We start from the raw sequence: 288,358 nt of genomic DNA, 5'->3' as shown, positions 1-288,358 counted from the left end.
CATTTTCCTTTCAGCCTACTCCTGTAAACTAGTACACAAGCCGGGCAAGGAAATGGGCCACGCTGACAGCCTAAGCAGACTGCCCTTAAACAATACGGAACCAGACCCAGCACCTGCAGCTCAAATCCTGAACATTCAGGATCTGCCAGAGTGTCCTCTCAGTGCCACTGACATTGCAGCTGAAACGGCAACAGATAAAATATTAAGTAGGGTCCATACGTGGGTGATCACGGGATGGCAAGACAAATCTCCTGGGTCAGAGTTCACAGCATATTTCACCAGGCAGCACAAGTTGTCATCACACAGGGGCTGCCTATTGTGGGGCTACAGGGTCATCATACCTCACACATTGAGACACAAGGTGTTACACTCATTACACGAGGGTCACCCTGGGGTAGTGCGGATGAAGGCATTGACAAGAAGTTATCTGTGGTGGCTGGGCCTGGACAAGGATATTGAGAACCAGGTAGCAGGCTGCTACACCTGCCAAAGATCACAGCCACCACAGCCCCACGCCCCAGTCCACAAATGGGAAGAAACACACACACCCTGGTCCAGGATTCACATCGACTATGCTGGCCCCTTGCTATCATTCTTGGTAGTGGTTGACAGTCACTCCACATGGTTGGAGGTGGTACCTGTCAGTAGCGTGACCACAACAGGGACAGTCCAGGTGCTCTTGGGGCTCTTTGCCACTCATGGCCTTCCTGATGTATTGGTCTCTGATAACGGTCCACAATTTACCTCCTTGGAATTCCAGACCCATGGGATTAGACACGTCACCTCTGCTCCCTTTCACCCTTCGACTAATGGCTTGGCTGAATGCATGGTGCACACCACAAAAGACACATTGAAGCGCATCATCCAAGGGGACTGGAAACAACGCTTGGCCAAATTTTTACTACATCAACACACCACTCCCTGCACTACTACCAGGAAGAGCCCAGCAGAACTCCGTTGGGGACGGCGCCTCACAACCGCCTTGGACAGACTACACCCTGACAGAGTAGCAGCAGACACATACCACCCAAAGGTCACCAGGGAATTTTCAAAGGGGGACTCTGTGTGGGCAAGGAACTACAGCTCTGGGGATGCATGGGTGCAGGGGGAAGTGGTGGAGCAAACGGGGCCACTGTCTTACATCATAGGGGTGGAGGGGGGCCTCCAGTGGAGGAGACACATTGATCAGCTCAGGCGTTGAGCACCTGAAAAAGGTCCTGACAGCAACATTCTGGGGGCCCTACCTGATCCTGAGTCCACTCAGAGGGTTCAGAGGGACACAATAATTAGGGAAGTATTTCCCAATATAGGGGGGTCGGAACAATCCCGACCCCACCAACACCTGGACCTGAGTGATGGAACTACCTCGGCTGGAGGAAGCCCTGGGAGCCCACAGAACCACAGAACCCAGGTGGACCGGCAGTCCTCCTCACCGGGAACATCATCACCTGAATTGGGAAAAAACCCCAGCACCAGGCCAGAGGCCTTCAAAAGCAACATCGGGCCTGAGGGGAAAGAACCCCTGAGGCGTTCTGGCAAGACCCACAGGACTCCTGCCTATCTCTCAGAATATGTACTATGGTGAGGTGGCAGGGGAAGATTGTGGGAAATCAATGTGTATATAGAATGCGGGGGGGGGGGGAATGAGAAGTTGGAAATGGAAGTAGGGTATTATTCTGGCTATGGGGGAAGGGGTGTAGTGTATGCAGCTTAGCATACACATGTGACAGCTACTGAAGGAGGTGCGGAGCTGGACAGCTCCGGGCAGGAACAGCGTTCGGCAGGGAAGCAGGATTTAAAGGGACAGCATTCGGCGGGAGAGCCGAATTTAAAGGGATTGGCTGACCCGCCGGCGCGAAGCAGGGGTTTAACTCTATTGGCCAGGTATTCACCTGGCCAGGTATAAAGGTGACTGGTACCCTTTGTTCCTCCATTCTGGACCACGTTTCCCTCCTAATAAAGTCATGCATGCTTGAAGTCTGAGTCTCTTTGATCCTTGAACTCGACATAACACTAAGCAGCACAGCTGCTGACATTTCATAGACACAACAAGGACAAACCAATAATCTTTACCATTTTTATTGTCATGGATTAGCCCCAAAATTTGAGTTCATATTAATGTCTAGTTACATTTTTTTTAGCTTTTCGCCAGTGGCATTTCAGATATTTCCTTATTTTACTTCATCTCCTGATCTTCCTCAAGGAAGTATGGTTTAAATCATACAGTGCTGCCAGTTGGGCAGATCTAGAGCTACTCTTGGAAAGAGATCAAGCAGCTTGGAAGGGGATGCCATTATACATCTGGGCGGATAGTACAATACTTACACCCTTTGTCTGTCCTTCTGTTTGAATTTCACAAACACAGCCTCATGATTGACTACCTGCAGGAAGTCTGCTTGAAAAGACCAAGCACTGCAAATAAACAATGCACAGTTCACTCCCCTGCATTAGGATCAAGACTCCCCCCTCTATCCAACCAGATCAATCTCTCTTATTCTGGAATATCTTACCCTCCTGCCACCCCAATTTCGCCATCATATTTTTCCCTGCCAAACTAAGCAATACATTTATGCAGGGCTTTTTTTCTCATAGAACGCTCAGAACGGAGTTCCGGCAACTTTTTTGGATGGAACCTTGTAGAGTAGGCAAGGCAGGTTGTATGACATGTGTGAGTTCCGGCACCTTTTTCTTTTACAAAAAAGCACTGCATTTATGTAAAATAAAAACAGCAAGACTCTTAGCAAAGACATTAGCACATGCTTTCAATCCTTACTAGCAATTTGTTTTAAAGCTATTAGATTCTACATATCAAGCTGATAGAATGAATGAGCGCACAAGAGTCTGTACTAGCAATAGCAATAATACGATGTGAGATTTCCTGAGTTGCTTTTCCTCTGATATATCTCAAACCCATAATTTCTGAGACATATCTATTTTTTCACTAGACCTCAGAGAAATGTTGCTAGCTTTATTGAAAAGTACTTTGACATATTTGAAAAATCAAAAAGAAAGTTCACATAAGCAGGACCTTCCAAATCCAATGTTGACAACATTCAACGAAAATCCTAACAGCCTATCCACATTACTAGGGTATGCATCAATCACAGAATTATTTCAGATAGATCTGATTTTTTTTTCAAATTGGCAATTTCAACTTAGAATAAGTCAAGACTGCCTGTTGTGACTCAGAGACTTCATCTGAACCGCACATCATGACTTCCTTTGAGGAAAATGAGATCATCATAACAGGCTGTGTAATTGACTTTTACAGAATGGGATAAAATCTGCAGAAACAATAATCTTAGGGGGATGAAGCCTGTTTTCAGCAAGCTTTACATTCCAATGGTTAAAAATGGAATATGGGTGTAGCACTTATTGCATTATTGAATTATATGGTATTTCTGTAGATAAATTTATAAATCACTCTGATTGAAGAATGGCTTGAATGATTCTATATGACTGGTAAAAAACTTTTCAATAACTAGATTGCATTCATCTCCCTCTGATATCGGAGCACAGAGGAACAAAATATAAATGTAGCAGTTTTTGCTCGCATATAATTAGCCTTTCTGCAGTGCTCAAAGAGCTAAATCATATATAAACTATTTGAAGACCCAAATTTGTTCCAACCTCTCAGTCTCAGAAAAGTATTTAAAGATTCCAGTGGCCTAATTCATCTTGAGTATCAAGCTCAAGTCCAATTTCCACTCCTGTTACATCTCATGCAACAAACCTCAGTATAGCTATTCTCTGTACCCATCAGTACCTTGTCTAATGTTTTATATGCCATCAATTGCCAGTGAACTCATTGAATTCCATGATTTATTTTCATATAATCTTCAAATGAGATAATCCATATGCAAGCAGTTTAATAGACAAAAATGCAAGATAAAAGGTTTTGTAGAAAATCCAGTGGGCTAAGGCAGACAGCATATTTCAATCTCTAGTTTTTCTAAATCTTGCTACACACCATAACAAAGCTTCAAAAATAAATGCAATTTTGAGCCAAAGCAGGATTAATCTGATGTTGTTGAACTTGTTTCCATTTCTGGAATTACCTAGTTCACTACAGAAAATAACTAGTGCTTTTCATGTGATTGTTATACTGTCAACAGTCTTGATATTCTGTTGATTTAGCATTAGTGTCTGTTTGTCAGAACACACTCACGCTGACTGGATCTTGAGTTCATTTGATTGGAATACACATTTCTACTATCCATACCATTGCTTAACTTGCTTTATACTATAGGCAACAAAGTCCAGATTTTTTATTCCTTCTTCTTTATGAAGGTAGAATATATGTACTTATCTATTTATATTGCAACTTTATTAATTTATTAATTAAATAACAGTATCCACATACAAAAATGTCTCATATTCAGTAACAAATTTCTATACATGGTTTTGATCAACACAATAATAAACAATATAATATAAAGAAATAAACTGAATCAATACAAACCCAAGAAAAATATAACTCTTTGACTAAGTCTTTGAAAATTTAAACAATAATAAATAAATTATACTGTTATACTTGAATACGAATCTTCTTAGAATAAATCCCACTAAAAGCAATGAGACTTATTCCCAGGGGATGTTAGCAGAAAAACAAGAATTGTTCTTAACTTGATCCAAGAGAGCTATTTTTATTTGTGAAGTGTTACCCCCTCTGAGGCCGCCAAAGTCCAGGCCCTCCCAGCCCCGCTCCTTCCGTCAAGCTCTGCAGCTGCACTCTCTAGGTGTTTGTAAAGTGTCTCTTCTAGCAGAAGCTCATGTGAAGTGGCGGGGTGGCAGACTCTTGACTTTGAAAGGGAGCTTTCAGGAATAAAGGTTGCCAGCCCCTAGCTCCAGTAGTCAATACGTGGTGGTGTTTAACAGCCCAGGCAGTCATAGCAGCAATAGTCAATGATTTCCCAGTGACCGTTTGGAAGCCAGTTTTTGTGTTGGGGGGAAACCCAACACATTTAATATTAAATGATTATTTTATTTTTATTTATTTTTTATTTTAATCCCATTTATATCCCGCCCTTCTCCGAAGACTCAGGGTGGCTTACAATTTAAAGCACAAACCAATGTGCTTAGCAATAGCCTTCATTCTATGTATATGCCTGCTTATTAGGGCTTTCACCCGCCCACCCCCCAAGCGGCATTTTTACAAAGTCAGCTTATTGCCCCCAACAATCTGGGTCCTCATTTTACCTACCTCGGAAGGATGGAAGGCTGAGTCAACCTTGAATTTGTTTATGCTCAGAGTTTGTTGGAATAAGTTAGTTTTAACAAATTTAGATCATGTAACAAATAAAATAATGATAAAAGAACTGTTTTTACAATTTTTACAGTGCTATTTTACACACACACCCACACACTTAATGAAGCAGGGCTAATATAAACACCGTATGATCACTGTCACATTGCCATACAATGATTGGTGTTTTCCATATCCTTCTTTGTCCATATCCTTCTGGCTGGGACTGGAAGCCAATGGAATGCTTGGCAAAGAAGCCTCAAGGAATATTGATTCAGTATATAAAGTAATATTCTTTCTGATTTATTAATAATGAATGTTGATTATGCATAGGTGAATAAAAATAAGAGTGATTTACTTGTATCATGATGATTAGGGTGGCACTGGTTTAGGCATAAAGCCTGGCATTGGAAAATAAAAGGAATTGCTTTCATTTGACTGTCATATATTTTTTTGAGCAGGTTTGAATTTGGCCCTGACATTAAACCATTATTTTTGTTTTGAATGCAGAAACAATTTTATTAACCAAGATTGGGATTTAGCTCATTGTGGGAACTTCTACAGATTGCATATGAATTCAGTAAAGAAAATGACGAGCCAAATAACATAGATGAGATTTTGTCCATTTAATGTCTTTATTTTCTCATTTCTATCTTGCTGCCTAAATAGGTACAAGTAATAATTTAGAAAAGCATCTGCTCAGTTATAATATGGAGAAATGAATGGGAAACTGATGGATTTATGGTTTTCTAGGAGACTCATTTAATTATCAGTAAAGTGAGTAATTATTGCCTCAATGCCTTATTTACATTCTTAAATCTGTAATATGTTTTGCAGCTCTACAGATTTTTATGATGCAAACAGTTCAGTCCATTAACTTTTCCTCATGCATTTTACAGATATGACATTTTAAAGCAGGATCTAAATTATGAGATATCACTTTCCAGAAACTAGAAATAATTAAGGAGGGCATTGCAGAACATAGTTCTGCCAGCCTTGGGAAATGATTGATCATTATGTATAATCACATTCATAAAAACACTACTCAGGCTGTATATATTACTATCCAACAATATTAATCAGCATTAGAAATGTGCTTGCATAATAAGTGCTATGCAACTATTTTCCTACATCACTGGTAGAATGGAGTTCTGTTTTACTATTATGATCTAAAATTTTGGGGCTTTCCAGTGTATCATCCACCAGCCAGGACCTTAGCATTTTCATTTTAGGCTTTTTCACAAGTCCTTTCATCAAATGAAATGAAGCAAATGGTCATCAGAAAATGCATTTTTTGCCCCATTGATAGAATGCTCACAAAAATCTTCCAACATTAAATGAAGACTATTTCTCTAGGCATTTTCCAAATCATGCTAAAACCTCACACTGTTTTGCTGTGGTGATTTTGTGCACTGTATATATTATAATTGCTTGGGATCATCAATGTGTGGCTTTTGTTTTGCCTTTTCATTTTAAATTGGGTATATTTAGAACAGTTTAATGTGATACCTAAAGAACTGCAGTTACTGGATGGTTTTTAATGGCTTTCTGTGGGGTGAGATGGCAGAGATAAACACAAATGGGAAGCACACTGACATATGATTGAAAAATAGTAGCTAGATAATACGCATCACTATTTCCTGATAAATATAGTTTAGCTTGGCAGAGATCTGTGCTGAATATTTAAAAGAATGGGCAGGGGCCATAATTCTGTGGCACATCATATAGTCCAATAAAAATTTACATGGGACAGCATGCCTCAACTTTCAAATAAAAAGGATATTAATTCTCAGAATTCTTCACTCAGCAATGTATTGCTGAAGATACAGAAAGCTGAATTCCATGCTGCTGGAGAATACCATAGTTGGGGGCAGCTGAGTAGAGGTTAGTCTCCTGAGATTTTGTAGAGCCTTTGTAGTACAGACACAGCTAAATTGCACAGGGCAACCATTTAAGCTACAAGAAGTAGTAACATTTTGTACTAGATAGAGAAATCCTCCAAATATAGGTTTTATTTTTCCTACCGGTCCTTATTCAATCTGAAGAAAAACAACTTGCTTTAGAAATTCTTTCATAGGAGAGAAGAATCTCAGATAAATTTTTAAATATGGTGTTCACTGTTCCTATCCTTATTCATTGATGAGATTATTGAGGGGAATCAATAAAACTTATTCCTTTCATTATACAACAATTTGTCAATTAATACTACACTTGCTAGGATCAATAAAAGATGCATTAGATCACAAAAATAAACTTCAAGAATAAACTTCTTCTGTGTTGTCTTTTTAAAAGTAGCAGAATTTATTGGAGAATTTCTCTTTCCTGTGGAGAAATTTATTTTTCCCATCCATTTGATCTGTCTACACATTTGGGGAAGAACTTTAATGACATTTATGCCTATGTTGTAATAAATCCAATCTAGTATTTTTTTTTAGAGCTAATGTTTTTCTTCTTCAATCTCATTCCAGAGTGGTTCAGTAATGAATCTTTAGTGATCCAATTCACCATATCTATACTTTCCAATAAATATAACTAAATCCTTTAATATTGTAAATGCAAACAGAAAAAGAACATTATTTGTACAAATAATGGCATTATGTATCACAGCATTATTCTAGTATCATCAGCCTCCTCCCACTTAGGAAATCCCACAGGCTTTTATAATAGAGCAGGTGAGCAGATCAGAATTCTTTCTTTTCACCCAAGGATTAGTTGTAAAATTTCATGATATCATTTCAGTTGGAAAGAAGGATGATTTTCTAGAAAGTTGAAATTAATTTTCTTTACCTTTATGAGGCATGAGTGTACAATTAAATTGTGGTCAATGTTACCCATTACAGTATTTCTCAGAAAGGGATTGGGGTGCTATAATTTAAAATTAGAGCCTTGGTGGAGCAGTGGGCTAATGCCTCCTTAAGTAACAAGAGCTGCCTGCAATTAGTGCAGGTTCGAGTCCCACCAGGCTCAAGGTTGACTCAGCCTTCCATCCTTCTGAGGTAGGTAAAATGAGGACCCAGATTGTGGAGGGCAATAAGCTGACTTTGTAATAATGCCACTTGGGGGGGGGAAAGCCCTAATAAGCAGGCATATACATAGAATGAAGGCTATTGCTAAGCACATTGATTTGTGCTTCTTAGATTGTAAGCCGCCCTGAGTCTTCGGAGAAGGGCAGGATATAAATGGGATTTTTTAAAAAATCTATAAAACAACAGCATAAAACAGCATGGATTAGAGGCAGCATAAATCTTCACACCAGGGAAAGTTAAAAAAAGTAATAATGTCTAAAGAAGAAATAGTTTAAAATGAATAATATAAACTTTTTTATCTTAAAAGTACATGCACTTTTAGTACAATTGAAAAAGATCTATGGAATGCAAAAGATTGGTTAAACGGGCTCCACACCAGGAAATTAAAAAAAAGGATTAAGATGGAGATCACAATCATATGATCAGAGCCCCATCTCTTTATAGTGACTGTGGTATGCACTACATACATGTAGATGTGAGCAGAGCTTTTGGTAGTCACTCCCGTTATCTTGATTTTTTTTTTTTGAATCCTCTTTTCCGTAGGTACCCCTAGTGTTAAGTTTAAAATTGAAACACTGGAAATATAAGAATCCAATAAATGCTAATATTCAATAATTTGATTTAATCAGTTGTGCTTTAGTTTACTCACACTGAACTCAGTCAAACTTAAACTTAGTTTTAGGCAATTAAACTACTCCTAAACTCATTCATTTTAATGAGGCAAACAATATAAAATACCTAGCCAAAAGTAACTCGAATGGAATTCATAAAGGCTTGATTTAATGGCATGTGGGAATGATCTTGTCAGGCAAGTGACAAACTTGCAAGATTGATGTAGTCCTTACAGGAAGCATGACCAGAAGGAGTAATTGTATAATTTTGCATTAATGGGGTATACCGTGTAAGCTGAAGGCATACAGTACACTGGTCTAATAACTGATTTTTTTTTCAAATAAATCATGCTTCGCTTAATGGTTAGATACCTAGACATTAGTATCTGAATGTAGATCTTTTTAACATTAACATTTCACTGCGTTTTTGATTTAGGTGAAATGTATATATAGTGTAATGCCATACACTAAATAAGTAAATGGGATCTTGCAAGACAGAAAGTACATTTCTTCCCCTTTGCCTTTACAGGTCAAGAAACTAGAAAAGATCCTTCTGACATGTTTGTCACATTTTTTTGGCAGTGATTCTTCCTCATCTCCCAAAGTCCTTCCTATACTATCATTACAATTATTCTTAAGAGGCCAAAGCCTATAACTTAAGAAGTTACTTAGTCTTGGTTCTTTTGTGTTTATTTAATTTTAGAACAGATATTCACAATTTGAACATCTTGTCTGAAGATTTAAATTAGACTAATAAGACAGCATCTTTTTATGTAAGTGAAAATAATTTGTCATTCAGAGTATTCTTTGATGATGAGTAGGATGAAAATTCCAGCACAAATGTATAAAAGCATAATTTACAATTTAACTGATTTACAAACTATTATGTCTTATATATATATGACTTGGAAAGCTCCTACAACCACCTATTCATGATTGCCATTTCTAAATTCTTCAATATTTCTTTCAGAGGAAGATATTTGATAGGTTTCATCTTAGAATACAATAAACAATATATCTTACAAAGTTTTCATTCAAAATTAACACAAATTTCCGCTGAATTCATTTTTTAGCTCTTTTTACTTTGGGCTTATTATTGAATTAGGTTTATAGCTAGTGGAGCCCTCGTCTATAAGGCCAATTGGCTTTAGCCTCCAAGGAATACAATTTAACAAATTGCAGTCCATTCAAATGAGTTTTAAATTCCAGCAGCATCTCAGTAACTTATGACAGAAAGTAAAATTTAAGGAGTATGAGTAGGAAGATTTGTTTTCTCCAATTTTAACTGCAAACTTATATTGTTTCACATAAACAGAGTGCTTATGGATAAGCATTAATTAGGCAAGGCATTGGATGTAAAGTTAATATGCCTGGATAATGGATTTAAAAAAATATCTTAACTGCAAATGAACATCTAGTAATGAACAAAAGTATTGATTGGTGAAATGATCTGATCATAATTTGCAATTTATTTGTATATTTATCAATCCCATCAGTTTGAAAGAAAATTATATGTTATGATTGCAATTGATTCTTTAATGCACTTGTGAAGAATTGAACATATTTCACTGCAGTACATAATGAGTACTTAGCATACATAATATGAGATTATTTTTACCTAATTTACTGTTTGTGTTGTTTGGAGCTACCCCAGTGATTCACCAAGCCAAAGTTCCATGCCCACTCTGGTCATGAACATACAGGAGTAAAGATTAGAATAGAAGATAAAAAAGGGAGGAGAAGGGAACAGAATCCCCTGCTTAAAAATTATGCACATATTGTACAATATATGATTTCCTAAATAAAGAGGGGTCTTCACATCAAACAAAATGTTTTTGGAGTTCTGATTTGATTCAGAAAAACATACCCAGCTTTATTACATACATTGAACCCATAAACTTCAAGGGCATCTGATTAGATTTAGCTATTAAATTAAATTCAGATTTAAAGTCTGATTTGATTATGAGCTCCATCTAATCATATTGGATATCTCTGAAATTTGCCCATCCCTATAAATAAATAAACAAACTTTAAGGCCAAATAAAAATTCAGGATTCAGGATTTAGCTTTATTGAATATGTTTTTATGTGAATTCAGCTATATTAACATAGTTGTATACTATGAATTATCATTGACCTATTAAAATATGTAGAATCGTGTTACACAGATGTGTATTTTAAAACAAGTGAAAAGAATGTTGCTTGATTTTCTTATGTCTATGCTAACTATTACATTTTGTGAAAATGTCATTTTTAAAAATCTGAATTATTATGAATAAACAATTGCAGGTGCTTGCAATACCATCCTAGTTTATTCAACTATACTACATAGAAGCAATGGGTAAAGAGCAGAACATATCACTCAAGGTATAATTATATAGTAGTTCTGTCACCCAGACACTTCTGGCTGCTCATGCAAATCCTGTTGAATCCCTGAAAGTGTGATTATAGTTTTCAGCATCCCTTCCTGTAAAGGACAATCAATGTTCCATTTATAGTTTAACAAGTTCCGAACACTTAAGTTTCAAAATAGTCATGACATGCTTGTATATAAATAAGCAAAATACTAGCTGTTATTGCCAGCTTCTTCCTGATTTAATGTGATGTGATATTTGATGTGGATTTTTGAAGTTATCTAAGCTAGCATGCAAAATTGTGTTAGCTTTGAAGCCAAAGCGAAGTTGGAGAGAAAGGCCTCAACTAATTGAGAAGCTGAAGAAATAGCCTTTAATATTCTCTTTCTTTCTGTCTCAATTTGTCAGTCCCCAAATGCATATGTTCTCAGAACAAGGACAGAAGCACTAATTGGGTTTAATTATCTTTGAAGGAATTCATTGTGGGCTTGTGGCTTTTAGAATATTTGAACTCATAATAGCAAATACAGTATATGAACTGAATACAGGTGAAACTCGAAAAATTAGAATATCGTGCAAAAGTTCATTTATTTCAGTAATGCAACTTAAAAGGGGAAACTAATATATGAGATAGACTCATTACATGCAAAGCAAGATAGTTCAAGCCGTGATTTGTCATAATTGTGATGATTATGGCGTACAGCTCATGAAAACCCCAAATCCACAATCTCAGAAAATTAGAATATTATATGCAATCAATAAAACAAGGAGTGTACATAGAACAATACTGGACCTCTGAAAAGTATAAGCATGCATATGTACTCAGTACTTGGTTTGGGCCCCCTTTGCAGCAGTTACTGCCTCAATGCAGCATGGCATGGAAGCTATCAGCCTGTGGCACTGCTGAGGTGTTATGGAAGATCAGGATGCTTCAATAGCGGCCTTCAGCTCTTCTGCATTGTTCGGTCTCATGTCTCTCATCTTTCTCTTGGCAATGCCCCAGAGATTCTCTATGGGGTTCAGGTCAGGTGAGTTTGCTGGCCAATCAAGCACAGCAATCCCACGGTCATTGAACCAGGTTTTGGTGCTTTTGGCAGTGTGGGCAGGTGCCAAGTCCTGCTGGAAAATGAAGTCAGCATCCCCATAAAGCTCGTCTGCGGAAGGAAGCATGAAGTGCTCCAAAATCTCCTGGTAGACGGCTGCATTGACCCTGGACTTAATGAAGCACAGTGAACCAACACCAGCAGATGACATGGCTCCCCAAATCAACACAGACTGTGGAAACTTCACACTGGACTTCAAGCATCTTGCAGTGTGTGCCTCTCCATTCTTCCTCCAGACTCTGGGTCCTTAGTTTCCAAATGAGATGCAAAAGTTGCTCTCATCAGAAAAGAGGACTTTGGACCACTGAGCAACAGACCAGGTCTGTTTTTCTTTAGCCCAGGTAAGACGCTTCTGACGTTGTTTGTTGTTCAGGAGAGGCTTGACAAGAGGAATACGACATTTGAAGCCCATGTCCAGGATCCGTCTGTGTGTGGTGGCTCTTGATGCACTGACTCCAGCCTCAGCCCACTACTTGTGAAAGTCCCCAACACTTTTCAATGGCCTTTTCCTGCCAATCCTCTCCAGGCTGCAGTCATCCCTGCTGCTTATGTACCTTTTTCTTCCACACTGTTCCCTTCCACATAACTTTCTATTAATGTGCTTTGATACAGCACTTTGGGAACATCCAACATCTTTTGCAATTACCTTTTGAGGCTTTCCCTCCTTATGGAGGGTGTCAATGATGGTTTTCTGCACAACTGTCAGGTCAGCAGTCTTCCCCATGATTGTGATTCCTACTGAACCAGACTGAGAGACCATTTAAAGACTCAGGAACCCTTTGCAGATGTTATGTCTTAATTAGCTGATTAGAGTGGGACACTTTGAGCCTAGAATATTGCACCTTTTCACAATATTCTAATTTTCTGAGATTGTGGATTTGGGGTTTTCACGAGCTGTACGCCATAATCATCACAATTATGACAAATCACGGCTTGAACTATCTTGCTTTGCATGTAATGAGTCTATCTCATATATTAGTTTCCCCTTTTAAGTTGCATTACTGAAATAAATTAACTTTTGCACGATATTCTAATTTTTCGAGTTTCACCTGTATATTATAACATTGAACCTCTACTTTTAGAATGAGCTTTCTTAGAGTTACCTACAAATGTGTAATAAAATCTATGCATTAAAAATATCAAACTATGAAAAAAGCACTTAGAAACTAGACAACTGGATCAAGAGAAGTCCCAATGACCTTAACAAGTAACGTCAAATCACAAAAGAGGAACAGTGGCAGATGAAAAGCAGTGGACCCATCCTCCCATTCTTCTCTGGATGCTCCAAAACACACAAGCCAGACATATCTCTTCATTCAATTGTATTATTACCAGAGACCCCAACCTACAACATAGCTAACGCACTGACAAAAAAAGCTTACCCAGAGAGATTAAGACACTGTGCAGTCCTGAGATAGGTGTGGGGAGGCAATGGTTCAGAGTAGCCACACTCTGGAATCCTGTATCTAGTGGCTTAGAGAGTTATAGCTTTAATTTGGCAGGATTCTGTCTATTTGGTGTAAATAAAAAAGGGATTGAACTTGACTGAATCTCACCATCTCGTTTCTGGTCTTCAGCCTGACAAATATGATTTGCAGCAGTTTATATAAATATGATACAATTAGTTTTTTTTTTAATCCCATTTATATCCCGCCCTTCTCTGAAGACTCAGGGCGGCTTACAATTTAAAGCACAAATCAATGTGCTTAGCAATAGCCTTCATTCTATGTATATGCCTGCTTATTATTAGGGCTTTCTCCCCCCCCAAAGCGGCATTATTACAAAATCAGCTTATTGCCCCCAACAATCTGGGTCCTCATTTTACCTGCCTCGGAAGGATGGAAGGCTGAGTCAACCTTGAGCCTGGTGGGATGCAAACCTGCACTAATTACAGGCAGCTGGTGTTACCTAAGGAGGCATCAGCCCACTGCTCCACCAAGTTCTCAACTTAAAATTATTTGTTCAGCAACCATACAAAATTATGAAGGTGCTGAACAAATGTTGATTATGACTGGTCCTAAGAGTTCCAGCCAGCCTCATAGTCACATGATTGGAATCTGTGTGCTTGGCATCCTGCTCGCAGCATCCTCTGATCATGTGATCATTATTAGCAACCTTCCCTACTGTAAGATGCTGGGGAATGCCTCTTCAACCTGTACAGCCTCTCCACTCCTACATATCCTCTCCAAGTCTTGTCATACCTATGTACTTCTGTGCAACCTCCCTCAGTCTTCTTTTACCTCCCTTGCCCCTTTGCACACCCTCTCACATTCTACACCATCTAGGAGAAGCCAATTACCTACCTGCCAGCCTACTTGCTTGGGATTTGCAAGTTCCTACTGGCTTCCCCATTGATTTAGTTGTAGAAGCCAGCAGGACATTGACTCACCTAATGCCTGAAAACTGGACCTGTAGGCAGCTTTGGCTGCAGCAATTGTGATGTAGTTTCCTTTATAAATGTATTGCTTAGCAATGGATATTCTGGTCCCAATTGCAATTGTAAAGCAAGATCACTTGTCAAATGATTGTTCCTTTTCCCAATGAAAAAAGCCCCTCTATTTATATATTATAAATCTGACTGGACAATCAGAAAATAATATGGCAGCTGAATCCATGTTTTTGTGAATTGAGTGATAATAATGCTCAGAGGTTTTGAGAAATATAAGAATATTTCTATTTAGGCTTTTAGGTGAATTTGTCAGATATATTCAGAGGCACTATTATGCTATAACTCAGAACCAGGAGTTTGACATGTTAGTTACCCAAAATGATGATGGTTACTATTTTCCTGGCAGAAGAACTTGATTTTGCCTACATGTCTAGAAGCCTACATATCAAAAAGGATTAGATAGGATCCTGGAGTGATTCATCTACTTGCACTTTTCCAATCAGGATAGGTATAATGCAACTGTGAGCAATTTTGTCACTTTGCCTATACCTAAATTTTCAAAAATAAGTGAAGTGGACAGATCTAGGTCACATCCCTGCAGCACTGCTACCAGCATTGGCTTCTGTCAGCTTTTCTACATTCTACTGTTTCCTGACAAGATAGATGAAACATGGTGGAAGCAGTTGGCAGATGGGGGTAAATTCTCTGGAGAAAGAAGGGTATTGCTTCAGGTCATGAAACAATAAAACTTGCAGCAATTAAGCTTACCTGGTAAATCCAATTACATCCATGTGACAGAATTCCCCAATTCTTGAAGAAGGATTGCAGTTCAAATAAATTATTAACCAAATCACATTTCTCAATCCAGATGGTTTCACTATCTATTGTATTCATTTCTAATGAACTTTACATAATTTTGTATTTATTCATATGAATAGTTTTGAATTGTCCTGAATGACCATGTATAGTCTTTGACAGACATAATAGTTAAAGCTGTAGTCTAGAGGGGGTGGAGTAATATTTTCTTTCTCCTTTGTTTCTACAAAGAATATTTTGCTGCTACTTTTTTATTTTTTAATAAATATAATCACGTCAGCCATCCTGCTAGATGGAAAGAGAAAAATTTGTGCTGCAGAAATTACGAATTGGTCCCAAATGCAATCAAGAAAATGAAAAAGAAGGAAAGATGGACTGCAGTGGAGTTCTTCAGAGAACAAGAAAGGGTTATTTTCAGTTAATAACATCACTGGCGCTTTGGCATCTCAATAAGTTCTGAGTCTCTATCAGATGTGAAGAAAACAAACAAACAAAAAGAAAACCAATAGAAATCCTGCCAGAAGCTTCCGATGCACAAGAGCCATGGATATGACAAGCCAAACTCAGCTCACCAATCATGTGCTCAGGACTGAATAAATTTGTCTCTGCTGTCTCACTGAGCTTGAATAAACAAGTGGGTTAGCAATGACCGGCAGGCATCTTCAATTAGTTGGCTCATGTCCAACAGACTGGATCTATGTAAGAGATGTTTTCCATGGACTGTGACCAAAGTAAATTGGGGAAGATGTACCATAAACAGACATAGGGAATATATTTGATTTATTTTTCCCCTTTTTAAAAAAACTTTGGAATCTTTCAAAATCTGGAACCTGTTTTGTGTTTGCATTTTTTATTTTTTACCTCTGCATTGAACTTTAATCCTGTACCTCTTTTTATGCCATTTGTGAATGCTACCCAACTTTTATTGGTTTTCTAGATCTTACCTTCCCATCTGCTATGACTCATTTAAAATGTTAATATTTATAAAATTATCACCCAATTTTCAGTAAAAATTTCCTCTGCTCTACTATTGAAAAAGTGTATAATTTGTATTATACATTTTAGGGTTACTTGGAAGTTATTTTGATGATGACATTTATTGGCTTGGATATTATGAGTCAAAAAGAGCTGGAAAAGTTAACAGCCTCTTGTGGGTATTTTGAATGATTCTAGTGAATAAGCAGACCTGGTTTTATGACAGTGCCTTTTGAGATCTGTCAAAAGACTTTCAAGATGTTTTAAGATATTAAGTTGTTAACAAATAAAGTTTAAAATAGAGATCATTAGAATTATAGTAACTTCCCTATATGTAACATTACACTACAAAACTTGCTCGAAGAAAAAAGAAACACCCATGTTATACCCTATCCCTTTCGGCATAGACAGCAATTTCCCTTTCTTGTGAATGATGCACCTGTAAATCAGAAAAATTGGACTGCCTGCAAGTAACACGTGTCACATACTGCAAATTTCTTCCTATACAGAAAACAGGACATTATGTGTTATGTTAAAATGTTTAATTTTATAAGCCTGTACTCGGAGGATACTACATGTTAGCTTGAAGAATAAGTGCCAAATAGTTGGATGCTCTGCAAATTAGTTGTGATCTAAACAAGATGTTTCCTAACAAATAAGAAACTGCAGACCACGAACAGCAGTGTGAGGAACATATGGGGAATGGAGGATATGGGAAAACAGTGGCAGAACAGACACATACAGCACCCATAGTGGGAAACTAGGAGCAAATTTTACTGAACTCAAGTCAAAGCCTTTGTTAAAACATATTTTGGATTATTTCTCACTCCTTATTGCATCTTCCAAGTGTCAGCCAGCAGAGTAACTCAGTCCCTCTGGGATCAGGAACTGGGGTTTTTATGACGACAATTCCAGACACCCAATATAGATAAAATTGCTCAAATTCATTCTGAGTTGGAGTACAGCTGCACTGGCACTATATAGGAGATGGAGGCATAGTCTTGTGATGTTATATAGTGGGAGTTTAAAGCTGTAGTCCTGGGGAAGCTGACAATTTTATGAAATTCCACAGAAATCCAAAATAAGTCCTGTGATGGTAAATATGAAGTGTCCTGAGACTCCAATCTTATTTCAGTGTTGAAGACAGTATTGCCCTAGGATCAGATAAAATTTATCTTATAGGCTTATGGCCAAATAGCCACAGGTGAGCTTTCAACAACTCTATTAGTTGTGGCACTATGAGAAAATAAATAATGGCAATCTATTTTTCTACATGTGCTAAGAAAACTCATAGAAAGATGCTGAACAACAACATAAAAATAGTCGTGGTGTTAATATTTGAGATTACCAGACCTGTGGGTGATGATTTGGCTACTGTGAAGAATGAAGAATTTGTAAAAGAGGTCCAGGCAGTATCAGGTGACTAGATGAAAGCTTTCTGGAGATCATATTGCTGATGTAGCCAGATTGTTAAAGAAGAAATGACATAGACCAGGAGTGCCAGGATTAGTGAAAATTATAACTGCTAGAGAATTATTAGTTAGGGAAAGATGGGTTGATAATGTTCTGATCTGCTTATATAGAAGTGAAAAAGTGTCAAGAAATGTACTTTTTCCAGTACACTTTTGAAAAAAATAAATATTAAAAGCATAAAAAAATAAATAAAAAAATAAAAAAAAATAATTGTAAAACCTTACTATCTTACTAATAGTAATGAAATGGTTGAGGAGGTGGAAGTTGTAGGAAGTCTGGGTGAGAGTGATCATGTCACACTAGAATTCACCATAATGCAGGCATAGTAACTGAACAGAATCAGAATCTAATGTTTAGACTTTAAGAGAGCTAACCTAAACAGATTTAGAGAGTGAATAAGATACAAATCCTAGAGAGGAAAACAGTTCAGGATCCTTGGGAAACTCTGAAAAATAAGATAAAAAAGATCCAAATAAAAATTATAAAACAGAAAAAGAAAAATAAGAGAGAGCTTTTTTTCATTTAATGCTTGTGTGTACTTAGAGGAAAATATTATGGCTGAGTAGTTCAAAAATATGCAAGAGGTGATAATTAATGAGAGTTTTGTTCTTTTAAAGCTCTTGCCAAAGGTTAAGCATTCAACTTTATAACTGAGGAAACAAAGTAATTCATCAAACTTGTAAAATGACGCACTAAAGCAGGTATAATAGGTAAAGTAAGAATTGCTGCTGCATTGCTTTACTCAACTGGGGAACTGGTGAATGAAAAAGGAAAATTTCACCTAATACACTACACAATTTGTTTTAACCTTATAATTTATTTTTAAAAGGAATTGCTCAAGGTTCTCTGAAATTTGAATCTAGCATTGATATTTGGTCAACAGTTTACATTACTTACAGAATATATTAAAGCATGATGGGTCTCAAATTACACAATCAGGTTACATATCTTACGAGGGTGGCCTGCTCCTCTTACAACATCTGGCTGGTTGGGAGAAAGAGGGAAGAAAAGAAGGAGAAAGGAACTTCAGAAAATAAAGGAGAGAAAATAAAGATGATGAAAAGATAATAATCTCACTCTTATTTGCAGCAATGCCCACTTAAAGCATTCAGCTGCTAGAAGATCATCTTCAAGGAAGAATGGTCATTTTCAGGGGGAAAAGGTCCCACTAGTTTCTTATGAGTGAAAAGAATTGGCTTTGTAAACTTTTAATATTCAAAATGAATATAATTCTTCATAATGCTGATGATATAAGGCACCTTAGATGCAAAATAAGAGTCCCATTACAAAAATGATTCATTGAAAGGGAGGATCACTCATATTTTTAATTACCATCTCATATCATATAGACAGAACTATTACAGTCTACCCATAAAACATTCTGCAATATATCCTTCTACTTTGGGAGAAATTTTGGAAGCAAATGCATTTTCATTAAACGATTAAGAACTAGACACAAAAAGACATGAATTTCTTTTCTGCATTGACCCAGAAATAGTATATCAGGGAAAAAAATAAGGTCATGCTAACTTAGATATTGATTTATTTTAAACTTTATAGTTCACTGGTTACGAAACTAATCTATAAAATATGTCCAAGTATAGAGGGAATTAGTCAATAAATAAATAAGTAAGCAAGCAAATAAGTAAGATAAATATGGATTCTATTTATTTCAATCTTTAGTGTAGACATGTGATATTATTCAGAAATTATTTACTTGAAAGATCATATGGTTGCTTATTTTAAGCAACTCTGAGTGGCTCACAACAATTACATAATAACATATACAATTTATTGCTGAGTTATATAATTTATTGCTGAACTACAATTAAAGACGTGCTCCTATATCATTCCATATATGTTTTCTTAACTTCCTTCATCTCTTGCTTTGTGTAGTGTAGCATGGCATTTTCTCACTCTCACCTTTTGTCAGTATTTGTCACTATGGAAACAGAAATGGACTAATGAAGGCAATGCCTGCCAACATCAAGAAGTTCAGAATCAGATCAAGTCTGTTATGTATCTTGTAATTATAAATATATTTCTCAAGTTAATTATTCCTAATTAAGTTGAAGTCACTAAGCATGACATAGTTTGTAGCATGTATAGAATTCGAAAAGCTATGTAAGACAATAGGTTGGATTGTGAAGCTTAGCCTTTCAGTATGGATAAATAAATATGAAACTGAAAACCAGGTTCTCAGGATGAAGTAATTATAGACCAGCTATTTCCAGCCAAGCCATTTTCAGATATGCTGGAATATTCCCTGATTAACATAGCAATAGTCATGCTGACTGACATGATGGGAGCTGTAGTTCAAAGCATCTGAAGGGCAACAAGTTGAGTTAGGGTGATATAACTATTCGATGAATGAAAGCATGGCAGCAGAAAAAAAAGATGTGTGTTGGGTGCTTAAGCTAGAGTTAGTTGGAGATATAGTCAAGACCACTCTCATCCACAGAAAGTTACATTTTCTAGTAAATCCCTCCTGGGATTTACTCAGACATGGCAGAATTACAGTGTTCTCCTGCCACTGGAGGATATTAGGTTAGAAATGTTCACTTGATAATAATCTTGCAGCACATAAGTCTAATTATGCAACATACTTTGGTATGGTGTAGTCTACTTTATGTTTATATAGAAATGAAAGACAGTCTCAACTTACTTGTTAAGACAAAGCCTCAACAAAAGATAGTTATTTAGGAACTTTAGTATAATTATTTGTCTATGCTAAACAGAAGATGTTAATATTAAGCTTAGTATCCTTATAACTATAGCAGGATCAGCAATTCCCTGGTCAGAGATGGTCACTGTGTAAATATTCAGTAGCCACATTCAGATGCAAAACCTCCAAGCACAATAATATTCATTAAAGACAGGAGCAAGAAAGCAAAAGTTTAAATCTTCAGAGTAATTTTTATCTTTTTATTGGCAATGAGCAATCATGATTGCTTTAGCTTCATTCTTGCCTACTATTTTAATTAAGATTTCAGCACAAGAGCATAGTTTGCCAGAGTGTTGTCTTATGGAAGGATAATGTGAAATTGGGATTATAACTTTTTCTAGCCTGACAGATACATTTTATATTTGAAATGTATGCTACAATGTGCATTCTCCGATGTAGCAGCTAAGAATTAATTATTACAGTTAATTAAATATAACTGATATGATTACTGCCTTATCATTATTCATTTTCCTTTTTGTCACACTAAAGACTTGTTTGCTCCAAGTTGTTTTGAAGGTTTTGAGAAGAGCAGCACATGTGGCTCTGGCATTTTAGGTAGCGACCCTCTAACATAAATTTAGTCAAATTGAACATAAGCACAATGTACTATGAACATGCCTTCATAGGATTATTAGAGCATTTCCAGATGCCTTCTGCTTTTATTTCTATTATGTTAGGTACTTTTGCAACTAAAGATTACATATCCCTTAATAGTTATAAGAAACAACTAAGATACTTCCCTTGTTTTAAGGTTTTCTGGCCATCATTTTTCACTCCTGAATTAGATTTTATTTTTTCAAGGCAAAAATGTACTACAGTGTTCTAAACTGAAATTTAACTTTTTATGACTGCAGCTGCAAATCTAGGGAATACTATACAGTGATTGGAAACAAGCTACATTTCTATGAAATCCGGTGAACTAATAATAATTAAGGATGCATGGATGAATTTGCTAGTTTTGCTCCTATGTATTGTCATCCATATGAATTGAGTGACTGTAGCAGGGAATGTTCTTTGGTATGGAACTAAAAACTCTGTTTTTTTTCTTTTTTTAAAGGTTTCTGAATTGTATGAAGACTTTGAAAGAGCAAGCTGCTCAGACAACTTATAGCACCTGGGTTGCTTATGCCCCTCCCTTTTGAGCTCTCCCCAGTGGCAGCTTAGCAGAACTGCCTATAAAAGCTTGCTGCAGAGCTGTTGGGTGTGGTGGAAGTTAGGAAAAGGATAGTGAGGTGTTTGTGTGGCTTTGAAGCAAAGCAGCAATGAAAAATGAAGTTTTCTGTAGGCAAAGGAAAGATGGGGAGGGGAAAAAGAAGTAGAGAGGCAGGCCTATAAAGAAAGCAGGAAAACTTCTGCAAAATGGAATTAAAGAGTGAGTCAGAACAGGATTTGGAGGAAGAAAACCTTGGTAATACTCTTAAGATATAGCCTAATACCTAAGTGAGAGTGGAGGAGAGTGCTTGTGAGGGTTGTGTTTCTAGAGGTGGGTACTGTAAAGTAGAACTGCTAGCAGCAAGAAAAAAAATAGTCTGGAAATAATTCCAAACATTCACCTGTACAGCTAAATGTGTTTTGGTGCACTTCTGTATGTTGGACAGTTTGCAAGCACACAATTTATCTCTCCAACCTCTATGGGGAGAAATAGACCCTGATTGTCTAGGGATTTGTGCTGTTGATGGCTCTTTTGACCCTGAAGTTCCCAAATGGGATATAATTTAAAAGAACCTGTGACAGTATGGTCGAGGTGTGATATCCAAAACAAGGTGGGATATCTACACAGGCACACAAATTCATCTACACCGATGGGATTGGTCCAGACCCAGGGAATTCATTAAGGACTTTGTGTGAAAAGCTTCAAAAGGAAGGGAACTTGGCCCTTGTGTAGCTCAGACTTTGCAAGGAGTAAGGAACATCCTGGCTGCAGATACCAGACCTCTCATTGGAGCCTACATTAAACAAGAATGGAAAAGGTAGCTTCTCTGTCAGACATTGATGAGGCCACTTTGTTAGCAGAGAAAGAGGTCCACCCTAAGCTGCAGTTAAGCCAAAGAAGGTGGTATACTAGTCAGAAAATGAATTAGACTCAGATACTTGACTCCATATCATGACAAACTGTTTCAGAAAGTAGGAACATAGAGAGCTGGAAATGTTAAAGGAGAAAGGTGTAAGGAAGCTTTGGCTCCTGTCTAAATAAAACAAAGGCAGAAGCTAAAGAGAACTGTAGTTATTACAACTGTGGGAAAGGTGGAAATTTGTCAAAAGCTTGTAAAAGCCAAATGAAAAATGTCTGCTTTTGTGCAAGTACCTCTGGGAAGAAAAATTATGGTAGGTTACCTGTTAATTACCTTGTAGTTACTGGGAGAAGATGGACAGTACTACATTCTCATTTAGTAAAAAAAGGCAATATCTATGGGTGGTGGAGGGGAGCCTTTCATAAGTCTGTTTGGGCAGACTGAGATAGTCCCATTGATTAATGCCAAAATACAGGCATAAGAAATGGTGGTAAGAATAATCCTTAGGTAACCTAGTGATTGGAACAGATTTTCTCCTTACTAAAGGTCGGACTCAAAAGTAGTCAAGGGTTAGGGTTAGGATTAGGGTTAGTAGTGGAGGAAACCACAAGAACCTAGTCTAGGCCAGAGACAAAAATGGAGCAGAAGCAGAAAAGGGGGATCCTTTCTACTCATATTGATTTAATAGGAAAAGTAAGGTCTCCTAGAAAGGAATAAGGCTGACAAAAATATGGGGGAGCCAATAGGGATAAAGAAATTCCTAAATGGGAAAAGGGGCCCTTACAAAAGAAAGACCCATTAACACTTGGTTAGTTAGCAGCAGAAAAGAAGGGAAACAACATCCAGATTCTAAGAAAAACAGGGTTATTGTTTCAAATTAAGTTACATCCATATACAAAGGAACCAATGGAACAAATAGTAGTTCCCCAGAGATACGTTAAGGCTGTATTGGAAGATGGCCCATGAAAATCCATGGCTTGGAGATAAGGCTAGAGCTAGGATCCCACTCAGAATATTAAATATATTTCATTGGCAAGGTTTTTGTAAAGATGTGGCCATTACCCTAGATCCTGGTCTGTTTGTCAATTAGTAAAAGCGAGAGGGAGGAAAAAGTTCCACTGGGAAAAGTGCCTTTAATTCCTTTTGCTTTCTGTAAAATAGCCATGGACCTTGTAGTGTCTTTGCAATGATCCAGTAAAACCAATGAATATAACCTAGTTGTCTGTGATTATGCAACTCGGTGTCCCAAAGCAGTTCCATTGAGGAATAGGACAGCTAAAAGAACAGCAAAAGAGGTGATAAAAATCTTTAGTAGGTTAGGCATATCAATGGAGACTCAGTACAGCTTAAATATCTTTAGAAATAAAATGGGTGGTCCTTGTTTTCCACAAGTAGACAGTCTTAATGAAAGGATGAACCAAACCAAGCTATGCCTGAGAAATATGCAGGCCAAGACCCAAAACATTGGGAAACAGGTCTGTCTTTTCTATTGCTGGCACAGAGGGAAATTTCCCAAGCATCCATGAGATTTAATAAGTTAAAATCCCTAGGATGTATTGCCCAGAAGCTTTCAGAGACAACCAAGGAAAAACAGAAGAGACACTATGATAAGGGTTTAAAGACAAAGCAATGTAGGAGACCAAGTATTGTTGTTGCCTACTAAAGGAAGCAAATTACAGGCTAACTATTGATGTATATTTGCTGCCTTGTTTTTATCTGTAAAAGTAATAAAGGTTGGATAAATGTCAGTCCCAAAGACCCAAAATATATGGAATTACTTCTGAATAGTTATTATTTGCCTACAGACAGAAGCTTGCCAGACTAATGCAATTATCTGCAAAACTATGGATACACTCTAAGAAGTGCAGGGTGTGACTGTGAGTGTGTGTGTTAGTCTTTGCCCTCTTCCTGCCTACCAGACATTCCAGTCTCTTTTCTCTCTAGGAACTAGTCCTGCCCACTTGCAACTCTGGACTACATTCCATCACATCTCCCTGCTCTTCCATAGTTCTTCATTGCAGTTCTCACGGGAACTCAGTAGTGGGAATAAAGATGCCTCAGATGCCTGCCATCCTGCACATCTGAGGAATCTCCCAACTTGGTGGCTCCTCGTGCATGATTCTACATGATTAGCAAATTCCTCCCCCCATTTCCCTTGGGAAATGAGGGCTCAAAGTTGAAGGCTGAAATTTGCCAGCCTCGATTCTCCCTCTTGTGGGGGACCTCTCTGTGTAGTTAACACCTTCACTCACTAATTCCTGCACTGGATCTGGGTTAATGTGATTACCAGAATTATGGGAGATCATGGCTTGTCCAGGAAATGCTGATGGAACTAATCCATCAATTCTGGTGCATGCAGGTATCTTGTGTTTTCCCAAGAGCGTTCCACCTCTGGGTAACCCTTCCAGAATCAAATAACAGATCCATTTCCCTCACTTTTGGAGGCTCCAAGATTTCTTCTATTTTGTATTCTTTTTTCATTCTCTATTATCATGGGCAGGGCTAATGTCTCCTTTGATTGCAAGGTGTTTGGCAGTGTTTCTTTCAGACAGTAACAAGCAATGAAAAATAGGGTGTGCTTTGAGTGATGTCATAAATTGTACCTGAAAGTCTATAGTATTTATCTGTTGCAGGACTTTAAAAGAGCCTATACATTTAAAAGGTAGCTTCTTTGAGTCTGATAGAGGCTAAGTCAAAAGTCACACGTCTCCTGTGAAATCTGCAGTCTCTCCTGCCTAAGTGTATTGACTGAATACTTGTGAGCTAATTCTGTTTGTTCTGTTGCTATTTTAGTGTGCTTGCACTACATGTCATTCTTGAAGGAATTCCAATCCTTGTTGGGAGCTTGTAGGTAAAGCTCTTGGATGTCTCCCATACATACTTCGAAAAGAGCCATAGCAATTGAGGAATGCACAGAATTTTTATATGCAAATTCAGCTAATGGGAGAAGCATTGGCCAGTTATCCTGGCTGTAAGTATTACAGTATCTTAAGTACTGTTCAATACCTAGTTAGTCTTCTCTGCTTCCCAAAAGCTGGAATTGTACCCTCCAAAATCTGGAAGTAGATTTATTTCTTCAGTCTGAGGTGACTCACTCTGCAAGTGACAGGTAGGACTGGTAGGACTCGAACCACCAGAATACAGACCATTTCTGGCAACTTTTAGGCCACTGAGCCACTGCACCTCTGCAAATGGCTTAGTAGTTGTATCTTATTCATCCTTGTGGTGAGTTCTAGAAGTGGTAGTCTCAATCTGAGGCCCTCAAACTGGAGGACATCCATGTTGGTGAGGACTAAAATTACAATAAAATGACAAAAAAAGTCCTTCACATTCCTGTTTCTAATCATTTTGATGTAATTACATGGAATGATGTGACTTCTAATTGGGGAAGCCAGGAATGAGGGGAAGAAAAGTAAGATATTCATTGAGCTATCTCCTATTGTTCTCCAACTTCAGCCCAATGGAATAATTTGCCAATAATTGAGGATTGGATACCCAATTTTCAGGATTTGGAGGTTCTACATGCTACTTTTTTCAATTCAGTTAAATTCAATGGGTCTAAAAGTGATTAATTATCATTTACCTGAATTTTTTTCTGAAATAAGGCTGGAGGTCTTGGGACATAATGAATCCCAATAATATTATTGAATCACTGAAAATTGACCTAAATCAGCATGTGAAGGGTGCTGATTGATTATATTGTTTTTTTCAAGTTGTTGTCAACTTAGTGACTACATAATTTTTTTTTCTGTGTCAACCAGTCTCTAACTTCATCCATCAGGTCTTCCAATATTGCATTCATTGCTACTATAATTAAGTCCATCTACTTTGCTGTAGGTTTTCCTTACATTCACTTTCCTTTCACCTTTCCCATCATTACAGCCTTCTCTGCCTCTATACATGTTGCTATAACAAAGGGCATTCCTTTTTTTTCCCTCTATCCAGAGAATATTTCCTAATTTCCTTTGGTCTTGATCTACTTTTGGAACATAGTATTCCCTGAAAAGTTTTCAATTCTTTTCTTATTCAATTAAAAGACTATTCATAAAAAAGAATGGACACTGAAGATCTAGTTATTTTCCAATTGGCCTACAGATGTCATAAATTATTCTTTGGGGGAAATGATACTTCATTGCAAAAAAAACTGTATACTTTTTCAGCTTATGAAAAACTTGCTGATAGAGTAGGGAAAAAGATAAAGTTGTTCTGTCAATTGTTACCAGTAAATTACTTTGACATCTGTTATTGACAGAATTCCAGGGCCTACAAGTCAAAGCACATCTCAATTTCATCATTTTATCCTGCAGAATACAAAGGGAAGGGAGAGATTTCGTGAAAAATGTTTATGGATCTTTTGAAGTTAGTAAAGAAAAAGAAAAATGCATTAATCTTCTTGGAAGATAGCCTGTTTCCAGAGGCTATCCTGACTGCTATTTTTCATTTCTTTGGATCTATAGTTTATTAAATTTATATGCTGCTCATCTCACTAGTCAAAGTTACTTGGGGTGGCTTACAATGCTATAAAACATAAATATAAAAACATTGAAATTAACCACAATTAAAGATAAACATTCAAGAGGACAAAAGACTGCAAGGGTGATCTTTTATCTTTCAGCCAACCACCTTCACCATAAAGCACTGCCATCATGGCCCCAGGCAGCCAGAAGATCCAGTTTAAGGCCCTTCCAGAAGTTCAAAACAGTGGATCTCACTTCTGGTGCTGAATGTTTTAGAGGAAACAGGCCACAGCAGAGAAGCCTCTTCTCCTCAACTCTCTTAACTAAATTCCTTAGCTGACAAGGTTCACAAGAAGCACCTTCAGCCAGAGAATTGACTAGGCCAATCCCATTGGGGTGAGATAGTTTGTCTGATAACTATTTCCCATGCCATTAAAGGCTTTAAACATGATGACTAACACCATTATTTGGACCCAGAAGCAAATCAGCAACCAGTGTTGATCCCATAATAGTGGTGTTATATGTGTTACCCTAGGGGTCTCTAGAACTGGCTATGCTGCTGCATTTTGTACAATTGTAGCTTCTGAATACTCTTCAAGAGTAACCCCATGTAGAATGCATTGCAATCCAAGGTACAGGAGGACACTTAAGGCATGAGTGACTGAGTGTAGGGCCTCACAGTCCTAAAAACACAATTGATACATAACACAAAGGTGTGCAAAAGCTGTCTTAGCTATGACTATGACCTGCTTTTCAATCAGGAGTTGTGAATCTAGGCAAATACCCAGTTTAAGCACAGGATCTGTCTTGAATAGTATGATCCTAACCAAGACCAACTGTTGGAGCCTGTTCCCCTGATCCAGATCCCTACAGCCTCCAGAAACCACAAAAGGGCAGTGACAGCAACAGGAGAGCAACAGTCACCCAGGAGACAGATGTAAAGCTGAGTATCATAAGCATACTGATAATACCTTATATACCTCATATTCCATGATGTTGGATGAGATAATCCAGATCCTTGATGCAGCTGTTGAAAATCACACCACAAAGCAGTTGTTGTGGCTGGACTTCTTGCTCCTAACAAACAGTGGGTTGGGATTGGCCTTGGAGAGAGGTGCAAAGCCAATGCTAAACTCTGGCAGCCAGCCAAATCTCATAGCTGGCTCAAAAGGATATCATAATCAATGGCATCGAAAGCCATTGAAAGATCAAGGAGGGTACATCCTGCCCCTGTCAGACATCATCTATGAGCAGAAATCAGTGTTGCTACTGTCCCATAACCAGGCCCTGAAATCTAATTGAAAGGGACTCGGACAATCCCAATACTGTTTTATTTGGGCTATAATTTAATTTGTTCTTAACTTTTGTATTCTGTATTTTTATTATATGCCCTGTTCACCGCCCTGAGTCCCTCGGGAGAAGGGTGGTATAAAATTTAATAAATTATAACTATAAACTATAATCCATTTCATCCAGAATCATGTGGAGTTGTAGCTCAATCACTTAGAGTAAAATTATTCAGGCAGGTAGAGTCCAATGATAGTTTCCTAAGGAGTGGGACAGATCAAGGTTTCCTTAAATGGTGCTGGGAACATCTCATTCTTCTGTGATATGTTGAGGTTGCCCATTCAAGGTTGCCATCATGGAAGCTTTCACCTAGCCAGGAGGAATACAGATCTGATAAATGGTAGTGTTGTCAATAACTTATCAGACCTCAGTGGTTTGATAACTTTCTACACTTGGTTGCATCTCTAGATTATCTTTCTTTCAATTACTTAAAGGGTTTGTTCTTCTTTTATAATACTTTTAAAACTATCTACAAAGTTATTTTGTCTCAGCATTCCTCCAAGATATTTCTCATATCTAGCTGAATTAAATCCTTTGAGTCTGTTTCAATCTGTTGTTCACATCAAATGAGGGTTTCCCATATTCTTTAGCCTTTGGTTCCCTCTTGTGGTCAAGTAGTAGAACATTTTTTTAAAAAAAACTTTGAAGGTCAGCAGTTATAAATAGGCCTATCAGATGTAGTTAACATTGTAAGATTTCAGCCTGCTACAAAAAACAACTCTAAGTCACAGGTTACAGCTTTCAAAATCAAATGGCCATGGCAGATTAATAAAAAAGACAAAATTAATGTTTAGATCCTTATACACGCACACGCGCACACACACACACACACACATTAAAATTATCAAAACATAAATACAAGTCAAAATAAAGATAGAAGAGGAAGGAAGTCAGTGGAGAGTAGCATAGACCAAATGGGGAAAATGGAAAAAAGCATTCACTTCCAACTCTTTCCATTGCAGTAGAATGAACATTTTACTTTTGCATGCTTAGTGTATACTAGCCATTTCTATAACAAATTTATCCAGTCAGCAAAACCCAAAATCAAAATTTTGTTTTTTGTCTGAGAAATCTAGAAGTGGTTTCTAAGTAGAAACAAAATTAAATGTATTCTTTTCTTTGATTAAAGCAATTAATTTGGCCACCTCTGCTAGCTCATCAGTTTTTCCAGATATTCTTCCCTTGTGGGAACTGGTCTATTTTTCCAGTTTTTTACATAGAGCATTTTCACTGCTATCAGCACATACAAAAAAATTCCAGATCATTTGTTTCTCTTTGTCCAAAAAACCTAAAAGGAAAGTTTCTGGATTGATTTTTTATGTTCATTTTTGAGAATCTTCTGTATTAAAATATAAGTATCCATTTTTGTGTGTGTGTGTTGGTTACAGATTTAATTTTATGTTTAATCAAGCAATCTTTTTCTATAGAATTCAGTCTGAATGTTTTAAAAAACCATTCCTTCAAATCATCCCAATGAAATGAAATAATTCTTTTTCAAAATATTTGTTAGGGAGGCATAAGCTTTCCTTTTCCTCAAAATTATGACAAGGGTTTCTTTCAAGACCATTATGTCCATATTGTCAATTTTCAGTACAAGTATTTTTTTCTTGTTCTTACAAAGTGGACTAATATGTCCCTCTGAACTTTTTTTGATCTCAGTAGTTTATTCTATACATCTTGTCAAGTTCTGATTCAAGTTTTTCTAAATCCCAGCCTATTAACTGAACCAAAGATTTAAACATTCGTGATCTTATGTCGTCTCCAGACATTTCAAGGAAAGCTCGAAAATGTAGCTGAAATTCCCTGCACCATAATTCTGAGTGGGCCCTCTCATCCAAATTAGTTTCATATTGAACGTCTATATGCTCCAAAAAATCCACTGTATAATTTATTTTTATTTTTATGATTTCTACACTGAGCTGATAAATCTATTTATGAAATTCTAGTGAGAGCCTATCAATTTTTACCACCTTTTCTTTTGTTGCCTGAATTTTACCCGAGTATTCATCCAAATTACTCTGAGGGAAATATACTTCAGGGAAACTTGAACTACTACTTTCTTGTTTTGTTCTCATAACTATGTATAGTGATTTCTGAGTTTTAAACTCTCCTGGGTAGTCAATCGCTGCTGTTTCTTGAGGGAGGGCTAAAATTTCCCTTCCCTCACCACAGGGGGAAAAGTAATTTAGCAGCTTATGCAGGTAAGTAAGTAATTAGGATGTAAGAGAGGCAGATCTCACCCAGTCTCTTCCACGCTTCTTTAGAGTGCTAGATGGTAAATGCAACTTCGGCTGTTAGCAGCCTAGGGATGAGCCGTATTTCTATGGCCAATCCTTTCATCTGCCATTTTGGAGGGATTCTCTGGCTCTAACAAGAGAGTTGTTGCTCTCCCGCAATCCAGCGAGGGCCCCTCCTAGCTGGTCGCTTTTAGGGGCAAATTTTGACCCTTTTCAGGGTTCCCCAGTGATGCAAAACTGGACAGGGAAGATGAGAATCATCTTCCGCATGTCCATAGCAGCCACGCGGCAAACCAGAAGTTGGATCTTTGTTGATTCCTATTCTAGAAGAAATCTTCACACTTGGATGGTCCAAAGCTGACAAATTTCTCAGGACACAAGTCAGTTCAGTATTTTCTATTAGAAAATAACAGAATTCTATTCTATTAGAATTTGACAGGGGTGTGCAGCAGAATCCCTGGGACATCCCCCATCTCACTTTGAAATCCATGTGAGTCCATCAGTGGCTGGGGGTGGAGCATTCAAATAGGCCCACCTCCCTGTAGAGGGGGAAGAAAGAATGAGAGAATCTCAGGGACACCAGAGGCATAGTCTGACTAGGGCAAAGAGACTACTGTTAGATTCCCCCACCAGATCACATTGACACTGCTCTGACAAGAAAATCATAACTGTTGTCACAAGTTTCACAAGCAAATACTTGGAGAGAACGGGACTTGAAGGCCAAAAGAAAACTCCTGGATGGGAGTTGCCACCCTCCTCCAATCTCCTGGGTTTTCAGCTGTTGCTAAGCATTAAACTCAGCTGAAGTTGAGTACCCCTTTTGGAGTCAGCCAGATCTCAGTAATGCATGTCAAGTCAGCTTGCCCTTTCCTGATTAGATCACAGATAAGGAGGGTCTTGGTTTTAACCAAAATAGTATCACCATAAGCAGCTGAAGTCCTAGACCTCTGAGGCTCTGCTCTTCAATAATATTCAGTCCCAAATGCTGAGTAAAATAGGCACTCATCAGTGAACCTCATTAGGAGGGGCAAACTGCTATGCTCTTGTCTTCGCTCAGCTCTACACACCCTAGAATTCAGTGTGGGAGGCAATTTCTCCTCTTTTGCACTGACTGGCTGCAGCTATTCTCTGCCCCCACTTCTGGTCAGTCATCCACATTTTCCAATTGCAGCTGTGTCTCCCCTCTTTCCTTTCCAGCCAGCCTCTCTTCCAATTGTTCACTCACTGGCCTTTTGATGTTCCTGATATTTTCTCTTCCAGACTATCCACTCCTGTCATGGAACCTCCCACGTTCTGCTGACATCCCCATCCATGCCTTCCTGAACTCCCAGGAGAGGGCTCTTCCTCATCTTCTGAGATGGCATCTGGGGAAGCCATTACAGACATAGATCATAGTCTGATTATGACAAAGAGGCTACTGTTAGATCTCCAATCAAATCATATTGACACGGCTGTGACAAAAAGAATCTTATCTGCTGTCATAAGAAGAGGTCTCTTGCTACCACAAGAACAAACACTCAGAGACAATGGGCCTTGAAGGCCAAAAGGCACTCTGGAATGATTTACTATCCTCCTCCAATCCTCTGAGATTTCAGGTGAGGCAAATTAATAAACTCATCTGGATACATCCACCCCTTGTGGAATCAGCCAGGTCTCAGTATTGCATGCCAGGTCAGCTTTCTCATCCCAATTAAATGGGGGGAGTTGTTTTTAACCAATCTAGCATTACCATAAGAAACTGAATACCCAGGCCTCTAAGGGTCTGCTGCCAAGGGGTGGGCAAGAACACAGAGGGTTGGTATCAAACATCAGGGCACCTTCCCCTGTTACTGCCTGCCTTCTGGCAAGTTTCTATAGGTGATCCATCATCTCTCACCCTGACCTCCCTCCATTAAGGATCAGTGGGTCTGCCATTCCCTGAACCAATCACATACAGATCAACCAACCATGTTCAAGCTCACTTGGGGCACAAATTGGGAATAGCAGATCACAGCAGCACTTAAGCTTTGGTTTTCAGTGTCAGTAAAGTCTCCCCCCATACACAATGTCTTTCCCCCACTTCTGGTCCCTGTCACTGGACTACAGATAGTCAGCACATTCATTATTTTCCTCCACTCAAGTTTCATGCTGGGTAGAAGAGCAACATACACTGATGACATATATAACAGCCCTCCCAGATACTCACCCCAAGAATAAGTTCCATATGGAACTGTATGCTCCAATGACCCTCAGGGTTCCTCTTATCATTCCTCAATGTCTAAGGACTAATAATAATCGAATAGTGTTTAGGAAATAGAACTAATGGCTTACTTACATTTGAAAAAAGAAAATTTCCAAAATAGCCAAGTGGTAACCCAATCTGCCACTAGGGTACCAGTGAGTTGGTTATTTTCTATTGGAAGCCAACAGGCATATTCAGCAGAACTGCTGGGATATCCCCACTCCACTTTGGAACCTATGTGGGTCTATAAGTCACAGGGGTGAGCCCTTCAAATAAGGTCCACTTCCTTGTAGAGAGGGATAAAACAAGAGAATCTCAAGGACAGCAGGGGCATGGTCTGACTATGACAAAGAGGCTACTGTCAGATCCTTCACCAGATCATATTGACACTGCTCCAACAAGAAAATATTATCTGGGATATGATTGCTGTTGCAAGAAGAAGTTTCACAAGCAAATATGCTTGGAGAAATGGGCCTTGAAGGGCAAAAGACACTCCTGGATAGGAGTTGCCACCTTTCTCTAATCTTCCATGACTTCAGCCAAGCATTAAACCCAGCTGAATAGATCTCCAAGAGGGGAAGTACCCCTTCTGGAGTCAGCCAGGTCTCGGTAATGCATGCCAGTTCATGCTCTTCCCCAATTAAATTACAGATAAAGGGAAGGCTTGTATAAAGCATCACCATAGACAGCTGAATAGCCAGACTTCTAAGGATCTGCTGTTCAGTCTCTGGGTGTGAATACAGAATGCCCATATCAAACATCAGGGCATCTTCCCCTATAATTCCTGCCCTCTGGCAGATTTTCGTAGGTGATCCATCATCTCCCACCCTAACTTCTCTCCTCTAAGGGCCAAAGGGTATGCCACTGCTTGGTGGATGTTGTTTTTTTAACCAATCTAGCATTACCATGAGCACTGAATACCCAGGCCTCTCAGATCTGCTGTCCAGGGGCTGGTTGTGAGCACAGAAAGCAGGTATTAACATCACTCCCCTGTAATGGCCTGCCCTCTGGCAGGTTTCCATAAGTGAACCATCTTTCCTATTCTTACCTCCTTCCTGTAACGGCCCAAGGGTCTGCCCTTCCTTGGGCCAACTGTATACTGGTTAACTGTCCTAGTATAAGCTCTACTAGGGCACAGATGGAGAAGAAGGAATCTAGGTAGCACTTAAGCTTGGGTCCTCGGTGTCAGCAAAGACTCCCCGCATACACTGTGTCCTCCCCAACAGCTGATCTCTGTCACTGGCCTGCAGTTAGTCAGCACTTCATTCACTCCTTCCACCCAACATTCACCCTGGGTGGAGGAGTAACATACATAATAGCCTTCCCAAGCTTTCATCTCTAGGACAGGCTTATCCATGCTGCAGCTCACACATCCTGTGGTGTCATCTAGGATCTTCTTTCACCACTGGTGTCTCCTTGAAGTTGGGTGTCACATCTGGGCATATCCAGCATAACAGGGTCTGACCATCCACACATTTCCCAATTCCCCAAATGCTACCTATTTATCTATTTCCATAAGCACGCTTTTGAACTTGCTAGATGGGCAAGTGAGGCAAGAGAGGGGAATTCACTCTGCCATGAGGTTCTAGGGGTAAAACCACCAGAGCAAAGACCATTTCCAGAGTCTTTAAGCCACTGGGCCACCGCACCTCTATATATCTCATAATGATCAATAAGTTAAAAAAAATGTATTCAACAATATCTTGAGTTCTTGCTCCTGTTTGGCATAAATTCCTGTTCTTTCCTAGAGCCTAGAACTCTGAATCATAGATTGCCATTCAGCTATTTAAAAGATTTAATTTGTTTGCTATGTCCTTTTGATATGCAAAGACTTATCTAATCTGCTTAGTGATGAGGCCCACACTAGTGTGTTTGAATGACACTATAGGTTTCTTACAGTCTTTGCAAGCTAAGGCAAGTAGCTTCTGGTTCAGGTACTTTGCAGTGTATCTTCTACAGCTATGAAGTGACCATTTTACAACTGATGGGAGATCTCATTTTAACCAACCTCCCTTTTTGTAGTAATGTACCAGATGGTACCTACATTCTTTATTTTTTGCTCTTTATTTTTTGCATATAAAGTGCATGTAGTGAATGAGGAATGAAGACAGGCTTAGAATACTGGTTGACCAACATTATTTTCTGTTTTTTCTCATTAGCCAATTGTAGAAATCAACATGCAGTGGAGTGGTGACAACAATACTTTTGTAGTTGCGTGAAAATGCTGCTAAGGGATTTGGAGGAAGGAGAAGAATTTTCTTTTAATTATTCATATGCCACAGAAAGCAATATGTGCTCTTACACATTTGGGCTATTTTTTATTTTAACTGCAAGTGAAGTAATTCTTATTGTGTTCATGGACTATTTCTATGCAATACTATCAAAAGCAATGTTAGCAGTTCTTTAGTGTGCTATTGCAAAAAGGTGCATATTGGCTCAGTGGCTGCGAAAGCCCCTTCCTTTCATGAATTTTTCAGCAGCATTATAGACAAAATTCTACAAATTCTTTTAATTATGTTTCTACACTGAAGCATAGGAGAAAAAACATGGCTGGGATACTACATGGACTAGTGTAAAAGCAAGTCTAAGAGAAATAAAGATAGAGAAGACAACTTTAGTAGAAGCAAACCAAGTAATTGACACATTCATAATGTGTCAAAGTACAAAAGGACAGCTAAATTACATTAGCTGGTATATAGGCTAATGTAAGAATGCTATTAGCAAAATTCTATGTTCTCTGTGAGATTAAAAACACTATTTTATTAATAATGAAGATAAGTATAGTTCTAGAACCTCCATCTTCTCTTTCTTATTCAAACAACTTACATACAACACACTTAGCATCATAACTGAATTAGCTTCCTCCCAGTGGTGGAATTCAGCCAGTTCGCACCACTTCGGCAGAACCGGGAGCTATTTTTCTGTGGCCCAGGTCCACAATGGACCTCTGGAAGTGGCATCCACACAGAGAACCGGTTGTTCACATATCTGAATCCCACCACTGCTTCCTCCATACTGTTGTACAGTATGTCAGAATAAAGGGCCTAGGTAATATGCCATAGTAAGAACAAGACAATCTAACCAAGATTAAAATTAAATCAATTTAGCATATGATAATGCAGTAACTAAATTATGCATCTGGCTATCAGAGTAGGATCTAAGGCTCATACACTTCAAACATACTATTTAATGGGTTAGCACATACTATTCTACCTAAACTTTTATCACTAATCCAGTGCTCCTTTAGGAATTTGAGTTATTGTCTTGTCTTGATTCACATCAGATCTGGCAGAAGAGTTATATTTTGGGTCCCATTTGTGAAAGAGTTACGTCTTTGTAGGAGGAGATGGGTCTTTTCTGCCCTTGGCTCAATCCTGTGGAACATCCACTTCCTCTGCTCCTCAAGGTGACACTAGCCCCATCTCTGCCAATCTTGTGAAGTCCTTCAAAGCCTTACTGTGTTAACAGATCTGAAAGTTACAAGGGGTGATCTGATGAGGTGGTTCCATTGATTGTTGACATACTCTTAGTCTTTTAATAATAATTTTAATTTTTAGAACATAGAATATCAGAGTTGGAAGGGACCTTGGACCTTCTATTCCAACTTCCTACTTTACAATGTGGTGAACAAAACTGGATGCAGTATTTCAGGTGTGATCTTACTAAGGTTTGTAAAGCAGTTTATTACATCACATAATTGTGATTCTATCCTTTTGTTAATGCAGCCTAGGATTGCATTGGATTCTTTTTGGCTGCTACCACACACTGCTGGATCATATTTAAATTATCCACTAGGATTCCAAGATCCCTCTCTGTTACTGCTATTGATTCAGATTTCACCTAATCTGTACCTGTACCTTTGGTTTTTCTTTCCTAAATTTAAGACTTTACTTTTTTTACAATTGAATTTCATTTTGTTGTATAAGGCCCAGTGTTCACATCTATTGAGATCCATCTGGATCTTGAGCCTCTCTTCTGGGGTATAGGCTATTGCTGCCATATTAGTGTTGTCAGCAAATTTGATCAGTTCCCATTCTATTCCCTCATCTAAATTCTTTATGAACATATTGAATGATACTGAGCTTAAAACAGAAACTTGGGTAACCCACTACTTCCTTCCTTCCATGTAGCTGCAGTTCCATTGAGGACTATATGTTGAGTATAGCTTGTAAACCAGTTAATAATCTAAGTATACCATGTGCATTGCATATTGTTGGTCCACTAATTTGTATTTGCACCTTTTTTTGCAAAAAACAAACAAACAAAAAACAAGCCAGCTCCCTTATTGGTTTTCCTAAGCCTATTGCATGGCTAGCAATCTTGGCTCTTTTTTATGACTCGTGGACTTCAACTCCCAGAAATCCTGAGCCAGCCATGCTGAGGGGAAAGGGAGAGGTTTCCAAGCTGAGCCATGCTGGCTCAGGAATTCTGGGAGTTGAAGTCCTTGAGTCATAAAAAAGAGCCAAGATTGCTAGCCTGCACTAGAGGAGGACGTTATTTACAGGATTACTTCTTTAGGAACTAAACTTTTAGAATCTAAAACAGCTAATTCAGAAAAGCCAACAGGAAAGAACCTCACATTTTTCATCTGCTTCTGTCTTTTGGAAGGTAAAATTAGATAACAAAATATATTTCTTATGTTAACATCTCTGCAATGAAATCAAAGGTAACAGGAAAGAAATGAGAAACATTTTTCTCAATGTAATATGTCTAATTTAGCTGATTCTAAAAAAAATAGTATCTTTTGTACACTCTTGAAAACTATTTTGAATCTAAACAATTCTTAAGAATGAAATATTCTTAATTTGGACTTTACTTTTACTGTTTGGACTGTTGTGTGTTTTGAAAAATAGATTATTTAGAATCTAGTTATGTTGCACTTCAGTCTTTAAATAATTAACCTAGTATATACATAACAATATATGATGTTTTCCCTGGTGAGCTTCACATCAATAACATTTATTAAAAAGGCTAAAATAATTTCTGGGGGTATTATCTGTATAGTAAAATTTTGGACAAGCAGTGATCATGTTACATATGTGTATAAGCATAGTCAGTAGCATATGCCTTTTTAAAAATATCAAACATGCAAAGAAAGAAAAATAAGTCCCAAATATCTGTATTACATCCAGAAATGCCAACTTTGCAACCAATATTTCTCATCCATAACTATGGCACCCTAAGGATACCTGCATACATGCAAATGTTTCTCTGGGATCAGTAACACAACAGGGATTGCTTTTTCCTTCCAGTAACATATACCTAAAACCAGTTTATTGCATTTGGCAATTTTACTAAAAAAATCTCATTCATTTAATTTGAAATCAAGTGAAAAATTGATTTAAATTATTTTATTAAAACAAATTAATGGCAATTCATTTATAAAAAGTTGCCTCAAACAAAATGAGTTTGACATGCCTGCTCTAGATAGTTGAATGCTCCAAAATAAATTCTAGACCAGGCCTGTACATGCAGCCTACCAAGCACCCTTGGACAGAGCACAGGCTTTTTTTTTAAGTAATAAAATCACCACCACTGCCCTGAAAGTCATGTTGCCTAGTGCCTCCATGGCTTACCATGACCACAAGCTCCAACACTGTAGATGCTCCTCTAGTCACCAAATCATTGATTAGCCCACCAGCATTCCTTTGCAGACCACAAAGATTTTTAATTTATCAGTGTGGGCCTTTCCTTTCTATAAGTTATTATTATTATTATTATTATTATTATTATTATTATTATTATTATTATTATTATTAATAATAATTTGGAAGGGACCTTGGAGGTCATCTAGTCCAACCCCCTGCTCAGGCAGGAAACCCTATACCATTTCAGACAAATGGCTGGCCAGTCTCTTCTTAAAAACTTCCAGTGTTGGAGCATTCACCACTTCTGGAGGCAGGTTGTTCCACTGGTTAATTGTTCTAACTGTCAGGAAATTTCTCCTTAGTTCTAGGTTGCTTCTCTCCTTGACTAGTTTCCATCCGTTGCTTCTTGTCCTGCTTTGAGGTGCTTTGGAGAATAGCTTGACTCCCTCTTCTTTGTGGCAGCCCCTGAGATATTGGAACACTGCTATCATGTCACCCCTCACCCTTCTCTTCATTAAACTACACATACCCAATTCCAGCAACTGTTCCCTATATGTTTTAGCTTCCAGTCCCCCAATCATCTTTGTTGCTCTTCTCTGTACTCTTTCTAGAGTCTCGACATCTTTTTTACATCGTGGTGACCAAAACTGGATGCAATATTCCAGGTGTGGCCTTACCAAGGCATTGTAAAGTGGTATTAGTACTTCACGTGATCTTGATTCTATCCCTCTGTTAATGCAGCCTAGCACTGTGTTGGCTTTTTTGGCAGCTGCAGCACACTGCTGGCTCATATTTAAGTGATTGTCCACTAGGACTCTGAGATCTCTCTCACAGTTACTACTATTGAGCAAGGTACCACCTATACTATACCTGTGCATTTGATTTTTCCTGTCTATATGTAGAACCTTACTTTTTTCACAATTGAATTTCATTTTGTTAGATAGTGCCCAGTGTTCGAGTCTGTCCAGATCCTCCTGTATCTTAAGCCTATCTTCTGGAGTATTAGCTATTCCTGCCAGCTTGGTGTTGTCTACAAATTTGATGAGTTCCCCATCTATCCCCTCATCGAAATTGTTGATGAAGATGTTGAAGAGCTGCACAGACCTCTTCTAGATTTTCCTCTTGCCTTTCCGAGTTAACTCCTTGGTCTGTCATTGAGCAAGAATTGACTTACTTTGTAGGGAAGCATATTATCATTTGATGTATATTTAACATATGTTCTACCTTTATTTACCAATTATATAATATTTGTATGCAATCCACATGGCGAGGTTTGGGGAAACTTACAATAGAAAAAATATATTTTTAAAATCATCAGATTAAAACATCGCCTGGCCCGTCCTGCCTCCGCTGCCCACATTGCACAGCCCCACCATATAGAGTGGGCTCTGCTGCTCCCACAGCACCAGCCGTGCCGGCTCCAGCCCCAGGGAAGGGAGCCCACCGCCAACACCCTTCGCACCTGTGACTGCAGCAGCACCGCCCCCCACTCCCCCACCTCCTGCACCCGCCAAGATAAGAGTTTCCGGCACCTTTTTTTAAGAAAAAAAGCAGTGTGTGTGTGTGTGTGTGTGTGTGTGTGTGTATGTATGTATGTATGTGTATATATATATATATATATATATATATATATATATATATATATATACATACATACATACATACACACACACACACACACACACACACACACACATACATATATGAGAGAGAGAGAATAGTTCTAGATTCTCATTTGAGAGTAAGGCTGCAATTTCTCAGCAAATGTGAAAAATGTTTGGCAATAAAGCAACTTATTATTTTTTTTATCATAGCACAGTCCCTAAATAAGCAATCAAGACAAATTCTCACTTGAATATCTAAACTTTCCAAAACTGGAGGAGAAAAATAATACATGTGTAATACAGATAAGAAAACAAAGGCCTCCTGGTTTCATTCTATTGGTTTATGTCTTCTTTTTTTCTGTTAGAAAAAATTCTGTTCACTATAAGTTAAATTATTTTTTCCAAGCAATTAATTTACATAATCTGTCCACTTTATTTCAGGGGAGAACAATGCATCTTATTATCAAGGATATTATTCTAATCGCTTATTATAGACATAATAAAAGCTAATCTTACAATTGAACAAGCAGCACTGCTTACTTGCTGCTCTGCAGATGGGGAGTACTTATGTTCAAACAAAGTGCTAGAGAAGGAATTGCTAGGTAGTGGATTTTTATTTTTTTTAAGAGACCTATTGAGAAGTTTCACCTGCGAATTTGGATGTTGGGTTGAAATATATATTTCAAAGTTTTTCTTTCTCTCTAGAAAAAGAGGACATAGAATGGAGGGTAGAATTTAGACAGTGAATTTTAGTAGGTTAAACCACAACATATTGGGCTCTGGATCCAAATTCAAAGAAATGAGCCAAATTTCTCATATTTTATATTATACAGAAGGATATGGAGAGAAAAAGACTAGGAAAAAATTATTTTTCATATACAAATAAAATTACTCTTACAAATAATATAATGTAATGTTTTATAATAACTTTTTTCTTAGTTTACCTGAAAATAAGAAAAAAATAAACTGGATTTATGGAAATTTCAGATTTCTAATAACCCTCCAAATTCAATTTGTAGTAGCCGTGAGATTTTTGTGTAACTAATGGACAATGAATACTCTTCCAGTTGGTAGTAGAAATTATTTTGGGATCATAAAACAGGATTGATGAAAATTTGAAGTGTGCAAGGTTCATTTCTTTTCACCCCTTGCTAATATCCACCCATTATGTAATCAAATATATGCAAATATGTACAAAAGTCTTAAATCATTCGGAAGAAAGTTAATACTTGAAATTTCTGTCCACATGGAAGCCACTATAAAAGCATGCCTTTTTTAATTTTGTGGTAAATATAAAATATTTTCATTCTATTCATTGGTTTAAAGCAAATAATATAAAGTTTTTATATATCTACATATTAATTTATGATTCAATCAATTGATTATATTTTTATATTTTATATTTTAGAGATGATCTGATATATGAATACCTGCCACTACTGCTTATTGTATTAGGCTTATTTTTTATTTATCAAATTTATATGCCATCCAATGACTCTGGACAACTCATAGCAACTAAAACAGAAAAATATAATAAAGGCCGCTACAACATAAGCACCTGATGCAGGGCCTTTTTTTCTCATTGAATGCCCAGAACGGAGTTCCGGCACCTTTTTGGGATGGAACCTTGTAGGGTAGGGAAGGCGGGTTGTATGATATGTGTGAGTTCCAGCACCTTTTTTTTTTTTTACAGAAAAAGCACTGACCCTATGTATTGTAATCTCAGATCGGATTATACATATTTGAGTAATATGTGAAAATCCATTTGACTGAAGATTTATGATCTCCCATTTTTCCATCAATCCTTGAGTCTGCAACAGTTTCAGACTGCAGGTAATCCTGAACTTAAACCCACAATTAAGGCCAGAATATCTGTTGTTGAGTAAAACAATCATTTAGTGAGATGCCCATGTGACCACTTCATTCAACTGTGGATGTTTATCAAGGGAATTCGCATGCTGGGTTGGAGAGAGTGAGGCATCATAAGGTCTGAACTTTGCTTCTGCAGTCCAATGTATTTTCTCCCTCCCCTCTCTCCCCCCCCCCACATGGAGGGCAGGAAAAATCTTTTGACAGGTCGCAGCAGCTTGCAACCTTCCCTACTAGCTTCCCATTGACTTTCTGGGAAAAGTGGTAGAGAAAATTGCAAATAGCAATCACGTAATCATGGATACATGGCAACCAATCATAATTGCAAATGGTTTGCAAAACATACAGATCATGATCATATGATCATGGAGGGGGACAGTGTTTTATGATGGTAGAAAGTGCTTTACATAATGTAAATTATCTTTTACAAGCCATTACAACTTCCATAAATGACCGGTTGTAATTTGAAGAATACCTCTGCTGCAAGTTTTTTCTTCTACTGTATATATTACCATGTTTTCTCCTAAGAAGTGCTGCAATTATATTTAAATTTTCTCCCAATAGCATTTTTTTTATTCCAAATTTTACTAATTTTTAAAAATTACTTTCTTAATGAATTGTACTTCATGATACTACCATGATGGGGAAGAGGATGGATAGGTGATTAGGATTTCAACATTTGGAATCTTTTGAATTAAGCAAATTAATTAATTATGCAAAATAATGCAAATTTGGCTAAATATGCCTCAGTATTATGGATAGAAGGTGCACGTGAATTATTTTCCTGAATCCCTATCTATAGGGATGAAGACTTGGTATATGAGTCAACATACATCAAAACAGCAAGGACTGTTCATCTTTGCCTCCCTAGATGAATGGAGTGACAAGAAACAACAGTATTGAAACTGGCAGAAAAGAAATCTCAAAATCATCTGCAAATATTCTGGTAACACCAGTCAAATGCTTTCTGAGTCAATGGCCCATGAAGCAGATGTGTTTGGAAGGCCTAAATGTGTTTTTTCAGTTATCTGTCTGTCAACCAAATCCTGAAAATGAACAACAAGGAGAGGGATCAATTTATATCTGCCTTGTTTCTCAGAGATCAATGCCTCAAAAGCTGCTTATGCTCAGAAATGAAACTTTGACTGAAAACCTGCAAGCAGACAATGCCTTTTATTCTAAAGGATCCAATATGCTGAATACATATTGCATTCATTTAATTTATACTTTATTTAGGTAGCTACCTGTTGAAAGAAAGAAAAAGAAACCAAAGCATGTTTTCACCTGCAAATGGTTGTCCAACTCATTCTGCAAATGCACATCCAGGCCAGTTAACAATGACCAAATTCACATAATATTCATTCAAAAGTCAGTTCGTTTTCATTTTGATTAATTACTCTGATGGTTTGTAATGTCATGCAAATTCAGAAAATGGTTTAATTCAGAACCTACATACAGATTATTGCCTGTATCCAAATTATATTTACAGACGTTCTTATTACCGTTAGGTATATAAATAGAAGTTATCACTTCTAAAACTCCCTTACATTCAACATTGTTGACATTCATTGTTCTAGCACTGTTGACTAACATTGATGACATTCTTTGTTTCTCCTTTTCCTGCTACTTTTTAAAACCCATTAGCTCTGTCTGCTTGAAGCTGCACACATCCTCCTGAACATGCAGTAAGATGAGCAGCCTCCAGTCTCTTGAACACTGGCCTTTTAGAAAAGAGTAGGAGAGAGGCTGCTCTGATTCATTTATATGCATAGGCTATTCTGCACGAAGTAAAGATGCATATGCTGGAATCCAGTTATACCTCAATGTATATATAGGTAGGTGGGGGAAGCAATCTCCAGTCATCATTCTGAAAGAAATTGGAGCAATATTTTACAGTTTTTCAGTTGGCCTAAGAATGTGGGATGCACAATATCTTTTGACCTCAAAATATCCAAACTTAGAAAGCTTTCTTCAATCTGTTTCAAGAGTCTTTTCTTTGAGACTGGAGTAAAACTTGATGTTCTATGGGTGAAACAAGACATAATGGTTTCCAGTGAGACTGCTTTGAGTATTTCAATTACTCTGAGAATTTTAATGGGATTGTTTTGTGATTTGTGATTGAATTACTGGGTCAGGGGGAGGAAGAGGGGCTGACTGAAGCGAAAGTGACTTTATAGCTGCTTACCTGCCAGCCTACCTGTGTTTTAACTATTTTTAACTATCTGGAAGTTATGGAAATAGTGGGGTGCTGGCATTGAAGAAGGGTAGATGTCCTGAGGTGAATGGAAGCCTGTTCTTCGGGTGGGAGCCGGGGAGGGCTTGTGTGGATGATGTTTTGGATGTTGCCACCCTCCATCCAGAATGTGTGGATGTGCCCACTCTCTGCTGGCTAGTGACAGAAACCAACTGCTGGGGGAGATGATTTTGTCTATAAGATTGTGTGAAGAAAGCTTCTGCTGCACTGAGACCTGAGGCTTAATTGCCACATGGACACTCTTCCCACTTCTATGCGATCAGAGGAGCTGGTGTGAATGTGATTGGATAGAGGATGGCAGAGTCCTTGGCTCTTAGAGGAGAGAAATCAGGGATGGAGTGGGAATGATCATCATGGGAGATTTAGGGTGGAACAATATATTCAAGTGGCGACAGGCATGAATATATTTTTTTTATAAATGAATCTTTATTTACATTTCGTCTTAAAAAATTTAGGGTGGAACAATATATTCAAGTGGCGACAGGCATGAATATATTTTTTTTATAAATGAATCTTTATTTACATTTCGTGTTAAAAACACACCATACACCAACAAAGACAAAAAAAAACATTTACAATATACAAAAAACGAAGAAATCAAAAAATTGAAAACCATTTCAAAAATTTCACATATCTACTTCTAAACTAACAATTATATTCCACTCATTAAGTCTCTTGTAACCATTCAACTCCAAAGCTTATTCATTAACAAAGACTATATCACTTCATTTTTGACCAACCTCCAAACCACCCTCATTTCTTTAATCTTTTATCCATCCAAATATACCATTTATTCCATGATAGAAATGCTGGTGTCTCTTCTTTACCCTTCAACTTCTTGGTCAATATGTCTGCTTCTGCACAATCAAGTATTCTCCTAATTATAACTTCATCTGGCGGGGTATGATTTGCCTTCCAAAATTGAACATACCCCATCCTTGCCGCCGTTAAGATATGTAAAACCAAATACCATATTTCCTTCTTAATATTTCCAGGCCTGGAGCCAAACAGATATGTCTCTGGTTTAAGATCAACTAAACACCCTGTGATTTCCTCTATCCATTTTTGGATCCTCATCCAATATCTAACCACTTCCGGATATGTCCACCATAAGTGATAGTATGTGCCAATCCCTTTACCACACTTCCAACAATCGGCCGACAATCCGGGGAACATTTTGGAAAGTCTAGCCGGAGGGAGATGCCATCTATAAAGCATTTTGTATATGTTCTCCTTATATGACGTGGAAACCACCAGCCTCATATTAGTCCACCAAATCTCTTCCCATTTCTCAAGTGGAAGTGCATAACCAAAATTCTTCCCCCAGGCAATCATCGCATCTTTTACCACCTCCTCCCCTACTACCCTAGTTAGCAACAATTTATAGCACTTAGATATCATCCCTTTCTCCGGACCCAGCAGAATCTTATCTAATTCCTGCAGATTCAGATAAATACCCCTTCCTTCCTTATCCTTCTTATACCTTGACTGGATCTGCAGGTAGGCCCACCACTCCAATTGAAACCCTTGCTGAACCAGATCTTGTTGTGTTTTGAGTTCTCCCCTGCTATCTAAAAGTTCTTAATAAGTTGGTCTTCTTCCCTTCTTGAGTAGGGTCGGATGGGTCAAGGCTTCCAAAGTTGATAACCAACACGGAATTTGCGCATAGTACGTAGCCCTTATCTTATAATTCCGAATCAGTATATCCCTTATGTAGTGGCGAGTAAACTGTTTGCTTGGAGGAGTACCTTCCCGCCAAAGAGCTGCATGCCATCCCTGCAGCAAATCAAATCCTTCCAAACTCAACAATCGATTATTTCTTAGACTTATCCATTCCTTGCCCCAAACTAAGAGGGCAGCCTGATAGTAAAGTTCCCAGTTTGGTAGGCCAAGGCCCCCTCTTTCCTTAATTTCTTGCATCATTTTTTTCCAAATCCTGGGCCGTTTCCCCTGCCAAACAAATCTAGAAACTACCCCTTCTAACTCTTTTAAAAATTTCAGCGAAAGTTTAACTGGTGCTGTCTGAAAAAGAAAATTCCATTTCGGCAAAACATAAGATTTCACCGTGGCTACCCTTCCTAATAATGACAACTGTATCCTACCCCATTTTCCCAGGTCCATTTTTTTTTTGTATCAGTAATTTAGAATAATTATCCTCCCTAATACTTGAACATCTTCTGGTCAACCAGATTCCTAAATATTTCACCTTCTTCACAATTTTAAACCCTGTAGTGTCCTCTAACATCTGTTTACTTCTATTTGAAAGATTTTTCGTCAATATATTTGTCTTATCTTTATTTACTTTCAGACCAGCCACATTTCCAAATTCCTCAATCCTTTTTAGTAATGCCGTGTGATGGAACCGGTTCCCAGTGGCTCTTTTCCTTTTTCGGGTTGCTGACCCCTGCCCTATCCCCTGTTATCCTCTAACTGCTCAATTCTTCTACTTTCCTTCTCTTTCCTTATTCTATAGCTAAGCCATCTCCCTGGTTTATTGGCATATTCAAAATAGTTCTGCCTTGCCACCCTAATTTGACGTGCTATTTTCTCTTGGTCCACAAGGTTGAGTTTATGCCTCCAAAAATCCACCTGCTCCTTCCCGTAAACTTTCTGTGGGTTTGCCTGGAGAGCCTTCTCTGCTTTAGTAAGTTGCTCAACAATTTCCCTCCTACTTTCCTCCTCCTTCCTACGTTTAACTGCCATCTGTTTTATTATCAAGCCTCTCAAATAAGCTTTAGCTGTATCCCAAACTATTCATACGGGCATCCCTTCTGTCCTATTTTCTAAAAAAAACAGACTCATCTCTTGTTTAATTTTTTTGTACAAAAACTGTATCCTTCAGGATCTCCAGGCTCATCATCCATCTACTCCTCACTCTACTCCCCCTTATCAATGGAATAGCCACCAGGTTGTGGTCCGCCCATTCGTTCGTCAAAATCATGGCATCTCTTGCATAAGGTATCAGCCCATCCGACAACCATACCATATCCAACCTAGACCATGAGTTGCCTGGGGGAGTAGTAGGTATAACGTTGAGAGGCTGGGTTAATCACACGCCATATATCCCTAAGGCCAAATTCTTCACACATATCCCTAAATACTTTGGGTAAGATCCTTCTATCTTTCCCTTTTTTCTTCTTCAAATCAACCCTCCCTGTTTTGTAATCCTTAGCCCTATCTACCACCGCATTAAAGTCCCCCAAGAGACACATCTGCTCATACTCCTAATATTTTCCGATATATTTTCTGGAAAAAGTCTCCCTGATTATTATTAGGTGCATATATGCCTACCAGTAACACTTTGCTTCCCACCATTTCTATCTCCAGCATCAGGCTTCTCCCCTCCGGGTCCGCCCATAATTCTTTAGGACACAAGTACTCCTTAACATACATTGCTACACCTTTCTTTTTCTCCTCAGCAGATGCTACAAATAATTTCCCTAGTTTAGAGTAACTCAACAAATTAATTTGGCTTTTCTTAATATGAGTTTCCTGAAGGCATAATACATCAGCTCCACATTTTCTTAATCTAGTTAAGATATTTTTCTCTTAACAAGAGCATTGAGACCATTAACATTGAGTGTCAAAAAATTCACCCCTTGACACATCCTTACTTACGTGGGGCCTTAGATTTGGTAGTCTGTCTAGTTACCCTCTTATATTCTTCTCCCTTTCCCTCTCCACCCCCTCCGCTCCCCCCAGATTCCTCTCCTCCCTCTGACTTCTACTCTCCACTTCTCCATCACTCTCCTGATCACTAGTCCCACAAAAAAATTTATAGAAATCTTGTGCATCGTGTAGACTCTCAATCTTTATCTTTCGGTCTTCCCACATCACCAGGAGCCCCTCTGGAAGCAGCCATTTATATGTCACACCTTTTTTCCTCAATTGCGAAGTAACAAATTGATAGCGTTGACGTTGCTCTCGGACCCTTCTTGGCAGTTGCTTAAGAATTGTAACCAGACGGCCTTTATACTGAATTGGTTGATCTCTAGCTCTATGAAGTACTTCATCTCTAAGCGCCTTTTTGGTAAACCTAACATGCACTTCCCTAGGGAGGCTGTATCGCCTGGCATAATTGGTATAAACTCGAAAAGCCTCATCAATATCGCACCGAACTTCTTTTTTCTCTTTCCCCACCAGGTCTGCAATCATTTCTCCTACCACTACTTCCAGCTGTTCTTCTCTGTCTTCCATAACATTTTGGAAGCGCAAAAAAAGGGCCGCTTTCTCCATCTCCAGGTACACCATATCATCTTCCAGCTTCTTGGATGCTTGCGTGCACCTGTGCTCCCATTTCTCCATCTGCTTCTCCATATACTCAGAGTCCTTTTCTACTGTTTTAATTCGCTCTTCATGCGTATCCAGAGTCACCTGGACTGCTCCCAATTTTCCTTTAATTTCCTTCATCTCCTCTCTCATGTCCCCCAACTCAGCCTTCAAGCTGTCAAAATTCCTCTCCATTATGTCCTGCATGTTTTGTAGCATCCTATAAATCCCTTGAATTGTAGCAGATTTTTCTGTCGCTGGTAGGTTCTCCATCGACTTCCTAACCCCTGGTGGAGGGGTTAACCGGAGAGGCTGCTGCTGTCAAGGTAGGGGCCTTCCTTAAGGTTTTAGTTGACGTTGTCGTTAAAGACATTTCAGTTTGTCCCAGGAGGTACACCACAGGTTGACTCCTTCCCAGAAACTTTATCACAAACCCCGTACTTCCTTCTAATAATTTCACTTCCTCTCTTTAGATAGAAGAAAAAAAAGAAAGAAGGAGTCACATCAATATCCGTCAGTTTCTGTAAGTCCGCAAAGCAATACACTAACTTTTTCAGGGAAGAGAAAGCTTCCACCAATCATGTCATATTCGTAGACAAGTCCATTTAAGCCTCTAATTAGCATTCACGGCAGCAAAAGACAAAAGGGGTAACAAAAAAAAAGAAAAAAGAAAAGAAAAGAAGAAAAGAAAAATATTTGTTGCCAAAACCACTCCCGATAACTGGCTGCCGCTCCTTTCACTTCTGCTTAGCACCCCGCCGGCGCGCTCGCTCAGAAAGTCTTTAAACTCACTTCCACTCTTTCTCACTTCCCTGCTTTTTCTCAAACTGCCGAGTCATTGGCTTCGGGGCTGCCAAACTGCGGCCCTCTTTCAAGCCTCCAGATCCTCGGGGTGTTTTCCTTTTTCCAGCGAGGTGATTGCATCACACCTCGCCTCCAAAGATGCCCCCTCCGCTTCTCCCAGCCTCTCCAGGGCTGGAAATGGCAGAATATCGCCGCAGGAGGCCTGAAAAACAACAAGAGGCTCGGCCGTCTATCGCCTCTCCTCCCAAGGCAGCGCCATCTCGGACTCCAGCCAGGCATGAATATTTTAGAGGGGAGCCAGAGGGAAGGGTATTACAGGGGAAGACATCCTTGATGGTTTATGCCAGCCTTCTAGACAGAAGACCCACAAAGGCCCTGGTATTCAGCTCTGGTAGTGAATGCCAGGCTCCTCTCATGTGTGATTTTCTTGGGGAAAAGTAAGCCAACCTGGCATACATTACGGAGACTTAGCTGACTCTGGAAGTGGGAATCATTCTTCTGGAGATGTGCCCAGCCAGGTTCAAAGTTTTGCACCAGTTAAGACTTCAGGGCAGGGGAAAGGGGATATCAATTGTCATCCAGAAATCTTGTTTGGCCTTCAGGGGCCATGCTCCTAAAGTTTCTGGTTATAAGACACTGTTTCTGAAGCTGGGCTTACAGCATCAGCTGGCACTGCTGCTACTCTACCAGTCTACCTGTTGCCAGTAATCTTTGGGCTTGAGTTATTGAAGGTTGTCTCGGCATTAGTGGTAGAGTTCCTCAGACTTATGATCCTGGGAGACTTCAATCTACCATTTCTGGGGTTGGCCATGGAAGCAGCTCAGAAATTTATAGCCCATATGGTAGCCATGGGCTTATCTCAGATCATTCACAGCCTGACTTGGAACAGCTCCAGGTAAGATTTTCTTGTTGGAGCACTGGCAACATGAAATGTTGGGGACCTATCTTTATTCTTTCTGTCATGGTCAGATCATGTACTTGTGTCCTTGAGATTCTCCACAGGAAGGCAGGACCCATTTAAACAATCTGCTCTGGGCAACTGGTGGAGCCAAACAGGTTCCAAAGGAATTGGGGATATCTTGGGGCTGTGCTGCACGTCCCCGCAGAAGGTCTGCCCATAATCTCAGATTAGAGGGCAGCCAAGGCTTTGAACATGATCTTGACCACATGGGTTCTCTTGACCCATTGCTCCTGGCACCCACATCTGGTTCACAGAGAAGTTGAGGACATTGCAAAGGATCAAGAGATACCTAGAGTGCTGGTGGAGGAAAACATGGCATGATAGAGGATGGTTAAAGCCTGTCTCACTCTCATTCTGAGAAACAAAACAGTATTATAACTTTGCTCTTATTGTATATGCAGTGAGTTGCCTGGTAGTCCTGTTCAAGGTCACCCAGTCCCCTCTAGGGTAGGAGGTTCTGCATCAACATCTACAGAACTATGTTTAAAAATTCGTGGAACATCTGATAAAGTCACTCAGATCTGTTCATCTTGGAGAACAGTTTAGAGTCCATTAGAGATGCCTGGGGAACATTCTTACCCAGTTATCTGGAAACAGTTTTATTCTGTTTGACTAATGAAGTGGATAAGGTCCTCAGTGATGGTGAAATCCTCCAGGACAGTGCCCTCTAGTTGAATTCAGACAGAGATAAGCATATCCCTGGAAGATGGGATATTCCCAGGACCTTTTAAGAAGGTCCTGGTTTGCCCCCTTTTCAAAAATTATACTTAGATCCCACCGCCTAGATAGCTTTCATCAAATTTCTCACCTACCCTTTCTAAGGAATGTGATGGAAAATGTGGTTGCATGGTAGCTTGAAAAGGTCCAGGATGAATTAATTATCTGGACCCTTTGCAGGTTTCAAGCCTGGTTAAGAAATGGAGACAGCATTGGTTGCACTTGTCGATTCCTGGTGAGAGCCAGATGAGGATAGTGCATCCTTTCTTGCTCTTCTTGACCTCTAAATGGCTTTAGATACCATTGACTATAGTATCTTTTGGGATTGACTACAGGTTTGGGGCCTGGTGGCACAGCACTTGTAAATTCTGACTCCTGTAAGCATTGCTTATAGAGAGAGATAGCATGAGGATTCTTTCTTGGGGCAGAGTTGGATTACAAAACAACAAATGTCTAACATGGAATAGAACAAGGGATAAAAAGGAGGGCGTTCTCTGTGGGCGCGCCAGACCTGTGGAACCGCTTGCCGGTCGAGCTCCGGATGGCCCCCAACCTTCACTCCTTCCGGCGGGATCTAAAAACTTATTTATTTGAGCAATCCGGCCTGGTTTGATGGGTTAGGGGTTGGGGTTTTAACATGGTTTTTAATTACTGTATATATTGGGCATAATATTTAATTGTTTTTTAACTTTTGTACTTCGTTTTTAATATTTATTGCCCTGTACACCGCCCTGAGTCCTTCGGGAGAAGGGCGGTATAAAAATTTAATAAATATAAAAATATAATATAAATATAAGAATATCTGATTCTTCTGACTTTGTGAGTTGCAGTCTAACCCATGGAAACCAAACACTATTTTTCTTTCACTGAAGGACACTTCATTTAGAAGTAGGTGTGCTTTAATCTAATATAGCAGTTTCTCTATTTATAGGTATGTGGGAAGTCAGCTCCCCAGAGAAGGAAATATTAAAAGGGCAGAATATATTTCCCTAAAGGATTTTAAAAGCAGAAACCAACCCTGCCCCCAAGTCTCTCTGTCCCAAGCACAAACCAAGTCAGCAGGAATGCAGAGGTGATAATCTTGTCAGGAAACTGGAATTATGAAGAAAGATCTCTAGAGTCAACATCAGCCACAGCCCCAGGGAAGCAGGGGACATAATAGGACATACAACCAGCAAGAATCCTAGAGGGGCACACCTAGGCTCAGGACAGAATACGTGACAAAGGAAATACAAAGCTTGAAACAGGAAATAACTCCAGACAAAAGAGTCCAGGGGGGTATAAAAACCACTACCCACATGTGCTCAGTCCTTCTTTTTCTGTTGGATCCATCTTTCTGTCTGGCTTTCCTCAGCAATAAACTAGAACCTTCTTCCCAAAGCAGTTGCCATGTTTATTCCCCGCTTGGAGGAACCATGATGAAGACTTTTCTTCCTACAGGTACTTAAGATGTTATGTTTTAAGAACTATACAATTAAATTTTCTTCAGGAATATCCATAATCACTCTGGAATTTGCTAGATGACCTGGGGGACTCAAATCACTACAATTCACATCTTATAAACTTCATTGTTGGGCCACCAGAGAAGAAACTACACACAATGTGTGTGGGAATAGCTCCACCTTCTGTTCATGTGGAAATATGTGAAAAGGTTTATAGTACAAGAAAAAAATGGTTAATGTTATCTTATGATCCCGGTTTTTGTTTTTTGTTTGACAATCTAGTTAATATCAGAAGAGGGGCATTTATTTTATTATTTATTGCATTTCTGAACCATCCATCTCCCTTAAAAAGGTATACAGTTTGTAAAGGAAACTTTTTGCTAATATTTCTCTAAGCTTCAGATATGCTTTGTTTTTTGTTTGTTGTGTTTGCTTTGGTTAACTCTAGCTGTTGCTTCAGATTCATTTTCCTGTTTAATTTTAATCTTAATTTTAATATTTTTTGAAAGATGACACCTAAAATACCAGAACATACCCCTTCTAAATACATGCCCACCTTCATAACATTAGTATTGCCTGGAAAATGAAAACCCAGTAATGCCTTTTTATGAATAAAAATCCAGCTCACCATATTGTTAAGCTAAAAGCTTCAGAATGCTAAACAGGAGGAGGAAGTGGTTTTGTTGCAAAATGATTATTTCCCAGCCATATGAAATATCAAGATTGCAATTTAATAAAATGCATTATTTTATATATATCTATATCTAGCTTGAGAACTAGTATAATCTGTCTTCCCTGTAATAAGGCCTACTGATCCCAGTGAGAGTTATTTCTCATGACAATATACATTCATATTATTGACCCATTCTGTTCAATAATCCTATTAAGTTTAAATCCTTTTTATTTCAGTGGAATCTAAGGCAGGATACATTCAATTTCATGATTTCAGAAATTATAGCTGAATACAATATATTAATCTGTTTAAAAAGCTATTTTCTGTATATCCAAACAAGTCTTGAATCATTTTTTAAAATATAATACTTTGCAGTTCAGTAGTTAATAATGAGCATGCTTGAAATGGAAAGGAAAACAAACAATATCATCATCAACAACAACAAAAGAGAAGACAGATGAATTAGGTTCAAATTAGTCTTGATTGGCAGTGCTGTCCTCTATATGTTTATCCAAATTTAAGTTCTACTGAGTTCATTGAAGCTAATGCTATAGGATAACTAATATAGGATTTTGGCTTTGGTTTTATTTAATGAAAACAATTAGGATCTCAAAAGAGATGTGATATTTTACATCTCGAACTAGAGCTAGATTTACATCAAATTCATCATCTTTTTTAAAAGTATATTTACTGATAAATATTACAGCCTGAAGACATGATAAAGCATTTCAGTGCCATATTAGCTAATCATATAATTGAAGGAAGCACATAGGATGAGGCAGAACATCTCCCTGTTTGGGTTTCCAATAGTTAATATGACCTCTGGTATTGGAGGTAATATATATCCATATAGAAACCACGAGAAATCAAGCTTGTTATGGATTTGTTTAGTTACTACTAACTAGTATTAGTACAGGTTTTTGCAAATCATATTATTGTTTTTCATGCATCTATGAAAAAGTATTATTATGCTCTCTAGTAGTGGAGGTAATGTACCTCCATATAGAAACTATGGAAAGTTCAAACTTGTTATGTATTAGCTTATTTATTACGAAATAGCAGTAGTACATTTTTGAACAATCATATAACTTTTTTTATATTTTATTTTATTCAGAAAGTTAAAATGCAAACTCCAAAAAGAAAAAGGAAAATTTACAAAAACAAAACACAATTAGACAAAAACCTTTTTAAAAAAGAAAAAAGTGCACTAAAAAGGCAAAATAACACACACAGACACACACACACAGACAGACAGACAGACAGACAGACACACACACACACACAAACATAATTATCCCTCATAACTGAATACTGATAAATACATTACAATAATATTTCCTCCCCTTCTTAATCAGGCACAAAATATATAAACTTCTACATATATTTGTGATCAGGTTGACCTGTTATACATCCATCTATTATATATATAGATAAAAGTTAGTTAACAGGTAACCCAGCAACAAAGTTAAACTTCAAACCCTCTGTTAACAATCTATTATTGTAATTAACTCATAGAAAGTCTACAACAGCTTCTTATCTATCACATGATTATCTCTGGATGGTCCAAGATGAAAAACCCTCATTTATTTCTTAATAATACAACTTTTTTTTATATAATTGGGTACTTTCCCAATAATTTCATCTGATTCCCCTGAACCATAAACCTCTGCTGAAATATCTCTGCAACACCCATTGTTCAGAAAGTCTCTGTAGACAAAAACACAGCAACTCATGTCAATTGTTGTTTGATTAAACATAATAAATCCATTCCCCCAAATCAATCCAGTCCATCACTCATCAATTTCATCCTCTCTTGAGTTTCTTGCATTCATGCCCTTCTCAGTTTTTTTCATCAAGACTGCCACACTCAGACCAGGTTCTTTTTTCTTCACATCTGCCAGTATTGAACCAGCTTCCAGTCCATTAGCCTGTGAATCTAATCCAATTATTATTCTCTGCCTCTGAGTATCATCATGGGATTGATTCGAAACCACTGCTGGCCCATCAAGTTTTTTTTATTAAGGTTTTTGAATAAAATTTGTAAGATAAAAGAGCATTTTCAAAAGCTTCCCTGAAAGCTTTATCTCTTTTTGTAGTGAAGGCAAACAGTTCTTGTTCCTTTTGAGGCAAGAGAAGCAGATATACCATAACAAAATGTCCAAAAGTATGAGACAAGTAAAGGTAAAATTCCCAAAATAAAAAATGATTTTTTTAAAAAAAATATGAGTTAATTGATTAATAATTAAATAAAATCAATAAAAACAAAATTCTTATAGTAAAATCCAGTATAGATGTAAATCAGTCAAATAGCTTTCATTTTGGGCAGTTTCTATGGAGATTGTCTCCAAGGCACAGTTGTCCCAAATGTGCTTTTTCAAAAGGCACCTTTTTCCCCCCTGAAGAACTGAAGATGCTTTTTGGTTGAGAAGCAAAATGTTTTCAACAAAAAAACAAAGAAAAAGCACCTTTGGGACTCTGGAGAGTGAGTTCTCTCAGCGCTGACTTCCTTACAGCGAAAGTGGTTTAGAGTTGTCAAATTGTGAGGAAAAAAAAGGTTATAAAAGTCCAGAAAAAGGTTATAGATAGATCCACATTCAACCAGTTGATCAAAGTGTAAACCAAAAAGTAAGAAAAGCTTTAAAAAGTGCAATTAAAACCCAGGTGTGTGTGATGGAAAATAATGATAAAAGACTCAACCCCCCCCACCCCCACCCCGATTGCTCCTACAAGAGGTCATCAAGATTGCTCCTTGTGGTCATCAAGATCTCTTTTCTCTGAAGGGTACCCGATTGTACAAGAATCATCCTGATTCCTAGTGCTCCCATTCAAATCTAGGAAGATAAGTTGCTAAATAACCAGCCTAGGTGGCATAATCAGCTTTTTGTTGGTGGGAGAAATGGAATCGTCCATCACTTAGCACACCACCTTTGGGGAAGTCAATGAGATTATGGCCTCTGTACTGGAGGAAATATACATATAGAAACCATGGAAAATTCAAGTTTGTCATGGATTTGTTTATTTACTATTCTTTGTATACTCATGGAAAAGTATTATTTTGATCTCTAGTGCTTGAAGTAATTCATATCTGTATCAACTAGAAACCATGAAAAGCCATAGCTGGTCATGAATTTGTTTATTTACTATTAAAATGTCTTGGTAGATTTTTTTTTTTTGCTTTCAGATTTTCATTGTTTTTGCATCTGTGTAAAAGTATTATTTATAGAAAGACTTTAAAATCTGTCAAAACAGATTAACAGAAGAATCTAACCATCGCAGCAACTCCTCCCTCTTATTCTTTCTTTTAATCATTTATATCATGATAGAGGATACTAGAATGGGGAAAATGTCCAAGGTCAGATTTTAATATAACAAATGAAATATAATAAATGAACAAGAGAAAAATAGACATATGGGTAACAAAGGAAATCAAGTCATGCAAGATTATATTTATAAGAGATCTTCATGCATGTCAAATCCTACCAGTAAGCCAACTGCTTCAATCTAATCTTCTGAAAACGTGTTCTCTGAAAAGTCATATTCCTGATTACTTTTATAATGTTTGATTGAAAAACTTAACATTGTACAAAGCTTCTCATATAATGCTTGGTGGCAGTATTTGGAGACAAGTGAATGCTTCTTAAATTATAAGGCAATAAAATAAAATAAATAAACTAGATTTTTTTTCCTATAGACATTGTAAAACTGTTTAGGATTTTAAATTAATCAGAAAGGATTAAGGTGTACTCATTGATACGATTAGGTTGAAAATCTGACTAGAGAATGAATAATTCACCAAAGAGAAGAGTGTATGCTCCCAACCGCAAGAAACTGATTAGTTTCTTTGACAGAAATAAAAAGATTACTTTCTTTGAGAGAAATGAACCTATACCAGATGCGCAGGACCAAAGGGTTGATGCTAGTAAGAAAATAGGAAAGATGGAGATAAATAAAATAGCTGACAGTGTCTTTAGTAGGCACTTTAAGCATCAAGTTCAACCAATAAGATCTGGTGACCTTTGGATGACTGGAAGAACAGACATTTCAGGCGGATAGATTCTGAAATATAAAAACAGAAGCAAGGATGAAGGAAGGGCATGGATTTTTTTTTAAAAAAATGATTTTATGTTAGATGGAGCAGAAAGAAAGATTACTTTAACGCAATGCTGAATAGTACTGAGAATAACACATGCAGATCATATTTTGAAAGATTAATGTTAGGAAGAGAGCCCATCTGGCTGTTAACAATAGAGTAAGTGGTAGTAATAATGTGCAAGGTATATTTTTGCTGCAAAAACAATGCCATTTGCCTTATCAAATAAAGAATAATAATGAAGTAAACAATTTGCTTTGACACAGTGCCTCATATAGCTTTGCAGTCTCCTCTATTGTAGCTCCTCCAGATTCTGCCAGTGTCAAAGGAGTACCTGAAGTAGAGAAACATGCTTTTCTCAGAAAAGTGAGAAGACTGCATTGCTTCACAAAATTTTGTTGTTTCAAAACATTCTCACAATAAACTGTCCACTCTGGTGGGATAATGGTAGTGGTATACTGTACTGTACTGTACTGTAATAGTTCATATTCTGTTGTGAAAATGATCATAAGTATATGCAAGGTATATACTTATACAAGGTACTCAAGGAGAAACAGAGGTAAACTGGAGAGGTAAAGTTAGATTAAAACCCACAAAGGATAAAAAAAATGACAAAACAATACACCAGAGTATTCAGCTACATTGATAGGGAGGAATTTACAGTGATTAAAAGAGATAAGAGGTTTGTTGTTAGTTGCGAAGTCATGTCCAACCCATCGTGACCCCATGGACAACGTTCCTCCAGGCCTTCCTGTCCTCTGTCATCTTCTGGAGTCCATTTAAGCTCACACCTACTGCTTCGGTGACTCCATCCAGCCACCTCATTCTCTGTCGTCCCATTCTACTCTTGCCCTCAACCTTTCCCAGCATTAGGCTCTTCTCCAGTGAGTCCTTCCTTCTCATTAGGTGGCCAAAGTATTTGAGTTTCATCTTCAACATCTGGCCTTCTAAAGAGCAGTCAGGGTTGATCTCCTCTAGGACTGACTGGTTTGATTGCCTTGCAGTCCAAGGGACTCACAGGAATCTTCTCCAGCACCATAGTTCAAAGGCCTAATTCTTTGGTGCTCAGCCTTTCTTATGGACCAACTTTCACAGCCATACATTGCAACTGGGAAAACCATAGCCTTGACTATATGCACTTTTGTTGACAGGGTGATGTCTCTGCTTTTTAGTGTGCTGTCTAGATTTGCCATGGCTTTCCTCCCCAGGATAAAGTGTCTTTTAATTTCTTGGCTGCAGTCCCCATCTGCAGTGATCTTGGAGCCCAGGAAAATAAAATCTGTCACTACCTCCATTTCTTCCACATCTATTTGCCAGGAATTGAGAGGGCTGGATACCATGATCTTGGTTTTCTTAATGTTGAGTTTCAAGCCCATTTTTACACTTTCCTTCTTCACCCACATCAAGAGGCTCTTTAGTTCATCTTCACTTTCTGCCATTAGAGTGGTATCATCTGCATATCTTATGTTGATATTTCTCCCAGCAATCTTAATTCCAACTTTTGATTCATCTAGCCCTGCCTTTCTCATGATGTGCTCTGCATATAAGTTAAATATGCAGGGCGACAGTATACAGCCTTGCTGGACTCCTTTCCCAATTTTGAACCAATCAGTGGTTCTGTGTCCAGTTCTCACTGTTGCTTCTTGACCTGCGTATAGGTTTCTCAAGAGACAAATAAGATGGTCTGGTACTCCCATCTCTCTAAGAACTTGCCACAATTTGTTGTGATCCACACAATCAAAGGCTTTAGCATAGTCAATGAAGCAGAAGTAGATGTTTTTCTTGCATTCCCTAGCTTTCTCCCTGATCCAGCGTATGTTGGCAATTTGATCTCCAGTTCCTCTGCCTCTTCAAAATCCTGCCTGTACTTCTGGAAGTTCTCAATCCACATACTGCTGGAGTCTAGCTTGTAGGATTTTAAGCATAAGTTTACTAGCATATGAAATGAGTGCAATGGTGTGATAGTTTGAACATTCTTTGGCATTAGCTTTCTTTGGAATTGGAATGTGGCCACTGTTGAGTTTTCCAAATTTGCTGGCAAATTGAGTGTAGCATTTTTACTACATCGTCTTTTAAGATTTAAGACAGCTGGAATACTGTCACCTCCACTAGCTTTGTTGTTGCTCAGATTTACTAAAGCCCATTTCACCTCACATTCTGGGATGTCTGTCTTGAGGTCAGTGACCACCTCATCGTGGTTATCAGGGACGCTAAGCTTGTTCTTGTATAGTTTTTCTGTGTAATTTTGCCACCTCTTCTTAATCTCTTCTGCCTCTGTTAGGTCCCTGCCATTTTGGTCCTTCATCATGCCCATCTTTGCATGAAACATTCCTTTCATATCTCCAATTTTCTTGAAGAGATCTCTGGTCTTCCCTATTCTATTGTTTTCTTCTATTTCTTTGCACTGTTCATTTAAGAGTGCATTCTTATCTCTTCTAGCTATTCTCTGGAATTGTGCATTCAATTGGGTGTATCTTTCTCTTTCTCCCTTACCTTTCGCTTCCCTTCTTTCCTCAGCTATTTGCAAAGCTTCCTCAGACAGCCATTTTGCTTTCTTGCATTTCTTTTTCTTTGGGATGGTTTTAGTTGCTACCTCTTGTACAATGTTGTGAACCTCCATCCATAGTTCTTCAGGCACTCTGTCTATCACAACTAATTCCTTAAATCTATTTGTCACCTCTACTGTATATTTATCAGGGATATGATTTAGTTCATACCTGAGTGGCCTAGTGTTTTTTCCTACTTTCTTCAGTTTAAGCCTAAATTTTGCAATGAGAAGCTCATGATCTGAACCACAGTTATCTCCTGGTCTTGTTTTTACCGACTGTATAGAGCTTCTCCATCTTTGGCTGCAAAACACATAGTCAATCTGATTTCTCTGTTGACTGTTTGGTGATGTCCATGTGTAGAGTTGTTTGTTGGGTTGTTGGAAAAGAGTGTTTGCTATGACTATCACATTCTCTTGACAAAATTCTATCAGCCTGTGCCCTGCTTCATTTTGTACTCCAAGGCCAAACTTGTCTGTTATTCTGGTTATCTTTTGGCTTCCTACTTCAGCATTCCAATCCCCCATGATGATAAGGACATCAGTTTTTGGTGTTAGTACTATAAGATGCTGTAGGGCTTCATAGAACCGGTCAATTTCATCCTCTTCAGCACCGGTAGTTGGGGCATAGATTTGGACTACTGTGATACTGAATGGTTTGCCTTGGATTTGCACTGAGATCATTCTCTCATTTTGGGAATTATATCCCAGTATTGCTTTTCCTACTTTTTATTGACTATTTATTTATTTATTTTATTAGATATATATAACCGCCCTTTCCCGAAGGACTCAGGGCGGTTTACAGGGTATTTAAAACCAAACCAGTACAAAAGTTAATCTTTTTAAATTGTTTTTAAATCATCCCTAAAACTAAAAACCCCAGTTAAAAATTCTCAGCCAGGCCGGAGAGCTCAAAGAGCCAGGTCTTCAGATCCCGGCGAAATGAACGAAGGTCAGGGGCAGTCCTAAGCTCCACGGGCAGCTGGTTCCAGAGGGCAGGCGCACCCACAGAGAAGGCCCTTCCCCTGGGTGTTATCCGCCGGCAGTCTTTTACCGGAGGCACCCTGAGAAGACCCTCCCTGTGTGAGCACGCTGGACGAAGGGAACTTGATGCTGGCAGCAGGTGTTCCCTCAGATATCCCGGACCCAAGCCATTTAGGGCTTTATAGGTCATCACCAGCACCTTGAATCTCACCCGGAGGGCAACCGGAAGCCAATGCAGCTCGCGGAGTAGAGGTGTTACATGGCAGTATCGGGAAACCCCCATCACAACTCGCGCGGCTGCATTCTGCACCACTTGAAGCCTCCAAGTGGTCCTCAAGGGCAGCCCCATGTAGAGAAGTCTACTCCATTTCTTCTGAGGGATTCTTGCCCGCAGTAGTATACCTGATGGTCATCTGAATTAAATTCACCCATTCATGTTGAACATGATAACAGCAGCACGGTTACTGGTGGGACAATATTGGAAGAAGCATAGTTTGCCCACTATAGAAGAATGGGTGTTTAAAGTTTCAAATCTTGCAGAAATGTCTAAGATTTCTGCTTATTTGAAAGATCATTCACAGGAAAGATATATTTCAGTTTGGAGGAGATGGATAAATTATATTCAGAACAAATATGGGACTAAAAAGTTCCATTTAGCTTATGAGTAGATTTTAGTGGGATATTGTTATTGGTACTTTGTTTGTAGTTATGTTAAAGGGGAGTTAAAGCACATTATGAATTTGGTTAATTGTATATTATGCATAATTTTTATTTAGAATATGATTATTGTAACTATAATCCTGTATTTAGCTCTGGGAAGTGGGTGGGTTTGGGGTGGGAGGGATTTGGGGATATATTGTAAAATTTTGTCTTTGTAAAACTCTTTAATAAAAAAAAAATCACCCATTCCTGTCCATTTTAGTTGGCTGATTCCTAAGATGTTGATGTTCAGTCTTGTCATCTCTTGTTTGACCACATCCAACTTGCCTTGATCCATGGCTCTTACATTCCAGATTCCTATGGAGAATAGATCTTTGCAGCATCAGACTTTCCTTTCACGACCAGATGCATCCACAGCTGAGCTTCCTTTTGGCTTTGGCCCAGTTTGGCCCAGTCGCTTCGCTACTAGCCCTCTGCTCTTCCCCAGTAGCATATTGGACCCCTTCTGACCTGACCGGCTCATCTTCCAACATGATATATTTTTGCCTTTTGGTACAGTCCATGGGGTTTTCATGGCAAAGTTACTGGAGTGGGTTGCCATTGCCTTCTCGAATGAATCACATTTTGTCAGAAAACTCTGCTATGACCTGTCCATCTTGGGTGGCCTTGCATGGCATAGCTCATAGCTTCATTGAGTTATGCCACGGCAAGACAGTAATCCATGAAGGGGTGATAAGAGGTTACAGTGATGGAATAAAGCAAGGATAAAAGCCACATATCATTAGAAATCACTTGAATGAATGAACAAAGACTAAAATATTAAAATAAGGCAGACTAAAACAAGCACTCACCTTATCATCATCATCATCATATCATCATCAGTATCATGCCACACGTAACCCAATTCACTTGATTGTTAAAGCTATCATGAGTATAAACTACTTTGAAAAGGTATGCAGCCAAAATTGTGACATTCTTTTTTCATAGCAGTTATGATCTCTAGGGTCTAAAGCTAGACCATGTAAAGGCTTGAGGGAAGAGAAAGGCAGAAGTGGCCCATGCTGTACTCTGTATCTAGTACTTTACATCCCTTCTTCATTTCAGAACTTCCCATGTTGAGAGCATGGGTAAAAAACAGGGCTAAGTGTTACTTCAATTCACTTACTTGAATTTTGCATGACTGCTATATCTATGAAGACTGTTGGCTTGATCCTTTGGTGTTGTTCCCTCTCTTTTGAGCTATCATGTACTGGCCATGTTGCTCCTAGAGCTTGGTGGATATGGTGCCTGATAGGACTTTCCATATTGTAGGGAGGCAGATTATTGGTGAGCTGTTGGATTGTGCTATTCCCTTTTGAGAATCTTTCATGATCACTTCTGTCCTTTATGTTAACCAGTCTGAGTGGGAGCCTACTGCTAGCAACTGTACTGCTACATTTTCATGCAGTGTTGTTAGTTTCTTTAACCAGTAAATATGGATGATGCCTGGGCCAGATGCTGTGCAGCTATTTATGTTTCATTCTATTGGATGTGTGCTATTGTTGTAATCTGAAGATATTAACTACTGTTACAGTTGCTATAGCCAGCAGCATTACAAATGCATGATATATCATTCATAATAATTAGGAAATAAGTTCTGCATAACAGGAGAGAACCATTTTAATGTAATATCATAGCAATGTAGTAATGTATTCCTAGTTGCCAATTGTGCCTGGAAAACTTTGGAATTGTTACACTGTATACATTCCAAAGGGGAAAATATTTTGAATCTGACAACCACATTGATTGTGGAGTGGAAATAAGGTTCACTCATACATCCGTACATCCCCTGCATGTGAATATATCAATTGTCAGAGGAGAATATACTAATACCCTAGCCACTTCTTCTGATCTGAGAGTTATTAGAAAGATGAAATAATGAATCTTTACCTGCTATGAAAAGCCCATGATGTTTGTGTGTGTGTGCGTGTGCACATGTGCGCGTGTGCCCATCTTGCCCAGTAATTCTAATCCTCACTGGCCATTGAATCAACTGATAGTTGGAAAAAGAAAGCACAGTCCTTGGACAATACTTTTTGTAACTAAGAATCTCATACAGCTCATGAGCTATTCATTGCTATCATGTTATATATACTTACCTTATAGAGAACTCAGAGGCAGTTACTTTTGAGTAGATGTTTAAAAACTATTGCTGGGGTCTTCAAAAAGAATGCTAATCACTTTCATGTCCCTGGAATGACACAACAAATACTTTTTCTAGCATTGGGAGCTATGCAACTGTCATTGTCCATAATGAAAAATAATACATACTTGATGTGGGCAACTCCATTCAGAAATGTGAGTAATTATGATTTTCTATGTCATGTCGTATAATGGAAAACACAACACATAAAATATCTTAGAAGACCATTGACTCCTATATATATAATTTATAGACATGACAGTCATATACCAAATCGCTGGAATTACTTTTCCATGAAAACACAGAAAAAATTGTTAATGAGGAATATAATCAGATGTTGGTCTGGTAAGTTGGCATCTATCAGAGGAACAAAGTTACAATATAATGATAAATTTTCTACCATTATCCTGGGTTGAAATTTATGCAATTTACATCTATTGATTAAAATAGTTATTTTCTGTTTACTTTTACTGCTTCTGCTGAACATTAATTAAAGTATAATGTCTGAAACATCTTTTTTACCATGCCAAGAAAACTAGGCAGTTATCTATTTATTCATCAGATTTATCTATTTCATTCTGAAGCTTGAGGTGGCCTATTTAACATTTCCTCCCCAATGCTATTTGGAGATGGGGTTGGCTGGGCTGAAAGATCTGACTGGTACAGTTACCTAACTGTGTTATCATAATGAGGTTGGCATGATCAGATATTTAAAGGCTCCAACTGATTTAAATAGAAAAAATGCATACAGTTAACTTCTTTCTATAATATGCATGTTCGAACAGTATCCCTATAAATATGATCCATTATTTCCCCAACTTGGTAGATCCGGACTTGTTAGGTTATAGTTGTCTTGATTTCACAGCAGCATGGTTAAATGTATTTGGCACATCTTTACCAAGGATAAAATTAAATACATTTCCATATGTTATTAGTAAAGAGATGCAAAGTAGCAAAACTGAGAAAATGATGGTTTTTGCTCAGAACTCAGAACACTAAGAAAGAAACAATGACTAATCATGGAAAACTGATTCAGTGCTTCAGTGACTGGACATAAAACAGCCATTATTTCTTGGAGTTAAGATGAAGACATTCAGTTGCTAAAAGCTAAACTATGCTTTACAAGATATGTTCAGATTCTCTTAAACCCACTGTAACTGTGTACTCAACAGATTTCATTATACCAGAAGAGAATGGACACAAGAATGGACACAAGCAAATAGGTAAAAAGTAACTGTAAATCAAGACCTTTAGAACAAAGAGATAGAGCTGGCAATAAGTCATCCCCAAGAAGAGGATAAAATAGGATAGAGATCCGTAATCTACCTCGTAACCAACTTCTCTTTTCCTACTCCCACCACCATCTCCTGCTTCAACCCAATCCACCATCTAATCCCTGCTCACAGTCACTCACACCCATCCTGATTGGTTTTGTGCACATCTAGATGTGCAAATATGTCCTGTAGGAGCTGCAATTGCTATCAATTTTCTGCCTGGTCCAATTAAAAGTGGCACCTTTAAAGCCCTATCTGGCTTGGGACCAGGTTATTTGAAGGACCATTATTTCCCAGTCACATTTACCTGACCCACCAGACTAGGAAGGCAGGAATGATATGGGTCTCCTCTCCTAATGAGGTACATCTAGCAGGCCTTCTCCATGTGGTTTCTTCCCTATGGAACATCATTCTCCATGGACATAAGATTGGTCCCCACTATGACACTCTTTCATAAGGCCCTGAAGACTTGGACCTGGGAAACCCAGATTGGGATAGAGCCATTAGGTGTCTTATATACATCGATTGGTTGATATTGCCATTGTGTGTATGTCTGTCTGTGAGGTTATTGATTTTCATATTTTTTTATATTGGGCTCTTATCTTTGTAAATATCCAGAGTCATTAAGAATGAGTTGGGCAGCCATATAAATGTTCTTAAATCAATATATTTTTTTGCAATTGGCGGATATTTCTTTGAAATAAAAATTATTAGCACTTTGGAGTAAATACAATAGCTCCATGTAAAACATGGGAATTGCATATAAATTTCTCTTATGACTGTGTGAGTATAAATAGGAAGCTTTGGGAAACATATTTTCTGCTGTGCAATATGTAAAATACTCTTGAAATCTGGTAACATATAGCTAATTTTCTTTTATCCAAGTTGCATTTTGATGGAATTTTATTTTTCATTAATTTTTTTTCAATAATTATTTTGTTGAAGTTTTATGGTACAGATCTTGCAATCAAAATGTTAATAAGGAAGCAAGAATGAGCTAGTACACAATCTGACTTCTGCAAATAATCTTATACTACTTCAAGTTCAAGAAGCACTTCACTAACCAAATGTAGACAAAATATGACACAAATTAGAATATTATGAGCTTGCATATATACTTCAGAATTTGATTCATTGCTGATTATATTCAGTAATTGATTTAGCAGCGAAGGATGATGCAATTTGACATACTCATTGAATATGCCACAATGTTTTTTCCCAATAATTCTGCTCCCACTTTCTTTTGAGCAGTTCAGACAACTCACTAGGATTGAAGGATAAAGAATAAATTGTAGTGGTATTTAAAAATAGCCACATTTTTCGGGATATCACAGAAACCTGAAAAAAGTGTTTGGCTGCTTTAATAAATAGAAGATTGCCACAACTGTGCAAATTCCAAAGCATTTGATTTATTTATTTATTTTAATAAAATCACATCTAGATATTCCCAGACCATTCTTGTTTCCAATTGCTTAATTTTTTCCTATTGTCAAGATAACAAAAAGGGACAATCATAAAAGTGCACGATTGACAGCACATATGGTCGCTTCTTGCTCTTATTCGATCAACAACTCATATGTCATCTGTTATAGCCTCTTCATACAGGGTGAGACTAATCCAGGTCTAATAATTTCATTCAATTGTTACTTTTAAAATTTCATATTTGTGATTTTACACGGTGCTGTCATATAATTAAATCATGATGTTTATGTTATGTAACATTCTTCTGTATTTTATTACGTATTCATTATTAATAATTTTGTGCATAATAATTTTTGGTGAAAGGGAAAAATATTTGTGGGAAAATAGCAATAGTGCATTTCATAGCTGAGAAATGACACAAATGGTTTATAACCTTGGTTGGAATTCAGCAGACTGAAAAGAGCTTCCTACTGAATGCCATGAGCATTACTGTTAAGTGAGGATTCATAGGACTCTTAGTTACAGACTCTTCTTCACAATGGACTCAACCACCTATCTCTTTTGTGCTATCTTTCAGTTATTTTGTTTTCTTTCATAAAGATATCAGCTTTTTTTTTCAGTAAAACCATGACATATAATTTACAAAAGGAACAGGACACAGCTATATAAAACTAACAATTAAAATGCAGTTATTAGTACAGCTAATAAAAAGCATGAATAAAATCTATAAGCCCACAAGAAAATGAGAGCAAGCAAGCACGTTTGAATTTTTTTCTATTACATTTAAAAGGTCAGACCTTTGCTCCACAGCAAAAAAGACTACCAAGGAAAATCACTATTGATTGTATTCAAAACATTCTTCTTTACCTAACATTAATTACACAGTCTACTGCCTGCCAGTAATTATGATGTATGAAAATGTTTCTATACAATTGGTTCTTTTTTTTTGTTTATTTGTTTTAAAGCAACCAATTCTACTCTAATAAACTACCACCAAAACAGCAAAAACATGTCAGGGTAGAGTGACAAGGGCTATAAATGAAAGCCTCCATCTGCTTTGGTTTTCAATCAAGCTTAAAACTGACTCTATTCTCAACATGACAATACCCATCTCCAACAAGACCTCATTAGAGAAAGGGCAAGTCAAAATGCATAGCTTATACAATATAATATTTCTGCTGATGTTGGTGCTATGGCCAAAGTCTGCTCTCATTGTTGTACATTCCTTTCTCTGGGGAAATTTCTAATTTCTGCTGTATGAAGAAAAGTCAGGATAGACAGCCTCTACCCAAGGAACTCCTCAATTTTTATAGCAAAGGCAAACCTATTGCATATGAGTTCAAGAAGGACAACTGCCTTTTCCAAATAACACCATTTGTTGCCAAAGCAGTTCTTACAACAAGACATGGATCTATGATAATTATTCAAGGGCAAATCCATTATTACATTGGACATTTAATGCTAGACCTCAACCAAAAAGCCAAATTTACTTCATGGATACTCAAGACAGAATAGAACCGAAAATCAGTATACTTCACAATGATGGAATTCAAATCAGGATTGTTAAATCACCGGAAGGAAGGAAGGAAGGAAGGAAGGAAGGAAGGAAGGAAGGAAGGAAGGAAAGTTTTCAAAGCTTCCTGCCAGCTTCTCAGAAAAAAACTCAGTGGGGAAATCAACAGGAAGTTTGAAGAAATGATCTATTATCAATTATCTGCTCACAGAATTAGACTTTTCAATATTAACCTAGCCATAAGGTTTTCAGAGACCTGCAGATTACAGCAAGGTAATCATCATTCTTTCAAGAGCAGATATTGGGCAATTATCCAATCACATACATGCAGAGATCAACTACAACCCCTATTCACATCCCATTGGATACTAATTCACTTTCAGAATTAATAGCTAATTAAACTGTCAGTATGACATAAGGTAGGGCAGAACATATTCTGGGAAATTAAAGGCCTAACAATTTATAGCAAAAACAAGTAGAAAGAATGAAATTTACAAGGAAATGTTGAACACTAACTGAAGGTAGATATATGCACCAATACAGATGAATTATATAAAATTAATTCAGGGAGGAAAGTAAGCACAAATTATTTCTCCCTTGAAATTTTCTAAAGCCTAAAGTTCATCTTGTGATTGGAACCAGGCACAAACTCTTTGATATTTTTCAATTAATAACATTTAAAATACATACACTGGCTTTTATTCTGATCATCAATGGAATGAATAGGGACTCTACTATAACTTTACAATGGAAAGCACAATATAGGTAGTTTTCAACTTATGAATGAATGAATGAACCTTTATTGTCAAAGTACAACCATGTATACATTGAGATTGGCTGAGCCTCCCTTCGTGCCCCCACCCCCCTACTCACAATGACAACAAACCCTCTATCTTATTACACCATGTGAACTAATTGCGGAACACACCTGCCTCGCAAGTCAATTCTGCATAAAGTTTATAAAAAATTATTTTCCATTCAAAAGCCTAACAACCCATGGATAAAAGCTGTTTTTCAGCCTGTTGGTGCGGCTGGCTATACTCCTATATATCCTACCGGATGGTAGGAGAGTAAAGAGATACCATCCAGGGTGTAAGTCATCCCTGAGAATTTTCCTCACTCTTCCAAGGCAGTGAGCCCTGGCGATGTCATCCAGTGTTGTCAGGGGACAGCCCACAATGTCTTGTGCTATGTTCACCATCCTCTGTAATACTTTCCTATCCGTGGCTGTCAGACCAGCATACCAAACCACAATACCATACGAGAGGACGCTCTCTATAGTAGACCGGTAAAAGAGGGTCATTAGCCATTGTTCTACCCTGTTCTTCCGCAAGACCCTAAGAAAGTGAAGCCTCTGTTGGGCCTTTCTAGCCACCTGGGTTGTAATAACTTTCCAGGTCAGATCTTTGCAGAGGTAGACTCCCGAAATTTAAAGGAGGAAACTCTCTCCACCCAATCCTCCCCAATGTAAAGTGGGGTAGGTTTCTCCTTTTTCCTCCAGAAGTCTAACACCATCTCTTTCATCTTGCCGATGTTCAGGTGCAAGTTGCTGTTACAACACCATATGGATAGTTTTTGTACCTCCGCCCTGTATGCTGTCTCATCCCCACCTGTAATAAGACCAACCACGGTCGTATCATCTGCGAACTTAAATATCGCAGTGGATGGGTCAGATGATACACAGTCATATGTGTACAAAGAGTACAGGTAGTGGCTAAGCATGCAGCCCTATGGCGAGCCGGTGCAAAGCTTCAGGGGGGTGGACAAAGCAGACCTGACCCTCACTGTTTGTAACCAGTCCCTAAGAAAGTCTTGAATCCAATCGCAGATGGCGGGGGAGAATTTCAAGTCAGTCAGCTTCTCGATGAGAATGCTCGGCAAAATGGTGTTGAAAGCTGAGCTATAATCAACAAAAAGCATCCTGATATAACTTCCAGGTTTCTCAAGATGACTTGCTACAGAGTGTAAAGCAGTAGCTATGGCATCGTCTGTCGACCTATTCCCCCTATAGGCAAATTGATGTTTATCAAAATCCAGTGGGAGGCATGTCCTGAGATGTTGGAGAGCCAATCTTTCAAAGCATTTCATGAGTACAGACGTTAATGCAACAGGTCTGTAGTCATTCAGGCACTCAACTGCAGTTTTCTTGGGCAAACTGATCATAACTGAGCCTGGAATTAAAGTGTTGAGTCAGTGATCACAACAATCCCATTCCTCTCTGTTGTTAAGTGACCAGTCATTAAGTGGAGCCTTAGGGAGTGAGGGAGGCCTGCACTTTGGTACTTCCCCAACTCACACATGGCCTATGTCAGGACTCCTAGGGTTTCCCCACCCCCTGAGGCAACTTCCTGCCCCACTGGTTCCCACAGGTCTTGGTTTCCTCCTGACTGGTTCTATAACCTTGGACCTCTTCCCCATCCTTTTATGTCTTGCTCCACCTATCTTTTCTAAAGATCACCTGTTCGATCTTTGCAAAATGAGGTTTTCCTTCAGGGGCCTCTTCACACCATCATGGAAAGGGCCACCATTCTTGTGATGTTCCAAATCGTGCAATTTGAAAAATTGTGCCCTTGTGAGAGATTGTGAGAATTGTGTCTGCTTCTGGCATGGGGGCAAGAGATGACTTCTGTAGGAATCCTGTGCATTGCATTGGCTGGACGCTCTTTTGGAAAATCAATCTTTAGAAGAGATAGATGGAGTAAGGCATGGCGGGATAGGAAGGAGGCTCAAAACCTCTTGGATCTAGTGTGATATGATGTGTGAAATAGGCAGATTTCCAAGAACTAATCACTCATTGTCATCACATTGCAGTGGCCATAACTTCCAAGTATAGATTGTATATTTCTTGGTTCAAGCAGTTGCGGAACAAATGGCCATATGTTGAGGACTACCTAAATTAGATCCAAAAATAATCACATTTTCATACAGAAATTTATCTGAAAATTCAACCTTACTGACTTACTGATGTCTCAATTATTTTAATAGGAATTAACTGACTATAGCAACTTTGAGCAAGATCTAATACTGTGATTGTCATTTATAGGGGTATATTTGTAACTTTTATTGGCAGAGATTTATCAATAGGAAGGGATTTATAAGGAACTGACATGACATAGTAATACTGTATGTTTATCCAACTCTACACATTTGTTGCTACTGGCATACATAGGCAAGCAAGACCATTATCATAGCTATCTGCAGCTAACTACATGATCGGAAAAAATGATGTTTATGTGATTTTGTCAGAATGCAAATTCTACTATTTTTCATACTTCCCTCCTGACTTCTATCCTGGGCAGAAGTCATAGGATTTGACTGTGAAGCAAGTGATGCACATTTTATCACTTGCTTCTCCTACCCCTATGAAGGTCTATGAATGTAATAAAACCTGGGGATTATCTTTTATATTAAACATTATAAAGATGAGAGAACTCAGGCTAGCATTGTGATTTTTAAGCTCTGTTGTACATGTATATTGAATGTCAAATTTAATACATCTTTATTCTGCACAAATCTCTGCATTCTCCACACAGGTTTTAATACGTATATTTGATTAATAAATAGATTAATCTTTCTATACACTATTTCTGAAATGGAGCAATAGGGCATTGTTAATTTCCCACTGATATTGTCTTTGGTTTCAAGTCTTTTAGAATTAGGTTTGTTAAATTTTGTTGCATTTCTTTCCTTCTGAAACAGTAAATTAATTTGATGAACCAGCAGTGAAGGGGATCTGGATTTTCTGCCAAGACAATAAACTTTATGAATGGGTAATTAGAATTAAGAGCATTGTTAACATTAAAGCTTAATGAATTCAATCTCCAGCAATCAAGCCCCCCACTTTCCATAGTTTATAAATTTATTCATCTTTTTTAAAATACTGCAAGACATTTGGAGTTATACTTTATAAAACAGAAGAAGGAAAGATGGCACAAGTGAATGAACTTAACAATCCTGAAACAGCTAAGAAATAATTTTTAAAACAGCAGTTTGGTAATAGTGGCAGTTTCCCCCCCCCCACCCTTTAAACAAATTGTAAGGCACAACAGACTTAATTTCCAGTTAGTGAGAGAGCTTATTAATATTTAAATTTAATGGGAGAGAAAACATTGCAGTAATGGATATTATCTTGCAATGTATGAAAGTCAGCATTGTTAAACTACAATTCTTCCTTTTGTAGTTTCAGTCATGGACTTTCCCCCGATGCATTGTGAAATAAATAAAAATAGTTTGAGAACTGGAATGACATTATGAAGGCAATTTATTGTGATTTAGAAACCACACAGATAGATGGGCAACAGAGAGATAGAGTATTACATTTATGAGTATCCAATAGAGGCCCTGATGATCCAATTAGACAAATATGACTAATAACATAATTTACTTCTTTTGCATGATAATGCCATGATGTGTGTGATCACTTGTTCTCCTCTTGCTCCTTCTGTAGATGCTCAGAATAACAGAAAAAGACACTAGCAGCATCTTCAATCAACCAGAGGCTCAGTAGCTTATGAATCTGAAGATGGTCTTTGCTCCAGCAGTTTGAATCCTAGCACTGCACGGTAGCATGAAATCCTATCACTTGCCTCATCTTATGGCCACCTAGCAGTTTGAAAGCAATTCAGTGGAGGTGGGGGGGGGGGGAATGAGCTGCTTTGTGCAGATGGTTAGTATCCTGCTGGTGCTGATTCTGATACTAGTTGCCCCCTGTGGCTTACCCTGGGAAACGTGCAAGCATGAATCAAACAGTGTCAGTCTTAGGCAGCCAAACCATTACTTTGCATTAGCATTGTAGTCTCCTGGCTAATATAACATTGCCATGCACTAAATAAATAAACAAGTTCTATCAGCCTTATATAAGCCAAAAAAAATACCATGAAAAAAAGTTTGAAAGCAATTCAAAGGCAATTTGAAATTGAGGAAGAAAAAGTGGGATTCTTTGGCAAGGGAAGACAATTTTCAGAAAAATGAAAAGAAATTGTAGAGTCCAATATTAGTTCTATAATGTAGACTTCTCTCTTTTTGACTGAAGCATAAAATAACAGTATTATTGACTAACTGCAATTTTCATCTAGTTCAGGGGAATCCAGAATCTGAATATTTCATGAGTTAATTGAGCTGGGATAAGAATTCTGTTTAACTCTGAGAGATATGATTTGAATAAATCTGAATTGTATTTACTTAACAAGATTAATTTTAAAACCATAAATAGATAGCTAGATAACAGCTCTACTTGAGGGTACAACTATAGCAGGTTGTAAAATATATTCCTTCAAGATTTTTCTTATTTGTATTGAGGCATAGGATTATTCTGTTAGCCATTTCTGTGAATATCTACATTAAGATGACCAACTGCAGCCTTCTCACATATGGCTAAAACTTCCATCTCCTGATGTCTTTGTAATTTGAGAAACACTTCATTTAGTCTTTGCAGGATGTGAAATAAAAGCCTAAGACTCCAGAAGATGAAGCTGCATATAAATTTGTTAGGGAGAAGAATCTCTATAGCTATGGCTTGGAATGTTCTATTTGACGTTCTATTTCCTATGTTCTTTCTGTCATCAATGGGGAAGGAATGATTGTATGGAAGATGGATATAAAGATGATAGAGAATGTACAGAGAGGATACAAAATATGCTTTTTCTTCAATTACCTACAAGAATGCAGAATTGGAAAAGGAGGAAATTATTTGCAGGAAGTCTTATCCCCACCCCAGGACTAACTGCAAAGCACAAACGATGACAAAATCCTTATCAATGTGCCAAAGCAGGGTCAACTACATAGTTACTGGAAAAGAGGATATAATCATTATGGCAAAGTCTCCATATAAATCCTTGGAGTTATGCCTGGACCTGTCTGGGATGGTTATGGGAACACAGTGTTGTACTTTGCAGGAACACACTGACAATAAATATAGTGGAGATGGTTAAGTGCTTATATATAAAATGGAAGTCTCAACTTTTTCTCCAATAGAAGTAATATGGCATATTTATATCAACAAGAATAGCAAAATAGGACTCTCAGATATGATTTAAAAGAGATATGTAAAACATCACATTTAGGATTCAGGTGCCTGTTAATCAAATTATATCTTGGATCACATTTACTGTAGTTGCTTGCTAGGAGAGAGAACAATATTATTAGGCTCACAAGAAACTTCAGAAAATAAAGATCATTTCCAATGCTGCTCTGTTCATCACTAGTATGGCTTTAATTTAGCACAGCAAAATTGTCATGAAATGTAAACAGCTCAGACACAAAGCCAATGTTCTCAGCTTGACAGCAAAAATGAAATGAACTAATGATATTCTATGCACCTGTCAAAAATAAGTTGTTTCAACCCAGCTGGGTGAGCAAAAGAAGTTTGTTCAGCCAGCTTCAGGGATAAGCTGCAGCTTCTCAGTTGTATCCTACCTTTTCCCCAAATTTCAATCAACAATTGGCCATAATCAACCAACCTTCTGAGAATGCAATTGCTTTACTGCCTTAGGGTAACAAATGAATATTGTTTTGATATCAGCTTCAAATGCCTGAGTAGATCAGAAAGAACTTTGTGTTAGATTTACCCCTTTGAAAATGAAATTATGCATATCAATTTTCTCCCAGTGTCAGAAACTAATATACACTTAGCCTGCTGGTTGGAACCATCTGCTAGTTCTGAGTAACATAATTTTAGTTTTCTTGAAAAAAGCAGAAAACTTCTTGCAGTCTTTAAACCTATGGAATCTACCTTGCTTCCCCAGTTTTTTAAAAAATTGCCTTCTTTTCTTTGGTGATCTCCACTGCAATCTGCCATCATCATTATATTAGAACATCCCTAATGATGTTTTATAGTATACCACTATTTTCATAGGTATGTTACCATTGTCAATCATGTAGTTTAGGACATCCAATCAGCCTTTCCGCTCTCCCCAGTAATTTGGAGTTGGGCAGAAAGATTAATCAGGAATATTCAGAATATTTATGTTGTGATTTTAGTATGCTGCCAAAGTGATAAATATTCAGTAGCTCTTACTGTAGTCATTCATTAAAATTAGGGAAGCAGGAAAGGGTATCACTAGCAGATAATGAATGCTAATCAAGAATAGCCAGGAAGAATTGGACAATATTTGCTCATTAGTTCTTAACTTTATATGGCCTTTTATCTCATTAGCATTCAGCAGTGCTGCTGTGAAGAGGAAAAGCTAGAATTATACAAGGACATTAGAGGAAAGGAAAGTGAAGGCATCACAAGATTATCCTATATGTACCTCAGTTCTTCTCTAAAAATAGCTTTTATACGCATGTATACTCAAGTTTCATCTGATTTTGAGCAATCTACCAACATGGCAAAAGACCTTTACCCACTGGCATTCTATTTAAAAAAATATTCTTGCATATGGAAAATAAAAGGAGTTCAAACATATATTTTTTGGGGTGGGGAGTTGCAAACATTTTCATTTCATTTTCATAAAAGCTTTGTTTTATTTCATTTGTTCTTTTCATGCACTAAATCTAATTTACTACTATTGTGTAGTGGGTCCGACGCAAGGAAGAGACGCCAGCCGGTGTGTGAGTTCAGCTCTTTATTGGAAGGGGGAAGTGAACTGAGGAGTGAGGGTTACCTGGCCTCCTTAAATACCCAGCCAGGTAAGCGTGCAGTCAATGAGGTTGGCCCTAGGTTTCCCGCCGAACTAGGTTTCCCGCCGAAAACCGTCCAGGTCAATGCCCCCTGGTGGCTGTTGCTATGCAGGTGCCTGCATACATAACACCCCTCCCCCCTTAGAGAAGAACCACATAACAACAACAACTTGCAACTACTATAACTATGACTATATATAAAAAAACAATGATGTCCTGTGTGTGGGTCACTTGCACACATAGTCCGAAAGGTAGGCAGGTGTCCTGTGTGGTCGGGTGGATCGTCTGGGTGTGGTAGGGCCCTGGGCTTAGACTGTGGGTTCTTGAGGCCTTTGTGCAGGGCTTCAAGGAGCCGGAATCAGGAAGTCCTCCTCCTCTGGTCCCTGCTCTGTGACGTCCTCGGCTGGGTTGACCTCTCTTGGAGTGTGGTCCTTCTGTTGGGCGTGTGCATTGAGTTCAGGGATGTGTGTGATGCGCTCAGGGATGTGTGTGATGTGCTCAGGGACCCTTCCTCTGAGATGATCGATGTGTCGCCTTATGCATCTGTCCCCCTCCAGCCCCACAATGTATGAGAGGGTTCCTGTTTTCTCAACCACTGTCCCCTGAACCCATGGATGTCCATTCCCGTAGTTCCTTGCCCAGACCAGGTCCCCCAGGTTGAGAATGCTGTGTGTGGGTGATGATGGCAATGGTGATGATAGTGATGCTGGTGGTGATGGTGATGATGGTGATGCTGGCCTTCCGGTCTCGGCTGCTACCCGGTCTGGGTGTAGGCGGTCCAGCTTTGTGATGAGGCGCCGTCCCCATCACAGTTCTGCTGGCTCTTCCTGGTAGCCACACATGGTGTTGTGTGTTGGGCTAGTAAGAATTTCGCCAGTCTGTGATGCCAGTCCCTGCTGATGATGCGCCAGAGTGTGTCTTTGGTCATCCTTACCATTCGTTTGGCCTGCCCGTTGGTTGATGGATGGAAAGGCACGGAGGTGGCGTGCCTAATCCAGTTCGCCTTCAAGGACGCCTGGAAATCAGCAGCGGTAAACTGAGGGCCATTATCAGACACAATTACGTCGGGGAGGCCATGTGTGGCAAAGAGAGCTCTGAGCACCTGGATTGTCCTCCCCGAGGTCATGTTGGGGACAGGAACTACCTCTAACCACTTGGAGTGACTGTCCACCACTACTAAAAATAGTTGGCCCTGGAATGGCCCCACATAGTCAATGTGAATGCGGGACCATGGCGTGTGTGTGTCCTCCCACCGGTGTACTGGTGCGTGTGGCATTTCTGGCCTGGATCTCTGGCACATGTAACAGGCCTTGACCCGATCCTCAACTTCCTTGTCCAACCCGGGCCACCAAAGGTAGCTCCTAGCCAGTGCCTTCATCCTGACCACCCCCGGGTGCCCTTCGTGTAAGGAATCCAATACCCTGGCGCGTAGTGCGGGTGGAATGATGACCCTGCTACCCCAAAGGAGGCACCCCTTGTGTGTGGAGATTTCGTTGTGTCTAATAAAATAGGCCTGAAACTCTGGTCCCAGGGATTTGTCCTGCCACCCTGTGCAAACCCATGAGTGCACCCTGCCCATGATGTTGTCTGTGGCTGTGTGGCTGGCAATGTCCTTGGCAAGAACTGGACACTCGGGTAGTTCCTGCAGGGCTAGGATCTGTGTGGCTGGTGCTGGGTCTAGATCATGTGTGTCTAAAGGGAGCCTACTTAGACCGTCTGCGTGGCCCATCTCCTTCCCTGGCTTTTGCACCAGCTTGCAATTGTAGGCTACAAGGAAGATGGACCACCGGAGCATCCTGGGGGACAGAATTTGGGGGGTCTGCCTGTCTGTTGTGAACAGGCCCAGGAGTGGTTTGTGGTCCGTGAAGACAGTGAACTCCCTGCCATATAAGCAATCGTGGAATTTCTTGATTCCTGCCACGATTGCCAGGGCTTCTTTGTCAATTTGGGCATAGTTTCTTTCTGCTCCAGACAGTGTCCTAGAATAGTAAGCTATGGGGATTTGTGCCCCTTTGGGCTCAAGGTGACTGAGAACAGCGCCCACACTGTAAGGGGATGCATCGCAGGTGATGCAAATGGGCTTGGACTCGATGAAATGGGTTACTGTGGACTTGTCCGACAGCAATGCTTTCAAGGCCTTGAAACTCTGGTCATGGGTGGCCATCCAGGCCCATGTTGCCTGCTTGTCTAGCAGCCTGTGGAGTGGTTCAGCGATGGCTGCCTTGTGTGGGAGGAATGCATGATGGAAATTCAGCAGACCCAGGAATGCCTGAAGCTCTGCTTTGATCTTGGGTGTGGGTGCTAGTTTGATGGCCCCACCTTGGATTCTGTGGGGTGGATTCCCCTGGCGTCTACTCTGAACCCCAAGAATTCTGTGGAAGGGACGCCTATGCTGCATTTTTCCTTTTTGAGTTTGAGACCAGCTGTGCGCAGCCTTGACAGCACTTCCCTGAGCCTACCTGCCAGTTCCTCTGCTGATGCTCCTGCGATCAGGATGTCATCAAAATAGGGGCAGACTACTGGAATGCCCTTGAGTGTCTTTTCCATAACCTCCTGGAAAATGCCGGGAGCAACACTGACTCCAAACTGCAGTCTGTTCACCTGGAACGCCCCCCTGTGTGTTACTATGGTTTGGATGTCAGCTGTTTCCCTAGTGACCGTGAGTTGCTGGTATGCCTGCGCAAGATCGAACCTTGCAAAGATGGCGCCGCCTTGGAGGGAAGCGAGAACGTGGCTGACCGCAGGAACCGGGTAAGCGTGTGGGTTTAGGGCGCAGTTTACCAAACACTTATAGTCGGCGCAGACCCTTATTTCCCTGTTGGATTTGAGGGGGGTTACGATAGGGGTTTTCCACTCCCCTCCATCTACGGGCTCTAAGATTCCCTGGGCCACCAGCTTGTCTAGTTCACGCTCGATTTTGTGTTTGCGTGCGAAAGGGACTCACCGCGGCCGGACCCTAATGGGGGAAACGTTCGAGTTAAGCTTGCCCAATGACCCGTCGAGTGTACTTGCCCAATGACCCGTTCGAGTGTACTGGCCCAATGACCCGTCGAAGACGTGGGCGAACTCCCGGCAAATGGCCTCAACGGAGTCCCCCTGGATCTGATGGATCCCAGATACTGTGATTCCCAGGGCCTCAAATCAGTCCAGCCCGACCAGGTTGGCTCTGTGGCCCTCTACCACTACAATGTCCAGGCGCCCTTCGCGACCCTTAAACCCCACTGAAATGGTGGCCTCCCCCTTCACCTTGACCGGCGAATTCTGAAAATCGGTCAGGGTTAATTTAGTAGGCCGTAATTTAATCCGTTGCTTGCTCTGGCTAATTATGTGATTAAGGGTCTCGTCTGAAATAATCGAGACCACTGATCTGGAGTCAAGCTCCATGCTGCAAGGGACGCCTTGCAAACGGATTGCTAATCTAATTTTGGGTTTGAGCAGCCGGCGGCTACCTGTGTGGTTAATGGCCTGTCGGCTCTCGACATAGCCAATTTTCATTTTGGTGGGGGCCCCAGTACCTTCGAATGGTGGTTCCTCCAGCTGCAGCTCGTGGATCTCCTTCCGGGGGCAGTGGCTACAGCAGACCACTGCTATGTGGCCTGTTTTCTTGCAGGCCCAACACGTGGCAGACCGAAACTTGCAGAGGCTGCGCATGTGGTTCCCACCACACCCTGCGCACCTCTGAGGAACGGCGGCATTACTAGAAGGCCTGGGCCTGTCTGGGCATCTGGCTCGCTGGTCGGGGGTCAACTTCCGCTGGAGGAGGTTGATGCTTAGGTCGTCCTCCTCTGTGGCCCCTTGCCGGTGGATGCTGGTCGCCTGGTTGCCGGACCGGGTTCCCTGGCAGGCTTGGACGGCCCCGCAGGCCGCTTCGTGGGCTAGGATGGCATCCTCGGCTTCCTGGAGAGGGACCTCGTAGGCCGCAGATCAGCCGGTCCCGTAGCCGCTCCTCCAAATTCGTGAACCTGCAAGCGACGGCAGCTTCCCGCAGGGCGGCAAGGAAGTTGGCACCGGTCTTGTTGGGGCGCTGGTCCCTTTTCTTGAATTGTGACCGCGTGGCCACCTTGGAGTGCCGGGGCTTGAAGTGGGCGTTGAGCCTGGCCACGAGGTCTCGGTACGTGACGGTGTTGATGGCCTCCTGGGGGAACAGATTCGTGGCAACTTCCAGCAACGCTGGCCCCCCGAGGCAAAGCAGGGCGGCCGCCTTTGCACCGTCCTCCGATATCTGGTTGAACTGCGTACAGTTCAACATGAGCCAGGTTGCGGGTCCAGGTCTCGGGGTGGCAGGTCTCGAATTCGCGGGGTTGTCCGGCTCTAGCCATGGCAGCGGTTGCGTTCTTGTTTGCAGATGTGGCGCTTGGCGTTGCCGGGTCGGCTGGCGGTCATGGGGGGGAAGAAGGAAAATGCCTTTCCCTTCAGCTCGCTGAGCGTTTCCCCAGTGACTTCAGCTTTTGGTCGGCAGCAATCCCACCTTCGTCGCCAGTATTGTGTAGTGGGTCCAACGCAAGGAAGAGACGCCAGCCGGTGTGTGAGTTCAGCTCTTTATTGGAAGGGGGAAGTGAACTGAGGAGTGAGGGTTACCTGGCCTCCTTAAATACCCGGCCAGGTAAGGGTGCAGCCAATGAGGTTGGCCCTAGGTTTCCCGCCGAACTAGGTTTCCTGCCAAAAACCGTCCAGGTCAACGCCCCCTGGTGGCTGTTGCTATGCAGGTTCCTGCATACATAACACCTACATTATGAGACAAATCAGGAACTAGAAGTAGCTATGTAAAAGGGACCTGAATCATTTTTTTATCTGCTACATTTTTAGTGAAATTAAGCATAAGTACAAATATTTTTGTTTGGGAAAGAATTACATTTGAAACAATTTTTATGATTTTATGTCAGAAGTTAAATCTTATAAGATTAATAAAACTATTTCATTAAGAATAATAAAAAACAAAAATGGAAAGATATTTAATGGAAAGAATTAACTTGCTTACTTTTACATAATTTCTGGAAACTGGGTCTCCCTCATAAAACTCTTAATCTTATTTATGGGAGAGAAAGTACAGATCAATTGATTTCTACATCGTCAGTGGGAAAATTATTTGTATCAACTTCCTCTATGTTATGGCATTATACCAAAATCATTTTTTATTCCTTCCCTTGAACAGGAGCAAAACAGATTTTTTTTAAAAAAATAAAACTGAAGCAGAAAACAAAATAATGCACAATGATTGGAAATTTCACCTACATTGATATCGTGGTCAGTTTGGGAAAATTTAGTTAGTCTGAAATATAAAAATAGGCTCAAAAATATAAACCCCCCCAAATTTAAAATATGCCCTCAGTTCAAATAAAACTCATGAGAAATGCATACACCTGTCACAACACAACTGAGAAATATTTAAAATTGGAAATGTGGCAACATAGATTAGGTTGAGTGTATCCAAAGAGGTGGTATGGCTATATGGCTACTCCAGCATGTGCTGCAAAGATAAAAACAACTTTTGGCATGCCCTTTAAATTTGGACAAATATTTTCTGTTATGCATCTGAAAATAAAGGGTGGAGAAAGGGAGGGATTAAAAATCCTTAAATTTTTAACAGCAACATCTGTTTGACTGCAACACATGGTTAATAGGTTATAGTTAGCCTGATACACCACCATGTGCAGTATGGCAAACTTTCACATCCCAGGCAGAAGAAGGAAAATCAGGAGATTTGTTGAGCCTCCAGAGAAGTATTATTCATGGCCAATGAGCTGCATTTAGCTGAAGAGTCAACTAAATAGATACAAATTCATGCTAGAAATTGAAATCTCATATCATTTTCAAGTGGTATTCAAATAATATAGTTAATTGCTTATACCAGTAATTTCTCCTGCCATTATCATATGTGCTTGCAAACTTACCAGGATCAACAAAGTACTGGAATGTACCTGGCAATGACAGAAGCTCTGTGGCACCCAGTTTTTATATCTATGCTAACTTTAGTTTCTATGTTCCTGGTGCTATGTAGATGTCTTAATATTCTTTCTTGATGAAGAAGAAAGGAAATTTGCTAAAAAGGAAGATGAAGAATTTGTTGAATAGTGATTGTGTTAAAATAGAAAAAAAAATCACTGAATATATTTCAATAAATGAACTTACTTCATTTAGCTTTAAATAGAGATTATGCCACAAAAGGTAAGGTAATCTGGAGCTTCTAGTCTCAATAGCTATATGCTATTATCAAGATAATATTCAATTATAACAAATACTTTGGGACAAAACATCTCATGCAGCAGTTGTGAGAGGCTCAAGAATACTTAAATCTTATCTGTAGCACACATTTTGTTAAATATTTTTTCAGAATGTTTTGGGACTAGGTTTAGGAATATCCCAGTTCATGTTAATATTCATCCAAAGAAACTCTCTGGATAATTTAGATAAATCAGTATTGCTCAACAATCTAATTCACAGTAAATCAAACTAGAATTTACAATATTATATGCCTATTTCCAGGAGGAACAGTGAAATGTAAACTAGTCAATCAGTCTTGGACTGATAGACGATTATAAAACCCTTTCTGAAAGCAGAGGAGAAATTGTAAAAAAGCCATTCCAAATCTACCTTTGACTCAGATTAAAAAAGCTTTGTATTCAATCATACCTGAAAAAGCCAGAAGACATAAAAGAATAGATCCATCATCTTACTCTTTTCTCCATGTCCCTAGATGGTTCTCTGAATGTGTTCAGAAAAAAGGAGAAGCAGTAGTTATAGCAAAAAAAAAAAAAAAACACAACCCACCATCCAATAGGAGAGTTTCCTTTTAATGCTTTCAAGTCCATGAAAATTGCAAATTGCTAATTTGAAAACTACAAAAAAGAGCAAGTGAATTCAAACACGATTGCCCTGGAATTAAGCCAATGCAGGAACACCATAACCCACTTATGAAAATGCTGAAATTCTCCCCCCCCCTTTGATATAATTTCTAAAGCAGGAAAAGGTGTAGAAGAACTTTGTCGCTCTTCACTAAGTGTATTTGTGGTGAGGAGAATAGAGCTGGTAGATCAGAAAAACATTGTTTAACAGAGAGTTCCTTCTTGAACTTTCAGGGAAAAAGACAGGCCAGAAACATTTCAACGAATTATTATTGCAATGTCGCGTGGTTGAACGGAGAGACGGACATTTGAGCTGGGTAGTATTTCTTTATTGAGTCAGAAATGAAGCTGGAGCAAAGGGGTTACCTGGCGTCTCTTTATACCTGCCCAGGTGAATGGTGACCAATAGATTTAAACCTGGGCTTCCCACCAGTGCAGGTGGCCAATGGATTTAAACCCTGGCTTCCCTGGGGCTGTCAATGACTCGCTCTATTCAGGCTTTCCCGCCAAAGCGGTTATAGCCTGGAGCTGTCCAGCCCCCTGCTGTGCTGACATTTCTGTGTATGGTTTACAGGCATACACTACAATTATAATGTTAATATTTACCTCAAATATATCTGTAGGGGAGAACAGTTGAAGAAACAGCTGCAAGTGTAAAACTGTAATACAGAGTGTGGTGGAGGGATTATGTATCTTTTCCTCTCAAATTGTCTATTGCAAGCAATAAGAACCTTGAACAGGCAGATTCACCACAGGTGCTGCCATTTAATCATCCGCTTGGTAATTAATGCTTCTTGGGAGTTGAAGTCTAAGGTCATGTGGGAAGGAGGGAGAGGAGAGATACAGTTTTTCCATCCTTCCTAGAGTTAGACACTGAGGTTTATTATACTGATTTGTGTATTTCATGAAGTTTATCCTTAAGTTTTTTTAAAAAAATCTTCCTCTACTTTTATAAAGTATGGATATACTTTTGGATTTTTTCATTACAGAATTGTCTCTGGGCATAAGATTATTAAGGAATTGTCCTGGTGCTTTCATTAAATATAATTAAATAATGATTCCAGAACACTACAAAAAGAAAGAGTTTAGATATTTGTCATGCTTAATTTCATGATGTAACCATGTAATTGGCCCTGTTTAATAGAAATGGACAGATTAAATGCTGTTTACCACCAAAACCACACTAGGTTGAATCCCCCGCTAATTGCTTGCCACATTGTCAATAAACCAGTTGCCAAGTTAAAAGGAAAATTAATGTGGTCAGCTGTAAGATTTGGTAGCAGCACAGTACTTACAAATTGGTTCCCATTAATAGTCATCATATGTTCAAGGCAAACAAGTAAGAGAGTCTATAATTCCTTTCTCTTAATAAATGAATGATACAAAACATTAACCAAACAATTCTGACAAGCGTGCAGACTACCAGCAATAATAAGCAATTAGATAGAGGTAGAGCTGCCAAACCTTTCTTTCTCTAATCATTTGCCCAAAGCTCAGTGCGTGTATGAGAAACTCTCATGATAAAAAGATCGGAAGACTGACATGTTTTATAGTTTGATATTGTGGCACAGAATTTAACAAACAGTAACATGATAACAGGCTTATCTTCTCGGTCAGCCTTTCTTCTGAAGAGTTTTGAGGAGGCTGACCTCAGAAATTACAGTGAAAGTACCTGCTTACTACAGATACAATTGTAAAATATCAATATCTCAATCACTTATAAAAATTATACTCATGCCGTAGAAAAGAAAGCTAAAAAAGGGATAGAAACCATATTCATGAATTCATAATATGCTAAGAAATTTCAAAGTTATGAATGCAAAGATACTAAGGTGACACTTCCAAGAGTTGCAAGAGCTTTTCTTTTTAAGTGTTGGAAGAAAAGTCTTCATCATGGTTCCATCCAAGCCGGGGATAAACAACATGATGACTGCTTTAGGAAGAAGGTTACAGTTTTTTGCAGAGGAAAGCCAGACAAAAAGATGGATCTAGCAGAAAAAGGGCTGAGCACATGTGGGGAGTGGGTTTTTATACCCCTGTACTCTAATGTTTGGATATTTCCTGTTTCAGGCTTTGTATTTTCCTATGTCACGTATTCTGACCTGAGTCTAGGTGTGCCTTTCTGGTATTCTTGATGGTCGTGGGTCAACCTTGGTGGAGCAGTGGGCTAATGCCTCCTTAAGTAAGACCAGCTGCCTGCAATTAGTGCAGGTTCGAGTCCCACCAGGCTCAAGGTTGACTCAGCCTTCCATCCTTCCCAGGTAGGTAAAATGAGGACCCAGATTGTTGGGGGCAATTAAGCTGACTTTGTAATAATGCCGCTTGGGGTGTGTGTGAAAGCCCTAATAAGCAGGCATATACATAGAATGAAGGCTACTGCTAAGCTTGTAAGCCGCCCTGAGTCTTCGGAGAAAGGCGGGATATAAATGGAATTTTAAAAAAAAACCTATTATGTCCAAAGGTCATATCCTGCATTCCTGGGGCTGGAGTATGTAGATGTTAGGGCTTTGTCTTCCTAAGCTTCTAGCTCCAACCTTCTTGATGGCTTACATTTGCAGAAGTCCTTATACAGTACCACCCTGGATAAATGGATGACTGATCTTTTCTTGAAAATCTCCAGCAGTGGTGTACCCACAATCCAGTACCCAGTTGATCAAAACAGTAATGTGTCACTTTTTCAGTGCCATTATAACTCTGAACAGTCACTAAATGAATGGTTATAAGTTGTGGACTACCTGTAACTGGCATGCCAGTCTTTGTAGCCCATGCCTACATTGATATGAAAAAATCCTGGCTTATATTACAAAAGATATGAAACATATAAATAAGACTTCAAATGCTATAGCTCTCCTAAATGATAAGCAGGAATTTAGTAAAACAAACTGGCCCTGGCCTTTGGCTGTGTGGAGTTTCCAGATATGTATTGTTATAACCCAACTGATATGCCTTATAAATAAAAGCCACTGTACAGGATTTAAAAGACATGGTAAAGCAAGTTACAGAACCAGTTAAGTTCTTGGCAGCCAATAAGATTAAAGTGGTAATTTTTGCCTAAAATGCAAACTAATAGCTCTGGAGACAAGCAGTCTGGAGTTTAAACAGTAACAGCCATTAACCATTGCACAACAGTTTACAATCAATTTATCTCAATATATAACACAGCCCCCAAAACTTTATGGATTAGGCTTACCTAGAACAGGCTGCTTGCTGCTTATCCTAAGTGACTATACCTTATTGAGATAGGTTTAGTAGAAGTTTAATCAACACTAGGAAACATTAATGAAAATCACATATAGTATGAATGACATAAAATTGATTGTAATATTTGGAAGGTACTAGGTGGGGTTATAGATTTTTTTTAAAAGCCTAATATTCATTCATCCAAAATGCCATTAATTTGGTAGTATATAATTGCTTGTTTTGGAACAGTTTCATGTCTCAGGCTTAGGTTAACGTTACCATCTCCATGAAGTCTTGGGCTTTTCATCTTAAGGCTGGATTAATGAACATGTAAAATATTTACCATCTGTAATACTACCTATCAACATTGTGTTCTAACAACTCTATGAACTGAAGCAGAAGTAGAATGAGATGGACTGGATAAGGAATAGCCAAGAAAGATTCAGTCTTATTTTTCAGGATTTTTAAGTTGTATTTGTTAGATTTAAACACCACGTTTCCTCAGGAGTGCATGGTAAGAACCCTCAGGATCAGTAGGGTTGACCGGCCTAAAGCCATTCTCCAAATTTTCGCAGTCTCCCCAGTCTTAGTCCAATTCTTTAAAACTGTACTGTACTGATTCTCAGGAAAAGGAACAATTGATTCAATGACATCAATTTTCTTCCTAAAACTAATTATTTTATAACAGGTTACCAGTTATTCATAATCAGTTGCTTCACTGCTCCTGGCAGTGACAAGACTGCAAATTGGGAAACCATTATCTACAATATTTCTGAAAAGTCTGTTTCTGTTTTATCATCTGGCTAACAGACTATTAGAATTGTTTGTCTGTTTGATAGAGCCTTTTTCTTTGTTAGCTGCTGCTTTATCAAATCTTCTTTTCTTTGGAGTCTGGAGCCATGGGACCTCTGCTCTCAGTGCTTCTTTGAGCAATTACTGGGTACTTCTGGCTGACATGGTTGATTTTTGTCAAACTGCTTCATGAAAAAAACTTTCTAACTGGATAAAATTTCCAGGAGATTCCAAGTGGTGGCCATTTTGAGTAAAATGGAATTATTACTGTTGAGTAAGTTCTTGCTATAACCTTAGATTTTAACTCCTCCATCCCCAATTCGCATCTACTATCTAAAGTGACCTAATTCTCTGTTGGCAGGGCACCTGGAGGATGGCTGATTATTAAAAACTATTTATTTTTTGAAGGAGTGTGTTATTGTTCTATTACCTGAATTAGCTGCTATTGCTTTCTGTTGGATAACATGACTGTTCAACAGAACCAGTAGAATGGCAAGTTCTAATTCTTAAGTCAGTGTGACTCTGCTACAGAGAATGCAACTTCAAGAACCTACTCTTCCCCTGCCAGAGAAGCCACATATCCTTCGTAACAGAAATCAGTTCTTGTTTAAAGAAATTTTATCAATGGAACTAGTACATGGCTCACTATTTCCCCCCTGAATTGATAAGGATTGCCTTTACATTGAGATGATAGTGATTGGCAGCATCAAACTGACTTAGCTGATTTTAGAAAAGTTTACGCTTATTGGTCATTGTATCTCCAGAAAATTCCAGGACTGTAGACTCTATTGGAAAATAAAGACAAAATTTGGAAAAAATTGAAAATAAACCAGTTTCAAATGGCCTCCCCCAAAAGCAATGGATAAATCCATGAAGTAAACGAGAGGTGAACTTTTCAGAGATACTTGTTATAGTATTTTTAAGAACTTATATAGATTTAGCATAGGAACTGTGTATGAAATTTTTATCTTTTGTCTTATCTTTTCTGGGTATATGCCCTCTTTTTCACAAAACATATATGGCCAATTGATCCTTCACTCTTATCTAAACATTCAAAATTAGAATGTCAGAAATATTGATTCAATATCTTGTGGTTGCTTAAAAAAATCATAACACTTCCTTCCCCAAACATCTCCCAGACACCAGTGAACGCTGATAATAAATTATAGCTTCAGTTCTGAAATTATTAGAATATAGAAGGATTAGCCAGATTCATTTTGCTTTAACATATTCAAGAGAAGCTATTTCTTTTTTCCTGAAAATTTATTTCCCTTTGGAAATAGTTTGTGATACCTTACCTTTGACAGAAACAAGAAGAGCATAAAAATCAAGAAATCATACAAGACTACATTCTTTTCTTTCAAAAGAATATATGATATCACCCATATAGAGTAAGTGGTTGATGATAGTGCCGCTCTTGAATTTTATCCACATTCAGCCCTTGTGATTATCTGGCTGAAGGGCTTCAAGTCTACGCAGAATAGTAGCAGGGACAGTGCATCATGTTTGCATATGCTGCCCTTGATGGTTACTTGGATGGTCTTGCGCTGACTTCCAGTGTTATCTTCCACAGTCCACTGAGTAATTGAGGAAGATCATTAGTGTCCTGTTGACTTTAATATAACACCAATCATTTACAGGTCCATGCATGTGGCAATGAGTTATAGGGTAGACAACCCAGTCTGGACATAGATTGCTCTGTCTAGACTTTGAGGAAATGCTCCATCTATGAGCAACTCATGTTTTGAGCCAGTGATGTTATTCCTAGAATCCTTTTGAGCTGTGCTCATCTACTGGCCATATGATCCTATACTTTGATGGCTATGATGACTAATACATTTTTCCATGCTGTGGGGAGGCAAATTATTGTCTGATAGTTGAACAGTATAATTACTAAATGTTTACTATTATTATGGTTTGTCATACAATCAGACAGATGTTTAGAGTGGATTTACATTTTTATCAATCTATTGAGTCTTCCAAAGAACTTGGAGGGATAAATGTGGTCATTTGATGGTGTTAAAGATATTAGGATCCAAGTTAGGATATAACTAATGCACAATGCAAAATTGTGCAAAGATCCTCCTAGCCAAAGAACAAACCTATTCTTTGAACAGCAGTTGTGAATCCAGGAGGACCCCATGTTGATTTGTTGATAAACCACTGGATCCAGAGGTCCTTTGCACCCACAATGACTTGGTCTTGTCTGGGTTCAGTTGAAGCCTATTATTCCCCCATCTACTGTAGACCCTTACAACCTCCATGCACTAAGAGAGGGTGGCCATGTCAGCACTTGGATAACCAGGGATGGAGATGTAAGGCTATTCATTGTTACATAAGTGTTCTCTCAGTTCAGCTTATGGTCACTTACTCACACATTTACAGGCCTGGAAAATTGCCACAACATTTTCAACTGAACACTGAGGCACAAACGGTTCTTTAAAATACATGGAGATGCAGTGAATTTAAAATAACAGCAAACGTATTGATTATAAAATATATGTATTTGCTTTTGTCCAAATACATTCTTTCTCATCTTATCCAACTGCTAGGCTGCCAGGCACTAGCCAGAGGGATGGAAGCTGCCAAGTCTGGGGTCCAAAAACAACTAAAAGATTGGGCAGCTTCAGGGCCTTTTTTAATCCCCAGAGTTGGTGGGGAGGGGCTTCCCATGCAGGCCCAATTCCTTTGTTGGTGAGACTTGGGGAAGGGCTTGCCATTATTGTCCTTTTGTTTCCTTATTGAGTTGGTTCCTTATTCTTGAGGGAGATTTTCCTGGCTTTTGTCCATCCTGCTTACATGCCTTCACCAGTTTGAAGTATGGTGGTTTTTGTCTAGTCTAACACATTCTTTCCCTTGGCATTGAGTTAAACAGGAGATGCCACAAAATGGGGCTCTCTCATCACCTGCTCAGAGCATGACAGGCTTTCTATGTATCCTTGCCAACAGGTTTGCTGTCTAGTTGACATGGAGGTATAATATTTTAAGAAAACAAAACTAACACATTGAAAGACTGAGGAGATTAATACAAATAAAACAAACAGAAGGCAAATAATATGAACAAAACAAATTGAACCATTTTCCTTCCCCAGGATCCTAAATCAGATAACCAAGATGTGAGCCAAGTCCAGTTTCATCCCTCTGGATCTTGGGAGATGTGAGATGCTAGAGTCTTAAGCTTGGCTAGTTGTGCTTCAATCTAATTCTTATTGTTGGTTAGATTAAACAGCAAAGACCTTTAAAGGATTCACAATCCTGCACTGTCCTTAATAGTTGATCAATAGCCGCATGATATTGGATAACTTTAGTCTTGATGTCTGTCATTTCTTCTATTGGAGCAGTGATGAGGGAGGATGTGAGGTTGACACATTTGGCTAGGATGCATGCCAATTTTCTTAGATCCATGTAAGCTCTTTTGGCCAGGGCAGGACCCCTACTAAGGAGTATTAGAACCGTGACTTCTCTTTTGAATAAGAGTGTCATGTTGCTCTCATAAGGATAGGTTCTGTTTAAGTCATGATAATGGACTCACTTGCATGGAAGGCAGGGCATATAGAGGGGTCAAACACCCAAAGGCACATGCCCCCCTCGAACTGTAGGCTAGGATATGAGTATGAGCCTCCTTCCCACATAATAAAAAGAAGCCTTTAGGTAAAAATAAAGGGTGGAGGTATAGGAGACATTGTAAACCTTTTCACAAGTAAAACCAGGAGAATTTGAGGGCAGTGGATTCCCAGAGTTATTGAAATATATAAACTGAGTTGCATTAGTAACACCTAAAGATTTTAAAGAAAATGTAGGTCATCATGACTTGAGTCTTATGGACAAAATGGAGAAAAAGAAAGAAAGAAGAAGGAGAGGAAGGGAGAATCAAAAATGGAAGTGGAAGACAAAATTAATAAAGCATATTTACACAGGCTTAACTTGGGAGTGATGCCATCATTGGTTTGTATCCAGGTATACTAGATGAGGCTAAATTACATCAAGGATCATATGTGGTCCCTTTCAGCATGGTCCTAGGGCTCCCTTTGCTTTTCTTCACTATAACTTGTTCTCCTGGCTTAATGTCACTTGGAATAATTTTGGGTTGTTTGGAAGCAGCATTGACTTGTTCTAAGTTCTGTTGGGCAATCTATTTTGTGTAGGCATCTGCTTTTGAATTTTTGGAGAAGAACTAAGTATCTAAACCAATGTGAGTCTTAATCCAATGTATGGAACCTTTTAGACACTGCCAGATATTACATATATCTTCCTATAATTCTGCATATACAGGTGAAACTCGAAAAATTAGAATATCATGCAAAAGTTCATTTATTTCAGTAATGCAACTTAAAAGGGGAAACTAATATATGAGATAGACTTATTACATGCAAAGCAAGATAGTTCAAGCCATGATAGTTCATGCCCCTTTAGCTTCTCTCACACCAGACCAGGAAATTTGGTTTACTGGTGGAGCTTCATGGTGGGGATCAGGTATATCTCTTGGGCAGCTATTTCTACCACTGGCTTAAAATTAGAGCTTCTTTTACCAAATTCTTATAATGCACAAGAAGCGGAATTAGTGTCTGTCCAAAAGGTACTGCAGCACCATGCGATAGATAAAGAGGGGGTGGGAACTGTCTGCAAACTCACAGTTAGTGAATATATTGTAAAATGGATTATTTATTACATGCAATACTGAGCAAGAGATCAATAGGTATCAGCTTCAGGCATTGCTAATACAGGTGAAACTCAAAAAATTAGAATGCAAAAGTTTATTTATTTCAGTAATGCAACTTTCAGTAATGCAACAAGGGGAAACTAATATATGAGATAGACTCATTACATGCAAAGCAAGATAGTTCAAGCCGTGATTTGTCGTAATGTGATGATTATGGCTTACAGCTCATAAAAACCCCAAATCCACAATCTCAGAAAATTAGAATATTGTGAAATATTGTGACGCAAAGATGGAGGCTATAAACAAAGAAAATCACAGCTTGACACAGACAAAGAAAAATATGCTATAATATTGGAAATGAAAAAGACATTTTATTTTTCAGGACTTCAAAACAAAACTGAGGATAAGAAAGATAATTTTAGAAAAAAAGCACTGTATATATATTCTCGTGTATGGCGTGGCAAGGTACAGAGTGTGTATGTCAGCAATCATTATTACTTTCAGGGAGCTTTTTCACAAGCCAATAAGCTCCATTTTCCAATTTTTATTTATTTTTATTATTTTGAATAAGGCCCTGTTGTTTTGTATATTATTATTATTAGGGGATCTGCCTCCCCCAGGTTTTAGAAATGGCCCAACACAAACATACACAAACAAACCATTTAAAATAATTTCCACACCTGTGGAGGTTTTGTCCCTTTAAATTACCACCTTTTCTTTCTTCAGACAATTTGTGGCTTGTTCCCAGGCAGTGGGGAAAATGTGATCGGGGGCCCTGACCACTGCCAGCTGTGAATCCGGTGTCCCAGCTGTCCAGCTGATCATGTGTCCCTTGGCCATGTGGTGGCAGGCTATGGAGCAAAGGAAGCACAGGGGAACCACCCCAAAGAAGGCAGCAGGAGGGAATGTTGAACGGCTGATGAACCGAGGCAGTGGTGTCAGCCTGACGTCATGGTGCTCCAGCTGGCCTGCGGAGCAACTGACGGCCATTTCTATGGGCTTCCCCCCACCTGTTGAATGTTGAGCATGGGGTTTGACAGGCGGCTTCCTCTACCACCTGGAAGATATGAAGATAAATGTAAGCACATGTCCAGGGACCGGCCTGCTGCCTCCCACCGCAGCTTACCCAGGTACCGTCAATGGTACCACCATACTAACCGGGGAGCATGTATATTGGGCTCCCCTACCCAGGATGCCTCCATAACGGGATACCCCACCCATCACACCAGGTATTGCAGTTGTCCCCTTGGGACCCAGAGGGAATGTTGAACGGCTGATGAACCGAGGCAGTGGTGTCAGCCTGACGTTATGGTGCTCCAGCTGGCCTGCGGAGCAACTGACGGCCATTTCTATGGGCTTCCCCCCACCTGTTGAATTTTGAATGTTGAGCCTGGGGTTTGACAGGCAGCTTCCTCTACCAGGGCTCCACCTGGAAGACACAAAGATAAATGTAAGCACATGTCGAGGGACTGACCTGCTGCCTCCCACCACAGCTTACCCAGGTACCGTCAATGGTACCACCATACTAACCGGGGAGCATGTACATTGGGCTCCCCTACCCAGGACGCCTCCATAACGGGATACCCCACCCATCACACCAGGTATTGCAGTTGTCCCTTTCGGACCCGGAGGGAATGTTGAACGGCTGATGAACCGAGGCAGTGGTGTCAGCCTGACGTTATGGTGCTCCAGCTGGCCTGCGGAGAAACTGACGGCCATTTCTATGGGCTTCCCCCCACCTGTTGAATGTTGAATGTTGAGCCTGGGGTTTGACAGGCGGCTTCCTCTACCAGGGCTCCACCTGGAAGACACGAAGATAAATGTAAGCACATGTCGAGGGACCGACCTGCTGCCTCCCACCACAGCTTACCCAGGTACCGTCAATGGTACCACCATACTAACTGGGGAGCATGTACATTGGGCTCCCCTACCCAGGACGCCTCCATAATGGGATACCCCACCCATCATACCAGGTATTGCAGTTGTCCCCTTTGGACCCGGGAGTCAAGGATCTCCTGCACCTCATACTGGTCCCCTTGGATGGGCCCTGGTCCCCCTTCCCCAGGCCTGCAGAAAGTATTCCTGGCCAGTTTCAAGAGGCTACAATGGAACACTGGGTGTACCTTTCCCAGGACCCGGAGCAGATGAAAAGTTACAGTCACCGGGTTAATGATTTGTGCGATCCAGAAGGGGCCCAGGTATTTGGCGGCTAATTTTCTATAAGGCACCCATAACTGTAGGTATTTGGGTGACAAATACACTTGATCTCCCACCTGGAACTGTTTCTGAGGGTTTTGTTTTTTGTTGGCCTGGGCATGTGTGCTTGCATCTGCTTTTGCCAAGGCCCATTTCACGTTACCCCATACACCACCACCCCCCGATGTGGGTTATCTACTCTTGTGGCTGATAGGACGTGGGGTCCCCTTGTTGGTACTCAGGTATAGCTACAAAGTCCTGGCCATGCATCACTCAGAAAGGTGTATATCTGGTGCTGCTATGCACCGCATTGTTATAGGCCACTTCTGCAAATGGTAGGAGGTCGACCCAATCCACCTGCTGATATGAGACATAACTCCATAGATACTGCTCTACCATGGCATTGGCGTGTTCTGCCGTTCTGTTAGTACTGGGGTGGTACATGGAACTGAGTCCCTGTGACAACCCAATGGACCAGACGAAGGCCCGCCAAAACCATGCCGTAAACTGTACCCCCTTGTCAGAAGAGAGTAAATAAACTCTATCAGAGGGCAATGAATCGTGGTTCATTTTGATGCATGATAAACAAAGAAAACCCGAAGCATATATTCTACTAGTAACCTTTTAATTATAAAGAAACTTGCAAAAACACAGACTCATGGCTACATGTCTATCTCAGAGAGCAACAAAGAAGAGGAAAGAGAAAGTAACTTTAGTTTTAGGCATGCACACACGGTAGTAGACTGGCTGAACATTTGACACTCACCATGGTTACTATGATAAGATAACAAGACAGCTTGCAAAGTACAAACTATAACTTGCTTTGCTGAGAAAACAGAAAAATGCAGTGACACCCCTGATCTGAGATGATCTACCAGGGCACACCCTGTAGGCAGTACACATGCTGTATAAACAGTTTGGACAACTTCCGAGCTGACGGTAGCCCCTTGCATGGTATAAAATGGGCCTGTTTCAAAAAAAGGACCACAATGGTCCAAATTACTGTGTACCCACGGCTCTCCAGCAGCTCTACAACAAAGTCCATCCCAACGTCTTCCCACAGTCGAGTCGGGTCTGTTACTGACTGCACCAAACTTACTGGCTTCCCCATTTGGTGCTTCATGGTAGCACAAACATGACAGCCCCAAACATAAGCCTCTATGTCCATTTTCATGTGCGGTCACTAGAATTGGTGCTGCACAAGTTGTAGGGTCTTGAGAAATCTGAAATGCCCTGCTTGTTTTGTGTCATGGAATTGCCTTAGCACCCCTTTCCATAGAGCCTGTGGAATGTACAGCCTATCACCCTTCCATGCCAGGCCCTCCCTTCATGTCAGGAGATCTGGGTCTGGACTCCCTTGGGTAGTTCTTGAAGCATGTGAACAGCTAGGTTGCAGGGTACTGTTCACACTGCTGTCTGTCGGTAAGGAAGCATGAGTGATTTTACCACCTCCTCCCATTTGCTGTCATATTGTGGCATCCATGAGAGGGCATCAGCAAAGAAATTCCTGCCCCCTGGTATGTACCGCAGTCAGAAGTGGAAACGTTGGAAATATTGCACCCAGCGGATATGTTTGCATCTAGGTGTTTGCAGCACCTCAAGGTTTTTGTGGTCCGTGCATACTTCGACTGGTTCTGCTGCCCCCTCCAACAAATGTCTCCAGGTGGATAATGCCCACCATACTGCAAACACCTCCTTCTCCCAAATAACCCAGGCCCTCTCGTCTGTTCTGTCCACCCCCCGGGGTACAAACAGACAGACAAGCAGGAATAACTAGCAAGGGTTAATTCCTCAGGCTTTAGTAATTGCCTTCTGATAAGGCCTTGGCAGCAAAATACAAACAGTCAGCCAAAATAGGCTCGTTACTTCAAGTGTCCGCTGGAATGAGATAACTTCCAAACAATTACTCAAAATGAGTCCAAGCAAACAAGCAAACAGTCCAGAAACAAAAGTACAGAAGCGTTGTCAAGAATTCAGGCGAGGGTTTCAAATAGGTAGTAAATCCGACAGAATTCCGAAGATGTGACCAGAAGTTGATTAAATTATTGTTCGTCACAAAGTCCTGAGAGCAGCCACACCCCCTTTTGTACCTTGTGGGGTGTGGCTCAGTGACTCAGCTAATCCCTGACCCTCCTACTCTTCCTACGCTGCTGTAAATGCTTGGCTCTGCGCCATTCTCGGGGATCTAGCCATGATTCATCTCCGCTACTCTCCATCTGCTGCAGCTGCTCTGGCTCACTTCCAGCCTGGCTAATCACAGGCTGCTCCTGTCGGCCTTCAGATGGAGACGGAAGCCTTGCCAGAGGGGAGGGTCCCGGAGAGGGAGGCCTTGCCAGTTCCTCCCCATCATCCTCAGAGTCCTCTTCCTCGGGTAGGACAGGCTTGGGGGTCGGGGCCACAACACTATCCCCCACCGCAAGACCCTTCCCCCGGGTCAGACAGTCAGGGTGCGGTTGAGATGGGAATTGGTCGTGGAAATCCTGCATGAGGTCAGGGGCGTGGACTGTGGAAGCATCTACCCAGGAGAAGTCCTCAGGTCCGTACCCCTTCCACTCGACCAGATATTGAAAGTGGCCCCTTAGCCAGCGGGAGTCCTGGATACTGGCCACCTTGTATTCTGCTGAGCCGTCCTTGCTGAGTTTAGTCGGTGAAGCAGGAGCCATTGGGCATCAGAGGGAACATGAGGGGGCTTCAGGAGCCAGTAGGGATCGGTGGAAAACCAGGTAGATCCGCATGAAGCGTGGCAGGGTCAACTGGGAGGCCACCAGGCTGATGACTGCTTCGATCAGGAATGGGCCGATGAATCGATGGTCCAGTTTCTTTACTGGGTGGTCAGTCGGGAGATGCTTCGTGGATAACCACACTTGATCTCTGACCACCAGCAGTGGTGTTGCCCATCAGGAGCGGTCGGCAAACCATTTATAGTCCTCCTTGGCCCGGATCAATTGTTGACGTACCAATTGTTGGACTGCCTGAAACTCTGACAGGAAGTCCTGGGTCTTGGGAACTGGAGAATCTGAGGGAACCAGAGGGAAGAGCCACAGATGGTACCCCACATTGGCATAGAATGGGGTGGTTAGGGTGGAATATGTGTTGGGAATTGTTGAAGGCAAACTCTGCTAGGGAGAGGTAATCGGCCCAGTTATCCTGCTGCTGGTTCATGAAAAAGTGCAGGTACTGCTCCAGGATGCCAATTACCTTCTCCGTCCACCCATGGGTCTCTGGATGGTGCTCACCTGCACCTCCAATGCGGCCATCAGGCTTTTCCAAATTGTGCTGTAAATTGCATGCCGTGATCCAAAACTAACCTGTCTGGCAAGCCGTGGAGATGGAAGACGTGCTGCAGGAACAACCGGGCAATCATACGGGCCTTTGGCAGCCAACGGCATGGAATAAAATGCGCCATTTTGGTCAACATATCGACCACCACTGGGATGGTGGTAAACCCTGAGGACAGTGGCAAGTCTGTTAAGAAGTCCATGGAGATTGCTCCCCATGGTGTCTCTGTTGTCGGCAGGGGTCAGAGGAGGCTGGGAGGTGCGCCCGTGGCGGCCTTTGCTTGTCAGCACGGCACGCAGGACGTCACATACGCATGTACGTCGTGCCGTACCCGAGACCACCAAAAGGTCCGCATCACTAAATTGGTCTTGAAAAACCCAAAGTGCCCCGCTGCAGGGTTGTCATGGCACTGTGTCATTATGAGGGTTTGGAGCGGCCCTGTGGGCAGGTATGATCACCCCCGATGTTTAAGCAAGCCCTCCTCTAAAGTCTACGGGGACGCGGGACCACCCTCAGCCTTCCTCTGTTACGACCAGTCATCCAGGTGCTGTGCCTCACGCACCTGAGCCCGCAAGTCTACCAGCTCATGGACTGTGGCCAAAGATTCCACAGGCAGCACTGTCCACAGGGGAAGTGGGTCCTTGATGCAGAGGTACTCCGGCTTGCGGGATAGGGCATCTGCCTTCTGGTTGCGACCGCTGGGGATGTAGGTCACACGAAAGTTGAACCAGGTGAAAAACAGCACCGGATTTGCCGCTGGCTCAACTTCCAGGCCGTCTTCATGTGTTCTAGGTTCCGATGGTCTGTTCGGACCTCCACCTGGTGTCGGGCCCTTTCGAGATGATGCCGCCAAGCCTCGAACGCGGCCTTGATAGCCAGCAACACTTTTTCCCAGATGGTATAGTTGCACTCGGAAGGATTGAGTTTCCACAAATAGTAAGCACAGGGAAAAAGAGTGCCACCGTCCACTGGGGCCTGCAATAACACCGCCCCAAGAGCCATGTTGGATGTGTCCATCTCGACTACGAAGGGACGGTTCGGGTCAGGGTGCCTCAGGACGGGTTCCATGAGGAAAGCCTTCTTGAGGGCCTTGAACGCCTGTTGCTGCGGGGGACCCCACCGGAACAGGACCTTCTTCTGAAGGAGCTGGGTCAGCGGAGCCGTCAGGGATGCGTAGCCTGGGTTGAAGGTGCAGTAATAGTTGGCAAACCCCAGAAGGCGCTGGATATCCTTCACCCAGTGAGCGGGTTCCCAACTATACAAGGCCTCCACCTTGCACGGGTCCATGGCGATGCCTTTGGGAGAGAGGATGTGGCCTAGAAACACTATGGAAGTCTGGAAGAAGAGGCATTTCTCCAGCTTCACATAGAGGTGATTCTCTTGAATCGTTGCAGAATGAGGCGTATTTGCTGGAGGTGGCTTTCCCTGGACCAGGAGTAGATCAAAATATTGTCCAGGTAGACCTCCACGAACTGGTCCACCATGTCCCTGAACATCTCATTCATGAAGTGTTGGAAGACCGCGGGGGCATTTGTCAACCTGAACAGCATAATGGTGTACTCGAAGTGGCCGTATCAGGTGCCAAATACCATCTTCCATTCGTTGCCCTCACTCGCACCAGGTTGTAGGCCCCACATAGGTCAAGCTTCGTGAAGATGGTCACCTCACGCAGCCTGTCCATGAGCTCCGGGATCAGCGGCAGGGGATATCGATTCCTCACTGTGATGGCGTTCAGCCGGTGGTAATCGCAGCACAGGCACAGATCCCCCATCTTCTTCTTGACAAAGAGAACTGGGGTCAAGAGAGGAGAGGACGAGGGGCGGATGAATCCCCTGGCTAGTTTCTTCTCCAGGAAGTCCTGCAAGGCAGCCAACTCAGGCTCCGACATGGGATACAGGCGTCCCACTGGCAGTGCCGCATCAGGCAGGAGATCCACAGCGCAGTCGTATGGCCGATGTGGGGGCAGTCAGTCCGCCTCTTTTTTGCTGAACACATCTGTGAAGTCCGCCAGGTCAGGAGGCAAAGAGATGGCAGGGGCGGAGACTTCCTGGACGACACAGGTTTGGCGGATGTGGTCTATGCACTGCAGGCTCAGAAAGGAGATGGCATTCCGTGACCACGTCACCTGAGGATCATGGTTCCGAACCAGACCATACCCAGGACCAAAGGGAAATGGAGGTCCACTGTGATGTAAAACTGAATTGCCTCCTCATATGCCCCAATGGCTAGGCACAAAGGCTGGGTGGTGGACTTAATGGGGCCCGATACAAGTTCCCGCCCATCAATGCTCTCTACCCTCAACGGAGGGTCCACCAGATCCAAGGGAAAACCAAAATGGGCCGCAAAGGCCTGGTCCATAAAATTTGTTGTGGCCCCCAAATCCACCAGCGCATGCGCCTGGATCCCCCCCATTCAGTTAGACAAAAAGACCCGAGTGTCCAAAATCAGATGTTGAGGGGGTCCATAGTCCACATCTTCTGTTCCTGGTGGGTGTGTGGTATGTACCCCATCTCCTGACTGGTCAGTCTGAGCCCGAGACCTAGGGTCAAAATTTGGCACCCCATCTCATTTCCTGGGATAGGAGGTGGTGAAATGTCGGGGCTCCCCACAATACAGGCACAACCCCCCTTGATGTCTCCAAGTCCTCTCCTGGGCTGTCAGGTGAGGTCTGGCCACTCCCAGTTCCATTGGCTCCTCTGCAGTGTCCATGAAAAGTGGGGCGACCCAGGATGCTGTTGGTGCAGGATATGGAGGTACAGGTGCGGACAGCGGCGTGGGCAGCTCCTGGATGGTCCAACGGGTCTTTCGACATTGGAGGCGAGCATCAATGCGAAGGCATTGGACCACCAGGGTGTCGAGGATTGGGGGAGCCTCTACCTGGACCAGTTCGTCCTGAAGCTCGTCTGAAAGCCCGTCTTGGAAGGCATCCATTAACGCCATGAAATTCCAAGCTGAGTCTTGGGACAACAGCCGGAATTCGGCGATATAGTCCTGCAGGGTGCGTTTTCCTTGCCAGAGGTCTTTGATACATATGGCAGGGATTTCACTCTATACACTGATGACAAACCTCTGTTGGGACTTTTCACATCAGACAAACAAACCCCCCCCCCCACATACTATCTCCAAGAATGCTGAGATGGTCTATTTTCCTATCTGCATACAATTTTAAATTAATTCACAAACCGGGCAAGGAAATGGGCCATGCTGATGGCCTTAGCAGACTACCACTGCCACTAATGGATCCAGATCTGGCTCCAGCTGCTAGAATATTGTCCATACAGGACATACCTGAATTTCCCCTCCATGCAGGGGACATTGCTGCTGAAACTGCCACAGATAAAATACTTAGTAGAGTGTTGTCATGGGTATACACAGGCTGGTTGGATAAAAGTCCAGGTTCAGAATTTCAGAGCTATTTTGTCAGAAGGCATGAGTTATCTGCCCATAAAGGGTGCATTTTATGGGGAAACAGAGTCATAATTCCCACTTCCCTAAGAGACAGGGTTTTACAATCATTACATGAAGGCCATCCAGGCATTGTCAGAATGAAAGCTTTAGCTAGAAGCTACCTTTTGTGGCCTGGCCTTGATAAGGCCATTGAGGCTCAAGTCCATGATTGTTATACATGTCAGCAATCTAGGCCTGAAATGCCACAGGCTCCAGTTCACAGGTGGGAGAAAGCACACGTTCCCTAGTCTAGGGTTCATATAGACTATGCTGGCCCTACTTCCTTAGAGTAGTGGATAGCCACTCAAAATGGCTGGAAGTAATTCCAGTTCCTAACATGACTACTGCTAGGACCATCCAGGTGCTGAGAAAACTCTTTGCCACACATGGGTTGCCAGATGTCTTAGTTTCAGACAATGGGGCCCAATTCACTGCTGCTGAATTTCAGGCCTTCCTTAGAGCTAATCTCATCAAACATGCAACGTCTGTGCCTTTTCATCCATCTTCTAATGGTCAAGCTTAACGCATGGTGAGTACAACAAAGGAAGCACTCAAGCACATTGTCACAGGTGACTGGCATCGCAGATTGGCAGATTTTTTACTCTGCCAGCATTCTACGCCCTGCATTGCCACAGGCAAAAGTCCTGCAGAACTACATTGGGGGAGGCATTTGATCACTAAACTGGACATGTTGCATTTAGATAGAGTGGCAGCAGAAGCCTCTCGACCAAAACCCCCGAGGGGGCTGCACATGGGCCATTGGGTTTGGACCAGGAACTATGGTCCTGGGAATCTGTGGGTTCCTCATCAAATTACCAAAGCATCTGGACCCCTATCTTATGAAGGGGAGGGAGGGCGAGTTGTCAGAAGACACATTGATCAGCTCAGGAAACGGTTTTCCAGAATGGCCACTAAGTGAGGACTGTGTCATAAGTCCCTCCCAAGATCCTCAAACCTGAGGCCAAGCCAGTCCTCACATGGACTATCAGAACTTTTCCTTCTTAACTGAGGCAGAACTGGAGGGAGAACTGGGGAACCCTGGAGTGCAACATGAGTCCCCTGAAGGAGCAAGCCAACCGAACTTCAGCAACCGCTGTGCCTCCTCTGCTGAACAGTCTGACTGAGGTGGGCCAACCTGGAGAGGCCAGCCAGAGTGCATCGAATGCCCTTGACTCAGGAGCACAAAGGGACACAAGTCTACCCAGCCCACTGGGTAAGCTGGTAGACCACAAAGTGATGGGAACTCCAAGACGTTCCTCTAGGGCACACAAGCCTCCTTCATATCTTGCAGATTACGTTGTAAAATAAAGAGCTATATATTGTTGTAATTCCTGTTGCCACTACACTACAGAAACTAGTGCTATGATGTAACTGTCTAAAAGTGCCATTTTGGGGGGGGGGGTTATAAAAGCCCTTTTATAAAGCCATTTTTAAACAAAACCCAAAAGTTTACAAAAGAAAAAACATACAGAGGAATAAGTTGCTGAATATATTCAAAAAACAAAAACAAAACCCAAACAAAAACAAAACAAAATAGGGAGAGGGGGAGAGAGAGAGAGAGGAGAGAGAAAATAAGGGGGACACAATTCCAACATGCTGAACAATAAAGGGTTCTTTTCCATGTTCTCTTTTAATACAAAATACAAGCCAAGGGTACACATATTTAAAACAGAGCTCAATATTTATTTATTTGTTTGTTTGTTTGTTTTGATTTATATACTGCCCTTTTCCCGAGGGACTCAGGGCGGTTTACAGGGCAAAATTAAAACAGTGCAATGTACAGATTAAAATTAAATTAAATTAATAGCCCCCAAAGAGTTTAAAATTTAAAATTTAAAACCTTAAAACCCTCACTCGAGGCTGGCTAACTCAAATAGCCAGGTTTTTAGGTCCTGGAAAAACGAGCGAAGGTCGGGGGCGATCCAGAGTTCGACAGGGAGTTGATTCCATAGGGCAGGTGCACCCACCGAGAACGCTCTCCCCCTGGGGATCGCCTGCCAGCACTCCCTGACCGGCGGGACCCTGAGGAGGCTCTCCCTGTGGGAGCGCACAGGCATATCAATAACTGATATGCAGTCCTGGGAAACCTTCAATAAAAAGCAAGGCAGGAACTGTTTTTTAAAAAAATTGCAAGTACCTACAGAGACTGGAATATGTAAAATTACGTAGCACGAAAGAGTCACACAATTCTACCAATGCATGTTGCATCTATAATTCACGAACATGGTTAACAATATTATGTTCACTTCAACCCCCCCTCCCTTTTAAAATTCATTTTTATATAAAGCATTACTGTTACATTCAACTGACCCTTAGTACCATGCTGCAGATTTCATTGTCAACAGACTGACAACTTTATTGGTTATTTATCATGACTGGTGGCCTTGGTACCGCATTTATTTATTTATTATTTATTATTTAAATTTATATACTGCCCTATTCCCGTAGGACTCAGGGCGGTTTACAGGGAAAATTAAAATACATAGCATACAAAATTAAAATCAGTTGAAACTATGATTAAATTACAGTCTCTGAAGTTAAACTAAAACCCAATTAAATTAAATTAATTAAAACCCCTCAGTCTGGGCCAAACAGCTCAAAGAACCAGGTTTTCAAGTCTTTGAATGTATGCTTTCTAATAATCCAGACTTAGAACCCATCAAAATAGTTAATTCCAGGACAAATATCCACTGTATTTAATTCCATCAATTTCTATCTGATACAAAGAGCACTTGCTCATTTGTCTCTTTCTAAAACATGAGAACTGTTAGGGTTTGACTGTGCCATGTTCCTGATAAACAAATTATGTAAAACTCTTATATACAATTTATGTAATAATTGCTTCTCCAGCAACAAACCACAAATTTCTAACACACATTAAGTTGTCAGACTGACACCCATGCATGCGTACACACATGTGCTTTCATTTCCACTCATACAAGATACTTGAAGGGTTTTTATCCAAACTATAGCTATAGCAAGTTTATGTTCTGTATTCTCAATTAAAAAATCCCTATCCAGGTATTCATTGAGACGTTGTTTAATAACATTGTAACCTACATTGTTTTTTTTTACTTTTATTATTATTATCACTTTTATTTTAGTGTGTTTGGATAATGAATCTTGACAATTGTTGAGACTAATTGGTGTTATTATGGTCTGGTCTAAGAGGGGAGGGGTGTTATGTACTGGGTTCTTAAAGAATACCACATGGGTTGCTGGAGCAGCTAACGGCTCTCCAGCAACCCAGACTACAAGTCTCCTGTGCTGCAGAAGAAATAGGATAACCTTTCTCTGAACACATTCCAGTGTCTGCTGACTTGGTCATAGTGGTACATATAGTCTGGTTTTCTATCAGTTTGGTGGCATCTTATTTCAAAGGAGATGAAAAATTCATAGAACAGGGTTCACTGGTAGGTCCTGTCAGTGGCCACACTTTCTAATTCCCTTAGCTGGATATCACAAGGTTTCTTGTGTTATAAGTTTTCTTTCACAACATCTTTGCAATGCTTGAATGTCTTCAGTGCCTTGAGGTACCTTGAGGTCTTCTCCCAGACTCCAATATATTATAGAGCAACTGAAAAGCCATAGAGCAGTCATCCACTCTAATAATGTGTCCCACCCAACTCACCTGAGCTCTGATAATCAGGGACTCCGCACAATCTAAAATCTCCAAGTTGGAGACATTGTCTTGCCAATAGCAATAACTCTTTTCACTCCATAGCATTTTACAGCACTCTCTGAACAGTTGCCAATGCCGGCATATTGCCCTACCAATCAGGGTCCTCATTTTACCGACCTTGGAAAGATGGAACACAGAATCAATCCCGAGCCCCATCAGGATCAAACACAGACTGTGGGCAGAATTAAACTGCAATACTGCATTCTAATCACTGTGCCAACAGAACTCAGTCCTGTCAATCAATGCCAAGGATGGAGCAGATATCTATCAATTGTTTGAGATATCTTCATATAAATCCACATCTATATAGGAGAGAAGACACAACTACAGCTCTGCAGACTTTGTGGAGATATGGATATTGTGCTGATTGAGCACTCTAGTATGCAGCAATACTAGTACTTAGCTAGCCTTGTTAATCTTGGAGTCAATATTTTTGTCTGAAGAGTAATGCCTTGAAATGATGCTTCCCAAGTATTTGTTTACATTTGTCAATATATTTCTATAGTCACCCATCTCAATCAATGACACTGGGCTTACCATTCCACGAAGAAAGCTTAATCCAATGGCATGGAGAACCATTATGCCTGAAAATATCTCCTGATGAAGTGGATGGTCAGGATGTCTAAATGTGTGATGCCTCCCCTGGAATCTTCATTAGATACCTCTCCAGATTCAGTTCAGAGGAGGATGAACCAGTCCCAGGCATGTCAGAAGGGAAGTTGCACAAATTGATAAGTGGCAGGAATAAAGAAGTTCCACAATTTCCTTTATGGTTGCCTATTTATGGTCTCTACAGACCACAAGTCTCTTCTAGATCTGTTTACTGCAGACAAGTAAACCCCTCATAACCTTTCTCCAAGGATGCTGAGGTGGTCAATCTTTATGGCAGCCTACAGTTACAGGCTAGTCCAAAAGCCGGGCAGGGAAATGAGCCACGCTGATGCACTCAGCAGGTTGCCCCTGCCTTATTCAGAACCAGACCCTGCACCTGCTGCACACATCCTGGCAATTCAGGATCTGCAGAGTCTCCCCTTCACACAGGGGATGTGGCTGCTGAAACAGCCACTGACAAAACACTCAGTCATATTTTGAACTGGGTGCTGAGGGGGTAGTCAGAATCCAGTCCTGGAACAGAATTTCACAGTTTCATCAGAAGTCAAGATGAGCTATCAGCACACAAGGGCTGCATTCTTTGGGGAAGCCAGGTTATAGTCCCACACACATTGTGGACTAGAGTCTTAGAATCTCTGCATGAGGGACATCCTGGAATAGTCAGGATGAAGGCACTCATGAGAAGCTACCTGTGGTGGCAGGGTTGGATATAGAGGCTCAAGTGAAAGGATGCCAGGTTTGCCAGCAGCCCAGACCTGAAATGCCTCAAGCCCCAGTACATCACTGGGAAACAATGCAAACTCCCTGGGTCTAGGATTCACATAGACTATGCTGTACATTTCCAAGGACAGGTGTTCCTCATTGTAGTGGACAGTTACTCCAAGTGGCTGGAGGTAGCACCTGTCCCTACTATGACTACTGCCAGGACCATCCAGGAACTGCACAGAATCTTTTCCACACATGGCTTACCTGATGTAATTGTGTCAGACAATGGGGCATAGTTTACTGCTGCTGAGTTTCAGTCCTTCTTAAGGACTAACATGGTTAGACATGCCACATCAGCCCCCTTTCACCCGGCCTCAAATGGTCAAGCAGAACGCAGGTTCAGAACGACCAAGGAGTCACTAAAAAGAATAGCATCTGGAGATTGGCATCATCAGCTGGCAGACTTTCTGCTCTGCCAGCATACAACTCCTTGCACATCTACGGGCTGCAGCCCAGTGGAACTAAGATGGGGACGTCGGCTGACCACGAAGCTGGACTGTCTCCATCCAGACCGAGTGGCATTGGATACATTGCAGCCCAAGCCCCAAGGAACTTGCAAGTTGGCGACCGAATTTGGGCAAGGAACTATGGACAAGGGGCACTGTGGGTGGTAGCTGTGGTTTGCATGTGTCAGGACCACTGTCATATGAAGTGGTCCTGGAAGATGGTTGGGTGGTTTGCTGCCACATTGATCAATTGCACCAGCAGCAGGCTAATCAAACCCTGGCCGCTGACAAAGAGGAGAGCCAGGAGCTGCCTGACAACTGTGATGCACCTGCGTCTTCTGGTGCTTGCGAGACTCACAGAGACATGGAGGATGTTTTAGCCTCGGGCAAGTCACCACTGAATGAAGGAACTGTGCCATAGGACAGAACTTGCTTGCGGACCAGTTTCCAAGTCTGTCCGGAATGGCTCCGTCCACGATCATAAGCACAGGTCTACCCGGCCAACTCAGCTAAAAGGACACCCGAAGCGAGCAGGTCAGAGACCCGGTCTACTCAGCCAGTCAAGGGGGCTGGTAGACCAGAAACCTTCAGCAGTAATGCTGTGATTGGAATGGTTGTGGAGGCCGCCGTTCCACATTTTCTTGATGTGTGAGTTATCTAGGGGGAAGGAGTGTTGTGTATTAATGTAATTTCATATGGATACTTATAAAAGGTTAACTATTGTTGTTAATTTAAATCTTTAACTGTCTATCATTTTGCAAGGTTGTGTTTTGGGCAGGAATGTTCGCTTTAAACTCATTGGTTGCTGCCTAGCGGCAGTCCGTATAAATAGATGTCAAGCGGCTGTTAAGAGCGGCTTCTGTGTTGATGGAATAAACGAGCTGTTACTTTTCTTCAATGCCTCACCAATCTCAGTTTACAACAAATTCAGTATAGGTTCAGTGTTTAGAATGTGCTATCATAATCTTCTGTATGTACTGGGGGCCTGCATGTGACACCAGTTCTGATGATTGATGATTTTTTCAGTTTGTAAGCAAACCCAAGTAGATCACGTCTTTTTTGAATTTGTTTTGCTTTTATGCCTGACATAAATGACAATTCCACCTCCCCTATTTTCTACTACTGTGTATAGTATGTAGCCCATTATACTTATATATCAATCACTGGAATCCCTGAATCATGTCTCTGTAATTGCAAGGAGATCCAAGTTATCCTTGTACATAACAGATGTTAGTTCATAAAGTCTGTTGCCTAAACTAATGCACTTGGTATAGCATACTGTACATTATCAAAGGTAATATAATCAGTATATATACAAACATACAAGCAACATGTACATATTAACAACAAAGTAATATAATCATAACAAAAGAAATTTATTTAAAAATATTGTTTTAAAATTTAATTATAGTTATTTTAAAATATCATTTTTTGAAATTACAGAAGGAGGCTCTTCATTCCTATATACACGAATATTTTCAATCTTGATAAATCTGGCTCATACAAAAAGCATAAAATCCAAAATGTATTGGATTTTATGCCTTTACTTTCTACTTAGATTTGTAGATATAAATATCCTTTAGAGGAAAAATAAATCTACTACTTTTCCATTCAAAAAACTTATTGAAAATAGATACATGTTGGAGTCCAATTCTTTATTAACTAATCTAGTAGGTGTCAAAGTTGCAGCACTTATCTATGGAAATCATAGTCCAGTAATTGTAATATTGCATAGAGAAGCTTCTGGCTCAAAAATTTAGAGAATTAATGGTTTGTTTTATTGCCAGAAGATATTAAGTTGAAATGTCAGTGTGAGTCAAAAAGCTTTTTTCAAAGCAATTTAACTTCTGATGCTTCATATTCACAGCATGGGATTTCAATGAAGCCTTTACGAGAAAAACTTTTATTTCTCTAGTTTCAAATAGAAAGATACAGTACTAACACTGAAACCAAATGATATTTTTTTTGAATAATTTGAAGCAATTAGAACCAAGACACAAGAAGAATCCAATACTGGATCTAGAAAAAAATAGGGATTTGTAATTGACTAAATTTAATGTAAGTAAGTGAAACTTTTAAGAACATGAATTTCATTAAAGAAAAATATTTTGAGAAAAGTAATGAATCAGACAAATTTTGGAGCTCTCAACTAATAAAAGAATTGAAGCAAAAATTATTTCAATTAGAGATGGAAAGAAGTATGTTTAAGCTCCAGAAGAAATGAATTATATTTTTATTATTATGCTCAACTATAATCAAAGCACATAAATTTGAAAATAAATCAAATATAATAAAGAAATAGCAGAGAAGTAAAATTAAATTCCCAATCAAAGATGAAAACTCACCAGCAATATTGAAAATAAAATTGAATAAATTTCTAGAACCAGGTGATTTTTAAAAATGTTTTATTGATTTTATAATTTTACATTTAAATATTTAAAAAGCAACGTGGCAGCTGAGTTAATCAATAATTCAGTGACATACAAGTATCTTTAGTACAAGTCTCAAACTATCACATTAAATATTTCCTCTCTTTTCCCCTATTTACTGTTTCATGTTTAAACTAAACTAATATCTTAATTAATTTTTCCCAATTTTTGGTTTCCCTTAATATTTAAATTTAACATTTAATATTTATAATTTCAAGTTTTAAGTAACCAAAGTTCCCTTTATCACAATTCATCACAAAGACTAATATTCAGGATGCATGTCTTATCTATTTGAATATATTCTATTTCTCAACATCTTACATCATGTAATTAATAATACAGTATAACATTCTTATTTTTTATTAATTTCCAAATGTCTTAAATTTAGTAATCAAAGTTTCTCTTGTTTCAACATCAAATACTTCTTCTCTTCTTCTCTTAATGTCTACTATCTCATTTTTAAGCTAGTAGTTCTTATTATATCAGCTAAGTAGACATGTTTATTACATTTATCAAGATTTTTAGTTTATATATATCTTAATTGCTTTTACATTCAACTTTTATAAACAAATCAGTACTCAAATTTTACTTTTTAATATTTATACTTCCAAGTTTTAAATGACCAAAGTTTTCTTTATCTCAGTTCATAACAAAATCTAGTATTCAAAGTATACACCATGTCTATTTGAGTATATTCTATTTTAGTCCTCATAAGTCAAAACCCCAATTTTCTTCAGCCTTATTCTAGCTTTCTTTCTTTGCCAACTCGCCTTCCATACCCGTGTTTTTAGGTCATCAAATAGATCTCCCTCTGTTATTATATATATTGTTTGAGATAAAAGAGGCCATCCAGTCACCATTTTTTTTGAAGGGTTAATCATCTCTCTATTTTTCCAACTCGACATAGTTCTGAAATGTTTATCTTCCCTTTGGTTTGTTCTTCTTCTTGATCCTCAGGTTTCTTCTGGTTTATATAGAAAGTCTTTTCCATTTTCAGTGTTGTCAGTCACTTTTCTGGGTTTTCCGTTACCTGTGTTTGTTGATCAGTTGAATCTTCTATCATAGTATTTGATTGTTCCACTTCTTATATTATATTCTGGGTAGTTGATTCTTTAGTTGTAATCAAAGTTTGGGTTTGTATATCTTGGCTGACATCTTGTTCTTTTCTGTAGCTCCTTATTTAATCTGAAGCTGTAAGAAGTTTCATAGATTGCTTTCAACATAAAGAGAATCTGTTACTGATCTTCATCCATGTTTTCTTAGTGATGTGTTAAATTAAAAGCTTTACAGAGAATGAAAATAATTTTGTCACTAAGTATAGAACACAGCTGGGCTTCTCACAGCTGATAGCTGCCAAGGTTGCAAAAGTCTTATCTATAGTCTGGGCTTCAAGCCAAGTCTCTTTTAGACCATAACAAGTTGTAATATCAGGTTTAGCCACAAGATGTCACCTATACCATTTAAGATTTATCCTGATAAAAGTTGATCTAAATAGATTTGTTTCAGTGATTATATGAAAAGTAATACCAGAAATACCTTGAATTCCATTGATAATAATAATTGGGGGAAAAAGGGTATGATTTTTCTTGATATAGCAAAAGCTTTTGATGATTTGGAATGGTCTTTTATAATTTTAATTATAAAGTAATATCCTATAGATTATAAGATTTAATTTCTAATTAAAAAACAAGGTCTGTTAAGATTCTTTTCTTGAAATGGTTGGAAGCATTGCATTGGTTTTAATATCTTCAGATAAATAAAATAGTTCAAAAAGATTTAGAAAAACAAGATGGAACATTCAGAGGACCTAACCATATAGAAAACATTTGCAACAAATTTGGGTTAACTTCTAGTTGGCGGAAACTAAATAAATCAAAGATTGCAGTATTAGATGGCTGCATTTTTAACAGGACAACTGATCGTCACAGGCTCTCTTAAACAATACTGAATTTGGTGGGCTCAAGGCACAAAACAGCAGAGTCCCCATACTCATATACTATTACTCATCACTCTTCTCACTCCTCCTTCTGCTATTTCTCCTGTTCTTGAATACTCCTAGAAAAATACCTCCCTTTCTGGCTTCTATGTGCTGCTTTACCAGCATCAGCACCTCAATCTTCCCCTTTTTCTCTCATGCTCTCAGCTGCTTCATAGCAAAGCTTTTATAGGCAAATTCGCTGAGCTGATGCTGCGGAGACGGCTTAAAGAAAGCAAGGAAGAAAGCAGCACAGATACCAGTAATTTCCTGTGTAGTTTGCTTTTTCGCATTGATATGTGGCAATGGGAGTACCAAAGAAAAATAAACAGCAGTTTTTTGGCAAATATCATACTCAAGAGAAAAGTGGCAATAGATATTTTTGGAAGTCATGGTCACATGAAGTCCACACTTAAAAATATGCAGTGAGTCACTTAACAATGGTAACTGGTAAGCAAATGAAAAAGTCTGGAGTGTGTTTTTTTTTTAAAAAAAGACTGAAACAGATAGTAGAAAGTTGACCTTTTTTCATGAGGTCAAATAGTTTTATTGTGATATAACACCAGAATACAGTAGATATCCATTAAAAAAAACCTCTATAGTGTATATAAAGTATTCCTTCAGTTCAGTGTTTTTTTTAAATGTCCATTACAACTTTGGTACATTATAATTTTATTATATTTCTTTTAAATACTTTTTGCTTCACAAACTCAACACAAAATACAAAACTAATCTGAATTAGGGATATTATAATCTACACAGTGGTGTTCAGTGGTAGGAAAAAACCTGTCCCAATTAGTTCATGTTACTAGCTAAGCTGTAAAAGCAAATCTAGCAGACATGACCAAGATATGCACCATTAAACAGCAAACAACTGATGTTTTGTTTGTTTTGTTTTACGAATATTTGCAGCAGCACAGCTTTTATACCACTCAACTGATTATTCTTGTTGCATTCCTCTTTTCATTTGAAGGCCATAAGTTAGCTCTCTTTTTTTAAGAAAAAATGCAGTTACCCTTGTGTATTTAAACTAAGGATTCAGCTTCAATACTTGACCTGCCATCCAGTATGATTCATATTTGCACAGTTTGACCTGCAGCTGGCAGAGATAACAGGAACAGTATTAGAGAGACAATGTGGTGCAATCAACCGGAGATTGTTTTGTGGGGAAGGAGGTATGACGTTACAGTAAACGGGCATTCCAGTGGCTGTAAGTGTTCCTTGACCTGATTGATTAGGGAGCACGATTGGCTGTTGATATGACTGTTGTGGTAGTCCTTGAGATCCCTGCGTCATTGGAACCTAAAAGACAGTAGAAAGGAATAAATTAAGCTGCAAACTGAAATAGATGAGCCTATCGTCTCTCGTTTTATTTCATTAACAGGTCAGAGTATTGAAACCTATCTTGTATTTATCTTTGGTCCATTTTTCCCCAACTTCAATTCTAAAATCTTGCATTTAGAAAAGAAATACCAATACAGTGAAAAGTGTGGCTGTGATATCACCTTCCATCTTCTATACTTTCAGCCTTAGAGTCAAGTACATATTATTTCAGCTATAACAGAAAGCAGCAACAGTAACACTTAAGGAATTAATTGGCTTCCATTAAATATTTTAATCTGCGGTTCAAACAAATGAATAGAAGAAGAAAAATAAAACTTGAAGGATATTAATATAAAATCCTCAATAAGGGTGTCTAAAAGCTTGTGAAAACTTCTCTTTGTATATGCGTAGAGTTCAGAAAAAGAATGTGGATTAATCTAATTTTATTTCAAAACCACAGTGGAGATGGAAAAGGAACAATGACAAATTATAATAATAGCATGGAGTTAGAATATTTAATTTGAATTAGCATCCAAGTGCAATTTTATTTGTGTGCATCACAAATTAGTAAATTAGTAAAAAAATGAAATAAGCTTTTAGGATGCAACCCTGATCACTACTGGGCAGCTTGAAAAAAAGACTCATAAGGAATTATTCCTAGTTGTTGTTGTTAGTTGCAAAGTCGTGTCCGACACATCGTGACCCCATGGACAACATTCCTCCAGGCCTTCCTGTCCTGTACCACCTTCTGGAGTCCATTTAGGCTCAAACCTACAGCTTCAGTGACTCCATCCAGCCACCTCATTCTCTGTCGTCCCATTCTTCTCTTGCCCTCAACCTTTCCAAGCATTAGGCTCTTCTCCAGTGAGTCCTTCCTTCTCATTAGGTGGCCAAAGTATTTAAGTTCAACTTCAGGATGTGGCCTTCTAAAGAGCAGTCAGGGTTGATCTCCTCTAGGACTGACCGGTTTGATCGCTTTGCGGTCCAAGGGACTCGCAGGAGTCTTCTCCAGCACCATAGTTCAAAGGCTTCAATTCTTTGGCGCTCAGCCTTTCTTATGGTTCAACTTTCACTGCCATACATTGCAACTGGGAAGACCATAGCCTTGACGATATGCACTTTTGTTGACAGGGTGATGTCTCTGCTTTTTAGTGTGCTGTCTAGATTTGCCAAGGTTTTCCTCCCCAGAAGCGTCTTTTAATTTATTGGCTACAGTCTCCATCGGGGGTGATCTTGGAGCCCAGGAAAATAAAATCTGTCATTACCTCCATTTCTTCCTCATCTATTTGCCAGGAATTGAGAGGGCCAGATGCCATGATCTTGGTTTTCTTAATGTTTAGTTTCAACCCAACTTTTGCACTCTCCTTCTTCTCTCGTAACAAGAGGCTCTTTAGTTCCTCTTCACTTTCTGCCATTAGAGTGGTATCATCTGCATATCTTAGGTTGTAGATATTTCTCCCAGCAATCTTAATTCCAACTTTTGATTCATCTAGCTCTGCCTTTCTCATGATGTGCTCTGCATATAATTTAAACAGGCAGGGTGACAATATACAGCCTTGCTGGACTCCTTTCCCAATTTTGAACCAATCAGTGGTTCCGTGTCCAGTTCTCACTGTTGCTTCTTGACCCGCATATAGGTTTCTCAAGAGACAAATAAGATGGTCTGGTACTCCCATCTCTTTAAGAACTTGCCACAGTGTGTTGTGATCCACACAATCAAAGGCTTTGGCATAGTCAATGAAGCAGATGTTTTTCTGGAACTCTAGCTTTCTCCATGATCCAGTGTATGTTGGCAATTTGATCTCTAGTTCCTCTGCCTCTTTGAAATCCTGCCTGTACTTCTAGTAGTTCTCGATCCACATACTGCTGGAATCTAGCTTGTAGGATTTTAAACATAACTTTACTAGCATGAGAAATGAGTGCAATGGTGCGATAGTTTGAACATTCTTTGGCACTGCCTTTCTTTGGAATTGGAATGTAAACTGATCTTTTCCAATCCTGTGGCCACTGTTGAGTTTTCCAAATTTGCTGGCAAATCGAGTGTAGCACTTTTAATGCATCGTCTTTTAAGATTTTGAATAGCTCAGCTGGAATACTGTCACCTCCACTACCTTTGTTGTTGCTCAGCTTTCCTAAGGTCCACTTCACTTTACATTCTAGGATGTCTGGCTCAAGGTCAGTGACCACCTCATCGTGATTATCAGGGACATTAAGCTTGCTCTTGTATAGTTCTTCTGTGTAATTTTGCCACCTCTTCTTAATCTCTTCTGCCTCTGTTAGGTCCCTGCCATTTTGGTCCTTTATCATGCCCATTTTTGCATGAAACGTTCCCTTCATCTCTCCAATTTTCTTGAAGAGATCTCTGGTCATCTCTATTCTATTGTTTTCTTCTATTTCTTTGCACTGTTCATTTAAGAAGGCATTCTTATCTCTTCTAGCTATTCTCTGGAATTGTGCATTCAATTGGGTGTATCTTTCTTTTTCTCCCTTGCCTTTTGCTTCCCTCCTTTCCTCAGCTATTTGCAAAGCTTCCCCAGACAGCCATTTTGCTTTCTTACATTTCTTTTTCTTTGGGATGATTTTAGTTGCTACTTCTTGTACAATGTTACCAACCTCCGTCCATAGTTCTTCAGGCACTCTATTAGATCTAATTCCTTAAATCTATTTGTCACCTCTACTGTATATTCATCAGGGATATGATTTAGTTCATACCTGAATGGCCCAGTGCTTTTTCCTACTTTCTTCAGTTTAAGCCTAAAGTTTGTAACAAGAAGCTCATGGTCTGAGCCACAGTCAGCTCCTGGTCTTGTTTTTACTGACTGTATAGAGCTTATTAATCTTTGGCTGCAGAGCATATAGTCAGTCTGATTTCTGCGTTGGCTGTCTGGTGATTTCCATGTGTAGAGCCTTCTCTTGGATTGTTGGAAAAGAGTGTTTTCTATGACCATCATATTCTCTTGGCAAAATTCTATCAGCCTGTGTCCTGCTTCATTTTGTACTCCAAGGCCAAACTTGCCTGTTATTCCAGTTATCTTTTGGCTTCCTACTTTAGCATTCCAATCCCCCATGATGATAAGGACATCATTTTTGGTGTTAGTTCTATAAGGTGCTGTAGGGCTTCATAGAACCGGTCAATTTCATCCTCTTCAGCACCGGTAGTTGGGGCATAGACTTGGACTACTGTGATACTGAATGGTTTGCCTTGGATTCGAACTGTCAGTTTGGGGGTTGTATCCCAGTCTTGCTTTTCCTACTCTTCTGTTGACTATGAAGGCTACTCCATTTCTTCTGAGGGATTCTTGCCCGCAGTAGTATACCTGATGGTCATCTGAATTAAATTCACCCATTCCTGTCCATTTTAGTTCACTGATTCCACTGATTCTTAAGGAACTGGAAGATGTGATCTCAGAACTACTGAACTATATTTTTCAAAGATCCTGGAGCACTGGGGAACTACCAGAGGACTGGAAAGAGCTGAGGTAATTCCCATCTTCAAAAAAGGGAAAAGAAAATTGATCCAGGATACTGCAAACCTATCAGCCTGACCTCAATACCTGGGAATATTCTGGAAAAGATAAACAAGCAACGAATCAGTTAACGCCTGGAGGCAAACAAAGTCATTACCAAAAGCCAACATGGGTTTGTCAAAAATAGATCATGCCAGACAAATCTTATTGCATTCTTTGACCAGGTGACAAAATTAGTGGACTAGGGGAATGCTGTGAATATAATTTACGTGGACTTCAGTAAGGCATTTGATAAAGTAGACCACAACCTATTACTTAATAAGATAGAAAAATGTGGGTTAAACAGCATCACCACTAGATGGACTCATAGCTGACTGACCAGCTGCACTCAGCATGTGGTTGTAGAGATGGAGGTCAAGGATATGAAGGGACCGTGTGCAGCAAACTGCCTGCCTTAGTATTCTGTTATCTGCATGTCTATGACTTCATTCCAATTAGCATTGCCAAGGACTGCCAGGAACCAGCTAGATATGAGAGACTCTGCCCTGGCTGGGATGTTCGGATGTTCTCTAAGATTGACTAGGGAGTACCCCAATATACCATGCTTTTGCTGTGCGTTATTTCCTGCTTGTTAAAACTGTATAAATACAATAAACTCTGCGTAGGCAGACAGACATTTTGGGACACCCTGTGATGACTGGTCTCTGAATCCCACATTTTGGCGCCTTGAACAGGGACAAAAACAAAAGAACAGGGACAAAAACAAAAGAACAGGGACAAAAACAAATCAACAGGGACAAAAACAAATTAACAGGGACCTCCCTCTGGGGGAGCAACTTTCAACATATTTACTTTCATCTGGAATAGACCCCAAGGTACCTTCGTCCTATGGGACCCCTCAGAGGAAAGTATGGGTTGCAATCTATCTCACCAACAACAGCAGCATGTAGAGGAACTTCACTTCCTGCTACAAAAGTCAGAGCTTAAAGCACCTGAGGCAGAGATAAAGAAGTTCGTTGGAGAGATAGGGAAACATTGTCCTTGGTATCCAGAGCGTGGGATGCCCCGTTTACAGGACTGGGCAAAGATAGGGCATACTTTACATCTTGAACCCCGGGCTCCAGTTCAGATATTACATCTATGGTTTTAATGCCGTCACTCAGTGGAAAAATTTGGCTCTGATGCTTTAGTAGGACAACAATTGACCACAAAACCTCCACCTGATTATGATAAAATATTTTTTTTCCCCCTAAATCATCTTTAATTGAACTTTCAGCGCCTCATGAAGAGGTTAATTCTTCTGCTTCTTCACAGCCATTGTATATCCCCATGAGGCAAATTTTAGAGGAACAATTAGCAAAAGGGGAGGAATGTAGAAGAAATTGCTGACGAGTCTGGTCCCTTTGCTTCAGTTGATGCTCAAGTTGTTTTACCAGCTGCTTCTTTACAAGTTTCTTACCAAGCATTTGGAAAAGTACCTGTTTCTGGCAAACCTCATCAAGCCTTCTCTAACATCAGGCAGAAGGCTACTGAGCCATATCCTGATTTTGTTAACAGATTACAGGATATAGGAATAGCCTTTTATCAAACCAATTTATTGGCAGCCGCTTTATCACAAGGCAGCAAGCCTCAAGGAAACTGTGGAAAACCTGGTCATTTTAAAAGGGAATGTCTGCAACATCTTGCAGCCCTTTCTATCAGAGGTTGAAACCAAAAGCAAGGTTTTTTTCTGTCTTTTTCTTTTAATCTGGCTCTTTGGACTATTTGATTTTTTTGTCAAAGGTGAGGACACCTCCCACTTCACACCTGCTAAAGATCCCAGGTTCAGTATTCCTTTTAGTCTTTCCCCACTGTCTTTTGAAGTTGGTGGGATAAATTGTAAGTAACCATAAATGATCCTTTCCTTTTAATTAAAAGAGGAGGTCTGTTTTGGTCTCAAACTCCAAATTGATGTGTTTTGTTTTGTTATATACTTATATTTGTACATTTGGAACATTAAGCTTGGACTTGGAATGGTGAGAAAAATGGGAGATGGTTAAAGGGCCCTATAAAACCATGTTTGGTTGGAATCACCTCCTGATTTTTCTCGCTTCTTGCAGGACAAGCCATATGTCTAAATTAATGTTGTTTTACTAGTATCTGTGTATATATGTCTGTCTATGTTGTTCTGTGTTATTCCAAGACTTGGAAGAGGGTATAAACCCCCTCTGATAACAATAAACAAAAAGGCCTTATTTAAAAACAAACAAACAAACAAAAAGAGATTTGGAACAAGGAGCTCATTGGCTTGTAAACAGCTCCCTGAAATTATAATAATAGTGATGGGTTTGCCTGGAGAAAGTATGAAATGAAATTTTTGTATGTTAAATTGTTTATGCCGGCAGTTGGAATGGACGTGAATGAGTTAATTTGCTGATGTGTAAATGTGTGTGTGTTAACACTCAAAACCCTACCACCCCCACCTCCGTCCCAGGCTGTGAAAGGAACAGTAAATTGCTGATTTTATTGTTGTAAGTGTTTGCATGAGAAGAGTTTTATGGGGGATCTGTGAGTGAATTTATGGAAGATGCATGTGAAGGAGAGCAAGCTATTATTTTTAGTGGTGAGATTTTTGTAAAATTCCTTTTACCTTTTCTTTTCCCCCTCCAGTCTCTTTCTCCTCCCCTCCCCGCTGTGTTACTTTAAGAGTGAGAGAGAGAGACAGAAAAAAAGGGGGGGTCATTTTAACTGTTTTTTTTCTCTCTGCTTGGCATTCTGGTCTGAGGAAGGGTGGGTGGGTGTGAAATTTAATACCCACTCTTGCAGTTTCAGCTTGCAGTTTTTTTTCTGGAAGGAGGAGACAGTACTTGTTGGACAATTCTTTCTGAAATCTTTTGAGTTTTAAAACAAATTATTCTGCATTGTTTTGTTTAGATTTGTAAGTTTTAACCTACTTGACAGAATTTTGTTTCCATCTGACTGGAATCATAGTCAGTGTGCTTTAACTGACTATGTGGGCTGTATTGCATATCATTTGCCTAAAGTTCCTCGGCTTGTGTGTTTAATGACTTCTTTTCCTATCTGCCCATTGCTTTCATCTTCTCTGCTTTTGCAAGCTCCAACTGTTTTTTTCAGATGGAGGGTGAATGAGAGGAGTGATTGCTTACGAGGATTCTCATGATGATACATGGAAGGTGTCCTACACTGCAAATCAGTCGTCCCCGCAACGCTCAGAATTGTCTGCTATTTTATTTATTTATTTATTTATTTATTTATTTATTATTTATTTATTTATTTATTTTATTATATTTGTATATTTTAGCTTTTTATACCTTTTTTCAATAACCTTTTAATTTAATCTCTGACTGTGTGTCAACTTATTTTTAATCTTCCAGGTCCTTACATTACACCCAGGATTGACTCCAATATCATGGCTCTGTTTTTAACTTTACAGCAACTACTACAAGACAGAAAGCATTTATATTTTGTTTCTCACATACACAGTCACTCATCTTTTCCTGGACCTCTTTCTGAAGGCAACAGTCATGCCGATACTGCTGTTCATGTTTTACCCACTTTGTTTTCAGATCCTTTCTTCAGTGACTCTTTTTTTCATCAACATGCCAGGGGGCTGGCACAAGCTTGCCATATTCCACTTGACCAATCCAAGCAAATTGTTTCATCCTGTCCCCAATGTTCTGGGGCATCCCCCTCAGGGTACACGGGAGTTAATCCCTGTGGTTTTGCCTCTAATCAACTATGGCAAATGGATGTCACCCATATTCCCTCCTTGGCTCCCTGGAAGTACATTCATTTATCTATTGATACCTATTCAGGAGCACTTTGGGCCACACCTCAACGAAGGGAAACAACTAATCATGTTATTTCGCATCTTTTTTCAGCCATTACTGCCTTGGGCAAACCCTCCTCTTTAAAAACTGATAACGGCCCGGCCTATTCTTCATCAGCCTTTTTGCAATTTTGTACAACCTGGAATATTGTTCTTACTCATGGGTTACCCTACAATTCCACAGGTCAAGCCATCGTGGAACGTGCTAATGGGTCCTTTAAGGACTGTTTTCACAAACAAAAAAGGAAGGATCTCGGGTACCCAATTTGTCGTGGGTAACACAACAGGTTAAAAAAGTATTATTTACCATAAATCAATTGAATGTCTCTATTCAAAATTCGACCACTTATTAGAGACACTTTCAACAGAAAACAAGCTTGCCTCCCCCTCTAGTATATTATCGGGCATTACCAGAAAAAACATGGTTAGGGCCGGTCCCTCTGATTACTTGGGGAGGAGGATATGCTGCTGTGCTTGCTCCTACATTACCCTTGTGGATTCCGGCACGTTGCGTTCACCCAGCTAAGGATGTCGTGGCACCAGTCCCCGAATCTGGTTCCAGAAATGGCCAAAATGACTTTACAGACAGCACAGCAGCCAATACAATCTTGCCAGACCAGCCGTCCAGTAATGTGGGAAGATATGAAAAACCTGACCACCAAAGTGCAGGCAGTGCTGCAACAGCAGCATGTGGAACAAACCCCTGAGAATTTATGTGCTACCATTTTTGCAATTTTAACTGCCAATTCCTTAGCCATTATTTGTTTATGCTTGATTATTAATTGTTGCCCTTTAGCGACAGCAGCTGTCATCGCATCCAAACATTCACTTGAGCAGCGAATGAAGCAAAACCTATGGGTGCAGCTAGCTAACATCACACAAAATGAGCCTTGGTGGAGCAGTGGGCTAATGCCTCCTACACCAGCTGCCTGCAATTAGTGCAGGTTCGCATCCCACCAGGCTCAAGGTTGACTCAGCCTTCCATCCTTCCGAGGTAGGTAAAATGAGGACCCAGATTGTTGGGAGCAATTAAGCTGACTTTGTAATAATGCCGCTTGGGGTGTGTGTGAAAGCCCTAATAAGCAGGCATATACATAGAATGAAGGCTACTGCTAAGCTTGTAAGCCGCCCTGAGTCTTCGGAGAAGGGCGGGATATAAATGGAATTAAAATAAATAAATAAAATAAAATGAAGTCTTTTGCTTATCTGAATCGTATGACATGGAAAACTTGAGTTCAGCCTAGATAAGCTGGTGGGCAGGTCATGCGTCCTCCTGGCCTGGCTACTCTCCTCGCTCCCGCTCTTCCCAGGCCCAATCTGCTGCCCCAGTTGGCATGCTTGCAGATTCCCACCCAAAAAATAAATAAATAAATGGAAAAGGCCAAGTCTTTTGCTTATCTGAATCGTATGACATGGAAAACTTGAGTTCAGCCTAGATAAGCTGGTGGGCAGGTCATGCGTCCTCCTGGCCTGGCTACTCTCCTCGCTCCCGCTCTTCCCAGGCCCAATCTGCTGCCCCAGTTGGCATGCTTGCAGATTCCCACCCAAAAAATAAATAAATAAATGGAAAAGGCCAATTTTACAGGTTGTCCAGCTAAAAGGGAGGAAAGAAGCTGGACTGGAGTGCCCTGGAAAGGCGAGCAGGCAGCACTTCTGCACGGGCTGGTTGTGCTTTCGGCAGGTTTCACCTGCAATTAAGGCAGGGCAAGGTTTTTGGCTTAGGGGAGGATGAGGTGGGGAGCTGCTTGTGTGGGCATGTGTCTGCTCACATAAGTGCGAATGTTTGTTTTGCTTTGCTGAAGGTTATATCTTCCTTCCTTTTCTTCCTGTTTTCTTTCTTTCTCTTTCTTCAGTGGCTTCCGAACTTCCAAGCGCCCTCCACATTCTTCGCCTCTCTATTTTGTTCCGCCTCTGGGGGTGGAAGGAGAAAGACGCATTCTCCAACCGGCTCTTCCTTCCCCTTCTCTGGGCTGGGCTGCAATCTCGTCTGCTGCTTTTCTGCCTCCTCCTTCCTCCTCCCCCGCCTTGCAGAATAAAAGGAGAAGGCAGGGGGTTTCCCTTCCTTGCCCAATCCCAGTGTTTGCAAGAGAGGCAGAAGTGATCACACTTTTGCAAGCAGGAAATCTTGTACGGGAATTGCAGCCAGGGATCCCCCCCCATACACACACATACACACACACACACACACACACACAGAGACACTTTCCCTGGCTTGTCCCGTATGTGGGGTTTCCTTCCTCGTGAGGAGACCCGCAAGATTTCCTGCTTGCAAAAAGGCAATCACTTCTGCCTCTCTTGCAAACACTGCGTTTGGGCAAGGAATGGAAACCTCCTGCCTTCTCCTTTTTTTCTGCAAAGAGGGAGGAGGAGGAAGGAGGCGGAGAATTAATTTTAATTTAATTTAATTTTATTAGATTTATATACCGCCCTTTCCCGAAGGACTCAGGCGGTTTACAGGGCTTTACAGGTTTACTGAGTCCTTCAGGAAAGGGCGGTATATAAATCTAATAAAATCTAAAAATCTAAAATCTAAATTTTAAAATCACACCAATACAAAATACAAAAGTTAAAAAACAATTAAAAAGATTAAATTATCCCTGAAAATAAAAACTCCAGTTAAAAATTCTCAGCCTGGGCCAGAGAGCTGAAAGAGCCAAGTCTTCAGGTCCCAGCGAAATGAACGCAGGTCAGGGGCAGTCCTGAGCTTCACGGGCAGCTGGTTCCAGAGGGCAGGCGCACCCACAGAGAAGGCCCTCCCCCTGGGTGTTATCTGCCGGCAATCTTTTACCGGTGGCACCCTGAGAAGACCCTCCCTGTGTGAGCACACTGGATGAAGGGATGCTGGCAGCAGGTGTTCCCTCAAATATCCCGGACCCAAGACATTCAGGGCTTTATAGGTCATCACCAGCACCTTGAATCTCACCCGGAGGGCAACTGGAAGCCAATGCAGCTCGCGGAGTAGAGGTGTTACATGGGAGTATCGGGAAACCCCCATCACAACTCGCGCGGCCGCATTCTGCACCAGTTGAAGCCTCCGAGTGGTCCTCAAGGGCAGCCCCATGTAGAGCGCATTGCAGTAGTCTAAATGGGAGGTCATGAGCGCATGAGTGACTGTGCATAGGGCATCTCGGTCTAAGTAGGGTCGCAACTGGTGTACCAGGCGAACCTGGGCAAAAGCCCCCCTGGTCACGGCTCCTATAAGATCTTCAAAATTGAGCCGTGAGTCCAGGAGGACGCCTAGGTTGCGAGCCCTATCAACGGGGGGGTAACACCTCACCCCCCATTGTTAAAGGTCGAATAGTTTGGTTAGCCCGAGATGCCGATATGCACAGCCACTCAGTCTTGGCAGGATTGAGACGAAGCCTGTTTCTCCCCATCCAGAACTGGACCGCCTCCAGGCAACGGGACTTCACGGCGAGGGCATTGCTGGGTTGGTTCAGGGTGGAGAAAAAATGTTGGGTATCATCAGTGTACTGATGATACCCCACCCCGAAACCACGAATGATCTCGCCCAGCGGCTTCATATAGATGTTGAACAGGAGGGGCGAGAGAACCGACCCCTGAGGAACTCCACAAACGAGAGGCCTCGGGGTGGATCTCTGACCTCCCATCAACACCGACTGCGAGCAGCCCAGGAGATAGGAGAACCACCATAAAACAGTGCCTCCCACTCCCAGCCCCCTGAGACGCTGCAGTAGGATACCATGGTCGATGGTATCGAAAGCCACTGAGAGATCTAATAGGACTAGGACAGAGGACCAACCCCTGTCCCGAGCCCACCAGAGGTCATTCACCAGCGCGACCAATGCCGTCTCTGTGCTGTGCCCGGGCCTGAAACCCGATTGGTACGGGTCCAGATAATCAGTTTCCTCCAGGAACAGAGGAAGCTGATGCGCCACCACGCTCCCAACAACCTTCACCAGAAAGTGAAGGTTGGAGACTGGACGATAGTTATTTAAAACAGCCGGGTCCAGGGCAGGCTTTTTGAGGAGGGGTCTCACCACCGCCTCCTTCAAGGCGGCGGGGAAGACACCCTCCTTCAAAGAAGCAGTTATTACTGCCTGGAACCAGCCTCGTGTCCCCTCCCGAGCCGCATAAACCAGCCAGGAGGGGCACGGATCCAACAAACAGGTGGTGGAGCTCAGCCTCCCCATGATCCTGTCCACATCATCAGGGGAAACAGGATCGAACTCAGTCCAGATAACATGCTCAAGACCGTCTGATTCCTCCACGTCAGACTCCGCCCAGTCAGAGTCCAAACCGGCCCGGATCTGAGCGATTTTGTCCATCAGATGATGACTAAACTCCTCCCCCCATCCCTGCAAGAGATCCTCCCTCACCTCCTGGTTAAGAAGGGAGCAAGTCACCCTAAACAGGGCGGCCGGGCGATCATCTGTGGCCGCGATGAGGGCAGCGAAGTAATTAGCCCTCGCCGTCCTCATCGTAGCAAGATAAGACCTTATAAAGTTTCTTAACTGCAATTGGTCAGATTCGGAACGGCTGGACCTCCAACCACTCTCTAGACCCCGTCTCTGACGTTTCATCTCCCGGAGCTCCACAGAAAACCATGGAGCCCAACGGGATCTGCGCCGGGTCAGAGGTTGCAAGGGTACAATACAGTTGAGTGCCTCAGTGGCCGCCCTTTCCCAGGCATTCACCAAGGCATCAGCTGGGCTGTGAGTGAGGGCGATAGGTATAGACCCAAGCGCCATCTGGAACCATTCAGGGTCCATTAGGTGCCTGGGGCGGAACCATCTAGTTGGTTCCGCCGCCCAGCAGCAGGGGGTGGCATAACGGAAGACCAGCCGCAGGAGATGATGGTTGGACCATGACAGGGGAGTAACAACCAGTAAACCCCGTCCCAAATCATCCAACCACTGTCCAGACAGGAACACCAGGTCGAGAGTCTGACCCCCCACATGAGTCGGGCCTTGAATTACCTGGGTCAGGTCCATGGCCGTCATGGAGGCCATGAACTTCCGGGCTAGCTCCGATGACCCTCCCAGGGAAGGCAGGTTGAAGTCACCCAGCACTATGAGCCTGGGGAACTCCACCAACCTGAAAGGGTGCCAAGCAGCTCGGGCAGAGCTGTTGCCACACAGCTGGGCGCCAGGTATGTAAGCAACAAGTTCATCTGAACCCGAGAACCACATCTCAGGAGGAGGGACTCATTCCCACCAATCTGGACAATGGTGGTCTCCCGCGGACATAAAGTCTCCCTGATAACCACCGCCACCCCTACCCTGAGCCGCAGGTGAGATTGCAGCCCAGCCCAGAGAAGGGGGTTGGAGAATACATATTTCTCCCTCCACCCCCAGAGGGAGAAGCTCCCCCTTGCCTGTCCGCGCAAAGTTGCCAGCCATGCAACACGCCCGGTCGCAGCAAGTCAAGCAGCAACAATTTTCTTTCTTTCTCTTTATTTTTTCCTCCCTTCCTCCCTTCCCATATTTTTCCTGCCTTCTTCCTTTCTTGTCTTCCTTCCCTCCCTCCCTCCTTCTTTCTCTCTCTCAATAAGCAAACAACCTGGGCTCTGACTGGCTGCTTTGCACTTCCTCCTCCTCCTCCCCTGCCAAGTAAACTGCATGCAAAAATCCCACAAACCACCCTCCCAATCCTGCAGCAGGCTGAGATAGGCAAGCCCGAGCATATTCTTTTCTAGAAACACTAATTTGTGATAAAGCAAAGTAAATATTTCCAATTTAGTTGAAGTGAATATTATGTTTTTTTTCTTTTTCAATAAGGGTATAAGGCTTGAGAAGCTATTTAGAAACATTTATTACTTTTAAGTGACAGACTTTTACAAATGGCATATTATATATTATTTTTAATAGCTTGAGTGTTTATGCATATTGATTTTATTGGCCAAACTCCACAAATGGAATAAATTCCAAGCTATTAATAACAGTTTTATAAAACTGAAGAATTACATTTTTATTTTTAAATATTCAGCTTCAGATAAGTGATCTAAAAAACCTGATTGAACAAATTTCAAAATAGATTCTAATTGGCAAGACTGAGTGATTTGCCTTCACTTCCATTTTCTCCCTCGCTCACAGTTTAACAAAAAAGGGAAGCAGTTGTGAAATGGAATGCAAAGTGGTGGTGGGGGGATTGTATCTAGACAACTGAGGCATCTTTGGAAGTTTTCAAGGACACAGAGCATGGCTCTTTTCTCATAGCAAAATGAACAGAAGTGATTGGTAAACGTATTGGGCTGTGGATGGCTCAGAGGGAAATGGGGAAATAACTATGCTTGTATTTGCGTGGGAAATCAGAGCTGGTTTCACTTCTTTTGTGCCAATGTAGATTTTCAGGAAAGTATTATATTCTTGGAAAAATTATGTCCCAGGAGTTTCTTCTTCTGGAAATGCCAACTGGATAGTTGACACTAATTATCACAGCCAATGTTCAAACTCATGCTGAATAATAAAAGAAAATTAGCTAAGGAAATAAAATTAATAAAAATCTCATTGCCTATAATATCTAGTGTTTCTTGCAAATTATGCCTTTTCTCACTGCAAGGAACTAATAGAATATTTGTAGCTCAAGGTTGAACTACGTAGTTTTTAATGCTTTTTTCTTGCAGATGTTTCATTACCAAACTTGGTAACATAATCAGCGCTAGTGATGCTACTTAGTTTGGTAATGAAAAGTCTGTAAGAAAACTACCATGCTCAGACTCCACTTGTAGGAAAAAAATAAATTGAAATAGGCATATAGAATTGCATATTTTATTTTAATATATGAACTATGAGGGACATGAAAATATCTTTACAAATAAAGATGCCTCATCTTCTCATATTTCTAATACTTGTGGAGTAACACGACTGTAAGAAATCTGATTTATAATATCACCATTTTAATTTAGTGAACACTGGCTGATCTTGAAAAGCTAAGCAGAATAAGACCTACTATTTCAATGGAAATACAATATCCAAAGCAGAATTTGGCAAGTAAGTAAATGCCAAATGATTTCAATAATGTTCATATATCTACCTGGATGATTTCATGAAATCACTAGGAGTTGAGCTTAGTTAAAAAAAGACTTCTCCTTTGTATTTTGGTATAAACTCATTTTACGTCTGCCACATACATCTTAATAATTTGTGGATTAAGTCTGGTAATCACTAAGCTTAGCCTACATTCCTAATAATTAAAAGGAATTAGTGTCTTGTATTTATTTTGCTTGCTTCAAAGCACAGCAGCATTAAAATTTATGGCTTCCCCAAACCAACTCGGGAGATAGGCAATAAGTCTTCTGCATGGTTTTCTAAATTCAAATGGACTCTTATTTTCTCCCAGAAGAAAAGAAACATTAGTTGAATGAGATCATATCATAGTGTATTATGAGTTAACTAATATTAAGGAGCTAAAGATGAACTCCCCTTCATGGATTACTGCCTTGTCGTGGCGAAGGGGCTTGCGTAATTCAATGAAGCTATGGGCTATGCCGTGCAGGGCCACCCAAGACGGACAGGTCATAGCAGAGAGTTCTGACAAAACGTGATCCACTGGAGAAGGAAATGGCAACCCACTCCAGTATCTTTGCCATGAAAACCCTATGGACAGTACCAAAAGGCAAAACGATATGACGCTGGAAGATGAGCCCCTCAGGTCGGAAGGCGTCCAACATGCTACTGGGGAAGAGCAGAGGGCTAGTACTAGTAGTGCCAGAAAGAATGAAGCGACTGGGCCAAAGCCGAAAGGACGCTCAGCTGTGGATATGTCTGGTGGTGAAAGGAAAGTCCGATGCTGTAAAGATTTTTTCTCCATAGGAACCTGGAATGTAAGATCCATGAATCAAGGAAAGCTGGACGTGGTCAAACAAGAGATGACAAGACTAAACATTGACATCTTAGGTATCAGCGAACTAAAATGGACAGGAATGGGTGAATTTAATTCAGATGACCATCAGGTATACTACTGTGGGCAAGAATCCCTCAGAAGAAATGGAGTAGCCTTCATAGTCAATAAAAAAATAGGAAAAGCAATACTGGGATACAATCCTCAAAATGACAGAATGATCTCAGTTCGAATCCAAGGCAAACCATTCAATATCACAGTAGTCCAAGTCTATGCCCCAACCACCAGTGCTGAAGAGGATGAAATTGACCGGTTCTATGAAGCCCTACAGCACCTTATAGAACTAACACCCAGAAATGATGTCCTTATCATCATGGGGGATTGGAATGCTAAAGTAGGAAGCCAAAAGATAACTGGAATAACAGGCAAGTTTGGCCTTGGAGTACAAAATGAAGCAGGGCACAGGCTGATAGAGTTTTGTCAACAGAATACGATGGTCATAGCAAACACTCTTTTCCAACAACCCAAGAGATGGCTTTACACATGGACATCACCAGACGGTCAACACAGAAATCAGATTGACTATATGCTCTGCAGCCAAAGATGGAGAAGCTCTATACAGTCAGTAAAAACAAGACCAGGAGCTGACTGTGGCTCAGACCATGAGCTTCTTGTTGCAAAGTTTAGGCTTAAATTAAAGAAAGTAGGGAAAAGCGCTAGGCCAGTCAGGTATGAATTAAATCATATTCCTGTTGAATATACAGTAGAGGTGACAAATAGATTTAAGGAATTAGATCTGATAGACAGAGTGCCTGAAGAACTATGGACAGAGGTTCGCAACATTGTACAACAGGTAGCAACCAAAACCATCCCAAAGAAAAAGAAATGCAAGAAAGCAAAATGGCTGTCTGAGGAAGCTTTGCAAATAGCTGAGGAAAGGAGGGAAGCGAAAGGCAAGGGAGAAAAAGAAAGATATGCCCAATTGAATGCAGAATTCCAAAGAATAGCTAGAAGAGATAAGAATGCCTTCTTAAATGAACAATGCAAAGAAATAGAAGAAAACAATAGAATAGGGAGGACCAGAGATCTTTTCAAGAAAATTGGAGAGATGAAAGGAACGTTTCATGCAAAAATGGGCATGATAAAGGACCAAAATGGCAGGGACCTAACAGAGGCAGAAGAGATTAAGAAGAGGTGGCAAAATTACACAGAAGAATTATACAAGAATGAGCTTAACGTCCCTGATAATCACAATGAGGTGGTCACTGACCTCGAGCCAGACATCCTAGAATGTGAAGTGAAGTGGGCCTTAGAAAAGCTGAGCAACAACAAAGCTAGTGGAGGTGACAGTATTCCAGCTGAGCTATTCAAAATCTTAAAAGACGATGCAGTAAAAGTGCTACACTCAATTTGCCAGCAAATTTGGAAAACTCAACAGTGGCCACAGGATTGGAAAAGATCAGTTTACATTCCAATTCCAAAGAAAGGCAGTGCCAAAGAATGTTCAAACTATTGCACCATTGCACTCATTTCTCATGCTAGTAAAGTTATGCTTAAAATTCTACAAGCTAGACTCCAGCAGTATGTGGATCGAGAACTACCAGAAGTACAGGCAGGATTTCGAAGAGGCAGAGGAACTAGAGATCAAATTGCTAACATACGCTGGATCATGGAGAAAGCTAGGGAGTTCCAGAAAAACATCTACTTCTGCTTCATTGACTATGCTAAAGCCTTTGATTGTGTGGATCATAACAAACTGTGGCAAGTCCTTAAAGAGATGGGCATACCAGACCATCTTATTTGTCTCTTGAGAAATCTATATGTGGGCCAAGAAGCAACAGTGAGAACTGGACACGGAACCACTGATTGGTTCAAAATTGGGAAAGGAGTCCGGCAAGGCTGTATACTGTCGCCTTGCCTATTTAACTTATATGCAGAGCACATCATGAGAAAGGCAGGGCTAGATGAATCAAAAGTTGGAATTAAGATTGCCGGAAGAAACATCAACAACCTAAGATATGCAGATGATACCACTCTAATGGCAGAAAGTGAAGAAGAACTAAAGAGCCTGGTGTTGCGGGTGAAGAAGGAGAGTGCAAAACTTGGGTTGAAACTAAACATTAAGAAAACCAAGATCATGGCATCTGGCCCTCTCAATTCCTGGCAAATAGATGGGGAAGAAATGGAGGTAGTGACAGATTTTATTTTCCTTGGCTCCAAGATCACTGCAGATGGGGACTGTAGCCAAGAAATTAAAAGACGCTTGCTCCTTGGGAGGAAAGCCATGGCAAATCTAGACAGCATACTAAAAAGCAGAGACATCACCCTGTCAACAAAAATCCGTATAGTCAAGGCTATGGTCTTCCCAGTTGCAATGTATGGCAGTGAAAGCTGGACCATAAGAAAGGCTGAGCGCCAAAGAATTGAAGCCTTTGAACTATGGTGCTGGAGAAGACTCCTGCGAGTTCCTTGGACTGAAAGGCGATCAAACCGGTCAGTCCTAGAGGAGATCAACCCTGACTGCTCTTTAGAAGGCCAGATCCTGAAGCTAAAACTCAAATACTTTGGCCACCTAATGAGAAGGAAGGACTCACTGGAGAAGAGCCTAATGCTGGGAAAGATTGAGGGCAATAGAAGAAGGGGACGACAGAGAATGAGGTGGCTGGATGGAGTCACTGAAGCAGTAGGCGTGAGCTTAGATGGACTCCAGAAGATGGTAGAGGACAGGAAGGCCTGGAGGAACATTGTCCATAGGGTCGCGATGGGTCGGACACGACTTCGCAACTAACAACAACAACAACAAAAAAGATGAACTAAAAGCTATATTGGTATAGCAGTCAAGAGACCTGGCTAGAAATCTGGAGGTTGTGAGTTCTAATCCCACCTAAACACGATGCCAACTGCATAACCTTGGGCTACCACTCTCTTTTAGCCCTAGGAAGCAGATAATGGCAAACTACTTTCAAAATCTTGCCAAAAAAACTACAGGAACTTATCTAGGCAGTCTCCAGGAATCAAGATTGATTGGAAGCCCCTCCCCCCAAAATAAGAGGGACTGTAGTTTAAAGCATCAATGTACTTCTCTGAAATGTATATGGAGTTCTCTGTAAGAAAGCATTTAAGCTACAATTCCTTATCATCTTATTAAACTTCCACAATCCTTTTGGGATGCTACAGCTGTCAAATTCAATTTAAATTTGAAATCCTACCATGTATTAAGATCCTAGTTCTTGTTGTTATTATTAGCAAAAGGAATATCTCATATCTCATATTCTCTGTGGGAGTGCCAGCCCTATGGAACCAACTCCCCCTTGAACTTCGGATGGCCCCGGATCTCCGGTCCTTTTGCCGCGGCCTCAAAACACTCCTTTTCCATCAGGCTGACCTGGACTGACAGGGATTTTAATTATGTTTTTAATTTTTAACTTAATTTTAATTTTAATTTATTCTACTGGGGCTATTAATTTAATTTCTTTTTAATTTTTGTATTATTGTATTTTATTGTTGTTAGCCACCCTGAGTCCTTCGGGAGATAGGGCGGCATATGTCCCAATAATAAATAAAATAAATAAATAAAATAAGACATTTTATAATACTGTTTGGTACCTGATAAGATGACATGGCTGGATACTGGACCATCATGCCTTGCACCTGATTTCCCTGTTGATTATTTATTAGATTTTGGTTTTGGGGAGACTGTTGCATTCCTATCAGTCCATGGAATCCTTGCTGTTGATTGGTCAAGACAGATTGGTAACCTGAAACAAACAAGGTAACTTTTCAGCCAAATGAACTTTAGAAATGCTTTCATCTCTCTATCCCAAGTCCTACGATTGCTGCAGGATTAGAAGGTAATATCATCAGTCAAAGAACGCCGATTATACTTCACTGTTTACGTTATTATTAAATATATATATTATATATATTATTAAAAATTAAAATGAATTTATTAAAAATATAAAGAATGAAATTATAAAGAATGAAATTATAAACTGATAGAACCTAAGTACTGCTAAATGAAGACAAGCAGATGTGGTGACATTTCTGTTCTGCATGCAGATCTTTTGATTGATATGACTGTCAATCAGGATAAGTCTATCTGTGTGGAGAGACAATGATGGTACAATGTCAGAGATACATTTTTAATATAAATCATGCAGTTCCTGGGGCCAGATAGGCTGTGTTGCATAAATCCTAATCTTCAGAAGAAAGTTATTAGCTCTCAGTGGAATGACATTTGCAATGATGGTGCTTGCTTTCTATTTCTTTGCAGAATTGAGAGGATGTCTAGCTAATAATTGCTGAATCATGAAGGATGTTAAACAATAAACTATTCATGAATAGAAATTAAGGAGCCATGACACTTATATTTTCACACTGAAATAACTCATTTTGTAGTTTTTACACAAAGAATCTCTGCTTTCCTGATTTTTTTTTTAAAATATGATATTAAATAGAAGGGATACATGTTCCAAGAAAGGCACGTCCAATATGAATACCTTAAGCATTTTTTGTTTTAGCTTACAGAATATGATAACTGGAACATTAGGAGATTATCTTGCCTAGAAGGTATTCTGACATTAAACGATATCATGGCACTGCTTAGCTTTTTGGCATCAAAATGTGTTGGGATTACAATTTCTAAAATTCCCAGTCAACACAGCTATAAGTTATTATACTCCAAAACATTTGGAGAAAATTGGATTGTGGAAAATTGCTATACATGGTGTCTGAAGAATCTTAATTTATACAGCTTAACCGGCTGTGATTTTCAGACCCACAGTACGGACATTCATATGGTCAGTAAAAAATTGTTCTAAAACTGATCCAGTATCTTTTGCTCTTTCATTATCTTCCTCCTATTCCTTATACTTCTGTCCAAACATTCCTAGATATTGTACTATGTTACTACCAGTCCCATATTCTTTAATCATGCCAAAAATTTCAGAAGTGTACTTGCCATTTTATTGAGATTTTATTCTTCTATCCATTATTTTGTATTTATAATATTTCCATAAGATATGTAAGGTTATTCACAATTTGTTTCTAAGATTGTGAGTTTTTTTAAAAAAAATTCTATTTTTAAGATAATCCTCAATTATTTTCAAGGAAATATCTTTAGTTTTATTCTACTAGAATAAAAATCATGGGAAGTTTTCTACAAACTCATAGTATTTATTAATACATTATTTCCTTCCTGAATTTTCAATATAATTTTTCCCACTTTCCATTCATTTCCCAGGTTTTCTTGCAAATTCAAAATTCTTCTTTCTGATAAATCAGTTTAGTCTCAATTTACAATTAATATATAAATTGTTGCTGTAAAAATTTGATTTGGCATACAATAGTTCAATTTGTTGAGTTTTTTTGTAAATCATCTTCTTTTTAAATTTTTTATCTAAAACAGCCTGAGCTTTTTCTTGAACTTCTTTTTCAATTCATGATTAGACTGAATGAAATAACCTCTTATAAAGGCTTATGTCCAAAACAGTTCTTAAATCAATGTCTTTATCTCAATTATTATTTAAAAATTCAATTAATTTCTCTTTGCAGTTCACCATCACGTTTCTATTCATAATTCTGTACCTTTCAGCATTGGGCTAATGTTTCATAGCTTGACATACGCAATCATTAGTTAATTCTAAAATTGTTACCAGGTTCTCTTTGATTTTTTTTGTTACCCAATAATAAAAAATGGGTTCCTTCCTAAAATGTCTTCAAGAAGAATAAGGATCACAATGGGGGGAAATGGCACTGGGGTGGGGGGAGGAATGAATAATACTGTCAGATTTTTTTTTGTTTTTCCTATATGGCACCTGTGATTTTTCTCTTTTAAACCTTAATCCTACACTGTTGATACAGATCTTAGAATAGTGAAATGGTACTATGGCAGTTATACCATCACAAAAATTATAAAATGTCATGAAGTTAAGAATAGCCAAGTTGCCTCACACCCTTCATGGATACAGGAAAGATATTATTATGGAACTTAGCAGTTTTATAATTGATTAGAACAGTAACAATATCCTTCATACGTCAGTATAACATTGTTGCTGTAAATGGTAAAACTCAGATCATTTTGAAGTTTATTTACATATTTATTTAAGAAATTATATGGTTTCCTAACTCCAATAAATGTGACTGGGTGATATGCATCAATATAAAACAAATATTCAACTACAATTACAAGAACATTATTTCTTCTGAATGTTCAGCCCTCAATGCCTTTTGGGACACACATTTTCTAGGCAACCTGAATTTACTCTATTGCTACTCTCCTGAAAGAATGAAAAATCTAATTGAATTCCACACATGTACCAAATACTGGTAAAAGGGAAAAGAATTAAAAATGGCTTTCTCTTCATTCCTGTTCTCTTGGTTATTAGCTTCCAGACTACAGACCATATAATTCTCTGAAAGCCTCCTTACTGTCCCAGAGAACATATACATACATGGCTTATTTTCTAATAGCAGGATACATCACCTGTACCACCCTATTACTAAAAGTGCCAAAACTTTTTTTTACTGCACTTACATCACCTTCGATGTTATAATCTGCTATAAAACCACTTTTTTCAAGTCAGGGTAAAACATCAGGCACATTATTAAATGTCCAGAGGAAAAAGCTGTACACCAAATTTCCTCCAAGGGGAAAAAACAGGAGCATTAGATATCCAATATAAATGGATGAAGCTGTCATCTTACTGCGGTAATTCTCTGAACTTTTATGATCCATTCAGACAAGTCAGGCAATTTAAGCTTCCCAGAAGGAAAGACATTCTATGAATTTGCCACTAGTGATTTAATTTTTTTTAATGGGCCTATGGTGCTTAAAAAACAAAGTGCAGTAGTTGTACACATGCAACCCAGGAGTGTAATTAAAGTGGGCTTGGTACTGTAGCAATCTCAACTTGTTTAAAATGACAGGTCTATTTTGAAGGTTTTATATTTTAGAATTAGAAAGGGCAAATATGAGTCTTCACCTTGCTCCGTTTTAAGATTAAGAAGACTCAGCAGCCAAATTCCAAAATCCTTGTAGAGGTAGGTAAAAAGGAAAGAAAAAAAATTCACTGCGGATGTTCAAAACATAAAATAGTAAACATAATTGAGCTTAAGGGAAAAAATGCAGTCAGTTATGACTTATCTGAGTCTCATCACACCATGAATTTCAGAAATGCTCCATGTACCAAAATATTGTTTTGTCCCAGACTTTACTCATTTCTGTGAGGCTTCTTGCTTGTAAAAATATCTGGTAATCCCTGCATGCCAATGCATTTTGATGGGTTCAATGAATTTTAAATATATTAATTCCAGTTTCCGTAATAGCAGGACTGTGATCCCGAGCATATTCCTATTTCTCATTCCCTGGCAGAAGGACCTGCTCATTATACCTCAGGATTGACATAACATCTAATTAGTCAAATAGAGCCATTCAGTCTCTATGGGATATTCCCAGGTGTGCGTTCATATGACAATTCTTTTCCCATATTAGTTACACAGCAGATTCTATTACCTACATCTAAAATTTCACTAAGGTGAAAATACTGCATCAGTTACATTTAGCTGAATTTTGTTTTATATCTGTGAGTTACAAATATATTGAAAAGCAAAATTCATGTTGCAGACAATTCTGGATTTTAAAACAAAATGCCTTTTCATTACTAGTAATTTATTTTTTGATAATTTAGATGCTCTGTATTAAAGTTACTAGAACCAGTTTGGAAATGTGGTTAAAAGCTCCAGGCTAGAAGCCAAGAAACTGTGAGTTAAAGGTAGGTAGGTAACTGTCAATCTTTCTCAACCCCAGGAACAAGGCAATGGAAAATTAGTTCCTAAAATTCCTGCTAAGAAAATTGCAGGGACTCAAAGAAGGCACACACAAAAATATCACAGCATAAGTAACAAATTAAAATAACCTTCCACAACCAAAATGATAACAACAATATAAGGAATGTAGTTACTGCTATTTCTACTATGTATATTAAGACTGAGATTACCATGAAATGTATCTGTATGCTTATTATCTTGACAGATATATTTCTTAAAATAATACTAACCGCAATCCACAACAATGAGCATCATTCATGAATACAAAAGTAACACTAGAATAACTATTTGTTTTAAAAAGTTATGTTCATACTCTAAAAAAGTGACAGGCATTACTTATCACTGTTATCAAAGATAACATATATTCATGTTTCTCCATAACTATGATCAAAGAATAATAGTGTAATAAATAATAAAGAAGTGTATACATTGACAATATTCAATTTAAACATAACATGCTGATCTGGAGGACAGTCTGCTTTGCAGACTCACTTATAGAATCTCCTAATCTAAATTTCAATAAAATGGACTTCTGGTTTTTGTGCCCGCAGCACATGGCCGCACAAGAGTGGACCTCTGCTCCCCATGGCTAGTCTCTTCCTGCTTGGGAGACCCTAGATGGGTCCGAAGTTGCCCCGGAAAGGTGACTGTGAAGGAGGGGTGCCCCGACGATCATGAAGCGATGGCAATTACTTTGTTTGATCTGGGGAAAGCCCTCTGAACCCAACAGGAGAAAGGCTAGCATGAGATCAGCATCTAGCCCAAGCTACTTGTAGCCGAAGTCCCAGAGCACCAACCTAAACATCAGTGAACAGCGTGCTTGGAATTGGTGAGAGTACTAATCTTCTTTCTTCTATCTACTATTTAAATCCTTGAAAATATCCCCAAAGCAAGAAAACCTCCAGAAGTGAAGGGAGGGGACTATATCCCCATTCCCTTACAGATGGAAGCAGCAAATTAACATAAAAGGTGGAAAGAGATGTACTAAAATTTGATTTAAAATATTTAAGTGTGGACAAATCTAGGAACTAAAAAACTGTCAAGATTATACCCTAAAAAACTTCTGATGGAATTATAAAAATATATGACAAAAATAACTTTTTGATTGAAAGAAAAACGGTAAAAAGTAATAACTGCTGGCATCTAGTGAAGAATCAGAGAATAGAACAATAACAATAAGGACTCTGAAATTGGCAGAATGCCCAGAAACAAAGAAAAAGTTGTTCCTTTGAATTGCAAATAACCTTGAAGACAGCTGGGAACAAAGGAAGAACCAGCTATAAGATTAAAATGTGTTTGAAAGAAAAAAACACAACACCTGGACTATTGCTTAAACCTAAGAACTGTTTAAGAAAAAGTAAAACGTCAACTTTTTGGCTAATCTTTTAGAAGAGAATTTGCAGGAAGGATTTAATATACTGGCTTAATATACTGAATCTGTAATTTTGACTGACTGATAAATTGACTTTTGAATTAAAACATTGATGAAATATTATTTGAAGTGGGGAGACAACATGGATATCACATATGTATTAAAAAATGACAGGATGCCACATTCAATATTTTCTCCTGAAGGACTTAGCATGAAAAATTAAGGGCCTCCAGAAGCAATAATTCAAGGCAAGATAAAACTTTCCTGGAGAAAATATATGTAATGTTATGACAAAGACAAATGACAATAGACTCAAACCACAACAAAATTCGAAACAACTTTGAGGATTTAAATAAGCCTATTTCCAATCTAAATCTACAATTAAAAAAATACCCAGGAAATAACAACAAAGGAACAAACAAATCAGACAGCAGATTACAAACTAGAAGAGTATGATCAAATTGATGAAATAACGAAGGAAAAGAATTACAATTTGACACAAACAGGAAAAATCTACAAGGTTCTGATACAAAAAGAGAAATGGAATTATTAGGAGAACCATTAAAGTTTGGGGGACAGAAAGAATTTATCCTACTTACTTCATTTTTTGTATTCCCAACAACATTTGTAAAAATACAAAAACTGTTGGTAAGTGGATTGCATCAACTTGGAAAATTACTTGGCAAAAGAAGATCAGAGACAGATACAAGAGATTTGACTCACCCTACCAGATGGACTATTACATGAATAAGCATGTGTTTGAATATGGCTAAAAGAAAAAAAAATTTCAAACATAGAGGGGCCTTACAAAAGAAGGACAATGAAATTTAAGTATTAGAGTATGTTTTATAATGAATTAAATGTTAAAATATTAGGTTGATGTAACTTTTATTAATATATAAGTAAAATAAAAACTGATGAGAAATGATGTTATACCTAGATACTATAAGACAGATAAAAAGGATAGTATTTTTATAATGCATGACATAAAATATTGGGATGATGTACCTAAATGGGAAAATTTAGACAGTTAGATGACTGTTGTTGTTGTTAGCTGCAAAGTCGCGTCTGACCCATCGCAACCCCATGGACAACGTTTCCCTAGGCCTTCCTGTCCTCTACCATCTTCTGGAGTCCATTTAAGCTCACGCCTACTGCTTCAGTGACTCCATCCAGCCAACTCATTCTCTGTCGTCCCCTTCTTCTATTGCCCTCAATCTTTCCCAACATTAGGCTCTTCTCCAGTGAGTCCTTCCTTCTCATTAGGTGGCCAAAGAATTTAAGTTTCAACTTCAGACTCTGGCCTTCTAAAGAGCAGTAAGGGTTGATTTCCGCTAGGACTGTCCGGTTTGATCGCCTTGCAGTCCAAGGGACTCGCAGGAGTCTTCTCCAGCACCATAGTTCAAAGGCTTCAATTCTTTGGCGCTCAGCCTTTCTTATGGTTAAACTTTCACTGCCATACATTGCAACTGGGAAGACCATAGCCTTGACGATATGCACTTTTGTTGACAGGGTGATGTCTCTGCTTTTTAGTCTAGATTTGTCATGGCTTTCCTCCCAAGGAGCAAGCATATTTTAATTTCTTGGCTACAGTCCCCATCTACGGTGATCTTGGAGCCCAGGAAAATAAAATCTGTCACTACCTCCATTTCTTCCCCATCTATTTGCCAGGAATTGAGAGGGCCCGATGCCGTGATCTTGGTTTTCTTAATGTTAGGTTTCAACCCAACTTTTGCACTCTCCTTCCTCACCCGCAACAAGAGGCTCTTTAGTTCTTCACTTTCTGCCATTAGAGTGGTATCATCTGCATATCTTAGGTTGTTGATTCCCGGAATCTTAATTCCAACTTTTGATTCATCTAGCCCTGCCTTTCTCATGATGTGCTCTGCATATAAGTTAAATAGGCAGGGAGCTTCCGGTGGCTGCGCGGCGCCGGAGACAGCCTTCCCGGGCTGCCCGCGGCTCAGCTGAGTTATTTTCGCCCGAAACAGCGCCGATCAGCTGTTCGGGCGAATTTGAAGCCCCCTCCTCGGGAGAAGAGGAGGGGGTGAGCCCCCAGGTAGGGGTAGAGTTCTCCGGGGCCGCCTGAGCTTATGGCTCGGGCGGCTGAAGGATTGAACTCCCCCGTAGCCTGGGTTGCTCCCAGCTGGCCAGCGCCTCTGCTCCTGATTTCTTGGAGCAGAGCCAGGCGTCTGCGACCACCCCTGCTTGAAGGAATGACTATGGATTAAAGGAGCAGGCAGAGCGGTACAAGAGGAGAAGGTGAAGAGGATTATTATATTTTACTCTCGAGCTTGATGGACTTTTTTAAACTTGAAGTGAAAGTGCGTCACAATTGAAAGTAAAAGATGGTGGCTAAACCTCCCCCTAAAACTCTTCGGAGTGCTGGAACTTCTCCGGTGCAACAATCATTATTGCAGGCGTTGCATCCTCCTGATGTATTGACATCGAAGGACTTACAAGATGCTCTTGAAAAACATACCCAGGTAATTTTGAAACTAATTAATGATAGATTTGCACAGATGGAGGAGAAATTGGAAAAACTGGAGGAGAGAATGGAGGAGAGGATGGAACAGAAGTTCAGTGTGATGAAGGCAGACATCTTGTCTTCAGTGTATAAAGTGGCTGAATGTGTGGAAGATTTGGAGGAAAAAGTGGAAGACTTGACTCAAAAGAATGCTATATTAGAAGCAAAAGTATTGGAGAATGAAAATTTAAGAGACAAAATGGATAAAGAACTGAGTCTTGCTCAATATTACCAGATGCAGTTTGCCATTAGAATTAGAGGTTTAAAGGAGAATATTAAGGAAGATCTAAAGCAGCTGGTCTCTGAGGCTCTCGAAGTAGTATTGAATCAGCCAGCATCTGAAATAAAAGGAGGCATGGATAAAGTGTTTCGTGTGAATTCATGGATTGCTAGACAGAGAAAGTTGCCCAGAGATGTGGTGGTTTATTTTGCAAAAAGGGAAATCAGAGATGAAGTTATACGAGCTGCTTATGATACTAAAGTTGTGATTGCTGATCAAGAAGTTTTGGTTCTAAAAGAAATTCCTCCAAAGATTTTAAGGAGAAGGAAGGATTTTACATTTCTTGTGCAAGAGCTCAAGCAACGAGATATAAGGTTCAGATGGGAGATCCCAGCTGGGTTGATGGTGATGCATGAAGGTAAAAGGTACCGTTTGGTTACTGTGATGCAAGCGCGTGATTTTTACAATAATGTTTTAAAAGCAACTCCATTAACACTTCTGGAAGCTGCAAAGGGATCTGGAGAAGGAGAACATCAAGAGGCTGAAGATGGACAGACAGAGGAGAATGGTGTTGGAGGAGATCAAGTTACAACTTCGTTGGATGATCCTATGGAACAGAGGGTGACGCGTGCTGCTTTAAAACGATCAAAAAAGAGAAAAGAATGAGATTAGCAGAAGTCTATGGAACTTTTACAACGTACTTATAGCCAAGTAGTGGAAGGTGGGAAAAGATTTGGGTGAGGAATGCAAAATTTTATACAAGTTTAAAATCTAAGAGAGAACTTTTACAAAATGTTTTATAGATGTTTTTTAGATCCTAAAAAGTTAAGTATGTATTTGAATTATTAGCCTAAATGTTGGAGGTGTGGTGATGAAGACGCAATATATTTTTACATATGGTGGACTTGTAAAAAGGTTGAGGCTTTTTGGATAAAAGTTTGGTGGAACATACAGAAGATTTTTAAATGGAGGTTAAAGTTTTGTTCGCAACCTTTTTTGTTTGGAATAATTATAGATGTTACAGTTGTGGACATTAAGTTGATGTTGAATTTAATTATGGCAGCAAGACTTTTGATAGCTTAGTACTGAAAGAGGAACTGCCGACTACAGAAGAGTGGATTTTAAAGTTTTCCGACCTGGCTGAGGTGGCGAAGATTTTGGTCAATTTGAAAGATTATTTGTAAGAATGTTATATTATGGAATGGAGAAAATGGATTGAGTTTATCTAGAATAAGTATAGGGTTAAGAAGTATTATGTAGTATCTGAATAACTCTTTTTTTTCCTTCTCTTTGTATCTTGGGTTTTTTTTGTTTTTTGTTTTTGTTTTTTTTTTTGTTTTTTTATATATATTTAATATTACTAAGGATTGTTTTATCCTATATAAGCTAGAGAGTGATAGATTTCAGAGTTTATGGTTGTTAGCATATGGTTGTTTATGTTTGCTTTTTTTATATATATATACCTTGTATTTAGCTCTGGGAAGTGGGGGGGAAGGGGGGAGGGGGGAGAGGAAGGGGGGGAGGGAGAAGGGAGGGGGAGGGGGGATTTGTAAGGGGGAAAATTGTATGTTAAAACTTTTTAATAAAAAAAAAAGTTAAATAGGCAGGGCGACAGTATACAGCCTTGCCGGACTCCTTTTCCAATTTTGAACCAATCAGTGGTTCCGTGTCCAGTTCTCACTGTTGCTTCTTGACCCGCATATAGGTTTCTCAAGAGACAAATAAGATGGTCTGGTACTCCCATCTCTTTAAGAACTTGGCACAGTGTGTTGTGATCCACACAATCAAAGGCTTTGGCGTAGTCAATGAAGCAGATGTTTTTCTGGAACTCTCTAGCTTTCTCCATGATCCAGTGTATGTTCTGCTTCTTTGAAATCCTTCCTGTACTTCTAGTAGTTCTCGATCCACATACTGCTGGAATCTAGCTTGTAGGATTTTAAACATAACTTTACTAGCATGAGAAATGAGTGCAACGGTGCGATAGTTTGAACATTCTTTGGCACTGCCTTTCTTTGGAATTGGAATGTAAACTGATCTTTTCCAATCCTGTGGCCACTGTTGAGTTTTCCAAATTTGCTGGCAAATTGAGTGTAGCACTTTTAATGCATCGTCTTTTAAGATTTTGAATAGCTCAGCTGGAATACTGTCACCTCCACTAGCTTTGATGTTACTCAGCTTTTCTAAGGCCCACTTCATTTCACATTCTAGGATGTCTGGCTTGAGGTCAGTGACCACCTCATTGTGGTTATCAAGGATGTTAAGCTCATTCTTGTATAGTTCTTCTGTGTAATTTTGCCACCTCTTCTTAATCACTTCTGCCTCTGTTAGGTCCCTGCCATTTTGGTCATGCCCATTTTTTCATGAAACGTTCCCTTCATCTCTCCAATTTTCTTGAAAAGATCTCTCTTCCTCCCTATTCTATTGTTTTCTTCTATTTCTTTGCATTGTTCATTTAAGAATGCATTCTTATCTCTTCTAGCTATTCATTGGAATTCTGCATTTTATCGGGCATATCTTTCTTTTTCTCCCTTGCCTTTCGATTCCCTCCTTTCCTCAGCTATTTGCAAAGCTTCCTCAGACAGCCATTTTGCTTTCTTGCATTTCTTTTTCTTTGGGATGGTTTTGGTTGCTACCTGTTGTGCAATGTTGCGAACCTCTGTCCATAGTTCTTCAGGCACTCTGTCTATCAGATCTAATTCCTTAAATCTATTTGTCACCTCTACTGTATATTGAACAGGGATATGATTTAATTCATACCTGACTGGCTTAGCGCTTTTCCCTACTTTCTTTAATTTAAGCCTAAACTTTCCAACAAGAAGCTCATGGTCTGAGCCACAGTCAGCTCCTGGTCTTGTTTTTACTGACTGTATAGAGCTTCTCCATCTTTGGCTGCAGAGCATATAGTCAATCTGATTTCTGTGTTGACCGTCTGGTGATGTCCATGTGTAGAACCGTCTCTTCGGTTGTTGGGAAAGAGTTTTTGCTATGACCATCATATTCTCTTGACAAAATTCTATCAGCCTGTGCCCTGCTTCATTTTGTACTCCAAGGCCAATCTTGCCTGATATTCCAGTTATCTTTTGGCTTCCTACTTTAGCATTCCAATCTCCCATGATGATAAGGACATCATTTTGGGGTGTTAGTTCTATAAGGTGCTGTAGGGCCTCATAGAACCGGTTAATTTCATCCTCTTCAGCACTGGTGGTTGGGGCATAGACTTGGACTACTGTGATATTGAATGGTTTGCCTTGGATTCGAACTGAGATCATTCTGTCATTTTGGGCATTGTATCCCAGTATTGCTTTTCCTACTCTTTTATTGACTATGAAGGCTACTCCATTTCTTCTGAGGGATTGTTGCCCGCAGTAGTATACCTGATGGTCATCTGAATTAAATTCACCCATTCCTGTCCATTTTAGTTCACTGATTCCTAAGATATCGATGTTCAGTCTTGTCATCTCTTGTTTGACCACGTCCAGCTTTCCTTGATTCATGGATCTTATATTCCAGGTTCCTATGGAGAAAAAAATCTTTACAGCATTGGACTTTCCTTTCACCACCAGACACATCCACAGCTGAGCGTCCTTTTGGCTTTGGGCCAGTCGCTTCATTCTTTCTGGCGCTACTAGTACTAGCCCTCTGCTCTTCCCCAGTAGCATATTAGACACCTTCCGACTTGAGGGGCTCATCTTCCAGCATCGTATCATTTTGCCTTTTGGTACTGTCCATAGGGTTTTCATGGCAAAGATACTGGAGTGGGTTGCCATTTCCTTCTCCAGTGGATCACGTTTTGTCAGAACTCTCTGCTATGACCTGTCCGTCTTGGGTGGCCCTGCACGGCATAGCTCATAGCTTCATTGAATTACGCAAGCCCCTTCGCCACGACAGGCAGTAATCCATGAAGGGGAGTCAGATGACTAATATGAAGAAATTATGACTGATTAGAATTGGATTGAATATAAAGGAATATAAGGGAACAAAAATTATAAAAATAGGATGTATGCTGAACTAATGAGATGATGGTGATGAGAATAATATAAGCTGAAAAAATGTATATATAGAGATTATTATTTGTATAAATACAAAAAAGGCCTATACCTAATCATTTATATATTGAAAATATATATAATTAATATTATATATTAAGAATTATATTTTGGCTAAGGTTGAGGAAGAAAAATACAAATGGGAGAAGGGAAGATCAAAGAAATGTATCATCAATTAATATATTAATTATAAAATTATCAAATTTAATCATTATTGACTGCCTTCGCCCAGGTTCGCCTGGTGTGCCACTTGCGCCAGTTGCGGCCCTATCTAGACCGGGATGCCTTATGTACGGTCACTCACGCGCTCGTGACCTCTCGTCTGGACTACTGCAACGCTCTCTACATGGGGCTGCCCTTGAGGACCACTCGGAGGCTCCAACTGGTACAGAATGCAGCCGCGAGAGTTGTGTTGGGAGTCTCCCGATACTCCCATGTTACACCTCTGCTCCATGAGCTGCATTGGTTGCCAGTTGTCTTCCGGGTGAGATTCAAGGTACTGGTAATGGTGTTTAAGGCCCTACATGGCATGGGTCCGGAGTACCTTAGGGAACACCTGCTGCTGGCATCAACTTCCCTCCGCCCTGTGCATTCCCACAGAGAGGGCCTCCTCAGGGTGCCACCGATCAGAGAATGTCGATTGGTGGCCCCCAGGGGGAGGTCCTTCTCTGTGGGCGCCCCAGAGCTATGGAATCGGTTACTGGTTGAGCTCCGGATGGTGCCTGACCTTCGCTCCTTCTGTCGCGATCTAAAGACATTCTTGTTTGAACAAGCCGGCCTGGCCTGATGGGGGATGGGTGGGGTTCTTTACTGTTTTTTAATATTTGTATTGTTTTTAGTGGGCACATGTTTAATCCTTTTTAACTTTTGTATTTTTGTATTTTTATATATTTGCCCTGTTCACCGCCCTGAGTCCTCCGGGAGAAGGGCGGTATATAAATAAAATTAATATTAATAATAATATTAATAATAATAATAATAATAATAATAATAATAATAATAATAATAATAATAATAATTACTGTCCTTTGTTTTTTTATTGTTAAAATATAAACCAAGACAACACACTACACACCAGGCACTGGAGATTTGTTATAGTTAAAAACCAATAAAAGTTCTATGAAAAATCAGAAAAATGGATAAAAAATTGAAATATTTTTCTTTAATGTGTGTATTGGCTGGTAGCAAAGTACAACAAAACATGAAGTAATGCTGGTTGTAGTGGAGCAAAGAATTACAGAGTCAACATATGCTTTGTTCCTGAGGCATTCAAAAGCATACTATTCTTAAAATAGTATTTATGATTGGACAGTTTTTGTCACAAACTCTTAACATTCAGGAAGTTGCTTTTTCAAGAGTGGGCCAAGTACTGATTCTTTTAAGGCCAATTGAGCCACTCTATCACAAAAAAGATGTGTTCACTCTTTGGAGTTGATATTTTTGTTCTTTAGAATCAAACTAATAGTAAACACTGAATTGCAATAATTCAATGGTTTATAATTTTAACATTCCTTTTCCAAAGCCCAGCAACTGAAGAGACAAAATAAACATAATTCACTCTGGATCCAAGTAAAAATAATTCAGCCTGGATTACAAAACTGGAACATTTCCACTTTTTCCTCATTCTGAAATTCCCCTGGGGTGGGAAGTAATAAACCCATTGCTTACTGGCAATTTTTTTCTTTAAATAACAAACATTTGAAGCATTAGCTAAGCTTCAGAAATAATTGAATTTTGATTAATTAATCTGACTTTGATTTGGATATTTGTCATGTCAGAATTAGCTCAACTTGATTTGAGATTCAGTCACATCTGAATCACGTCTATTACTATATAGTTTTGGAAGTCTAAGAGAGTAAGAATAGGAGGGGGTGAGGCAGATTTTATCATACAGCAAGTGTTATCTCAGCCACCCACATTCCAGATGACAAACTATATCAGAGGTGACTTTAAAACACAGCTTGTTATAGAATCTAGAGACCTGTTTCTGTTTTTTTTTAAAAAAAAATAAATTTTATTATATACTTAAAGTAGCTTTATGAGAACAGATGGCATGGAGCATTGATGTAATTATGTGTATTTGTCACAGCACAATACAGTAAATTTAATAAAGTCAGTTTGGGAAGTGAAGTGATTTTAAGTTGGCTAAATGAGTTCTCTCATGAGGAAATGAATTTATATTAACATTTTCTAGATGTACATTTAAAGGCTTGTTTTTTATTTGTTCTTTCAACAATCCACTGCTATAATGCAGGAATTTACTAAATAAAAGGAATCTCAAGCGTTTCCCCTGGAAAGCTCTAGAGAAATGGAGATGAAGCAAATTTGGTAGTACAGATAATCTTCAACTTACAATTATTCATTTAGTGGCCGATTGAAGCTACAGCGGCACTGACCATTTTTCATCCTATCAACTATTGCAGCATTTCCATGATAATATGATCAAAGTTTGGACACTTGGCAATTTGTTCATATTTATAATGGGTAGTACCCCTGGGTCACGTGAACAACTTTTGTGACCTTCTGACAAAATTAATGGGGAAGCCAGATTCACTTTAAAACTGTGTTATTAACTTAACTATCTCAGTAATCCACTTAACACCTGTGGCAAGAAAGGTTGTAAAATAGGAGAACAACTGAACAATTAACTGTCTTGCTTAGTAACAGAAATTTTGGGGTCAATTGTGGTTGAGCCCTTTATCATATTCAAGGAAGAGAAAGAGAAGGAAGGAGGCATAGCATTTTCTAGAAACTTCCTATTGAAATTAACTCAGATACTTACTACGACTGCTTTAAATTTTATTTACTTTTAAAAATTGTCTTCCATTTTTCTATTCTGAAATGATAGTCAAGGTAGATTAATTTCAAAGTCAAATAAAGTTGCCATGGTGAAACTGCGCCCACCCCACTGCCGGCAATGAAAAAAAAGTTGTGATACATTGCGATATGTCACATGATGTTGCGAGTTTGGCACCCCTCCTTTAGAAGTTCAGTGTGACTGCTTTGAGATCCTTCTGAGATCTTCCGAACATGTGTGCATCTTTGTATCACTTGTCAAGCAAAACGTAATATATATGGGCTTTAAATACAAAATGAAATTATATTCTGCTACATAACAATTTATAAGGATGCAAATTAACACATTAAAATAGGCTTCCACCATTTTTACAGTCAAGTAATAAAAATAAAAATAACTAATTACTGCAATAAAACAAACCTAAGTATAGTAAACTATCTTAAAACAAAACAATAAAACAAGCCTTCTGAATGAAGTTTGTTTAATTTCATTTTATGATGTGTGAGAATTTAATACATAAATATCCCAAAAGACTTTCCACCATGAATGTGGGAAGATAATGTCTTGTCCTGACAAATACTAACAGTGACAACTGTGATTTACTGAGGCAACTCCTAGACATTCTAAAAGCATATTAGCTGTGCCTCTGCTTTCAAAGAGCACATTTCAGCAGTATAGGCCACTTCAATGACAAATTACTGTACCTACCAGAATCTAGTGAAAACAACTGGACAGAAGATGCCCAAGGGCCCAAACTATTGTGATAATATAGTTTTCATAATAATCCCTCACATATGGTGGCTTCCAAAAGGCATAAAAATTTCTGCTGTGCTTTGAAGGCAGAAAAAGAAGGTAACATTATGATTGTGTTAGCTGAGTCATATTTTCATATTTACAGTGGTTACAAATGGCCTCTGGAATTAAGCCTGACCTCACAGAGAAAATCCTGTTCTTGGAGGATTGGAAGAAGAGGAATAATGTTTTCACCAGGATTTAAATGCCAAGAATATCCTATTACATGTAAACCATTGTTCTAAGATAATATTTTCATGTTTATTTATCTCTAGTGACATGAACAAAGCAAATGTTAACTTTATTTATGATGGATTTGAACAAAATGAAATCAGAATTCAGCTAAATTCTATGCCTACAATTTTTGTCTATGGCATTTACTTCTCTATGTGACCTCATTATCTCTGATTATACATTTTAAATAACAGAGTAATTACAATACTCCTCATCTACCAAAGGTAATTGGGCCTGGCAACTCCATTGTTAAGCAATGCAATTGTAAGGTGTAATGTCACCACTATGCCACCTACAATAATAATTCTGGCAATCCATGTTGCTTTTGTTACATTAATCTCACATGTTCATAGCATTCTGTGGTCATGTGATCACCATTTGTGACCTCTTGCTGGCTTTCCCATTGACCTTTTGTCAAAAGTTGGCAGTGCGCTTATAAATGGTGATCATGTATTCACTGAATGCTGTAATGTCATAATTCAAAGTCATTGTGTAACTGCAAGGACACTGCTGTGACCACAACTATGAGGACCTGTTGATTTTTTAAAAAATAAATTTAGCTCTTAATACATTATTTTTGTCCCATTAAACTGGCAATTTTTAAAGCATTCTTATTTCTCTCACATTGTGAAATGTATTACTTGTTAAGTAAAGTTATAAAGTCTGACGAAGTGCTTCACAATTATTAGGAGTCCAAGTGTAGTCCTTTTAAAAACATTTTTTTCAAGGCTTTGTAAGAGCTTATGAAAACACATTCAATGAGTCAGTTGTGACTTTTAGGAATCTGTCTGGATTATAGTAGAAACAGCATAACAAATCTAAATTACACCATGCTACATAATTGTTGAAAATAGATGATCCAAACATTATCGTTTGGATTTTTACTGAATACCCAAGCAAAATCCAATACATAGTGCTAATACCTAAACCTTTGGTTGAAATGGGTTCTTATGAAACACCGTTCATTCAAAACAAGCTATTGTTAATAGTTAATATGAAATGTTTTATACTTTGATTGTATAGTACCGATTTTCCTTGCTACTAAAAGATCCTTGCTCAACTGAGAAATCTGTGGGATCATAAAGAGCAAAATATACTGAAATAATAGGTAAAATTAAAATATCTATGCATCTTTAGGCATGACCCATGCAGGCCAAAGTAATTAATTTTTACTGCCCAATTTTTGTGTGTCTATTTCTCCCTTCATTATATATTTTTTCTTCAATCACACCGTGTGTGTGTGTCTATCATCTATCTGCAGTACATATACAATATACTGTATGCATGCATGCATGCATACATGCATACTTACATTCCCAGAATTGATACATTTACAAAAAGTTAATTTATTTCATATAAAAATATAACAGCTAGTATAAACCTCTAGCTTTGTGTTTTAAAAAACCCATCATTATCTAAATGTTTAGATTTTGCATTTTTGTCTATCTGTCGAGTCCTTCTCAAAGACATGATATAAGCAGGTGTGGTTTAATAATACTAAAGTATTGTCAAGGGATGTAAGCTATCCAAAGTAAAGCTGCCTTTTGCAATTGATTGATGGTAATTTAGTCAATGCTGATAGTGTTCAAGTAGTACTCCAGATATTTTGAGATTACATCAAGGTTCCTATTACTATTGGTACTATCTTTCCTTTCTTTTGCCACAATCATTTTACTTATATTTGCAAGTATCTGTTGTGTGATTTTCTCTAGTTCTTTTTCTTTTAATTCTGATTTTCCCAGGTAATGTCACATCAACTGCAGACTTTTTTTTGACTTTCATATAGACAGTTATTAAGTCTGAGGTGTTAAGTGGCAGGTTCTTATCTGTTTGAATTCAAAAGTCTCAGAACACTTTAGCTTCTTCATTTTCTATTATTTTATATCTTTTGTGGTACCACCAGTTCTTACTTGGTATTTCTTAAATATATTCAAATGCGCCACTGTTGCTATTTTGTTATACTATTGTTTGTAGTCAATATTGGTCACCTTCTTGCAGCACCTAAGAAAGTAGTCCACTGTTTGTTCTGCTTCCTTTCATAAGTGGCATTTGCTATCTATTGCTGTCTTCTCAATGCTGGCTTTCTACTGTATGCGCTTCTTCTTAAGGCTTGATCTTGTGTGATCAGAATTATCCCCACTATCTCTTTCTTCAAACTTTTTGCTCTTATCCATTGCCATTTGCTGTTATTTACTTTCTCTATTTATTTGTATGTACTGGCCATGTAATACTTTATCTTACCATGCCTCTTTTCTTCCTTTGTTCTTGTAGTTAGTGATATTCAGTAAACCTTCCTGGTGTACTAGCTTCAGTGCATTTTCACTGTCCTTTAGATGTTCTTCCAATGCCCTTTTTTCTTCTTCAACTACTTGATATACTTGTAACATTCCATGCCCACTTATTTTTCTTAGTAAGTAGAGCCTATCAACATCACTGTGTGTATGAAGGGCATGATTCATTGTCATTATTTTCTGGTCTTTCTTATCCAGGTTTTTCATTGTTTGACTCCAGTCCATTACTACAGTTGTATATCTAATGACTGGAATTGCCCAGGTGTTAGCTGCCTTGATATTTCCTCCACTGAGTTACAGTGCTAAGATTTTCTTCAGTCTCATGATAAATTTATTTCTAATCTTCTTCTTCACTTCAGTGTACTTGATATTCTCAGTTTGAAGGATGCTTAAGTATTTGTAATGCCTGCCTTCACCCAGAGTCTGGATATTATTTCCATAGGGCATCTGGATCCCTTCCGTTTTCACTATTTTTCCCAGTGACAATGGCATATTTGTTTAGCTCAAACTCCATTGCAAAATGCTGGCTGCATATACAGCAATTATTATTATTATTATTAAGGTTTGTTGCATAATTGGCTACAGTAGATGTTTAGAAAGGATTTGACATTTTTATCTACTTGTTGAAATTAAAATAATAGCCACTTATCTATGAATATTTATACAAATTAAGATCTGAAAATTTAAAAAATACTTTCAGTTAAGAGGCTTACTCTATAGCATCTCTTCAATCCTGGGTTAACAGCGTTTTGTTATGATGTGGAGTTTTTTCATACTCAGAGCACTTAAGAATGTATATGAAACATTTAACTGCAAGTCCTAAAATTAATATTTATCTCTGATCATGTGGTAAAGGAGATATCCTGGAAAGACAAAGCACATTAAAGGAGATGCAAGCATACTTTCCTAAATTACCTTTGCATCTAAACATTGTACAGCTTAACATTTTATTTCCTTGGGTCTTCTAAAGTGCATAAATGGCTATTTATAGTTAACATAATAGAAATTCTAACAACTAAAAATAATAATAATCACAATTAGTGATAGCTTTTTACCATGATCACCATTATATGCATGCACATTTCATGTTTAATGAAATTTCAAGGTCAAGTAGATCAGTGTTAGATTCTTGTAGGTAAAAATCCAACATTTAAAATATTATTCTATTGTTTTGCTTTTTTCTATTTTAGCCTTTAAAAAAATCAAATGTCATTTGCAACTTTTCTAACATCTGATATTTGATAAAATGTTGTAAACATAATATAAACAAATATATATATACATTTGCCTTGCCTTCCAGCTAATATAAGAGAGAAAGAACCCCGTGGCTCAGGAGGTTAAAACACTGCCTGATATATAATCAGCCCGGGTTCGAATCTCAGATAAAGGGTATGACTAACTGATGAGAACATAAAAAGTTCGAAATGATCATCTTAGCCTCCCAAATTCTTTATTAGCAATTTGAATAATTTGCATATATATATATATATATATATATATATATATATATATATATATATATATATATATATATATCAAACATATGCAAACAAATATGAACTCTAACCTTAATGTTATTATTGCTGATTAGTCTCTAGTATAATTATTTTTATTTGTTTAAATTTCATACAAGTTTGCTGCATGTAATTTAATATCTATATTACATAATTATAATATTATAGTATATCCCTTGTAAAAGGCCTGAGATTGTAATACATTTTATTTAGTTCAACTTTTCAAAATATTGTCTTGGTTGGACGAATTTTTAAGAATAGAATGAAGTATGCAAACATATACTCTTCAAGGCTGCCATCTGTTCTGTGATGAAATCTATTTTGATAGATTACACCATTTTGTTTCTGATAGAATCTCTGATTAATTTGTTATATTTTTATAACTGTTCCTCCTGTCAGAGCTCCTTTTTCATCTATCTGCATTAGTGTGAACACTTCTGGGGACTTATTTGGATTTTTTTTTCTTTTGTCACTAAAGCAGGGGTCCCCAACCCCAGTCGTGGACCAGTACTGGGCTGCAGCATGCCAGCAACTGGTCCGCACAAATAAGCAAAGCCCCATCCGTGAGATGCAGGCAGCACACAAAACCACACATCCTCTGGCCCTCGGAAAAACCTCCCTCCCCGAAACTGGTCCCTGGTGCCCAAAAGGTTGGGGCCCTCTGCACAAAAGAATCAAAAGTTAATCTCTGCAGCTGGAATTTAATAGCAGTTTTAGAAAGTAAAAGTGAAAATTCTAATGCACTTTTACACTGATAAGTAAACATTTAAAATAAAGATGTTATTTGCTTAAATCACTATAATTAAGCACATTTTCCAATTTTATTAAGGAACATTTGAAAGCTAGTCACTGTACAACAGTATAGAATCAAACGTCTTTTCCATGGATGTTTTGAATCCTGACTTTGCATGATCAAATAGATACAGCGTTCTTAATTTGAAAAAAGTGTTTGGTATTTGGGGGATTTCTGCAAATATGTTTAAAATATGTATTTGTTTTAGGTAACTGCAGTCTAGTCATATAGGGGTTATTGGATGTAATCAATTGTTCTCTACTCTGAGGGAAAAAGCAGAAATGATTTTAAAAGAAGAAAGATAAAGTGTTTGGATAACACAAGTATATTTGAATATGAATAACCTACATCAAATTTTAGGAACAGTGAATGTTAAGACTGATATTATTGGTTCATAAATTCAAAAAATCCAAATCACTTATTCCATTAAGGTACAAATGCTGTACAGAAATAGAAAGCTATCCCCAGTTGTGGATGCAATCCAACCACTATGTGTGAGAACAAAGAGAGTTGGTTGCTGCATTAGCATACTTCCTTGTGGGATGAGACATCCCAGTACAGATGTTGGAGATGACATTTTCTCAAAGCCTTATCTAAGAATTGGATGAATTCTACAGTCAGCATGTGGCTACAATTTACAGATGTGAATCTTAGTCATTTCTGTACTGATTCTAAATGGTGAGAAGTTTTAAGATTCATCCCAGCATATGAAGAGATCTAGACTGGAGAAAGTGAGGCTAAATAATGGTCTTCACTTCCACCCTCACAACTGGAAACTGAAAAACAATTGCAGAACTTAGTCTTTTATATCATGCATTATTATTTTTCTGTCTTTTGTTCTGTACAAAAAATGTAATTCATCTCTTAGGTATGTTGGCCCATAGCCCTTACTTCTAATAATATCAGTTAGGCTTAGCCTGATAATACGTTTGTGGAAAACTGATTCTAGATTTTGGCAAGGGTCTGTTCTCCGAGCTTGTTTAGTTTCATTACCAAACTATGTAGCATCTTCAGTGGGGGTTTTGGGTGAAGTGCCTTGTGTCAAACATGCTTTAAGCATATGTATATTTATGCATGCACATGGCCAAAGCTGAGAAGAAGTTATGATTGTGAGACACATTTTTTGATAGAATTGAAAGGAGATGTTGGGAAAAATTGGACATGGAAGAAAAATAAAGAATGGGGAAAACAAAATGGAATTTAGAACTGCTGGAAGAGAAAGTACAACTCCTGCATGAAAATGTGTTAATCTCCCAATATAATGAATTGGGAAATTTATATAAGTGCTGTTGTTCTATCTATTTTGCACATATGTGCAATGTCAAAAAACAGCACAATGCTGCTTTTATCATTTGGCCCTTCTTTCACTCTCTGCAGAAACCACTTCTTTGAAATAAGGGAATTCTGGAATTGAAATACATGCAATACATGATAGAATTCAAGGGAAAAATAATAGAATCATAGATTTGGAAGGGACATAATAGCTCATGAAATCCAACTCTTTGCACACAGCAGGATTTACTGTACCATCTGTCTGAAAACCTCTGGTATAGGGAAAGAACTGACTCCCTATGGCCACCAATTCTTTCCAAAGTCTAATATGTATCTACATCTCTGAAGTTTCATCCCATTTGTTCTGGTCAAGCCCTCTGGAATAACTGGAATAAGTGGAAACCTTCTATAGTGAGGCAGTCCTTATGATATTTGAAGATATATATTCCCTCTCTTTTTCCCCCCTGAAAACTAAAAGTAACTGTCTTTTATCAATTTCTTATAGGCCAGGAGTTTCAGTTCTTACAGCCTTTCTTGATGGCCTTTCTCAATATTTGCTCTAGTTTATCAATGTATTTTTTAAAAAACTGGAGTGATTTAAAATAATTTTAAAAAATCATAAATGTAGTGAAAATATTAGAAACTAGCAAGGTTGCAGTTACAGATGGTATAACTGGGGCATCTTAAAATATGAATATGATTTGCTTATGTAATCACTTGTGTGACTTGTTTAATGTATGAGACAAGATAGCATCTGTCTCTGACAAATGGAATTTGTTTTTGTTATTGTTTCTGTCCAAAGGGAAAAGTAGCAAGACTGAACGCAAAAACTGTATTTGTGGGTTAAGGCAAGGAGGTTAGTAGAATTTTGAAAGGTTATGGAATGTACAATAAACCAACTTAATATAGTGCAGTTCAGTTTTATGTTGGGCAGGGACCAAATAGTTGTTTCAGGAAGTTATTGATAAATGAATGAATGCAAGAGAGAAAGTTGGTTTTATAATGTAAACCGAGAAAGTATGCATGATAAGGTGCATATTACAGAATGTCTTGTACAATTTAATTATTTAAATTATAGAAGTAAAAGCATGCATGCAAGAGAATAAATAGCATTCCTAGTGAATTCTTCAACAATAAGCAGGAAGGAAAGAAAAGATATATGACAATCCCTTGGTTGTTTCAGGCATTTATAGTTAAATGTATAAAAATACGTGTGATGCCTTTAGGAACTAACTGATTAGGGACCTGACTATATTTGTGTTTTTCAATGCAGATGTTATTGGCTGATTACATGATGCAATCAGAAGACTGGATCTGAAAATCTCTAAGGATTTTCCGTGCTCCTTTTTAAAATGAACATGAAACCACTGAGTGAGATCATTTGACCCCATAGGATGAGATATCATCAGTGGGCTGGTGATGCACACATCTCTATCCTTGGTGATCCTGATAGTCATCTGGCAATGAAAACAAATAAAATAAAGTCTCTGCCTGGCTCTGAACCATTTATGTTGTAAAATTGCTTCTGTAGTTAGTTGTTTTAAAGTGTAAATACTGATTTATTTAGGTTTTGTTACTAGTTATGTAACAAAGGCAGCCATTTTTCTTGGGTAAATAACTTGTACAAAGGACTTACATACTTTTTTTGTGGTGAGTAATCTTTTAGGAGTGTGCCTCACTTTTTTCATTTTTCTATAGGACAACTGTACTTTGAAACATGCATAAATGAAGTTTCCTATTCCTCTTGCAAAATGATTTATTGCTGTCAGACTGTAATCTAATTTCAGATGAGCTCACCTCTCTGCCTTGAACTTCCTACTGCTCTCCATGGGAAAACACACGTTTTCAAACACACTAGGAATATTATACAGAAATTTTTGTTTCTTCAACCAATTGGTGTAGAAGTCATTAAGAGGGATACCCTCAAAAGCACATTTTTTGTGCAAAAGAATCACAACAAAAATTACTTGTACCAGAACTTGGTCTGGTCTGGGTAAACAATACATTCTTACAAGCTTTTACACTAAATTAAAGCTTTGGAGGCAGCTATGGCTAGACAAACTATTTATTTTTCTGTAACATATGTTCAGCTGCCAACAATCAATAATTTTTTAGTTTTCTCATTTACTATTTTACTGATAAGTACTTCTTCTATACTCATGATTATCACATACATCCCAATATCATATTTTAAATTTCAAATGTTATTAAATCTTCGAAGAAAGTTCTAAGAGATGTTGATAAATTTACATATTTTAAACTCCCTTGCTTGTAATGTTTTAAATTAGTTACAATGTGTTTATTTAAGTTTCTGCTATGTTACCATTTTGCTTGTAGCTTTTTTATTTTACCCTTGGCAGGTATTCCTATATTCCAAAGATTTAAATCTGCTTTCTATACACATTTAATCAAATAAATATTTCATTCAACAGTTTATGAACCATCTTGTATACAGAGGTTGAGGTTGGGGGCTTCAGTTGCTAGACCGTTTTTTCTAGTGATTGAAATCCTTGCTATGAGGCATGATGGCTTGAAGTCTTGCTTAAACATCTAGAAATGCTTTTCTGTAATGGATTCTTGGAATTTTATATACAGTACTGATAAACAGCACGGTAGTTTGAAGGTTGGTCTATCATTCTGAATACAGAAACAATGATATCCAGAGCTCTCAAGTAAATTCTGTGCAAACTACTGTATAATATATTTCTTTCTGGCATTTTTGTGATCCCACTCAACACAATATATATTATGGGGGGGAAACAGGTAACTGAGTGACAAAATAATAAATAAAACTCTGCAGGTGGAAGCAGAGGCTGATCTTCTCTGGGCTCAGAAATGAAACATGGTCAGGAGCAGCTGAAGGAATTGAAGGTGATGTTAGTTTTTTTTAAAAAGTAGGTAATGGGAAATTCCTTCTGTATAGTACAAATCTTTCTCAATATCCTCAAGATATGTAGATTTTAACTTCCAGAATTCCGCAGTCCAGTTGCTTCTGGCAGCTGAAGTCCATATATCTTAAAATTTCCAAGACTGAGAAACACCACTATTGAATAGATGTGTCTAGCTCAATTCAGACATTATCTTTATCTTAGAATAAGCAGACAATACTGTTTTCTATAATAGAAGAATTATGCAATATAGCAGAGAATATTGATAGTAGACATTTTCCAAAGTTTAGGAATTTTATATACTAACCTGAAAAATGTCTTAGAAATTGGGGAAAAATTGATATAAGATGATCCTCAAATACATAAGTGACAGATGAACCATAGTTCATCTCTGTTACAATATATCATAGTAAATGAAATGCCAAATATAGAAAGAGGCAGGATTTTTACTCACTACTGCATAACCTTTTGAAATTATAATTATGAAGAATGAGCTATATGTACCTTCTCAATAAAAATTCCATGACTGATGTACTAGATATAGATTAAAAATAACATAGTAAAATATACTCTTAATAGTATTTTTATTTCCTGCTGAGATGGAAAGATCTAATGTGAGGCAGAAATTAGAATAATGCTCTTGAAAAAAAGAAAGAAAAAATGAGATTTTGTTTTTGAGAAATGAACATTTGCAGTTTTTGAGAATTCTGGAATATAAACAGTGAGGGAAAATGGTATGTTACATGCTATTAATAATGGTCACTCAGAGCAATATAGTATACGGAAATAAGAAAAATGTGAGGATCATGATAAATTATTATCTTACAAATCAATTATAAACATTTGTTTGACCAGTTTAACATAGTAATTACACAACACATACATGAACTCAGGATGTTTTTAGTTCTTCTAGAATCTAGGCTTATAGGATATATTTCTACTTATCAAAGCTTCTTATTGATACAATATTAATTCACTGAAAAATTAGAGGTTTAGAATTATACTATAATAGCTACTTAGATCATTGAAACTGTTGTTTGTTCTATAACAGAACAATTATGCACTCTAGTGAGTGAAATATTTAAGAGTTATGGAAACTGGAAAACTATATAACTAATTATTACTTCTGTGTTCCCAAGCTCAGTAATAATAAAATGCAACGGACATCTAACAATACAGTTAACATACATTTGTAGCTTGCTCCCTGTCAATCATAGTTACTGGGAGAGATGTGACCCAGTAAGAAAAGAGACCGGTTCACTGTGAGACCTGCTACTCACTCTCTTACAGTGTAACGGCCCCCCTTCCAGCTGAACATCACTGCAGGGACATACACTGAGAGACTAACTTAATCAGAAACAGATGTAGAAAGACAAGAGTAGTTATCCTCAAGGCATCTACCACATTTCTAGTTTTCTTGGTACATGATTGAAATCTATTGGGTTTTTTAAATTAATGAGGTTTACAGAACCAAGTGCTTCTTAGTGAAATATTAACAAGTTGTCTTCAACGCTAACAGTTTTTAGTGACTTAAAAAGATGTAAATATCATTTTGATGTCATTTTGATATTGACTTAGATACTTATAAATAAAGCAGCTTTGATTTAATACTAGTATAAATTGAAGAAATTATAAATGGGAAAAATATTTTTGAAGTGGAAGAATAAATAAGAAGCATTACTCCATGCATGGAAGGAGAAGAATATACTCAGAGCTATCATAATTAGATGAAGGATTTTTTTTTACAGTAACTCACTTGTCTTAAGATTTTTTACTACCATTCCCATTCTTCCTAACCATGCACACACAAATTTAAAAATATATCAATAAATATTCTGTTGTGGTATTTTAGGATCAAACTTATGTCAGAGATTTGGTCAGCTAAGAAATGTAAGTGGAGTTGGCAGTAATTATGGAGTGATATTTTTATGCAGTATAAAGTAGAATTGCATGGGTGCGTGTAAAATTCATCCAGATCCCTAACTGAAGAATCAAATTGTGTAAGCATATACCTGCTTGCTGGGTAGTCTGCGATGTCTGGGGACTTGGTTGTGCACCACACTGAACTGAGGCCATAGGTCGGTACTGCTGGGTTGCTGAGGTAGGGTATTGACCAGAAGGATAATAATATACAGGCATCTGTGAAATAAGGACCATGTTTTTATAAACTGTACAAAACCCCCCACTAAGTATTCAAAATTATTTGCGAAATTGAGATCTTTGCTTAGTAAATCTAATAAGGCAGTGGTACAGAAAAAAGCAATAATAAATGGTAAGCAACAAATGCAAAAAAACCAAAACGATTTTTTATGAAGTATAGAAAACATTTTATTAAGTAAAATACCATCAGCTTGCAGACAGATGAAATCCTCAAACAGACAAAAATGTAGCTGTATAGAACTGAAAAAGGAACTGCTTAAAATATACAATTTGCTTTCTTAAGGCTTTCTATGACTTTGGAACAGTATCTTATTAAAACAACATTAGGATGCATAAATATCACAGGTAAAATTACAAGGGTAAAATGTTGTTGGGATGATCACCAATGGGAGAACTCATATAACAAATAGTAAGAAGGAGAAATGCATTTCTGAAATATTGCTTAAAAATGAGAACAAAAACATTGTTTGGAAAGAATGATTTCAAAAGAAAGAAAAGTCCTATAAGACATTTTTATTACTTCTCCATAGGAGTTTTCTTTACCAATTGTAATTTATGCACTAGTTATTTATCAAATTTTTATGACACTTACCTTCAGGTGACTCTATGTAATATCAGCCACATACTCAGTATATGTTTTGACAAAGTTATAATTAAAGTTAGAAAGGTGCCTGAAACTCAAATTAACCTCTTATTAAAATGTAAAGGCACAAAGCCAGTTTTATATTATCAGGGACCATCATACTAATTAATGCCTTAATTACATAATTTCATAGTTCAGGTGAACTGAACTTATCTATATTTTTTATATTTTGAAAGTAGATTCAAAGTCAGGGACAAAAAAAAGAATTTTACATGTTCCTATGTTCATCACTCCCTATAAACAAATTATCTAAAACAAAAAAATTGTCAGGTTATATTTTATTATTACAAGGTGTATTCTTAAAAAATCATAAATTGGTAGCCTACACAAACCAATTTATATATCATACAGAACAATATAAACTGAAATCAATTTATCTCTGTAGAATTAAGATACTATTATCCACAGGGAAATTATTTTTTACATTGACTGGAAAATACTGCATTTATTGTACGGTATATTTATTTAATGGTTTATTAATCTAGCCATTGATCATTTTTAAGAATTCTGTTGCTGGATGAGGTACTTGGTGAGTAGAAATCCAATAATCTCAAATGGTTAATGATTAACTTTTGTAGTAACCAAACATTCATAACTTTCCCAAGAAATGACATTTAAAATAATCGAATGGTTTAAAGCAAAGTGATCAACAATGGAACTGAATCTTAGCAGTAGCAATTCCATTAAGTTTTACAGATTCAATATTTAACTACTATTGTAGATTGTTTTGTAAATCCTGCCAAATGGACATTCTTGCATCTAGGACACTGATCAAATTCTTTTGTATTTGCACCTTATATGCATAAAACCTGAGGGCATGGACAAGATGATTGGCAAAGTTCAGCCAATCATGCGTTAGCTCATGATCATGTTTCTCGGGGTTTATTATATTTAGTAGGAAGAGATAATTAAACTGTTTCCCGGGGGTAAAAAATTGTTAGAAGATGCCCTGATCACTAATGAGATTAGGAATGGGTAGCATGTTCTCCCCTGGGCCTCCACCAAGGATATAACTAACTTCTCTATCCTTCTGAAAAGAATACATTAGACATAGTTAGAACAACTTTGTAATGGTTCACCTCATACCTGCAGAACCATTTCCACAAAATGGATCTGGAAGATTTAAGGTCAACCTCTTTGGCATTCTGCAAGCTACAATTTTCTCCCTGTTTAAAGTTGTTGAGTGAGATTATTTAGACCTTTACTAAAGTGTCCATTTTACCACTTCATCAGGTCTAAGTGAAAATTAAAATGCTGAATCATTGTGTCAGGCAATAAACTGGCCAATTTCCAACAACTGATGCTCATTCTTGACAATCTGCTGCATTAAGAGTACATGTCCCATAATCATTATAAATATCTGGAAATTAATAAATTCTATTAAAAAGAGCAGCATAATATTGCTTTTATCCAAAGTGATCCTGAATTTAAGATATTTTCCCAACAATAAGCAGACTAAATAAGGTCTAAACATATGTAATAATTCTGTGAATTGCCCAATTTCCCTATTTTGTTATCACTTATTAGAATCTATTGGGGGTTTTTTGAGGGGGGTTCTCTCTGCTCTCTTGAGTTTGCTTGTTTTCATGCAGACGTTTCATTACCCAAACTAGGTAACATCATCAGTGCTAGTAAAGAGTGCTGTTTGCTATCAGTTTATATTTGGTGTTGATGGGAGTGGTCTTGGAAGTTCTTTGGTTGGGCTGTTTGTTGTTGACTTTTGGGGGAATCTTCTTGATTGAGGTATTGTTTCCTCGACTGTTGGTCTGATGTTAACCTTGGAATTAATCTATGCTGATGGAGGTGCTGATTGATTTTTTTCCTGCCTTGTGTAAAGTTTTACACACAGAAAACATGCCAGCAAACAAAGGACAGAAGTTACACTCCAGGAAAAAGAACAAATATTAATAATTCAATTAATAACTATTGACAATATGAATTCTCTATAATATAAGCAACTCCCTTTATAACATTATTGAGTCCCCCTTGATATTTATACATAAAACCATTTTGTTTCACGAACTTCCCTTTTATATTAGTATATTTACATAAATTCTCACTGATACAGGAGGATTCTGAAATAAGTTCTGCAGAAGTCAATTGTCTTACTCCTAGGGATGTATGCTCAACCAATGGTGGTACTGAGGATGGGTCAGTTTAGAAGTCGTGGTAAAAATATGAGGAAACAATACAAGTCCCTCCAATGGCTCTTATTTCCTAGTGAAAATGCTTAGGACTACTAATCCTCTTCAGTCAGCATGCTTGTCCCACTTCTCAAAATATTGCCTTCATATTGCTTGTTATGGAAACCTCTTAATGCATGGAAGTGTTGCAATTAAGAAGCCTGATTTTCTATAATCCTCATTAGCATGGAGAGATTCCATGGAAGGAGAATCTTTCTGTTGGAAATATTTATCATCTGCCTATGCAAACAAGAGGAGTTTGAGTTAGTAGATTCTAATTCTCTCTGAAACACAGGGAGCAGTTTCTCTAACTCTCAGGACTGTTAGTAGCTATTTGCTTTCTACATGTTCTTTTTTTTGCTAATGCAGCTTTAAGTTAACCTCAGTTGATGCAAGAGCATTTCACCTAATTGATGGATATTTATTTGAGAAAAAAATCTTTCTTTTCTATTTAATTGTTTGGCATGATAAGTGTTTATTACTAAGGGAATCCGTTGATAATTTTCATTTCATTTCCATTTCTTCTCTTTCCTGGAATGTTGGAAATTGTTACTTTCATTTTGTCAATTGTTTGGTTATTCTGGAAATGATTTTTCTTATTAATCTTTATGTCAAATTCATTTGGCTTTTAATTTCAATAATTAGAATGAATGTATATTAATATAAATATTAATAACAATAAACATATATTCTACATAAGTGTAAATAGATGTGTATATTCATCTTTATTCATAATAAGAATAAACTTTGAAATTGATTTGTATATATGTTGTGTTCTTACTGGATTTTGATACAACATCCCATTTGGAATTTGTTTCTTAGCTATGTCTCATGTTCTTAGCATGAAAATTGCATTCTCAATACCTTTCTTCTTTTGGAGATGTTGGTTATTATTAGAATCAACATGAATCAGAAGCTTTTGCTTCTTGATTTCCTCAACAAGTAAGTTCATCTTGGCTTGTTTTAAGCAAATCACAATTAAATTTAGCCATATTTCATTCATTTGGTGGTAATGATCAGCTGTGATTAAGCAACAGCAGAAACAATTATTTTTTTTATGGATATATAAAGCATTGAGAAAGAAACACTTAGGTTCCGTAATGGATCCTTTCAGCCAATTTGTTTTTATTCATCTAATTTATTGATCACCTCAATACCAAAAATCGATAATATACAAGTATCACCTCATAGTCAATCATACATTTATATGCATGGCAATATTGACCACAAACTTTTTACTCAGTTTAAATAATTTGGTTGTTCCATTTTCGAAACCCCTTCACATAGACCATCTATCAGCCACAAATACGTTTTTGATAAAATTTATCTAGAAGCTTTTGCTTGTGGTCTACAATCAAAGTTCTTATTCTGTTGCAATGTTCAAGATGCAGTCTCAGATATTTGCTGGCAGACAACAGAGTCTAATCAGTTTTAGGAAGACAGAACACATTAGAGATTTGCCATGTCCTATGTATTTCAAGTCAATTAAATATGATTCATGACTGTTACTAACACCAGAGGCAATGTGGCAAATTGGTCTCCACACATTAGAAAAAAGGAATCCCAGATGAATTATTTATTTCCCCCTGAAATAATAATAAACATTTGCAGATGTATCCTGTAGCACAGTGATATATTTCATGAACTAATTTTAATTGATGAATCATGAATGTACATCATTTGATCTCTCATCACTATATTTAGCAGTTGACTATGTGGATTCTGCCATTAAGGTAGAAGATGGTTTATCAGTAGATGCACACACACAAATCTATATGTGATGATAAAAGCATAGTGTTCAGTATATCCAAAGTGATGAAAATAATTGCTGGAATAAAAGAGAAATTATAAGAGCCACCTAACACCAAAGTAATGCACTTGTCAGTAAAATGACAAATATACAAACCAAAATCGGCCACAAGTCAGTCATAGCATGTTTATTGATAATTGCAGTTTTTCACATAAAAACCTCTACTATCCCATTAGTTGATCTCATGAAAATTTCATTGCTGATATGTTCATATATTAGTGCTGTTGCATTCCTAAAATTGTTGCTTCCCCCTTTTATTCAAGTTATGTTGCTAAAATGTTATCAAAATGATGCCCCAAGAGAGAACGAGACAAAAACCATTATCAACAAATGCTCACCTGAGCAGATGGTGGTGGTTGTACATAACCCTGTGCAGGTGCTGGGTGTACTTGAGGAGATACTGGTGGACCTGAACCTGTAAAACCTCCAGTGGGAAGTTGCTGGCTTGGGGCTGCAATGACATAACCAGTCTGTGGGGAAGTCTGTTGTATAAGAGGTGAAGGAAAGACAGGACCAGAAGGTGAATCAGAGTTGTCTCCTGATGACTGACGACTTAAACTCATCTGGCTAAACTGTGTTGTGATATCATCTCGCTGTAAGGATAAAGTCAGATGGGAACGATAAAAAAAAAATAACTGCAGAGAATACTTGGAAAACAAATCAAATCAAATCAAAACAAAAATTTATTTAAAAAAACACACCCACAAGCAGCAGAAATTTAAACACACATACTTACAGAAACATTTCAATGAACAAACATAAAATAAACGAAATTTTAGATTAAGAAATCTAAACTTCAAGAAGCTTAAATACTACATTAGCTTTGGTAACATGATTTTTGTTTTTGTTATAAATGGAGCCCTCAAAATAATGTTTATACTATGATGCCTCATTGTTAAGGAAATCTTTACTGAAACCAGTGAAAACCTGTTCTCAATCACTATGTATTCAAAAGACACAAAGAATTGTAGCAGAGGTCAAAAATAAAAACAATTATACTTGACAAAGAGATTTGATACTTTAGTGGTAATGAAACTTTAGTGCTTTTTTTTAAAAAAAATATTATTTCCTTCAAATCATTTTTTATTTCTGCCAACTGCGGTTTTCTGCGCAGTATTTTCTTTAAATTGAAACTCCCCTACTTCTTTTCTAGAGGTGAGAGAAATGACTAGTACGAAGTTATCCAGATCACTTTGTGCCTAACAGAGAACTAGGACTCACAATCTCTTATTTTCCAGCTTGATTACAACAAACCAGCCTTTTTTTTTAAAAGCTTTATGTAGGGAAGTCAAGCAAATTGAATTCTTGAGATTAATTGGCAAAAATAAGAGTATTTACCCTGTTAGTGATTAAGCAGGGATGGAATATAAGCATATATTTTTTGAAATTATTTGCCATTTTCAAAAATACATTTTGGGCAGACTGTATTGGTTTAACCGAGGAACTTTTCAAAGGTTGATGTATAAGGCAAGAAATGTACGGCAATTCTATTCTATTCTCTGGATAATAATGAAATCCAAGGAGAGGGTTACGCAGATTATGCAACACAACTATGAAAAAAAACACCATAGAAATCTATAATACCATAGAAAATTGCTGTGGTGGAGAAACTGTTAGAAGATGTTGTGGAGGATAGGAAATGGCTGGATACGGTACTGATTGAGAAGATGTCTGGAGAGATGAAATAGGCTAAGGAAATGGAACAGAAAATGAGGAGAGATTCAGTTATTGCAATTAAAATAAGATGCTTTTTTAATCTGTACCATAATCAGAACAATAATCTAAGGGGATCTAAGGGGGATTTCTCTGGATTCAAGTTAAAATAAATAAATAGTGTTGGTGAAATCACTGTGAGCTAACATCCAATACAATGTTGGCTATGTTTTAAATAAAATAAATAATAATAATCTTTGTTCGGAGGAAATAACGAAGTAGATTTTAATGTTTTATGATCTACTAAGTATAAGTTATACTAAGTATAACTAGATGTACAACTTAATTTTTCAACTGACATGTAGTTTCACGTGTAGTTTACAAGTTGTAACTTTACATTGTTGGCAAACAACCAGTGATATAAATTTTCCATCATGTTTAATTTCAATATTATTCTAAAAAAAATCTTCCAACTCAGGCACTGTTCAGGTTTTCTGTTCGGCAAAAAGTGTCTATACTGGCCCTAGTGAATTATATAAGTCAGAAGCTTCTTCCACTTATCATTCATACTTGTGTGATAAGACTTGTCATTTGTTGCTGTGGTTGCTGGGCAAGTTGTTGGGATGATGGTGGTTGTTGAGACTGCCCAACTATCTGGCTTCTAACACCCTGCTGACCAGTTGGAGGGTGATATATTGCAGGTGTCCCATCAGGATTTACGAATGGCTGACCTGTAAAAAAATGACTGTTTAATATATTTTTAAATACAACTTCATAAAATACAATAATTCCTAAATTATTTCACCGAACTTAGTTCCCTCATGCATTCACAGACAGAAGAGTACTGTACTAGAGGTCCTTGGTGCTCTCTGAGCTTACTTGTTTTCTTGCAGATGTTCTATTATTAGGTAACATCATCAGTACTACTAAAGACTGTTTACTGTCAATTTATACTATAGTGGCTTACCCCGTCAGTGTTGTTGGGGGTGATCTTGGAGATTTTTTGATTGGGCTGTTTGCTGCTGGCTTCTTTGGGAGTTTCTTGATTTGGGTATTGTTTCCTTGATTGTTAACCTTGGAGTTAATCTATGCTGATCTGGGTGCTGATTGATGGTGGAGTGCTGGTTAGCTGCTTGGGTCTTTTTGTTACTTTTTGAGCTGGGTAATAGTCTCTTTTGCATAGTCTACAGATGTTGTTAATGTCTATATGTCTATTGATGGCTGATTAGTCAGAATGCCAGGCTTTTAGAAATTCCCTGGCATTTTTGGACTTTGCTTGGTCTAGGATGGTCACATTTTCCCAATTGAAACTATGATTAAATCTGTCTATATGTTGTGGATGCGTTCTGCCAGTCTTCTGCCTATTTGTCCTACATAATGGTTGTTGCAGTCCTTTCATTGTATGTTGTAGATGACTCCTGTTTTTTTCTTCTGATATTGTTAGGTCTTTTGGGTCTGCTTAGAATGTTCTGAAGAGCTTCAGTTGGCTTGTGTGCTATGCTGAATCCATGTGGTTGTAGTAGGTGTTGGAACCACATGGAATAAGGATAGCACACAAACCAACTAAAGGCCTTCAAAACATCCTAAGCAGACCAAAAGACCCAATAAGACAGATTTAACTATAGTTTTAATTGGGAAATGTAACCACCTTATGGGATTATCTATATCACCATTCTATACTCCTATGCGCTATTAAAAAGCCATGTCTCTATGATCTTGTAAAATGATAAGAATGTAGACATGCTATTATTTATTTATTTATTTATTTATAAATAAATAAATAGTCTTGATGAATGTTTTTGCAATGTTTTATGTAACTGACACAACCAAATTATATTAGTTTTCTCAGATGGGACATCTTTCACTTTCCAGAGTGAAACTATGGCTCCCAGCATCCCTTACATGCAGATTAAGGCTATTTAATAATTGCTAATCAATGAACTGTTACTCACCTTTCTCTAAAAGATTTGGATGTTTAAATGGTTCAGTATTGTTTTTTTAATGCATTTTTGGACATTTATATATAGATACCTACTATTGAAATCTACAGCCATTTCTTTCCATAAGAAGTCTTTACTGTCTTTAAAATACTAAATAGTATATATTTGAGCAAGATTTGTTTAAGGAAACTCTATAAAAATAATTGATGGACAAATTGGATGATTTTTCTATATTACTGGCCGATCACCAGTATTATATTCAGTTACATTTTGTTAGACCTTTGACTGATATATGCTTGCTATTATTAAACTATTTTTACTTGCTATTTCTTTTTAGTTCCTTTTTTAAAAAATAAGTAACAATTAAAGATATATTTTATAGCTTCACAGCATTGATAACTTTGAGCTGTGCCATACAGAAATATCTGTAAGTATTTAACAATGTGTCCATCACTTAAATACTATATTAATTGTTAACAGCAGGAATTGTTTTAAAGGGTCTATGAGTTGTTACAGCATCAGAAAAAAAGAGAATGTTAATCAGGTTGACCTGTATGTGGATTGAGTAGAATACTTCCTGGTGGAATCCCTGCAGCTTCAAGTGGAAGGATGATATAGCTGGTGTTGCTTGGCAATCCCTGGCTACCTATTCCATTCTCTGTGTAGGATATACTGTTTGAAGATGTAGCTGTAACTCCAGGGACAGGCTGATGTGTTCGGGACAGAGATCCTGAGGACCCAGCACTGCTGGAAGATTCTGAACCTATAAAACAAATGTTCAATAATTGTTACAAGAATTCATTTTCAGGGCACCTTTGGAAAAAATACCCCTACAACTTCCATATGATAGATACAATACACAACCTGTTATCCATTTTTCCCTCATCCTCAAATTTTATGAATGCTAAGAATACGCTTATATGGGTACAAGCATTTTAGGATTTAATATTTATTAAAATTATTTGGATTAGTTGTTGTTGTGTCAATAGTGCCTACGCTTTTCCCAAAGAGTAAAAAACAAAGAAGAGGTAAAACAATGATCACAGTCCACCTGCAGAAGGTGAACAACTCAATAAATAAATATAAATCACAGCCAACTTTAAATCAGTCTCTTGGCAGAATAGTGTTACATTTTATTTAATCAGTACATGCTTGAAAACATTCCAATTTAACTTGTCCAATAATTTCTTTTGGGAGTGGAAATATATCCTGGATTAAAATCTATTTCAATCTTATACTGGAGGTTAATTAACTAAACTTTTAGTGAACAATACAATGAAACAAATATTTACTAGTTTGTTTGATGATTATGAAAACAAAACTCTTTTCATGACTAATTTGTTAATGCTTTTTAAATACATAACACAAAAAATAAATATGTGATAGTTTTCTAAGAACAAGTATTATTTTTATTTTTCAGTTCATAAGATTTCAAATTTCCTTTAATATCGGTATTCATTTCCAAATTACCTTATTTAATGACCTTGCAAAGTTAAAATAGTGTAAATAGCTTTGTGATCAATCCTTGCATTTATGACTGTCTTAACATTGTGTGGTCATCTGATCACCACTGATGTGCTTTGCTTGCAACAATCAGAGTTAATAGAGATGACAGAAAATTGCAAGTTGCAGTCACACAATCTTTCACTTAATGACCAATGGGGAAGTGAAGCTGTAAGCCCATCATGATCATGTGATTTTATGCTCAGTGACCATGGTGCTTACTGATGGAGGTTCTAGTCTCAATAGTTTTGCTAAATAAGGACATCTACAAGCACTTAATAACTTTTTGTAATATGGAAATAGATTAAATATTTTATCTACTAATATAACAATTCATAACAACTAATTAAAAGCAAGATAGTAACTCAACCAAATTATTGATTATTTAAATTATGTATTTATTATAGTTGCCTCTAAACATTTTAACTGTTTGTTGCTTTCTCAGACTGCAGGCTCCACATGTTCATATACCTATGTTCATTCAATTGCTAGTGTGTTTTTTTACATTCATATTCCTTTCAGTTCAAAGGCTATACTTAAGGCCAGGGCTTTTTTTCTCATAGAACGCTCAGAACGGAGTTCTGGCACCTTTTTTGGATGGAACCTTGTATGGTAGGCAAGGCGGGTTGTATGACATGTTTGAGTTCCGGCACCTTTTTCTTTTACAAAAAAAGCACTGCTTAAGGCTATACTTAAAATGAACAAACATAAAGGTTTAGCACTTAAATATTCACTATATTTCACTCTTTTTCTATTATATCTTGCAAATTCCATTGCATGCAAAGTAAAACTTATTTCATTACTTCTGTGCTGGGTTCGCTTGCTGATTTGATACTCATGTGAGATTTTCTTTTCAGTTCATCAGGAACTATCCTGAGTGCTCATATTTGACTTCTGAATGTCATCCACTAAAAAGAAAATCAACTACACAAATATCTAGGACTGTGCAGTAGTTTGTTCAGTTTGGAAGAGATACTTTAGAAACTGAGTGCCAATGCAGCATTTGTCTGTAATATATGAAAAGGAGCTCTCTTGTTTTCCAGAATCTATTTTATGTTTCAGAGTATAAAAAAATAAATCCTCTAACACTTTACTACAACACCAGCAGTATTAATAGAGGAGATACTGAAAGAAGTGAAAAATCTGTATGCTTTTTTTCCAAAATGCCAGCATTGTAATTTTATTTGTGCCTTAAGTTACATAGTTTTAGCTGAACACTTTAATGTTATAAATTACAAAACTGTAGCTTTAGTGATTTGTTAAATGAGTAATCTCCTTCCAGCCTTAATACTGATTTACAGTTCTAATAATCCAGCTTGGCATATCTGTGATAGTTTGCAATGTCGCGTGGTCGCACAGAGAGAAGGACACTTGAGCTGGGTAGTACTTCTTTATTGGATCAGGAATGAAGCTGGAGCAAAGGGGTTACCTGGCATCTCTTTATACCTGCCCAGGTGAATCGCAACCAATAGATTCAAAACTGGGCTTCCCGCCAGTGCAGGTGGCCAATGGATTTAAACCCTGGCTTCCCGCCAGAGCTGACCATGCCCTGGGGCTGTCAACGACTTGCTCTATTCAGGCTTTCCCGCCAAAAGCGGTTATAGCCTGGAGCTGTCCAGCCCCCTGCTGTGCTGACATTCCGTGTATGCTTTAAGAGCATACACTACATAGTTGATAATCAATAAGCAACAGATACTATGTAACTGGTCAGAGATAAGCTATGCTTTTAAAGTATTTTTTTTTCTTTGTCAGAACCATATTTTGTAACCAACAATTAAGAACAATGACTGAGGAAGCATTTATGTTTAGAACTGTTCATCTGGGGCTTCTGGGGAGGAGATGAACCAAAAATGTCTTTGCAAAAAAAGCGAATCCAGCGACGGTGGCAAAGACCAAGAAACAGGTCAGTGTCTGGATGTGAAATTACATGGGCTCTGAAAGGCTGCTCCTCACAAGGAGACAGCAAGATCTTCCAGGGGTGGGATGCTATATATATATTTCTTTTCATTACAATCCTACTATTTTCTTTTTTTCTTTCTTTCTTCCCTTGCACTTTTAAAATTTCTTTTTTCTTATCTTAAAATTTTAATTTGTAGTAGATTTTAGTACTACAATACAGATTCTTAATAAAAATTAGAGAACAATTGTTCAGTTAATCCAATGAATAGCTGCAGATCAAACATTTTGGACTTCTGTTTTTTGTTGATTGCTTCATATAGACAAAAAAAAATAAAAAATAATATGTAGATTCTTTCAGAATAATGGTGGAGATCTTTTCTATTTCTTTTTCATTTAAGAACCAGAATGGGTAGACCCATGGCATCATAACATCATGAACTGATAAAGGTCTCACTGACACCAAGTTATATGTTACTTTAAAAAAAAACTTTATTATACTTTGTTAAAGCAATTAAAAAGTTTCTATACAACCTTTAAACAAGGTTTTTCTTCTTGTTTGAAATATAGGGAAGATTTTTATCACTGCTTTGGTGACTTGTTGCAAAACTTTAGTGATGTGATCTTTAAAAGGTTGAGAATCCGCAAAACTGTATAGTGATTAGCGGGTTACTGAGAGAGCATGACGTACAGATACACAGACAATTTAGTCTGGTGAATGTTGTATATGATATTAGTACTACAAAATTATTTGAAGTATAAATTTGCAAAATAATTTGACTGATACCAAGCCCATCAATATTTAACAGGTTTCAGTGTCTATATATGTTTTGTTATCATAACTATGGTAACCATAAGCAAAAGAAAAGGAAAAGCTTAAGAAAGGGATTAGCAAATATAATGTGGATATTTCTTTGCTAATCCCTTTCTTAAGCTTTTCCTGTTCTTTTGCTTACGGTCTCCTGTTCACTGTGGCTAAAGCCCTCCTTTATTCTTTATTTTACCATTAGCTATAGCACCTAAGACTTCTATACTGTTCCACAGTGCTTTACAGCACTGTTTTACAAATATCAGCAATAATCTGTCCCCAGCAGATTATTTACCGACCTCGGAAGGATGGAAAGCTAAGTCAATCTTGAGCCCATCAGGGTCAAACTCCAGGCTGTGAGCAGTTTGCCTGCAATACTGCATTATAACCACGCCACCAGGGCTCTGCTAACAGAAGCAGGAAAACTTTCAGTTTTTTGAAGTGAATCACTAGAATTAATTCAGAAAAACCTGAGAAGTATAAGTCCTCAGCAGAGATTTTATAGAGAATTGTAAGGTTTGCTCACCAAGATAAGCTGTAAAGCAAAGTGAGCAATATTACATTTTATTTCACCTCAGAAAGTTTTTCTTCTTTCTCCAAGAACATTTGTCAGAACAAAATGATTCAGATAGTTTGCCTATAAACATATAACATGGTTGCTATTCTGAATTTTGTGCTTTCTAATACCTAAATCAAGCTTACTTTATGCATGTAATTTAAAATGGAAAAAATGCTAGGAAAAATAAAGACAAAGGTTATTATATATAATCCAAAGGGCTAGTTTTTTTGTTTAGCAGCAAAAATAGATGAATGTGGCAGATCTTATTATTATTATAGGAAAAATGTTGAAAAATACCAAATTTGCTATCTTCATAATGCACACAGAAGACATATTATAATCATTGGATTCCCAACTTTCATTCTAAACATTTGTGTTCTACTTAACTATTAATCCTATTAATCCTCATGTGGAGGAAGATACATGACATATGATCCGTGACTGAAAAACCAATATGCATTCCTCCTCTTATATTCCACTTCTCTGGATTTGAAATGTGAATTGAAATGGAAGATCTTCAGAAGATTTTTTTTTCAGGACTGAATATTCATTATAGAAAGATTTGCATGCCAAATACTTATGGTCAGTAGAGAAATATACGCCAAACCTGATAAATACTAACTACCTGTTTTAGACAGCTTGCCGGTACTCCTGTTACTTGATGAGCTATCTCCTCTTGTCAGAACAGTTATTCCACCAAAACTTGCTGTCTTCGTTACAGCTGGCTTTAAATTGCGACTGGAACTGTCTGAGTCTGTACTGCTCCATGGCCTTTGGTAATCAGTCCATTTCAATTCATTATCTGTGCTACTTTGCCGACTGCCAGATGTCTTCCCTGTACTATCTCTGTTACCCCTATATCATCAAAGAACACAAAGATAATTCAAAGCTAAACTTTCATTCTTTCTTACCTTAGGCTAAGGAAAATCTCAGCAAGATCAACTGAAGCTTGTATGTAAATGCTTGAGAAGGGACATGAGTTACTTGGTTCAGACAATGCAACAATAAAATCAAGGATATTTAGCAAGCCATTTGTCTGTCAGAGGGACAGACAAATCTATAGCTTTTATTTGTGCTGCATTCAATTTCTTAGTCTCAATCTCAGTGGTACAATTCCCTTGTGTTTTTTTTTAAAGAATCATGAAAAATACAGCTACATTTAACATAATTGCTAGTTTGGCTGAGACAATTTGTAAAAAATAAGCAGAAAGGATCAGACCGTGAAAAGTATGCTCAAGAGTACTTAGAGAAAAATATATGTAAAGATGTATTTTACTTCTGAAACATTGCTTATATATATATAAGAAATACAACACCTCTGATGGTACGATTTCAGTGTAGGCATTTTTCAAATGTGTGACCATCAACTTAAAAAATACTTCACAACGCTTAGGAAATTCCAGGAATTAGTCAACAGATTTAGAAAATGCTCAGGTTGCTTTAGAAACACTGCTTTAGAGAGTTATAAATAAAAATATGCAAACTGTGCAAAATTATTGTGCATTTTTAATTAAATTCAAATAGAGTTAAAAAGGACTTGGAATAAAAGAAGTTTGAATTTTGGCAAGAATAAAACATATCCACACCTACTTATAATCCACTCTATAAAAGTTTAAAATAGTTAAAAAATTAAATAAATTAAAATTTCATATATTTGTATGTTTGCTTTGTTTTTTATTTTCTATTTTCAATATGAATTTGATCTGTTTAAATGAAAACAAGTACAAGGCTTCAAAACATAAAATTATAAACATGTATTTAAATTCAAGCTGCATACCGGAAGAGCTGTCTTCTTTTGATAGTTTCATTGCACGTCCTATCATCCAAGATCCTGATAAAAATGAATAACAGAATAACAGAGTTGGAAGGGACCTTAGAGATCTTCTAGTCCAATCCCTTGCTCAAGCAGGAGATGCTACATTATTCCAGAGAAGTGGCTGTCCAGTCTCTTCTTAAAAGCCTCCACAATTTCTGAAGGCACGTCATTCTACTGGTTAATTGTTCTGTTAGGACGTATCTCTTTAGTTTTAGGTTGTTTTCCTCCTTGATAGGTTTCCATTGATTCTTTCTTGTCTTGCCTTGTGGTGCTTTGGAAAATAGGCTGACCCCCTCTTCTTTGTGCCAACCCTCAAATATTGGAACACTTCTACCATGCCACTAGATTAGAGAAACCCAATTCCTGCAACCGTTCTTCATATGTTTTAGCCTCCAGCTCCTCCCTCAATCATCTTTGTCACTCTTCTCTCCACTTTTTCCTAAGTCTCTACATCTTTTTTTATAATATGACCAAAACTGCATGAGTGTGTTCTTACGAAGGCATTATAAGGTGGTACTAATATTTTAAATGATCTTGATTTTATCCCTCCTTTTAGTGCACCCTAGGATTGTGTTGGCTTTTCTGGTTGCTGCCGCATACTGCTAGCTTATATTTAAGTGATTACCCACTAGGACTCCGAGATCTCTCTCACAGTTACCGCTATTGAGCCAGGTTTCACCTAATCTGTACCAATTTGGTTTTTCTTGTCTAAGTGTAAAACCTTACTTTCTCTACATTGAATTTCATTTTGTTGAATGAAAATGAAAACAAAATATTTTTTTAAATATTAACAATGGATACATACATTGATACTTCTGATACCATTGCCACATTTTATCACTATTGTTTTGCTACATGTAAAGGTGACTTTAAAGACCTTTTATTGCTTTCTTACTTTTAAATAAGCTATTTTTTATTAGAAACACTTGATTAGAATTATGGAAATTTGTGAACTCCTATTCATTTTAGTGGTATTTCTCTGCATGCACATTAATAGTCGGCCATTGTAATTAAGAAATCATAAGATATCATTTAGATTTCCCAGGAAAATGCTTAAGTGTTGTTTATATACCCTGTAAAAGATATTTTTCTACTGTTAAAAATTAGAGATAAATATAGCTGCTAAATTTAATATAAAATATGTATATATTTACCTGTTATCCATAAAAAGGCTTTCTTGAGAGCAAACTGACTGAAAAACAGAAAGAAAATGAATTGGTTTTAATTCTTGAGTTACTACTAACGTTCCACCCCCCACACCTCCTCTATCTCTGGAATGTATATTTACTTTCCATATTTAAGTGCTAAGAACTTGCAGCCCATGCATGAGAGACAAGCAATACCGGAAATTTGTCTAAGAATGAGCTGATCAGAACAAAGTTTGTAAATTAGCCTATATTGGAATTCCTTTATTTCAGAAGAGATTACATGAATATAAGGTACTTATATATTTATTTAGAAGCAAGGACACAGAGTTACTTGTGCATTTATCCAGTTCAAAATCAATACCATAAGTAAGTTGCAACTAACACGAGGTGGGTTTTTTTTGGATTAAAGCCAAGCAGTGGATGGAAAAAGAAACAAAATAAATGCTGTATGTAGTATAGTAAAACTATGAGAGAAATTTAATTGAGGAAAACATATAACTACACAACAATTATATTTATATATCTACATTAATATGTAGAACAAAAAAGGTATTTTGTTCTATATAAGAATCATTTTGATTAAAAAAAATCCACTGGCAAGAATATTTCACTGTAGCAATGTCTATATAGGAAAATAAGTCTGTGCTCATTATTATACGACCCGTTCTCATTCCCTCTGACTTTTAGTTTCATATTCATGAAGCCTGCAATAGATAATTTTTGGAATTGCAGTGTATCTGAACAAAAGAAGAGAGAGTGAGTGTAAGAGTGTTAGTAGAATGGCATTAGCAGGGCATATCAAATTATAGTGCTATAAAAATCCATTTATGAGATGTTTTTGAATATTAGTAGCTTGCCTTGGTAGTTGGGTTATTGGTTTGATCTCTGAGCTTGGCGATTTGGCTGCAAACATTTCGTCTCCATTCGGGGGGACATCTTCAGTGTGCTTTGAATTGTGCTCGTCTGGCAGAGCACTGGACTTTAAATTCCTTTTCGTGTGAAGTAAATTGGTGTGGGTGTTATTTGTCCGGATGTTTCTGAGTATCATCTTAAACACCAAAGACTATGACCCAGCAACAACAACCATTCAATCAAACAGCCTGAAACCAGACCATTATTCAGAAACATCTGGAGAAATAATACCCACACCAATTTACATCACACAAAAAGATATTTAAAGGTCAGTGCTCTGATATGATAAGCATAATTCGAAGCGCATTGAAGATGTCCCCCTCTCCCAAATGGAGACGAAACATTTCCAGCCAAATCGCCAAGTTCAGAGATTAAACCAACAGCCCAAATCCATTTAATTTCTACATTTCCATTTTTTGACAGGATGAATAGAAAAGTATTCATGAAAGAGTATTGATAAATCACATAATACATCCATTTTTATTTCTAGTACTCTCTTGTGAAAAAAAACATGATTTAGACATTCAAATAAACTCAAATAACATTGGGGAAGGCACCTATGACACTTCATTCTAGCAGACCATTCATTTGTAACAAATTATCACAGTGATTTCAACTCACAATGTAATATATATGTACGACATTCCACAGAGATGTAACTTGCCTGTTCAAAAATTCTGTTGTTATTTCTACTAGTGGTACAAATTCTGCATCAGATTTCCCATGCGAGATGAACTACAGTAGCAGAACTAATAATAATTTTAATTCAGAAGACTAAAAGCAGTGTCTTACATCTAAGTACTTTCACAAGAGCATGAGCAGAAAAATAAATATATTCAATCCTTGCACCTATGAATAGTTATCTCAGTGTTAACTTGTTTAGAACAGCTAATTCTGTTGCATTATTTTTTATTTCTCTTCTAAGACAAAACGCAACTTTTCTAATTATTCATCTTTTCAGTAAAAACTAATTCTCTATCCTGATAGCAGTATTTTTCAAGAAAACCTTTGCTTTTTTCATTGGCAGTTGTGCTAATTTTTGCCTTATGAGCTAAATGCTAGATATAGAAATTAAATGATTCTGTGAAATCTTTTAAGATACTTCAGAAGATGATTTGTGTATACAAAGGCTGGTTTCTAGGAGAAATAGCAGAGGAATATGGTTATTTATGTTGAAAGGACAAGTATAAAAAACCTGACAAATGATATCATTAATATATGTCTAGTTACCTCTTCAGTATCTTGAAGGATATCAATGTAATCATAATTACAGCCTTAAGGGTACATTAAATAACAGTTACATTCATCTTCCATTAGACAGGGGGCCGTATCGCTACCGGGAGGGCCGTCTCTGCTATTTGCAAGCGGTGAGGCACTCCGACCCTCTGCTTCTTCCCCGAGGTCCTGGGAGCGAGGATGTGCAGCCTCCTGAGCTCCGGCTGGTGTACCTGAATGCCAGGTCCGTGGTTAACAAAGCTCCCCTCGTCAGGGATTTAGTTGAGGGTGAGCATGCGGACCTGGCTTGCATCACGGAGACTTGGTTGGGCCCAGAGGGTGGGGTCCCTTTGGTTGACCTCTGCCCACCAGGCTTCCGGGTGCTACACCGGCCACGAGCTCATGGTAGGGGTGGGGGAGTGGCGGTTACTATTAGGGAGACCTTATGTCCGCGGGAGACCACCGTTTCTCAGATAGTCGGGTGTGAGTCTCTCTTTGTGAGATTTGGTTCTGGGGCGCAGTTGGGCTTGCTGCTGGTGTACATTTCGCCTAGTCGCGCAGCGGCAGCCCTGCCCGAGCTGCTCGATATCCTCTCGGGGTTGGTGGTTGAGTTTCCCAAACTTATAGTTTTGGGAGACTTCAATCTACCATCCCTGGGAGGTTCATCTGAGCTAGCTCGGGAGTTCATGGCTTCCATGACGGCCATGGACCTGACGCAAGTAATTTCTGAACCAACCCATGAGGGAGGCCACACCCTTGACCTGATTTTTTTATCTAGACGGTGGTTGGATGATCTTGGTGGGGGCTCTCCATTTATTATGCCCCTGTCATGGACCGATCATCATCTCCTGCGGCTGGTCTTCCGCTTTGCCACCCCCTGCCGTGGGGGTACGGAGCCAATTAGATGGTACCGCCCCAGACGCCTAATGGATCCTGATAGATTCCAAGCGGCGCTGGGGTCCCCACCTGCCTCCATTGTTCACAGCTCGGCGGATGCCTTAGTGGAAGCCTGGGAAAGGGCAGCCACTGAGGCACTTGACCGGGTTGTACCCTTGCGGCCCCTGACCCGGCGCAGATCCCAGCGAGCTCCATGGTTCTCCACGGAGCTCCGGGAGATGAAGCGTCGGAAACGGGGCCTAGAGAGCCGTTGGAGGTCTAGCCGATCCGAACCCGACCGGTTGCGGTTAAGAACCTATATTAGGTCTTATCTCGCAGCGATGAGGGTGGCGAGGTGTAATTACTTCTCCACCCTCATCGCGTCCGCAGATAATCGCCCGGCCGCCCTGTTTAGGGTGACTCGCTCACTTCTTAATCAGGAGGTGAGGGAGGATCCCTTGCAGGGTCGTGCCGAGGAATTTAGTCAACATCTGTCGGATAAAATCGCTCGGATTCGGACCGGTTTGGACTCCAACTGGGCAGAGTCAGGCGATCAGGACACGGGCGGTCTTGTCAATGTTACCTGGGAAGAGTTTGATTCTGTGACCCCTGATGAAGTGGACAGGATTATGGGGAGGCTGAGCTCCTCCACATGTTTGTTGGACCCGTGCCCTTCCTGGCTGGTTTATGCAGCCAGGGAGAGGACACGAGGCTGGCTCCAGGCGGTCATATCTGCTTCTTTGAGTGAGGGTTATTTCCCCACCGTCTTGAAGGAGGCGGTGGTGAGACCTCTCCTCAAGAAGCCTGCCTTGGACCCAGCTGTATTGAACAACTTTCGTCCAGTCTCCAACCTTCGCTTTCTTGCGAAGGTTGTTGAGAGTGTGGTGGCGCATCAGCTCCCTCTGGTCCTGGATGAAGTGGATTTTCTGGACCCCTACCAATCGGGTTTCAGGCCCGGGTACAGCACGGAGATGGCATTGGTCGCTCTGGTGAATGATCTCTGAAGGGCGCGGGACAGGGGATATTCCTCTGTCCTAGTCCTATTAGACCTCTCGGCGGCTTTCGATACCATCGACCATGGTATCTTGCTGAGGCGTCTCAGGGGATTGGGAGTGGGAGGCACAGTTCTTCAGTGGTTCTCCTCCTATCTCCTGGGACGCTCGCAGTCGGTGTTGGCAGGGGGGCAGAGATCGGCCCCTAGGTCTCTCGTTTGTGGAGTTCCTCAGGGGTCGGCTCTCTCGCCTCTCCTGTTCAACATCTACATGAAACCGCTGGGTGAGATCATTCGTGGTTTTGGAGTTGGGTATCATCAATATGCTGATGATACCCAACTTTTCTTTTCGACCCCAAACCACCCCAGTGATGCCCTCGCTGTGATGTCCCGTTGCCTGGAGGCGGTTCGGGTCTGGATGGGGAGGAACAGACTTCAACTCAACCCTGACAAGACTGAGTGGCTGTGCATTCCGGCATCCCGGGACATTCAAAATGTTCCATCTCTTTCAATGGGGGGGTGAGCTCTTACCCCCCGTGGATAGGGCTCGCAACTTGGGAGTCCTCCTAGATTCACGGCTTACCCTGGAAGACCATATAGTGGCCGTGACTAGGGGGGCTTTCGCCCAGGTTCGCCTGGTGCACCAGTTGCGGCCCTATCTGGACCGGGATGCCCTGTGCATGGTCACTCATGCGCTTGTGACCTCTCGCCTTGACTACTGTAATGCTCTCTACATGGGGCTTCCCTTGAAGACCACTCGGAGGCTCCAACTGGTACAGAATGCGGCCGCGAGAGTTGTCTTGGGAGTTTCCCGGTACTCCCATGTTACACCTTTGCTCCGCGAGCTGCATTGGTTGCCAGTTGTCTTCCGGGTGAGGTTCAAGGTCTTGGTTATGATCTTTAAGTCCTTACATGGCATGGGTCCGGGTTACCTCAGGGACCACCTGCTGCCGGCGTCAACTCCCCTCCGCCCTGTGCGTTCCCACAGAGAGGGCCTCCTCAGGGTGCCTCCGGTAAGGGAATGCCGACTGGTGGCCCCCAGGGGGAGGGCCTTCTCTGTGGGCGCTCCGGCACTATGGAATCAACTGCCGAGGGAGCTCCGGATGACATCAGACCTCCGAACCTTCCGTCGCGGCCTGAAGACCCATTTATTCGAACTAGCTGGTCTGGCCTGATGGGGGAATATGGGCTTTTAAAAGTGTTGTTTTTATTATTGTATTATTGTTTTTTATTTGGGCATTGGTTTAATCATATTTTAACTTTTGTATCGTAATTTATATGCCCTGTGAACCGCCCTGAGTCCCTAGGGAGAAGGGCGGTATATAAATAAAATAAAATAAATAAATAAATAAATAATAAATTAATTAATTTACTAAATTTGTTTGCCACCCATCTCACTGCAAGGCAACTCAGGGCTGCAGAAGCTGACACAAGGCCGTGGAATATTAATTTAGTGCTGATGTGGATCTACATGGCGCAGAAGACAGACATTTTTTAATATATTAAAGCAGACATGTCAAACACAAGGCCCGGGGGCCGGATGCGGCCCGCGAAGTGGTTTCATGCGGCCCGCGAAGCCATCCTGGAAACAGTGAGGGAACATCCCCCACTGCCTTGGCCCTGGCCCAGAGACCCTCCTCCTGCCAGAGACCCTCAGATCTGTCCCACTCCTGCCTGGGCCCCCATAGGCACCCTTGATGCGAACGATGTAGAGCTGGCCATGCCCACCCAGTAGGCCATACGCACTCTAGCCACGCCCATCCAGTAGGCCACGCCCACCCTGGCCATACCCACCCGGCCCCCTGAGGGCAACCGCAATGCTGATGCAGCCCTCAATGAAATTGAGTTTGACACCCCTGTATTAAAGGAAAGGGAAAGAAAAAAGAAGGCCAAAAAAAGCTTAAGAGGAAGCAAATTAGTTATTATCATATTTAAATTCACTTCGCTTTTTTATATGCAGTGCTCCATTTGTTTAATGCTAATGCTACTGTAGTATAGCAAGTACTAACATTATTGTTACATTTTTTGCTTGCCATTCACAAATATAAGGGAAATATCACATAGAAATTTGAATATATTTATAAATGTATTATTAAAGACCCCACCTAAAAATTTCCACCAATTGAAAGTGTTTTCTTCAAACATGATTTTTCCTTCCCACATTTTTTACATCCATAAATATTGGCATTTATGTATGTAATTTCATTTGATATTTTTTAAAACCAAAACAGAACTTATATAAAATAGGTAAGTAGGGTAAAGGTAACTAAATGGAACATGGGACTTAAAAAGAAATAGAATACACAAAACAATTATTTCAGGAGAACATAAGGAAATGGAATAATTTAAAAATAATATGTTTGCTTTGTATCTAAAATTCAGCAATGAGCTTGACAGTTGGTATTTACTGTAAAATCAGAAGAGACAATGATCAATAAATAGTATAAAAGATATATCTTGTATCAAGACAGAGTTGTTTTAGGATCTATACATATCAACGGAATTACTTATACATGAAACTCTCACAAGTTTCAATGGACAATAAGTTGAATTTTCTTAAGTTGTATCTGATGAATGAAGCAATGAATGAATTATATGTATGTATGTATATACATATATATACACACATACATACATGTATATATACATACATATACAATAGGGGCCATGGAACTGCGGCCGGGAACAACGCCCAGAGGATCAGGGAGGGAACTGTTTGGGGCGGCTGAACCACCGGAGCTGACGCCAATTAATGGATCCCTCCATCCTGCCTTCTGCCCATTCTCACCCATCTTTGCCCATTCTTTCCCCACAGGACATAACGGGCCTGGGTGCTAGCCACGGTGGCAGAGTGGCTGGGCCATACACCTGCTACCCCATAGTGGTGAGAGCTCTATGGGGTATGCCTCACCCAGAGTACGTTCTGGACCACCTCCGGAAGCAGAGACACAACCCATCGTGAGAGGATGAGGAGTGGCCTGCTTCTGGGGGTTCGCCCGGCCAAGTGGCAGTGGCAGGGCGACGATCCAGATACGCACCTACCCGGCTCGACCCTCCTGCAAATTCACCATCCAGGGGACAGCCTTCCCGGAACCACCTGTGACTATGCCCGTTCAATACTCTAGCATAGCACTGCACGCCCTCAGGGGTTCCCCACTCTCCTGGGTGCGACCCGCCTGCATCACATCCAATCTTGATGACGGGCCCAACCACTGGGCCTCTGAGAGATGGCCGGGCAGGGTCAGGGGCCTCCAGCACATTCCCATCAAGAGGCCCCTGATTAAGTTCTTAGCTAAGTTTTTTGTGGGGTTAGGGAGGGGGGAGGGAGGAGACTATGGTTGCGCGGGAAAGGCACACCTTCCAGCCACCATAACGCATGCCAGGCCCACGGCCGTTCGCGATGGCGTACAACGAGGGCCAGTCGCCGATAACACCCAGTGGCGTACTGACGAACGTCCCATCCCTAGGATGGTGGGGAATGGCAGAAGGTGCACAGACAGAGGGCCGTATCGTCACCGGGAGTGTCATCTCCGCTCTGTAAAGGCGGTGAGACGCTCCGACCCTCTGTTCTCCCCCGGAGGACCCGGGAGCAAAGGTGCGCACCCTCCCATGCTGAGGCTGGTCTACCTGAATGCAAGGTCCGCAGCCAACAAAGCTCACCTCATTCGTGACCTATTGGAGAGTGAGCATGCGGACCTGGCCTGCATCACGGAAACCTGGCTGGGCCCAGAGGGGGGTGTTCCTCTGGTTGACCTCTGCCCGCCAGGTTTCCAGGTACTGCACCAGCCCCGGGCTCATGGGAGGGGCGGGGGAGTGGCAGTTATCATCAGGGAATCCCTTAGCCCGCGAGAGACCACCGTCCCTCAGATGGTCGGGTGTGAGTCTCTCCTACTGAGATTCGGCCCAAGGGCGCAGCTGGGTCTGCTGCTGGCGTACCTACCACCTAATCGTGCAGCGGCGGCCCTACCCGAGCTACTCGATGTCCTCTCAGGGTTGGTGGTTGAATTCCCAAGACTCATGGTCTTGGGCGACTTTAATCTACCGTCCCTGGGAGGATCGTCCGAACTGGCTCGGGAGTTCATGGCTTCCATGACGGCCATGGACCTGTTGCAAATAATTTCTGGGCCGACTCATGAGAGAGGCCACAACCCAGACTTGGTGTTCTTGTCTGGACGGTGGCGTGATGATGTCGGTGGGGGTGCCACAACTGTTACGCCCCTGTCATGGACCGATCACCACCTCCTGCGGCTAGACTTCCCCCTTGCCACCCCCCACCGTGGGTGCACGGTGCCAGTCAGATGGTACCGCCCTAGGCGCCTAATGGACCCTGATAAGTTCCAGGCAGCGCTTAGGGACTCGCATGCACCCCCTGCTCACAGCTCGGCGGAAGCCTTAGTGGAAGCCTGGGAAAAGGCAGCCACGGAGGCTCTGGACCGAGTTGTACCCTTGCGGCCTCTGACCCGGCGCAGATCCCAGCGAGCCCCATGGTTCACCGAGGAGCTCCGGGAGATGAAGCGTCGGAGACGGGGCCTAGAGAGCCGTTGGAGGTCCAGTCGATCCGAATCCGACCGATTGCGACTAAGAATCCTCACCAGGTCTTATCTCGCTGCGATAAGGGTGGCAAAATCCAACTACTTTTCCACCCTCATCGCGTCCGCAGATAATCGCCCAGCTGCCTTGTTCAGGGTGACTCGCTCCCTATTAAACCAAGAGGTGAGGGAGGAACCCTTGCAGGGTCGAGCCGAGGAATTTGGTCAATATCTGCTGGATAAAATCACTCGGATTCGAACTGGTCTGGACTCCAACTGGGCTGAGATGGAAGAACAAGACATGGACAGTCTTGTCGACGTCATCTGGGAAGAATTTGATCCTGTAACTCCTAAGGAAGTGGACAGGATTACGAGAAGGTTAAGCTCCTCCACATGCTTACTGGACCCGTGCCCTTCCTGGCTGGCCTATGCAGCTCGAGAGGTGACACGAGGCTGGTTCCTAGCGGTCATCTCTGCTTCTCTGAGTGAGGGTCACTTCCCCACCGCCTTGAAGGAGGCGGTGGTGAGACCTCTCCTCAAGAAGCCCACCTTGGACCCATCCTCTTTGAATAACTTTCGTCCAGTCTCCAATCTTCGCTTCCTTGCGAAGGTTGTTGAGAGCGTGGTGGCGCACCAACTTCCTCAGATCCTGGATGAAGCGGTTTATCTAGACCCGTACCAATCGGGTTTCAGGCCGGGCTACAGCACGGAGACGGCATTGGTCGCTCTGATGAATGATCTCTGGAGAGCCCGGGACAGGGGCCATTCCTCTGTCCTAGTCTTATTAGACCTCTCGGCGGCTTTCGATACCATCGACCATGGTATCTTGCTACGACGCCTCAGGGGACTGGGAGTGGGAGGCACGGTTCTGCGTTGGTTCTCCTCCTTTCTCCAGGGTCGCTCGCAGTCGGTGCTGACAGGGGGACAGAGGTCGACCCCGAGGCCTCTCGCTTGCGGAGTCCCTCAGGGGTCGGTCCTCTCGCCTCTCCTGTTCAACATCTACATGAAACCGCTGGGTGAGATCATTCGCAGTTTTGGAGTAGGGTACCATCAGTATGCTGATGACACCCAGCTTTTTATCTCAACTCCAAACAATATCAGTGATGCCCTAGACGTGATGTCCCGCTGCCTGAAAGCGGTCCGGGAATGGATGGGGAGAAACAGGCTTCAACTGAACCCGGACAAGACTGAATGGCTGTACGTACCGGGAAGCCAGGAGATTCAGAACGTCCCACTGCTTAACATTGGGGACAAGTTACTTCCCCCTGTTGATAGGGCCCGCAACCTGGGTGTCCTCCTAGACTCGCAGCTCTCCCTGGAAGACCACATTGGAGCTGTGACCAAGGGGGCCTTCTCCCGGGTTCGACTAATTCGCCAACTACGGCCTTATCTGGACCTGGATTCCTTACGTACAGTCACCCATGCCCTTGTGACATCTCGCCTAGACTATTGTAACGCTCTCTACATGGGGCTGCCCTTGAGATCCACTCGGAAGCTTCAACTGGTGCAAAGTGCGGCGGCACGGACACTCTTGGGAGCCTCCCGATACTCCCATATCACACCTCTCCTCCGTGCGCTGCACTGGCTTCCGGCTGCCTTCCGTGTGAAGTTCAAGGTGCTAACGATGACTTACAAAGCCCTACATGGCATGGGTCCGGACTACCTTCGGGAGCACCTTCTGCCGATGTCAGCACCCCACCGTCCTGTGCGCTCCCACAGAGAGGGCCTCCTCAGGGTGCCACCGCTCAAGGAATGTCGGCTGGTGGCCCCCAGGGGGAGGGCATTCTCAGTGGGTGCGCCAGCCCTCTGGAACACCTTACCAACAGAAATCCGGATGGCCCCTGACCTCCGTACCTTCCGTCGCGACTTAAAAACTTTCCTGTTTCAGCAGGCTGGCCTGGCATGATAGCGTTAATTGGGGTCCCAGTTTGTGTTCATTAGTGTTTCTTATTATCTTTATTGTTCGATCTGTATACCTTCCTTCCTCTGTACACCGCCCCGAGTCCCTCGGGAGAAGGGCGGTTTATAAAAACTAATAAATAAATAAATAAATAAATAAATAAATATATAATTCTCTATTTCTGTTAACTTTGCTTTGAAACATCATTATTCCAGACTTATTCCACTTAAATGAACTTTCCTAGTGCTTTGATGGTATCATTCTACCATGGAGTAAAAGGATTAAAATTTATTTTTATATTCATTTGAGGACTGCCAGAATACCTATTTCCTACTTCAACTCAGGCAGATTATAAAGCACCTTGGAAATGAAGTCTAATTTATTTTGAATAAATCTCATTACACTAAAGTTCACCTACCCACTCCAGTCGCAGACAAATGCTGATAATAAAACTGTTTTTGTACTGAAAATAAAGTAGTTTTAGGTCAGCTTGGGTTGACCAATTCCCCCCACCCCAGCAAATACCTTTGATTTTTTTGTACAACCTTCTTTTTCACTATTGGACAAAAGCAAGTCTTCTCTTCAGAGTTGATTGTCTGCCAAACTGTAATCAGTTCAGTGGTAATACCAAAGTATTGTGTTAAAAATCACTATTGGTGGACTTTGGGCAGGCAAATAAACAATATATAAAGTGACCTGTCTGATTAGTCCATTTACTCAACTAATTCAATATTGTCTGTGCTAACTGGCAATGGATCACAATGGAGAGTTCTAGTTATCTCTCAATCTGACAATATTTGGACCTGGGATATTGTATATAGCATTGTATTTTACCAAGAATTGTATTTTATTGTATATAGTATTGTATTTTACCAAGAATTGTCTATTTGCTAAACATGTAATCATTATTTATTTACTATTATTTCATTAGTTAAAATAGACTTAAGCACATACAGACTAAACATAGACTTGAAGCATATATAGTGGGATAATTACAAGATAAAAAAAGTAGATATTGTGAATTTACTATGAAAGTGCTCCAACAATTAACCTTGAATGATTGTTGAACTAAGCATGACTTCTGCTGATTCCATGAACACATTACACACATTCTTGCCAGTACTACTGAAGTCTGGAGATTTTTGACTTTCCACTGTAGCCTGCAGTCATGGCAGTTCCTGCCATGATATCCATTTGCCAATACATTCTTAAAGTAAAGGTAAAGGTTCCCCCGCACATGCATGCTAGTCGTTTCCGACTCTAGGGGCCGGTGCTCATCTCCGTTTCATAGCCGAAGAGCCAGCGCTTGTCCGAGGACATCTCCGTGGTCATGTGGCCGGCATGACTAGATGCCAAAGGCGCACGGAACGCTGTTACCTTCCCACCGTAGTGGTCCCTATTTTTCTACTTGCATTTTTACGTGCTTTCGAACTGCTAGGTGGGCAGAAGCTGGGACGAGTAACAGGCGCTGACTCTGCTACACGCATTCTTAGTTATTAGTAAAACAGTACATTAGTAAAATAATCCACTTTTTTCTGTACTTAATTTGAGAGCTGCATTGATTAAATAAACATATTTCAAAAACTGCACATTAGTGCAAAGAACAGGTAGTTAATGACTGCAAATAAATCCTTCAGGCATTTTTTTCCAAATTGTTTCATATGCATATAAAGAGACAAGGTAGCAATAATAATAATAATAATACCATTAACCTTATCTAATATCTTTAATTACTAAGTCTTACTAATATCTTTAATTACATATTAACCAGTATGTGCATATACACAATAAACATACATTCTGTCTTTTTACTTGCCTTAATATAAACATAAGACTTAGTTGCCAATTAGCAGGACACAAAACTAAATTTAGCATTTGTTGTAATTGAGTAATGTCATTTACTTATCTTCCAAGTTAAATCTGCTGATTGTTAAGTCTTTTATATGTGAGCATGTATGCATGTTGAATCCAGTAGTACCTTTCTTGCAATAATTAATAAATCAGACTATTATTTAGTTATTTAGGTACCACACAGCTCCGGAATGACTTTGGACAGTTCAGTAAATAACAAAATAAGATAAAAATACAGTATAAGAAAACAAGATGGGGAATCTGGTTAAACCATGCAGAAAGATGTACAAAACATTTCCAGTGAGGGATTCTACTTCTTCTAAATCAAGGTTTAGGAGAACAATCAGGGCTTTAAGGCCTTCTAGAATGCCATCAGGGTGAGAGCCATATGGAGTTCAAGAAATATTTATTTCCAGGGGAAGGTGCTATGGCATAAAAAATACATTTCCTGGGTCTTAATACAGTAGATGACATTTTTTTAAATAAAAGCAATTAAGAATATAAGGAGGTACACTTATATATATTACACAATGAGGTAGGGAGTAAATAAAAAGAAGAAAAATGGAAAAACACAATGAGGTAGAAAATGATGGAAAGGATGGAAAACCCAGATACAAAGCAGGAGATACAAGAAACGTACCCAAAAGATCAATATGGTATAATTACCATTACTGAAACATGGTGGGTTGAAACTCATGAGTGGAATATACTGATGGAAGGATACAAACTATTCAAAAGAAACTGACCTAACAAAAGAGGAGGTGGAGTTGCATTATAAATAAAAGATCACTACATCACTACATCTACAATTAGGATGAAAACTTCCTAGAATCAATATGGGTCAATATAAAAGGAAAAAAAGAATGACATTGCTATAGGTGTATACTACACATCACCCAACCAAGCAGAAGTAGTAGATGAATTTTTTGCTAAACAACTAACAAATGTATGTAGGAAATATATCACAGTAGTAATGGGAGACTTGATTTACCCCATGAACTAGGAAACAAACTCTGCAGCAAGTGAGAGATCAAACAGATCCCTAACCAACGTAGCTGACAACTTTGTCATCCAAAAGGTCGAGGATGGAATCAGAGGGAAAAACTATACTAGATCTAATTATTACTAATAGAGAATAAGCGATAGAGGAAGTTGAAATTGCTGAAACTTTGGGAGAGAATGACCATGACATATTGGAATTCAATATAAGACAAACACAAGCAACAGAAAATAATCCAACCAGTGCCTTAAACTTTAAAAGAGCTGATTTTAACAAATTCAGAGAAAGCCTAAGAAAAATTCCATGGATGAAAATCCTAAAGGGGAAAACAACTCAAGAAGCATGGGAAACTCTGAAAAATATGATCATAACAGCCCAATCCAGCACAATGCCATTGAAAAAGAAAAACAAGAAATCCCAAGAAGAAACCAGCACGGTCCTCTTAAGAGAGAAGATGACAAGAAAGTAACAGGCAATAGAGAAAAAGCAGACCTGCTTAATTCATTCTTTGTATCAATCTTCACACAAAAAGAAAGTATAGTCCAACCACCTACTAAAAACCTAACGTAAAAGACAAAGTGGAAAATAAAATAAGCAAGAAAATGGTTAGAGAACACCTAAATTGAACCAGCTGTTTTATGATTTCATGATTAAAAATGAGGAATGTATACTATTATTTTTCTGCATTTAGACAATCTTTTTCTTCTTAAAAATGAAAATAAATAAAAAACTCAGCTTTCTCCTTACTCGACACTAAGCCTATTGCATTAAGTAGAATATATGTTTTTAAATAGATATGTAAAGGATTGCATCACCAATATTGCAATTCAGCTGTAAAGAATAAATAGTTCAGAAGTATCTTAGAAGTAACTTGTGCCAGCAATTTTATCTGAGAAAACTCAGAAGTGAACACCACTGCCATGATCAAGTATTGCTTTTTTATTTTCCTCCAACTTCTTTGCTGAATATATTCTTATTTTAGCAATATAACAAGGCTCTTTAGCTATCTTCTTAATTGCTACAATTGCAAACTTGCTGTACTGAGAATGGAATCACTATTCTTTTAAACTTTAGCAAATTATTCAGTATGAAAGATATTAATTTAGGCATTTATTAAAGGCTTATACTAAAAATAATCAAATGATTGCTCCATAGAATTTCTTCTATGTCTATTAAAATGAAATTTGAACTGAGACATTTGTATTAATGTTTCTTATATTTGGATGTACCTCACTGAAAAGAATAGATCATCTGAGAAGCAGTTCAGAGTTTTAACTAAATTTTAATAATGTAAAGTTATACAAAAATGATGGTGATAGGAGTCAGCTTTCTTGAAGTATGTATAGTAACAAAAAATCTCTTTGAATTAAATGGCCCTTTTCATCTGCTAAGATGAGGAAGAGTTGCAGGTTTAATTTTCATCTCATGCCACTCAGACCAAACCTGAGGCTCCATTCTAGGGGCTGAATAGAAAGCCGCTGCACCCTTATTGTTTCTCTGTCTTCTCCTTTGTTCCACTATTAAAACTGTGAGCAGAGAATATACGGCTTAGGGAAAAAATATATGTATTATTTTATGAAAGGATTGGATAATAATTCCTCCCAACATTCAGCTTTTCCTTACTTGCTATCTTACAATGTATTAGACTACCAATCCCATATTTCATAGCCTACGTGGCCATTTGCTGTAATTTATGGAACTGAGCAGTACTTCAGAAGCCTCTGACACTATAGAATGCTGCTATTTATCATATGCAATGCATAAAAAGCTAAGCAGTACATCTTAAAATCTAGGATTTTTTTTTTCCTAAAATGGCAATACGAATGATTATTTTCATATTCATCATGGGTAAAATGAGTTTAAGATGTTACCTAATTTTTTTTAAAAAATACTATGTACCACTGTTGAATATTCTAGCTTTGCTGGAAAGGTTTTGTTTTTATTAACACCCTATTAGTGAATTACTATATTTAAGAAATCTGCAAAATTTTGCCACTTTTTTCTCTCTGTATTGTTGGAAAAATGAGAATAAGTTTAGTTGTTTTTTTTTAAAAAAAACAGCAAATACCCACATCCTTTTTGTACTTGCATAGGCTATAAACTCCACTTATGATGAAGATATTGCAGTATGTAATCAATACTAAGGCATTTTGAAGGCTGTAATTTTATATGTAGCCATAGCTTACACAAACCATTTGGCATCTTCAATGGAATGTTAATTTTATAGGCTTCTTACTTATTTATGTATTAATGGTGTGCTGTATTTTTAAATTTTACATTGAGTCGGTATTGGACCATTACGCAAATAAATCTAAATTTAAAAAAATAAACAAGCTTCCTTTTAAATCAGAGGTGTCAATTTGAAGATTAGAGTTTTCAAGTCCATTTTGGTGGTCCCTAAACATCCATGAGCACAGCACTTAAATTTTATGGCAGAATCTTCCCATAGTTCTAGGCAAGCCTCAGCTGTGAAAGTCCACTGGGTGACCTTGGACCAGTCAATCTCTCTCAGCCCAACCCATCTTACAGGGTTGTTATTGTGTGGCAAATAGGAGAAGGAAGGAGTATTGGGTATGCTCACCATTTGGGGTTAACTTGTAAAAACAATAAAGAATAAAATAAAATAGACTTCTATTTTGTCCTCTAAATATTAGCATATTTAAAACAGGATAGATTTTCCTGTTTTGGGGTCAAATATAAGAAAAAAATGGATCTTAAGCATCTTTGTGATATCATATCACCAGCCATGTTCACTGCATGATGGTTTTTATACACATGCCATGCATCAAAAATGACTTTATCAAACCAACCAAAAAATTACAACTACAGGAAACATGAGGTCAAATTGTTTAATAAGGACTTATTAAACATAAGTTTACATCATATTTCCTGTAATCATTTTTATTCATATCCTGCCTTTATTATTTTTACAGATAATTCAAGGCAGAAAATATACCCAACTGTCCTCTTCCTGTTTTCCACACAACAACCCTGTGAGGTGATTGGGCTGAGAGTGACTAGCCCAGGGTCACCCAGTTGGTCTTCATGGCTAAGGTAGGACTAGAGTTACAATGCCTTAACCAATAATTCAACTGGGTCTCCTTTTTAATTTAAAAATTTACACACACACACACATACACACACACACACATATATATTTAATTTAAAAATTTACATACACACACACACACACACTTTTAGCAGTTGAGCTGCTAAATAGTGCACTTAAGTTACTGTCAGCTGAGAAAAATAAATGTTCACCTAAACAAGCAATGCATGTTTTGCCTTGTTCCTAATTACTAAGTTAGGCAATGTAACATATCAGATGTCACACAAAATTATCATTATCTTTCTATTTATTTGGGAAGGGAGGGAGACATCTCTTTGCGAATCAATGAAGTTGCCTTATCCCCAATATGTCTTTGGCTCATCTAATTCGGCAGTGCCTATTTTAATTGGCAGCAGCTCCAAAAGATTAATAATTGCTTCCATCTTAACCTCCTAGAACTGCTAGCGTTAGTTTGTATAATTTTAATATAATAATGAACTCTGTTCTTAAGTTGCTATATTATATGGAACTTCTATTAATTGAATCCTGTGTTTTAGTCTGTCAATTGCCATTTCCAAGCTGTGAACTAAATAATAAGAAGCATTAGCAACTTTTCCCCCCCTCAACTGACATTTGAGAATTGGTGATCTGGGAAGCAGAACTTTTGTTTTTACATTCAAGGTCCTCTTGACCAAACAGGAGAAGAACTTATGATGATAATGATAATTTATTAAATTTATAGGCTGCCCAGAAGCTAGTGATTTTAGAATTTGTTCAGTATTGGTGTATATGGAAGTGACTTTACCTGAGTATATTAAGTTTGCATATGTAAAATAATTGGCATTAACTTTTAGTGGAAAATATATATATTGTTATGCTAGGTGAAAAACTCCTGATTTAATCTAATTTCTATACTGTTTATCTCACCTGCATGAATGTAAATAAATAAAATAGTTAAAATTCCCCTGCACTTATTGAAAGAGTCAATATTGGAGATATAGCCATCAAATGAAGGAAAAGAAAATTAGAATCAAATAACAAAAAAGGCTGAAGTAGACTCACTGATGAGGGAGGAATATGCTTTTAACAATACTGCGCACAAGAGATTTCATCATGCTAAGACAACAATCCTTAAACTTTTACTATAAGCAAGAGGAAAAAAATCATAAAGTTCAGAAAGCATTCAGAGCTAAATGGGAAAGAAACAATCCAAAGAAAGTTTCATATTACCAACTAACCTTCATGTGCTGTGCTCCAGATTCTTCACTACTGTTTCTCCCTCATAATGTTTCCCCCATATTGCTTCCATAGTGGATTGTGTTTCTCACAATCTCTGCTTCCTATATAATATTTTTGCTTTTCAGAAAAAGCAAACAACTTGGATCCAGACAACAATTATGTATTTAAAAACAAAATAATAGTAAAAAAAGGATCTGAGGTTGAGTGACTCTAAAGTGCTAAAGATCTAATGAGAATATGCTCTTTAGCTTCCTGAGTAAGTTTATGAAAGCTTATACCAGAATCTAATCCTTTTGGAATTCTTTGTTTTTTAATTGTGTTTTTATTATATTTAAAGTACTTTTTAGAGTAAAACACTTGCTTTTCAATTTATTTTCTATTAATAAAAACCACTTTAAAATATCCAATTCTAGAAACATTTATGTAATGATATTTACAATACTAATATCCTTAATGTAGAATTATACAATAAGCAGCACACGGGGTGGTGGGGGTGGTTTCTGCCACATACATGCAAAAGCAAGCAAATAAGCTTCATTTGCAATAAAACATGGGGGGGGGAAATCTCAAATATATTTTATCCAATGAAAAATCATGTTTAAATGACTGCAAGGTCAGTTTAATCTCAGTGAATTACTAAGCCATCTTCCTTATACTATTATTTATTCATAATGCTTTCAATCAAGTTGCATTGCTGTAGAATTTGGCCTATGTGCCTAAGGTCATAGAAGCAGATGCCAAAATGTAGCTGACTAGTTATTCCACTCATTTGGAATAACTTTTGACCATTCCAAATCACCCCTCCACATGCAGCATTTCTTGTGTCAAGCAAAATTGCCCATGCAAACTGCCATTGCTAAAACAAACACATTTATGGCTTGAAACTAATCCACTGGATGCCAAAAAAATAAAACAGCTGTAGGAGAAGGAAAGGGAAATACACAACAACAGAAATGCAGTAGCAATAACAAAAAAATGTCAAAAACATCAGTCAGCCCATTTCCAAAGTAACATAAAAAAAACAGCTCTTGAACTGAGAACCAACCTGATTGTCTTCTTTATCAATACTAGAATTATCTCGCTTCAAGATAAATCGCTTCTGGGATTCTTCACCTTTTTCATCTTTTAAATGTTCAGAAAACCTTTGCTCTGGTCTGCCAGCAAAGTAAAACATATCAATAAAAACCCATTTTGTTTTGCTTCGAATTTTTCAGAACTATTTTTTTTAAACTAGAAGTATTTAGAACATAGTTGTATTTGCTGATCTTCAGTACCAATGCAAGACACCTGCTCTATTATAGTAATTTTTGTTGTTGTTATGTCAGTGGCAAATTGACTTTTACTGAAGTGTTTAGTCTTGGATGGCAATGATCGAAGTACAAAAAAACCTCAAGCGATGTCAATTTGTATTTCCAGTCATCACGACCTTCAAATGCAGCAGTTCAGTGAAGCTTATCTAGACTGATAAGCACAGTAAAATTGATGGCAGTATTTTATATAATGCATCCCTATTACATTCAGTTGGTAACTGAAGGAGATGGGTTGACTGTTATTTTCTTTAAATAAATAATTATTCAGCTATTGAAGTACTGTGAAAAAAAAACCCAAATTGACACATTGTATTGATTTAACAATTGATTTATATTCCCTCCAGATGGCAATTAGACGTCAGATATTATGAGTTGATGGTTTCTATTTCAGAGGCTGAGATGAATTCTTCTGTTTTTTTGACAACCTTGTTCACAAACAATGTGGAGAAAGAAATGTTTTTTTTACGTAAGTGCTGGTTTAGACATTTTTTTCTCCAAGACACTGCACAGTTTATTTATATCCCAGATTTTGCTCTTTTAACCAAAACTTCATTAAGTAGCAGGTTCTTTTATAAAGTATAAAATATGTCCTTACATAATATGTGCTTTATTAATTCAGGAATGTTTATAAAATGCAAGGAAAAGTGTGCACACAAGGCCCCCTTCTCTACTTTGTATATGTGTCACTTCCACAAGTGTTCACAAGAAACAAGAACAACTGAATATCTGAAGATCACATGGAACACTGTGCATTCCAAGCTGTGTGGAAATCTGTCAAAATGAGCAGCATGAAAAAAATAAAACAAAAAACAAGAACTTCCAAAACTTGGAAAAAGCTTATTTTAAAAATCAAAATTTGAAAACTAAATGTTCACAGATTTTAACAAAAACTCTTCTCTTTTACATACACACAAATCAATCTTAATTTCAAATAATCACTTGACATAATATTTTTATTATTTTTATCTCAATTCTATTATTTTCTACTATGTTAGAATATAAATAAGATATACTGTATACTGTATTGACAATACTGCACAATTTTTAATATTTTTTAACATTGCATTTATAAATACAACAAAATAAGAATAAATTATTGTTTGCAAATCAGCTGGTGATTGTTTTAATACCTGTAGTTAATTAAACAATTTGATAATGCTACAACCAAAATCAGTCTACTCAAATATTGCTATACATCATACTTGATGTAACAAAAAGTGGCTGAAATTTTTGGCATTTGTTTTTCATCTATGTTCATGTATTTAATTTATATTTCCTTGGTTTTGGTTTTGTTCAAAGTATAATTAACTGCATTTTTATTCCAATACAGATAGCTAACTTAAAATACATTGTCTCTAGCACTTTAATGGTAGGTGTGGAAACATTTATTCATATCCCTATAGTACTTAGATCTGATTTCTAATCCCAAAGACAATTCAGTTCAGAATATTTATTTACACATTTCTTGTTGCTCTTATCATTACCATTATATTACTTCTCTGGATAGAATTGCCGTGATTATGAAACAGCAACTCACGAAGGTAAATTTAAATTTAAAATCAGTTCACTGATGACACTGTTGGGAGTTCACCATTACTATTATTTTCCCACACTCTTTACTAGTAATAAATCAGGGCAGATGACTTTCACCATTACAATTCTTTTTCATCACTTCTAGTAGCACTGAATTATGCAGCCATAGTACTGTATACTAGTCATCTGACTCTTTAGACAATTCTGTAATTGAGGTTTTATTGTACAAACCTTTGAAAAGGTGCTTCTGAAAATGAGTGACGTACTCCTCCTTGAAATATTAAAGCAGCTACATTCTTGGAAAACTTGCATAGCATTTATCAGGCAGTTTGCATCAGAGCTTTCATGCACACGTCCATTTTGATTTACCAGAAGTACCAGTGAAAAGTATTGTTTGTACATGCAGAAAAGTGAGAGAGCTTACCAAGCAGGCAAATGAGCCTTCCAAAAGATGTGGTTACTAAATGATTTGAAGAATAGTGTTTTGCCAATGGTAACTAACCCTTTGCAAATATTTTTTTCCATATATCATGACCTTTGAAAGGAATATGGTAAGATTCAAAGTTAAAAGGCTTTAAAAAAATCCTCAAAACTCTTGGAGACATACTTATGTCTCAGCCCAGCTTACTCAGAATCAAACCAGGAGTCCACCAATCAATATTAGTTAGTTTAATGGAGAGGCTGTATGGGGGGGAGGAAACCCAATGAACCAGAAGTTTTATTTCATAGGCATTTGAAACAACAAGCTAGATTGATCTCATGTGACATGAATCATTACTTGATCAAGCAACATTTAATTAAAATATGTTACCTGGTATAGGCAAATCTCTGGATAAATTGTAGTCAATTTGGAATTCTATTGCTAATATGCATAGAGAAAATTATCATTCTATTCCAAAACCACTGATCTATAAAAGCAGAAAATCACACCAGTTTAAAAGCAGTATTGCAACACTCCACTTATAATTATGTGAAAACACTCGACACTGTTGTGTAGATAATTTACATTTGGATTGTTTAAACCAGTTCTAATATTAAATGAAATATATATAAAAATCTGCAATAACCAATACCATAAATGCAAATTGTACTATATTGCACTAATTTTAAAATCTCAGGTTTTAATACGAATTCTGCTTTGATGTAAATTATGTAATAAATAATTTTAAAAATGCCACAATTTTCCAAAATTGAAGCAAAAGAGATAAATGAGCATGTGAGGATAACAATGTATCCATATCTTTCATCTGATACAATAGACATACTGAAGATAGAATGGAAGGAAGCAAAAATTTCATCATATAGGGGAAAACTGTATAACACCATATACATATAGCATATTTCCCAGTGATTTTCTGCCGTAATGTTCTGCAGTTTCAGATGTGCTAGTTGTCAACTTATTTTATTCATCTTAAGACATCCCCACTTGCCTTTCTGGAAGATGTTTTATACAGTTTATACATTATACATTAAGCTACAATAATAAAAATCATATAATGCATTTCTAATCCTCAAAGAATACTGTAGGTATACCTACACGAACTATCTTAAAACAAGGTTACAGCAGTCTATGATTTGCTGAAGTCTGAATAAAAGGAATTCACAAAAAGTGCATAAGAAAACAAAAAATGTCATAACTCCCACAGGTTAATTCAATCATTCATGAAATGAGGAAAATTACATTAGTAGCCAAGTAATTAACTTCACTTTAAAAAAAAGAGCATTAAATTTAGAATTTTGGAGGACTGAAAAATTGTAAATTAGCTGTGCCAATCACAAATTATATTATCAAATTAATTTAACATGAATTATAGATCATATCATCATACAACTGAGTTATTTCTATTTAAGGACAGGACCCTCAGAAAGCTTGTGTTTGATATCTTTGTTTGGAAAGAAAAAGAAAAACTCTATTAACAGGTTAGTTTATTTTAAGTAGGCACTAAAAATATGGGGTAAATATACAAGTCCAGGTATATCACGTTTGCTCCAACACTAAGTATTTATGAAGAAGAATGATCTGTAGCTTGCAAGATTTAATACAACAAAGATGAAATCTTCTGAAATTTTCTTTTTGAAAGCTTAAATATGTCTTATTTTATTACATAAAATTCAGAACCTTTGTTGGATATTAGTTATACATTTAGAATAAAATGGGAAGAAAAAGTCCAAGAATGCATGCTTAAATATATGTAGAATTTAAACAGGTCAAATTTATTGTGAATATTACAGAGAAAACAGGCACAGGATGTTTCTTCATTGGTAAATCACTCCACTTTAATTGCTACTGGAAAGGTAATACTGAGTTACATTCAAATGCATCCCCCCCTTTTTTATACTTGGTATCAGTTTCATAAGGTCCAATAGTTCTCGAGATGATTCACTATAGAATAAAACTAATTTTAAATACTGACTTTTTCCCCCTTCCCATCTGTCTTTCTGGTAAATGTTATTGAGCCCTATATTCCTACAAATTGAGTTTGCTATAAATACCTGCCGTGATACCTCATGCTTCTGAAAATAACATATAATTTCTTTTTTTGGAACAATGTTGGAGTGAGACAAATATAAAAAATAAGTCATTTTTTTAAAAAAAACAACAATCCTAATTATGATGAAGAATTTAATTGAACCAGAAAATCATTTATGGATTATAATTTTGCACATGATCGTGTACTATGTCTGAAGTTTGGATTTCTCTTAATCATAAGGCTTCAACATATTAGACTTTGTTTAAATCATTATAATAAATTATAATATTATTATAACAAAGACAGACTTTCTTAAACTAGATAAAAACTGCTATTGTTTTATCCTGATTATTTTTTATTATACTGGTTGCATTTGCTAATTATTACTGATCTGCTTTTAATAATAGTTACAACTGATATAAGGTCACCTTTTATATAGTACTATTCTAAGGTTTCTTTGAAAATGGCTTACCTTTGCTTTCTTGTTTCTTTCCTCTCTTTTTTAGATTATGCTTTTAAATGTACTAAAATAAAATAAAAACAAAGGCTTCCTATGCATTAAAGAAACTTGTATATTCCTAAACAATCCTAACTATTGCTTCTCAACAATTATTGAATCAATTAGGCATACATAAGAAGAGAATGTGGTACATCATACTCTGAAGGAAGGCCATGCCGTAAATAATATTTATCATTATATCCTTTCTCAAGGATTTTCACATTGATATGGGAAGTGGTACATATACAATGTATACTTCAAAGAACAGATAGCAGATTTCTTTGTTCCTAAATATACAAACAGAAGATTCTTGTTTTCAGGTGTTATCCTGTAGGCTAAATGTACTTTTTCCAGCTTTCTGGTTCAAGCAAAACTTTGGGATGGAATAATTATTATTACTTCATACTGCAGAATTAGTGACATGCAATAAAATGCACATTCATTTGTGGGAAAAGAAATGGGATAATTCTGTTTGTTGTCTTTCTTGCAGGAATTATAGGATTAAAAGAATAGCCCATTTATCCTTTAATAAAGCAAATTTATTAAACTACTAAAGTACTCAGACTAAATGGATTTAGCTCAATCTTGGTAGAGCCTGAGTAGTAGTTCCTTCACAATGATAGTGGGATTTAATTAATGGAAGCATATCTTCAACATTTGTCCATAACCTTTACTAATTCAATCTTCTCAAGAAGAAAAATAAGACTAATTATTTTGTTTAAGGCATAATGTGTAGTTATGATCACAATTGGAACAGGAACTAAACAATATGGTTAAGTGAGTTAAATTAATTTTGATCATCTGCGGGGACATTGCAATGGCTGTAAGTACAAGGACTGGTTATCTATTACCAAGTCATTTTTTCAATGCCAACATTAACTTTGAACAGTTTTTAAACACATGGCCGTAAGCTGAGGATTACCTATTAACTACCATAGGAAAACAAGTTTAATGAACTAATTAAGGCATCGGTCTAGAAACCTAAATATCATGACTTCTAAATATCATCTTAGGCAGGAAGCCAATTGGATGACTTTAGGCCAGTCACTCTCTTTCAGTCCTATCTATCTTCCCATCCTCACTGTGTACAATCTTTTAAATGTACAATCAATCAACCTTGGTACATATACAGTAAAACCAAATGGGCTTAACTGCTAATTTCCTGGCAATAAACTTAAAATGGTGATGTAGAAGTTATATTAGAAACTGAGAAAAATCTAGACTTCCGGTTTGCTGACGCAGCCACTATGGATGCTTGGAGGATAACTCTTGTCTTCCACGTCCAGTTTCACATCGCTGGGGCCCCCTAAAAGGGTCAAAAAGTCACCCCAGAGAGGTGACCAGCAAGGAGGGTCTTTCGCAGAAATGTGGAAGAGCGGCAACTCTCCTGTCAGTGTCTGGATTCCCTTCGAACTGGCAGACGAAAGACCACCCATAGCAATATGGCTGCTCACTAAGCTGCAGACAGCCGAAGTCACGCTTACCACTAGACAACATTAAAGCAGTGTGGAAGAGACTGGGTGAGATCTCTCTTAAATTCCAACTTTTTTTTCCACCTAAGTAAGCTGCTAAGTACTTTTTCCCCCTATGGAGAGGAAGGGGGATTTTTGCCCTCCTTCCAGAAATAGCGGTGATTGAATATACAGGGAAGATTTAAAAGAAACATTGAAAAAATAATTGGATCCCAACTAGAACTTTATTTTCTAAAAATTGTGGATTAAAAGTTTTAGATCATCTACTTTTTATTCCCTATTTTTATTTGAAAGTTTGGGTTTTTCGTCCTAAAATAGAAGAAATAATTGAAAGGAATTTTCTAAACTGTTGGGGGACATCTTGTGGCCAAACCTGAAATTGCAATATGCTATTTTTAAAGAAAAGAGACCTGGCTGATGTTTTAGAAAACAAGATAAGATTCATGTAACCTTGAACACCAGCTGTGAGAGTCTTAGCTGTTTCTTATTTACTGAGGAGGGAAAAAAAACTGTAAAAGTTTTCAATTTAACTCATCACTATGTAAGACCAGGAATAGACTTTTACTATGGAAGAAATGTATTATCAAACTCACCAAATGCTTCTTACAGCCAGTGATGAAATAAGAGCTTTTAGAAAAAAATTAGAAAGCGTCTTAGATAAGCAAACTCAAACTCTGACTATAACTAATAAACTATCTATACAGAATACAACAGAAAAAAATGAACAATCAAATATCTTGACAGAAGATATAATCGCCCAACAAGTACAGATAAGAGAAAACTCAGAAAAAAATCTGACAAAATGGTTGGAGGAAAAAACCTACTATATAAATCAGAAGGAAGATCAAAATGAGAAACATATGAAAGCAAAGATAAACAGTCCAGGACAACTACGTCAAGAGGAGAAAATAGAGAGAGGATCTGGTAGTTCTGCCAGACCCTTCAACCTTCCAAAAATGGTGATTGGATGGTCATCTCAATATGATACAATAATACAACAGTTCTTTGATGATCCTGAAGTAAGGACATGGAAGATGAGCCAGAATAAGACTGAAGAAGAATGGAGTGTGGACATATTTAGGAGATTTAAAATAGAATATATTTAAGTAGACAAGACATGTATTTTGAATATGAGATACTGTTATGATGTGAAGATAAAGAAAAATGTTGGCTAATTAAAACCTAAATGTATAAATGTCAATAGTTAAATTGAAATATTGAGTTGTTTATAAAGGTTAGATAAAAGGTGATTAAGATATATGTGTTAAGAGTGATTAATGTAATTAATATGTATGGATGTAGTGATAAGAAACAGAATTATAAGCTTAAATATGAGAAAGTGGACATAAAGAAAAAGAGAGGATGTATTAAATGCTGAAATGTGAGAAATCTTGGTTTCTTGGTGAAAATAAGAATATTACAATGCATTATTAATCTGTTGATAAGGAAGTGACATACCGTATTTTTCAGACCATAAGACGCACCTGACCATAAGACGCACCCAGTTTTTAGAGCAGGAAAACAAGAAAAAAATGTTCTGAACCAAATAATACCGCTATACTAAAACAGGGCTTTTCAACCTTTTCATCCATTGTACCACTTTTAGGACAAGGCAATGTCCGAGTATCACCAGTGGCCCAGCAAGGTGTCAAAAAATTGACCCCCCCAAAAAAGGAAAAAAAATGATACAGGTAGTCCTCGACTTACAATGATTCACTTAGTGACTGTTCAAAGTTATGACGGCACTGAAAAAAGTGACTTATGACCATTTTTCACACTTTTGACCGTTGCAGCATCCCCAGGGTCATGTGATTTACATTCGGATGCTTGGCAATCGATTCATATTTATGATGGTCACATTGTTCCAGGGTCATGTGATCGCCTTTTGCAAACTTCTGACAAGCAAAGTTAGTGGGGAAACCAGATTCACTTAACAATCATGTTACTAATTTAATTTCTCTCTCTCCTTCTCTTTCTCTCTCTCCCCCTCCCTCTTTCTTTCTCTCTCCTCTCTCTCACTCTTTCTCTCCCTCCCTATTTTTCTCTTTCCCTCTTTCTCCCTTTCTCTCTCCCTCTATTTCCCTCCCTCTTTTTTCTCCTTGTCTCTCTCTCCCTCTTTCTTTCTCTCTCCATTTCTCTTCCTTTCTCCTACTCTCTCTCTCTCCCTCTCTCCCTATTTCTTTCTCCTTCTCTCTCTCCCTCCCTATTTCTTTCTCCTTCTCTCTCTATTTTTCTCCCTCCCTCTCCCATTGTTCCTTCCTTTTTTTCCTTCCTTCTTTTCTTCCTTTCCTCCCTCTTTGTCCTTCCCTCTCTGCGTTAGAGCAGTACCCGTGGAGGCGGCCCTGCGGCCTGGCTTTTTTTTGCAGAAAGCAAGCAGAAACGGAGCGAGGGATATTGACAGGAACACGAATTGGCCGATCTCACGCTCCTGCAATCTCCCTCGTTCGGTTTCAGCTTCCCTTGCTACAAGAGAAAGCAGGCTGAAATGGAGCGAGGGAGATTGCAGCAGCGCAAGATCGGCCAATTCGCGTTCCTGGCAATCTCCCTCGCTCCGTTTCAGCCTGCTTTCTCTTGTAGCAAGGGAAGCTGAAACCGAGCGAGGGAGATTGCAGGAGCGCGAGATCGGCGTTTCTCAGCATGTGCCGATTCGCACTCCTGGCAATATCCCTTGCTTTCCACTTGTGGAGATTGGGGCTGGCTATACAGATCACTTTCGGACCATAAGACGCACCCTCACTTTCCCCCCCCACTTTTTTGGGGAAAAAGTGCGTCTTATGGTCTGAAAAATACGGTAGATATGTATCTGGGACATTAGATATTGGGGGAATTGTGACAAAGGAAATTGGGGTCACTCAAAAATTTGGAAATGATAAATATTAAATGTTTAATTTAAATATTAATGCAAAATTAAAGCTGGGAAAAATTATAAGGTTATTGATGGTCCAAAAGCTGGATTATCAAAATAAATAAGATATATAAAATCATTGATAAATGTAAGAAAACTACTAAGTAGCTGAAGGATAGAATAAGAGTATACAGTATTAATTTAGATAAGAGACAGTATGTATTACAGGAAAAAAGAGAGGAAATATTGGCTGTAATAGTTTGTAAAATTTGTATTAATACATATTTGTATGTAATGGAATTATTATAACCCAGACACCACATTTTTCAAAGACATAATTGTAACTTTGGAAAATTATTTTTAAAAAATTGTACATAGAAACTTAGAAAAATCTAATGTAACACAGAAACATTTTCTATGATATTGTTATTAGCTACCCCATCACCACTCCATTAGAATTATATGAAGGTTTTCTGTACTTATAGTAGCAGTAGCCTATATACCATTGATTCTAAAAGCTATGCTCTAAGTATATTGTAAAGGAATTTAGAGCTACCCTTGGGGAAAGTATGAAAGAGCCATTAAAGGGGGAAGGAGGAAACAAGCCATTAAGGAAGAACTCAGAAAAGATATTACTCAGCCAAGAGATTGAGGTAAGCATGAGAAATCAGGTCAAAATTATCCTAGATTGATTTTGTTTATGGATGGAGAGAAACTTAGATAGCCTTTCAAGATTATATTCAATAACAATAAAATACCATTCCTAGATCTCTATGATGTCTGTTCCTTTATTAAGGTACTTTATGAGACATGCTGTAAAATTTTCAACTATATAAAAGCGTAATCTATAATAAAAAGGCAACATATTCAAAAAACAGAATGAAATAAAAAAACCCACCCAGATATTATAAGATAGCAGACTATTTAAAGGCACAATTATTAACAAAATTCAAGAAAGATGGTTATCATGAACCTGAAGTTCTGAATTGAAAAAATGGGTAATAAAAGTCATATACATTCTACATATTTTCTACAATTGTCAGTTGCACAAATATTTTTGATTTTCTATAGTCGTATTCTAATTTGATATAATTGATGCAGGATTTTCCATACACAGATCTGTTAATGCAATGAGGAAATATGGATTAAAAATGCAAATATTTTGATAGATATGATATAAGGGTTTTTAAGGTTAAATAAGATTTAAAAAATTAATATGCAAAGCAAATGAAAGAAATTGTCAAATTGTACAATTCATTTTAGAAACTTAAAATTAAAGCAAAGAAAATATGATGTAGAACAAGAAATATGGAAAATCATCTCATTTTTTCTCTCTTAAAGGGCATTCAGATAATTAGACATCCATTTAATATACAATACCCATTCTCTTTTAAAATAAATTACAAAAAAACATACAAAACATGTTTTTGGAATTCTTTCAAATTCCCTAAAATAAAATGGTAGGAAAATAAATAAAAAATAGTAGTTAAATAATATGTTGTAGCTGATGTAACTGGGAAAAAGAAGAATTAGAATGGAACAACCGTTAACTTTCTAAGTCTTTTTTCTGCCCGTGATCTCCCATGGAGATTAACTGTGGATAATTTTTGGAATGCTTTTCTACACTGTGCCTGGTTGGTTCTGGCACATTTTAGAACTTGATAAACTTTCAGTGAAATTTCTCTCTGCACCAATGTCATTCCATTCCATGTTGGTTAGGGGAATAATTATAGAAGAGCAGATAAAGCCAGGGGGATGCAGTTAAGTGAGTCACCTACTTAGAATTGTTACATTCCCACAAATGTCCAACCCATCTGGAATTCTGTTGACCCTTTCCTACTACCAATTTAACATTGAAAGTTGATTAGATTCTTGTGTATTGGTTTGAGTAATAAATCTTCTTGACTGCAAATTAAATTATGGTCCTGTTTTTTTGGGAATTGACAGTAATCCTACTGATGGATTGAGAACATTGAACTCTTTATATAATTCAACACTAACTTCTATTGGTTTGTAATGACTAAAATATGTCTCCCCATCAGTTTAGAATTTCCTATAATCTGAAAAATTTACTAATCATATATGGCAACATACAGGGGCAAAACATTTGGATTCTGTACTACTGACATGAATATAAGTAAGCATAAGGAAGCTTCTGATTTGGGGAAAAGGGTAAGGAAAATACTTCAAAATATTTTTATGAGGCAAAAACATTTGCATTGAAAGAGAAAGAGCAAATTATTTCAGATCCTATTGAAGTAATAATTACATATTTCTCATATTAGATTTAAGAAAAATGTATATATTTCCAGCCAGAATCCACTTTGCTAAAATAATACAAAGACTTTACATTCCTTCCTTACCTTAAATAAATAAATAAAGTTGCATAACTTTAATTTTGTATAGGTAGAAATTTTATCAGGTAAGGAAAAGAATGTAAAACAAATGTAAAAATATGCATTAATTTACTTCCCTACCTATGAAGTAACAAAGATAGGTGTTACTGGCATGTTAATGATAACCAATTCAAAACCTCTAGGTGACCCTGTGGTGGTTTCATTAGATACTGCAAGTATAAGGGACTAGATGAAGCTGGTCATCTAGGGATATCACAAAATATCTAAGACAGGCTAGCTATCAGGCAAGAAGATTAAAATAAAAGGAAAATATACATTTAATGATGATAATAACACACACACACACACACACACAGACCCTTAACCCACAAATAGGACAGTATTATCAGAGTTAAAGAGCATAATGTCTGATTCTCATTAAGAAAATAAGTATACCAATTCAGATTGCATATGTAGATTTCTTCAATTAATTATTCTTTATATAAAATAAACAACTGCACATAGCAAATTAAATATTGATAAGTAAACCAATTATAAGCTTTCATACATAGTCATTTAAATGCAGATTTTTTAAAAAAAGGTTTACTGGAATGCCCTGCAGCAGAAGAGTTTCTCCTTCAGATTTAGGGTATTTAAACCTGAATTCACAGAACCATAGAGCTTTATAACAAAATGAATAAGATTTTGAAAGAAAGCAGATACTTAAAATCAGAGAAATAAATACTGATTTTTTTGAGAATTAAATGGAAAAGGCATTGGTCTGGAAATCCAAAAATGTGTTATGTTTGAGATACTTAATTAAGTTAAATCATTTTCAGTACCAATATTTCCTTTTGTAATGTTCCACTTAGAAAGACAGAAATGGAGATTAATTGTTTTAATTTTATTTATACCAAGATTATAATTTGAATTTTGAGGCTAAAGAGATTAACAAAGACAGTAATGATTTTAATTAATACTTTATAATAGTCCATTACAATACCTCAGTTCTAGAATCCATGACCAGTTCAATTTCAAATTGATTAGTTTAGAGATTATATTACAGTAAAAAAAAATAATGACTGAATCATTATACTTGATTCACTTTGCTTACATTTTGTGCCTGGCTGTATGTGTAGGACTTTTAGGAGAATGAGAAAGCATTATACAAACATTTCATGGAAAATCTTAGCTTATTGGACTTTATGTAATATTTTTATAAAGACAAGATATGAACTAATTGAGAACAAAAAACCATTAATGCAATCAGGAAATATAGAAGAGGGACCACAAAAGTTGTTATTGTTGCATTCATAAATAATAAAATAGTGAGTCCTTTTTTTTCTTTTTGCCAAAATACTCATCAACAGCTGTTTTTTTTTTAATTCTGCTTAGAGTACATGTAATACAATTTTGGAAAAGAATCTTTACAAACATCTTTACCATTATTTAAGCTGTTGGATCAATATACTTGTTTCACAAGAGATGAATTTTCCACCATGAGCTAATTTTGTGTATTTGTATTATAACAGAAATCCAGACGGCACAAACGTTCAGTGTGCTAGGTTACTTATTACCAAACATTGTCTGCTTAACTTTGAGCAGTGAATCCCCCACAGACATACAACTGAAATCTCTATCAAGCTAATTAAGAAATTGATTACACTGTGGATTTTAACACTGATTATGGCAAAAAAATTTCTGGGGTTATAATACATTTAAAAATATATTCACTCTTAGCTAGTAAGTCTAATATTTATGGATTTAAACATATTAGAGATACCTACTAAAGGAAAAACTTTGATGCAGGCATTGAACCAATTAGCAACTGTTTAAATCAAGTGTGTCTTTTCTTGGAATCATGCACAAAGCAACATGTATTTTATGGTATATACTGCTAAAGTATCCTTACATGCAGAACTGCTTTGTTGATTTAACAGGATATTTTTATATTTTAAGAGGAGAAAAATGTAATTGATTGCTTGAGCAAAAAGAACTATTTTTAGATTGGAGTGTCAGAAAGAAGAAAAAGTAACAAGTACAAAGAGGAAAAAAGACTAATAAGAGAGGTAGAATAAAGGAATTAATTGTCTTAAGTGATATGACTCATGTAACTAATTATTTAGCTTCAAAATTAATATATATATACAGTGTTTCCATTAGTTGCTTTCATCCAAAAATTTTCTTACAGAAGCCAGGTACACTGAATCATTCACAGAGAAGCTCTATGGACTGGTTTACATTTTAATCATTCAATAATTAATTGAACAACAAATTAATCTGCATAGATATGTTGCCTTCAATAAACAAAACAAGACAATCTGTATCTACAAAAGTTTCCTGTGCCCAAAAAAGTGACTGAAAAAACATCAAACTTATAGAGTGGCGTGTAATCTGAAACCCTCCTAATTAGAAATTAAGCATTATTGTAAAGATGCGCAAATTATTTCTCCCTAAGGGACAAATTAGCTTGAGCCAAGTAGATCAAAAGCCCCATGATAGAAATAAGTAGCTCAATTTCCCTGTGGGCATGCTTAAAGGATCTACTCTTTCGCATGCATCTCTTTCCTATATTGTAGCTAAATCTGTTCACATACCTTATTTTCATCCACTCACACAATTTCCTCCTATACTAAGATACATCACTCCACACTGCAATTAGGATTTTAAAACATTCTGCTTCCTTCAATAGGAATCTTATTAAAAGCCTCATTGGCACAATGACATTATTTGAGATAAAAAAAATAAATGGTGCTCATGAGAAAGGGGGCAGATCTTTGATTTAAAACTGTGCAAGGAACCTTCCCAGCGTTCTCTACAAGCCAGAAATTTTCATTTTTAAATTTTACATCATTTAATATTTGCCTAGCTAGTATCATCAGTATTTTATGATACAAAAAACAAGGAATACATTATTCAGGCTTGGCTTTTTTATGACACCAAACTCTTATATTACAATATATACGTTTTTGAAATAATCAGATGCGTTAAATTTATTTGCTATGCAAAGTGAATTAATTCAGACATAGTTAAAAGCTTTTTTTCCATATGGGAAAAAGAGTTTATATTAATAAAGCATTCAATCTTGAAAAGGTCTATATAAAAAGGGAGGCGAGTTGGTTGGAAATGCCATATTGTTTTAAAGCATATTCATTAAATGTACCATTCCCCATCATCGGCTGGACTATTATAGGTATAAATCTTATCTATTCTTCTGAAAACACTGGAGTGCATTATATTTATTATCAAGTAATAATAAGCAAGCAGGAAAACAACTTTTCATTGTAGAGGCATGCTACAGAATAATTTTCTTATCCACTGAGTGATTTGCTTTGGGACATTGCTTGATTTTGGTGGTCTTCAGAATTGGAGATTGGGATTATCCAAATGAGAATGAATGTGGGGGGAAAATCACTCAATATTTAAGAAATAGAACAAAAGAACAAAGAAACATTTGGATATAATGAATGAAATACAATCAGGATTTTTAGGAAAGAGGAATCAGAAAGCAAAGAGAGGTAGCACTTACATTCGCATGTTGCTGGTCTTGTTGATAATTACAGATTTCCCAGTCTGATCCACATTGTGATCCATGCCAAAGTAAGCCGCCACTCTGTGCACCAGCATTCGCTGATACGATGACATCTGGGGGAACTTTTTATAATGATTACTGGAACAAAACATCAAAGGGCTCAATATGCCGTCTCTGACATGACAGAATAACAGCAGTCCACTTTTTAAACATATGTAAAATCACACAGACTTTATGCTGAATTCTCTAATGGCAAGAATGGACATCTTACTGATTTTGCTACTTCTGTTCATTTATTTCAACTCATTTTCCAGTCATTCCAACAGTCTGTGTTAGTTTATGCCAACCTGGGGTAATTTTGGCAAATAGGGATATTATAAATTTAGTAACAAAAGGGCACCCAAATGAGTAACAGAAGTTTGACTATAATTTGAACATATCTGAAAATTTGACCTTTGAAATTAATGGTAATTGCATATAAAGAAAAAAATTGTTTTTGATATAATTTATTATGTCATACCTCAAAAGCTCTTAATGAAGTGTAAAAGTTGTTGTCCTAATACCTCAACAACTACTCTTGGGAGGTAGGTAGCCAATTAAATAGGGAGGGGCATTGAGTCTGGATTCTTTAGTAATTACAGTGTAATTTCAAAGCCAAATAAAATTGCTTTCTCTATTAGCAAAAGTACAGAGATCTGAAGGATCCTTTTGGCTTATGACATTTGAACTTACGCCAGAGAACCTAAAAGGTGCTTAAATCCTGGTTCCAAATTCCAACAGTCATCACCCCAACATAGTCACATTTTGGGCACTTAACAACTGGTCGGCATTTACAACATTTTGTGGTCATGTGACTATGATTTATAATGTTTTTTGCCCAAAACCATAATTTATTTCTGCTTTTCAGCAAAAATGCCCCATATTAAACAATGAGTTCACTTAACTACTGCAGTAATTGATTATTGACTCTATATTAACAAACTGCTGCATAAAAGACAAGTCACACAATGACCCTCTTTACAACTGTCACAACTTACGACAGTAATGGGCAGGCTCAATTAATATTATAAAGATGAGGACCAGCTATAATTAAGTCAGTATACACCAATTAAGGAATATATAACATTCCCGTTACTGTACACTGATAAACAAATATTAATAATGATATTCTCAGGAATACAATAGAATTGCTTTAAGAATATATTTCTGACATGTTTCAAGCAAGAGATGTCAGAAAACAAGAAACAAGTACTGAAAACAAACTTACCTCTCATCACTAATAAAATCAATGATTTCCTGCTCCATTTTTAATAATATCATTCTATCCCTGTTAATAAAAGGAAAATAAATATTTCAGAATTGAAATTGAGAACAGAAAAACAGGCAGCAATATTTGAAATATTTCTGATACTAGACCAAAGAAATTCAAAGTGAGTTCTATTTATGCACAGTGCAAATATGTTTCTCTCATAATGAAAGGATTCGTTACATTTCCTATTAAAAGAAAGGAATTCAAGCATAATATTCTTAGGATAGGTTGAAAATAAGAATGCAGATTTTTTTGGTAACTAAGTGAGGTATTTTACAAAGATAGTAGTGCGCATTCTATTATCTTTGTATTTCAAAAAATAAGCGTGTCTAACAAGGCACTAATAATAATTATAAATTCTATCAACCCGATTTCAGTATAGCTATATCCTTTAGGTTCTACTATTCAGAGGAGTTGATTGTTGTTGTTCTAAGACTGTTCTCTACAATTAAGTCTACCATCATTATGTTCAAGTGTCAACAATCACAATACACAAAATCTGTTTTTGGGAGATTAACAATAAAGACTGTTTCCAATTAAACATTCCAGCCACTTACATTGCTCAAGATAACTGTAATATTTAGGAACATTCTATATCAGGACAGACAATAAATGTCAGAATCTTCAGTCATGAAAAGATAAAAATAAAAAAAGAGAACTTTGTTCTGTGAAATGCTTTTATTGGAATTTGGGCAACAGTTGAGGTTAGAGATCTGAAGTGAAAGTTCCTAATCAACTAGTCACTCTTTACCTGCTTAATGACATTAATATTCTCCTTATGAAGATTTACTTTCTCTCAGCATGCTTTTCTCCAGACAAAGTAGCTTTTCAAACAGACAAATGTCAGGATGATCTGTAACCCTATCTGATGGATGATAGGTAGTGGAACTTATTTATAATCTTTTCCATTATGTGATATATCTCTATTTCATTTTGTATTTATTTTTTAAATAATGCTTTAAATATGAATGCCACTATGAATGTTTAGATTTGGCACTGAATGAAAAATAATATATGATTCCATGAGAGCTCTTCCATTAACAAAAGAACTATTCCATTTAAAAAAATGATTCTCACATAGTAAAAAAGTCTTGCAATGGAGAAATGACCCCCAAATCTGGAGATATTATTTCTATTTATCCTAAGTCTTCCCAAAGCTTTATTGCCCTCCAGAAGTTATAGGTTAAAACCTAGATATTTCCTCTATATTATTATTCATATTGTAACATAATTCCTGAATTAATGTTCAATTACATTACTATAAATTTTACTCTAACTTTCCCATGGAAAGTGATTTATTTATTTTGCATTTATTTCCACTGAACCCTTCATGATTACTTTGATTTTTAGGATATTCATATAACATGCAAGAACATGAGTTTCTCATGAAAAAAAAACCTGGAAACTATCAAATATTGCACACAATGTGAATTGCAAGCTGATTTCAGATCTTCCTCGAAGCACTGGGCTGCAAAAATATAATCCAAAGAACAAAAGAGCCCTGATGAGAAGGTAAATGTTACAACACGCAAATTCTAGTACACAGCCTTATTTGACATGAAACACATATTTGACACTTACGCAGTAAAACTTGTGTTCTCCTGCTCTTTCTGTGTAAAGTATAGGATAGCATCTCTTTTATGTCTGGCAGACAATTTTCATTATTTACATTTTGATAAGAGTGTTTTTTTTAGTATAACTCTCACACTTATCTATATTCGACAAGCATATTTTTGAGCTACTTTTGTTTATAAAGGCTGCTTAAATAACTTTGTTTGTGTGTGCTTTTATGTGCATCCATTTATGTAAATAGCCAGATTTTGATAAACGTAGGTTACAAGCCTTATAGTATAAACTAATGATGTAGGTTTTTTAACAATTTTTTAACACAGGCATTATTTCCCATATCATGAATACCACATTTTCTAGAAAGCTACGTTCTATACCTCCAAATTGCTAAGAGCCAAGCTATGGAAAAGAGGGAGAGAGAAACTGGGACTTACCGGGGATTATTCTTTAATGTGTTAACGAGAAATTCATGCAAATCTATGCCTGTTGAATCTGTATATTCTTGGCTGCAGTCTGAAAAAACATACATTACTAATAGTTTCATTTTAAAAAGTAAAAATAACTTTATTCCATCATATGGAATAAAGTTTCTTTCTCTCCAATTGTCTTCTGAGGTGCCTAATTTATAAAATTTGTATCTTACATTAATAACCTTCTAATAGAACAGGAGCTTAATTATAAGCACCAAGCACAACTAAATATTCATATAAAGAATTATGCTTTTTAAAAAACTGAAAATAAATAAGTAATGGGCATATCTTGAATCCTGGATATCTGCATTTGCTTGAGCAAATATAAGAGGAATGGATGAGCCAAACAAAAAGAAGACAGAATAACAAACAAAACTAGCTTTGGATTTGTTTGCATATTACACTATTCCAAAACTGCTGGTATACACTATTGGATTATTAATGGCTGAAGAACGGAGAAACAAACCATGGAAGCTCTCTCCATGATTTGCTCATTGGACAGTCATATCCCCAATTACATTTCCTCAAAACAACTGTGAAAGCAGGAATTAAGAAGCTAGCTATGTGGCATGATTCTGTCTCCATATTGTTACAAAAAGAAAACAAAGCTGTTAGTTTGGCTACTTCAATAAACAAATCATGAAGGAAAAGAACTGTGCTGTAAATAGAACCAAACATAAATGACATCTGTGGCAATAGTGTATGACTCACTTACCATTAAACTACATCCTAGGTTTTTATCAGGACTAATACTGTGTGTGTGGTATATGTGTACACATTTGGCTGTGTTTACCTGGCTGGATCCAAGATATATTACAATAGCTAAAGAATTTCTACAAAAATAGAATATCTAGAGCAGGGGTCTTCAAACTCGGCCCTTTTATGACTCGTGGACTTCAACTCCCAGGATTCCTAGGCCAGCATGCTTGGCTGAGGAATTCTGGGAGTTGAAGTCCATGAGTCATAAAAGGGCAGAGTTTGAAGACCACTGATCTAGAGAAATCAGTAGTTTTTACTTAGAGAAACACACTGAACGCTGAATATACCGTATATTAAAATAAAATAGCAATAGCAATAGCACTTAGACTTATACACTGCTTCACAGTAAACTGCTTCACAGCCCTCTCTAAGCAGTTTACAGAGTCAGCATATTGCACCATCAGAAGGGTGGAAGGCTGAGTCAACCTTGAGTGGGTAAGAACTGAACTGCCGAATTGCTTGCAACCGGCAGTCAGCAGAAGTAGCCTCCAGTACTGCATTATAACCACTGCGCCACCACAGTTTATATATGAAAGGTGTGTTTTGATTCTGTCAATCAACTAAATTGATTTTATTTTCCTGGAATTATCTATGAAATGTGTATTCTTTGAGCAAATCCATAAAGAACTCCAGAATTTAGAATGTCAGCATTATGTTTAAAAGTTACGTAGCTTGTATTTCAGACCTAGTTAGGTTGTCATGAAAGAAAAAAGTTTGCATATCATAATAATATCCTAGAAGGCAATAAGGTGAACAAATGTGCAGTAAATGAGAAAAATGCATATAGATTCTAATTAATTATGTTATAAATTACTACTGTAGAGATTCAGTGTATTTATTTAAATTGAACTGTCAGCACTTGAGTGCTAGATTGAAATGAAAATTTCATTCAGAAAGCCTATGAATGACACATCATTTGTCAAGACTGGATATCTCAGGTAATCTTATATACTATTTATTTCTATGGTATTTTTCTACTGAAAGTTATCAAAGTAGACCATGAATTTATGCTATCAATAACATGCAAAATGAAAATATAATCGTAATATTTTAAAAAATGAAGGTGAAATAAAATATTAAGGACAATTTATAAAGACAACTAAAAGAGCTGGGTTTTAACACATTTCTTTTTAACTGTAGCTATCACAACCCAACACACTTTAGACGAAAGTTCTGAATGAAGGACACTCCAAAAATTTGGGATTTAAGTTTTTTTTTCTTGGGCACATAAAAAGAAGTCAGTACTGTGCACCTCAAATAGAGGATAAATTCACTGCAATTAGAAAATATTTTGGATAGTCACCTCTACATTATTTTTTATAATTTAAATACCTGACATTTATAATAATTAATTACAATTATCAGTGTATCATGTATGGAAAAATCTAAAATCAAGAAATAAATTGTCAAGAAAGAATTGGCAATGCTTTTGTTAAATAAGTGACAATCCATGCACAACAAACTATTATTGCAACAATATGTTCCTATTCTGGATCACATTCAACAATGGGTAGAAAAATCTACAAGCACAGGGTATAGCTTTGTCTAAGCAGCAATTCAGTGTGTAATCTTCCTTCATTCCACACTATCCCTACCCTACTTCCATTTCTCCCCTTAATATAAACACTATTTATGGATTTCAGTATCAGGTTGAAAATATGTAGATAGGATATAACATGCATTGACCTACAAATAGCTCTTTCTATTATACTATTGGTAATGCAGCTGAACCATAGGCATTATTTTTATGAAAAACATTACACATTTTCAGTTTTGATGCTGCAATACAGCAGCATCTCTATAGAGTGGGAAAGACAAGGAAGACAATGCAAAAGCTGTGGTCCACTATGACTGATCTAAAAAAACTTTTAGGGGAGATGAATGTATTCCTTAGACCAGAACAAATTCTGCCTCTTTATGTAATTATTTAAATCTCTTTATATGGCTGTACATATTGTCAGAATTATTATGATTTTAAAAGTTTAAGGTATTTTTTCAGCATGTATTTCAGCCCAGTCCAGTTTTGAGATTTGTAAAGAGAGTTTGTTTTGTATATCACATTTGTTATATACCAATAATATATGTATTCTACAATAAATATATAAACTATACATATACCCACAAACAAGTACAAAATATAAAAAATAAAAACTAATTCAAATACAGACAAAAGCAAATACAAACATTCAAAATGTCTCCATGTGACTATAATGACTAAATAATGACTTAAATACTTTTGTTCACCTTTTGATAATATTCTTATCTTGGTTTTTTCACTGTTTCTATCTTTTTCTTTGTTTTTATCCTTCTCTTTTTCTTTCTCAGAGTCATCTTTACTAGATTTATCCTCTTCTCGTAGGCTGGGGAAACTTGAAAGCTGTAGTTGTATTGATTCCTGTTGAAAAAAATATAATAATTTAGGGCCAGATTCAGGAAAACTGGCATGGCTTCCCAAATGCATAGGATTTTGGAAGCTTAGAAAAGCTGGAGCCAAACAGTATTTGATACACTTAAGAAAAGATAATATATTCTTAGGGATAATTTTTAGTTGGTTGGATAGTATCACTGAGTATCATAATTTAGTCCATATTATTGAGTATCAGAATTTAGTTCAAAAAAATTAACATATAATTCTTAATTTGCTTGCAGTATATGGATTCAATAAGAATCATTTTAAATTAAATGCCAAATAAAAGCATAAAGGTACTATTCCTAGGATGCTAATTATGATTTTTTCTTAAATATTAAAATTACGCTGAAATCAGCAGAATTCATTTCAGTGCAAACTGATTGAAATATTTAATGGAAACATAGAAAGTATTAAGTTTCTCTAAAAATACAGTGGGACATTTTAAATAAAGTGTACTTGTACTTAAAATTAGGAATGTAACAATCAGAACTTGACAATATTCAAATGTACGGTTAATTTCATTTTATACCAGGAGTTATTAATGTGTTGTTTCTTGAAAAAACCCTATTTTATATCTAAAACTAATGCTACATAAATGAAAAAAAATCCAAATTATACCTACTCTTATTGATTAAAATATAACACGAATCTCTGCAGTGATCCTAAAGGTTTTTCAAATATTTAGACTGCTTCCAGTTACATTTAGAGCAGTGTCACAGAAGCTCTGTGCTAATTTTATTTGTATTAGCAATGCTTGAAGATTTACTTGAAGTTGTATTAATTTGAACCAAATGTGCTTTTTGTTAAGTAAATTAACTTATAAGATGGTATAAGTATTTTTACAAATGCTTACAAATTTAATCTATGCTCGGTTTGTTTCTTTTGAAAGTATTTTTATATTATGCATGTTTCCTGCCTATGAAAACAATCCAATACGTGACTGTGGGATAAGGCTCACTGAAATGAGATTAATGGAACTTAATGGAAAAAGTTTTAATTGACTTTGACATCTTTAGTTGTTTATGCTGAAGTCAAAGTGATTCCTAAGTGCACTTGCTGTTTCACAAAAAAATGGGAGAAAAGACAGACTTTACAAACAGTTTAATACAAACATATAAGCATACTGCACTGTATATTTTCTATATCTTACATATAACATAACATCGCTATATAGTCATTAAATTAGAAATAAACACACAGGAAAGCTGCAGAGTCGTGGAAAAATCTGGTATTTGTTTCTTATATTTGTTTTTTATTGACTTTTTTCAATCGCAAAATTACAACGTTGATAAGTACATTCATACAAGTTAGATGCGCACACAAAATGTTGAATTGCATTAGTACACTAATAAATCAATATAACAACATTAGAGGCAACATTCCTTTTAAAATAAGGACAGAGTGTGAGATCAGGTAAACTTTTATGATCAAGTAATACAGGAAAACAAGATTTTTCCTACACAGGAAAATCAAGGCAAATTTTCAAATATAATACAAACATCAGGTTTGTAGTACAATCCATACTCTATAGTTCTGGCAATGTACCATACATTCTCTGATGACATAGACTCTGTGCTTTGTAAACAGGTAAACTAATAAGGAAAAATTAAACTTAACTTTAAAAATAATCCATTTTCATTGATGTAACTCTTCCAAGTTCCTTCAATTAATTAAAAGAATAAAGTACTGGTCTAGCTTTTCTGTGCAAAGTTCATCAGTCTTTAAACCAAGTAGTATACTTGTTAACTAATTAATATATGAAGCCAATTATCCTCAATATGCAGGCTTTGGTAGCAGAATATATTTAATCCTTGCATCCTTAATTATAGGGTGACACATCATGGTGAGTCAAACAGTCATAGGGACCATAGGAAATGGCACTAGGACAATGTAGAAAAGATGTCTGCTTCCAAACTTGCTAGTCCCTACAGAATATAACATTCTTTTTTTCATTTGTAGAGAGTACATCAGAAACTGTCATGCAACATTTAGTACAATCTGATATATTTATATATTTCTCCTTTCAGATTCCATTTGAAATGATAGAAAATACAAATAAAATGCAGAACAAAAGCCATACATTTATAATAATGCAAGTTGAGCCAAATATTAGAATTGTTTTTAAAGTAACTACACACAATTTGATAAAGGAACCTATTGATTGTTATACTGCATAAATGTCATCTTAGAGCAGCAAGAGAATGTATAAAACCCCCACAGCTTATTAAGATATGGGACAGTGAATTCTGGTCATTCAAAAAACAAACAAGACAGAGAAAAAAAGACCTCTCTAGAGAAAAGTCCAGAGGAGAATGTAAGTCATTTCAAGTTAATAGAGGAAACTTTTAAAAAGTACACTTAATTGTGATTTGATTTTTGTGCTAAAGGTTTAGCATTCATTTCCTCTTTCCTCTCCCTCTCTAGGGCTGATCTCATTCTTCAATTAATATCTGAATCTTCAAGTAAAAAATGTTGAGAAAAATAACTTTCTTTCAAGTAAGAAATAATTTCTTTTGGTTTCTGTGTTTATTAAATTTATTTTTAAGCAAATAGAAATGTAAGCTTTTTGCAATAAGTGCTAAAAGAAAAATGGACAAGATTCTGAAATATATTAATGTTTTTACTTAATTCATACAATACTACTACAGATTCATAAAATACATATTTTGCAATATTGGAAGATTGGCTCCAGAAATCAGAAAAATAAACCATCTGGTACAATGCAGTTTTTTTTATAGATAACTTATTTATAGGGTCAAAAACTGAGCTGTAACTATAAACTAAAACGTGGGAAGCAATATGAAGATTTTGTATGACTTAGAAGCCAGAGTGATTCAATCCTATATCTGATGTATCCTTAAAAGAGATAGCCTTAGAGAAAATAACAATTGTAACTTTCTGAGGTTTGTTTTTTTTTAAAAAAAATAATTAATCTGAATTCTTTTGAATTCCTTTCCATTTGTTGAAATTTTCAGGGGCTCTGGAAAAAAAGAGCAAATAACACCCTGTGATATACTGTTGATCTACTCATGTATATCAAAGAAATACACTAAAGACGTTAAAAATAAAATATGTTCATGTGAAAAGCCAGTTTGATTCCCCCAAATTAAAAGTTTCTTTTACAATTATACACTGTTATCATGCACAGGAAAAGGAAAGTTATTCATGCAGCTTAGAAAAGTTTTAGATACCTGATTGTCAGTGTCTGAGTCAAAACGAGGAGACGATTCTTCGCAAACAGCATGGCTTCGTACCAGTTTCCCCTTTCCCCCTCCTGACTGAAATAGAGAAGTAAAGTAATTTCTAAACAAATAATATAATAGCGTGTACATACCTCTTTGAATTTGTACATGCATGCATAGCCAATAAATGAAATTTTAGCAGTAAAAACTAAAAAAAAAACACAGATAAGCTGGTATGCAAAGAATAAACTGTTCAGCTGCCCTAAGAATAATGGATCAGTCATTGAAATTAGGATATCTGAAAACTAAATCAGTACTTTTGAAAAATTTGATTAAAATGCAATGCAAACTTCCATCAAAAAATTGGTCCTTCAAAACCATGATACTTATCTGCAACAAATTAATTGATATATTTAGGTGGCTAAAATGAAATATACCAGTCCTTAAAATAAGAAACTATAGTTTAATTGTCTCTTTCTGATCTTTAAAAACTAGACATCTGTAAGCATGAAAGCATCCATAAGCATGAAAACATGAAATTTGGCTAGAGAAGGAAAAATAAATGTATTTTTTTTCCTTAAATAGCAGAAACACACAAACCAATTAATTAAAAGGCCAGCAAGCTGAACTGAGGCAAAACTTTTAAAAAAATTAAATTAAAACAAAAGTTAAATTAAACAAAAATTATAAACTTTCACCACCAGCCGCGAGATGTAAATTTTCATCCCAAGCCAACTTATCACAGTTCTGAGCACCCAGACAAAAACTCTACCTTCGATCTCTTTTTCTGCTGGTTCTGGTTAACACTTTGTAACTGTGAAAAGCAAGTGACAAATGTATTAGTAGAAAATATGCATAACAGAAATAATAGCACTTTACAGGGTAGCTATTAAATAATTTGCCCTTATCTCCATCACTGATACACAGGTTTCCATTTCTATGTGATTGCAATTTTCATTTATAAGGGTCCAGATTAAAGAAAAGTTTCTGCATGTAATTTTCATCCTACTTCTTTCTTGTTATAAATATTAGTGAATATTAGCAAATCTTTCAGAAGCATTCACCTCATACTATTTAAAAATGAACGAAAAGAGTAACTAAAATTTTAACAGAATATAACATCTAATAAAATTAAAATGAGAAAAGGAAGACAGCTTTATTAGAAAGTATATGCCAATTCTTAATACCTGGTCTGATTTGCCATATCCCTCTTTTTCATCTGGTTCTGAGCTTTCTGTTTTATTAAGAACGCAATTCTCTGATTGAGAGAGAGCCGAGTCTAGCTCATTTCCAGCTTCTTCTAGTTTATCTTGCTCAGACATTCTCAGAAATTTAAAGAAAAAGTTTTGATGACCTAAAATGTCAAGTCATAAACAGACAACATACAGGTAGAAATTTATATCACTTTATCCCCAATTTATTCTATCCTACAGCCCAACAGAATTCAGTACAATTCACACAGTAATGGAACAAAGAATTCTAGGTGAAGGCTAAAGAATTTAAAAATTAACAAGTAGCTTAGATTAACTAAAGTAATCGTAATAAAGAATAGAAAAGTGAACATGTTTTGCTATTTCTCTTCCATCTTTCATTCAAGAGGTACATTTTGCAACTTGCAAAATTTACACATGTGGAAGAACAGTTTTACCAGGAAGATGTTGCTACAAAGTAAGGTAGCCTATACATTTTTCTATTAGGTCATTAATCTCTTTTGAAGAAGAAAGGGAATCGGCACACACCTACCATTCAATCATCCCTATGTGCACACATATGAAAGAAAGAAAGAAAGAAAGAAAGAAAGAAAGAAAGAAAGAAAGAAAGAAAGAAAGAAAGAAAGAAAGAAAGAAAGAAAGAAAGCTGAAGAAATAATGACTCAATAAAAACATTAATTGTCCACTTGGCATTAAAAATCTCAGTCTTCACCGATAGGCGTTAAACTGACAGCTCCACTATACAATTCGAAAGCCCTTTCCAAACCCCATTATCATTCTCCCATACTGTTAAAATCTTCCCAGAAACTCTTGGCAGATGGCTCTCATGAAGCTCTTAAAAGCAAGGCTTTGCTCTCATTTCACAACAGTCATTTACACAGAATCTTAGCACAGCTTTTGAAATTAAAAATATTCATAAAATACCATTCTGGTACCTCCCTACTGATTGGTTGTCAAATATGTCTCATGAATAATTTAATACTTTTTGTTCTTCCCATCATGTTTTTAAAGAAAAAAAATCATAAGAAGGAAAATATACTGGAGAAAGACAAATACGTTCTTAACAAATTTTACTATTTGTCCTACTCCCAATATAATGTAGTTATTTGATAGATATAAATTTAATTGTGTTTCTTTTATAGACATTAATTCATACTGAAGAGATGCCTCCAATCTTTGTTTTGGTTTATTTTAAAAGAAAATATATAGCATACAGTGTGGACAGCAATTCAGAAAATTGCCCATGATTTTGTAAAAGAACTGAGGACTAAGAGGACTATCGGTAAGAGCACTTTTCCTTTCAGGTTTTGCAAATCTCTTTGTATGAAAAGTGGGACAAAATAGCAATGATTGAAAATGTAAGTTTCTAACAATCAACAAGTTGTCATTTTATTAGCACATAACCTCTCTCCAAAATTAATAAGCATTTATATCTGGAAATTAATACACAAGTTTCTTTCTTACAATTTTAAATATAACTAACATGAATTCTACAAATTGTACAATCTGGTATGTACTCTAGCCATTATATTCATGCAAAATCCAGCATGGATAATTAATACAAGTACACACATAGACAATATCTACTCCCATTAGGTAGATAACTAAGATGTGATTTACCTTCAGTAATAACTGTTGATACTTTCCTCTCAGTTTCTGCTGCTCCTCACTGGTTAAATCCACACAAGTGATCAAAGACAATGTGAATCCCATGACCCCATTAACAGTTCAGGATGCCAGTCTCCATGCTGTTCCTTTACTGTGATCAACCTGGCAAGAAAGAAAAAAAAGGACAAAGAGTAAATACCAATAATAAGAGTTATAATCATATTTAAAATTAAAAGATAAAATAAAGAGACCAGATTTCTAACCCCAATGACCAGCTTCAAGCAAATCACTTTCACAGCTTGATCCAGCTCCACCTGTCTCAAAAACTGTGTGTTTCTTCTCTAATGAAGGCTAGAGCCGGCTGTTCAACTCATAACAGCTCCTACGCACGGAGCTAAAATTAACAATTGCAGATTATGTGCCAAAGATTACTCACTTCAATTTTAACCTTTTTAGTGAATTATAACACTTTGTACTAAAAAAAAGTATTTTATGTTTGCTTCAATGGAAATCAATATTGTCCTTAAAGAAAAGCATGTTATCCGCTCTGTAAATGAAGCTGCAAACTCAAATTGTTCTCAAAGAAAAACAATACAAATTGCTGATTTAGTAAGCTCAAAACACTGAAACAGTTTAAAGGAATTAATAGTTCTAAAAATGGAAATGAGAAAAAAAAAACTTATAAGGATATAAAAGAAAAAAAATTACTGCAAGAGAGACAGAAACATCCTAGATATTTGGCTAAAATATGTGAGGGATTTAGAAATAAATCAAAACATTATTAAAGTGCCAAAATACCATGATTATATTTTAGAGAACTTGATTTGGCAGTTGACTATTAACCCAGAGAAGGACAAGTCTTCTCGCAAATATGAGAACCTAAATTTAGCACCTGTAGTTCCTTAAACCAAACGTCTCTTTTCCCAGGATCATTTGGCATCTGCAGAGCAGCATAATCTCTGAAAAAGAAGCAGCTGCTTTAAGGAATTCACTTCTGCTTGTACTCCAAGGGTGCTTTTCCAAAAGCTTCTTCAGTTTTTTGATAAGAAGTGAAACATTTTCAAAGAAAAAAACAAGAAAGTCCAGTTGCCTTTGGGAAAAACACCTTTGGCACAAATATGACCTGGATAATTAAGAATCTCCATCAACATTTATACCGTTTGTTATACTGAATCAGAATACTCCTATTAGCAACTGAAATTGCCATTCTAGCTTTGAAAAAATATATGACATATATCTATATAAAGCTACTATGCTACCAATTGTAACTTTTCTCTCTCTTCCATTTAATCATTTCTAACTGTCAGAAACTCCCATGGCAAAATTCTTTTCCAGAAGTGGTTTGCCACATTCTGACTAGGCCAACTCACAATCTCCTAGTTTCTATCCTGATGCCTTAACTACTATAGCTAACTGCAACTTATATTGTGAATTGCAGCATCCACTATAAGATGCCTCAGGCAATATATTCAATATATAATATATTCTATTTTCCCCCTTTTTTTTAGATTTGGTGAGTTATAGCATATCTCACAAGTCAGTCAATAGGAGATAATAGTGTTTCTCTCATTTCTACTTCTATTCTATTCTCAATATTTTTATGCAACAGCATTATTTCCTTATTAGTAAAAACTTATTAGTAAAAACACAGTTATCCAAAAATAGTCTTAAGGCAAATACAATACAAACAATGGTAGTAGTCAAAACACCTTTAGAAACCAATTACTACCAGACTAATTGAACAAGAGTTATGTATTCACCTAAAACAATGCTAACTTTAAAAAAAATTGTAATAGACATTATTTTATATCTTCTAATAGAAAATATAATGGATGGAGAACAATCACTATAAAACATATATTAATGGCTTCTAAATTAATCCAATGACATTTGTTTACCGTCAATTAATAATTCATGAATTTCTGAATGTGTTGCTTGAAAACAGTGCAAAGGTTATGATTTGAAAAAAAAATCCTGGTTAAGCTGCAATAAATCTAATAGAAATGAAGGTTGAATGCATATTGAACCATCTAATAAACATCAAATATAATTAAATTTATGTAGTAAACGTTTTACTTTCTTACACTAATTTGTTCAGAAGCAATAAAAATTAGGCATATTAAAATGAATAGAATTCAGATATATTTATGATCCAATTTTTGCTTCAATTTAAATTTCCCACTAACCATATTGCTAGAGCAGGAAAATGCTGCTAACAATTCTCCTCTGATTATACAGCAACAACTACCATTAAAAATGCATTGCAATCATAACTACCCTATTTTATTGTAGGAAAGGACTCCTATCAAGGTAACTCCATCAAGACAAGGTTTGGGGATTCATTTTCTGAACTATTTCACAGAATGAATTCAAGGGTCATTCAGAGATGCTGAATTTACCACACTTCAAATTAATTCAGTTATATAAAGCATCTTACCATATAAAAATCCCTTTCATAAGATAACTAAGTCCAACTATACTTTAAGTAAGATGGAGCATGGAACAAAGTTAAAGTACTTGAGCCTACATGCCATTCTCCTAAAATCAACCCATTTTCTTCTAGGAAGTGTACTTAGAACCAGGGTATTAAATTGATGTCAGTTTGGATTTGGATGCACACACAAATAAATGTAAACCCAAACAAAATATGGCATTTCTGAATTAATGTAATTAATTTTATTTTTATGATCTACCTACATCTAGTGTTTCAAGTAATTTTTCTCTTGTGAACTGTTTTTCTGACTCACAGTTATAGCTTCATTTTATACAATTAACAATATCCCTTTCCTTTTTGCAAATATATTTCAATGTGACTTTGAATCTATTACAAAGGTCAAAATCCAAACTCAGCTTTGTATATATGATTACAAAGTATTTTATTGTTTTTCATAATACTAATATATCTAATTATTTACAGATACTGTAACTAAATATTGCTAAGCATTATCTTCAATTTCATTGTAGAACCTTCTTAAAATAAAGCCCATACTATGTAATGCAATAACATAAAGTATATATAAATTATATGTAAATCCTAGATTTTACAGCATTCCTGGCAGTGTGGATTTCATTTTAAATCAAGTTGATTTTAATCATGATTTAAATCACTAGTAAAAAGGCTTGATTTAAATCAACTCAGTTTAAATCAGAATTTTTAAAGCACAACTGTCATCTCTGTCCTGTGGTGGCTCCTCCGACACGCTGTTGATTCCCCAACAGTCCCATTCACTTTAATGGGATGGCTGGTGATGCAGCAGTGACACAACAGGGTGAGGGACATGGTGGGCAGCAAGTGAGTGGATGCCCATTAACAGGCACTGCCATAATAGATTTGAAATGGCAGGTGCTCTTTAAATGTAAGGACTCATTCTTGCTGGTAGGTAGAAACTTTAATATTATTTGCAAACAAAATAAAGGTTTCCTATTTAGAATAATAAGCAGTCAGATTAGTAAAATAGCGATATCAGAACCGACTTTAGCTAATAGGCTAATCACACTTAGTTGGAGAACTACTAAAATTCTTTTATTTAATTAAAACAATGACATTATATTACATATTCCTGTTTTTGCTTAAACATCAATGTTTAGTAACTGAAGTGCATAAACAAAATATCCTTGAAAAAAACAAAGAAAAGAACTTAAACTGAATATATCAGCTGGGTTCACATAAAAAACATTGTCTTCAGCAGCTCACTCATTTTTATCTTTGTTCTCTTGTTTGTTCATGATCTGGAAAAGAAAAACAAGCTTTTCTGTTTTATCAGAATTTAGAGTGAACAAGAGAATATTCTTTCAACGCCAGAAAAAGAGGCCATTGCAGTTAAAAGTGAAATCATTACTTCAACACTTTCTGAATCCAAGTGTTTAAGTGACTGGTGAAACTTTCTTTAAAACCTCATCAGCAAACATATATTTCTTGAATGCTTCCCTCTCAGTTCTGAAGTTCATTGTAGTTGGCACTAGAGATGGATGATTGCTAGATACCCATGTCATGGCTAACTCCTCTTCTTCAGCACTTAAGGTTTGACCCTGGTACCGGATATTGACAATGTTTGCAAGAAAATGAGATAAAGACAGTGCTTGTCCCATTCGCTTTTTTAAATCTTGTAATGTCTGCTTGTAAGTGTGTAGTTCTGTTTTTAAGTGTTCACTCAGTTCCTTCCAATTTCAACAGCGTCAGCAATAAAACAACTATTTTTCTGGATTTTGTTTAAAGCTTCAGAAACGGGTTTCAGGATGCTCAGTATATGTTCAACATTTCTCTTCAGCCCAATGTTGAGGATTTTGGCTGTGATTTTGGCCATATATTTTTTCTTGATTTTGCTCACAAACGGTCATCAGAATAATCCAGTTTTTATATATTGTTCAAAACAGTCCACTACAGTTCCATCTAACATTTTGTCGGAGCATTAGCTTGGTTCCATCCATTACTTTCAGAGCTGATGTTGCAAAACGATTGTATAGAAGTATTTAGCAATTTCAACATTACTCTTTATTTCTGGGACACAGAAATCTTTAGCTAGGAGGTGCATCAAATGAGTGCTACTACCATATGTTATTAGCGTGGTAGTTTCTTCATGTTGTTCTAAATATCTTCTCATTTTGAACACATTTGCAGCATTGTCTGTGACCAAACTGTGTATTTGACATTTGATTCCCCCCCCCACATGTTATGGTAAATTTTGCTGCTATTTCTAAGTATGCTGCTGTGTGTGCATTTCTTGAAGTATCAATTGTTTCTGCAAGTAATACATTCCGTTCTGTTGTTATACAAGCACATACAATAGGATCATTGTGGACATTACTCCACCCATCAAGACTTAGGTAACAATTTTACCTTTTAGACTTGTTATACATTGCATAATTTCTTCATCATATACTTTATCCAGCAGTTTTCCTACAACATCTAATCTACTTGGTAGACTCTATTCTGGTCTCAGTGACTGAATCATATTAACAAAGTTTGAGTTTTCAAGCAGATGGAAAGAAGAGTTTGTTGCATAAACAAACTGAACAATTTTTTCATCAATTCTTTTTCTAATCTGCTGGTTTTTATCACAAACTTATTTATGGTGGTGGTTCCAGATGCTTTCTTTCTTTTATGTCAGGGATGTCAAACTGCCAGCCCATGGGCTGGATGCGTCATGCCAAAACTGTGCCCACCCCATTGCTGGCAATGGAGAAAAAATAGCAATAGATCGCAACATGTCATGTGACGTGAGTTTGACACCCCTATTTTAGGTGATATATTGCAGATATGTGTAAATGATGCAACTGATGCACTATCTTGGAGAGATAACTCTGAAACTGTAGAACAGACATGTCAAACTCGCAATGTCACATGACATCACGTGACATATCGGAATTTTTCCCCCATTGCCAGTAATGGGATAAGTGCGGTTTCCTTTTGATGCGTCTGGCCCGTGGGCCAGCAGTTTGACACCCCTGCTGTAGAACAAGAGGATGGCAATTTAGAAAGTGGAGTTTCCAGAATCTTTTATGGTGGTGGTGCTGGTTTTACCTAAACAAAACAGTCAATGCTGTTATTTTATTATTTGAACCATATATGCTTATTGTGAATTTCTCACTGTATTCACACACTGTATTCACAGCCTAAAAAGGAATATTTGCATATTTGAATATTTGCATATTTCAACTCATTATTTCTTTTTTTGGCAACTGTGTAAAAATGCAGTGCCGTACAGTAACAATAGCAGATATATATTATTGCTTTAGCATAACAATACCTCATGACAGTTTTAAAAATATGCTGAAATAAAAATAAGTTTACCAGCCTGAAGGTCCTGCCTCTTCAAAAAAGGTCCTTTTATCACAGTACTTCTCATGATGTTGTTTCATTCAGGCCACCCAGCCCTGCATCTCTTTGTTGCACTGCTTGCATTTTGCACACATACCTGCTTTACTCGTAGGTAGAGGAACTTCATTAAAATATTCCCAAACTGGGTCTCTTTTACGGCCTGCTGCCATTTTGCTCCCCAAGGGAGGAATAAACCACTTCAAGCAATGTGCAGAAAGACCACAAAATGTATAAGCTGCTTAGAAGGTTTCACTTTCATTTTTACTGCTTGCCCTTCCACCTCACACTTAGAACCTGGTACAGATACATTTCTCTTCAAATAATCAGTGTTTGTAGTGTACATAGATTTGCAAAATAATGGGATAAAGGAATATTCCTGAACTTTGTTTTATGATTTTTCTCATGGTTGCAGTGAAATTGTGTGAATGCATTAATGCAGTACATGTTATCTCAGCTTGCAGAGCTCGGATTCATTGAATGGGTTTACCAAAAATGTAAATATTGCGGAATATACAGCCTCATTCTACATAACTAAGTTCCATTTCATGCTGAATACACTAAATTATTAATGTATCTTAAATAGAAAACTATATTTAGATAGATTTTTACTCAAAAAGCAATTTATTAAAATAAATTTGATAAAAATAAAAAAAATCCAATTTAAATTCTAAAAAAAAAGTTGTTTTTTTTTAAAAATCGTTGATTATTAACCAACTTATTCCTGGTCCTTTTTTTTTCCCACAGTACTAATATAATGGTTAATTAATTAATCAATAATATTTATTTGACCAGCAAAATTTAGAACAAAGCAAAAAAGAAAATAAATACAATACAATACTAACAGCTAACAAAATAAATTACAGAATATAACATTCATTCTTACTATATTAATACAGTTATTTACCTGGGTGATAAATCTAAAATATGAATAGCTTTGAAATAAAAATAAAAATTATATATCCCCTCTAATTCATAGTTAAGTTGTATCAAACCAAGTACTATTTTAAAACAAAAGTAAATAGGTCTTTGACCAAGTACTTCTTGCTTTCATCAGCAGCAAGACAAAAATCAGCTACTGCATATCCAATAAATGGTTTTAGATTATGAACAGATATTCCCTAAAATATCAGGAAATTTATCTATTAGGAGGAATGCTAGGTACCTTTTGAACAGAATTGAAATCTGGGTAGAGGAAAACAACATCCTCACAGAAGAACAAGCAGGTTTTAGACAGAACAGATCTATTAGGAGGAGTACAATGTAGACAGACCTAATGTCTCTATAAAATTTACAACATAATAATTTATGTGACACATTTTCAACCTCTTCCTCAGCAAATGGGCAAATACGCTTAGCTGCAGGAATAGCCAACACTCCAGAAGATAGGCTTAAGATATAGAAGGAACTTGACATGCTTGAACATAGGGCCTATTAACAAAATGAAATTCAGTGGTGAAAAATGTAAGGTCTACATTTAAGTGAGAAAAACCAAATGCATAGGTATAGTATAGGTGGTATCTGGCTCAACAATAGTAATTGTGAGAGGGATTTTTGGAGTCTTAGTGGACAATCACTTAAATATGAGCCAGAAGTATGCTGCAGCAGCCAAAAAAGCCAATACAGTCTTAGACTGGTTTAACAGAGGGATAGAATCAAGATCATGTTTAGTGTTAATACCACTCTATAATGCCTTGGTAAGACTATACTTGGAATACTGCATCCAGTTTTGGTCACCACAATGTAAAAAAAGATGTTGAGATTCTAGAAAGAATACAGAGAAGAGCAACAAAGATGATTAGCGGACTGGAGGCTAAAACTGATGAAGAATGGTTGCAGCAATTGGGTATGCCTAATTTAATGAAAAGAAGGATTAGGGGAGATACAATAGTAATGTTCCAATATTAGAGGGGTTGCCACAAGACAAGAGGGGGACAACCTATTCTCCAAAGCATCTGAGGACAGGACAAGAAGCAATGGATGGAAACTAATCAAGGAGAGAATCATTTTAGAATTAAGGAGAAATTTCGTTAACCAGTGGAGACACTTGCCTCCAAAAGTTGTGGATGTTCCAACACTGGAAGTTTTTAAGAAGAGATTGGACAACCATTTGTCTGAAATGGTATAGGATTTCCTGCCTGAACAGAGAGTTGGACTAGAAGATCTCCAATGTCCCTTCCATTCTGTTACAGGGATTTTACTATATCAGTCTTGAAGAAGAGAAGATGAAAGAATGTTAAATCTAGCTTTAAAGAATTTGATTCTCAGTTTAGGGAAGGTTAGCTTTAGCAAGTAATTTGATGGTTTCTATGTGTCTATGTCAGGGGTTGGCAACCCCTTTCCCACAAAAAAGAAAACATTGGGAGCCACAAAACCCTGCTGCTTCCCCCCCAGCACTCCACCGCTGCTGCTGCTTACCCCCTCCTCCCACACAGAGCACCCTGTCTCTGCTGCTTTCTTCCTCTACCTCCCCCATGTGGAGTGCGCCCTGCTACTGTTTTTCCCTCCTACTTCCCCTGCGTGGAGCGCCCTACCGCTGCGGCTTTCCCCAGTAGCAAAGGTGGAGTATGGGAGGCAGTGGAAGGGCATAGCCCAGGCATGGCCCAGCAGCAAAGCTCGTGCTCCCCACTCAAGAGGCCACCTGCAGCTCCTCGGCTCTATCCAAGTTGAAAGTGGAGGCGCAGAAACGGGATTGCTCTCAAACAATTGCTCTCAAACAATAAGAGCCAGGTGCACTGCCCTGTACACCGCCCTGAGTCCCTCGGGAGAAGGGTGGTATAGAAATATTAATAAATTAAATTAAAATTAAAATTAAATGTGCACCTGCCTTATTGAGAAGAATCCTGCTGCTGCACCTCTGCTTTCTTCAACTCAGATGGAGCAGACTGCCCACAAACTTCTTTTGTTTGTGGGACTAAAAAAAAGTTCAGTCAATCAATTCCAACTTTGTGAGATCTTTTTCTTCTGTGAGAAGTTGGAATTGATTGATTGAACTTTTTTTTTAGGTGGCAGAGGACTAGGAGCTGCAGCGGAGGGATGAAAGAGCTGCATGCGACTCCAGAACCGCAGGTTGCTGACCCCTGGTCTATGTTAATACTAATTCTGTCATGTTAATTTCAATCTGGAATTCCACATCACATATTTTTAATAATTGTTTGACTTGATCGTAATCTAATGGTTTTAAGAACAGTAGAGACAGCCCGTATGAAGTCAGTTTATGCTCTCTCATCTGTTTCCAGGTGAAGAAAAGTTACCTATTAGAACGAATAGAGTCAGACCAACTGGGAAGAATTGCCTCTTGAGCAACTAATTACATTTCTGCTGTAAGCATTCATGAAGATAACCACAGGAAATATAATGGTTATCTTCATGCAGGCTTACAGCAGAAATTTAATCCAAATTTTAAGAATTTACCTCATTTCCTTAAATAGAATAATACACAGTTTACCATAGCAATAGCACTTAGACTTCTATACTCCTTCACAGTGCTTTCCAGCCCTCTAAGCAGTTTACAGGGTCAGCATATTGCCCCCAACAACATTATACCAACCTCAGAAGGATGGAAGATTGAGCCAACCTTGAGCTACTCAGAATCGAACTCCTGGAGTGAGCAGAGAGTTAGCCTGCAGTACTGCATTTTAACCACTGCGCTACCATGGACCAGAACACAATAATGAACATAGAAATAAAAGCTTTTATTTCTTCCATTTGACTGAGAAGAAACAATAATATATGGCATAAAGCATAATTTCACTTGTACTTTGTATCAGTGCCAGGTATTTCTGAGGAAGATAATTTCATTCCTAACTCCACACCGTGAAATTACTGCACAAATTTAAGACTTACTTACTGATATATTTAATATTTATGTGCTCCATCTGGTGTTCTTGTGACTCTGGGAAGCTTTACACTGTACAAATTAGTCGTTTAACTTAGAGATATGTACATTCATTCTATAAATGTAGATTAATCTTCTCCAATGGACATGCTGTCTATAATTTACCTTTTTCTATTCTGATTTACAGATTATTAAATTCTTGACCAATCTTATCTGAGAATATCAAAGAGGAAGCTTGTTTTTTTTTTAAATACTGCTGTAAAATTGGAATTGTTTTATATACAATTTCAGTAAATTCTCAAAGGGAATACTTCAACACCACTTTCTAAAATTACTTGGACAAAATTTACTGTTGCTGCCAAGCTACACTAACATTTGCAAGAAAGTAGGCTTTTCCCATAAATCTGCAACTACGCTATTTTAATCTGTTTGTCAGGTATGTTTTTTATGTAAACAAGATTGGCATTCTTTTAGGCATATGATCTGAAATTTTGATAGAATATGTATCTGAAATAAAAGGTAATATTTTTGTAATGAATTTGATACAAAAATAACTTCATTGCTTCCAGTACGTAACTATTTTAGTGGTGCATGTGACACTAGTAATATTGATCAAGGCAAAATTTAAAATAACCCCTCATAGATTAGAAAAACAAGTGTTTTCTTGAAAAACAACAACCAGCTAATCATTCTGATAAGCACACTAGAACTTTTCAACCAGAAATTCCTGGATGTAAGTATTCCTATTTTAAGCCTGAATTTATTAACTTGAAAAGCCATGATCATTTCAATGAATTAAAAGCTGTATTTAGTTTGGCAGTAGTATGTAATTAGATATTCTTAAACAATTCTAAATTCTAAATTTTTGTTTGAATTCTGGTATGGAAAGAAAATCTACTTTTTCTTTTCTTAATCTGAAATTTCAAATTAATTAATCTGAATATTTCTGAACTATCAGTTGTCTTTCAGTACTAAAATGTGAAATATTGTTGAATGTCAACTGTTAAACACATATCAAGAGTGTCAAGCAAACATTTCTCACTTCACAAAGAAGTGTCTGATATTGGGACAAATAGCTGGTTTACGTATTGGACAATCCTGCCTGTTCTTCACATTCACCCTATAGTTTCTGATGGGCTTTAAGATATAATTTAGGACATTCTGAATATAAAAATGTAAATATTCAACTAGGGGCAAATAATTTCAGCCCACTGGATCAAAAATAAAACATCATGTTTTCTAATCCTAGTTCCATCTTTTTTTCTCCTGTTATTTAACTTTTTTCCGGTTGTTTAGTAGAAGGAAATATTTCCAATTTTCATAAATTTTAATCTTCACATATCTCAGTTTTTGCACAAATACATTGATTCACTCTTGTTCTTTGTTCTCTTTTGGATGGACAAAACCTTCATGCAACTTAGCCTTCCTATTAATACACTGATTCAATTGGAAAGATATCTGATTTACTTCTTGCCAGATACATGTGATTAGTTTTCTCAATTTAAACTTTAGGAAAATTTTGCATACTCTTTATGAAAATCGTCTACTGAATATTTGGTTGATATTTCTGAGGTAAGTGAAAATCTCCTTCAGAGATATATTTGTAGGTGACATACATCAAGTCTTAATTGACAGCACTGAAGACAATCAACATGTGAATACTTTTGTGTGATCTTTTTTAAACTCATATTTACTTGTGCTTGATTTTTACTAGTTATAGTTTTATTCCAATGACTAGCAGATTTGGGCATTTATGCACCAATGTACATTCCTAAAGCAAAAAAATATATTTTATTCAACTGCAGGCAATCCTCAATCATTTGTGTAGCAACTGTTCAATGTTACAACAGCCCTGAGAAAAGTGACTTACAGCCATTCCTTGCATTCATCTTCACAGTCACATGATCACAAGTTGGATACTTGGCAACCAGCATGTCTTATGATAGTTGAAGCATCCCGGGATCATGCGTTCATCATTTGCAAACTTCTCCCTTGGCTTCCCACAAGCGAAGTAAATAGGGAAACCCGATTTGCTTAATGATTGCATGATTCATTTAATAACTGTATTGAGTTACTTAACAATCATGGCAAAAAGGTTGTCAAATTGGGTGTCATTCAAACTAGGCAAAAATGGCAAATAAACCCTTTCTACCTGAGCATATACAGACAGCTGGAATCAAACAGCACACAGGCCTGCTCTTTCAACAAAGTGTACCCTGTTCAAAACAGATTGAACCTCAGTCACATAGCCAAATTTACTATTGTTGTTCAACAGCATCAATTGAAAAAAAATAGTTAATCTCCTGGAATACCTGCTAAGAGGCAACAACAAGATCATTATCCGTTTTGCTGTGACTGATTGTTAAAAAGCGTGTAATTAAACTTTATACCCAATTTAAATAAAATAAAATAAAATAAAATATAAATAAAAGAAGGCAACAAAAAGAAATGTTCTATTTTTAAAACTTCCTTTAAAGTACTTGGGCATAAATGATTTTGCTTTAATTATGCTGTAGAACCTCCCTTTCAGAAGGGCTGAAAGGAAGACATCAAGATGAGGTAATGTAAAAATTATTGCCTGCATGGACTCTTTCTGTTAAAGTGCCCATCTTTTAGTAAATCAAGGTTCAGAGTCCATTGTTTAATTTCCAGTATGCAACATGTTTAAGACTGCAGGTCAAATCCTGATTCATGAAATTAGACCAGCCTTCCCCAATCTAGCTTCCAATTACTACAGGCTGGGTACTGCTGCACCTGCTAGTATCACTCTCTATAATTGTAATATTTTCATGGGAGAGGCAAAAATATATTTCATAGCAATTGATGTAATCCATGATGTAACAGATCCTTCCCATGTCACATTGTGTTACCTCATATGAACAAAATCCTGGTACTTTTAAAATCATATGTAATAGCATTTGTACATGAATCTTCACTTAAAACAAGGGTCCGTAACACCCAGTCCATGGACCAGTACCGGGTCGCAGCATGCCAGCAACTGGTACACACAAAAAAGCAAAGCCCCATCCATGGGTTGCAGGCAGCACACAAAACCACGTGCCCTCCGGTCCGAGGAAAAATCTCTCTCCACGGAACCGGTATCTGGTGCCCAAAAGGTTGAGGACCTCTGACTTAAAATATTCAGCTAAATGTATTTTTTCTTGTTAATCTTGATATACTAAGCATACACAACACAAAAGCCATAGATTCATATAAAGTCTGCAATCTATTTACAAACTACACTGATCTATACATATGAAAATTTCATATTAAAAATATCTCAACCCTGAGCTATATGGAGTCCCTACCTTGCTTGTGTTTTACAAGATAGTGAACATGTCTGTGTTCTGATGGTGGAAAGTGGATCTAACTTGTATCGGTAATGATTTAAAAAGGGGGAATTTTCAAGAAGAAAACAGTATGAAAATTAATATTTATAAAGACATAAAATTAGATATTACTGTAATTTAAATAGAAAACTATTCTTTCCATGTAGAAGAAAGCTGTGTCTAAAGAATCTGCATACCTACTTTCTCCCTACAAGAAGTTTTTCTTGCTCAACCACATCAATCCAGAAATTACAGTAACTAATAACTAATTTGTAATAAAACATACTGCTGAAATGCAGCAATGGTAGAAGGCATTTAAAAGCAACTGGAACCTTTTGTGTTCAATATTATTACTTATCACTTTGAAATTAAGAGGACCATTACTATCTGCAACATTGACTAGCATCATCAATGTTTTATTGGTTGCTTGGCCTGTGCCTTCAGGTCAGCCTTGATTTCTGGTATTACATGGATAAGTCTATTCATTTTTCTTGGCAACGCTTTCAGAAGTGATTTGTCACTGCCTTCTTTCTTTGGTTGAGAGAGAATAACTGTCTCAGAGCCACCCAGTTTATTTTATGCAAAGCCAGGACTAGAATTTATAATACCACAGTCAACAGCGCACTGCCTGTACCCTCTACACCACTGGGTCTCTTCTTTGCTTGTTTTATACTTTCTCTTTTTTAATTTATATTCAAAATCATGACCTGCAATTAATTGTGCGTTGGAAATCTTAAAATATGAATAAAAATGTTGGTATAAGATCAAGTTCTTCATAGCAACCAAAAATACACCATCATTCTCACAATCCAGCAGTAAATGAAAGCTACATAGACTCAGAAACATACATATGAGGAAATCATTTTGTAAAACCACTGCAAATCATTTTGTAAAACAATCTATTCATGCAAAACTATCAATCTACTGTACTTCATGCTCCTGTAAGATTTAATTTCAAGCAAATTAACAATATAAAGTTTTAGTCACAATTATTCAGTATTACTTTGACTAAGAAATTTTCTTAAACTATTTCAATATATACTAAACTAATAGGAATAGCACGTAGACTTATAAGCTAGAATTTGTCTTGTGCTCGTAATGTGAAACCTCTTGCAAAGAACAGCACAGCCATTGTAAAGATTTCAAATCGTCACAAACAATATAGGTGCTAGTGAACAGAATACTACTGGTTTTTTAAGCTAAGTTCTTTGAGAAAGAAGTTGGCAAATTTGACTAAGATTATTACATCTTTGCATTGACTGAAAATAATATATGTAAGGTCCTGGCAGAGAACTAGAAAGAGATTTTTTTGAGACAAAAAACTTGAAGAAGGAAAAGGTTGAGCATTTTAAAGCATTTAAGTATTCAAAATATTATATTCATAAAATGTTGAATCTTTTGTGATACTACTATGACATTTGATGAGAATTCTTCTGCTATTTCTCTGATTTAATGTGCCCACACTGAAAAATGTTGTAACTCAGTATGATGAGTTCTTTAAACCATATCCAGTTTTGTAAACTGATCCAGACTCAAGAAAGAAAGAAAAGGCCTGGACAGATGGTTTCTTTGCATCTTGATATAACAATTGGGGATATGTTTTATATTATAAAAACAAACAAATGGATATTTCCTATTCAGGTAGTCTTCGACGTATGACTGCAATTGAGACCAAAATTTCTGTTTCTAAGTTAGATCATTGTTACATGAGTTTTGCCCCATTTTATGGATCTTTGTTATGGTCACTGTAGTTGTTAAGCTGGCAGCACACTTACGGGGGGGGGAAGTTTTATGCAATATCCTTCAACATTTCTTTCTTAAGCCTGTTGTGTCTTAGACTATCTTTATGTGAGATTTCTTATTTTTCCATTCTGAAAGAAAAAAAATCCTCCTTCTTTTATTTGGCTACTGTACTGTACTGTGCTGGTGGCTACTGAGTTTACAATTCACATTTCCCATTTTCCCCCACACCAAGGTTGCAGCTGTATTGGCAACCCTGCTGTGCTGATGCTGGAGACAAGGCTCAAATGAGGAGAAAAAGCAGCACAGGTGCCTGCAATTTTGATAAACAGTCCTGCTCATCCTCATTCATCCTCAGCTATACATTAAATATATAACAATGGTTTTGCTCTTAGCATCAGTTTGGCAGATTTTATTTCATTCCACTTGGCACTTAAAAGAATTTCACAGCAGGATACTTTTCTCTCCATTCTCTGTCTTCATCCTACCATATCAAACTTTCTTATTCTCCCTCAGGCACCCAGGCAAACATATAAGTTAAAGAAAGCTGATAAAACCCCACTCACTAAGACCTTCCAAGCTTCTTCTTAGGTTTGTTCTATTACAATAAGTTTCATTCTTGCTTGAATGTCTTTATGCACAATGTCTGGCAACTGAATGGGTTGTTTTAAGGTTTGCATGGGATTAGTATATTTTTGATGATCAGCATGGAGAAAAAAATGTACTGTTTGCATCCAGAAACAAACAAATAATCCTTGCTCAGCAATTAGCAACTCCACCGCTAAGTTACATGATTGCTAAATGAAACATCATGTGATCATAGCAGATGTTATTTCCCATTTGCTTGTTAAATGACTCATCACGTTACGTGAGATATCACGCAATTGTGATTTGTGATTTTACTGCCAACTTCTCCATTGACTGTGCTTGTTGAAGCCAGCTAAGAAGTCTGCGTATAGTGATCACATGACCTCAAGATACTGCTATGGTTGTTGATTGCAAAACAACTCAATTTTAATCACATGAGCATAAGGACACTGCAATGGTCATAAATGCAATGAGTGGTTGCCAAGTGATTTTTTTTCCAGTGCCATCATTACTTTGAATAGTTGCTACAGGGCAGTCACTAAGTGAAGTGTGCCTGTACAATCTCCCTGAGAAAAATCAATTTTATGTAGTGTCTTTTGAATCAAATACTCTATAAGTGAAAGTGATCCTTCTTTTATTTCAACCATGTTTCCTTGTACAAGATTAAAAATGAAGGAGATAAGAAGTAGACAAAATTATGTGTGCTTGCAATAAATAGGAATAGCACTTAGACTTACATAGCATTTTATATTTATAGCACTCTATGAGCAGTTTGCAATTCCCCCAAGAAACTGGATGCACCGTAGAAGGATGAAAAGCTGAATCAATCTTGAGCCAGTCAGAATTAAACTCCAAACTGTGGGCAGTCAACCTACAAACTGCAGTCTAACCGTCACAGCTCCTAAATGAAACAGTATTACTTGCTTTATACAAGATACAAGTAGTCCCCTATTATGACCACAATTCAGCCCAAAATTTCTGTTGCTAAGTGAGACATTTATTAAGTGAATTTTGCCCCATTTTATGACCTTTCTTGCCACAGTTAAGTGAATCATTGCAGTTGTTAAGTTAGCAGCATAGTTGTTAACTGAATCTGGCTTCCCCACTGACTTTGCTTGTCAGAAGATCGCAAAAGGTGATCACATTTAATCGGTTTGACTTTACTTTGCGCTACTTCTGGCAGGGGAGGGGAAAACGTCTTAGCTGATGCTTTATCCTGTATGCCTCAATATAATTTCTCTAAACCAAATGTAATTAAGCCATTGATTCCATCTTGCCAGTTGGCTGCCACGGTTACTGCCCGAGTGCAAGCAAAGGAACGACAACAAGTAGACAATAATGTAACTGCTGAGTTACAGGAAGATAACTGGCTTCAAAGCCACAAGAATGAATGCTCAGTTCGAGATAGATTAGCTTGGGTAGGAGTTAAGTTATACATCCCAGAGTCCCAAAGAATGATCATTCTGGGAAAGTCATGACTCTAAAACCGCTGGATATTTTGTATTATAATGACTTTGCATCTGGTTAAGAGGCAGTTTTGGTGGCCATCATTAAAAAAGGACACTGAAAACTATGTGGCGAGTTGCTCCAAATGAAGTACCTGATGGTTGGATACTGTCCAGTACATAAACATTCAAACTCTAAAAGGTATAGTATAAGGAGGTTAATTTGACCAATACAAGCTTTCATATATATACATAGATCAGGTATGCAGTTGAAGATGCTAGATCTTATTCTATCAGTAACCCTCAGCACTATAAAAGTCACAACTTCTGCTCATGAAGAGCTTGTCCATAATTTCTCCTGCTATGCCAGGAACTTATCTGCCATAGCAGGGGAATGTTCAGAAGCTACTTCTCCCCAAATAGCGATCTGGGTATCAATCTGAGACCATATTGTATATCATCAATAATAAAGACTTACCGGTATTTTGCTGGTCTATTTTAAGGTGTTTGTTCTTTTGTTATATTTATAGAACACTCGTCTCACAAATAAGTGTCTCCAGGTGATGAACAACAAAATGATGAAGGAGGAGGAGGAGATTGGCTGCACAATCAATCAGCTGTTTAGACTGGGTTTGCATTTTTATATACCTCTCTAGTTCTTTCCAAAAACCTGGAATAAGCAGATGTTGCTGTTTGATGGTGTTAGATATGGTCACTGGATGTAATTTGTTCCAAGTAAAGTTCCTTTTGAAACTGATAGATAGCGATTTTGTATATTTGCAACACACACTTTTTCTTCCAATAGTTCTGCAACTGCTGGCCCTGGTTACTCAGTCAACAGTCTGAATCCTGTAGCCCATTTATCACTAGATGTCCAGGAATTCCAACACCTAGCACAATCCTTGTTGATCCATATCACAATTAATCCAATATGGCTTTCTGTAAATTACATCTCACCTTGTTGTTTATGGGAGAAACACTAATTATCTGGGACTTCTGATGCAACCTTTCCAGTATGTTGAATCACTGGCATAGCTCTCATTTTCTTCAAAGTACACAAGCTCCACAACCACGTAAAGATAGTGCCTCACTGGGGGATAATGGTTATCATTATTATTAATTGTAAAATTATAAAAATCACAAAACTAATAAAAGAGCCTTGGTGGAGCAGTGGGCTAATGCCTCCTTAAGTAACACCAGCTGCCTGCAATTAGTGCAGGTTCGAGTCCCACCAGGCTCAAGGTTGACTCAGCCTTCCATCCTTCCGAGGTAGGTAAAATGAGGACCCAGATTGTTGGGGGCAATAAGCTGACTTTGTAATAATGCTGCTTGGGGGCCCCCGAAAGCCCTAATAAGCAGGCATATACATAGAATGAAGGCTATTGCTAAGCACATTGATTTGTGCTTTAGATTGTAAGCCGCCCTGAGTCTTCGGAGAAGGGCGGGATATAAATGGGATTAAAAATAAAATAAAATAAAATAAAATAAAATAAACATTAAGTGAAAAGCAGGTGTTAATATATACTGGAAACATTTTAATATTTTATTAAGTCTCCTGGGGTCCCCATGCTTAAGGGATTAAGTTAGCCACACCTTGGGAGGAGAATGTTCCATACAGGGTGGAGGGTGGGGCTACAGCAGAAACAACAAGTGAAGCTAGCCAATAGAACCTGCTGCATACTCCCTCTGCAGGTATGCAGGGTATTGCACATCTTCTAACACTGCAAAGGAGACTTGTTCATCAAGTCTCTTAGACTGATTTATCTAAAGTGTGGTCTATACAATTATTTTATTGTAATTATATTGATGTTTTCACAGATTACATCTATGCAACTGTCATAGATGTAAACTTTCTGAAATTAATTCAAGCAGGATAATAGATACAATTACTCACAATGCATAATGTGAATAATTGATATAGGCTCTCAAAATATGAGACCAATCAAGGTCAAACAGCACACCAGCTACTTGTCTCTTTCTTTTCTTGCCTGTTTTCTAAAATTTCAAAGGCACAAGAGCTGCCAAACCCTGGCAGGGCAAACAGGCTGCATTCATCTTATTGGGAGAGAAGTTGTGTAGGAGTGATGAAGATTGGTAGATATGTTGTTCTTATCACGATCAGTCATAGTATTTAAATAATATTAATATCAGTATTTAAATACATAATTATCATTAATATTAATTAGAGAACCCTAATTGTCATAACAAAACATGAACCTTCTGCTTCTTTGCAATTGACCATTATATGTGCAGGACTTTATCATTTTAATGCAAGAGTCTACATAATCCTTCTATGACAGGAGTGTCAAACTGCCGGCCCATGGGCCGGACACATCACGTCAAAACTGTGCCCACCCCATTGCCGGCAATGGCGGAAAAGTTCCGATACGTCCGATACACTACTGCTATAGTAATAGCTATTTTGCAATATCGACACACAAAAAGATCTTTCAAATAATAACAACAACAACAATAATAATTTGTTCTAGGAAATTAAGAAAATCACAGTTACAAGGCAGCTGACACTGAAAAGTACTAGGTTGTGCATCAAGTACCAAACTGTAAGTACCAGAACAAAATTTTCACGTGAAAATGCATTGAGTATCAAATTTGACGAGTTTCAAAGCAGTTGTGAATCAAGCTACCACTGTGTTTGGAACTCATTTTTGCTCCAAATTCAAAGCAGTGAAATACATACACTGTATAACTATCCACAAACTCCGAAGGGTATTAATTTTAGCATGGTGCAATGCATTTCCACAGCAGTCTTGGAGGGTTGGTATAAAAAATCCCATGAGCTGAAACTATGGCCCTGTGGACAAGGGGCTATCAAAACTACACCTCAGGTTCTACTATATGTACCTTCTGTAAGGATTCATGGACCCATTTCATCTGTTAGTTGCTATTATCAGATCAGTTTGATGTAATGTCTTTGAATGTGGCTAAATTTTGTTATACTGTCTGCAAAATTTGACTGCAGTGACAATTCACATCAATTGTTAAAAATATCTTGCATTTTATTTTATTTGCTTCTTGTTTGTAATGTTGGTATTTGACCAAATACATAATCAAACACAAATACATAATCAAACACTACACAAATTTCACAGATACTGTACTACACCAGATGAAGTAGACATTTTTAAAACAGCAACTTTGGTAAGTGGCTGTAAGAGGCTCAAAACTAAATTGAGTAATATAATCATTAAAATGCAATAATAAAACAATAGTAAGAAACGTAATGTAAGTGAAAAGTGTTTTAAAACTAGGGAAAATTAATAATTCTTCCTGATTCTTGACACTGAAAAAAAATCATCAGAATAATTCCAGGTGACTTCAAAGAGACCTTGGTAGTCTCTTATGACTTTAGGAAAGGACTATCCAAAAAAAGTATATGAGTCACTAGGCAGATTTACTGGTGAATTCAATGAAGATACTGTGAGTTAAAACATTAAATTCCCACTCATCTCAATAAAATCTGTCTGATAAAGCTGCCCAAAGTCACCTTATAAAGCAGATAGGCAGCAGAATTTAAATAAATAAATAAATAAATACATAAATAAATATTCACTTTTTATCACTTTTTAAATAATCAATAACATTTCTTTTTATCACCCTTTAGCTACGTATTTTATTTTTCCTAAATTATTCTAGATTTAATTATAAGTCAAAAAGAGTAATTAAGAATTGGGTAGTTTTGGAACTGAATTAAATAAATACATTTGGTTATGTTCTTAGTCTTTTTTCTGTCAATTGTCTGTTTTCTTTGTCCTGTTCAATAAGCAGTTCTGAGTGATCTATTTTAGAACGTTGGAAAAGAATTTATAAGATAAATAAAACCAAAACAGAGCAAAATCATACCTAAGATGCATCCTGTCCATTCATCCATCCTGTTTTTCTACTACTTATTTGTATTTACTTGTTAGATTCGTATCTTATCTTTTTTCTGGGAACTCAAGAAAGCCTTAGCTCTACACTTCTATACTGTCTAAAAGCCCTGTAGAAACTTTGTGTTGCAAGAGGATCATTGGCCAAATGTCATTCCTAGCTGAGAGATTTGGATCTAAAATCCCTGTCCACTCATTCTGAAATACAAGAATTTCTAGAGCTGCAAATAATTACTTCATTTTGGCAATAAGCAATTAAACTGAAATTTCTCTTCCATTCACACTTTATCTGTAAATCAAATATATATCATAAATGAATTGCTTCTGATGAGATTAGGCATAAAAGAAGTGCCAAATCCCTTTCAAGATAGCCACTGAAACCTAAAAAGTTATATATTAAAGAAAAGAAAGGAAAACAGCATTTCTGTGAATGTGAAAGAGTGATGGGGGGGGGGGGAGAGAATAAGAAAATAATAAAGATTCTAGCCATTACATTACTCTAGAGAATTTACTCAAGAAGTTGACCTGAAGAATACAACACAGCGAGGTGTCCAAGTGTAGTGAAATGTCCTAGATCAGGGGTGGGGAATCTTGGCTCTTTTATGACTTGTGGACTTCAACTCCCAGAATTCCTGAGCCAGCCACAAGTCTACAAGTCATAAAAGAGCCAAGGCTCCCCACCCCTGTCCTAGATAATATCTGTAAACTTTCACCAATCTGAAACTTAAAAAAAACACCCTCTATCTACCCTGAATCTAACTTTTATAATGATTAAGTGTACGTCTACACCATTCTTCTAGACCTTAGAAACACTTAAAAAGTTGATCCATTATTGATTTCTTCTGGCAACTTGCAATGTTGTCAAACTCTTGTAGTTTCTGCAGCAATAAAATCCACCTTATATTAAGAGGATAAAAAAATACAGCCATTAGCCTGGTACTTTGCATAAAAAAATACAATCAATCAGCTCAAAGTACCATTTCCGCATAGGCTCAGGAGCTCAATAGCCAGGAAGAAGGCTGAAACAGAAGTTGAAGGGAAAATAGAGTCATCACTTTTTTTTTCTTTTTTAATCTTTTGGAATAGTTTCAACTCCACCCACAGCTGAAGCAGAAACAAATCAGCTTTATTCTCCAATGCTGCTAAAACAGGGCTCCAGAGATGCAAACAAGTTCAAAAGAAATCTAATTTCTTAATTTTATTTTCCCATTATGAAAGAAGAATAGAATAGTATTTAAGCGATATTATTGCCTGCAATAGCACTTACTTCTTTTTGTTGTCATTAAAGAGGTTTAAGGGCAATCTAAGAATAGCAAATCTCTATGCTTTATTTTAACTGGTCAGGACAAAAACATTTTTCTCTTTCTTTCTACACAATAGTGAATGTAATTCCAGAAGCATAGAACTCTCATAATCTATGTTTACAACATAATCTTTGGCACCAGTTCCATGCATTTTTATTACATTTGAAGAACGTATGTTTAAACTGGGTTTATAAACCTCCAGGGTGGTTGTTTGTGATCTCTGCCAAATATAATCTCTTGTTTGCTCTGCAATTCAAAATTATATCAAAAGGTATACTCTGATGTTTTGATTATTAAAAATTCAAGCAAACAACTTTCGTTAAATATTAATAATTTTTAAAACCCATTTTTAAGACAAAGATGTAGGGAAAAACAGTAATTGCTACATAAACATCTAATCTAAATATTAGAATACTACTGTTTCACAATTACTAATTTTAAAAAAACTATGTATTTGTTACAATAATTTATCAGAAAAACATTATTGATAATTATTTACTACGGTCATGGTGAAATCATTTATCATATGTATGATACTTTGTTTCATAGCACAACTAAGCATACTAGGCTTATGGAACAAATAAATATATGTAACTTCTTTCCTTTGTTCCAAAATGAAAGTATGTTGTTATCAAAACTTTGTTACTATCTTGAACTTCTTGCATTAAAATTGTCTCCTCAGAAATGTTTGGTGTAATTGGTGTTTTTTCTACAATGTAATAAGTTTTAAAACACAATTTTAAAACACTTTCAACATAATTACTGAATTATAAAGAAAATTTTGGTGAATTTTACTTTATCCTCTCAGCACTTGAGCTATTTTATTCTGATATATCTGGGGAAATTATCATTTGTATATATGAATTTGTCTTGTTACAAAAATGCTTGCATTAGGGAAACATGTCTGTAATGGATACAATAATGGATACAATATCCATTATTCACCTGTTTTGCAATTGGAGTGCTTTAGTTCTACTACACTTTTGCCTAGGTATGTATTAAAAGGTAAAATGTTGCTGCCAAATAATTTAGCTACAACAGAATTTCCAGCTATTTTCAGAAGCCATATGAATTTTAGAAAAGAAAGATACAAAGTGTGCTGTTCAGATTTCTCTTAATTTGAGTTATTTTTATACCTTTTTTTTCTTTTGAACTCTAAAGCAAGATACCTAGAGACTGACTCTTAAGTTGGATCTCCACAATCCCCTGACTCTTAGAGAAACACATATTTTTTAAGACATTAAGGAACTACAAGATAGCGAGAGAGTTATCTCTCTTCTTCCAGAAATTCAGAGCTAATAACCTCTTTGGAAATACTACCTTTAATATGGTCCATCTTCAAGTAAAAAAGAAAATCAGGACATCATTATTGCTTCACCTAACTCAAGCAAAAAGCTGTGAACAACCCCAAATATAAGTTGGTGCTGCAATCTACCACTTAGAATATTCTAAATCATACAAGACAGGAAACGGCTTCATAAATAATGGTTCATGCAGAGAGCTATCATATTTTATTTAAGAGCAAACAAATGGTTTGTAAGGCAAGAAAGCATGTAATCCTTAGTAGGAACTAACAGATTCAGCAAACTGACAAGGAATACTGCAGTGAACACTTGTCAACATCATAATATCAATTATGTGGTCATTCTCTCTTTCATTTCTACTGACTGTATGAGTTAATTTTTTAAAAAAAATCTGCTTCAAATTGATTTTGGCTTATTAAGTAGTATACTTGCCAACCTTTTCTCTCAAAATTAATTTATGCCCTCCTTTTTCCTCCAAATTCCACATGCTGTTTGGATGCATCATTAGCTTATTCCTGGAGTAAATAAGTAGAAATCCAATCATACCCAGTCATTACAGTTTCCATGCTAATTAGGAACAATGTGTATTGTAATCTAAAATACCCAGGGCAGGCCAAGATGAAAAAATGTTGCAACCTTACTGAAATAGAAAGTGTGATGCCCAAAACAAGAGTTTTTCACATTAGCAATCAGACTCCCCCCCCATTCAGTAAACAATTGCCTTTTATCTAAAGTTGATTAAAGGTCAACACTAAAGTATTGGAGTAAAATAGATTTGGATAGACAAAAATTTAGATTTATTTGATGCCTTGTTTCTGAAATCCTATAACATTCTATTCTGTGAAATTCCAAAGTTAATGAGACTATAAATTTCTCTACACCACTTTTAAATAGATACTGAATCAATAGTAACAATAACTTGGATTCTGTATCGATATTCTGCAGAAAAGCAGGAAGATATTTCAAAGCTGAAAATATTTACAGCATAATTAAATGACTATGCTTTGGCAGGAAAAAAAGAGCAGAAAGTATATATGCCAGTTTATGTCAGAAACAAAAAATGTCCATTGGTGTTCATGATAAGTTCTTCTAGAAGCACAGCAAATGAATATAGATACCGTCTTTATTTACATGTAGAAATATTATTTAGATGTAAAATACTATTATGCCTACTTACGTTTTCCAGCTTTCTGCTTTTATCCTTCTCTCTACCTAAATCAATTCTTATGTATTTCTACAGTTGTTCCTTCCCAAGAGGATCAGAAGGATGCCAGAACAAAAATATAAATTGATTAAAGAAAAACTACCCAAATCCTGTAATACTGTTTTAAATAAATTTCATTTTTAGAAAGAAATCAGATCCAAGCAATTGTTTATGATCCTGCAGAAGAGGAAATGTCTTTTAATTGTTTTAAAAAGGACAGAATAGATGCCGGTTTCATTTCTTCTGGCAAAAAGAGCCATAATTGCCACATCACTATGAACTGAACCTATAGATTGTATCATGAGAAGAAGAAAATCTTTTTTAAAAAAAACAAGTTTTATTGATTTTTTAATATTTACGTATACATGTATTTGTGAAACAATATGGTTTGGGGGTAGTTAAAATAAGAAATAACCAGTTGTAAATAGTTCAGGTTACATCAACAGAGATGCCCTCTCTACTTCCGTTAGTTATTACATAGTCAAAATAGGCAAGTTAGTACATTTCTAGTTGTAACCTACTCAATCAACAAAACTTAAAATATATTTTCAGTAATACATATCAATATCCTGTTTTTAAATTTTATCTAATTGCAATAGGATATTCTAGAGTGGCCTATAGTATATAGGAAAAAACTTAATTAAAGGACAATTAATTGAATTCTCAATATATTGCATTTGAAAGCCTTTAGTGTTTTCACTCTTGGTGTTGTTTTCTTCAGGTGCTGCTGCTTTTTGGATTGCAAGTTTTGTAGTTGCCATTAAAGTTTGGACTTTAAGGTCTTCTGTAGGTTGCTTTTGTTGTTCTTTGAAATTTCCTATTTTAGTGTTAGTTTCCACTTCTTCTATTTGATTTTGGGTTATCCTTTCCTCATTTAAAGTGAAAGTTTGATTTGGTGGCTTTAAGTTGTCAGATTTTTCTTGCTATTTGGCTTTAATTTGCTCTGTCATTGCCAAAATCGTGTCCAGTATTGGTTTATAATCAAGTGGTGGGATGTATTCATCCATTTCGTTGTTGTTTGCAGTTAAATCTTACATGGAGGCTGTTTTATTAATAGTCAAAGATTTTCCACCTCCTGAAGAGTTGTATTCAGTTCCAGGTGTTCCCACCCTTATCTTAGTGTCAAGGACAGCTCTGTTATTCAGTGAGCTCTCACAACAACAAAAAGGAAATTTACTTGCTGTACCAGGTTTCGCCAGATGTCATCAGTAACATATAATATGCAATGTAGGAATTTTCTTTTCTTTTTCCAAATTAGTATAGAACTTTTATAAGATTAGTCCAAATTTTTTCCTTAATTCACAGCTTAGAGAAAAGATAGGATAGTGGATTCCCAGCAACAAATAGAAGCTTTTTAGTAAATACAGATGAAATTACTTAATTTCTTTGCTGAATTAATTAAAGTTCTTTTGTAGGTTTGAGGCTTTAAAATTTGTTCCCAAAGTAGATATTCGCCATTTTCTCAAAAAATGGGGAAAAGTATTTTCAGGAAAGTCCCACAGGAAGATGGTTAGGGAATAAGAAAGGCAAAAGCTCACCCTGGTCCTCCAGATTGCTTCTTAGTGCTAGGTAGTGCTTTGGCTTTCAGCAGGGAGCAGCTTAATGATCGGCCATCTTTATGGCTGGTCTCTTCTTCGGGCCAAAGGAGATGATTCCGGATTCCAGCGGAGGGCTACCGCCCTTCCGTGATCTCAGGAAAGTCCTTCTCTCAGTAATCGCCCCTCCAGGGCAATTTTTGACCCTTTTCAGGGTCCTCCAAAAAAGAAAGAAATGGACGGCAGGAAGCAGGCTGTTCCTGCACATCCAGAAGCACCACGCACGCAAACCGGAAGCCAAGAAAATCTTAATATGTGGGTTGGGTGGTACTGGCAGGTAATATTTTAAATAATAGAGCTCTAAGTCATCAGAACTTTAGTTCTAAGCCTTGGAAGGTAGTATCAGCATATAATGGTTACAATGTAAGGAAAGAAACTGTAAGTTTGTTGTTTCAAGTTCTGCCTTAAACAGAAAGCCAACTCAACTACCTTGGGTTAGTCATTTTCCCTCAACCCTAGGAAGTAACGACAAAACATTTCTCAAAAATATTGCCAGGAAAAGTGCAGAGGGTATCCAGGAATCGGACTGAAGAGAAGAAAAAAAATTCAGCACATATTACTAGACAAGTAGCTCCCAAATAAGTAAAGTAGCATTTTTAGGACCAATATTACAAAGCTCTATGTACTCATTTATTTAATAACTTACAAGTAGTCCTTGACTTATGGTCACAATTGTGCCTGAATTTTGGCCCTAAGACATGGAGGTTGTAAGTCGTGTTGCCACATGATTGGACTCAACTTTGCAACCACTTTTGTATGGACATTAATTGAGTCACCATGGTTGTTAAGTGAATTACAGAGTTGTAAGTCTGGATACAGGTTATCGAAAAGGCTTTTTTTTTGCCAGAAAAGGGCAAAAAATGTGGTCAAGTAACTGTGGGGCTGGTGCAGCAACTATAACTTTGAGGATGGGTTGTTAAGTAAAATCTCGAGTCCATAATAACTATGAATGATCAAATGACTGGTCATAAATCAAGGATTATATGTGCCCAGCTGCCTTTTACAGGCTATCTTGAAAGACAATTTCACATGTTAAATACTGCAGTTATGCAGTCATCGCTATTCTGTCACCGGTCACTATAGCTCATCATCAGTTGAACCCACATATAAGCTTTCTTACTACACTTCTAGAGACAAATTGGAGTAATACTCCCAATTTAGGCACCTATGCTGCCTTATGCAAACTAGAACACCTTGGAATTCATGAACCTTAGAACTGCTTACTCATAGTGAGTCCAGCAAACCACAAGAGTAGGCTATGGAGAACATGGTACAAATACTGTCACATTGCAAAGCCCATGATAGATATACTTGCATCCAACTTTGGTGGTGGGATTTGCATTGTAATGTCATAGAACATATATTTTATTTTTTGTCATTAAATTACCTGCTGGTGACTAGGTTTCTATATATGTTTGCTTTGTGTGTATAGAGATAAATATGACACTAAACTTCTGCAGTGTTTGACTACTTATCTTTTAAATGAGCTTTTCTTCAATTTGTAAGTACTAAAGTGTACGTTCACCTGTTTCCTAAAAAAAATATTATTCTGCATCAAAAAAATAAATTTTTAGCATTTGTTTTTCACCTTGCTGCCAGTTCTGGAACTTTTCTTTCCTAACTACTGAAATCTGTCAGTACAAATTACAATAAAAAAAATCCTAGTTTTACAAAGTTGCTATGTATTTCTCAAGAGTAAATGTTTGTCTTCTATAAGGTTTCATGTCACATTACAGCTTGTATTTATTTCTTCCTTGCAGACTGTGGCATAATGTCCCTTCCAGCTTTACATGTTTATTTACATTATTGAAATAAGTTTGTGTAAATCGATTTAGATATTAAAGTATTTTAATATTTTAAAAATCCAAGGCAATTAAGCCAGTTATTTAATATAATTTCCTATAACTTTAATAAAATCTTATTAAAATTATTTCACAATACATTTATTTTCAAAGAGATTATTAGCTGAGTTGATGGCCAATAGGAAAGGCCTGGCCAATAGCCAGCAATCAACTCCTTGAAGAAAATGTTGTGATACCAGAAGCCTAGTAATCCCTGAGGAAAACTGTTGCTGTTGCAAAATGCAAATAAACTTGTTACAATGTAACATTCCATTTGTGCTATAATTTACATGTAACACTATTCCTCTGCTAGAGGACACACTCAATCTCTAGCACATACTCTGCTGAGAAAGAGGGGTTCCCTGTGGATGGGCTCCGGCACAAATCCAAAACCTCGGAAGACAAAACCTCTAGTCCCGGTGACCGACCCAGATTGGATCCTGCAGTATTCCTCTGCCCCCAAATTCCTATGTTTAAATGACCAGGAATCAATTACAAAAAGTAGTTGCGTTTTATAGCATTTGCTATAATTACTGTATACAAATTATAATAACTACAGTAATACTGTTTTACCAATACAGTTAAAACATTCATCATTTTAGCTATCAGAAGGATTCGTGCTTTTAGCATGCATATGTGTTGAACTATCAAATAGTTTACAACTACAACTACAATTGAAACTGGGATTTCTCTTGGCCAGGATGGTCTGTAAAGTGAGTCATATCATCATCATGTGGCTGGAAATGATTTTATTACCATCGTTACTGTGGCCATTAAGAAAATCACCATGGTTGTTAAGTAAATCGTGCAGAAGGCAAGTTAATCTAGTTTAGTCAGTGGGCACTTTTTGCCAAAAACTGACAAAAAAGATCACAAATCATGATCTGCAGCCAGTCATAAATGCAAGCCAGTTGCTAAGCATCCAAACTGAGATCAAGTGACTACAAGGTTGGTGCAATGGTCATAAGTGCAAATACACAAAGCAACAAGTTGGCCATTGTAACTCTGAATTCTTGTTAGATGAATGGTTTTAACTTGATGATTCCCTGTCCAAAGAACTGCCAAATGTTGATACTTGCAAAGTCATAAGCTTTGTTCTTTTAGCCCTAAAGTGAATGAATAGTATACTTCACATGCTCTTCTATGAAATATATTCACATTTTTTCCTCATGAATGAGTAAAAGATATTATTTATGCCCTAGCATACTTTTATGATTACTTTTTAATTACTTAAAAAGGAATAATTTTTGAATTAGCTTTAAAATGGTTGATTACAAATCCTAAATGGCTGTTTAGAAGTATATAAAAATAAGATAAACCAGCAAAAGCTTAATTTGTTGTACAACTATCACATTCGTATGTTATTATAAACTTGGGAGTCCTTGCTTTCCACTGCATAAAAGCCAAACAGTATATAGACTGACCAGAAATTCTAAGCCCTTCAAAGTAAAAGCCAACATTATGAATGCTAGTATGTTTATTATAAGGTTACAATAATAGAATCTTGCAAGTCTGAGTATATATCCTCCCCTGCCCTTTATCTTCATGAAAACTAGGGAGGGTCATGTCTGAGATGCTTTCTCAAATTATGTTTTAGCAACAGGCTCATATTTGTTTTATCTAACTACTGTCTTGGTGGTGGATCTTACTCCCATTCTCATGGTTATTACTTCTGCCCATTACAGAAATGTAGGTATTCTCCAAAAATATAGATAAGTTGTTTGTGCTACCTAAATATTTTTTTCTGCCTGCTTTGTGTATTACACATTGCTTTATTGTTCAGTTTGATTTGAACTTGCTTATTGGAGAAGCACTATGATTGAGCCTTGGTGGCGCAGTGATTAGAATGCAGTACTGCAGGCTACTTCTAGCTGCCTGCAGTTTGGCAGTTCAATTCTCATTGGCTCAAGGTTGACTCAGCCTTCCATCCTTCTGAGGTCGGTAAAATGAGGACCCAGATTGCTGGGGACAATGTGCTAACTCTGTAAACTGCTTAGAAAGGGCTGTAAAGCACTGTGAAGCAGTATATAAATCTAAGTGCTATTGTTATTAGTTAAGTTTTCTAGTAAAATACATCTAAAACTAAAAGGACGATAGGTGAATAAATAGATATAGTGGAACAAAAAGGTGCAAAGTTATCTCTATCAAGTTATAAAGCACCTGGCATACAGTGAACTAATATTCATTAAATCTAGTTCACAAATTGAGTCCAAGCACGAGTTTTTATGTTACAAATTTTGAGCACTGCTGCACATAACCTGGCAATATGCACTCCAGTGCGCTCCCACAGAGAGGGCCTCCTAAGGGTGCCGCCGTTTGGAGAATGCCGTCTGGTGGCTCCCAGAGGGAGGGCGTTCTCTGTGAGCGCGCCTGACCTATGGAACCGTTTACCGGTTGAGCTCCGGATGGCTCCCGACCTTCGCTCCTTCCGACGCGACCTAAAAACACATCTGTTTAAGCAATCCGGTCTGGTCTGACGGGTTCTGTTTTAATTACTGTTTTAAGATAACTATTTGTGCATTCTGTTATTTATGTTCACTGTTCACCGCCCTGAGTCCTTAGGGAGAAGGGCGGTATACAAATCAAATCAAATAAAATAAATAAATAAATAAATAAATAAATAAACATGGTATGTCATAGCAGGGTTGATACTGAAAACAGCAGGTTGGTATAAAATTGTAGTGTGCACCCTGGATATTTATTCAGTAATGGTAAGTTAAGCCTAATAAATGTCTCTGTAATATAAGCAGTACAGAAGAACTTGCTATGTTTTTAGTGGCTCTGACATATGCAGAAATCTCCCATTTCTTCTAAAATTATCAGATGGAAAGGTATAACTGTCCAATATCTTTATTGGCACTAATAGTTTTCAATGGGATTTTTGAAATGTCCCATTAAATGATATATAACCCCTTAAGTTAATATAACTTTTATATAAGTCAGGATAATGTTGAAAATGCTTTCTTTCTTGTTAATAGTTCTTATTTTTACTTTTAACTGAATTGATATATTGCTAGCATGTTTCAATGATGTAGAGGAAACTGAAAAACTTGTATGTGCATGTATATGGGAATATATGTATACCCGTGGGGGTTTGATAGTATGTGTGTAACTTGCATGTGTGACTGTACTTTCAATGATTTAGTCATTCGCATGAAGAGATTACTGAGGTAGTGTAAACTCTTTTATTTATTTTTTATAGTTTGGATTAATATTTATTAATGGCACCCTATAATTACAAAAAATGTCCCCTATTAGATTTGTGGTTTCTTTTTTTTTAACTATTTTCAAAAAAAATATTCTATATGCATACAATTTTAATATGTATATAGTATACACCAGGTTATTATCTGTACAAGTTACATCACCTAATTATTTGGCTTCTTTTAGTTTCTGTATTCTTCAGCCAGAAGAATTCAAGAACATTGCATTTTACTACTTAATATAAGTGAAAAAATGGACATTTTGATTCAATAAATTTGCATGTAACCTGAATGTCTTAACTATAAGCACCTGCAAAAATGACTAATTTTTCAGGCAATTTTGCTTTCTATGAACACAGAAGTTGAACTATATTTAAGATCTCTATATAATATTTAATTGAAGTTAAAAAGGCAAGCACATATGAAGCTTCAATTAATTGGCATATAGTTAGTTACATCTCCAAATATCCTTGTTGGGAAATCTCATTTAGATAACTAGCTCAGTTTTTAAGCTTGAACATTTCTTATTGCTGAGTAATAATTCTTTTATCCAGGGCTTTTTTTCTCATAGAATGCTCAGAATGGCATTCTGGCACCTTTTTTTGCAAAAAAAAAAAAAAAAAGCTCCCTCTATTGGCTTTAGGAGTAGGCAATCTTAGTCCTTTTTTATTTTTTATTTTTTTTATTTTAATTCCATTTATATCCCGCCCTTCTCTGAAGATTCAGGGCGGCTTACAAGCTTAGCTTTATGACTCGTGGACTTCAACTCCCAGATATCCTGAGCCAGCCACGCTGAGGGGAAAGAGAGAGGTTTCCAAGCTGAGCCATATTGGCTCAGGAATTCTGGGAGTTGAAGTCCTTGAGTCATAAAAGAGCCAAGGTTGCCAACCCTGCACTAGAGGAGGACATTAAAATTATTTACAAGGTTACTTCTTTAGGAATTAACTTTTAGAATCTAAAACAGCTAATTCAAAAAAGCCAACAGGAAAGAACCTCATTTTTCATCTGCTTCTGTCTTTTGGAAGGTAAAATTAGATAACAAAATAATCTATTTCCTACATTAACATCTCTGCAATGAAATCAATAAAGGTAACAGGAAAGAAATGAGAAACATTTTTCTCAATGTAATATGTCTAATTTAGCTGATGCTAGGAAAAAATAGTATCTTTTTATACTCTTGAAAACTATTTTGAATCTATAACCATCTATTACAACTAAACCCCTTTAAATTAAAGAATTCTTAAGAATGAAATATTCTTAATTTGGACTTTACTTTTACTGTTTGGACTGTTGTGTGTTTTGAAAAATGATTATTTAGAATCTAGTTATGTTGCACTTCAGTCTTTAAATAATTAACCTAGTATACACATAGCAATATATGATGTTTTCCATGGTGAGCTTAACATTAATAACAACATTTATTAAAAAGGCTAAAATAATTTCTGGTGGTATTATCTGTACATTAAAATTTTGTTTAGTCACAATCTTTCACTTTTCACATTCTGGACAAGCAGTGGTCATATAACCTAGCAAAAGATGTTACATATGTGCATAAGTGTAGTCAGTAGCATATGCCTTTTTAAAAATATCAAACTTGCAAAGAAACAAAAATAAGTCCAAAATATCTGTATTACATCCAGAAATGCCAACTTTGCAACCAATATTTCTCATCCATAACTATGGTACCCTAAGGATACCTGCATACATGCAAATGCTTCTCTGGGATCAGTAACGCAGCAGGGATTGCTTTTTCCTTCCAGTAACAGATTGCTGGGAAATACCAAACATGGCCTTGAGAATTCCAATGTTTGTTACAAATTTTTCTGGATGTGGTTGGAAAGAGGCTATTTGGTGCCGGAGACCACTGCCATGAGGAACACAGCTCTGGGTCGGGGTTCAGAGCAGCTCCGGGTGGGGGCTCAGCATGGGCCACGGTGTGGTAACTGCTGGAGAATCCCCACGGCGACTGTGGGGAGGGGAGTCCCCACGGCATGGGGCTCCGAGTGACAGGGGTGCAAAGGACAGGCGACGACGCCGTAGCAAAACACCGGCATCGCTCCCAGTGACAGCACCTCTGAGTTCAGGTGTCTAGTGCTTAACAGAAGAATGTTATGTTTCGCCAATGTTCTATTGTAATTAGCCAATTTGGCTATGTCTCCTATGGAAGGTTGAGTACCCTCTCAACATGATGTGCTTGATTGGCATGCATGAAGTGAAATTGGTAGAATCACCTTCTAACCTTCCAGTCATATGTTGGCACTGAACCTATGAGCTATCTGTAATTGGTGGAATGCCATATACAGGATACAATATTAAGGAGTAGAAAACAGAGTCTTGTTAATAATTCAACAAGAATTCAGACTGGAGAACAATCCATTCTCAAAAGGCAATCCATTCAGAATTGGAAAATCAGTAGCCCTGTTTTGAAAGCGCCCCCAAATTTAATAGGGATGTCCAGCTCTTCAGACTGAATTACTTCAATACGGATTGTGATAAAATTGGTCTTTTTGTAAGTTTGCTTTTCCATTGTCTTACTGCTAAAACAACTGTACTATTCCTTTTGATTAATCTACTATCTGGAGTATTTTGCACGTTATCAAAAAAGTTGAACTTTCACATGAATCTATTGTGTAGCTCTTTATTCAGTTGCCAATCAGGAAAAAAAGAACATAGACTCAATATTTATCTTTTGGGGCTGCAACTAGTTCTTTTAAATTAGGACAAGTATGATAGAGACTGGAGAAAGCTAATCACACAGAAAAGCTTAAGTGTTCTTTTGAGTTTTGAGAGACTTCTCCAAAGTTCATTAAAGTTTGTTCATTAGACTCATACTCCAAAAGGGTTTAACTCTCAAAAGTATCTCCACATTGTTGATGATACTCATGAAATTGTTTTATTATACTCACATTTGTATTACAGCATTCCTTGTGCTTTAAAAAAAAGAAAAAAGGGAAAATAAAATTGTGAATCATGCAACAAAAGCAATCAGGTACATATAACCCGTTGATAACTGAAAACACAGTAATGCTTTTTATCATGTTACAAGATGCAAACATGATAATTTAATGTTATTGTTACTGTTCTAGTATAATATGTTACTTACTAATGGGTAAACATTATGTTAGACCTAGGATAAATCAACTGAACCTGGATCCTACTAAATAACCTGGATAGCTATAATGGGTCTAAGAAATGCCAACAAGGAAAATATTCACATCAATTTGTATTTGAACTATTATTGTTGGTATAAGTAATTTCTTTATATTCCAGTTTTTGAGAAACAAATATAAACTATATATTCAAAACAAAAATGTTATAAATATGTCAGTAAACACAAAAGATATGCTATTCAAATCACTTTGGTCTACTGAAAAAATATTGCACAAAATATTATCACTTTTTAATTTAGATTCATAGGAAAAGAAAGAAAGAAAGAAAGAAAGAAAGAAAGAAAGAAAGAAAGAAAGAAAGAAAGAAAGAAAACCAGAGTAAACAAATCTAAAGTCATTGTATGCATATATTAATCAAACACGTATTAAGACAGCACTGTAAAAACAAGTGCACATAACAATGAAACAATATACTTAATTAGCACAGGTTAATTAAACCAAAAATTAACCCATCCACTTAACTGAGGAATTATAGGGCTTAGAGGAAGGGCTGTAGACACTGTATCTATTTTATCACAATGTTTCATACTTAGTTTAATTTTGCTTTTTAAAGTTAAAGATGAATTTTACTGGAAATACATTTAAGTGATTGCATTCTATCGATTGTACTTTACTGTATTCCAACCCCTTAACACCACAACTTTCAATTATGTATATACAAATCCAATATAATCTATCTATGACTCATTTTCCTGCACATAAAATACGGCCAACCTTGTACTGTCAATGATTAATTCATCGATGCTAAAAAATTAGAAGTAATTGAAAAACTGAAAATTGCATCAAGTGAGAATCTATAAATTAAGATATAAATATAAGACTTTCTATAGAAGTTATCATTTAGTATACACATATTCCCCAAGTTGCTATATTTTAAAAAGTACACTCAGAACTTTAGTATAAAAATCTTTAATCAATGAATAAGATCAGACTTTTCTAGTTTTAGTTCATAACATTCGTTCCATGTTTTTCCAAAAGGGTTTAAATTAAATTAAATCAATGTTTCATAAACATTAATAATTTATTGCAATCCAACAAGATATTTTCAGAAGTAAATAATATTTAAAACGCACATTTTGTAGCAAAGGTTCCCACTCAAAAACACTGACTTATTTCTCTTAGGTAGTTGGTTTTCTTTATTGTACCACTCACATCCTTATTTCTTGTGCTGCAAACATTCAAAGCATTTTAATTGGGCCCAATGAAAAATCCATTTTTAAAAGTGAACCAGATCTGTTGCTACACACAGAATCTTAGTTTCTAGATGCATAAACTTCCCATTTTAAATCATTATAATTTCATGTTTAATATTTTATAAAAATATTAAAATTTATATACACAAAGAAAAATAATCTAGTGTTAGTAATGTGTCTCACTGAGTAAAATAATTACAAGGACTAATGAGTTATAGGATTTTACATATTAATTGCACTTCTAGTGTAAAAATGATTTCCTGGGCTGTACATTTACCGAAATACTTGGCTAGCATTAAATTCAGTTGTATCTGATCCAACAATATTTTTCATATATTATATATTATATAGACCTTTATTTTAAGGACACTAGCTTCTTTGACATGTAAATACTGTATGATTACATGTTAAAAAAACAAAATACTCTTTCTGTGTAAAATATTTCTAGACTGTTTTTATATGCATATATTTTAAAAATTAAACTAAGCTTTTTACTGAGATAGTTGATGATCAATGGAAAATATATAATTTGATATTTTTGGCTAGGTTAGAGTTCTACAGTGAGAAAAACTGCTATACATTCCATTTGATGACTGAATTGATCACACTCAGATTTGTTTAGCGTTTTCATATATACACAATATAAACAGCAATGAATAAACAACAATAAATTTCAATGGTCAATTAACCACTGGATATATTCTGGGAAATATGACACATCCATTTTCTTGGATGTTTGAACTTAGACTTTGATGTCATTTGAGTTCCAAACTCATAATGTTCATATTTTATTTTTCATATCTGAAAATGTTTGTCCTGCTTTGTATAAATATAACTTAATTTCAATTGATACTGTAACCTTTCTTGAACTATAGAGGATTACATTTTTCACCATGAATACAGGACCCATATACAAAAATAACCAATTCCTTATGTTATTCCTTACGTAATTCAAAATGGCAAATTCTTTTAAAGATATATTTTTCTGCTACATGGCAAAATAATAATTTGAAAAGATAAATTGGGAAGAACAAATCCCACTGCCTGCTTCAAATAATGTATCTTTGATCATTTCATCATGTTGTCTATATAGGTGAATATATTCGGAGTTCAGAATAACTTTGTAACATGCACAGTACCACACTTGTGCATACACAAAAGCAAAATAACACATTCCTGTGTGAAAGACTTCAATTTGAAGTATATGAATGGAACCCAAGAAATTTGCTTGAGCAATGAAATCTTATTTGGATCGCTTATGTTAAATTAAGTTAATAAAATAAATGCATATAGAATTCATGGTAGTGTTCCAAATTATTAAAATGTTAAGCATTTTGCAAAATGTATACTTTATGTAACTCCTATAAAGAAATTCATAGCTAAGGATTTTATATTCATACATAATGCATTTTAATAAATTTATAGGCATGTTATTTTACCAATTAGTATCACTAGTTGTCAACTGTTTATTTTCTGCAAATATCAAAATAATGATGAATTATGTTAACTTGTAAGATTACATAGATATAATACATAATTACATCATTCATGGTTTTTATTTAAATATCAGGCATTTTTTCACACTTAAAACAATAATCATTCACAAATATTTGTTTATTATTTAATGAAGCCATTTTAAAACATTCTGTTAGTTCACACTTAAGAAATAATACATTTTATAACTTAAATTGTTTTATAATGTAAAACTGATTTATATCTTTTAGAACTCAAACTTTTTTCTATATTTTATGTTTTTTCCAAGTTTTAAACTTCTTTCATTTAGTTCTTATGTACCTTCTTTGCTCCCAGAAAAGATTTACTTGAAATACATATAAAAGACCCAACCATTATTTCAACACTATAAGTTGTATATTGTAGAAGTCATATGCAGAATTTAAATAATGATTCAGTGTTCCATAGACAGCTTTTACCTTTTGTTTTTTTTTCAGTAGCCATAGCCAATCACCACTCTCCTCTTCCATTATGCTTCTTTATGGCAGATTGAGATGTTTCTTCATTAAGTAGCATTACAAAGAGAACACACCCGAAATCAGAAGTAGAGCATGCTCTGATAGTGCTCAGGCTACAGTTCTCAAGGTTAACAGGGCTCAGTTAGAAACAGAGCAAAGTCAATGAAAAATTAATAATTTGCAAACCTAATTTGGTATACTACCTTGTCTTAAAAACAGTATTTTTTTTAATGACAAGAGTTAGAAAATAATTTGAACCAAATAAAATATAAAATTCCAATATCATTCTTACAATTTACCAGTGTTGTATTTTTAAGCAATGAATAAGCAATAGATAAGCTGTTCCAAATGGACACAAAAGCAATATATTCGCTCTCCAACTTTTTGAAAAATGGACAGAAATAGCACTATGAAAAGGTATGAAAAGGTAAAAGCACACAGTTTAAGGAAATAGTGCTTAGCTTACATCAGTTAGCATAGCTTAGTTGGATAAGTTGTCAGCATAAACTTAAGATGTATGGGAGATGACAAAATGAACCCATGCTTTATTTATATATATAAACAAAGCATATGACACAATTTGGACTCTCAGAACAAATGTATAGCATGACAGCAATGAAGGACTTGCAAGCAATGAACACTGCAGACAGCCTGCCAATTTCAAATACTTAAATTAGATGCAGAAAGCTTCACTTCCATGACATCATAAGGATGCTAACCCAAATATGCTACTTCTTACCAAATCAAAACACAGCTGGTTAGTAATAGGGTTATCTGACAAACAATGTGTGTTGTTTTATTAGATTTCGATCAATCTTAAATAAACGCTTCACTGACTTTTTTGGCATTTTAACCAACATTTATATGCAGTAAGGAAAAAAATGTAATAATAACCACAACAGTAATCACATTAAGAAATATTTGTAACCATTCTAATGTTAAATTAAAGGAACTATTTGAAATTACATGTAATTTCAGAAGTTATGGTTAAAAAAAGTTATCAAATTTAACTTCGAATGTTAAAGAAAAACACAACAACATTGCTCATATACTGATATATTCTGAATCTTAACTGCAAGCAAATCAGGCTGAAAGTTACTTATTTTCCACATTTGCCCATCTACCAGATAGTGTGAATGTTATTCCTAAATTATCTATCTTCTATTATTTACAATAGAATGACCACAGATGCACAAAGTACCTTACATGCAAAATAAAGATCTGGTAGCAATGAGCCTGGAGATATGTGGCACCGAATCTTTCTCTCAAGCTGGCAAACTTTTTATCAATGTTTCTTTGTTCTTTTTTAAAAAATCAGTTACGGAACGCAGATATATGAATTAAAAGTCATCTAAATGGTAGGCACATATTTCAAAATTTAACACCGAAGTCCTCTGAACATTCAAGGAACAGTAATGTATTGCTATTTCAAAGCTCTTAGGTTATATGAGATGCTAAAACAGTGCGACAGCCAGACTTAGAATCAGTTCACAAGTCTCTTTTCCCTCCTCATGTGTCAGACCCACCCTGAGCTGACCAAATTGAAACACGCAGACATAGCAAATGGCTTCAAAGACAGGACAAGAAAGCATAGGTTGCTACAAATGGTACAGAAACATACGGTAACGCGCGGCAGGCACGTAGATACAGGTTGTTGGGGGCGGGAAGTGTCTTGGTTTTACCTTGAATGAACACACTGGATATGCCCCCCCAGCGTCTTGATGAAATTTGAAGCTGCTTTAGCTGCAGACGAGGGTGCTCTTACAATACGCTTGTTTTCCTGTAAAGCATGGTCTACTTTCGCCTCCTTTCCTCCTGGGTTGTTGGAGAGCTGTTACTACCGGGCACTTGGCGCTCTTTCTCCGGGGCTGGTGTCTTACTGTGCGCTTCTTTGTACCCGTATGCACGCCTCACTTCTTCGGCTGCAGGGCTGTAATTCGGATCGTTATGAAGACTACAATATTCCCTCCCTGTGCCTTTCTCAGACTTATCTAGAGGTAGCGCTTATTGTCTCTTCCGAGATCCCGCCGAGCCCTCCGGCTCATCTGTCCCCTCTCCTAGCCTTTCTTGTTCCGTTTTGGCTTCTTAGACCCTCGCAAAATCTCTACTCTGCTTCTCCCTCCACCCGCTTTTCTCACCCTCTCCTTTGCCTCTATTTCTGTCCGCTTCCCACCCTCTGGCCCAACCCTTTGGCAGTGCGTGGCTGGCTGGGTCTCACTTCCCTTCTAACGCCTTGCCTCCTCACTTCACTACTGCCTGCTTGCGAGCCTTGGCTCTGCCTCTTCTTCTTCCAGCTCTCTCTCAGCCTCGCCTCTCCCCGCCCACATGGCAGCCCAGAGACAACATGCTCGTCGCTCTCCCACCTCGCTGGCTCCGCGCTCTTTGCTCTCAGCGCCTCTTGCGTGCCCGCTCATTCTGCTGGAGCAGCGGCGACAGCGAAGAGTAGTGAACTGACTCTGCCGTTATTGGGATGGACGGACGGACCGAGGGGTAACCTCCCTTTCTGTTAACTCCACAATTGGAAGTGCACGTGGCAAGGCTAGCTCCTGCTTGCCTGTCTGTTTCGCAAGTGTGTGTGTCTCTCTCTGTGTGTGTGTGTGTTTGGCGGCGTATAGTGTCATCCATCCGCCACCCCCCCTTTTGCGCCGCACACGCGCCCGCCCATCCTCAGCCTGAAGCTGAGACACAAAGCATATGAACAACACTAATCAGGAGATCCATTAATCTCTGCGTTTCCTTTCGCTCGGTTGTGGCTTCGTCTCCTCTTCTCGCATCTCACAAATCTATAAGCCTTTTTTTCTACCAGAATATTAAAGTAGAAATTTTATTTTAAACGTATTATTTATTCTTCCTCTTGCTCTTCCTTCTTTTGCCCAAATAAAATTACATTGTATTTGGTTTCGTTCACCCGAATGTTATGCAAGTGTGGTGGTGGCGGCGAGTGACCATCCGTTTTCATTGGGAAAGATTATTTTCTAAATAATAGCTATTTCAAATGCAGAATTTTGTTTTAAAAGATAGCAGCCACCTATTAAAACACCTGAGTTCCATGGCATTGCTTGTGAGTGAATCTGAGAGATGCAAGATCCTTGGTGTAATGTCTTTTAAATAATGGATAAACATCAAATAATCTATGTAGAATATTTATTTGGATAAATTCAGGAGTAGTACAGTTTTATAGTGCATTTAGTTCTTAAGTTTGGTCTTGGATTGATCTATTCAATCTTTTCATGTGCTACCTTAGGAGAGAGTTGTATTACTGCTGTTTCTTTGAGTATATTGCAGTGCACTAAATTTACCAAACCATCCATTTAGAAAAAAATATAATTGGTTATCATTTTTGCAACACACATATACAGTACATCATTTATTTACTCAACTGAATGCTTTGGGTGTGCTCATTCTGTAATCAGTCAAAGGAAGGGCTTTCACCTCCTTATGCTAGGTAGATATCAATATGTAGCAAAATAATAGCTATGCTGTGCTATAATAGCCATATCTAGATGGCCATATCTAATTGCTAAGGATCATTTACAGCAAACCCAGCAAACCAGCTGCTGGAAGAACACATGTTGTAGTAAATGTCCTGTCACATCTCACTACAGTAATCTGAAAGGAGTTAGAATTAATAATTATGTTTATTGGCATCCAGAGATTTAATCATCTGAATGATATATAGAAAGCAAGCGTAAGAGATTATTGCTGAGATTATCATATAAAAAAGTTTACTTCGATAAACAAAACATTGGAGTTTATTAAATAAACTGTGTTTGTGTGTGATTTATGGGATAAAGGATCATAGTTTCTCAGAGCTGAGATAGTGAACTACTTTTACAAAACAAAAGTACAATATCCCTGGGAAAGCCTTAGAAATCAACACCTGCATTTTCTGCAATTTTTTTTTAAAGTGTGACACCTCTCTCACCCACCCCCAAAAAGATTCTGCATTAGCAGAACACATGGTACACAGTTCTAGAGATTGGAGGCATTCAGCCAATAATACCAAAAGCTGCCAGCATTAATATACCTCCTGACAGAGTTTGCTCTTATTAGCATTTGGCTAAACAAAGAAGCAGCCATAAATAAGATTTGCTTATATTGAATTGTTCCCGATTATAATGCTGGGGAAAATAAATTTTATTAGATTGTCACTCTTATTTTTTATTATAGAATATTCTTATTTTAACATTCATTTCTACCATTTGTTTTCAGTGTCAATGTAATAATTGCAGGGTGAAAAATAATATCAAAAGAGGCAGCAAGTGCAGAAAGCATTTCTCTCATCAATGATTGCTATTATGAGCAATATGAAAAAGTTTTGTAGCAGAAGAAGTAGTTTGTAGTTCCCTCAGATGCTGGTATTTTAATTCTGAAAATTAAAGTTATTTTAATTCTGAAAATTAAACTGAGGTGAGACAGTTCCTCTGCAGTAGATATATATATAGAAATTCTCAGATTCATTTCCTGGTATTTCTACCTCAGTATGGAAAAAAAGTCCTTACAGACTTTATTCAGACAGATAATTCTAGACTATAAGAAACAATGATCTAATTTCCTATATTCTTCAGCCATATGAAAGATAGAAGACAGATAAGATACCGATTTATATGATGTCTGAAAGAGATGTTTTGAGTTCATTCAAGCCTTTTTTAGAGTAATGAAGACCTTTGTCAATTGTTTTGTGTTCCAAAAGAAATTGAACAACAGTCAGAAAGTCCAGAAATAGAACTGCATAACATTTTACTCTTTTATTAGCAACCTAGTAAAGCTACAAGTTACATGGTAGGATTTATTCATTTTTATTTACTGGTATTCCACCTTTATCACTAGGCATACATACTGGTATTCCTGGGCTTGCAGCCATTCATTTAGTACATGCATGTCAAACTGCCGGCCTGCAGGCCAGACGCATCATCCTGAAACCGCACCCACCCCATTGTCGGCAATGGAGGGAACGATACGTGATGTCGCGAGTTTGACATGCCTGATTTAATGACTATTGGAAGTAGTTGGGGGGGGGGAATGATCAACATCCCCATGGCCACATATTCAGAATTTGCACCCTTGGTAATTGGCATGGATTTATGATGGTTCCAGAATACTGAGGTCATGTGACCACCATTTGCAACCTCCCAAACAGTTCCAACAAGCGAAGTCATTGGGAGAAACCATATTTGCTTCACTTAAAAAGTGCAGTGATTCACTTAACAACCATTGCTAAGCACATTGATTTGTGCTTTAAATTGTAAGCCGCCCTGAGTCTTCGGAGAAAGGGCGGGATATAAATGGGATTAAACTTAAACTTAAACTTAAACCATGGCAAAAAAAAGATTGTAAAAGTGGATGCTAAGCACATTGATTTGTGCTTTAAATTGTAAGCCGTCCTGAGTCTTCGGAGAAGGGCAGGATATAAATGGGAATAAAATAAATAAATAACTCATTTAACAATCATCTTATTTAATGACAGAATTTCCACCCCCAGTTGTGGTTGTAATTTGAGTACTGCATGTACACAGACACAAACACATGCACAACTTTTCATAATCTAAATATTCAGATTATTATTAATGTCTATGTTTTCCTTCTTCAAGGAGTAAAAACAATCCCATGAAAAAGATTTGCCACATACTGGTTTGACTGAATTAGCAAGATTTTTTCTTCTCTTTGGATGAAGATCTTCAAGCAGAAAATATAGTTGACTTTATGTAAAACTTATAAAATTTCATTTGTAGAAATTCACTAGTATAGAATCATGAAAAGTTAATAATTAGACAAAACTGAAAATATTCAAGAAGCAAATTATGAATCTGGTAATATAAAGAAATTCAGAAATTAATAATCTTTATTAATTTATCTCAAAATTGCAAAATAAATACAAGAATTTTTTTAGGATTGCAGTACTATAATTATAATTTTAAATTTAAAATGATTACAAATCGTAACATGTATCAGACCACTAATGGTATACCTATAGTCTCATACTGCCATCAGCAATTATCACTAACAATTTATATTAACAGTTATAAAGTTGGGGTTAATTTTGTTATTAGTTGAATTGTACTACTGTATCTGCTAAATAAAACAATCTATTTTATCATATTGACCTTTCTGACCTAAACCATTTTGGGAACATAATCTAATCTAAAATCCTGAGCCAACTAAATATATATAAATTATTGAATTAAAAATTCAATATGTAAAAATATATATTAATAATTGAAAATGTTGCTTCTTTAAAAGATAAACAAGATGTTACTGCCTATTGGAAAACACCCAGAGACCCCAAAAATAGTCAGTTGAATTACTATATGCATTTTGCAATTATATAAAAATCACTTTGATTTCTGATGAAGTAAATTGCTGCTGATAAAAGAATTTGTCACAATACATTTCTTAATATTTTTATTTATAAACCACAGAGACTCAGTCAGATGATATGGGAAATATAAACAAATAATAAATAAATATTTACTTCTTCATCCATTCTCTTCTACTCCAACTGACTGCACAATAGCTAACAATATTGTTACAGCCAACAATAAACTACTCAGATCAGAATATAATAAAATAACAAGCTCTACTGCAAATAAGCTAAAAAACTAATTCATTTGCAGCTAAGGAAGGAAGCTCAAAAATATTAAATAATATCTCTCTGTATATCTTTAGATAGGCACATATAAGGTTTTTCTAGATATTACAGGAAAGTGCTAGCCAACAGAAAAAAGTGATAGAATAAATTGCATTGCCTCCTTTGCCTATTCTTTTTTTAATGGTGTACAAACAGCATGTTGTCTTGGTTCATAATTTTTTTGAAAAAAACATAAAATAGTTAATTAACAGTCAATAATTAATTTTTATACTTCCATAATTAGTATATTGATCAATAGTATATTTCTTTCATCTTCTCTTCTCTCAATAGTATTCTCCTTCTTCAACCTAATATAATTTTTGATATTTTCAATGTTGCCTATTCTTAAAATGCAACAGTAATGGGGCTGGTAAGCAATGGGGACATATTACCGTACTTTGGGTATTTTTGAATATACATCTAGTGATTTTCTGTAAGCAGTAAAATAGCCCAGGTATTGCATCAGAACATCAAATTTTCATTTAAAAGGTTTACTGAAGAAACATAATACTAAGCTGTCATTATAAAGTACACACAAATGACTGGAAAAGCAACATGGACAATGTTGGTCAAGCATTATGTTAGCAGGTTATGGAAGCCAAGTGTCCAGTATTTCTTGTAGCCAAAGCCATAATAGGCATGGAGGACAATTCCAACAAGAGAAAGGAAGGGATGTGCCCATAGCAGTAAGTAAAATGTCCAGTAAGAACTAGGCATATCCTAATCCCTGATTGTGGCAGCAATTACACCGTTGGTAAAACACATCAGTTTGGATCAAAGGCCAAAACTCTGTTGGTAAATAAAGGAAAATACTAAAATTATCTGGAAAAGCCCTCAATTACATTGCCACAACTGTGGGCTGGACATAAGGCAGAAGCAATGTAATGAGTATATGATGGAAGAAAAAAGCAGTTACCATGCCATGTTCATGCTGCATTAAGTGAAATGTAAATGTATGTTGCTGGCATATCCCTGCCTTCATATTTTGGGTACAAAATAATAAGAACTATTGGTATTGGGTTTATATATTGTAGCTAATAAATGATGGATGACTGGAAAAAGTGTCAAGCCTACACTATAGGAATCAATTATAATTTGCACACATAGAGGGTATGGACTCAACTATGTCTTATTATATGATGGAAATACACTCTGGTGATCTTTAGCATGTACTTAAATTATCTTGGCAAGAAAATACTATATGGGGACTTCATATTAGTTGTCAAGGAAACAGTCCCATGCTTTACAAGAAAACCATGTTGAACCAATCCATCTAGTTCAATAATGTATTTGTTGACTAGAAGCAGCTATCCAGTGTTTATTTGTTTACTTTCCTACAAGTGGCAATGTAATCAACCCCAATATAAAAATATAACTCTCAACAGCCATCCTATCACTACTGGATTATGTGTCAGACATCCATTTATAGAGAAGGGTCTCACATTTTGGAATGTGAGCAATGTTTTAGGGCACGCTGCAAGGTAGTCATAAAATATTTCTTGCCATCTCAAATAAATTTAACAATGCTAGATGATGATGATGATCATTGATCATCACACAGTCAGCCAGATGTTCAGACTGAATTTGGCAATTTTGTCTACCTATTGAGTCCTTACCAAGGACCTGGGATAGGCAGATGTGGATGTTTGATGGTATTATAGATATCGTCCCGGATGGAAGCAGTTCCTACTAAGGCTGCCTTTTGCAATTGACCAATGGTGAATTTGTGAATGCCAATGGTGTTCAAGTGGTGCATCATCATCATCATCATCATTATTATTATTATTATTATTATTATTATTATTATTATTATTATTATTATTATTAAATATTTCTCTATCTCCTGATAGTTATTCTGCTTTTTTGTAACGTATAAATAGTAACTACTGAGTTTTCTCTTCATGCTCTGATATAAAGAAACCAGAATATAGGTTTTTTTAAAAAAAAAATTAAAAACATTGGGAAACTCAGAAAAATTACTAATTCATTTAAATAAGGCCAGCGTTTTAAAAAAGGAAAGGATTTGACTTTTGCTACTACTTTTTCTTTTTGGCAGACATCGTGATTGCTACACAAAAAACCTGGACTTCTTGATTCTTATTGTGTTTGTTTATTTCTCATTTGAGAACATTATTTAATATATTTCATATTTTCAACAAATGGATTGGATAGGCTTGTTTAGATATTTTTCCTATTGTATCTCACAAATATAATAACAACAACAACAACCCAAATGAGGCACTACCTTGATGTTATTGTGGGGCTTGTGTACTCTGAGGAAGATGAGAGCTATGCCAGAGTTTCAACCATAGTGTACAGGTCTCATCAGAGAAGTCAGACAAAGAGACCTCTTCCATGAATAATATAGTGAGACGTAAATTTCAGAAAGCCATACTGGCTTGAATGTCACCTGGGTTAACAAGGTCTGTGCTAGATGCTTTGTTCCTGGATATCTGGTGAAAAATGGGCTACAGGACTCAGGACTGCTGGCTGAGCAACCAGGGCCAGCAGCTGCAGAACTACTGGAAGAAAAGGTGTTTACCTCTCGCATGGTGATTAAAACAAAGAAATAATGATTGATTACATAGTGTTGAAATACATAGTGATTGAAAACAAAGAAGTAATGATCTGTTATTACAGATCTAGTCCAACAAAAAGAGGATATCTGAAACAAATGCACCACATATGGAAAGAACAGCATCCAGAATCAGATATAACAGAACAGAGACTAGCAGATCAATGTCAATGTATACTACGAAATAAAGTATTCACAGAAACAGAATTAAAACTGCACAGGTTTACCCAGGGCAAAGAAATCAAAGCCTTGCCAGTAGTAACTCAGAATGTAGAGGCAAACCAGGGGGAGTTGGCAGTAGAGGAATCCAGCAGAGATGTATGACTATTTTCATTTGGAAACCAGGCACCGCTTCCTCAGGAAGAACAAAGCCCTCTAACTAAAGAAATAAAAGAATTGTAACAAAGAATAACTGAGCATCTAGAACAGCACAAAAACAGAACAAGGCTGCCTGCATTGAAGCTTGTTCCAAAGAAGCAGCCAGCACAAGCATTAAAAGATGCAAATACTGCAATATCAAATATAAGCACCAATTCACTGCAAGAAACAAGCAACTAATGTACAGCACAGCTGCAGTTATAACTGAATACCTGGCATGTAAAATCAACAAAGAAAAAAAAATCAAACTGCACCACAAAAATGGAAGGTTAGACTGGAAAATGGGACCAGCAAGTTAAGAACAGATGCAAGCAAGCTAGAGCAGCTGAAAGAAAAGAAGCTGAAGAACAAGAAGACTAAAGAATACCTAATCAAGAAATCCCAGGTGGAAAGAAGACCAGAAAAATGGATTTGCAATGACTGATGAAAATTTGATAAAGCAAATTAGAAATCAGGGACCAGCACATATCAAACGGATATATCTTGCACTGATAGAGATTGATTCAGAAACAGAGCTTGTTAAGGATTGTATGATAAAATGGGCCCAAAACATTCAGGAAGTTATTACAATGGACACGTGGGAAAAGATTTGGGTGAGGAATGTAAAATTTACTCAAGCTCAAAATCTAAGAGAGAACTTTTACAAAATGTTTTATAGATGGCATTTAGATCCTAAAAAGCTTGCAAGTATGTATCCGAATTACCAGCCTAAATGTTGGAGGTGTGGTGATGAAGATGCAACATATTTTCACATATGGTGGACATGTAAGAAGGTTAAGGTTTTTTGGATAAAAGTCTGGTGGAATAGGCAGAAGATTTTTAAACGGAGGATAAAGTTTTGTCCGCAATTTTTTTTGTTGGGAATAATGGTTGACGCTACAGTTGTGGACTCCAAGTTGATGTTGAATTTAGTTACGGCAGCAAGACTTTTGATAGGTCAATATTGGAAGAAAGAGGAATTGCCGACCATAGAAGAGTGGACTTTAAAGGTTTCTGACCTGGCAGAGATGGCGAAGATTTCGGCCTATTTGAAAGATCATTCGCAAGAACGTTATATTATGGAATGGAGAAAATGGATTGAGTTTATCCAGAACAAGTATAGGGTTAAGAAGTTTTATGTAGCATTCGAATAAGTCTTCTTTCGTTTTTTCTTTTTTTCTATTTTAGTTTTTTATATATATTTGATATTGCTAAGATTTGTTTTATCCTATATAAGCTAGAGAGTGATGGATTTTAGAATTTATAGTTGTTAGTATATGGTTGTTTATGATTGCTTTTTTATATATACATACCTTGTATTTAGCTCTGGGAAGTCGGGGGGGAGGGGGGGAGGGGGGGAGGTAGGGGGGGAGGAGGGAGGGGGGGAGGGGGGGAGGTAGGGGGGAGGTAGGGGGGGAGGAGGGAGGGGGAAGGGGGGCTTTTTAAAGGAAAACTGTATTTTAAAACTTTTCAATAAAAAAAAAGAAATCCCACTTATAAACAAGGAAGCTCGAGGAAGCAGTGGAAATAATAAAGCAGCAAATAACAGCTATAGCCAGGAAAATCAGCAGATATGAAGCTCAAATTGCAGAAGATTTACTAATAGAAATAGAATGACTGTTGTAAAGGCAAGTAAGGGTAGCACCAATAGTAATAGGCACAATCCCAAAACAACTGGAGTACCACTTGAACACCATTGGCATTGACAAGTTCGCCATCAGTCAATTGCAAAAGACAGCCTTACTAGGTACAGGTTCCCTGCTGCCACAATATCTGTAATACCATCAAACAGCCACATCTGCCTATCCCAGGTCCTTGGTAGACAAAAAATGCCAAACCCAGTCTGACATCTAGCTGACTGTGCAACAATCAATAATAATAATAGAATTGGAAGGGACCTTGGAGGTCTTCTAGTCTCTGCTCAGGCAGGAAACCCTATACCATTTCAGACAAATGGCTGTCCAGTCTCTTCTTAAAAACTTCCAGTGTTGGAGCATTCACAGCCTCCGGAAGCAGGTTGTTCCACTGACTAATTATTCTAACTGTCAGGAAATTTCTCCTTAGGTCTAGGTTGCGTCTCTCTTTGGTTAGTTTCCATCCGTTGCTTCTTATCCTGCCTTCAGGTACTTTGGAGAATAGCTTGAATCCCTCTTCTTTGTGGCAGCTCCTGAGATATTGGAATATTACTATCATGTCCTCCCTCGTCCTTCTCTTCATTATACCTGAAATTGATTTGGCAACTCTTCCCCTGAAGTTCTAGATGGTTGTTGGACTGCCACAATCCTAATATTTTTGAAAAGTTATTTTCAGATGTTACTTAGGCCCAATAAAAATGTAGGCATTTTTAGGATGATTAACTATTGCCTCAGTAATAACATCACTATCTTTTGTACTCCGTTTGACCAGAATATATAACTAGCACGTGTTTTACCTTATACTCAAGTAAAGGGTACAAATTATTTTTCAGTTAGCCTAAGCTAAAGTGTGGACTCTTAAAAATTCATTACTTTTATAATGATAAAGTAATGGCATTATAAAGGCATTAAATTAAACATGTTATATTATTTGGTTAGCAAAATATAAAACAAACATCCTCATCATTGCAGTTCTCAAAAGAAATCAATATGGTGGTATTCAGAAGAATAGAAATGAATGTATTTCCCCCCAAATGTACTACGGGTAGTCCTCAATTTACGACCACAATAGAGCCCAAAATTGTTAAGTGAAACAGTTGTTAAATGAATTCTGCCCCATTTTACAACCTTTCTTGCCACAGTTGTAAAGTGAATCAATGCAAATTGATTAAAATTGATTCAAATTGTTAAATTAGTAACATGGCTGTTAAATGAATCTGGCTTCCTGTTTGACTTTGCTTGTCAAAAGGTCACAACCTTCATAAATATATGCCAGTTGCCAAGACCCTGATTTATAATCATATGACCATGGGGATGCTGCAACACTTGTAAATGTGAAAAATGGTCATAGGTCACTTTTTTCAGTGGTGGTGTCACTACCTGTAATGTACTATTGAAACATCTTCACTGTTTACGCATTAAGGTATTATAAACTGTTACTGCTAAAGTAGCATTAAGTACTCTCCAAACAACTGTAACATCTTGGTATAAAACCTATACTTAGGTTTTATAAAACTATCAATTTATAAGTTATTAGCGGAATCAGACATGTATATAATGTGGGAGAGAAAACCTTTACAGCTTATAGTTTCCTACATCATTGTTCTAATAAAGATGGGGTTACACAGTCTTCAACTTTTTATCCTTTTTTCAGAAATCATCTTAGTAAAATCAAAGAAAATCATATAAAGGATTGCCTGAGTGTCACCTTCTGTGAAGGGGAATAGAGAAATCTGATCTTCAGTTACTTATTTAAAATACCACCCCAACTTATCTGACCCTCTCATTGCTTAGAAACCACACTTGCTTGCTACTGCTTTTCTTTAAGAAGCATATTTCCTTAATGAATATTTTGATTGCACTTTTTTAGGTATGAAAAAAATCTTGAAATAAATAGCAAAAATGACAACAACGTTGAACTAAATGCTTTCCTGCTTGTTATGAAACATAATGAAAATGTTCGCTTATCCTGTATATTCATTACTCATTAATTATCATAACATCATGTAATATTATGTATGCATGAATGGACTATCATATTAATAGTAATATTTCATCTCACAATATTGTGTACTCATGTGTAGAATACTTTCAAAACTAAGTCATTCCTGTGGTTGACTGTAGACATCAAATATGCTCAAATGGCACATAAAAAGGGGGGGGAGTGTATACAGAGTATTCATTTTTAAGATTAAGACTGTATAAAACTCATTTGCGTTCAGAAATGGACGCTTCTTTTAGGAAGAAAGGAAATTATCTATTCTTTAGGTAGACACTCAAGAAATTCAGTGCACCAGATAGCAATAGCCCCTAGACTTACATACTGCTTTACAGTGCTTTATAGCTTTCTCTAAGCAGTTTACAGAGTCAGCATATTTCCCCCAACAATCTGGGTCCTCATTTTACCGACCTCAAAAGGATGGAAGACTGAGTCAACCTTGAACTGGTGAGAATTGAACTGCTGGCATTCGGCAGAATTAGTCTGCAATAGTGTAGGGAGTTCCCACAATGAACCATTCCTAATCTCCGAATTGGATCTGTTCAAGATAAAATGACAGTGGAATAAAGGCACAATACTGTACTTCAAACACAGTACATAGAAGGAGTAATATTGAGGTTCTGCTGTGGGTTCTCTAACTTTATTGCCAAGCAACCTTGTTTATCACTCAGTGCCCTCAGAACAACAAATTTCCTTTATCTTTAATTGCCTAAAAATTTCCTCCAGCTGTCGCCTCCTTCATCCAACTTTGTCTTTGCTATTTGACATATTTAAATTTTCCTTTTGTTTTGTAATCCACATTTTTCCACACCCTAAAATTATAGCCCTTTCAAGGCGCAAGTCTTTCTATTCAAATAGCAGAACACTGTGCAGTTTTAGCATCATATAATTTCCCCTGTAATTGCTAAATCATTTTCTTCCTCTTCCTCCCACTCTATTTAATAGGAAAAGAGAGAAAGAAAGAACAGAACTAGTAAGGAAGTAAGGAAGATTAGAAGAATCACTGAGAGACAGGATATTTAATAAAGATGGACCTGCCTGCTTTTTGATTATGACACAGAATTACAGAACAGTAAAATAATCCCTGTTATATATACAAACCTTTCCATCTATTTTTCCCATTTGGTAAATATTAAATTCACTAGACTTACATATCATTGTAAATTCATCTGTGCAAATAATATTTCATGTACATCAATAAAATTCTCAAAAATGCCAAAAAATAGCAATATGAGACTATTTAACTTTAAAAAAAATACTATTAGTAACTTTTGGGATGGGGTTGAAATTGACAAGCAATAAATATTCTGTCTTCTACACCACAAATGTTTTGTCATAAGTTTCACTTTAATGCTATATTTTCATTTGTAAAATTTTTTCAAATTAAATAACGTTAGTGACTTCCAGTATTATTTACATGCTACCTTAATTATAAGGATCTGCATTTCACTGGTAACAGGTATACTCCTTCCCTCTCCTTCTCTCAGCACTGTTTTTTATACAAGGCAAATGTATTTTCTGTTATGTAGAAGATCATGATGAATTAGCCCAGATAAATTCCTCTTTATAATGCACATTCAGACTGAGTTCCAAACATAGTTGTAAATTAAGGAAAGGGAAAAATAAAATTAGGTGCATTTTTCTTGAAAAAAATTTGGAAATGTGTGACAACCAAATATAAACATAAGTGAAGTATCCTTAAAACTATATAAGCATATTTTATTGGAAACAAATATGTAGCAAATAACTTTTTAAGAAAACTAGAAATTTTCTTTTTATTTGTAGCACATATGGCAATATCTGAAATTTTCTTTTAATTTTGTCCTGACAATTTTCTTAGGGAAAGACTGTTAGATATTTAGATAGGGAGATTTTTTATTAAAAAAAGGAAACAAAACATCTGATAAATTGAGAGTGATCCTTCTGTTCACTATTCCCATTGGACATCATGTCTGCCTAGATTTTCACAGATATGTAGAGGAATCATTGAACAATGCAGAATTTCCTTGCAAAAATATAGCATTATAACCATACTGTTTTAGGGAGTCAGGAAAAGAGAGATTCCATACAGATCATATTGCAGCAAACAATGTAAGATTGGATAATAAATTGATGTAATAATTTTCAATACAATTTGGATCTGTATTGAATTCTGGGTGCTTCAGGGGAAAAAAACTTGTTATAAAGTGATCAAATCTACTCATTTGCATAAACCAATTTTATATGAAAAGATATTCCCATCATAGAAGGGAGTAAGTTGATTGTACCAATAGCTATTAAAGATGAGAAACCTATAAAGGGAGGGAGGCAGAGGTGGAGATGCTATCTTATTATCCCAAACATGGTTGATTTTTTTCCTATTAAAATGTGGTACTCGCTTTTTGGAATATCATTCCCCAGAGATTAAATTGGTCCAGATCTTCTTGACCTTTCATAAGATCTTAAAAACACCTGAACATGATGCAGCTTCAAAAATTGAGTCACATTGTGGCATAAAATTTGCCGCAGAAGGCAGGCCAGCAATTATGTAGGAACTAACCAAGTAGCATAGGGGGAAAGGGATTACTGCAAGTAGCATCCAAAGCATTGATTTACATTTACAGAATTGCAAGCTTCATCACGTTAATATACAATATTGCACTGCTTTCAGGCATATTTTGCTACGTTGCATTATTTACATTTCATCAAGAAACATCACATTATCAAATATTTATCTTTCTCAGAGCATATCCCCAAAGGTTTATTCATTCAGTTATAATTGAGCCCTATGAGAATATTTAATGAGAAACAATAACAACAGAAATACTTATTGGGTACTAATAAAAGGCCTAAGAAACACCTATTCTAAAAAAAACACATAAGCTTTCAAGAAAGCCTATCTGCTGTTCTGTGAGTGCCTACTGATGTCATCAGTAAAGAAGAAAAAAAACACAACCTCAGGGACTTCTGGTTTTACGCGGTAGTGCACGGGCGCAGGATTGTGAAGCTCCACTTCCCGCGCTCTTTTCATCCTGCCAGGGAATCCTAAAAGGGTCTAAAGCCACCCCAAAGAGGCAGCAAAGAAAAAGGGGTGCCCCAGTGATCTGGGAACGATGGTGGTCATCCCGTTCAATCTGGGAATTCCCTCTAACCTGAAAAGAGAAAGGCTGGCCCCACCTTGGTAACCAGCCCAAGCTACTTGCAGCTGAAGTCCACAAGTACTCATCAGAACATCAGTGAACAGCATGCTGAAACTGGGTGAAAAATTTGATCTTCACTCTCCTACTTTATATCCTGAATTTTTTGAAAAGATACCCCAAGAAGCAAAAAAGCCTCCAAAAGTGAAAAGGAGGGGGAGCTTTGCCCCACTCTTCCATGGAAAGAAGCAGCGAATTATATTAAGAGGGACAGAAATATACTGTTGCTGACATTTAATGGTGGAAGAGAATATATAACTAGCTGCTTTGTTATAAGTATTGGCAGGATGCCCAAAATGAGATAACCTACTTCTTTGATCTTTAAAAAGAGCTAAATAAAACATTCTGGGCCAGCCACATTAAGCAAAGACTATAATTGTAAAAAAAAAAACCAACCCTTAACTGACCTTCTTGGAGGATAAACACCTATTGACCGTGACTTTAAAGCTGTTTTCAGAGAAAGAAAGAAAAATGAGTTTTAGCTATCATGGAACCTCAGGAACTTGCAAAAAGAACTTGTCAAGAAAAACCAAATACTTTCCAGAAGGAAATGCTCGCTATGTTGCAACTAATCCAAACAAAAATAACTACACCACAATGAAATTAAAAACAACTTTGATGACATAAATGGATATATCTTTACGTTAATCTCACAACATAAGAATTTTCAGAAAATGAATCTACCAATGGAAGGAATTGTGATTTAACACAGAGAGAGGAAAACATACAAGACATGACTTAAGCACTGGAAATGGAAGAGATAGTCCACACCCCAGAATCACAAAACAAAGCCGAAGATAAAAAGAAAAGCCTGGCAAAATGGATCAGAGATACTAAAAAACCTACAACTTGAGAGACAAAAAAGAAAAAGAAATCAACACATTACCTGATTTGCCTCTCCCATCCTTAACAACATCCACAAGAAAATGGCAAGACTTTTTAATTAAGTAGAATAGATGAATGAGAAAAGCCATTTGGCAAAAGAAAAAGACTAAAATCAGATCCAAGGAATCAGAAGAATGGATCTATCAGAAGCAATTTTTAAAGATTAAGCATTTGTTTGAATATTTATTTATTTATTTATTTCAATTTATATACCGCCATTTTCCCCGAAGGACTCAGGGCGGTTTACAGGACAAATTAAAACAGTGCAATGTACAAATTAAAATAAAATAAAATTAATAACCCCAAAACAGTTTAAAATTTGAAACCTTAAAACCCCTCAGTCCAGGCCGGCTAAGTCAAATACAATATGGACTACTCAAACAATTATTGAATGGAATAGAGTTAAAAGACATTTTTATTATATGAGAAACAGAATCTTTTTAAAGATTAAGTATTTGTTTGTATATGGTTAAAATATAACATGGATTATTTAATTAGTAAATATTGAATGGAATAGAGTTTAAAAAATGAAAAAATGGGGGATATAAATGGATTTTACTTTGAGAGAGATATGTTTTTCTTTTTCTTCTTTCTTATTCTGAGTAGTATTGTATTTTTTAAAGATATGAGAAATGTAATTGTAGGGAGGATTATTGTGAGGGAAACAGCTTAGATATTTAACCATAAATCGATTTTGTGAAAATCTTAACAGATAAAAATGATTCAAATTTTGTGGGGAAAAAGTCTAAACGAGAACATTGAAAACAGGACATATAATGCAACTAAGAACACTAACTATAAAATAAGTTCTATATTGATGCTATTATTAATTGGATAGAGGAGATCTATCTGACAGTTAATTGAGGAACGGTCCAAAAACCAGGCCTCTTTGAATACTTAGTTGGGGACTAGGATACATTTATTTATTTATTTATTTATTTATTTAATTGAATTTCTATACCGCCCTTCTCCCGAAGGACTCAGGGCGGTGAACAGGGCATATAAATAGAAGTACAAAAGTTAAAAAGGATTAAATTGTTGCCCAAGTTAAAACAATCAAAATATAAAAACATTAAAACCCTAACATTCCCCCATCAGGCCAGGCCAACTTGTTCGAATAAATGGGTCTTTAACCCGCGCCGGAAGGAGCGAAGATCCGGTGCCATCCGGAGCTCAACCGGCAGTTGATTCCATGAACACAAGCTTGCAGTTTAAAGACAGGAACAGCATTCACAGGTGTGGGCACACATGGCTACACAACACCATACCTTTGATTTGGCGGTACACTCATGGAGTATACTGTTGAACCAAGATCAAGATCGCACAGTCACACAGCAACACCACATCACAAAAAGCAAGAAGGGGGAGGAACAATCCCCAAGGACATTTGGCATGAGGACACGCACAATGAGAAGGGCATCGATCATGACCAGAACAGACAGCGATACCCCACTGACAGCAAGCAGCCAGAGGCAATTGCACTCCACGAGAACAAGTGTGAAGCAGTTCAAGATAATACGGCCAATGGAAACAGACCAGTGACGCACTCCATGAGCGGAGCACAAAAGCGCCAATGATATAAATGTAGTTTCACCTCTTCAGCAATCCTACCCTGACGACATTGGCAGTTGGCCAACAAAAGCTCGATTTTATTAAAACTGCTTTGGTTTTTACCTTATCCTAGTGTTCAAACTTTCGTTTTAATTTCAATAAAGACTTGATAAATACTTAACATATATATATTCGATGAATTCTGGAATATAAGAAAAAATTCTTCTTTATTGCTGAGCTTTCGTCAACAAGCTGTTGATATCATCAGAGCAAGGGCTGAATGATAGGGAGTCAGTACATACATATATTCAGCCCTTGCTCTGGTGATGTCAACAGCTTGTTGACGAAAGCTCAGCAATAAAGAAGAATTTTTTCTTATATCCTGGAGTTCATCATTTTTATTTTTACTGATTTCAAATGTCTACACCTAGGATTCCAGTTTTTAAATTTACGGTATTATACACACACACAGACACACACACACACACACACAGACACAGACACACACACACACAGACAGACACACACACACACACACACACACACACATATATATATATATATATATATATAATCACCTCAATATTATCTACAATCTTCACGAAACAGGGTTTCCTTATTTGTCAGTGTATTGATGTCTGCCAAAGAATAGCTATGGGCCTAAATAGGACCATTGCAAGGCCAAAGGGCTTTCTTGAACCTTGTATCCGTTCAAGTAACTTTCCATTCAAGTTTGACACAAAATTCTTTAGTTAAAATAAACAGGTTGGATAAATTTGTCTATGGCCTTAGGACCCCATTTAATGATGCCATGCATGAAACACATGTTTAAATTGTATTAAGTTAAAGTTTGAGCTTTCACATTTCTTTCCTTTTCATATGAAGTAGAAGATGGAGGGGGTTATTTACTACTGTGGTGTGGAAATTATATAGTGTGCAAGTTGTGTGGTATGGAAATGCCCTTACCATTAATTCCATTCCTGCATTCTGAAAATTATGCATTGTACATCCTAAAAAGTAAATCAACCTTATTGCTCTTTTTGAAGTGACTGAATTAGTGGATCAGTTGAGTGCCTGAATGACTACAGACCTGTTGCACAAGACATTGAGTGCTGTCCCCTGACACCACTGGATGACATCGCCAGGGCTTGCTACCTTGGAAGAGTGAGAAAAATTCTAGGGATGACTCACAACCTGGTCGGTACCTCTTTATCATTGGGTAGGAGATATAGGAAGGAGTACAGCCAGCCATACCAACAGGCTGAAGAACAGCTTTTACCCATGGGCTGTTAAACACTCAGAGCCACTTGGACCCATTTCCCAGAGGGAAAAAAAGCACTAGGAGCTGCAAAACTCACACGCACACACACGCGCACACACGAGAGGGAGAGCTTGATTAAAGAATTAAAAAGAAATAGACGCTGCTGTGCATGAGTTTGCTCTCTATCTCACTCTCTCTCTCTCCCTCCCTCCCTCTCCCTCCCCCCCCTCTCTCTGATCTTCTGCTTACCTGGCAAGCTGGCTTATCGCTGTTCTTGGACATTCTTATTGGGCTGGCTCTCCTGACCTGCTTTCTGCTGCTTCCTGCTTCCTGTGGAGATGCAGCAAAGGCAGTAGCCCCGCCCAATAAACTTGTCAGCTTCTCCAAGAACAGCATGAGGTCACTCTCTTTTTTACACAAACACAGAGAGAGAGAGAGAGAGAAGGGAAGCACAAGTGCCTCTTTCTGTCTCTCTCTCTCTGCAAATGGCAGAAGAGGACTGGGAGCTACCTAGATTTTCACAGATATGTAGAGGAATCATTGAACAATGCAGAATTTCCTTGCAGAAATATAGCATTATAACCATACAGTTTTCTGCTGACTCAGGGAAGAACAACTAGGGAATTCCTTGCTCTATATTTTTATTCATAATGTCCCAAGCAATCAAAAGGATAAAAACTTCTGAAATATTTCTGGAGTTGCCAATATTTTTGAAGGTGCTGGATTTCCTAAAGGTAAATTCCTATCACTGTTGCCCGACTGTGAAACTAGCCTTTATTCTATTATATTTTCAAAACAAAGTTTAAAGCTTTTGTTGAGGGCTTGTTTTGTAACAAAGTATACACCAGTCTTCTCTTATATACCCATTGGTAAGTAAACTGATCATTTTATTAGTGAAAGCAGGGGAAGTTGATTTGGCGTAATTAATATAAAGCCATTTTTCCACCCCTATTCCTTTTGTATAAATTATGCTTTTCTGTTCTTACATTTGGTTAATGTGTTTTACCTATTTAATTTTCAGTAATACCTACTAAATTATATTTTCTTTCTCTATTGAAGCTTTTAGTACTTCCTATTTGCTCCCTGTACTTTGTGCATTTCTAAAGAGACACAGAGATTACAAAAGGTCCAGTTCCTATAATAGTTCAGAGATAGCCATTTTGACTCCATCTGTTTGATCAAAAAGTTATAAATGTAAAAAAAATAGTCTGCTGAATTTATATAGCAGCAAGAGATGCACATGCTATTGTGATAACTGGACATTTGCCAGTTGCTGCCAAATGTGGAAAACTGATTTTTACCTGTGTCATTTCCTACTTCCTCTTCACTAAATAGTCAAGGAACTCAGAGACAAATCACTCTGATCTTCAGTTCTATTTCAAGGGGTGGACTCCAGTGGAAGCTCTGCCTCACATATATTATCAATGGTTACCCTTCCTAATTAGGACACTCTATTAAAATACAGATTACTCAAGTTAAATATGATAGAGCTGCCACTTTATTGCAGATGTTCCAATCTATTAAAAGTGATAAATTCTATTCTAGTTGTTTAATATTTGGTTGAATTCAGTGGTAATTCCACACTTCTAAGTTTAGTGAGAAGCATTTAAGTAGTATTGTGGTTTGCTGATGAAACAGCCTTTTTTTTACTTACATATGTTGACCTCAGGAGAAGACTGAAGCACTTAGTAGAATTCTCTAGGAGAATGGGCTATCAATCAAACTCTGTATGAATAAAATTATGGTTTTCTCTGTCTACTCATCACAAACACAATTCAAAAATTGGAAATAATAAAATAAAACAAGTTGAAACTTTCAGATACTTTGGTGTAATTTTTCAAGCCTGCAGAGCTTTGTAGGAATAAATTAGAATCCTTTCTGCCAAAGCCAACAATAATATTTGGGCTTTTTTCACTTCAAAGAGGTGCAGTGCAAACTGTTGCCATGAAGCTTTTCAAAGGAGCAGCTATTCTCAAAGGTTGTACGGTGCACAGATATGCACTTAACATGCTTCAAAGACATAATTCAAACTAGGTTCTCACAAGCATGCTTCTGAGGTCCATGCTACATTTCAAATGCTTTAATCTTCCTGGAAATTGCCATGCATTTGCCAAGTCTCCTACTATCCCAAAGGTGCTTTTTTCAGGAGGCAAGTGGACTTTTTTTGTGTGTGTTTTTGAAGATGTTTCACTTCTCATCCAAGAAGCTTCTTTAGCTCTGACTAGATATTGGGGAGTGGAAGGATTTATGCAGAGTGACATAAATCCTTCCACTCACCACCATTTAGTCAGAACTGAATAAACGTCTTGGATGAGAAGCAAAATGTGTTAAAAAAAAAAAACCACAAGAAAGTCCAGTTGCCTCCTGAAAAAAGCACTTTTGGAACAACCATACCTTGATGACTGAGAACCTCCATAGACAAGTCTCTTACTGGTTTGGTTCCAGACTTTTTAATAGCTTATTGGCCCTATTAATTTCCTTGATGACTTTTGGATCAAAGGGAAATAAAAAAAAAAACCTCAACTGACACATGTTATTGCAGCCTTCTGTGCTGCCCCTAGATTTAGACAGAACTAAAGCTGAAATCTGTCAAAGCATCTTTGACATTTGCATGGCAGAACAGATAAAGGTGCTATATCCTATTTGCAGTACTGGATTCCAAACTGTAAATTTTTATAGCTGTAAACTATTATTCATCAGTGATTGTCTTTTAGAGCATTTTCCTGGGTTCATTTTAACACTTTATCCTCAACTACTAAATAGAAGATGCAATAGTTCTCTACTCATTCACTGAGAGATGCATTTTTCCATTGTCCTCTCTACATTAATTTACAAGCGGACATGCCTTTACCACTTACTGATAGAATCATAGTCTAATTAGGAAAAAGAGGTCCATTCTACGTGTCATAGCAGGAAAAGTTTTATCTGTAGTAATTTCCCTAAGAAGGCATAAGACGTTCTATTTTTGATGAATTATGAAGTTTTTTCCCCATTTTATTTTACTGCTCTCCTATTTTACTCAATTTCTATTTGATTTTGACTACAGAAATATTTTATTGTATTTGATTTAATTTTTCTCTTTTCTTTTTTTAAGTCTTATTTTTTAAGTTTTATATGAAAATTGTCTTTCTTGTGCTTGGCCATTGTTTTTGAGGTTGTTATTTTTAACTTTGGTGGTCATTAATCACAGTTAAGCTTGAATTTCTATGTATGTGTAGCATATACCAAATAAGAAGGTTTGATCCAAAAATACACCATTCTATTGGCTTAATAAGGTATAATGCTCATGGAGTATATATTTTAGCAAAATGAAAGTGTCTATGAAGACACTTTCTTGGCATACTAGAATGAAATGAGACAACAATAGCACACACACACACACACACACACACACACACACTCTTGCAAGAACATTTCACATCTCAAGCTGAACTGTTCTTTGATGGAAAAAAAGCTTAATCTAGATGAGAAAAGATCAATCATGTTATTTAAAAAGGTTTCCAGATGAATGACAAATCATTAATTGGATCTGCTAAGTAAATAAATTGACCAATGCAAGGCCTCAAAAGTAAAATAATGGAATGTCAAGCAAATGGGTAAAACTGAGCTTTTTAAATCTTTGAACCAAATTGAAATATCAAAAAATAAACAGCATTTTGTTTTCTTCTGCACATCCAAAGAATTGTTCTGTTTGTGTAAAGAATAACATGGTTTTATTATTTGATGACAGATTTTTCTATCCATAACTAATAATTTAAATTCCATTAGGTTCTCTCCTTTGTCTCAATACTATATTGAGGACAGAATGCCAACAAGAGAAAGGAGATTTGCAGACAATGTAAAATTGATGTATTGAGTAGTGGGCTTTAGTAGGCAAGGAGCAGACCAGCATAGTTACAACATTATTTATTGACTCAAACTAGAACTGGAGAACTGCACTCAATTGCCTGTAATTTATACTCTGGGGCCACAGGGCCTTAACCAATCACAATACTTGAAAAACCCGCCCAAATATGAATGTTCAAAGTTTCCCTCCAAAACAGTTGGAGTTAACAGTCAGGGTCATCCAAAGGTTAGTTTCATTTTAGCTTTGAAAGCAGTTGGAATTAAGTTAGTTTCACTTTAGCAGGAATTAACACAACTTTATATATATTCAATACATAACAGATGGACACAAAATTATGTTTGGAGCAATGTGCTGCTAGATTTCAGGGAACAGTTCATTCTCTGGCAGAAGAGATATGCAGAAGAATATGAGGTTTGTTCCATTGTCAGGATGGTACCTCCTTGTTGTCAGGGAGAAAGAGATTCTCCAGAAAGGAAAATATCATTTCATGAATAAAAGAAGATGTTCTAATGAGAGAGATCATTGAGCCATTTTCTTTCATAGCCAGAATATACTTCTGATGTGTGAAAGGTGTGGGCAGTTTGATAATTAGAAAAGCAAGAGATATATTTGTAGTGATTATGTACATTGGATGATGAGTTGCAGATTGCTAGAACAAAGGTCACACTATCTAGATGAGCTTCAAGATAATTCTGGAAAATGCCCTAATCATTACATGCAGTGATAGAAATGTCATTAGGAAATGTAGTTGGCTAGTATTAGAAACTAAATTTAAGCTGCTAGCTAGCAGACTGAAACTTATAAATCTCAGGATAATAGAAAGAAATGATTCACAATGTAAGTAAAATATGTAAATATGCTATTGTACTCAGTGCTTTTTTTTGTAAAAGAAAAAGGTGCCGGAACTCACACATGTCATACAACCTGCCTTGCCTACCCTACAAGGTTCTACCCAAAAAAAGGTGCCGGAACTCTGTTCTGATCATTCTATGAGAAAAAAGCCCTGATTGTACTTATAATTGTTATACAAAGATTGAAAGCTGCTTCTTTGTATATTTTTCCTATTTTTCTTTCTTTCTTGCACTTTTGGGTTTCTATTTTATTTCTTTTTTCTTCCTTACTTTATATTAGTTTGCATTAGTTTTTACCTTTGTTTTTAAAACTTTTAATAAAAATATAAAAAGAAAGAAAAACATGCTCTCTATTCCATACTCAGTATTGTTCCATACTTAGTGTTGGCTAGCTAGGCAGACCTTGGAAAGTTCAATGTGTAAAAGATATGGTGGTGTCAGCAGAGGAATTTACCTTTGTAGTGAGGGTCAAACTGAATCTGCACCTCAAAGATGTTCTCCATTTGCACTGAAATGGAAATAGGCTATGAAGAGTAGCATTCCCCTACAGAATGATAAACCATATTTTAACTGATCCCAGGGGGGAAAAAAGGATGGTAGGCAACATCTAGTTTGGGGCAATGTATATATTTTACACAATACTATAGCAGGGACAACAGTAGAATTGGGTGAGTGGTGGAAATGATAGTTATGACCTGAAAAGTTGCTAAATGGCTGTAAATATTACACATGGCAAGACCATTTGAAAAAGTGTTTCTATGACACTTGCAAAGACAGAGAATTAGAGCTTGAATGTGGAAGAAAATAGAGACTTAGTATCAATGAGCTACTATCATTCCTAAATACAAATACAGGGAATAGTACATTAGGAAGATGTTGCTCTGTTTATTAAAGAGTATAAACCCTAATATTGGAAATAGTAGAAGACTAGATTAGTCTACAAAATCACAAAGGAGGGCACTATTTGGCCACAAATGTAAATTAGATACAGAAATGTAAATTAGATGCCTCTCTAATCAAAAGGCTGAGCGTGAGCTTGAAGAAGAAACCAGAGACACAATCAAAACAGTACATGTTATAATGGCAGTGAAGAGCAGGGAAGACTTCAGATGTTGCTGTACTGTCCTATTGTCTGCCTTTTACAAACTGCAGAAGAAATATTTCAAATTTATTGAAATGATATTTTGAGCATCATGTGCAGAATCTCTATGTTTTTGTTAGAATAGTGCTTGTATGTGTGCTGAAAGCTCTGCCCCTTTTGGGGCACATGCGTGACATTTCTGTGTACATAAAAAAAAAAGAGACAGAACTTGCCTCACAATGTGATTGTATTTCTTGCTGTGTTCTGACCGCCTGCTTGCCTGCCCCAACTCAGGCATGCTACTGACATCCTTGAAACTATTGGCCAAAACTTTTCATGATTGAAAGAATTTACCTAAACTTTTCTAATATTTTATTCCATTTTTCAAAATAAAGTAACTAAGCAGCTTCAGACTTTTTGATACTTTAATGTGTATTATATTTTTCTACATTATGAATTTATACATTTATATGAATAAAGTCTTCAACCTTTATTGAATCAAATCTCAAATATCGAATTGGTTTCCATCAAATGTTCTTCTTTTTGAATTCTGAAATTGAATCATGTTTTGATTGATTCACATATCTCCGGAGTTTCTCCTCATCAATTTGACCCATTTTTAAAAAAAAATATTTCTTAAAATAGATTTCAGTTGCATTCAGTTTTCAGTTCAGTTTTCTGTTGCTTCTGTGTGCTATATTGCAATAATTTATTATACCAGTGATGTATTTCAATGTTCAATATCACTTTTCACTATTCTTTGTGCTATGCAAGTCTCTGTGGTGTGTGCTAATACATTTGAATTTTTTTACTTTCACAAATGTACTACTGTAGTGAGATAATGGGCAAAAGCATTCACAGTTTATGATGTGCAGTCTGAATTTTAATACATTATTATTTCTCAGTATGAAAACCATTTTAAATAGTGGTACATATAGCAAAGTAGATAGGCAAACCTATATTTGCATATAGAGCAATATTGTGAAATCTCAATTTATGTATTTTAACAGTACAGATCTTGCATACTCTGTACTCAGTTTCTCTGGTAATATATGTCATTTGCATAATGATCCATTATGTAAGCTACAACGTTTGCATCAATTTACTTTATGATGTCACCAGGAAAATGATATAAAATGACAGAATTTGCATAATTTACATTATTCAAGTGATGTAAATCCCCATGACATATTTAATGGACAACTACAATAATGGATACCTCCTTTTCCCACAGGACAATTAATCTCTACTCTGTGCTTAACAAAGAATCATCATCACCAAGACAAGATAATCAGACACAGAGATTCTCAGCCCAAACAGCCACATCAAAGTCATTATGAGTCCCTACTTTTGATCCTTGTGATTAGGATCTTGAACCATTAAACCATTCAGCTCATAGGAGTGCTGTAATTTTTCCATGAAGAATCAGCAACCAAGGTAGTAAATCCTTGTTATTCTGTACAGTGTTGCAGTATGAAGGGTAATGCTTGCCTCCATTATCATAATGTACCTCTTGTCATTACTGTGGTTAGCTGTGGGTGGCTCTAATGTAGGAATTGCAGTTTCATTCCAGTTTTAAGGCTGCTGCTAGTGAGAAGCAGCCCATTGCAGCTATGCTCTGGAAGTGACAGAGTAGCATGCAGCTTACCTTTTGCTTCTCTGCTGTCATTTACAGGATGAAGAAAGAATGGCGCTAATGTAATTTATCATTACATATGTATGTAATGATATGGCATATATATATGTCCTTCCATCAACAGCAGGTTGTTTTTTTGGAAAAAGATCTGTAGTGTCCATGTTTTCCCCTTAGCAAATTATCTGCATTTCAAGATGTTGCAATAAAAATGTCTCATTCCTGTGTACAAGTACCTGGCCAATGTAGCCTTGCACTAACCAATAGAAGAAACACAATGAAGTTGGGGCTGAACAATTTAAATGTCCAATTTTATTACTATTTGCCATTATTCATCATGCTTGGCTACAATTGATTTATCTCAAACCAATTTCCCTTTATTATATAAATGATATTTGTGAGCCTACAGGACTTTTGGAGGAAATGTGTTCTCAACACAATATTCTTTCTAGGTCTAATTAAGACCTTATTTCATTTGAGATTTATTCAAAAGCTGTAACATTGGCAACTTTGGTTGTTGGCACCATCAGCTGCTTCATATACATTCAGCTATGTCATTGTGTAATGCAATCTAATTTCACTTTGGCATTATGATGTTGTTATATTTATTATCCAGTCTCTGACTGAGTATGAATGCAAAGCAATGTAGCTATTTCATCATTGTTTTTAATTATACTAAAATCATTATAGACAGTATAGATGTGACAGACAATTATTGAATAAAGTAGAACAAAAGTTGTCAAGGTATATTTTATTGTCATATCTCCTTCCATATTGAAAATTGAACCTCATAAGACTACCAGTCATAGACAGATAGATGTTCGTTGTGCACTAAACTAACATTGGGAGATGGGGATTCAAATTTTGCTTTAGAAATGAACTTGTTATGTATTTTTTTGCCATGAGACTTTTTATTATTTTTCCAATATGAGATAGTAATTTTATTTGACTTGTGGTTTGATCTAATATTAATTAAAATATAGTATTTAAAGTTCTAAAACTATTGGATATGCCACTCTGAAAAGTCATTACAATGGCAATTTTGGATATATTCTAAAATTGTAAGTTACTCTCATTTATAGCCATTCTTATAAAAATGTGAAATGTATCAGACAAAACAGATTGCAGTCTCTCTTCCTGCACAGTTTCTAGGCATATATCTTTTAATTGGTGATTGTATTGTTTTGTGATTCTTTGGTCTTGTTGGCATCAAATATGTCTCTTAATAATTGATTGGCAGTTCCTAATTGTTCATCAAATGTTTACTCTAAAACTTTTAGAATAACTATTAATAGTTCAAAATGGATAGACATTTCAAAATAAGTTGTTGCGATTACAACTCATAGCTGTAACCAAGATGTATTTGTTTGCCATTCTTAATAATCTATTTGCGCATGTAATCTGACCCAATCATTTGGAAAACACCTCTGGCTGTGGTAAAACATCATTCTGTCCCCTCCAAGTCACATGACCACATTTGTTCTGGTTCTTGGCAATCTATTTGCATTTAAGACCAGTTCCCAAGTGCTACACTCATATGATTGCCATTTTCATTTTTTTTGCCAGCTTCCCCAGAAAGACAAATGGGGAAGCCAACAGAAAAGGTTGCAAGTGGAGAGGACTTTGGCTTTGCGATCTGCTCCTCAGTGTGCTGAGGGATTAACCTTCCTCTCCTTGCAAGGAAGTAAAATCCTTTCAAATGATAAAGAAAAAGATCTCAAATTTAGAGAAAATGATGGTGAAAACCAGCAGTCTGTGCCTTTCAGAACAGTAGCATTTACTAGAACTTTCCCCTACTCTCCAAAGGGGAAATGCTAATAAATGCCAGCAGTATGAAATGCTCAGAAGGCTGGCATTCACTAACGTTTTCTCCTTCCCTTCAGAAGGCTCAGAAATGGAAATCCCTTACTACGCTGAAGGAGCAGACCTCAAATCTGGCAAAAATGCTAGCAAACACCAGCAGTCTTGTGATCATTCCCCCTGGTGGAACAGGGAGAGTGCCCAGGTCTTCAAGATATGGTGGGAGATGTGGGCCTTCTCCCTTCTCTCTGTCTTACCATGCCTGGGAGGACTAGGTGCTCTTTCCAGTGGTCCATTTAATGACTGCAACTAGAAAAACAAGGATTGCAGTCATTGAGCAAAGCAGTCACATGATATTTTGCTTAACCATTGCTTTGTTCAATGACTAAGATTCCAGATTGTATCCTGTATCCCTGTATCCTTGGGATTTTTTGATAACAGGTAGTTCACATAATATTCTTCTTTGAGTTTGCTTTCTGAGATTAGCGAAAGGCTGCAAGATACCATTGCTAGTTCAAATTGCTGAATGGATTATTTTGGCTATTTTGAAATAATTCCCCATCACTAACTTTTAGATTTCCACATCAAAGCATTCTAAACCATCTGGGATGGAAAGGAACTTCTGATGCTCATTAAGTAGATATTGTCCTGTGTAATAAAAATATTTTAAAAATGATAGAGTGATTATGAAAAACTTAATCTATAACACCTGATTTTAGTCATTAATTCATAACCATGTATTAAATTACATTAACAAGTAATGATATCAAGATTTTTATCTACTTATAATTGTTTTTTCTTATTACGTTAGGACTCATCATTAGGTTTCATCAGAAGTCTCTTTGAATAGGATCTGCGTATTTCTTGAGACTTAAAATATTTGTCCAGATGTTTACAATTTGCTTGAATTATTCCTTGATCATATTTTGTTCTGCATTTATTGCCAAATAATTAAAAATAATCATTTCATCAAATCCCATGGTCCTCTAGATCAAGATTCTTACCTATTGTTTATTCTCATCCAGAAGGTTGCTAAAATCTGAAAATATATTGGTTGCAAACAATTTACCACATCTGAATAAAGAGATATAAATATAAAAGATGGCCACAGGCAAACTATATGGATATATTTATTTATTCATTTATTTATTTATTAGGTTAGATTGTGTCTTTCACTGGGGAGCTCAAAGTTTTATACATTTATTTATTAAATTTATATTCCACTCATCTTGCTGTTCAAGGTGAGGGGTGTAGTGCTTTCTCCTTCTGTTTTGCCTCACAATCATTCTCTAAGATTTCTATAGGAGAACATAGCACATAGAATAATAAGCTTGGAAGGGACTTGAAGCCTTGGTGAGTAAGCTCATGCCTCCTTAAGTAACACCAGCTGCCTGCAATTAGTGCAGGTTCGCGTCCCACCAGGCTCAAGGTTGACTCAGCCTTCCATCCTTCCGAGGTAGGTAAAATGAGGACCCAGGTTGTTGGGGGCAATAAGCTGACTTTGTAAAATGCCACTGGGGGGGGGGGGGCGCGAAAGCCCTAATAAGCAGGCATATACATAGAATGAAGGCTATTGCTAAGCACATTGATTTGTGCTTTAGAATTGTAAGCCGCCTTGAGTCTTCGGAGAAGGGCGGGATATAAATGGGATTAAAAAATAAAAAATAAATAAATGTCTCCTTGTCCAACTCTCCCTTCTTTTGAACAAGAAACCGTATACCATTCTGAACAAATGGTTGTCCAATCTTTTATTGGAAACCTCCAGTGACAGAGGACCACAATTTCTGGAGTGCAGCCATTTCACTGATTAATTCTTCTCACTGTCAGGATATTTCTCTTTATTAATGTCTGATTAGGAAGTAGTGAGGCTCCCAGAATGAAATTATTTGAATTTCAGGCAAGTTAAATTTACATAGGCTGGCAGAAAGCCCACTTACCTTCCCCAAATTGGTATCATTATCTTATTTATATTCAAAGCTTCTAATATTCTGGTTTAAATCTTCATTACACAACACAATTAAGTAAACAAGTATAGTCAGTGCCAATACTTTCTTATTTTAAACACATACTTTCTTTGGATTGTAAAGCTACCATGTGAAATAGGAAAAGGTAGTGACAGATATGTATCTATATCCATTCCAAAGCATTTTTTAAAATTTGCATATGAAGAACAGTATATTCTGCTCAAATTGTGGTTCTTTCTGTTTAATAAATGGTTCTCAAAGCTTTGCCAGATAAGCTCAGTGACTGCACGGATTCTATGCTTCCAAGACTTAAGAGTGACTCTGTGCTGGAAGTGGAAAAATCCTGCAACTTCCCAAATATTATTGAACCACAACTCTCAGGAGCCCCAGTCACCATAGTGAGCAATTTCTGGAATATCACAAATCTCTACTATTGTCCTGTTTGCTACTTCAAGAGTGGTGCAATTTTATGGAGGCTTAGCAAAGCAATCATACACTGGCATGATTGTCTACTGAAAGTTGCTACTAAATTCCATAATATTTGAAGAGAATAGCACATAATCTTGATAATTCATACTCTCCTTTCTTTTCACTTTGGAATGAAAGAGGGCAATATGTCAGGAGGTAGATAAAAGTGCACAAAGACAGAGGTTTTATCAAATAAATAAACTCAACATCAAAAAAATATCTTAGACCACATACTATATATATGCTCACTATTTTGAAAAGCCT

At 37.4% G+C, this 288,358-nt stretch overlaps 1 protein-coding gene across 1 annotated transcript; it reads right to left on the bottom strand.

Moving 5' to 3' along the window:
- Positions 1 to 110,365: 110,365 nt before the first annotated feature.
- ARPP21 (cAMP regulated phosphoprotein 21) lies at positions 110,366 to 258,484 on the bottom strand. The gene is made up of 20 exons (XM_083379349.1): positions 258,067 to 258,484; positions 218,971 to 219,120; positions 217,327 to 217,493; positions 216,912 to 216,953; positions 216,149 to 216,235; positions 212,792 to 212,942; positions 209,753 to 209,831; positions 207,708 to 207,767; positions 206,438 to 206,578; positions 191,488 to 191,596; positions 172,887 to 172,924; positions 171,694 to 171,747; positions 170,539 to 170,771; positions 165,701 to 165,913; positions 163,781 to 163,941; positions 163,142 to 163,246; positions 161,896 to 162,150; positions 156,774 to 156,900; positions 129,795 to 129,946; positions 110,366 to 111,068 (listed from the first exon to the last, which is right to left on the bottom strand). The coding sequence occupies exons 3-20, from the start codon at positions 217,459 to 217,461 to the stop codon at positions 110,811 to 110,813; spliced, it is 2,400 nt and encodes a 799-aa protein (XP_083235475.1). The 5' UTR covers positions 217,462 to 217,493; positions 218,971 to 219,120; positions 258,067 to 258,484; the 3' UTR covers positions 110,366 to 110,810.
- Between the last annotated feature and the right edge of the window lie 29,874 nt (positions 258,485 to 288,358).

The sequence above is a fragment of the Vipera ursinii genome (assembly GCF_947247035.1).
Source record: "Vipera ursinii genome assembly, chromosome: Z".
Taxonomy (NCBI): Eukaryota; Metazoa; Chordata; class Lepidosauria; order Squamata; family Viperidae; genus Vipera; species Vipera ursinii.
Note: the sequence above shows the minus strand (reverse complement) of the source record. Positions and strands in the feature narration are given on the sequence as shown.

Excerpts from the sequence above, each read along its gene's own strand:
- ARPP21 (XM_083379349.1), bottom strand. The coding sequence starts at position 217,461 with ATGTCTGAGCAAGATAAACTAGAAGAAGCTGGAAATGAGCTAGACTCG. Across the intron at positions 163,942-165,700 it reads TCTACTCAATCCACATACAG|GTCAGCCATTCGTAAATCCT; the intron begins GTCAACCTGATT and ends ATTTTTTTACAG. Across the intron at positions 162,151-163,141 it reads CACCACAGCAATTTTCTATG|CGAGATGATATCACAACACA; the intron begins GTATTATAGATT and ends TTATCCTTACAG.